A 288,358-nucleotide genomic window follows, 5' to 3' on the forward strand; every position below is an offset into this window, starting at 1 on the left:
CCTCTGGGGTTGTAGGCACATCACGGTACACATTCTCCTTTAACGTACCCCATAGAAAGAAGTCCAGAGGTGTAAGATCAGGAGAACGGGCTGGCCAATTTATGCGTCCTCCACGTCCTTTGAAACGCCCGTCGAACATCCTGTCAAGGGTCAGCCTAGTGTTAATTGCGGAATGTGCAGGTGCACCATCATGCTGATACCACATACGTCGACGCGTTTCCAGTGGGACATTTTCGAGCAACGTTGGCAGATTATTCTGTAGAAACGCGATGTATGTTGCAGCTGTTTGGGCCCCTGCAATGAAGTGAGGACCAATGAGGTGGTCGCCAATGATTCCGCACCATACATTTACAGTCCACGGTCGCTGTCGCTCTAGCTGTCTGAGCCAGCGAGGATTGTCCACGGACCAGTAATGCATGTTCCGTGGATTCACTGCCCCGTGGTTTGTGAAACCCGCTTCATCGGTAAACAGGTAGAACTGCAACGCATTCTCTGTTAATGCCCATTGACAGAATTGCACTCGATGATTAAAGTCATCACCACGTAATTGCTGATGTAGCGATACACGAAACGGGTGAATGCGGTGACGATGCAGTATGCGCATGACACTACTTTGACTCAGTCCACCGGCTCTCGCAATGTCCCGTGTACTCATGTGTGGGTTCATGGCAACAGCAGCTAACACACCAACTGCACCCGCTTCTCCTGTGACGGGCCTGTTACGGACCCGTTTGCGTGCTACGACCATACCTGTTGCTTACAGTTGGCGGTAGATGTTTTGCAATGTGCGGCACGTTGGATGCTCTCTGTCCGGGTACCGTTCTGCATACACCCTGCAGGCTTCAGCTGCATTTCGTCGACACTCGCCATAGATGAGTATCATCTCCGCCTTTTCAGAGTTCGAATACACCATGGTCACAGTTCCTACAACACTACACTATCACAGACGTCTGGTAACACGGTGTACTACAGTTGGTCTGCGTACGGAGACGAATGCAGAATAACAATAGCAGCAAGCGCTACATGCGTACACTCCGACAGCTAGACCAAACCACAACTGTACACTACAGCCACACTCGTAAACACGGTCGTCATCGTAAACATGTCCCTGCAGACGCTGCTCGCCGACCGTGGCCCGTGTTTGTTACAACACGCAACTGAACGTCGGAGGTTACAATATCTCCGGATGTAATTAACATTTTACAATGCAACAAAAGGCACTGATTACGTATTTGTTTATATGTTCAGATGTGCTACCAAAACTAACGTGGTTCCATTTAAAAAAACGTAGGTTTGTGTTAAAAAACATACTTCCGTGCATTTTTGTATGGTTTGTATTAAACATTTACACTAGCCCCTCTCCTCACGTTCGGTCTGTGGAATCGATTCGTCAGTATTTGATGTGGTTTACGAAATATATCCAGCGGTAACGTTAGGTGACTCACCTTATATATATATATATATATATATATATATATATATATATATATATATATGATGACTTTTTAACACTATTAAGGTAAATACATTTAAATACATTGTTTTTTCTCTATCAAAATCTTTCATTTGCTAACCATGCCTATCAGTAGTTAGTGCCATCGGTAGCTAGAATCTTTTATTTGGCTGGCAGTATTGGCGCTCGCTGTATTGCAGTAGTTCGAGTAACGAAGATTTTTGTGAGGTAAGTGATTGATGAAAGGTATAGGTTATTGTTAGTCAGGGCCATTCTTTTGTAGGGATTATTGAAAGTCAGATTGCGTTGCGTTAGAAATATTGTGTGTCAGTTTAGTGATGATCGGAATAAGTAAAGAGATGAATGTCTGAGTACCTTCAGTTTTGCTGAACTGTTTGAAAATCAAATAACATAGAAGTCTATCAGGACAGTAATTCATAAATTTTTCTAAGGGGACGTTTCAGGGTACACGTTAATGGCCATCTCTCCGACGGAGCATACAGCGCTATTCATTGGAGAAGGCGACCTGTTGCCACACAGTGGATATCGAGTGCGGTATATGCCAGCAAATTACAGCCATCGTCGTCAGTGAACAGCGGTCACATGAGTACATAAACCAGGCACTTGCAGCGGAGGTCCATAAGCAGCAACGTTCGCTGAACGATCGTTGAGGAGACACTGTTGGTAGCCTCCTTATTTCGTCTGGGTGATCATCTACACCGCCGTCGCTCGCCCACGCCATCTATGGTCCGTGGTGCTCCACAGTTGTCTTCGTACCGGTTTTGGATAGTGCCATTGTGCCATGCACCGTGTACTTTAAGCCCGGCAGGACGACAACAGTTTACAAACTTGGCTTAGTTCCGGAAATGCTTCCACCTTTGACTCGAAATCTAATGTTCAAGCCCGGCAGGACGAGAACAGTTTACAAACTTGGCTTAGTTCCGGAAATGCTTCCACCTTTGACCCGAAATCCAATGTTCATGTCCTTTTGGTCTTCAGATAAAACATGTGACAACGACTGCACTTTTTCCGCGTCCCCCAGGCACGCTTTATATGCCTTAGTGCTGCGACCTGCCATCTCTGAGTGTTTATTACACTTAGATGTCGAGCCTAATGGTGGTCAAATTAATGTGACTGGACCCTGTTTATCTTTCCCAGTTTATGTGGTGTTTCGTCGAAAGACGTGTAGCTATGCATCTGCCTTATGGTAAGAACATATTTGGTATTATTATTAGTGCAATGTTTAGTCCCTTGTGTGCAGTATCCCCTTTTCATGTGTCTTTATAATATTTCAGATAAATGTAACACATAATTAAAATTACTGTACAGGGGAGAGAGCGTGGTAAAATATCAGGCAATAGGCACTGTGACAGTGTGTGAGCAGAGACGTGGTTGCCAGACAGCTAGGTGGTGTGGCAAGTGCGGAAGAAAACAAACTGGCGACTTCCTTGTAATATTCAGCAGGTTTGCAACAAAAGGTGAGAGGCCAGAGTAACAGTCTCATGTGGCGAAAATATTGCATTTTCAAGTGGGAACGTAAGTAGAACAATAGTGCTTGCTTCCAGCCAGCATTTATTCAGCGGAAACACATACAGGGGAATTTCAGTAAGGGTGTTACATGTTGTTATGTCTACCAAGTAACTATAAACGGTGCACTACGCTTCAAAATGACATGCAAGAGCCATTTTAACGCCCAAGCGACTCGAAGCGCCGCTTGGAGCGCCAGGGTGAGAGAGATGCCAGAGGCGTCCTAGTGCAAGATTTATGAACAGTGCATATCAGTATTAGTAGCGGAAACTGACATGGGCAAAAGTGTTCAAAAATAGTTCAAATGGCTCTGAACACAATGGGACTTAACATCTGAGGTCATCAGTCCCCTAGAACGTAGAACTACTTAAACCTAACTAACCTAAGGATATCATACACATCCATGCCCGAGGCAGGATTCGAACCTGTGACCGTAGCAGCAGTGCGGTTCCAGACTGAAGCGCCTAGAACCGCTCGGCCACACCGGCTGGCGGCAAAAGTGTACGAGAAAAAATAATTTGGGGACAGGGTCGCCAAATGATAAGCTACTTTTGTGAAAAATGTTCTCGAACCGGCTCCAGTATACATGTACATAACTAAGTCTCTGCAAACAACCTCTGAAACGTTTTACCAATCGTTCGATACTTGGAGACTAACAGACCGCTCCTTTGTAGTGGGGACATTCGAGAACCGCTGCGTGAACGTCTTACTCTTTGGAAAACCGCTTTCCCCCCAGATGTTCTTCCCCAGTTCCCTGGAAATCGTTCTCTGTTCGATTTCGATGGCCTTTCTTCCCGATTGGCATTACCCACGTCCGCACAGCTTGGTTAAATTGGTGGTACTATTTCATTATGACTCGATGCGACATTGCATTTGGTATTATACCACCAGAATTTTGGGGTGAATCCGTGTGCAATTTAGATGCTTTGCCTACAAGAATTATATTGACGTTGAGAGTAAGCACGCAACTCTCCCACTTTAACAACATTGTCAGCCACTTTGACATTCATATTTTAGGTCATGATCTTGGTGTTCCTTGGTACTTGCAGTGTGTAGTTAACGACTCTTTCTACGTGAGGAAATTGTGGCCAGAATGTGCTTATAACTGCATGTGTAACCTGTAGAGAGCTTGTGAATCGGGAGCCACAGTGGAGACGACAAACAATACAGAACGAGCAAAACTGGGGACCATAAATGCTCAGTGCCACCACCTGGCCATGTGAGCGATTCTGGAAAACAATGTTTAGTGGTTCTTACCTGCAGAGGAACCTCTGGCCGAAGCTCCCTACTCCTTCTGCTTAGGGTCGGACAGAAGTGTGCCTGTTCCCAAAACATTTTACATGGGCCAGGTGCCAGTCCATTGTGGAAGATGGCTGAATGGCTGGAAGTGGGTTGAGGAAGCCATTTAAGAGAGTCTGCTGTAAACTGAGCTTCCGAGCAAATGGTGGGAAGGTTATAAGACTCTGTGCATTCTTATGTTAGAAGCTGGGATGATACGGACAGAATGGCTGGTGTACATATCAAGTGGAGGTGGGACCATAACGCCCCTGACGCCAGGAAGTCGCTAGGTGCTTTTAGTGAATGTCAAAATCATGTATTTCATGTCTGGGAGGCTTACCAGCCTTCTTTCAGAATCTGGAAATGGTCAGCCCAGAAGGATTAGATGACTCTGTAAATGAAGGACTGTGGTCCCAACTAGGTAGAAGTGTTTTGCCAAAACATGGCCACAGCTAGTCTAAAATCTTCTTTTTTCATACAAGAGATATTTGAAGATGCTGATGAGCTCCTCTCAGTACACGCTATGTAGAGGCTTGCTCCTCAGCTTGGGAAGGAGATTGAAGGAGTGGAGCGTGGTTCGATTGGTCTGTGCAATATGGGGGACGTAACATTTTGCTAATTCGGCTCGTGTACCGAGGCTTGGTGGAATGTGGATGTGATTATTCGAGGCACTTTGTCTTCAGGTCTTCGCCTGCGAAGAACTTCAGATCTTTCCCAAGTGGGTGACAGATGGAGTCTTAACGGAGTCTGTATATTGTGGTGAACTAAGAGCTTGTGGCACTTTCCATCTGTACCGACAGTGGAAATACATATCATCTCAGACATATTGCGTGTCATGGGGGTGAACTTATTCGTCCTCAGTGGGCCGTCTGACGTTTGACAATTCCAGATAGCTTGTGAATCAGATGGGTTTGGCCACACCAGCGAATGGGTGTACCTCACACGGAAATCTTCCGGGAGTTCAATACTATGACAGCGTCTTAAGTCAAGTGGGCACCAGTCTCCCACACTAGAAAACTTGAGAATATTACACCTTGTTCGGAAGGGGAAAAGCTGAATCTGCTTGAGGAGGTGGAAATTGTTAAAAATCTCTATGTTGATAAAGACAAATTGCTAAAGGATCAACTGGTTAGTACAAACCAAGTATACTATGAAACAATCTTACCAGTGTTTAGAATGTTGCTGCAATGATACCTTTTATTTTTTGTTGACAGAATTTTTTTTTAACTTGGTCATTCTGTTATGAGGGAAGTCAGAGGAATTATTTTTCAAGGGGGGCCCTTATTAGTGGCGTTATTTTCTCCTAGGTGACTTTACTTATTTGTATGTCTCTATTTTCAGTAATTGAAAATACTTGTTTATTTACGACGGCTGCTCCTGATGCTGATACCCTGATGTTTGGGTTTGTTGATCTTGAATGCACTTAAAAACTTAGCTATTTTACTCCGTATTGCAAAGGTTTAATTTGATATTTTGAAACGCTGTTCTTGGTATCATTTTACCTATTTTAAGTAGGGGTACCTTAAACTATTTTTGGTTTCATGTGATTGCAATGGTTTGCGTATATGTACCTTAATTTATTTGTTTTATGAAGTTTTTGTATTTCGTAAATGTGCCTAATACCGGTCATGCACACTACGTGGACAGTTCTTACCACACTGTACGCGGTGGTTGCATCCTGATCTGCCATAGTAACATTTGTGTGCACCAAACGGACGTTGTGCCGTGTGCGGCTTGTACCGTGTTTATTTCGTAAGCATGGTCCTATTCTGTGCCGCTATGGCGGATTCAGTCGGTGTGCTTAAGATAGCTGGCCGCTGTGGTCGAGTGGTTCTAGTCGCTTCAGTCTGGAACCGCGCGACCGCTACGTCGCAGGTTCGAATCCTGCCTCGGGCATGGATGTGTGTGATGTCTTTAGGTTAGTTAGGTTTGAACCAAGCTTAAGATAACATGCGATAGACGCTGAAATTTTGCCACCACCTTCATGTATCTTCCTCATGATATACTGGCGATATTCTTTCCTTTTAACTAAGTCCACTTTCCATTTTATATGTTTTTATGACGGATGGGCTACACATCCAGTTACTTTTGTGTCCATTTTATTTTTATAAGGGCTACATATCCAGATACTTTTACATAAGTTTCCGTTACTTTTAGTTCATTTTACCTGCGAGGTCGTACAAGATGGGACCATGCCCCTTCGTCTACTTATTGCTAATAGATTGGTTTCTTGTTTTATAGACAATTAGATGATGCCCCAAAAGGATGAAACGTGTTATTGATGTCAAACACCTTTGCAACCAAGATTGTTTCTATTCTGAAAGTTCAACTGATGTTAAGTCAGTGGTACCATGTCCTATTATATTTACGATGACTCATCATGACTTGGACATAACTGCACTGAAGATATCTACACAGTAGCTGAAATCGATTTACGATAAACAGATTAAAAATTTACGACTATGCTGCCTTGCCTGTCTTGGAATCTCATTAACACAGTCGTGGAGCACACTGTTCCTGGTGGAAGCACACACGATTAGTATTACTAAATGTTGAAATAAATCATTGTCATAGTTCGTAATCTAATGTGACCTTACATGACAGTTTACCGCAACAATCGTAGTTTCTGAGTCACAAATATGGAAAATGATTTTTTAATATTAATTTAAACTATACTATTACAAAAAGTCTGCTAAGATTCTAGTCCAAATAGCAGACACCAAGATCAGGAAAAATATCCAAAACTTACGTTCATCTTAACCGACTTTCCTTAACAGAAATCGAACAATGCAAGTAGAAACGATCACGTAATTAATACTGAAGTAAAATCTGGGGAAATGAGACTATAGTTCGTTGCACAAATTTACTGCCTTAAGTAAAGATCCATGGCCTGGTTTTTAGATTGTTGGGTCGTTGAGGCTGGTCACAGCTGCGCCACGATGCAGCTTCAGACCTACAGACCCACAATTAATGTGACTGGTGGAGATCTTCATTGTTCCTATCTACCAACCATTACCCCTCTCTTCTCACTCCCACACCATCGAAGCCAGTTCGTGTTACCCTCCATCACGCATCCAATACAGGATATAATTTACTGCACAATATTATCAGGAAGTGTGCTTGTTTCTGTGCTGTAAGTTGCTGTGGGTTGGTAATCACCTGTTTCCTATCGAGGAGCGAACGGTCTTGGGAACTTCACAGGGATTTCGAAGTTATTTCACGACGCTGGCAGTCACCGACAGTGCACTATGGAAACTACGTCATCGACAGAAGGTGGCAAGAGCCATCAACTATCGACAGAGCTGTCTGCACACAACAAAGAGACCGCCGGCAGCGTGCGGTCGAAGATATCGCACAACAGGCGCTAAGTACTTCACGTATAAGCCTGTTAGACCAAGAAATTAATGGCTACATAGACTATATAGTAACAGACAGGAAAAGCAGCAGGTTGCTTCAAAAAGAAGGCATTGGTAGCACACAACACGTAAGTATAGAGCAAACAGAAAGATTCTCTCCGAACGTGGCCATTAAACTGGATGCTCTGCTCGATCAAATTAAGACCATTAACTGGAAAACTGCGAGCTCCAGGAGCTCGCATTGTAATGATTTTGCAATAAGTCAGGGTTCACATGAGAGAAAGGTATTCTAACGTTTAGAGATTTTACGTGTGAAGCTTATATTGAGATGAATATTCCTAATGAATAACTGTCTTGAAGGAAATGTAAAATTAGAACTGCAGATGTGATATAGTTTTATTATACAGGGTGCCCTGAAATTCCCCTTACAAACTTCTAGGGCTTTTAGAGGGGAATGAGTAGACAATATTTTGAACAGGAACACATGTCCGGAAACGTACCGTCCCCGTTCTAACAACCCTACCACAACAAAAGTCAAAAATTAATTATGATTGTAGTATTGCTCACGCTGCTAAATATTGCATTTTCGGGCAACAACAAAGTTATATTATGGGGCAGGTGTCATTAGAGCACAGTTAATAAAGTCATTTCTTTAAATAATGGATAAACTATGCACTCATCTTTTCGTGTTTCCCACGCTGGTCTCGTTGTGAACTCATGGCTCAATCGTCGAAAATCTAGGTAGTGATGATTCCAAGCTCGGATGCAAAGAGGCCTAGGTGTTATTCTGCGATATTCAAAAGTTTTATAGATGTGTTTCATAAACCATTCTTGAAGATTAAACTTTTGCAAGTTAGGACAATGGTGATGTAAAAAAGTAATCAGCGCTCCGAAATTAAGTTACACTTCTTTTTTATTACTTTTGTTGCAGTATCGCGTAACTCGTTCCAGAAAATCACTTCACAATATAAAATATACTTGAAAATATCTTCCTCACTGTTAAAGTTCACATCTCATAAACTGACTACAGTTTGCGTCTTTTTAACATGACGACCAAAGCTTGACTCTCTAATAACCAACCGCTTACGCGCCCAAAAATCAGAGTTACAAGTACGTCAAAATCATAGTGACAAAAGAAAGAATACACATAAGAATAATATCATTGCAATATATACATATCGATGTATCGAAGTACCTCTACATTAATGAAATCAAATCTGAATGTTGTCACAGAAATACGTTAACTATTTTACAGAAACACAGTAGAATATTGCTGGTATCGAGAGGTTGAGGTGAGGTGCCGTAATGGTTATGTAATTCAAGTACCATTACACCGTGCTACAGCCGTTTGGAAACATGTTCGCCAGATAGGGATGCAACAGAATGGTCGTGGGATGGGGTACTTACGTCGGATCTGCTGATGTAATTTGACGTCTGTCTTTGACGTCTGTCCTACCTCTCTCAGCTGGTTCGAGACTCCTTCACACGTCCGTGTTAGAGCAACAGGGTTGAGTACACGTTTGCAGAATACACCGACATGATCCTTCTGCATGGCGAAGTTCAAGGTAATGGAAGAGCTGCTCTTCGCCTTTATCAAGATTGTTATCCGCAATGTCTGACTCCAACACATACTCTTTTCGCCACACTTACGCAACAGCTCCAAGAAATGGGTACTTTCACCTTCAGCAGGGGTGACGGGTGGTCCAAGGAAAGGCAGCACGTCCGAATAGGGATTGGAATTGTTTGAAAAAAAAAACGGATTAAGTCTCCTTTCTGTTTCTTTGGTAACTAATGAGTGGAACTGTAAAACAAGCGATATACTGGGACACGTCTAATAAATTAACTGTAAAAGTTGTCGTGTCACCAACGTGGTTTGAAATAGTAGATTCCAATTCAAAATATTTTCTATTCAGCCCCCTCTACAAAGCCTAGAAGTTGGTAAGGGGAATTTTAGAGCACCCTGTATAAAGGCGAAAAAATTAAATGCAAGGCGTACATGATACGAATTAAAATGAACTTTAGTAGTTCTCGTGTGCAGGAAGTATTAGAGAACTTGCGTAAATTGTTTGGACACTGATTCTCCTACCACCTTGTTTAGAGGATTTGTTGAGCCAATGTGCTATGTTACTCGCTCCTGAAATTGCTCTAGAGTTCAGAGGGAACAAATGACCCAGAAACACAAGTAGTTTGGAAAAAAACTGACCTACTGTACTGGAGAATAAGTGATGGACAAGTTTTCTTATTTTACTTTTATATTTAGAGACGGCACACTTACACTAACTTTTCACAATGCTGTAACCGATTTCGACCAGCCAGTGGTCAATTTTAAATTGAATGCACATTCTGCCAGCGGTTTCCGTTGCGTTGTCCATAATGCTTGTCGCTTAATCATTATTGTGGGCAACGTAAAGGAAGCCGTTAACAGAATGTGTTTTTTATTTGAAGTCGACCACTGGCTGGTCGACCATGTGAGAAGATGTGTTGTTTTCATTGTGGTCTTCAGTCCAGAGACTGGTTTGATGCAGCTCTCCATGCTACTCTATCCTGTACAAACCTTTTCTTCTCCGAGTACCTACTGCAAACTAAATCCCTCTGAATCTGCGTAATAAATTCATCTCTTCGTCTCCCTCCACCACTTTTACCTCCCACGCTTCCGTCAAGTACTAAATTGGTGATCCCTTGATGCCTCAGAAAGTATCCTACCAACCGATCCCTTCTTTTAATCAGGTTGTATCACAAAAGTTCTCTTCTCCCCAATTCTATTCAGTACCTCCTCTTTAATTATGTGGTCTACCCGTCTAATCTTCAGTATTGTTTTGAAGCACCACATTTCAAAAGCTTCTACTCTCTTCCTGTCTAAACTGTTTATCGTCCATGTTTCACTTCCATACATGGCTACAATTCATACAAATACTTTCAGAAAGGACTTCCTGACACTTAAATCTATACTCGATGTTAACATATTTATCTTCTTCAGAAACGCTTTTCTTACCATTGCCAGCCTACATTTTATGTCCTTCCTATTTCGACCATCATCAGTTATTTTGCTTCTCAAACAGCAAAACTCATTCCATTCCGCGTGCTATACGAGATTGGAATAATAGAGAATTGTGAAGGTGGTTCGATGAACGCTCTGCCAGGCACTTAAATGTGATTTGCAAAGTATCCATGTAGGTGTCATTTACTACTTTAAGTGTCTCTTTTCCTATTCTAACCCTCTCAGCATCACCTGAGTTAATTCAACTACATTCCATTATCCTCGTTTTTCTTTTGTTGATGTTCATTTATATTTGATTATCTCGTTAATGTAAGCTCAAGAATACGAGACAAATAAGTAAAAATGTAAGTTTTAGTAGACTACGTTTTATGACGTTTACGTATAGGAACTAGGTAAGTCTCACAGCCTTTCGGTCGTCCCTACAATAAGCCGGCGTGGCTCTGGTGGCACCGTGGCGGCTCCGGTCAACCGGACGAGTCGAGTTGGACGGCGAAGCTCTTGCTGGAGGGGAATGTGTCGCGAGCCACGTTTGCCAGACCTTGTGTGTGTGTGTGTGTGTGTGTGTGTGTGTGTGTGTGTGTGTTCACACTCTCATCAAAAGTATAGGGCAGCCTCCAAGTAATGCAGAACTAGATGTCACGAGAGTCAGATCCACAAGTGTAAAAGGAAGCGCAAAGTATTGGGTTGTCAGTAGAAAACAGTAACAACAGAATGAGTCGATCCGTGTTATCGAACGTGAGAAAGTCACTGGATGTCACTTGAGTGACAAATCCATCAGGGCATTGCACATTCCGACTGTTGGTGGCTATACTGCGAAGTGGAAATGCGAAGGAACGACCATATGTACACCAAGACCGGGGAGATCTCACTTACTGACAGAAAATGACCGTCGAGCATTGCAGAAGGGCCAACACGTGAGTTCCAGAGTGCTACTAGCAGTCCAGCTAGCACAGTGATTGTGCGTAGGCAGTCACAGAGGATGGGGTACAAGGGTCCAACAGGCTCTAAGAAGCCACACATTTCTGTAGTCAGGGCCAGCTTAAGGGCCAAGTGACATAAGCCGCCACTTGGGGCTCCAGGTTGAGAAGATCGACAGTTGTAAGATATATACATGAGGTATCACAGCTATAGTCCGATTAAAATTACTTGATAGTTGACGTCTGTCACTTGCTGCAGCAGTATTGCCACATGGGCTGCCGGCTACTGCCCGGTTATACACCTAAGAGCCGAAGAAACTGGTACACCTGCTCAGTATAGTGTAGGGCCTACGCGAGCACGCAAAATTGCCGCAACACGACGGGCGTGGACTCGACTAATGTCTGAAGTAGTACTGGAGGGTATTGACACCATGAATCCTGCAGGGCTGTCCATAAATCCGTAAGAGTACGGGGAGCTCCAGAACAGCACGCAGCAAGACATCCCAGATATGCTCAATAACGTTCATACCTGTGGAGTTTGGTGGCCAGCGGAAGTATTTAAATTCACAAGAGTGTTCCTGGAGCAACTCTGTAGCAATTCTGGACGTGTGACGCATTGTCCTGCTGGAACTGCCCAAATCCGTCGGAATGCACAATGGACATGAATGGATGCAGGTGATCAAACAGGATGTTTACGTGTCACCTGTCAGAGTCAAATCTAGACGTATCAGGGGTCCCAATAATTCCAACTGCACCCGCCCCACACCATTACAGAGCCTCCACCAGCTTGAACAGTCTCCTACTGACATGCAGGATCCATGGGTTTATGAGTTTTTCTCCATACCCTTAGACGTCTATGCGTTTGATACAATTTGAAACGAGACTCTTTCGACGAGGCATCATCTTTCCAGTCATCAACAGTCCAATGTCGGTGTTGACGGGCCCAGGTGAGGCCTAAAGCTTTGTGCTGTGCAGTCATCAAGGTTACGCTTGTGGGCCTTCGATGATGTTTCGTTGAATGGGTCGCACGCTGACGCTTGTTGATGGTCCAGCATTGAAATCTGCAGCAATATGCGAATGGGTTGCACTTCTGTCACGTTGAACGTTTCTCTTTAGTTGTCGTTGGTCCCGTTCTTGCAGGAATTTTTTCCGGTCGTAGCGATGTCGGAGATTTGATTTTTTACCGGACTCCTGCTATTCACGGTACACTCGTGAAATGGTCGTACGGGAAAATCCCACTTCATCGCTACCTCGGAGATGCTGTGTCCCATCGCTCGTGCGCCGACTATAACACCACGTTCAAACTCACTTAAATCTTGATAACCTGCCATTGTAGCAGCAGTAACCGATCTAACAACTGCGCCAGACACTTGTTGTCTTATAAGGGCCTGTTTACATACTCATGCCTATACCAGTTTCTTTGGTGCTTCAGTGTAGTTGACACACAAACACGGAAGGTCATTTCACAAATGCTGTTAATGTGTGGTGCAGAGCAGTCTTGGAAGCGGCTGTCGCGACGTACGACGGAAACTGGAGATGCTCTATCGACAGCTGATTTGGTGTGACCAATGGCAGATGATGCGTTGCGTACCGCTGAATTTAAAGGTATGTCTTAACCAAGCCACAACCTGGAGATGTTCAATGTATCCGAAAAACCGGCGGTCAACAGTCAGCTGCAGAACTAAAATCACGATCGCTTTGTTCGCGGCGATTAACGCTAACTTTTACAGCAGGGGGTGCCAACATTTCGGCTCGCCGGTCATTCCCGCGGAACGAGTGCCAAAGTACTCGGCCTCAGAGCCTCAGTTCACATTTCCCCCATCGCCACGCAATGCTGTCTTTCCTCGAGGAGGGGGAAGAGGGGTAAATAGCACACGCGCTGCATTTAAATTTCAGTCCAGGCGCACTGCACACTACTTGGTTTTATATTTCACATTTCTCAACAATATAGATCACAAACAAATCAAATTTTCAGTGTTCTTTAATTATTTTTGGCGCGGTGGATACATATTATAATTTTTATCTGGTATAAACTTACGGTAGCTCGACAGACGTAGAAATTTCACAGAGTTTCACACTTAATTTGTCATGTAATCGTAACTTATGTAGTTTCATAATAGAAAGAAAGGTCTTTCACAAATAGTCGATCGAAACATTGTAGCACTTCTGCAACCTCATTGTGGATAGTTGGAAACTCTATCTGAGGAAACCAATGTACACAACCTGGACAGTTTTAACGTAAAAATATTTGTCATTAAAACTGGAATTACCTTGCACACCAATCAGCTGCATCTGCATATGCACAGGAGCGATTTCAACTGAAACGGCAAACGGTGTCCAAACAAGCTTGGGAACAGCTGTAAAGTTGACAGTGTCCTCAAAATAGTTAAAAAACTATCCTTGTAATTGTTTCAATTCCACAAAGAGTTTTTCAGATCTTGCATTTTCTTCAGAGCCTCCACCAGCTTGAACTGTCCCCTGCTAACATGCAGGATCCATGGGTTTATGAGTTTGTCTCCATACCCGTACATGTCCATGCGTTTGATACACTTTGAAACGAGACTCTTTCGACCAGGCAACATGTTTCCAGTCATCAACAGTCCACTGTCGGTTTTGAAGAACCCAGGTGAGGCCTAAAGCTTTGTGTCTTGCAGTCATCAAGGTTGAATGAGTGGGCCTTCGGTTCCGAAAGCCCATATCGATGATGTTTCGTTGAATGGTTCGCACGCTGACACTTGTTGATGGCCCAGCATTGAACGCTGCAGAAATCTGCGGAAGGGTTGCACTTCTGTCACATTGAACGGTTCTCTTCAGTCGCCGTTGGTTCCGTTCTTGCAGGTTTTTTTTCCAGCCGCAGCGATGTCTATTTTGGCGTTACCCTCGTGAAATAGTCGTACGGGAAAATCCCCCATTCACACCAGTGAGCTTAGGAAATTGGACTGTCTTTGTGAAAAGTACCCCTCCTACAATGCGATTTTCTTTTTAAATGCGTCCTTGTCAAATGAAAAAGATGTTACCTTGCTATGTCTTCCGGTGGACAGTGTGCAGTCATATTCACTTAAAATGCGAAGTCTGCACTCCGTTCTGGGTGTTCTAATTCTCACATCTGCGTTCCTTTCCCCTTCATAAATCCAACGATAGCGAGTTTTAAACCGAGAAATCGTTCCTAGCATGCCCCTTGACGTAACCAACATACTCTGCACTAATATACGAAGTCTCCATACTCTTTTTTAAATTCTATTGAAAACTGTTGCCACTGCCAATGGAATAACGTGGGCGGCTATGTACCACGAATTTCTTCGCGTGCTCCAGACCTGTATCTTTAGCACAAAGTACTTTTTTATGTAGAGAACAATGAACCCCGTCTGTCGATCGTTGCAACTTTTTGCTCTTTTTTTTGAGGTTCTATGCCCTCTTTTGCATGTCGCCTCTCATTTTCATCAATTTTATTAATGTTCTATGTCATTCGACGGTGGTAACAGACCAAATAAGGTTATTGTAACGAGAGTATTTGTACTGAGAGCTCAAAATACTTTTCACTTGATTCCTATGCATGTTGGGTTACTTCCCTGGGTGCCCTGTGCGAGGCAAGCATCGGAGGACGCGGCCCACTGCGTTTCCGGTTGGGGGCTGCACTTCTCCGAATACTGAGGTGGTCGTGCAATGGGTTTAATCGCCTGGCGGAACGACTGTCGTCGGTCGAGTTTCGCTTATTCTTTTTTTTTTTTTTTTGGTCATCAGTCTACTGACTGGTTTGATGCGGCCCGCCACGAATTCCTTTCCTGTGCTATCCTCTTCATCTCAGAGTAGCACTTGCAACCTACGTCCGCAATTATTTGCTTGACGTATTCCAATCTCTGTCTTCCTCTATAGTTTTTGCCCTCTACAGCTCCCTCTAGTACCATGGAAGTCATTCCCTCATGTCTTAGCAGATGTCCTATCATCCTGTCCCTTCTCCTTGTCAGTGTTTTCCACACATTCCTTTCCTCTCCGATTCTGCGTAGAACCTCCACATTCCTTACGTTATCAGTCCAGCTAATTTTCAACATTCGTCTATAGCACCACATCTCAAATGCTTCGATTCTCTTCTGTTCCGGTGTTCCAACAGTCCATGTTTCACTACCATACAATGCTGTACTCCAGACGTACATCCTCAGAAATTTCTTCCTCAAATTAAGGCCGGTATTTGATATTAGTAGATTTCTCTTGGCCAAATATGCCTTTTTTGCCATAGCGAGTCTGCTTTTGATGTCCTCCTTGCTCCGTCCGTCATTGGTTATTTTACTGCCTAGGTAGCAGAATTCCTTAACTTCATTGACTTCGTGACCATCAATCCTGATATTAAGTTTCTCGCTGTTCTCATTTCTACTACTTCTCATTACCTTCGTCTTTCTCCGATTTACTCTCAAACCATACTGTGTACTCATATTAGACTGTTCGTTCCGTTCAGCAGATCATTTAATTCTTCTTCACTTTCACTCAGGGTAGCAATGTCATCAGCGAATCGTATCATTGATATCCTTTCACCTTGTATTTTAATTCCACTCCTGAACCTTTCTTTTATTTCCATCATTGCTTCCTCGATGTACAGATTGAAGAGTAGGGGCGAAAGGCTACAGCCTTGTCTTACACCCTTCTTAATACGAGCACTTCGTTCTTGATCGTCCACTCTTATTATTCCCTCTTGGTTGTTGTAAATATTGTATACGACCCGTCTCTCCCTATAGCTTACCCCTACTTTTTTCAGAATCTCTAACAGCTTGCACCATTTTATATTGTCGAACGCTTTTTCCAGGTCGACAAATCCTATGAAAGTGTCTTGACTTTTCTTTAGCCTTGCTTCCATTATTAGCCGTAACGTCAGAATTGCCTCTCTCGTCCCTTTACTTTTCCTAAAGCCAAACTGATCGTCACCTAGCGCATTCTCAATTTTCTTTTCCATTCTTCTGTATATTATTCTTGTAATCAGCTTCGATGCATGAGCTGTTAAGCTGATTTTGCGATAATTCTCGCACTTGTCAGCTCTTGCCGTCTTCGGAATTGTGTGGATGATGCTTTTCCGAAAGTCAGATGGTATATCGCCAGACTCATATATTCTACACACCAACGTGAATAGTCGTTTTGTTGCCACTTCCCCCAATGATTTTAGAAATCTGATGGAATGTTATCTATCCCTTCTGCCTTATTTGACCGTAAGTCCTCCAAAGCTCTTTTAAATTCCGATTCTAATACTGGATCCCCTATCTCTTCTAAATCGACTCCTGTTTCTTCTTCTATCACATCAGACAAATCTTCACCCTCATAGAGGCTTTCAATGTATTCTTTCCACCTATCTGCTCTCTCCTCAGCATTTAACAGTGGAATTCCCGTTGCACTCTTAATGTTACCACCGTTGCTTTTAATGTCACCAAAGGTTGTTTTGACTTTCTTGTATGCTGAGTCTGTCCTTCCGACAATCATATCTTTTTCGATGTCTTCACATTTTTCCTGCAGCCATTTCGTCTTAGCTTCCCTGCTCTTCCTAATTATTTGATTCCTCAGCGACTTGTATTTCTGTATTTCTGATTTTCCCGGAACATGTTTGTACTTCCTTCTTTCATCACTCAACTGAAGTATTTCTTCTGTTACCCATGGTTTCTTCGCAGCTACCGTCTTTGTACCTATTTTTTCCTTCCCAACTTCTGTGATGGCCCTTTTTAGAGATGTCCATTCCTCTTCAACTGTACTGCCTACTCCGCTATTCCTTATTGCTATATCTATAGCGTTAGAGAACTTCAAACGTATCTCGTCATTCCTTAGTACTTCCGTATCCCACTTCTTTGGGTATTGATTCTTCCTGACTAATGTTTTGAGCTTCAGCCTACTCTTCATCACTACTATATTGTGGTCTGAGTCTATATCTGCTCCTGGGTACGCCTTACAATCCAGTATCTGATTTCGGAATCTCTGTCTGACCATGATATAATCTAATTGAAATCTTCCCGTATCTCCCGGCCTTTTCCAAGTATACCTCCTCCTCTTGTGGTTCTTGAACAGGGTATTCGCTATTACTAGCTGAAACTTGTTACAGAACAATTAGTCTTTCTCCTCTTTCATTCCTCGTCCCAAGCCCATATTCTCCTGTAACCTTTTCTTCTACTCCTTCCCCTACAACTGCATTCCAGTCGCCAATGACTATTAGATTTTCGTCCCCCTTTACATATTGCATTACCCTTTCAATATCCTCATACACTTTCTCTATCTGTTCATCTTCAGCTTGCGACGTCGGCATGTATACCTGAACTATCGTTGTCGGTGTTGGTCTGCTGTCAATTCTGATTAGAACAACCCGGCCACTGAACTGTTCACAGTAACACACCCTCTGCCCTACCTTCCTATTCATAACGAATCCTACACCTGTTATACCGGGTTCCCGGGTTCGATTCCCGGGGGGTCAGGGATTTCTCTGCCTCGTGATGGCTGGGTGTTGTGTGCTGTCCTTAGGTTAGTTAGGTTTAAGTAGTTCTAAGTTCTAGGGGACTGATGACCATAGATGTTAAGTCCCATAGTGCTCAGAGCCAGCCAGCCACACCTGTTATACCATTTTCTGCTGCTGTTGATATTACCCGATACTCATCTGACCAGAAATCCTTGTCTTCCTTCCACTTCACTTCACTGACCCCTACTATATCTAGATTGAGCCTTTGCATTTCCCTTTTCAGATTTTCTAGTTTCCCTACCACGTTCAAGCTTCTGACATTCCACGCCCCGACTCGTAGAACGTTATCCTTATTATTCAATCTTTTTCTCATGGTAACCTCCCCCTTGGCAGTCCCCTCCCGGAGATCCGAATGGGGGGACTATTCCGGAATCTTTTGCCAATCGAGAGATCATCATGACACTTCTTCAATTACAGGCCACATATCCTGTGGTTACACGTTACGTGTCTTTAATGCAGTGGTTTCCATTGCCTTCTGCATCCTCATGTCGTTGATCATTGCTGATTCTTCCGCCTTTAGGGGCAATTTCCCACCCCTAGGACAAGAGAGTGCCCTGAACCTCTATCCGCTCCTCCGCCCTCTTTTGAGAAGGCCGTTGGCAGAATGAGGCTGACTTCTTATGCCGGATGTCTTCGGCCGCCAATGCTGATTATTTATCAAAATTTAGGCAGTGGCGGGGATCGAACCCGGGACCGAAGACGTTTTGATTATGAATCAAAGACGCTACCCCTAGACCACGGGTCGGTTGATTCGCCTATTCTATGCAGAGCAAAACGACCTGCGAGATATCTTAGTGTCGCCACAGTCTATGTGTTTACCGTTCCGGAGCGTCCGGAACGAAGACTCCTGGCACCAACTGACCGTACCCTGCTGGGTACGACTGTCTGGCGCCGGATGGCCGGCGGTCTGGGCATGTTGTTTTCATAGCCAGTCAAACGGCAAGTTCAGTGCCCTCGCTGAATAGCAGAGGCATGATTGGTCAACTTAAACTGAGGCTCATTGACGTCATATAGCCCTGCTCGAAATGGGAGGGAATGATCTCTATTGGCGCGAATGATCTTCTGAGGCAGAGTGGGGTAATTTTGGAATCAGAACTGAATGCTGATTCGCTGTTTCCAAGGATGATAGAGAGTTGAGCAATGTTGGCTCCGCTCTTGCATTGTGTGGGCGCTGGGGTTCGGGATCTGATCTTCGTCGGAGTCGGACGGTCTTGCGAATTAGTCGCACTTTTTTCGGCGGAACTTAGAAGTCTCGGACAGTCTTCGAGGCTACGGGTTGAAAAAGTGTTGCTGCATACCAGAAGTCAGCGCCTACATCATCGGAAAGCTGCCTACCGACTACCTGCTACAAATTTCAGGATTGGTAAAGTATTTTGCGGTTGCGGCATTGTAGGACCTATCAATTTTATACTGAAGTCCTCAGCAGCATTCGCGCTCGCTTTGCCACAAGTCCACCTTGCTTGTTTCTGCACGCGATCCTATGTGAGCTCTCACTACTAATCGCGATATTGCAATATACTCGAGAGAGTAATATTTGACTGATTAGGACCTCCAGTCATTATCATCAAGCTATTGCATCACAGAGAGTAGGAGCCCTTGTTCTCGAGCCAACTCTTATTCGCATAATAGTTCAGAATACCCTATCCTTAAATCTACTGTTTGTGTCGATAATCATGTGTCTTTATGTTCTGATGTATAATAAATCTCATTGTAATATTTGAGACGCATACTATTTCGTAGATATATGCAGAATCCCATTTTCTGTTGTTTATTATGATAAAGTTCTCTTTTTTTCTCTATGAGTAGATTACGATTTTTATTAAATTATTGTGAGTATGCACTCCTTATTTTACTAACTAGCAGGGTCCACCGATGTGCGTTTAATTATTTAGGTGGTAGGTAAGGAGGGGGTCGAGTGCATGTCTCGTTCTCATGCAAAATTCGACAGAATTAAAGAGGTACGAACTCTTCTCCACCCCGGCACTTCGCATCATTGTCAACAAAATTGCTAGGTACTGTAATGTCGTTTCCTAGAAATACGCAATACCAGTCCCTTATGCGAAATGAGAGTTCTCATCACTCTCTTGTGTCATTTCCGTTCGTTTTGAAGGATTGTACTATAGAGCCCTGGACTGCCTCTTTTTGTGCAAACAGCCACTGGGCCTGTGAACGTCCTTCATACCACGAACAAGTAGCGAAGGTTAAAAGGCGCTGATGTCACGATTCTGCTGAACTCAGAGAGTTGCGCCGACCGAAGAATGCCGCACCGCAATGCTAAATGAAATGTCGCACTGTACTTCGCAGAAGGACCGAGCAACGCCAAGTGATACGCCGCCGGGCCTTGATCCGCCCGTGGCCCACACAAGCTGTACACATGAAGTGGCAAACTCAAGACAGAAAACTTTCAGTATCTGCGCTAAAAAAAAACTGTTACTTCTCGCTATCTTTCATTGGTTACCTGAAACTGTTCTCACACGGGCTACAAGAACTGCTACTTTACCAACAGATGAGCAATCCTGGATGGCACATGGTTGTAGACGGTACAGGCAGATTCCAAACCAAAAAAGAATGACAGGACGTAAAATAAGAGCAAATTACAAAGTCAAAATGATAATGTACATGATGCAGCCAAGTATTAGAAATTAAAAAGAAACATTTAAATCAGTTAAGTGAATAAAAATGTTGATGAAAGTCTTTTGATTAGATGTAGAAATAAAATTTTCGTTATATTTCTACGAGGTTTGAACCTATGAACTTCTGTTTATGCGCTAACCACTGCACTTTGACACTATGTGGCGTAAATCTATTACATTTACGCCTCTCGTGCCCCAGTAACAACGATAAATCACAGCCTTAAAAAATTCGTGTTCACGTAAAGTCGTGCAGAACTTATCTAATGTACGAGTATGCCGATCTCTGCGTTTAAATGAATACATGACGCTGAATTATATCTAGTACAGGAGGATTCAGTAGCGTTTGGTTAGTGCTGAGCGTGAAACACGTGTACTTCGTTAGCATCATTGTGCGTGTGTGTGTGTGTGTGTGTGTGCGTGTGTGTGTGTGTGTGTGTGTGTGTGTGTGTGTGTGTGTGTGTGTGTGTGTGGCCGGCCGGAGTGGCCGAGCGGTTCTAGGCGCTTCAGTCTGGAACCGCGCGACCGCTAAGGTCGAAGGTTAGAATCCTGCCTCGGACATGGATGTGATGGATGTGTGTGATGTCCTTAGGTTAGTTAGGTTTAAGTAGTTCTAAGTTCTAGGGGACTGATGACCTCAGAAGTTAATTCCCATAGTGCTCAGAGCCATACGAACCATCTGTGTGTGTGTGTGTTGTTTCTGTATGGTTATCATGTGTAATGAAATTCAAAATAAAACGGTCAGATTCAGGATTCGAGATTCAAACATAACAAGAAAGAGAGACGGACAATGTGAAGTGACCAATTGTTGTGGAAGTTTGTCAAGAGCGAACGGTTCAGGCGTGATGTTGAGCGCACTGATTGGAGGAAACCAGTTCCAGCGAGTGAAGTGTCGACAATCAAGTAATATTAATCGGACAATAGTGGCGGCCACTTGGGGTGCGAAACTGAGGAGGGCGCCCAAGTGCAAGGTTTGTCTATAGTGCGTATCACAACTAGCAGCGAAGACTGATATGGATGAAAGTGTACAAGGGAAATGTTTGTATGTGTTGGGGGGCTGGGGAGGGGGCAGAGGAGAGAAGGGGGAAGTAGGCGCTAAATGATGAGATGCTTGTGTGAAAATGTTCTTGAACCGGTCCTGTCTGTAGGCAGTTCGAAGCCACGCTTAATGTGATGTAAAGAACGACGCCACTGGATGATGGGAAATGATTATCAGTGATGAATCACACTGTACTCTGTGACAATCCGATGGAAGGATAAAGGTTTGGCCAATGCCTGGAGAACGTTACCTGCCATGTGTGGTGCTAGTCCCAACAGTGAAGTACAGAGGAGGTGACGTTGAGGCATGGCCGAGTTTTTCGTGGTTAGGTTGTGGTTCCCTTATTGCGCTTCAGAAAACGGTAAACTCGGAAGGATAGGAAGACATTTTACAGCGTTGTGTACTGTATACAGAAGAGGAACATTTGAGAAATGAGATTGTATCAGCACGAGAATGCATCATGTTATAAGACAGCACGTATGAGACGATGTTTTATGGACAACGTTCCTGAAATGGACTATTCTGCCCAGAGTTCCGACCTGAACCAATGAAAAACATCTGGGATCAGTTGGAACTTTGACTTTACTCTAGAGGCCAGCTTCCAACGTCGCTATCAGCTCTAGTTCTGATTCTTGGGACAGACTAGGCCGCCATTGTTCAACATTCATACGCCTCGCTGAAAGTGTCCCTAGCAGAGTGCAAGCCACCATGAAGATAAAGGAGGCCATTCGCCATTTTAATATCCAAACGTAGTGACTGATGTGCCCCTAACCGATAAAATATGCGGGAAAGTGCAAGGAAAGATATGTTTGTTTGCACAATCTTCCGCAGCTGCAAATTTAAATAAATTATTATTTAGGTCTTAAGCTGACTGCAATTAAAGAGTTTTTCACCAGATGCGTTTCGCATTTATTTATTAAGCATCTTCTGTGATTCCACCGAAAATATGACACGTAATATGCCTCTTTTATTTTCGTATTTATAGGTTGAAAACAGGATTTCTTTATAACATTGCCCTACAATTTACTTACAGTATTTTCTTTCTTGTGTACATATTCTAAAGTCCACGGCCTTTTTTCTTCGTTGTTAGCGGATGTTGACGGTGAAAACGTTTGTCGTACATCCACTTATTCGTAAATTCTCGTCGTTTCTGAACTAGTTTTTCTCCTTTCGCTCCATTTGCATTTTTTTCGGTTTCATATGACGAATGACAGTTGCAATGACGGTGCGTCGCTTACGTTACAAACAAGCAAGTACGAAATAACGCTACATGAAAAATACACGTACACACTCTAACAAAAAAAAAGGACGACGCATGAAGGAATTATCCGAATTCGTAGCCTAGTTCGAAGCGGGACTCATCAGTGATGGTCTGGGGTGCCATTTGTTTTCGTAGCAGAACTCCTTTGGTTGTACAGCGGTAGGCCGACGATATTGTTTCCTTCGTGGTAAGCCATCCTGGGGGTTCCCCCCAACAGAGAACTTTCGGAGCATTATGGGCAGGACCCTCCAACTATCTCGAGATTTTGACAATCTAACGTTCCAATTTGAAAGAATTTTGCACTATATTCGTCAGGAGGACATCCAACACCTCCATCAATCAACGCCAAGCCTAATTATTATTTGCATAAGGGCCAAGGGTGGACCAACACGTTATTGACTTGCTCAATATCTGAAGCTCTTTCTCTTGAATAAATCATCCAATTTTTCTGAAATTGTAATCATTTGTTAATATGTAAATGAACATCAGATCTAACTATTTCCGTCCCATTGGAGTACATTTACAATGCTTTTTAAATTGCTCTGAAATTTAGAAGCTTTTAATTGGGCAGTGTTTCAAAATTGCTGAAAATATCGTGTAATTTGGATCGAGAAATATAAGTACCCGTCTTGCCGACCGTCTTATCCATAAGTTTACAATTACAATTTACTACGTACCATAACTCGATGCCACAACATGCACTTCTTGCGAATATTATGCAACAACATACGTCCGAATCGCAGTAAAAATTTGTACTTTTCAACTATGTTCAAAAATGTGTGTGAAATCTTACGGGACTGAACTGCTAAGGTCATCGGTTTCCAAGCTTACACCTACTTAATCTAAATTATCCTAAGGACAAACACACACACCCATGACGGAGGGAGGACTCGAGCCTCTGCCGGGACCAGCCACACAGTCTATGTCAGCAGCGACCGCTCTCCCATTTCAACTATATGTATTTCAGCTGACATGCTGCTTTTACTATCGACAATTGTAGTCTGCGAGAGAGAATGCCTGTACGTTAACTGTGAAGCTAGCTTCAGAAATCAATATTAAGCAGACGGGCGACGTTTTATTTGCAGACAGAATTATGGGAAAAGGATAAAAGATGAATTGGTGAGATTATGTGTCTCCTTATTCGAAGAAATGAATGTACTCACCCAGTACAAATATGTCGTAATAATTACTGTCTCATTCTATACAGAATTTACATCTGAGTAAGCTCCCATTTTAACGACATTACACCGTAGATTCCATGAACATTAAACAGTGTCCAGTCACTTCAGTGAGTGGAAGAAATCTCAGGTCACATCCCTGTACAAGAACGGTGACGGAAGTGATCAACAATTCTACTGTGCACTCTCATTGACGTCTGACAAAAATTCATGTTTTTAACCTCTAAAAAGCCTTTTCTAAATCAACAATTTTTATAATTTGGAAAAGACGCAAAATAACATACACTGTCCTTGGTTTGCGACTGTGAAAAGGCGTCTGTAATCTTTACCAACAGCAGCCATGTAAATAAACAATTATCGACCCCTAGATGATGGTGTGAACCATCGAAACACGTAGTGACAAAATAAGTAAGTGACTGACGCAGTAACTGTTTATTGATCAACAGTCGCAGCCCTCATAATGTCGTCCCTGAAGGACGAAATATTCATTCAGAATCAGAAAATTTATATCGTAGTGACAACCTAAAAACAGCGACACGATTGAGAAGTCGAGATTGAGTTGATGGTTATCAGGGAGTGCCTTCGTGAGTTTGGAACGGCTGCAAGCTTCTCCTAATGCCGTTCCCACACGCGACGTGTTTCTCGCATAAATATCTCTGGAGTGAGCATTCACATGCGCAGAACAGATTTTGTGTTGTCAACATACATTGCCGGCCTGGTCACGTGTTCTCGGGACATCGTGTGTTTGTCCGTATAGCGCCCTGTATATTTCGAATGTCACTACATCCATAGTGCAGACGGACTCTTTTCGTACGTGTCGTGGATTATTTATATGTGTTGCGCAGACATTTTAACAGTATCCATTTGATACCGGGAATAAAACAGTTACGTAACTTTTAAGGGCAACTGATATTATATTCTGCTTCTTTGCGATAGGTCTCACAGTTCAGATGCACTCGATTTTTGGTTGTTTTCGGTGTGATACGGCACTTTATAGTATTACAGAGCCTGACGTACATTTTTGCAGTGATAGTCTTGCAAAACGACTTGACAGTACGCTAGTACTTTTGCAAGTGTCTGAAAAACACCAAATTTGCCGCACATTAGCGATTATATCCCTGCTAATTCGTCCTTTTTTCTGCTATTTCTGCGTATTCATTTTTTGTTTTGCGAACTAAAGCACAATTTTTCTTACTGGTGACACTTTGAAGTGTTTATTTAACGCATTTTACATACTTGCTCCCAGTTTATTAAATAAATAGTAGACTGAGTAAGAAGTGGGAAAAAGGGCGATCGGAGAATAAATGTATTGTAAAACAAATGCAGTTGGTCATGTAACAGTCAACCCATATAACACCATTAACGGAAGTGGAAAGTGACACAAATGAAAGAGTTTGGCGACATGTTTAGTAATATTTTACGCTTCTTAATGGTGAAGAAAATAAATTGAAGGCAAAATACACCAAAGAAGATGAATGTGTACTTTGATTAGCTTCACTGTTGTGTTTTTTATTTGATTTGTGCAGAAAATGTATTTAAGCTGAATGCAGAAATTGGTAGAAGGTGCTGTGGAAAATTAAAAATAGTTGGTATAGTATCTACTTTCAGCCACACACGTCCAAATTTTTCTCTGTCTAAACATTCCTCTTCAAAGTGTTTTGAACATACTTTGGAATATTTTGTGGGGACAAAATTACTCCTCCTTATTTTCTGGAGCCACATCGTTACTCGTTGTTCATCCTTCGGGAAACTAAAATATAGATCACACATAATCATTCTCCATGTCCTAGGCACACTTAACATGGTCTCCGACTGTAACTTTATAGTAAACATAAGGGTTTGGAAACACATATTATACGAAGACAATTACAGACTCCCACTCTATTGAATTTATGTCTCTCCCGTCTTTCAAATCTATATACATAATCGACAAGTCGCTGATAAATGCATGGAGGATAGTATTTGCTGAAACAACTAACCATTCCCTTCCTGTTCCACCAGCAAATTTATGAGAGGAAGCGATTGTATGTAAGCTTTTGTACGAGCCATAATATCTGTCATATGGTCATAAAATCGTAGAAAAATAGGTCTACAGAATCAAGCCTTAATTATAATGCGTCTCGAAGTTTTTAAACATAGTACTCATGAAAAGTTACTATCCCTCCTTTCACTTATTTTCCTTTGCATCCGTAGCAACAACAGTAATTCACCATCGCTATTACACTAACAACATACGGTGAAAACAAAACAAAAACACTTGATATTATAAACTTCAAACTCTGCGGAAAGCACACACGCACAGCGAAGTCCCGAAAACACGTGACAATCCTGGTTTAATGTTGACAACATGCGCAAAACGCAATGCTCGCTCCAGAGATATTTACTCTATGGTTTCTCATGGCGAGGCTCGCCAGATGTGGTGTCCGTCGTGTTGCCGCGCGCTCTGAAGCGACCTGCCACACCTCACGGAACGTACTCCAAGTCGTGAGTTACTAACTCACCACTCACGGAACGTACTCCAAGTCGTGAGTTACTAACTCACCACTCTCCAGCGGTAGTCTGCAGCATCTGGCACGTAAGTCATACATTTTTCTTACGAAAATAGACGCGCGCAAAATAGCTGCATTACCTCTGTTAGCGATTGCCGAAGAAAAGCTGAGGAAATCGCGAAGAAATTTCTGGACTTGTCGATGGCTGGATCAGCGAATTGCTACATAATGCTGCACAACGATCTGACATACATATTAGTAGAAGTTATTCGTTAACTCTGTTGAATCTTTATCCCATTTTGTTTTAAACTGGATATAGTGAAAGCATAGTGTCTAATGTCAGTTTGTGCGTGCATGATATATGCATGCTGGATGTTGCACTGACTACGGGAACTCTGAAGTACTGCAATTCATCATATAGATTTCAAGATAGAGATTCGTCTCGTAGTTTCATGTGAACGGAAGAGGAAGAACTGGTTACCATCAGCGGAAATGATATTTATCGGCAGGATACAAACAGGAGGCAGTCCATAAAACCAAGAGATAGCTGTATATACACACATCAAAAAAAGTTTTGCATCACCTCGGTTCCGAGATGTCCGGAATCTGTACAGAAAATTGGGATAGAGATCAACATAAACATCATTCCTACCCTTTTTATTGCTCATGAAAACCACATATTGCATGCTGTACCACCATACAGCGAGACCTTCAGAGGTAGTGGTCCAGACTGCTGTACACACCGGTGCCTGTAATACCCAGTAATACTTCCTCTTTCATTGATGCATGCCTGTATTCGTCTTGGCACAATATCCACAAATTCATCAAGGAACTGTTTGTCCAGATTGTCCCACTTCTCAACGGCGATTTGGCGTATATCCCTCAGAGTGGTTGGTGGGTTATGTCGTCCATAAACAGCACTTTTCAGTATATCACAGGCATGTGCGACAGGGTGCACATCTGGAGAACATGACGACCACTCTAGTCGAGTGATGTCGTTCTCCTGTAGGAAGTCATTCACAAGTCGTGCACCAAGTGGGCGCGAATTGTCGTCCATGAAGACGAATGCCTCGCCAATATGCTGCTGATATTGTAGCACTATCGGCTGGAGGATGACATTAACATTTCGTAGAGCCTTTACGGCGCCTTCCATGACAACCAGCGGCGTACGTCGGGCCCACATAATGCCATTCCAAAACAGCAGGGAACCTCCAGCGTATTGCACTCGCTGGAGAGTGTGTCTAAGGCGTTCAGCCTCACCGGGTTGCCTCCAAACACGTCTCCGACGATTGTCTGGTTGAAGGCATATGCGACACTCATCGGTGAAGAGAACGTGATGCCAGTCCTGACCGTCCATTCGGCATGTTGTTGGGCACATCTGTACCGTGCTGCATGGGGTCGTGGTTGCAAAGATGAACCTCGCCATGGACGTCGGGAGTGAAGTTGCGCATCATGCAGCCTATTGTGCACATTTTTCGTCGTAGCACTACGTCCTGTAGCTGCACGAAAAGCATTATTCAACATGGTGGCACTGCTGTCAGGGTTTCTCTGAATTATAATACGTAGGTAGCTGTCATCCACTGCAGTAGTAGCCCTTGGGCGGCCTGAGCGAGGCATGTCATCGACAGTTCCTGTCTCTCTGTCACTCCTCCATGTACGAACATCGGTTTGGTTCACTCCGAGACTCCTGGACACTTCCCCTGTTGAGAGCCCTTCCTGGCACAAAGTAACAAAGCGGACGCAATCGAACCGCGGTACTGACCGACTAGACATGATTGAACTACAGGCAACACGAGCTTCTTGGTGGAATGACTGGCACTGATCTACTGTCTGAACCCGTCCGTCTAATATGCGCTGCTCAAGCATGGTTGTTTATATCTTAGGGCGGGTTTAATGACATCTCTGAACTATCAAAGGGACTGTGTCTGTGATAGAATATCCGTGGTCAATGTCTGTCTTCGGGAGTTCTGGGAAACTGGGTGATGCAAAACTTTTTTTGATGTGTGTATTTTCGAGAACGTTTCATAATATCAAAAACTTCTAATGTGTAACTATTGTTTGCTTTCTGACATATAGTGGCAGTTACTTTAAGATTTCTGGCCACTGTGGAAACATTCCAGTCGGTGGCATTTGCAACAAGAACTGCTGCAAACACACTGTTTATAATAAACAGCATCAACTACTGCAGGCAAACCGAGCGAGGCGGCGCAGTTGTTACCACTCTGGACCCGCATTCGGGAGAACGATGGTTCAAACCCCTATTGAACAGCTTACTGAACAGATTACAGCGGTTGCCGAGCAATGTAATGAAACTAAAAGACAATTACGTGAGGAAATTAAGGCCTGTGCCAGGAATAGTAGTGAAGAGATACGCAATACACATGCAGCCACAACAAAATTACTTAGAGATGAAATTAGTGCAGTTGCTAAACAATGTTTAGAAAACGCAACACAGTTACGCGAGGAGTTTAAATTAATGTGAGCAGAACTTTCACGCACACTAGATGCGAAAGTAGACAAGAAATTTGAACAACAGAACAGCCAAATTGACGAACGTTTTAATCACCACCTACAAAACAGTGAGATGCGTTACCGTAAATTCATACAGGAACAGAACAAAGAAAAGAAACAAGTCATGGAAACAATTACTATACAGAGACAGGTAGACAAGCGTAAGTTGTTTACGAAATCAAAAACATACGTAGACACCAACATTGCTACAGTATCAGACGAAATCAGTACTATCAAACAGTTGAACACTGAATTGCATGATGAAATCTCCGATCTAAAAACAAAAACAGACACTAATATTCAGACTTTGGAAAATAAATACATAGTAGACTTTCAGACAGTGACCAGCAGACTTGAACAATTGGAATTAATACAGGATCCCGATGCCATTTAAGCAGACGTTAAGAACATAAACAAAACCACCCATAAAATGCAAAAACAAATTAATGCTTGTGACACTATAAATGACGATCAGGTAAAATCACTGACTAAAAAATTTGATGAATTGCCCAGTCGTATTGACGTTATCGAAAATAACAATGACACCAAATCAGACGATACGTTACAATCAGTGAAATAGGTACGTCCAACAATACATGAAACGTCCCCTTTGAACAATTATACAGGACTGTGCTTAAACTGACACACAATATTTTTAGCGCAACGCAATCTGACTTTCAAAATTTCCTACTAAAGAATGGCCCTGACAAACATTAAACTATGCCTTTCACAAATCACTTACCTCACAAAAATCTTCGCTGCTCAAGCTACTGCAATACAGCGAGCGCCACTACTGCCAGTTAAATAAAAGATTCAAACTACTGAAGGCACTAACTACTGATAGGGATAGTTAGCAAATGAAAGATATTAATAGAGAACAAACAATGTATTTACCTTGATATCATCATATATAAATATATCAGTTCATGAAAAATTACAAAACTCCGCCATCTCTCTCCCCACATCCACCACTGCTGGCGGCTCACCTCCAACTGCGCAACGTTACGCGCTGTTCACAGCCAGCTGCCTAACACTACAATGGCGAGTATTACAACAATGCAAAGCTGCCACGGACTGCACACAGCACAGCCAGTGATTTTCATACAGAGGTGGCGATACCAATAAAAAAGCTAAACAGCCTACTTACATAAAGAAAACATAAACAGCCTACTTACATAGAGAAAACATAAACAGCCTACTTACATAGCCCCCATGCTCCCCACAAAAAATTTTACAAATTTTTTTTTTGGGCAGTGGCCAATAATGATTTGATAAAATTTTTCATAATTACAATAACAAAGAAATCAAATGCACACACTTATTGATATTATGTTGGTCAAAAGCTCAAATTTTCTCACAGTCCATAAAGACAGTCCTAATCGTACATAACAGGAGAATAGCAGTGTTTTTCTCAAAGTCTGAGCAGTAAAAGAAAATGCACACAGAAGTAGTGGATTTCCATGCAGTCTTGAAGAAGTAGTGTTGTCCTTCCAACGGAAAGACAGTGCTGACTCTTGACATGCTGACAGATAATGGGCCACAACAGAGCAAACCCACAGCAGAGTCAGTCGTAGTTTGGAAGAATATTGGTAGGTAGGTCATCACAGAACAGACCCACTGTAGTCCTGGTAGAGATTACGATATTGGTGGGCCACCAGAGGTGCAGACCCACTGCAGTCCTTGTAGAAATAATGGCGTTGGTAGGTCATCATAGATGCAGACCCACTGTAGTCCTTGTAGAGATAATGGTATTGGTGGGCCACCTGAGGTGCAGACCCACTGTAGTCCTGGTATAGACGGCCAGCAGCCATCCGTTGCGACTGTGCAGGTGCACAATCACCATCGAAGATTCTTGCAGAGAATATAGCAAGTCCATAAACCACCACTTGTGCACTCAGAAAGTTTTTCTTTTAATTGTCCTTAGAACGAGCAATGCTGTTATCCAGTCCCTTGCTGAATCATTAACACACATGCAAACACTATCAGTCCCTACTTCTCACATATTGTCCATATACTATGACCAACAGAAACGTGTGCATTGAAATGTAACTTACAAGTTAATAATGTCATGAACTGGTGACAATTACAATTTTATAACATAAGAATACAATTACAAAGGTACAAAATACATCATTAAAAACATAATAATACAGATAACATTTGTAGTACAGGCTTTACAAAAGAATAGAAATAAACATATACATCAGTGTTACAAAAATAGTGACATAAGTACATACATAAAATAATGAGAATAGTTTTCGAAACATTAATTTCACACATGAACATTGAAACAGAACAGAATTGTAAACAACTTTACAAAGAAAATAACATATTATTAATGCAACTTATATTTGAGGATAACAGTATTCCTCCTCATAGTGAATATAGCTTAGTATTAGAAGAGAAAAAAATTCTATGAAACAGTACACAGAGACAGGATGAAAACAAATACTCAAGGGTACACACACACATAGTGGTATAACACCAATAGGAAAGGACAGGGTTCGTTTTCAGTGTAACATTTGGTACTGCAGTCCAACCCAAAACTTCATATATCTTTCCTCTTATTTCATCCTTTGTTTCCACCAAAAAAAATTCTATCTAAGCATGCTTTCTGTATTTATATGTTCACACATTTCTTACCTCAACATTTATTTCCAAGAAAATCCTACCTAAACCTGTTTTCTCAATGCATTTCTTCCAACTCATCGCAACTCATTCTCTTAGAGGCTACCCCCTCTTAAGCTAACTTAAATCTACTGAGCTCAGATGCTAAACTAAGGGACGAGGCAATGCAGCATCACATAACAATTAACACAAGCAGCAATGACAAAAAATACAGATTGGCAAAGCTAGCAGCAGCAAATGTAATAACTTATATCAAAACATGACATAGCTCAAGCAGAAAAAATAGTACACTAAAGATAACAATGCAGATAAGGGAAATGTATAATCACATCTTAATGTCTATGTAATTAAAGTGGTGCACCACAACAACTGATTGTAAAAAGAAATATTACCATGTACTTGAAAAGAAAATTATAGATGCAGTTACTGGTATTAGTCCCTTCTTATTGTTCTTTCCTTTCCAAGTGCTCCTTTTTTAAAGAATATGGATCATAAAATAATTATTTAATAGATCTGTTGACAGAAAGTGTTCACATTAGCAAATGCATTTCATTTTATAAAACTAATGCTGCAACACAGCTGGAAACCAGATATCAAGTGAAATAAGCAACTACGAAAAGCAAAGTATAAAAATATCATTCAGTAGTCATGTGACATTTCATAAGTTAGTAGCTCTCAACTCTCGTAGAAAGACGCTTGTCGTAATCAGGTGTGCAGATGTACGAATATTTCCCATCAATTCATAAGCATTTCAGTAATTAGCACAAAGTGCGAGTAATCATATGTTTTCAAGTAACGAGGGTGTCGCATTAGCGATGAAAGGCACACCCTAATGGCTTGTTCTCCAGGTGTTTGACACGTCCCACGTCCCCTTTTTTTTTCTACCTGTGCCGCTGAAAAGGGCTCGCAATAATGGCTTTTTCTCCAGGCGTCTGACACAGCTGGGTGCCCGCGACGCATTACGTGCAGGTGGTCACTTAACTTTCGTACGGAAATATTTACCGCTACAGTGACAGTCATATATACAAAATTTCACAGGTCGAGAATTTACTTTGCAAATGTGTAGAAACAAAATCCTATGAATATAACAGTGTCCAAAAAATGTTCAGTGGCATTGTGATACATTCACACATGATTCACACATGTCATAACTCTTAAAGTACGATTCTTGGTTTCCAACATCCTTTTCCACAAATCAGAGTCCCTAAACACTACTCATTATTCCTTACCTCATTATACATAAACATATTCGTCGACACTTCTTCAATATTTCATCATGAGAAATACGTAGCATAATAAACATTCCTCAACAACATAATACACATCGTCGTCGTAATAATAACATCATAACACCTCAGTCAAATCTCAAAATCGTCGTAACTTCCTCCAATAATTTCCAAGCCTAAAAAAATTCTCTGCTCATGTCAAAAGTGTCAGCTGCCTCAAACGTACTTTAAAAATCATGATCTCATACCAAATACATCATTCAAAGCTCTCATAGTATCACAATGATTCCGAAAAAATATGAACAGTTTAAAAAGTACAGACAAAATACAGTTTCATAAGTGTGAAGTTATCCAATGGTGTAATTGCGTAAACATCTGTCACTGATGTAGTAAAAATAAATGTTTGTCTCTCTCAGTTAAATGATCAGATAGCTGTGTAATTTGTGTGTTAGAGAAATATGGTACCGATGTGTAAAGTTGTATAAGCAAATACTATATTAGCTAGGGTTCCTTGTGGTTGCCACACACATGGTACACAAAGTAGGCATGTACCCCCCTGAGGATTAATGTAATTATACTCCCAGGTGTTACAAATTACCGCAATGGAATGAAATGTATCACGGAAACTTTCTTTGTAATTAAAAAAAAATCTTTAAAAATAAGTGTTTTAAGTATAAGATTAATCACTCAAATGCGTGTACTGTAGCGCTAAACTGTGCATCTTGTCACAACATAATCTCTGTGGAAGTGTCGTAGTTATCGTCCTCCGAAAGCTAAGTTCTGCAGAAGTCAATGTACTTACCACATGATAAACAAAAGTGAAATGCTTTGCGTATAGATGTCGTAGTTATTATGCTTATTGGCGTGATGAAGAAAGTACTGTACAGTAACGTAATGTTGTGCCACGAAAAAGGCTGTCTCCTTGTTGCTATACCATAAAAGTTACTACTAAAACATGTTTTACTTTCCAGAATAATACAGAAAAACTGTGCAGATATAAAACAGAAACACCGCAAAATCAACATTGTACATTGTCACTCATTAGTAGCGTCGTGATAAAAATCGTGTAGCTGTCACATAAACTAACCTCTGTGTCATCTGGTATCTCTCAGAAAGCACTTTAAATACAGAATGTATTTTCAGGTAACCAAAATGTTGCATTAAAATCTCATTAGCAGTACTGGTAAATGTTCTAAGTATGTGAGCCTTATAGTCGTTACGTAATCGTACAACTAACAAGCAAGAATGTACACACACAATAACACTGTGACGTCTGTTCACTATAACAATGCATTCGTCATTTCTGTTTAAATAAGTTCTCTTGGTTCTTGATTGGATACTTAACTTCAAACATTGTTGCATGTTAACAGTTTCTTAAGTCTGACAAAGCATACTAAAAATGTGAAGTGAAAAGTTATATGACAAAGACAAAGTTAAAAAGCAGATTATCTTTCAATAAACGGTTTTACATGTGAAATGTGGTGTAAACCTTTACTCTTCATAGTAGTCAGAGTTTGAACTTGAATGCAATTGTCAGGCGGTATACGTCGGTAAAGAATACTGGAGTTTTTCTCAAGGTTAGCGTCTATGTTATTTTTCTCTGAGCCACCTGGCGCACGCGGCTGCCTGCTGTGCGAGTCATTGTCTGTCTCTTTGTTGGCGCGCGTCGTTATTGGGATTTGGAGACCTAACTTCTACAAATTCACCTCCTCGAGAGGGCCCAGCTCTGTTTAAATCCCGCCAGTTCTGATGCAGTTCAGGTCTGTCGTTACGATCACATCGTCTGTCGTCATGTCGATAGCTCCTGTAGTTTCTTTCGTGTCGGTCACGTGGTGGAGAATTTCTCCCTGAATCGTAACTGTGCGTCGGACTGTTGCGCCTGAATTTATTCTGCCTCCCTTGATAATAATTATTCTGGTTCCCATATTGTCTGTTTCTCTTATTGTCTCTGTGATAGTCATTACCACGGAGAGGTGATCTTTCCCTGTAGTTATTACTACTCTGCCAACGGTTGTCATACGGATGGTGTCTGTTTTGGTCACGATTTGCGTTGTAAGAATAGCCTTTTCGTGTCCAGTTATTGTTTCTGTCATCACGGAATTGTGACGTATGTGACCTGAAGTGATTGTTTTCCTGTTTTCGCATCCCGCGACTGTCTGTGTCAATTTCTAATTCTTGTAGGAGTCCCTGAAAAGCTTCAATGTCGTCTTTGCAACGTCCTGCTAAAATAATATGCCGTAAATGTTCAGGTAATTTGATTAAGCAAATGCGGATGAGTTCTGAGGGGCTGTATGGGTTTGAAAGATATTGATTCTTATGCAACATGTCTTCAAAATATTTGACAAGACTGGAAAATTCAGATTGTTCAAAGTGTTTCATCATCATGATGCTATGTTTTACACGGTCTTGTGTGGCTTGAGACCAATATGCTGAGAGGAAGGCATGGTAAAACTCTCCTTCACTGTGGCAATCGTGAATTACCGATCGCATTCTTACAGCTGGTTCATTCTCTAAGTAGCCACACATAAATTCTAATCTGTGCTCTAATGACCAGTTGGGAGGAAAACAATGAGAGAATTGATGGAGCCATGCTTGTGGATGAATGTCGTTCCCAGAATTCTTAAATGTTTTGAATTTACGTGTAGTAATGAACAGCTTATAGTCAAAGTCATCATGTCGGCGAGTCGCATATCGGTCATTGTTATGTCGTTTCGGCGGTTCCATTTCAAAATTCGGTGCACCTTGCCAATTTCTTTCATAACTTCCGAAGTGTCCTGTGTTATTATTTTGTGGTTGTTCCGTATTTCTAAGTCCCTCTTCCCGTATTGCGGCGCGAGTATCCTCTGAAAAACGTAATTCTTGTATTAACTGTGTCAGCTGATCTTGTACTTCCCGGATTTCTCTTTGGTGTTGCGTATTAATCTGATTCTGATTTTGTTTGAATTTCCTAATTTGTTCGCACTCTTCAGTGTCAGTGAAGGCTACAGGTCTTGTGTCATTCAGATCATCATCTACCTTTGTAGGTAAGTTAGTGACCTGATCCGAAAGTTCGGCTACTTTCTCCGATAGTGAACACATTTCCTCAGTGTGTTTTTCTGAACCAAGTTTCAGAGTGTCCATTTGTGTTGAAATCGTATCTACTGTGTCCTTTAAGTTTCCCTGAGTTATTGCAAGTTGCGTAACCGAATCGGTAGATGCAACTGAGTCAATTTTAGCCCACAAGGTCTCATGATTTTCATGAACAATGGCTTGCAGTTCTTTTATGGCTGCTTCGTGATTCTGTAATGCATTTTCATGCCGCGAAAAAATAGGTTGAAAATGCTCACAAATTTGTGTTTTTACGTCATTACAGACTTTTTGACATTTCGATTCAATGTTATGTAACTCAGTAGTTAAATCTTCACGTGTTTGTTCAAGCGTGGTGTGAAGATTTTGTTCCATTGCGTCTAACTGTTGCTGTGTTTGTCTCTGGTGTTGTTCCATTGTGTCTAACTTTTGAAGATTTTGTTCCACTGTGTCTAACTTTTGCTGTGTTTGTCTCTGATTTTGTTCCATTGTGTCTAACTTTTGAAGCTTTTGCTGTGTTTGTCCCATTTGTTGTATTAATTGTAATAACAATGCATTGGTGTCTGAAACATGTTCCTCAGTGCTTTTCGGCAGTGAATTTACACCGGAAACATTCACATTTTGACAAGCAGAAAATGTGTCTTGACTTATTTGAGAAGACGGTGAGGATCCAAAACCTGAATCTACAGTATTTGCGAGATCGTGTCGTGTCATTTCGGCTTCCTGAGGCGAGCTATTGCCGACCGATCGATCGATAATGCTTCCCTCTTCACTAATTGTTTCACTGTCCACGCCATTGTTTGACGCCCGCTCAATTTCCCTGTGCACAGTTACCAAATTACTACTTTGAACATTAGTAAATTCATTACTCGGCGGCGCTGATAAGCTACGCTCGTCATCACTATTATTTCTCAGTTTAGTTTGGAGCCTAGTGTTACGTTTTTCACACGCCATTATTGTCACAGTATTTCACACGATAACAAAGAAAAGCACAATTTGAAGATCAAAAATAAGAGAACACATTAAAATAGCACTGAAAATAATATCTAGTTAATTGCAGCTGCGAAATACTTGGTGCAAATCTACATGCATGCCAAAACTGTTTTACTGTACAACAATGAAAGACTGCAACTACAAAGGAGATTTTCTCTACAATTACGCGCTAGCAATAAACAATAGCTACACTAATTACACAAACTACAAGAAAAAATCAGAAGATTCCAGTGAGGTATCCTCGGCTAAGGGTCGACATATGAAACGTCCCCTTTGAACAATTCTTACAGGACTGTGCTTAAACTGACACACAATATTTTTAGCGCAACGCAATCTGACTTTCAAAATTTCCTACTAAAGAATGGCCCTGACAAACATTAAACTATGCCTTTCACAAATCACTTACCTCACAAAAATCTTCGCTGCTCAAGCTACTGCAATACAGCGAGCGCCACTACTGCCAGCTAAATAAAAGATTCAAACTACTGAAGGCACTAACTACTGATAGGGATAGTTAGCAAATGAAAGATATTAATAGAGAACAAACAATGTATTTACCTTGATATCATCATATATAAATATATCAGTTCATGAAAAATTACAAAACTCCGCCATCTCTCTCCCCACATCCACCACTGCTGGCGGCTCACCTCCAACTGCGCAACGTTACGCGCTGTTCACAGCCAGCTGCCTAACACTACAATGGCGAGTATTACAACAATGCAAAGCTGCCACGGACTGCACACAGCACAGCCAGTGATTTTCATACAGAGGTGGCGTTACCAATAAAAAAGCTAAACAGCCTACTTACATAAAGAAAACATAAACAGCCTACTTACATAGAGAAAACATAAACAGCCTACTTACATACATTGTGTAGAAAATTGTCATCTTTACAGCAAGAAGTGACAGAAATGAAAAATGTTTCAGCTTCTAACACGTCACAGCATATGCCACATTCTGAACATTTGTCACGCTCACACAGCCAGTGTAGCTTTGGTAATTTACAGAGAGTACGTGACTTAGATTCCGAACAAACACAGACAAACAGATTTTCATACAATCCTGAATCTGTTCAGACATTCAGAGACGATAATTTTGATTACAAGCACTTTCTATCCGTTACGAAATTTAAGGTATTTAAAAATGATAGAACACAGATTCAGCCCTTGGACTGGATACAACAATTTAGTTTTGCTTTTCCACCGGCTTGGCCTGTAACGCAGAAACTAAAATTTATTCGCAGCTTTTGACGTCTGGGGATTCATTACACTTCGATGAATATGTGCCGTAGCGTGCACAGGGCCCCGAGCCGTGGTAGTGCTATTTCTTCTTTATTTTTCTGCACTGCTGCCTACTCTTTTACTATCCTTTATATCTATCAAAACAACTCTTCAACTATCGATCTATCTAGGATTAGGAATGAGTAAAGAAAATTTGATTTGACAAGTTTTACCTGAAAGTGACAATTTTCATTAGACACTCCCGAAATGACAACAACTGTGGTGTCACCGCCAGACACCACACTTGCTAGGTGGTAGCCTTTAAATCGGCCGCGGTCCGTTAGTATACGTCGGACCCGCGTGTCGCCACCATCAGTGATTGCAGACCGAGCGCCGCCACACGGCAGGTCTAGTCTAGAGAGACTCCCTAGCACTCGCCCTAGTTGTATAGCCGACTTTGCTAGCGATAGTTCACTGTCTACATACTCTCTCATTTGCAGAGACTACAGTTTAGCTTAGCCTTCAGCTACGTCATTTGCTACGACCTAGCAAGGCGCCATATTCTTCAAGAATGTATTCTGAACAGATAATATTGTGAATCATGTACCGTCAAGAGCGAAGTTCATCATTAATGGATTAAAGTTAAGTATCAAACTAATTACGTCCGCTTTCTGAATTCTAATTCCTTGTCATGTTCCAGACCTCACGTCGGTATAGTTCTTCCCTCCTCACGCCAGCCTGCGTGAGCTAAAACGCGAGCATTTCGGCCTCCTCTAGTAACACGGTGTTGGTTCTTCTGACAACACAACAACTACCATCATAATTTTAATAACAAAGAAAATTTTAATCATCAGTAAGCCTACCAGTGTGGCCGAGAGGTTCTAGGCGCTGCAGTCCGGAACCGCGCAACCGCTACGGTCGCAGGTTCGAATCCTGCCTCGGGCATGGATGTGTGTGACGTCCTTAGGTTAGTTAGGTTTAATTAGTTCTAAGTTCTAGGGGACTGATGACCTCAGAAGTTAAGTCCCATAGTGCTCAGAGCCACTTTTTTAATCATCAGTATCGTCAAAATTATCAGCAACAGCAAACACATTTTGGCAACAATAGAGGCTTTTCCCCACAACAGCAACAAAAGCAGCCTGTTAGCATACCTAACCAACAATGTAATGTGGAAGGTCAACGAAGATTTAATGTTTCGCCGCCTACATGTATAGCGTCGGCTCCGCCAAATAGTAACCCACAGCAACAAAGAAATCACTACGTACAGCAGACACATCATTTCAACTCCTATCGCAACGCGCCGTATAGTAAAGATTATGATGACAGACGTAAGAGTAATGAGCACAGTTTTCAGCGTACATTTAATAACAGTAGGTCTTATCTGCAGCAGAATCATCCACAACAACAGATTATCATGAATGAACCAGACAGCCGATATCATCCCTAACCTAATACGTCAGGACGAAATAACAGAATAGTACAAATAGTCGAAATGCCACAGCATCCTCCTGCAAATAACAGCACACCAGAAAGAATTTGATTAGATACAGTACAGGTTGCATCTTCCAACAACGTAAGCAATACTTTCCATACACAGAATCTTGTTCACGAAAATGTTATTACTTTTGACAACATCCGAGACACAGTTGTAAATGAGGAAACTTTCAACGAATGTAACAAAGAAAACACCTATCCTACGTAACCATTAGGCAAAATTAGAGTAGAAGGAACAGTATCTGGTAAAGGAGTAAATGTAACATTACAGACACACTTATCATTTTGTATTGCAGGTCATGCGTTCCACACAAGTTTTTGGATTGTTCCTTTATTGACAACACGTTATTTTAGGTAACAATTTTTTGGTACAACACGACGCAATTATTGACTTTCGAAGTTCGTATTTAATGTTAAAGGATGGAAAGGTACAACTGGCATTAGAATTTCAGCTCGCTTTATCTGCAGAAGAACAGGCAATTAATCGAACAGAGGTCATTTATACATCGCGTAACATAGACTGTCATTCCACATTGCTCACAGATACCTATGTACACAACTACAATACACCAGACAAAGCCGACTATGACGTCATGCAAATGATTTCTGATAAAGTAAAACAGAGCAACGCAAATACAGATGACGAACGTACTCAACTAAGCAATATTCTTTTACAGCAAGCTCTTGTTTTTGACATCCCTGGTACTATGTCTGGTTTTATGTATGAATTTTAAGTTAAATAGCATGACACGTTTAAAGCCAAACATTATCCCATTTCGTATATCTACAGAGAACAAGTCAAGAAAGAATTGCAAGCTATGGTTGACAAAGGTATTACTGAACCGGCAGTTAGTCCGTACATAAACCCTCTCCATATTAAGAAAAAGGATGGCTCACTTCGCCCCGTACTTGATTGGCGTCAGGTCAATGACATTATTATTAATGAAACAGATCGCCCTCAAACACTAGAAGAATTTATACAGAAATTTCGTGGTATAGCTATTTATTCCACATTAGATTTAAAATCGGGGTTTTGGCAATTCAACTCCATCCGAACTGCAGAAAGTACACAGCATTTCTCTGTTTTGGTGATTGTTATCAATTTTGCAAATTACCGTTCGGTCTAACAATTTCTTCAGCAGCATTTATTCGCTGTTCGAATACTATACTTCCAACAGAACTTGAATACGGAATCACAACGTATGTAGACGATAGCCTTATCGCAGAAGCTAACTGGTCTGAACACAATTTGATTATTGAACAACTGTTGCAAACTTTTCGTGCACAAGGACTGGCATGGCAGTTAATCATAGCAACTTTGGCAAAACTTCCATAAAATTTCTTGGACATGTAATTTCAGCAGAAGACATTGCGCCTGACCCAGAACAACTTCAAGCTTTACGTGACATTACTGTTCCAACGACCAAGAAACAACTACGCAGCTTTCTGGGATTAATTAACATTTCCGTAAATTTATTCAGTACTCTGCTTTAGACACGCCTAGATTATGCCAGCTGACGGGTAAAAACGCTATTTGGTCCTGGGATAGCCAAGCACAGTCTGAGTTTGTTAATCTGAAACAGCCTTGTTGAACGAAACACTTTTATTACACCCAGATCCTACCAGAAATTTTTCCATTGCCAGCGACAGTTCTAACACCGCTCTAGGCGTACACATTTTTCAGGAAATTGAAGAAGATGTTGCTACAGTAATTAAAACATCGCCTTTTCAAGTCGCATTTTGTCACCTGCTGAACGCAGTTATTCTGTTACAGAACTTGAAACATTGTGTGTTGTATGGGCATTTACCACATTTAGGTATTTTCTTTATGGAAGACATTTATACAGATCACAGAGCTATACAGTTTTTACTTTCCGCTAAATTTACTCATAACAGGTTAAGCAGATGGAAGCTTTATTTACAGGAATGTAATTTTCCAATTGTTCACATTCCCGGTACACAAAATATTGCAGCAGACGCACTATCCCGTTCTCTCAGCAACAATCAGCAAGACATCGCAACCAACTTCTGCAAAGCAAATTTCAGTGTCATGTACATTCAACAAGTTTCTTTGAAAATTTCATTTCATAGTCATTACGAGACATAGCACTAGAGCAGAGCAAAGACAACGTATGGAAAGAAATTAGACATCTCTGGCAAGATAGGAATAATGTTACCATTAGAAACCATTATACTGCACGCAATAATATTCTGTTTCGCCGCTCTCACCCTGACAGCAACAACTGATTATTATGCATTCCTGACGAACTTGGTAACACATTAATTTGGTATACTCATTTAAGTTACGCACATTACGTAGCCAGAAAATGTTTTCTTATACTGAGACAGAACTGTTATTTTGACAACTTGGAGAAACGTATTCGACGAGTTTTAGCGTCATGTAAAATCTGCCAGAAAGATAAATCAGACACGACTTCACATATTCCCCAATTACATCCCATTGTACCCATTAAATTGAGAGATATGGACGATGTAGACATTTTTGGACCGATTCTCAGATCTAATAGAGGTTTTTGTTACATCGTTGTCGCTGTTGAACTCACTTCGAAATTTGTAACCTTCACTCCATTACGGAAAGCTACTGCTAAATCTATTTCGAATGCATTTCTAAAACATTTTATATTTCATGTAGGGCATGTACTGAAAGTAATTTCCGACAATGGTCCACAATTTAGATCTACGATATGGACACGTACGTTACGAGCTAGAAACATTTCTCCGATCTATATATCCAGGTATCACGCTTCTTCGAACCCATCTGGACGATTGATGAAAGAAATTGGTAAACTATGTAGAATATACTGCCATAAAAGACATATTGACTGGGACAGACACATACTCTCATTCCAGGATGTAATTAACGCCATACCAAATGAATCTACTATGCTATCTCCGACTGCTATATTAAAAAATGTTGAACCACCCAGCAAAATTAAAGCATTAGTATCTTTTCCTACATCTCATCGACTACGCCACCATGAAATAATTGACATTGCGCTCAACAGCATCAAATGAGCCGCAGAACGCCGCAGAAGGCAGCAGAAACAGGTTTGCACACGCCTTGAATTTCACATAGGACAGAAGATATTGGTACGCACACACTATTTATCCAACAGTGGAAAGAGTAGATGCAGTAAATTTGAGCTTCTATACACCTGGTCCATATAGAATTCACAGCATTCCTCACCCCAATGTAGTACATGTCGAGACTTTGAGAACGAGAAAACCAAGGGCAATCACCATATCTCCAATATTAAACCTTATTGAATAAACATACTTTATGATTTATCACACTGTAATGCCATTTACAGATATTTATATTGTAACCTCCCCCTCACTTATCGACCTTAATGACAGCGAAAAATTAAACCGCGTGTACCTAATGGAAATTTGGGAAAAGCAATCGTCACCGAAGTTAATCTGTCGGTAAAGAGGGAGGAAAGGGTTACATCTTAATTAAAGGAAAAATGCAAATGAAACTGGTGGAAATTAATTTTCAAAAGGGGTAAAGTTAATAAAGAAAGTAAATGTGCGGCCGTTACGTTAACAATTAACTAGCGGTAATTAGATATTTGAGATTTGGGGAAAATTACGGTCGCCAGTCCTATGGACAATTACTATAGTAACTGAAAAAGAAAGGTTATTGCACATATAATTAGCACTAGAAGTGTGGCAACTGAAGGTTGACACGTGTAGTGTGAAAACTGAAAGTTTGTCAGAAGTAATAAATTTCGCTACACTCCGACTTAATTTGACAAAAGAATTAATAAAACCGGAAAATTGAAAGTTAATTTAGTGACTGAAATTAATAGTGAGCTTTGTTTCTGAAGCACTACGAAATTCAATAAAATAAGGTTAGTCTTGGGCTACCTCAACAATCATTTCAAAAGCTACTTGAATCTACGCAATTTAGAAACAAGAAATTTAACTTTGAACTTGAATTTAATGATTCTGAACAATTAACAATAGTAAAATTTAGTACGTACCAAGCTGAGCTGTAGTCACAGTTAAGCTAAAATATGGTAACAAAACTCGCACTCATAATTTGTGCTTGTGTAATCTAAATATTGTAGCCAGCTATGAATACTTTAACTGAACTTTGAAATTAAAGCAGTGAAATGGAATAATATTACTTTAATGCTGGCGTTTGAATTTCAAAGACACTCGGGTTCATTCCGGAAAAGGAAGGGACCCTGCTTGGTAAGGCAATTGGTGCAATGAGCAACAAATGTTCATGCTAAGCTGCTGTAATTATAGTTACGAAATTGGAACAGTTTGAAAAGCTGAGGTCTGCCATACAGTTATAAAACTTTACGTGCTTCCAGTCTTCCTTGTTGGTTGATTGAAGGTTTGAAGCCGTCGATCGAGGAGGTGGCGACAGTCACTCATTGTCGGCCGTCGCTGTTGCAGAAGCTGGATGTTGGCGCGCCTTCTTCTCGACACGGTGTCCAGCCGAAACGGGCTCTTGATGTGTGCCAGCTAACGCTTCCCGTCCGCGACACCATGTCAGAAAACTAACATAGCAAGTCGAGCGCAATTACATGCTGCCAAACCGCGAAAACGCGGTAACTCGCGGGAGCGTCACACAACACACCTGCTCCACTGCACCACCCCAGCCAGACCCCATCTGCTCTGCCCGCGCTCCACGCGACAGAGTTAACACTACCAAAGATCCTAAACACTTTGGTTCTCCACACGACCTATCGATGTATTCGTTCGATAGCATAGTTTTCCTAGGCCAGACCCAGCGTATAAATACAAATAATAAAAATGGCTCTGAGCACTATGGGACTCAACTGCTGTGGTCATCAGTCCCCTAGAACTTAGAACTACTTAAACCGAACTAACCTAAGGACATCACACACATCCATGCCCGAAGCAGGATTCGAACCTGAGACCGTAGCAGTCGCACCGTTCCGGACTGCGCGCCTAGAACCGCGAGACCACCGCGGCCTGCTACAAATAATAGTCACAAAACAAACCAACATAAATGCATAAAAATATATATACAAACAGTAAAACAATTACAATATATAAAGAGACAGAAATGTCATATCTTCAGGTGACAAAATAAGAAAAATATTTGCGGTGCAATAGATGGAAATAGGAGGATATGCATTTCCAGCGTTACAATATGACCACTTATTGATGATGATTATATTTTTTCTTGGCACGTGTCTCGCAAGGTAAGGTTAGCAGGTCGCATTTCTTGTCGTTATGTATCAGACCGTGCACATTTTCCATTTTTTATGTATATACGAGGGTTTTCCTATCGAAAATAGAATTTTCTATGTATGCACTATGAAATCTTTAAGATATAACAAACACCAGTTGACTTTGACATTTTGCCTTATGATATCCCAATAACTTGACTGTTCTACAATTTTTTGCTACTACATTATGATACTGTGTGTACATTTTTGCACTTGAAAATTGTCTATGGTTTTGACCTAATACATTTTCTGTCATGCTATGCAGTATGCTTAGCCATATCACCAGAAACAAGTTTTCATTTAATGGGAATATGATTTAAATGCAAGATATTTAGCCATATTCATCATTTTCAGAAATCAATAACGTGTAAAAGAAATAAATTAAACAACCACAGTGGTTTACTATGAAATGGAAATTTCACCATCAGAATGAACGAAAGAAAATGCAATACCTTGTCATGAAGAGTAAATGGACCAGAATTAACAAATGTTGCCAAAATATAGTATTTGCACCGTGTGATAGCAACATAGACACAGTTGCGGCAGAGCTGTGTATGTTAATTTTAGTGATGAAGTATGCTAGAAGTTAGAAACTTAGTAATATATGAAGTGTGATGCTGATGAATGATGCTGATAAGTAAGATAATGAATAATGAACTGTTTTTGCAGAGGATAATAAATGATGGTGTCTAGTTGTATAAACAAAAAGGTAATGAAAAACGAAGTATTTTTTCTTTTTTGCAGGTGAGGATAATGATAAAGTTCATGTAGTAATTTAAGTATTTGTGATAGTACTATTTGACAGTATGTCGTATATTGCGTAGTATAATGATTGGATGTTTTGGAAAGAGACGGCTAGAGTACCTGTATGTTAAGCAGATGTGTCATTATCTGTTAATTAGAAATTTACCACTTTTCAGCATACTATACATTTCTTCTTTCAGCTCAATAATCCACTCTGTATTTTTTCCAGGTGAAGCTTTTCATGACATTAAAATGATTTCTGAAATATGTAGTTATGTTATATGCTACAAGCACTTAGTTATTAAACCTGTTCTAGTACTTGCATTTAGTTTTTACCCAGGTGTCTCTATCGTTCATGAATGTGATCACACATACTATATTTGTTTAGTAACCTTTCTACAGCTGACTCATGACGAATGACGTTATTGCCAGCAATAAGTCAAACGCAAATATTTTCATGCCGTAGCAATTGACTATTGATCCCAATGTATTGCATTGCTAGCACAAAAAAATTGTTACTAGTCCCAACTGTTACTAGTATACAACTAAATAATGCTACCAGTTTAAGATATATTTCTAGTCTTAAATATAATGCAAATTTTTTCTGATGTATTGATCCCATTATGTCTATGTATTATTGGACTAAACATCTTGAGTACTAGTTCCAATGTCTTACATTTAAAATATGTCTTATGTCACTTGCATGATATCGAATATAGTCACTAGCAGCTTGTTGCTACACGCAATAACTCCTGTTTTGAATGATGACTTCTGAATAACGCATAATAAATGCTTTGTAGTACCAATAATTACTGCAATGAGATGATTTATGAATAATGTTTTGTAATACTCCATAAATGCTATGCCAATAATTACTGCAATGAGATAACTTATGAATAATGCTTTGTAATACTCCATACATGCTTTGTAACTGGCCAATGAGTGCCTATAATTACTGTAATGAGATGAGTTCAAATCAGATGACTCAGTAGTGTAGTTCTGAATGATGACTAGCGTAAGACTTAATGTATTCATCACCTTATGACCTAATTACCACCAATTACTGCGATATCCGTATGTCCTGTCCATCCTCATGATCACGTAGCAGTCTATTTGGTTTTTGCACTAATTCTACGTTGATGTAAGATTATGGATTCTACAAGAATGTGGTGTTGACATATCAAGCTGTAACCACCTTGAACGACTGAGATGTTATTGTGGACCTACTGTTTGGTGTACATAATGTACTACCAAAATGATAGCATACAATATTTCAGTGTCTTGGCTACACTGATAAATACTTCAGGGAAGAGAACTTCAGATAGTCTCACTTGGTGTTGTGCTTCTGTAGAAAGATATGGATCCTTAGTGCAGCTATGTGCAACCCACTGTGCTACAATCATGATGCTATCCTTCCCATTCTTTTCCTAGTTCTTGTAAAAATACTAAAGACTTATACAGTGCGTGTGCACTTTGTTTCATTTCTCAATGTGTTTAAATTCTTGTGAAATGCTAAAGACTTATATAGTGCTTGTGCACCCATTTCATTTGTTAATATGATCAGTTCTTGTAAAAATGCTAAAGAGTTTTACAGTGTGTGTGCACTTTATTTCATTTCTGAATGTGTTTAATTCTTGTAAAATGCTAAAGACTTATACAGTGTATATGCATTATATTTCACCTCTTAATATGTTTAATTCTTGTAAAAATGCTAAAGACTTTTACAGTGCGTGTGCACTTTATTTCATTTCTAAATGTGTTCAGTTCTTGTAAAAATGCTAAAGACGTATACAGGGCGTGTGCACTCTATTTCATTTCTTAGTATGTTCTGTACTTGTGTGTGTACACTTCATGTCAATTTCTTAATATGTTCTGTACTTATAGTATTTATCTGTGACTGTAGACTTAGTAAACTAAATAGGTTATAGAAAAATTTGTTGCATATGGCAAGTTCAGTTGACTTACCACCGCTGCCAAATTTTTACCCCCCCAGTGAAGGGTTATGTAAGAGGTCCATGACTAAGGAATTTATTGCTAGCGCACTCGAGCAGATGTACTTTCGATGGATTGCTCACGCTCTGCCTGTAATATGTAAGCTACAATAGAATTGCAGACCAGAGAGCAGTGTTGGCAGCAGTAGTAGTAGTAGCTTGCAGTCGGCCGGTTGGGTCAGGTCGCTCGTAGAGAGCAGATGTCTAGTTGTACAGCTCACAGAGAGCACTTGTGTCTCGTATGGAACTGCCGGGGCCGGTCGTGGAGAGCGATGGTGGTGCCTGAGTGATATAGTATAAGGGAAAACCAAAAATTACTAATTATACCCGCACGCATATGTAATTTGTAACAACTGATTTTGTACTATTGTTATATCAAGTCCCATGTAAATGTTTTTAAAAAATCTTTTAATAATGATCTTTCTTGTAAAAATAACTTTTGACAATCATTCATCTGAATTTAAAAATTTTACTAATTTTTCCTATCCATGGTCATCCTCATTATCATAAAGAAAAATCAGTTGTTTCTTTTTATACATAACAAATCTAGTGACCAGCATTGCAATGGGCTGTGCTAGAAAAATTTCTTATAGGAGCAGATATATACGCGTTATCCGGCGACTTCATTGAGGTAAGAATTTTCAATTTATTCAGAATGATCTTTCAGGGCCGTGACGCTGCACTGCTGACGTCCAAAATTTACCAGTTTAAATTCACAGTAAGTTAATTATTGAGAAGTTATATGTGAACCACGATTTTATTGAGAGGTTGGTCACATTTTTATTCCGAGGTTACGGAATTTAACTGTTGGGAGGTTACACTAAATGTGAATGTTATAATAATAATAAACTGTTGGGAGGTTACAGGATCCTCGGGGATTCTAAGCTATTCATCTACTCAATCTTAATATGTCATACTGGAGAAACCATTGGCTTCTTGGACCTATTTCTCTTGTGGGTAGTTGCTTGTTTCATTGTCCTCTATTCGCTTCTTTCGTTTGTACCTATCGAGCTGGTCCGCTGTCGATATTAAAAGATACGAGGCCGCGTGCCTAGGCAGCGCCTTCTCCTGAGTCCCGCTAGGCGGCAGCAGAGTCATGGGATGAGGTTTCAAAGCGCTGTAAGCGGATCGAGCTGTGATCTTATCACCTCCAGCGAATGTAATAGCTAGTGTATCTTGTGGAACAATGGTGGAGCTCTTCGCTTGTGGAGTTGATGCGGTGGGATTGGCACAATGTAACTTTGGACAGAAGCTCAGTGGAAGTATTTATAGTGGATGGTTGCAGGGTCATGCACTCAAGTGGGGTTCGACTTACGTTTCGAGTGTAAACTGAGCATTGGCATGAAAAAGTTATGATTGCTGTCCAAGCTACTCCCATTTCGAGATAACGAGTTTTTTATGCGCTGTTGAAAGTGCTGTCCATTTAACCTAAATCTTAACGGGCGGGACAAGTACGGCTGGTTTCATTTGATAACTTGGCTGGGTTTCACCATATTACCTTGTGGATTTTCAATTACACCAAAAGAAAGGAGAATGCAGTCGAATAAACGGGGAGCTTTACAGCTTGATACGCCATCACTTGTCATCTTTGGTATTAATGTACGCCACCGATATATCTTGTTTAGTAGTCTGACGGCGTTTGAGAGCATTGTGTTCACGTCTATATTGTGAGTAGCATAAAGTGTCGTCAGACGATACTTCTTTTTGGCTAAGTGCCATTAGGTTTTATGTATTCATGTTGATGCTTACTGGCACCTTAACTCTCGCTAAATGTTTTCTCAAAATTATTTTAAAAGCAGATATATTTTGGAAGCTCTGCTCTTAGTTGATTAGTCACCTGATTTACTTAAAGAGGGAGAGATTTTTGCCTAGCCTGTGGTTTATTTCACGTAAGGTACTTTTGAAATTATTTTGTGAGAACGTCGTTTTAATCTTTTATTGGCTGATATTTTGTCCAAGTAGTGGTAAAACTTTGTCATTTAAGTCCTAGCTGAGAGCAGAATTAATTTTAATGGGGCCGCTGATTTAAGATCTATTTTAGCAACTTGACTTGGTCTTCATATCAGATTATCCAAGAAAGTTTTCCTCCTCCTTTTAGAGTGTAAAGGGCGTAGTTGCTTATTGCATTTTAACGCATGTGTGCTATAATTGCTTCTCATGTGTGTTTTATATCACTGAAGAATATGATCCCCCCTGTATCATAATTCACTTGTTTGGAATGGAACAGTTTGGAAGGCAGGACCTGGCGGTTATTTTTGAAGATGTTGTGAATTGTTGTACTCCACAAAGGGACTGCATCTAATTTAATTTTTAAACTGCCCATGTCTTTAAAACTATAAAACGTATTGTTATTCCAGTTGGAGGTCTCTATAGTTGTTTTTCAAATTTTTAAACTTTATGTTTTTATTAGAGTTTTTTGATAAAATAAAATTATGTAAACAATGAGCGTGTTTATTTCGCGGTACGCACGTTTAATACCTTACCACTACTGAATTGAGTGTACTATTTTGTTGTAATTTTGAAACAGCTAACTGTAATAGTCAAACACCCTGTATGCACTATTGACACTACATAAGTAAAATTACTCCTGATTATAAACATCTGCACCATGGCCACGAAACTACGTCTGAACCCAAGCGCCTCTGTCATTCCACTCCGTGTTTTTCTGACTGGGTTATCAACTAGCACAGCAGTTCACTGATCTCTAGCACGAGCCAATCAGAAGGTAGAATTTGCCTCATTTCCATGTAACAGAATACTTAAAGCGACAAATGCGAGTCCTGAAACTTGTTCCTGGGTGTCCTTTCACGTTACCGGATCCAGTGCGTGATAGCAACTTAGAATGCTGCCCAAAAGCTCCACGTTGTCAGGTTCCATGCAGCGAATTTACCATTGTATCATGCTGCACAAACCAGGCCAAATCTAAAATATCCAGTTAAGTTTCCTTAGTCAATACCATTTACGTAAAATATGGGCGAGCCAGTCACCCTGTGAACAAATTAAGACCCTCTCCCTAAAATCTAGTTAAAAACACTAGATATGTTACAGAACTTTAAAACTTTAACCACATCCGTTTGAGTGTTTCCTAAAAGAAATGGCAGATCCGCCGGCAAGTCAGCAGCGGCACGCTGGCCAGAAAATAAAATGCCATCCAATCAAACGTGGCGCACTGTGACCTGGACGCCACAAGTACCACACACTGGAGGGTCCTCTAGCCGGAGCAGGTAGGCATGTGTCACAGGACTCTGGCCTATGTGAAGACGAATGAGGAGAACCTCGTTGTACTCTACGTGCCTGGAAGGAAATACACCACACACGCGTTGGTCGGCTTGACTAAACGGAGCTTATTGTCAGTCATTTCCAGTCACTCACCCTCCCACCGACACATGACTCGTGAACTCAACAGCAAGGTGAGTGCGTGCAGAGGGATGGCACACTGAAATACTTGTGTATCGAGACAAGCCTCCTTGATTGCGAGATCTTCCCTTTCATTCCCAGCAGTGCCGACGTGAGCTGGAACCCAGCAGAAAGACAACTGCTTCCCCAGTCGTTGTAATTGGAGGAGGGCATCCTCGATGGTCTTGACCATTTTATCCGCTGGATACAAACATTACAATGAGTGAAAGGTACTTAGTGAATCGGTACAGACAAGAAATTCAGGACGGGCAGAACGTCTCATCTGCTGCAGCGCCCACAAGATCGCAGACAATTCTGCATCAAAGACAGTAAACGCGTGAGGCAGTCGGATCTTGAGGACACTATCCGGAAAAATAACAGAGAAACCAACGGAATCCCCCTGTTTATACCCATCCGTAAAAACAGCTACATAGTCGTGGTGCTCAGATAAAGTGGTAGAAAATGTTGCATTAAAATCGGAAGTAGGAGTGCAATCTCTCTTGTACCGCACCAAATCTAAAATCACTCTAGGCCTCTCCAGTAACCAGGGTGGAAGGCGGTTAAAACTCTGGATTTGAGGCCGTAGGGGCTCCACACCGAGGGACTCCAGCACACGTTGCACACGTATCCCAAACGGCATGGTGGGAAAAAAGACGGTCCAGAGGCGGATGAGCAACAATATGGTGCGCGGGTGAGGTTGGAGCTGCAAGAAACTTACACACCTGGCGCACCAGGAGGAGCTGCAACCGGGTGGTAAGTGGCGGTTCTGCCGCCTCAGCACAGAGGCTGGTTATGGGACTAGTCCGATAAGCACCCGTGGCCAGTCGAATCCCCGCTTGGTGGATTGGTGGACAGCGTCAAGGATCCGCAAATAAGAGGGTCTGGCTGGCCCATACACCGTGCACCCATAGTCTAGCCGCGAATACACAGAAGCTCGATAAACTGGAGGAGACGCGCCCTGTCCGCTCCCCAAGACCTATGGCTGAGGCACTTGAGGATGTTCAGTGCCTACAGGGTTCTGGCTTTCAAGTCTCGCAGGTGTGGCAACCATGACAGTCTGGAGTCAAAAATGAGGCCCAGAAACCGCACTTCGTCTCTAAAACGTAGGATAGCGTCCCCTATATCAAGGCAGACAAATCAAAAGGACGACGAGAAATGAACACACACACACACACACACACACACACACACACACACACACACACACACACACTCACCGGCAGAAAACTGAAAACCCGTCTTTGTAGCCCACTCCTCTAACCGCCGCACTGTGAGTTGCAAAAGTGACATCTCACCGTTGCAACACTGGAGGAGGAACAGGAAACAGCAAAGTCGTCCACAAATAAGGAGCACTGTACTGGACTCCTCACTGTTGATGGCTATGGCAAAGAGGGTAACGCTTAAAACACTGCCCTGGGGGACATCATTTTCCAGCTCAAATCGATCAGACACTGTGTGACCAACTCGGGTCAGAAAAAACCGCCGAGACAGGAAAGACTATCAGGCCTTAGTAGCCATAAATATTAAGTTATCGATGCTAGCGCAATACATCTGGCATCCAGCACTTCATCCGCACTTCATTAACAATTGCTTGAAAGAACGTGTAGTTTTACTGATCTACACTCATGTTCATAAAAAACAGAGCACAATGAGTGACCAAAGATATTACGTTCATATTCACAGGACATGTACATTAGTACGTTCTGCATCGACATCGCGATGCAACACCATCTACCGGTAAAATGAGGCTGTGCCTCTCGTTATCGCTATCAACCGAAAGTAATGCATAATGCCTTACAGCAGTATACGCGAACCATACGGTCTGAAAGAGGGCGGATTTTTGGCGTGAGAGAATGTGATGCATCCATCTGGGAAATTGCTGCTCATGTGGTTACGTGCGCGCGGTTCACTTCTCCACCTACCTTTGACGAATGTGCATAAACATGCTAGACGGCAATTGTGTATAGAACTACATCACTGGGGACAGGAATGGCGTCGGATAGTGTGGGACGAAGTGTTTGGCAGCGCAACAGGTGTGTGCAGAATGGTTCACGGAGGCCGTGGAACACGACGAGATGAGTCTGGTCACACCATCCAGACCACCCCCAGAGAAGATCGATACTCATCCGAATGGCATTGTAGGACAGATCTGCGTCCCCCTCGGCTCTGGCGCAGCAGTGGAACAGTGGAACACAGGGGGTGACAGTCCGTCGTCGTTTATTACGACATTGGTTACGTGCTTGTCGTCCATTTCTCCGCCTACCTTTGACGTATGTGTAGAAAAATGCTAGGCGGCAATTGTGTATAGAACGACATCACTGGGAATAGGAACGACATTAGATATTGTTTTTATACGACTCCAGATTCTGTTCGTATGAAAATGATGGCCGCATTTCAGTTCGCCGCACACAGGGGGAGCGCCATCACAGTGATTGCATTCGCATAAGATGTATCAGTATCAGCTCAAGGCCTTATGATACGGGGTGCTGTTGGGTACAGCCACTAACAGAGTTGGTGCGTGTCCAGGGCACTGTGACCAGTGTGACCTACGTGAATGACATCCTGCGACCTGCAGCCATACCTTTCGCACATCACCCCAGATGCCATTTTTCACCAAGACAATGCACGACCACATGTTGCTGCACGAACACGTGCCTTCTTGGTGTTACAGGATATCAGCCTTTTGCCCTGGCCCGCCAGACCACCACGTCGCCTGTCGAAAATGTGTGGGATATGGTGAAATGACGGGTGCAGCTCCATGACCCGACGCCAACCACCACAGATGAACTTTGGAACCAGGAGAGTGCAACATGGATGGCTATACCACAGGACGAGATTCGCATCGATGTCATCACTTATGGAACAAGTAATCAGGGCCTATGGTAGACCTGTGCCTACTAGGCAAAAGGAAACATACTGAACCAAGGTGACTGAAATACTGCGGAACATACTAATGTACATGTCTTGTGAATATGAACGTCCTACATCTAGTTATTTGAGCTGTTGTGTTTTTCCTGAACATGAGTTCAATGTCGCCAAAGGGGGGCCTAACTGAAAGTATAACACTTCATTATGCACAGATTAAATAAGTTCACTGGACAAACAATTAATCACCCCTAGGAAAATCATTTCAAGCATCATTTAATGTCGTTAATCCCGGCTCTGAACTTGATAAAAGCTTGGATTCGGCTAGGGAGTAAGTCCACAAGGTTGTTCAAGTACGTCGCATCCAGGGTAAGCCACTCGCTGAGAATCTCTTCGCGCAATTCAACCACATTGTGGGAATCCTGATGTCGATGTTTCACCCGCTGTTCCAACTTGTCCTACAGATTTTCTGTGGGTTTGGAGTGAGGCAGTTTTGCAGGCCAATCGAGACATGACTATGAAGTCTTAGGCGACGGAGTCCTTGCATAAAAAGGTCTCGGTTTACTTGCCGCGTCAAATTTGGATAAAATCACGAGCTTTCGATGACTACCTCCGTCATCTTCGTCAGTGGTAAAACTGACTGTCGTCGAGCGGTGAGGCTTCCGCTTTTATAAGCAGTGGACGGTTTCTCATTGGCTGGATGACGTCACGGTGAAAACGGCGCGTACGGAGTTGGCGGTCTCTATGTCCATAGACTTTGTTTGCGCGTGGTATCCAGCGTTGCTTGCAGCGCCATCCATCGCAACAGGCGGAGAACTGCGAGGAATGTAAGAAGTCTTCCTCTGCGCTCCTTCTTTATCTACTGGGCGCTTCCATGCATTGCTGTGTGCATATCCGGACTCTCTGTTGAAATTATTTTCACATAGTCTAATTTCAACTGCTTCCCTGATGACAGAGTCCCAATAGTTTGAAGCGTGAGCAAGTAGTCTTGTTTCATAGAATAAAATCTTATGTTTATTTAACAAACTGTGCTCAACCACCGCTGATTTTTCTAGATACCTGTATTTCAGGTGACGCTGATGTTCCACACAGCGATCGGCAACAGTTCTTATAGACTGGCCCACATAATTTTTGCCACACTCGCAAGGAATGCTGTAAATTCCCGGTACTCTCAGGCCGAGATTGTCTTTCAACGGTCGCAACATTTCCTTAATCTTCCTGGGCGGCCGGAAGACTGGTCTGATTCCCTGCCGGCTCAGGACTCTACCGAACTTGCTGGTCGTTGCACCACAGAATGGTACCCGCATGATGTGTTGGTCCTCTTGATCTGTTCGAACAGAGTCCTTCCTAGGTTTCTTCGCCAGAGTAGATCTGATATCACGATCAGAACATTCATTTTTTTTTATAACCGTCGTCAGATGGTTGATCTCGGAGCCGAGACGATCCTTGTCCGAAATAGTCCTTGTTCTGTTGTCCAAGGTATTCAGCATAGCCCTCTTCTGGGCTGGGTGGTGAAAATTACGTGCATTTAGATATAAATCTGTATGCGTCGGTTTTCTGTACACAGAATGTCCGAGACGTCCATCTGATTTTCGCTCCACCAGCACATCCTTCTCCACTTACACTGTATATCTTATGTTCTGGTGTATAGCATTCAAATGATCAACAAAAGAAAAGAACGCAGAGGGAGACTTATTACATTCCTCGCAGTTCTCCACCTGTTGCGATGGATGGCACTGCAAGCAACGCTAGATAACACGCGCAAACAAAATCTATGGACGTAGAGACCGCCAACTCCGTTCGCGCCGTTTTCACCGTGACGTCATCCAGCCAATGAGAAGCCGTCCACTGCTTATAAAAGCGGAAGCCTCACTGGTCCACGACAGACAGTTTTACCCCTGAGAAAGATGACGGAGGTAGTGATCGAAAGCTCGAGATTTTATCCAAATTTGACGCGGCAAGTAAACGGAGAACTTTTTATGCATTCGCTACATAATAGAGTGTGGGAATGTTCAGAACACCAGCCATATTCCTTCCAGCCCGATGAACTTTGCTGTTGTCTTCTTAATGTGCCTGTGTGAGAAATGGCCTCTTGCAAGGTGATTAACTCCAAATGTTCATAGTATGCAGTTCCTATCGCAATGTTCTCTTACTGACATGTTTTGGAAGCGACTTTGATTCACAAGCCGTGAAACGCGTATCCAGTCCCCCTATAACATCACTTTCCGGCCACAGTTTTGACGTCATGTTTTGTGGCCACGTGTGTCACACCACTGCTTGTAAGTTCGATGAACAGTCCGTCGCGAAACACCAACAAATCCCGAACTTAACACGCCCTTTGGCCATGAGCACGGCCAAACACAATTGTCCCTTTTTGCCACTCTGTCTCGTCCTTACATTAACCCATGCTTGCGTCTCACTGATCGCTATTGCCTTATGCTCCCGTAGGGGCAGTGCGCGCGCAGTTGAGCACGTGACGCGATCACTGTGTCATCTGTAAGGCTTAAGAATTGATCTGCGTGTTCGCACTGGGGTGACGAATTTTTTGTCCGTTGAGCTGTAATGACTCCAGTAAGAGAGCTTTATTGTCTACGTGCAATTTGAGTCTGTTACCTTCTCAGTCCTTATGCAGCTTACATAAATTATCCAAATCTTATTTTTTTTTCTAGATCAGGCAACAGATTAAACTCACTGTGTCTATCGTACTTTACAACACGTGCTTTCACTGCAGCACTTGTTATCAGTTCTGCTTGTCCTCAGCAGGTGGCAGCATCTGCTTAAGGAAAGCTATTTATCGCAGTGTGCCGAGCGGTTCTAGGCGCTACAGTCTGGAACCGCGCGACCGCTACCGTCGCAGGTTCGAATCCTGCCTCGGGCATGGATGTGTGTTGATCTCCTTAGGTTAGTTAGGTTTAAGTAGTTCTAAGTTCTAGGGGACTGATGACCTAAGCTGTTAAGTCCCATAGTGCTCAGAGCCATTTGAACCATTTTTTATCGCAGTGCAAGCATGTCTTCGAGGAATAAATTTCTGTTTGTTACTAATTTTGGACTGTAATGTGTTTAGAACACGCTGTATTACGCTAATGTAATATCCACTATGTAGTATGTGACTGTTTGTTTCAGCAGAACAATAAAGCGAAATATTTCTTTCAATGTGGAACTGGGACTATATTGGGGCACGAAATATACTTTCACACCCCACTGGCAATGTGTTTAGGCGTTCAATATTAAGTTTTCTGAGTATTGCACATATTTCAATTATTTTCCAAAAATCCATCACAACACTACAGTGATACATATTTTTCACTGCAGCGCTGGGCTTACATTCAGCAATGACCAGTGACAATGTTTTCATAATTTGGAGGTTTTATTGTCGAGTTTACTGAGTACTGTATGCGTTGAAGTTATATTCAAACAATTCAGCACAACAACAGCTTGAAATATATTTTTTAAAATGTAATTCTGCTGCAACAACCGGAAATGACCAATACTTTCGTTTTCTAGTTGCATTGTTTCTGTAATTTTAGGTGTTCAATACTGTGTTTTCTGAGTATTGCACGTATTTCAGTTATTTTCCAAAATAAACAGTATTCACTTTGATCAAGATCTACAATTTTCGAGAATCAACCAATTTTTTAAATTTAATACGATGGGCATTGAGTTAGTAATGCAACACATTGTTTTTCTCGGCGAATTTCGCTTGAAAAAATGTCGAATTTGTTGCGAGACGTCTTGGAATATTGCCGCTTCAACCACTGTGGTTTCATGAAGTTCTGAAACGCGGCGGCGCTGTACGTAGCCTTCAACATAGAGTGTACTACGGAGGTGCGTTTCAAGCAGAGAGCTGTCACTAGCAGAAAAGCAGAGCAGCGCAGATATTCATAGGCGGTTGCAGAATTTCTACGGAGATCTGAATGTGAACGAAAGGACGGTGAGTTGCTGAGCGAGGCGTCTGTCATCATCTCAACAAGGTCGTACAAACCTGTCCTGTATCCCACGTGCTGGCCGGCTACACACCTGCGACTCTTGCAATGTTGGAGCGTATAGACATTCTCATTCAAATTGCTGGACAGAACTCAAACACTTCACTGCACAGCTGGACGTCTCTGTTGCGCGTGCTGACACTGTAATGCAGATATGCATTCCCTTCACGTATTTAAGGCAAGTATTACGCGCATTTATGAGATCGGGAATGCTCAGTAACAGCCAGGCTACATGTACATTTAACAATTAAGCGTCAGCAAGGAGCATTAGTGATGAAATCACAGGAGGCAATGTTGTGCAACCTTAGTAGGGACAAGATCCGACTATTCGGGAGTAGGATCTTACAATCTGAGACAGTATTGAGAGACAAACTTCCGTCACAATGTCCGCAAACGTGACATAGGTTCCGCCTAGCAACAGCGATCTGAACGCCCATTGGCTGAAGGTTTGAATATATAATATATATATATATATATAGGAAACGAGAGAAGTGTCCTTATTGGCTGAAGGAGAAAGGTGGGTGATCTCTCTTGTCCTTCGGGAAGACAGAGTGAGTTAGCCGCGAGGAGCCACTCAAAATGCACGGTCGAGTAACCGGGGCGGCTCTAAAAGAGCGCTCGCGAGTGCATATCTCAGCTTTTAAGCAAGATATAAAGTGAAGTTACTAGTTATCAGAACGCCACGTGTCGTGGGCAGTGTCTATCATTATGTAAAGTCAGAAAACGGTGTTAACGTGTGTAAACGGTCGAATATAACTGTGTATTCCAGAGCCGCCATATTGCAAATGCTGATTCTGTGACGTGTGTAATAAAGCAATTTCTGTATTAAAACAAGTATTGGGTTCAAATGGCTCTGAGCACTATGCTGAGGTCATCAGTCGCCTACAACTTAGAAATAATTAAACCTAACCAACCTAAGGACATCACACACATCCATGCCCGAGGCAGGATTCGAACCTGCGACCGTAGCGGTCACGCGGTTCCAGACTGAAGCGCCTAGAACCGCACGGCCACACCGGCCGCCAAAACAAGTATAGTACGAACGTTGTTGACAATTAACTACTGGCATCCCTAAACACCCCACTTCAGCAGGATCAGCACCTAAATGGAACCTGGCGACTGCGCGACGAGGGACTTACCGAAGCAGCAAGACACCAGGTTAGTGAAACCGTCCAGAGAAACACTTCCTTCTCGCTACAGTGCCAGTGAGGGTGTTGTAGCACACTCATCCACCAGTTGGGATACTCAAAGGTGTGTGCCCGCTGGGTTTCTCGCCGCCTAACAGAAGACCATAAAGAGCTGTTACTCCACAACGTTGGAACGTGCGGACACTCTCATTCGAGGTGATCAAAGGATCACAATTAAACACCTCGCTGCACAACTGGATGTCTGATGGATATTGATGCGGCAAAACGTTGGCTCAGATGTCGACCAGTAGACTGGTACCATGTGAGCACAATGTCTCTCCAAGTAAGGTGGCGTAAGGCTGTCGCATTAAATGGAGGTTATGGATTATGCAAAAAGATGGTGTAGAAGAGTGAGGAATAATATGGTTTATTAGAATCCTGTATAAAGCCAATCTGCTTTCAGAAAGAAATGTGTTGCATTACTTACTGAACGCTCCTCGTACATTTATCTTATTTTGTCCCACAACAATGCTTTAACCACGAATATAAATTTTCATTCATATAATCTCAGCTCAGTACTGAGGAAGCTAAGCAAGCAGTGTGGCTTGGACAGCTTATTGCGATCGGAGGCGGACGTTTACTCCCAGTCCTCGGCGAGGATGTCGGCGGCCTTGGTCCCGATGGCGATGCTGGTGGCGTCGAGCGGCCCGCTGACGATGGTGGGCATGACGGAGGCGTCGGCGATCCGCAGCCTGCTGACGCCCCTGACGCGGAGGCGGCAGTCCACGACGGCTTCCGGGTCCTCGGGGGCGCCCATGCGCGCCGTGCCCGCCGGCTGGTGCAGCGACTCGCTGAGCAGCGGCAGCGCACACCGCCAGTACGACTCGGACAGCGGCGTGTGGTCGCTGCACGCCGTCAGCGGCAGGTCGCGCACGCGCAGTTGCGCCGCGCGTGCTGCTCTGGACCGGCCCAGCTGCAGTGCGAACCTGAGGAGCAGAGAGCCAGTGGCTCAAGAGTGGTGTGTACTAGGATACCCCTTCAAATAACTTCCGGGAATTCAGCCAGGTAACACTTTCAGCAACCGCCGATATTTCGGCGGGAGAACACCCCGCCATTTTCAAGGCAAACTGCAACGGACAGGCGGCGTACATGCAAATTTAATACCTCGGTTCTCCGACAGAAGCAGGAAAGATAACACACACACACACACACACACACACACACACACACACACACACACACTGAACACTAGTGCCACCAAAGATGACCAAAGTCAGAGCTATCGATAGTGAGACTATGAATTCGCAGGTGAGGCAGCATTGACTCTGTTCCTCTGTTTTTTGAAGAGGGAGAGAGCCGGATTCCAAACAGAGTTTAAACAGAAACCTCCATCCCTGTTAACGAGGTTGCTCGCTAATTTAATCTCAACTGCCTCCCTAATGACACTGTCCCAATAGCTGGACGTGCATGCCAATATCTCGGTGTTATTATATAACATGGGGTGACCAGTATCCAAGCAATGTTCGGCAATAGCAGATCTATTTGGCTGCTGTAATCGTGTGTGCCGTTTATGCTCAGTACATCTGTCCTCCACGGTCCTGATAGTTTGACCAATATATGCCATGCCGCAGCTACAAGGAATACGATATACACCCGCCTTACGCAGTCCAAGATCATCCTTAACGGAACTCAAAAGTGCTCTAATTTTAGATGGAGGTCGGAAAACACATTTCACATCGTATTTCCGTAAAATACGACCGATCTTGTTGGACGTGTTTCCTACGTAAGGCAAAAAGGCAGTAGACTTAGGTGTTGACCCAGAATTATCATCAATCACCCGATGTACAGTTGGTCGATAGCGCAACGCACGTTCAATCTGTCTATCACTATAACCATTTTGACGAAATGTAACCTCAAGATGGGACAGCTCAGCTGGCAAAGTCTCAGCGTCAGGAACGACATGTTATTTGAAAGTTGTATAGGTCAGGAGAAACTCAGGTCTCACATAGGATACCCTTATTTAGCACGAATACGAAATAGCAGTGTCTGCTATTTCGTATCTATACGCCAATACCAGTAAGTAACGTACGAGTGCAGGCTGTGATATACGGACGAGGACGTATGGAAGTTTGAGTCTGGCTGCGATTCGTGCACGGATGGCCGAAGCGCTGCAGTCAGCCTTTGGCAGGGCAGCAATGCGGAATGCACCCGCCGTCCCTGCCGCTGCGCCAGCCAAGTGTTTGTTTACTTCCACCTCACTGCGCTTGTCAGTTGAACAAACTGTCATCACCAACTCTTACAAGAAGAATACTCCTTAGTCTATGTTTTCGAATGAATGCCCATGACCCACAGCACTGGCCGTCGAGCACTCCCTACATGTGAAGAACCCCCGTGCCGATTTGGTCGGCATACACCTACTGAGCATTAGCAGCCTCGTTTTCGTTAAGATGACTTCTGACGCTGCCTGCAACGATATTATCCAAGCCCTCCGAACTGTCCGTGTATTTGAACGGCCTTTCGAGGTTTGATGAAGAGGAAGTCATAGCGGCGCTAAGCCCTTATGGAAAAATCCACAGTCATGTAGCCGAAAAATGGGCACAATTTACGACGTATCCGATACTTAATTGTATGAGACAAGTCCGAATAGATCTCAAGCGGCAGGTCTCACCATACATCAATGTAGGCGGCTGCCGAGAAGTGGTAATTTACGACGGACAACCTCTAACATGTTCTGGTTGTGGAAAGAATGCCACGTCCGTAATGAATGCCAGCAACAACGCATCACACAACTACGGAACGGTGACACGAACACCGACTGAACCACAACCGCCCTTGCAATCACCTATGCGCCGACACTGCACGTCCAACCCCCACAAGACGCAGTTCATGGGGGTCTCTAAGGACTGATATTTTCGGAGGCGTCAGAGTACCTTTTCACCGGCGGTGCCACCCGCAAACATGATTTACAACTGGACACACCTACTCTCGAAGTTCACAAGGATACCCCAAGAGAGTCTTACTGATATTGAAGACCATATAATAGCTATCGTACCGCAGCGACGCGAATCTCTTCCTTCCTCAGACACCGATACATATTGCCATGCCGGCCGCTGTGACGAGTGGTTCTAGGCGCTTCAGTCTGGAACTGCGCGAATGCTACGGTCGCAGGTCCGAATTCTGCCTCGGGCATGGATGTGTGTGATGTCCATAGGTTAGTTAGGTTTAAGTAGTTCTAAGTTCTAGGGGACTGACGCTCAATTGACCTCGTGACGCTCAATTGAGAAGTTAGTTGAGTGAAAAGTAGCGACTGCAAGATGAAGAAAGCTGACAATGTCCAGAAGAGGAGTGTGCCGACACCACGACCCTCCATATTGTATCGAATGACGCCACTGGAAGAGGATGACACAGAGATCGGTTGGTCCCGATTGGCTGCAGGCTTTCTTTTTGCAATTGCGTCCAACTGTCATACTAGCTATGTGGAAACTGACGATTTATTGAGAAAAGACATGAGTTCTGCCACAGAAGCTTGTAAGTAGGCTATTTTGGTTTTTATGTTGGTAACGCCACGTAGCGCTCTGTATGAAGATCACTGGCTGTGCTGTGTGCAGTCTGTGGCTGGTTGGCATTGTTGAAATATTCGCTATTGTAGGGGAGGAAAACAATGAGAGAATTGATGAAGCCACGCTTGTGGATGAATTTTGTTGCCAGAATTCTTAAATGTTTTGAATTTACATGTAGTAATGAACAGCTTATAGTCAAAGTCATCGTGTCGGCGAGTCGCATATCGGTCATTGTTACGTCGTGTCGGCGGTTCCATCTCAAAATTCCGTGCACCTTGCCAATTTCTTTCATAATTTCCGAAATGCCCTGTGTTATTATTTTGTGGCTGTTCCGTATTTCTATGTCCCTCTTCCCGTATTGGAGTACGAGTGTCCTCTGAAATATGTAATTCCTGTATTACTTGTGTCAACTGATCTTGTACTTCCCGGATTTCTCTTTTGTGCTGTGTATTGATTTGATTCTGATTTTGTTTAAAATTCTTAATCTGTTCACACTCTTCTGTGTCTGTGAAGGCTACCGATCTTGTGTCATTCAGATCATCATCCACCTTTGTATCCGAAAGTTCGGCTACTTTCTCCGATAGTGAACTGATTTCCTCGGTGTGTTTTTCTGAACCAAGTTGCAGAGTGTCTATTTGTGTTTAAAACGTATCTACTTTGTCCTTTAAGTTTTCCTGAGTTTTTGCAAGTCGTGTAACCGAATCGGTAGCTACAACTCAGTCAATTTTGGCCGGCAAGGTCTTGTAATTTTCATGAACAATAGTTTGCAGTTCTTTTATGGCAGCTTCGTGATTCTGTAATGCATTTTCATGCCGCGAAAAAATAGGTTGAAAATGCTCACAAATTTGTATTTTTACGTCATTGCAGACTTTTTGACATTTAGATTCAGTTTTAAGTAACTCTGAAGTTAAATCTTCAGGTGTTCCTGTCATTTATAAATTTTTCTAAGGGGATGTTTCAAGCTGGGAAACTGTGTGCCTGAATTAGAATCTTTATGTCAACATTAAAGGCAATCTCGAAGATCCTTCGACGTTGATAAGCGACAATAAACAGAGTTCATTAAAAAAGTGACAATAATTTCTACACAGCACATGCTATTGCTTGAACTATAGTAGCTATTGTAAAGGATAACGAATTTCCGAACAACTAAAAGTTGAAGGGCCTGTCGGAGTTCATTTGTGGAATCGATTACTAGCTACTAGAGAAGACAGAAGCCGAATATAAAAGTCAAGAGTCCAGTAAGTCATTTGTTTATGAATTTACAACATAAATGTTAGCAGCGCGGGGTAGCCGCGCGGTCTAGGGTGTCTTGCCATAGTTCACGCGACTTCCCCCCGTCGGAGGTTCGAGTCCTCCCTCGGGCATGGGTGTGTGTGTGTGTTGTCCTGAGCGTAAATTAGTTCAAGTTAGATTAAGTACAGTGTAAGCCTAGGGACCGATGATCTCAGCAGTTTGGTCCAATAGGAACTTATCACCACCATAAATGTTATGTATGAACGCACCATCTCCTGTCGATGTGAATTAGTAAAATCTTCTTGGATTCGCAGATGCATCAGGTGGTCAGAATCCCACGTTCTTCCGACCGGAATCTCCTAGGCCATTGTCAGACGCTAAAAGATTCCCGCGTCGCCGTGGCCTCGTCGTTATATAGCCGCGCTGCTAGTTGTGACGTGAATGGTGCTCGCTTTCTCGCCAAATATGTTAATGTCTTCGTCCCGCATACCTCTCACCTTCAAACTCGCAGCGGTCGGATTCCAGGATGTGTTGAGTTTAGAACCGACGTCGCATTGATGACATTTTCAGATATTTTTATATCTGTGTCTTGTTTTATGGCGCTATCCCAAAATCCGTTTGTTCTCGTATTGATTCATTGTCGATTTCCTAAAGCGTGTTCTGCCACGGAGGATTTTTCCGCATAGTGCAGGCGCAGGCACCTTTGGTGTTGCACAAAAATAAAAAAAATGGTTCAAATGGCTCTAAGCACTATGGGACTTAACATCTGAGGTCATCACTCCCCTAGACTTAGAACTACTTAAGCCTAACTAACCTAAGGACATCACACACATCTATGCCGGAGGCAGGATTCGAACCTGCGACCGAAGCAGCAGCGCAGTTACGGACTGAAGCGCCTAGAACATTTTTTTTTTAAATCTTATTTTGTTCGCTTTGGTTCGTTGTATCTGCTCGGCGCGGACGTCGCAAGACACCCGTTTCAGTTCGTCGTTGATACATTAACTCAGTTTTTTATCACAGAGGGCATTTAACCGTTCTGACCGAACACGCTGAGTTACCGTGCCGGCTAATCTCTCCCGACACCGTGCCAGGGAAGTGCAAAATCGGAAATCTAACTTTCTTCTTTGATAGTGTTTTTCCCTAAGTCTCACCAGAAATGGCCTGTGATTCGTGGTGTTGATGGTAGGCATTTTCTCGGAAAACTCTTTGGAGGTAGCTTAATTCTAGCGGCAGGTCATAGGCGTATTGCCTGCGTAATTTGCAGTTATTCCAGTCTTTAACCAGTCCATCTTCTCCACACTCTGTCTCTGTCTACCTCCGCCACCTGCTCCTCCCCCTTCTCTCCTGTTCTGTTCTGTCCACCTCCTTCGCCCCTTCCCCCTCCCCTTAATTCATCTCACCCCTCTCCTGTTTGTCCATTTCTTCCTGCTCCCTTTCTCCGTCCACTTCCCCCCCCCCCCCCCCCGCTTCTCTCTCTGCCATCTCCTCCTTCCCCGTATCCCTGCTCATCTCCTCCTCTTTCCTTTATCTGTGCCTATCAGTGTCCATCTTGTTGTCCATCCATCTCCCCCCCCCCCCCCCCGCCCCCCGGCCTCATTCCCTCTCCGCTTTACCACATTACCATGCACACCCCAGTAAGAGGCTGGTGGATTTTAACCCCCCCCCCCCCCCCAATATTTTTTTTCTAATAGTAGGTAGTATGTGTCCCAGGTTTGTGGATACTGTCTGCGAAGTGTGTTATGAATAGAAACTATAGTAAAGAAGTAATAAATTAAAACGCCACACGTGATGCAGCAATTTCTCTCGCATCTCAGTACTTAGCGTCATATCTCCTGAACTATGCATCGTACAGTGATATTTATTTGCAGGTACATTCAGCGACATATGGAGATACTGCCTACGAAACGTGTTGTGAGTAGAAGTAGTAGTAAAGAAGTAATAAATTGAAACGTCTGGCATGTTGCGGCATTTTTTCACTCATCTTGGTGTTTATAAAGTCGTTTCTCCTGAACTATGTATCGTACGATGATATAATTTTGCTGGTACATTCAGTGGTGTATGCGACTACTGTCCGCAAAAGCTGTCACGAATACAATTAATAGTAGATTTATAATAAATTAAAATGTCGTGCTTCATATGGCCGGCTTTACTGCTTGAACAGCGAAAATGTAGTAAGCGATAAACTTTTTTCATCATTTTGTGAGGTTGTCAGCAAGAAAAAGTTCCGTAGAGGTTTGAAATTATGCGTGAAATTTGTTGCAGGTCATTAAGTGCTCTCATTCTCCAATATTGGATGACTGAAGTGTGAGTATTCGCGGGTCGTGGGCTACAACGATTTTGGCCCCCATCCCTTTGATAGTAATTGATTCTTACCCAGATAGAATTTTTTTTCCGACAGTAAATGATACGTGTGCCAAGTTTGGTTGATATGGGTCGAGTGGTTTATGAGGAGTTGTGGAACATATGTACACACATACATATTTTTTAATACACTGATGTATGGACGGATCACACGCATAAATACTTCTGTAAATAAAAGTGAAGAAAATTCAATACTCATTCAGGACTGATAGTTTTATATTTCGGCGTTTAACTTGCTATCGTTCCATTCTTAGTGTTAACTGCAACCTCTCTGGGCGAAGCTGCGTCTCGTGCAGTATCTTTCCGTATTGCAGGGGCTATCCAACATCTCATCACGTCTCACTTCGTGTTTACTCAATTCATTTTCTGTACTCATTAGTCAGCTCATGCCACGCAAAAGATTCTGTAATTCTTCTTCACTTTCACTGAGGACAGCAATGTCAGCAGCAAATCTTATCGTTGACATCCTTTCACCCTGATTTGTAATCCAACTCTTGAACGTTTCTTTGGCTTCCGTCATTGCTTTTTTGATGTTTAGATTGAACAGTAGGGGCGAAAGACTGCATCCATGTCTTACACCCTTTTTAGTCAGAGAGCTTCGATCTTGGTCTTCCAATGTTATTTTTCCCTTTTGGTTCTTGTTCATATTGCATATAACCATCTTTCCCTGTAACTTATCTCCATTTTTCTCAGAATTTCGTACGTCTTACACCGTATTTACATTGTCGAACGCTTTTTCTAGGTAGAAAAATCCTACGAGCCTGTCTTGATTTTTCGTCAGCCTTGCTTCCATTGTTAAGCACAAAGTCTGAATTACCTCTCTGGTGCCTTTCCCTTTCCTAAAGCCAACGTGAACCTCATCTAACAGATCCTTAATTTTCGTTTCCTTTCTTCTGTATTATTATTTTCAGCAGCTTGTTTTCATGGGCTATTATGCTGACTACACTGTACTTTTCGCACTTATCTGCCCTCTCTATCTCGTGAATTGTGAGGATGATATTTTTCCGAAAGACTGATGGTACGTCATTGGTCTCATAGACTCTACACGTCAACTTACTGTAAGTAGTCGTTTGGTTTCCCCAAATGACTTGAGACGTTCTGACGGAATATTATCTATCGCTTCTGCCTCAGTTTATCTCAAGTCTTCCAGAGGTCTTTTAAATTCTGACTCTCATACTGAATCTCCTATCTTTTCCATATCGACCTCAATTTCTCCTATCACATCATCAGACAAGTCGTCCCACAGTGTACTCTTTCCATCTATCCGCTCTCGTCTCTACATTTGACTGTGGAATCATATTGAACTATTAATTTTACCGCCCTCGCTTTTAATTTCCCCGAAGGTTCTTTTGACTGTTCTTTAGGCGGTCAGTCCATTCGACAGTAACATTTTTCGATTTCTTCACATTTTTATGCCGCAATTTCGCCTTAGCTGCCCTGTACTTGCTATTTATTTAGTTCCTAAGTGATTTACATTTATGTATTCCTGAAATTCCCTGAAATTTTTGTACTTCCTTCTTCCGTAGATCAGTTGAAATACTCCTTCTGTCACTCAGTGTCTCTTCGCAGTTACCTTCCTATGTTTGTCTATCCAGCATCTGTGATTGCACTTTTTAGAGATGTCTATTGCTTTTCAGCTGAACTACCAGCTGTGGTGTTCCTTATCGCATCCTTAGCAAACTAGTCATTCTTCAGTACTTCAGTATCTCACTTTCTTCCACATTGTCCTACTGACGATTCTCTTAAACTTCAGTCTTCTCTTCATCATTGCTATGATCTGATTCTATGTCTGTGCCTGAATACGCCTTGCAATCCAATATCTGATATAGGAATTTCTGTCTGACCATGATATAATCTAGCTGGAACCTTCCAGTTTCCCCAGATCTTTTTCGTGTATACCTCCTCCTATTGTGATTTTTGAACAGTAAATTCGCTATTACCATTGCAGAACTCAATTAGTCGTTTCCCCTCTCTCATTCCTACTGCAAAGATTATATTCTTCCGTAACCCTTTGTTCTAGTCCTGCCCCTACAACCGCTTTCCAATCGCCCATAACTATTAGATTTAATTCCCCTTTGAGTACTGAATTACCCATTAAATATCCTCATATGATTTCTCTGTATCTTCATTCTCTGCTTGCGACCTCGGCACGGATACCGTAACTATTGTTGTCGGTGTTGGTTTGCTGTCGATTCTGATGAGAATAACTTCATCACCCAACTGTTCGCAGTAACTCACTTTGTACCCTACTTTCTTGTTCATAACGAATCCTACTAGTGTTATACAATTTCCTGCAGCTGTTGATATTACCCCATATAACCGCTTTCCAATCGCCCATAACTATTAGATTTAATTCCCCTTTGAGTACTGAATTACCCATTAAATATCCTCATATGATTTCTCTGTATCTTCATCCTCTGCTTACGACCTCGGCACGGATACCGTAACTATTGTTGTCGGTGTTGGTTTGCTGTCGATTCTGATGCGAATAACTTTATCACCCAACTGTTCACAATAACTCACTTTGTACCCTACTTTCTTGTTCATAACGAATCCTACTAGTGTTATACAATTTCCTGCAGCTGTTGATATTACCCCATATTCGTCTGACCAGGAATCCTTATCTTCTTTCCATTTGACACTACATTTAAATTAAGACTTTGCATTTTTCTTTTCACACTTACTAACTGCTACGTTCAAACTTCTGACATTTATGCTCCGATTCGTAGAATGTTATTCCGTCGTTGGTTCTTCCATCTTCTTCTCATGTCGCCTCCCAATTGGCAGTCCCCTCCTGGAGATCAAAATGGGAGACTGGTGGGGAATCTTTTTGTCAATGCAGGGTTCTTCATGACACATTTTCAATTACTGGTTGTATGTCCTGTGGAGACACATGTGTCTATAATGCAGTGGTTTCCAATGCCTCTTACGTGTCTTTGATCATGATTGTATAGCCTTGTAAGGGCAGTTTCTCACGCCAAGGGGAAGACAGCGACAGGCCTCTATCCATTTCTCCGCCCTCTTTGACAAGGCCTTTAGCAGAACGAGTATGGCTTCTTACGCCGGAAGTCTTCGGCTGCCATCACTGATGATTTTTATTCAAAACTTAAGCAGTGTCGTCTTTAGAACCCAGGTCGCAGGACATTTTGATTATTAGTCAAACACGCTACACTTAGACCACGAGTGAACCTCCGTTATTACTTGCAGAAGGGAAAATTGAAAGAATCCGAAAGTACACTGGATTTAACTCATCAGCCGCTGGTCAAATTAGCGAGCCAATGGTGACCGTGTCATACATCCGACGACAACCAGTGCCATCCTACCCGTATGACGATGATGAACGTAATACGGTGAAATTCGGTGTCCTCGGAGCTGCCTCACGCTGATACGACCAGCGTTGTACCGTACACAGAACCATGACACGCCTGATGATATACTGTGGTGCGGCTCCTGTGCTCAGTGTGATTGGCGCGGCTCTCCCTGCTGCCGTATCGTTGGAAGCCACAACAATGGTTTCCGAGCTGGCAGTCCGTGGTGCTCCAGACATCGTTGTACTGGACGTGTGGGTTCTTGTGTTGCTGAGAAGACGCCCATTTCCTGATGTAAAGTACATGACGTGGCTGTAAGATTCTGCACGGCCGAGTGAACATTATGTCTGTCCTCTCGGGCGCTAGTCGTGCGAGCCACTGAGAATGTGCATGGCGTTGAGTATGGCCCTCCTCAACTCATAAATTCCATATTCGCATGACAGTCGTAGGATACCTACTAACGCAATGTAGTGCAAAGATAGACCGCAGGCTTGACAGACTACAGTGCTGTCGAAGTCGAACGCTTGCACGCGCTAGCAGGTGTTTATCCTTCTTACGCGAGGCATAACACGGTCTTCACTCAACAACCAACGTTCTCATGCTATTTCTGAATGAGAATCACGCTGCATAATTTTTCCTTCTATTCAGAATGTAGACAGTGTCACTGCCATCTACGTTGTACGGTTGTGGATGATTTGAATATGCTGATTTGACGTTTGCTGCACACCGTCTTCATGTGACTGTTGTCGTAATTGGCCGCAGCTGTCACAGGATAAGCCTGGATTGTTCATCAGGCAGAGAACATCTGCAAACAAAGATACTTTGACAGTGGCATGGGGGGTATTTAGAGTAAGAACTGTTGCAGCATACACTGTGGTCACCTGATTTGCGATTCTCTGAATTACATCTATTCCAACATTTAAAGACGTTTGTATCTGGGAAACGTCTTTAGGCTAACGAAGGTGCAGCTGTAGAGGCGTAAGACTCTGCCCGCGCATGATCTATAGGGCACGCGGGCAGCTGGCTCCGGCGGATCGGACCCGGGCCGAGATTGGTTTCAATCTGGTCCACGAAAGAGTGGGAGGGAGGAGCGAGGCGCTTGCATTGGACCCCATCCGGAATGCATTTTCTCATATTTCCGTAATCAGCCGTGAACATTATTTTTCGGCAAATATTTAAAAAGTGCTCGCTACTGGTATCTGTGGACATTACCACACTAAAGTTAAAACAACCGAATGTCCTGCCTGTGGCCAAAAATAGCGAAGATACTAACCGCTTGACGATTGGAGTTGCCTATGTCATTGCCGTATTTTGTTTTTCTTTTCTTTCTCGCATTAACATTAACAAATAATTATTATTCGTTATTCATATATTAGAACACTGCAACCATTGAAATTGGGAGTAATTTACAAACTACTAGCTGGAACCGGTTACTCTTATAGGCTTTTGTTTTCTCAAGATAAAATTAAAAAAAAAAAATGGTACAAATGGCTCTGAGCACTATGGGGCTCAACATCCGAGGTTATCAGTCCCCTAGACTTAGAACTGCTTAAAACTAACTAACCTAAGGACATCACACACGTCCATGCCCGAGGCAAGATTCGAACCTGCGCCCGTAGCAGCAGTGTGGTTCCGGACTGAATCGCCTAGAACCGCTCTCCCACGGCGGCCGGCGAATTTCAAGATGCCTATCATCCCCTTTTCAGAAGTTTTTATTTATGTACTTGTCATGAGTATTGTTTCTTAACTAACGATGTTGTAGAATTTTGCAACGGAAGTTTTTAAGACAGCTATTGTACAACAGGAAAGGAAACGCGAACCTATGTTTATAGTATTTTTAGATTTGGAAAAGAGCTTTGACAGTGTTGACGGGAATGCGCTATTTATATTTCTGAAGGTTACAGGGGTAAAAATACAGGGAACGAAAAGTTATTTACGACTTGTGTAGAAAACAGACGGCAACTATAAGGGTCGAAGGGCGTGAAAGTGAAGCAGTGGTTGAGGAAGGAGTGAGGCAGCTTTGTGACATATCCTCGATGTTATGCAATCTGTACATGAGCACACTGTGGAGGAAAGCAAGGAGAAATTTTGAAATAGAATTAAACAGGGAACTGTCAGTTTTGTAGTTTGTGTTGATGACCCTGTATTCACTTGACCAGAAATGTTGATCTTCCTGCCACCTCACTTCGCTAATTTTAATTACAGTTAACCAACGTCTACATATCTCTCTTCTCAAGACTAAGTGATCTAATAGTCCGTTTGTCTGTATCGAAGCACGCAAGACGCACCATTACAGTGAGGCCAGTGGTTCGTTGTTAGATTATACTGTTTCATTAAGCTGAGAAACATTGCAAAATTCTAAACGTATTAATATTGTCAAATTTACAGAAGATGTGCATGTGCGTGCGTGTGTGTGTGTGTGTGTGTGTGTGTGTGTGTGTGTGTGTGTGTGTGTGTGCGCGACCTTTCTTCAGTTTCTAAAGAACAGATGTAAACTGATAGCTCGAATAAACGTAACGTCTGAATAAATGGCCAGAAATTAATTCGTTGTTGTTGGATGTCTACTATTATGATAAGGGATTTACGGGTCTGGGTCTTTTAACGTAGTCGTGACAGTATTCGACCAGTTTAGAAATGATATCATGGAAATAGTCGACAAGAAAAATTAAAACTGAAACTAGAATAAATTTGTTTGCACGTTAATAATAAAATCACTGGAGTGTGGGTTAGTGCAGAGGATGTTAAGTGAACTGGTATATTAATGTTGTGCACTTGTGAAAGAGGAAAGTGACTATTGTGGATAGTAACGAGAAAACTGGCATTCTCTAGGAATGCTGTGCAAGTGAAAAATGTAACTGGTAATATACAAATCGTTACAAAAATGCTTAGCGCAGAATTTCAAAACCTCTGGTAGATTATGAAAGTGTGAATCATATGCCTTCCAGTGTTTAGTCTAGAGTTTTTGTTAATATTTTACCTTCAGCCGATTGTGCTCACAGTACCATTTGATACTTACATCTTCGCATTCGCCCAACCGATTCTGCTGTTTGAACCAATTCTAGTGCTGTTCGAGCAACGTTTAAAATACGCTTCGCTTCCTGCTTGTTTTTGGTTCCCTCACGACTAAACGAGAAAACGATTTCTGCTAACGCACTTTTTATACTGGAAGTTCACGCAGTTTGGGATTCTAAAGGTTGAAATCCGAGCTACGGCATCAGGATTAGCGGAAGTAACGAGCGGTGCGATAATTAGCCGACGTTCTGCGAACGCCCACACACAGCTACAGTTGAGGGTAGGGGGCTCCTCAGAATAACTGAAAAATAAACGGAAAGTGCAGAAGTGCCGACTGAACGGCAACCATTAAAACACTGTTTGCCTCAGGGTTGAACAAGCGATGTTGCGCTTTTTTTAAACCATTCAGGAATCAACGAACAGGGACGTCATGACGTCCTGATCTATGATAATCAGGAAATAATCTGAGATTGTAAGTCAGAAAAGCGTTCGCCACACTTCGTAGTAAGCAGCAGCATTACAGCGAACCAAGCTTTGCGATATACCTGTGTGTTGTTTACGATAATAATATTTTTGATGAAGATATCATTCTAACAATGTAGGGGTTATATTTCCATAATTATGTAAGTACTAGGAAACGTTTGCAATGTCAGACGCGGATAAATGCAAGATAATGCCTGTAACAAATGGAAAGTACTCTACAGTATCTGATTACAAGATCAGTGGTGAACATTTCAAGCCTGTCACTTCGTATAAGAATCTGTTGGTAACACTAAGAAACGATATGAAATGGGACAATTAAGAGAAATCAGTATTAGAGAAGGCAAATGGAAGACATAGATTTGTTGGAAGCGTTCTGATGAAATGCAATGTGCTACAAAACAGAATCACATCCCCGACAGTAGTGCGACTAGTCCTAGAGAATTGTTCTAATGTTTGAGTCCCTAGTAAGTAGGCATGACATCACTTATCTGCTGGATATAATTAAGGTACGTGGTGACATGAATAATCAATTTTGAACAGAAGCTAGACTTACACTTGTAAGCTTAATACCTTTAAACTTCCTGGCAAATTAAAACTGTTTGCCGGACCGAGACTCGAACTCGGGACCATTTCCTTTCGCGGGCGAGTGCTCTACCAACTGAGCTACCCAAGCACAACCCACAGCTTGAATTCTGCCAGTACCTCGTCTCCTACCTTCCAAACTTCAAAGAAGCTCTTCTGCGAACCGTGCAGAACTAGCACTCCTGGGAGAAAGGATATTGAGAAGACATAGCTTGCCCGCGAAAGGCAATGGTCCCGAGTTCGAGTCTCAGTTCGGCACACAATTTTAATCTGCCACGAAGTTTCATATCAGCGCACACTCCGCTGCAAAGGGAAAATCTCATTCTACTTAATACCTTAGTTTGAAGCAGTTAATTTGAAACAACGGTTATCCATCCACCACGAAATAAGACGTTAAATCAATAATGTATTAATCATAATAATGACAGTCTTAGGACCACTTATTGAGAATTAGTTCTGAATGAATTGACTTAAATGGAACGATAGTAGACAGACTTCTAGTAGAATGCTTTAGAACAAATCTTTGCGATATCACATGTTGGTATTGACTGTATAATGTGACTGCTGGTGTTGTAATTTTCAGTCCGAAGACTGATTTGTCGCCACGGAATGTGTCCTATCAACTAATCCGTTATTTTAGTCAAATTGTGCCACAGATCTCTTTTTTCTCCATTTAAGACCAGTACCACATCAGCAATTATTCTGTCTGGCCATAAAATCTTCAACATTCTTTTGTAGCACCACATTTCAAAAAAATGTAGTCTCTTCTTGTCTGAACTGTTTATCATCCAAGTTTAACTTTCTGAGAGCATTACAATCCAAATAAATGACTTCTGGAAAGAATTTCTAACATTTAAATTTGTATTCAGAGCAATTTTTTTCTTGGAATCTTTGTTTTGCTACTGATAGTCTGTGTTTACATTCTGTCTACTTTCGCTATTATCAGTTGTTCTGTAACTCAAAGAGCAAAACTCATAACTGCAATTACTGTCTCATTTACTAATCTAATTCACTCATCATCACTGGATTTCTTTTTACTACATTCCGTTACCCTTTTTATAATCTTGTTGTCATTCATCTTTTAATATCTTTTCAACAACCCTATCCTTTCCGTTCAACTGCTGTACCAAGTCCTTTGCTGTCTGTGACAGAATTACAGTGTTATTAGCACACTTGAAAGTTTTTATTTCCTCTCCCTAAAATTCAATTGTCATTCTAAATTTGTCTTCGGTTTCCTTTAAAACTTGTTTTCGTACAGATTGAATAACATAAGCCATAGCAAAAACTCCGTTGTTTCTGCTTCCCTTTCATGTCCTTCGACTCTGATAACTACCATTTGGTTTCTGTATTTTATCCCTGCTACCTTCAGAATTCTAAAGACTGTATTCCCGTTAAAATTGCCGAAAGATTTCTCTAAGTCTTTAAATGCTGTAAACGCGTGCGCACCTTTTTTCAATTTATCTTCTTGTATCAGTATTGCCTCGGCGTTCCTACATTTTTCTTGAACCCTAAGTAATCTGACTCATGATCGGCTTCTTTCAGTTTTTCCATTCTTCTGTAAATTATTCGTGTCGTTATTTTACAAGTATGACTTATGCACTGCTGGTTCTGTAGTATTCTCAGCTGTCAGCACCTGCCGACTTTGGAGTTGGAATTATTACATATGACTCCTTTATATGCAAATTAATAAGAAGACAACTTCTGCCTCGTTTCCACGAGCGTCAGAAATCGAAAATGAGACTTCCTCCTAGATACTATTTGTAATTAAATGGAAAGAGTAATATATTGTAACTCTGGATGAGTTATTTGCTGAAATAGTGTCAGCTAAGGATGCGCCATAAAGTTTCCTCTGAAAGAAATAGAGAAGAGTATGACTTATCTAATGACTCTCTGGTTAGTCATGATGATATTCATTGTTTCATTATTTTTATGATTTTCATTACGATGACATGTGGGAACCAGTCTTGTACATTGTGTTATTTTACTTTATGTCCTTACATGTGTTCCTTTGAGCTTATGGTACGTATTGCTGACATGCATCTTAATTAAAACCAAATAATAAAAGAAATTATGATCTAGACGAAATTCTGCGCGTAAGATTGCAGGATGCCGATAACACATTAGGTACACACAGCATAAATATGGTTCTGCCTGTATTACCCACGCTCCTAGCGAATGCAATAAAACTGTAGAGCCGGCCGGGGTGGCCGAGCTGTTCTAGGCGCTACAGTCTGGAACCGCGCGACCGCTACGGTCGCAGGTTCGAATCCTGCCTCGGGCATGGATGTGTGTAATGTCCTTAGGTTAGTTCGGTTTAAGTAGTCCTACGTTCTAGGGGACTGACGACCTCAGATGTTACGTCCCATAGTGCTCAGAGCCATTTGAACCATTTTTCCCAGTACGTGAAAGCGGACGAAAGGATCTTTGTCTCTCAGTAACTCATGGTGTGTCACGTTCAAGATGGTGTTCAGCCACAGCAGACTTTTCTGGTTGACGCAATCTGGTCTGACGTCTATGTTCAACGCATCTATCCTCAGCAGTGCTACACGTCTGGCAAATGTATGATTTTCCATGCTGGTACGGGATTTTATTCATCCCTGGTCTCCTTAGACCAGGTTGTCCTTAATTTAACCAAGCATAATTTGCTATTGCGCTGGAGGACGCATGTTCCTTGAACAGCCTTCCAATCTTAAAGGACACTCCGCCAACATAGAGTAGAAAAATCATCCTCGTGGTGTTCTCCGTTTCTTCGTGAGCTTTAGTGCGAGCAGGTTGAAATGCATTACTGATCTGTTTATCAGAGTACCGATTTTGTATAAGCATAGACCGAGGATGGCTAAGCTCCGCTGATAAGATCCCTGCATCTGAGGTAATTCTAGTCCTATGAACGAAAGTCCGTAATAGCGACTGCGTTGAGATGGGTGTTAGAAGCTCGTACCTCGTAGATATAGGTCGGTGTGACTCGGTTTACAAAACAAACTTTTAGCCAAGGGAACGTCTTATTTTCTGCGGACCCAGACATCTAAGAAAGGGAGGTCTCCATTTTTCTCCACTTCTATGGTGAAGCAGATGCTCTGGTGAAGGGAGTTAAGGTGTTCCAAAAATGCATGATGCGTTGCTGCTCCATGTGGCCAAACTACAAAAGTGTCGTCCACAAACCACCCGAAACATTTAGGTTTCAATACCGCTGACTGATGAGATTTTTCCTCGAAGTTATTACGCCAGGGAAGTCTCAAACAACACAAAATAACCCATGGCGGACAAAGCAAGAAGAACATAAAATGCGGACTGGCCGAGGTAAAGAGGTCGTTCCTGGCCACAAGACGTCTGCGAGAACCAAACATAGACCTTAATTTTCGGAAGAAATTTCCGAGAATGTACATTTCGACCACAGTATTGTACGATGGTGAATTATAGACTGTAGGAAAATGGAAGAGAATGGAATCGTTTAAGACTTGGTGCTACAGAAGACTGTTGAAAATTAGGTGGACTGATAAAGTAAGGAATACGGAGATTCTCCACACAAGCGCTGAAGAAAGGAACGTATGGATAAATCTGCCAAGGAGCAGGGACAGCATGATAGGACGTGTATTAACACATGTGAGAGTAACTTTCATGGCTCCAGAGCGAGGTGTAGAGGGTAAGAACTGTAGGGGAAGACGGAGATTGGAAAATATCCAAGAAATACTCGATGACGCTCGGTGTAAGTGTACTCTGAAATGAAGAGGTTGGTACAACAAAGGAATTCGTAGCAGGCTGCATCAAACAAGAGTGCAGTCACCCTTATAAAATGTCAAATCGAAAGACCTTCATTCGTCTCAATTTCCAATTTTATTTTATTTTTGCTAGAAGTTTCGAATTAAGTCGGGTGATGCTGAGGGAACTAGATTAGGAAATGAGACACTTAAAGTAGTAAAGGAGTTTTGCTATTTGGGGAGCAAAACAGCTGATGATGGTCGAAGTATAGGGGATATAAAATGTACACTGGCAATGGCAAGGAAAGCGTTTCTGAAGAAGAGAAATTTGTTAACATCGAGTAAAAGATTTAAGTGTCAGGAAGTCGTTTCTGAAAGTATTTGTAAGTAGTGTAGCCATGTATGCAAGTGAAACATGGACGATAAATAGTTTGGACGAGAAGAGAATAGAAGCTTTCGAAATGTGGTGCTACAGAAGAATGCTGAAGATTAGATGGGTAGGTTACATAACTAGTGAGGAGGTATTGAACAGAATCGGGGAGAAGAGAAATTTGTGGCACAACTTGACTAGAAGAAGGGATTGGTTGGCAGGACATGTTCTGAAGCATCAAGGGATCACCAATTTAGTATTGGGGGGGGGGGGGCAGCGTGGAGGGTAAAAATCATAGGAGACCAAGAGATGAATACACTAAGCAGATTCAGAAGGATGTAGGTTGCAGTAGGTACTGGGAGATAAAGAAGCCTGCACAGGATAGAGTAGCATGGAGAGCTGCATCAAACCAGTCTTTGGACTGAAGACCACAACAACAACAACAACAAATTTCAGCGTTACGCTGCGGCATCTTCAGACTCCCTGACCGACATGTAGGAAGAATCTCACCTTTTGTACAAAACAAATAGAGGCCAGCGACAGACATTAGTATCTGTAGACTTCTTTTTGATAACACGATTCCTTCGAACTTCCCTCGCAGACTGTTAGACTGTTGCATAAGCATTTCTCTGACAGTCGAAGGGATCGCGTTGTCAAAAAGAAGGCTACGAATACCAGTGACTGTACACCCCCATTTCGAAACTACAAGAGGTGGTATTCTTGATACAGGTGAGTCAGGTGTGTATCGCTGAAACGTTGCACAAACACAATAAAATTGGACATTTAGACGACTGAAGGTCTTTTGCTTTGACATTTTGTGTTAACAGCCGGGGTCCCGCAACCATCCTGTATAAAAGTCCATCCTTATGGATGGACTTGCGGAGACACCCTTGTTTTGACGACAGAAGACATGCCAGAGGATTTCTGAGCTCGTTTCAGTGCCACAGCGGTGTTGCATCTCTATGCGTTTGGTATCTTTGGTGATGCAATGCTTCGATACCTGATACCCGCGAGCATGGTGTCGACGTCCCTGGGGTCTTGCAGGTAGTTGGGCTGGATGCGCGGCGGCAGCGTGGGGTCGGCGCCCCGCAGCAGCACGCGCCCCCTGCTGAAGGGCCGCAGCGGCGTCGGCGCCACCACCAGGGCGTCCCCTCTGTCCAGCAGCTCCTCCAGGCCTGACAGCGCCTCTTCCGACCAGCCCAGCTCGCGCTGTCGCTGCAGGATCCACTGACGGTGCCGCGACTCCAGCCTGCAAACACGAACACACACTCTCACTTTACAACCAACGGAAACCTGCTACCAGTCCCTTTCTGAGATACACTAACAAGATGACAACAGTTTGCAAGAAAACTGAAAACTATAGCCTTTTTGTAACAGTCTATACCAGTCGTGCCACCTGGCAAGGGTGGGGGTGGGGGGTCTTCTGTCCAGCCTGAGAAACTCGGACCGTTAAGTTCCAGAAACGATGAAGCGTTGGGCCTCTCCCACTCCCTCAAACTCCTTCCCTCCTCCACCCCCTGTCCAACTTGAGAGAGGTAAGGAGATTTTGAATGAGCAGAGGAACCGTGGGAAGAAACTAGGGCATAAAATAATGTATCCTAAATTGCGAAATACACGGTCCAGTCACATCAATGTGACCATCAGTCAAAGGCCTAATTAGCCAACTTTTGCAGTGCGGACATACAGGAAGAGAGTCAATGAAGTTCTGGAACGTACTGTCGGGGATGTGGAGTCATACCGACTCCAGTGCCGTGGTCAGCTGCGCTAGGTTTCTTGGCTGACGATCCATAGAGAGAAAATATCGAGATTCTATTTCAGATTCTGCACTGCGTTTAAATCTGGGGAGTTTGGTGGCCAGGAAAGTTCGGTCAGCTCATCCTGGTGCTCTCCGAGCTACGTGCGTAGACGGCGAGTGGTGTGATACTCTGCGTTGTCCTGCAGATAGATGCCATGATGCCGAGGAAAAACAGATTGCGTGTGGAGGAGGAAATGGTCCCCAGGGATAATTGTGTGGATCCGCTGTGCCTTCCACAATGACGAGATCACCCAGGGAATGCCATGAAAACATTCCCCAGCTCCCTCTTCAGGCCTAGACCCTTCCAACGAGTGTTACAGGGCCGTTTACGTCAAAGGCCATTTGTCCGATGGAACATCAATCGTGATTCGTATAAAAAAAGCCACGTCTGGCCACCCATTGGACGTCTAATTGAGGAGAGGGCTTTACAAATGAGCTATCGATCGAAGACTTCAGAAGGACGCGCTACAACATAAAAGTGGGCCTTCAATTCAGGTGGCTAGAAACCCATAACAAAAATCCATACGCACAGTCGGGCATCTGTAAAATTAAGTGTGGGGACTGTGACCGCCAATACTTAGGTCACACAGCATGGAGGTGTGCTTTCAGGTTTAAAGAACATCAGGATCTAAGCAAACCAAAATCTGCTTTAAACAGCTAACTTAAGGCCTGTAAACATTCAGTAACTGATATTAATAAAAATCTAACCATCCTCCACCATTATCGTTAAGGGGGTATCGTTGGCATCCTCCAGTAATTTGAAATATTGCGCAGTCTGAACCAGAAGCCTGAGTTTAAGTTAGATGAATAAACTATGCTTAAACGCAAGTTTATTCTAAACTAGCGAACCCAGAAACGCTTTGACATTGTTAATATGCATAGGAATTGATGTCTTAATATCCTTCTCCTCCCCTCTCTTTGTCTATCTCCTTCTCCCCCTCTCTTTGTCCATCTCGTCTTCCTTCTCTCTCTCACTGTCCATCTCCTGCTCCCATCCAGCCACTCGCCATTTGCTCATTTACCCTCTCTGTGTCCATCTCCTCCTTCCTCCCCTCTGTGTACATTTTCTCCCCCTCCGTCTTTCTGTTCATATTCTCTTACACACTCTCTCTCTGTCCTTGACACTTATTTATTGTTATTGCAAACGAAATTTTGATTCGAAAATAAAGTCAATTGAAATGAAAGGGTAGGTCGTTTGGGATCATTAATATAAGGGGTACTCCTCCAGATGCTAGATCTATGAAGATAATAGTGTCAATGAAAGTATTTCTCATAATTTTAATATGTGAATGGACAAGATTGCAAAGTTTCGGATGATTCGGATTCCATAGCATTTTCCCATTCAAGATGATAAACCATAAATTCAACATTCCTCTCAAAACTGAATGCGACGAAGAATATAGAATTTTAGTTTGAAATTATTTGTAAGGAGAAAGAATATATGCAGGAGAAATAATCTGTGTAATGAAACTTCCTGGCAGATTAAAACTGTGTGCCCGACCGAGACTCGAACTCGGGACCTTTGCCTTTCGCGGGCAAGTGCTCTACCAACTGAGCTACCGAAGCACGACTCACGCCCGGTACTCACAGCTTTACTTCTGCCAGTATCTCGTCTCCTACCTTCCAAACTTTACAGAAGCTCTCCTGCGAACCATGCAGAACTAGCACTCCTGAAAGAAAGGATATAGCGGAGACATGGCTTAGCCACAGCCTGGGGGGTGTTTCCAGAATGAGATTTTCACTCTGCAGCGGAGTGTGCGCTGATAGCGCACACTCCGCTGCAGAGTGAAAATCTCATTCTGGAATCTGTGTAATGGTTCAAATGCCCTTGTATATAAGTTAATACTACTGTGAGAAGGAAAACAAAACCTGTATTTTCACAGCAAAGCATGCTTTCCACGCAGTCGGTTTTAACAGAGAATCTGACAATTTGTTGCATAAAGCCATTTATTGGTTAGTAAAGTATCATCAGCAGCACGTAAAAATTTGAAATAAGTTGATGATGAACTTTTTCTTTTGTTAACAACGTTTTCCATTTATATGTTACATACACTATGTGATCAAAAGTATTCGGAGAGCTCCAAAAACATGCGATTTTCATATTAGGTGCATTAGGTGCATTGCGCTGCCACCTAATGCCAGGTACTCCATATCAGCGACCTCAGTAGTCAATAGACATCTTGAGAGAGCAGAATGAGGCGTCACTTGTGTCATACGTCTGTGCGCGAGATTTCCACACTCTAACTCCTAAACATCCCTAGGTCCACTGTTTCCGATGTGATAGTGAAGTGGAAACGTGAAGGGTCACGTACAGGACGAAAGAGTACAGGTCGACCTTTGAAGAGGATCGTGATGTGTAATAGGCAGATATCTTAGCCAGACCATCACACAGGAATTCCAAACTGCATCAGGATCCACTGCAAGTACTATGACAGTTAGGCGGGAGGTGAGAAAACTTGGATTTAATGGTCGAGCGGCTGCTCATAAGCCACACATCACGCCGGTAAACGCCAAACAACGTCTCGGTTGGTGTAAAGAGTGTGAACATCGGACGATTGAACAGAGGAAAAGCGTTGTGTGGAGTGACGAATCACGGTACACAAAGTGGCGATCCGATGGCAGGGTCAATTCCCGGTGAACGTCATCTGCCAGCGTGTGTAGTGTGACCAGTAAAATTCGGAGGCGGTGGTGTTATGTCGTGTTTGTCATGGAGGGGGCTTGCACCCCTTGTTTTGCGTGGCACTATCACAGCACAGGCCTACATTGATGTTTTAAGCACCTTATTGCTTCCCACTGTTGAACAGCAATTCGGGGATGGCGATTGCATCTTTCAACGCGATCGAGCACCTGTTCATAACCCACGGCCTGTGGCGGGGTGGTTACGCGACAATAACTGGTCTGCACAGAGCCCTGGCCTGAATCCTGTAGAACACCTTTGTGATGTTTTGGAACGCCTACTTTGTGCCAGGCGTCACCGACCGACATCGATATCTCTCTTCAGTGCAGCACTCCGTGAAGAATGGCTGCCATTCCCCAAGAAACCTTCCAGCACCTGACTGAATATGTGCCTGCGAGAATGGAAGCTGTCATCAAGACTAAGGGTGGGAGAACACCATACTGAATTCCACCATAAGCGATGGAGGGCGCCACGAACTTTTAAGTAATTTTCAGCCAGGTGTCCGGATACTTTTGATCACATAGTGTATGTATTTATCAAAGAATGGAGTGGAATATAACAATATTTTGAAAAGGATAACTGCTACTCACCATATAGCGGATATGCTGAGTCGCAGATAGGCACAACAAAAAGACTGTCAGAAAGTGAACTGCTGGCTAACAATGTCTTCATAGAACACACACACACACACACACACACACACACACACACACACACACACACACACACACACAGGTAAACGGCTCTGCCTACTAGTGAGACTGCAAACCGCAGCACATCGTGGTAGAGGCAACCATGTGGTGGGGCACTGAGAGGGAGGGATAGCAGGGTAAGGGTGGGGGACAGTAACGTGCTGCTTTTGGGGCCATACAGGGTGTAGGTGGAGAGAGGTAGGTAGCTTGGTGCAGTCAGGATGTCAGACATAGGGTGGGTGAGAGGGAAGCATGCATAAAAAGAGAGAAGCAAAAAAGACTGACATTGTATTGGTGGAGTTGAGGGCAGTGTGGTGCTGGAATGGGAACAGGGAAGCGGTGAAATGGGTAAAGACAATGACTAATGAAGGTTGGTGGGTTATGGGAATGTAGGATGTATTGCAGGGAGAGTTGCTCCAGCGCAATTGAGAAAAGCTGGTGTTGGTGGGAAGGATCCAGATGGCAGAGGCTGTGAAGCAGTCATTGAAATGAAGAACATTGTGTTCGATAGCATGGTCAGCGACAGGGTGGTCCAGCTGTTTCTAGACAACAGTTTGTCAGCAATTCATGTGAATAGACAGCTTGTTGGTTGTCACGCCCATGTAGAACGCAGCATGGTGGTGCAGCTTAGCTTGTGGATCACATGGCGGGTTTCACAGGTATACCTGGCTTTGATGGGATAAGTGATGTTTGTGACTGGTGGTGCTGGGAGGAAGTATAGGACAGGTCTTGCATCTAGGTCTATTATGGGGATATGAGTCAGGAGACAAGGGGTTGGGAGCTAGGGTTGCGTAGAGATGGACGAGAATATTGTATAGGTTCGGTGGGCGGCTGAATACCAATGTGGGAGAACCATGAGTAGAATATTCCTCATTTCAGGGCATGACTAGAGCTAGTGGAAACCACCATTCTCTGCCATGGTTTCGACTACCTCTCATCGTGCCCTGAAATGGGGATGGCATATTAAATTCTAAGTTGACACGTCTCGTTGGTTTATCTGGACGACGAAAGCAAGGCTGCTGAAGTTTTTCAAATGCGCATCAGAGACCGCTGGCTGACACTGGCGTGGTGTCCTATCTGATGCACAGCCTGTTTCAGCGAAACTATTGTGCCAGTTAGCAACAGCTTGTCTTTGAGATGGTGGCTTGCGATATTTAGTCCTGAATTGTCTCTGAACTGTAGCGGATTTGTATTCATGAAACCGTAAACAACACAGCTATACGACTCCACGATGTCTCTTGGAATAACTCATTCGCGCATGCCACCAAGCGGGAACGTCAGGAACTAATTGTGCTAGGCGGGAATAAAACTTGAAGATATACTGCATTCAATGCTGTATCAAACGTAGCTGTTAGTTATTTCTCTTCTCTTCTATTTTGTATCGAACTTGTAAACCACACTTACGTACGGACCAGTCCGCCACTGTTTTTGCACCTTTTCGGCTGTCTGTTTCGGTTCTCCACCTCACTGACTCCTACGACAGTCGCTTCCACCACCGCGGTCAGCTGGCTCTCTGTCCGTTGCACTGGGCACTTCCGAGTGTTGCTGTCGAGGTGAGCGCCACGGTTGCTGGTCCAACAATCGACTGCAGTTACTTACTCATTTTTTAACTATCGAGTTCCTTTCTGTACAGATCCCTCCCTCTATGTCAACGTTTTTGTTCCAGTCCCATGCGTCTCATGACTGAATGATCGAACCGCCACATATTTATCTCTCGATAATTATGTATGTACACCACTTTTCACGTCTTTACCTTTCATTCTGGTTTGTCACCCCACAGAGTTTGTGTGCTAGTAGCTCCTCCTCTTGTGCGCAACTGGTGGCAGCTGAAAATGAAGCGTTATGCTTCGAAGCCGGTCGTGCAGTAAATAATTACTGGCGACTGAAGCAGATTTTTTATTCTGTTAATTGTGCTTCGTGCAGTTCGACAGCGGCGCTATTTTGGGAACAGCTTGGAGACTATCAATTGCTATTTTTTTGTGTTTTCGTTTTAAGCTTACTACAGTTTAAGAGTGTTTCCCACCAGATGCGTTTCCCTTTTATTTATAAACCATCTTCCGTGGTCATTATAACTTTCTACAGCTTGCTATTTATAGATTAAAACAGTTTTCCTTTATAAACTTGGTGTACAATATCCGCATTTGGTTGCAATGCCACACATATCTCTGCAGTGAGTTACGAATTCTTTCCAACACCACCTGATCATCTCGTAAATCTTGTCAGGACGTACAAATCGCTGACCTAATTCTTCAGTCGTATCAAAGGGAGTGTTGCACACTTCAATTCCAAGAAAGAAATATCCAGAGGACTGAAACGAGGTAACGCATGCCATCCATGCTGGGAGACCTCATCTGGGGTTGTCCAGCTGCCTAGCGCAGGTCTTTTTATTGACGCCATTTCGGAGACTTACGCTTCGATTATGATGAACCGAAGATGACAAAACAATATCCAGTCCTTGAGAGGATAAAATCTTTGACCCGGCCGGGAATTGAACCCGGCACCCCGGCACCCCGGCACCTCCACACACACACACACACACACACACACACACACACACACACACAGAGAACATTTAATGTAACTATTGCAAAATAATAATAATAATAATAACAATAATAATAATAAAAATTGTTACATAAATTAATATTTTATTTGTTCTTTACGCTTCGTTGTTTCTAGTATGTCGTCTTTGCTAATTTCAGTGAAGTATATACAAAGTGTATGTGATACAAACACGACAGGAAGAGAACCTGTGATCACTGAGGCTACATAATTTATTTTTCAGTTCGTCTTTGCAACCAAAAGTCTCCATAAAAATTGGAGGCATATACTAAAATAGTGTTTTATTTTTGTCTTCTTCTACTAGACTGGGCCATAGGTTATCCCACTGTCATTCACACAGCACGTTTATTTATTCACGTAAGTCCACGAGATGATGGAAGTCCACCCTCTGAAAACCGTATTGAAAATAAAATTATAGGCGCATTCAGTAGGTAATGCACACATTTTTTTCTTGACCAATTTCGGTTGAAAAACTGCGGAGTCTGTTATGGGACATAGTGGAATATTCCCGCTTCATCCCCAATAAATCAGTTTAGATTAGATTCAGTTTTCGTTCCAAAGACCCAAAAAATGAGATGATTCTCGTGGGTGTGGAACATGTCAGAATGTATGAAATAAAAACATAAAACATTTGAATATAGTACTTATTACCCTGATCATTTGTCAGGAGATAGTCGAAAATAAGCTAATACAGTGCAGTAAACTGGGACAGCTAATATTTGCAGAATTAACACACTGTCAGAATGAAACACTATTATCCACTATCATACGCAAAATACCTAATCTTGACTGTTGTGCCCAAGTGTTGTCAAAACTGAAATCTAACAGATACTTTTACTTAAGCTGACTTAACAGGCCCTGTTAAGATATTCATCTATGGAGTAGAAGTTGCCCATCAAAAAGTCATTCAAACTCTGTTTAAACCGTGCTTTATCTGAAACCAAGATTTTAATGATTGCTGGCAATTTATTAAAAATGTGTGTTTCTGAATATTCGATCCCTTTTTGGACCAAGGTAAGTGATTTTAAACCTTTATGTAGATTCTTCTTATTCCTAGTATTGATACTGTGTACTGAGCTATTGGTTGGAAATAGAGATGTATTGCTTGCAACAAATTTCATTAAGGAGTAAATATACTGGGAAGCAGTGGCTAGAATACAATGTTCGTTGAACAGGTTTCTACAAGATGTTATTGAATTTACACCACAAATGATTCTTATCACAAGCTTTCGCACCCTAAAATCTTTTGCTCGGTTTGATGACTTGCCCCAGAATATGATGCCATATGACGTAATAGAATGAAAATAAGCAAAGTATGCAAGTTTTTTATATTTATATCTCCTACATCTGACCTCGTTCTCACGGCAAATACAGACTTGTTTAGGTGCTTAAGCAATACTGTGGTATTCCCGTCCCAACTGAATTTATTATCGAGTAGTAATGCCAGAAATTTAACACTGTCAACCTCTTCTATCTATATGTCTTCATACGTTATACTCATGCTGGAAGGAAATCTATTACAGGTTCTGAACTGCATATAGTGGGTCTTCTCAAAGTTTAATGATAAATAATTAGCTTTAAACCACTTATTAATGTCAGTGAAAATTTGATTAGAAGCTATTTGTAAATTTGTACTTGACCTGTTCCATAAACTGCCGGGAAAGCTTTAAACATCACATCTGTACTTGACTTACTACTTATTGCAATGTTTGTACCATCTGCAAACAAAACAACTTAGCGTCTGGCAATATAATAGATAAGAGGTCATTAACATACACAAGGAAGAGCAATGGCCTAAACTGGTACCTTGAGGAACACCACATGTAATTAATTCCCAGTCAGATGAAGACTGCTTACTGCACAGGTAGTTCCGACAGGTGGCGGCGCTATACGTAGCTTTAAAAATGACAGTAACGAAGCGTTCCAAGCGGATAGCTATAGCTAATTTCGTATGGCGGAAAACCAGAGCACCGCACATATTCATAGGCGCTTGCAGAATGCCTACGGAGACCTGGCAAAAGCACGGTGAGTCGTTGGGCGAGGGTACTGTCATCCCTGCAACAAGGTCGCTCAGACCTGTTCGATGTTCCGCGTGTAGGTTGGCAGCACCTCAAGAAACTGAAGAGAACAGCATGTCCGTTGTTACAGAGCACCGCACCTGTTCTTTGCCCATGAAACTCAACGTGCTCTGCAAGACGTGCAGCAGCTTCCCTGGCTAGCACGGTCACCGGAGTTGTCTCGAATCGAATACACATGGGATATATGGGACGAGAAGCGAGTCGTGCAAATCGTCAACCAACAACTCTTACAGAACTACGTGAACAGGTCGAGCGGGCGTGGCATAACGTATCCCAGGAGACTATTCGCCATCTGTGAGATTTACTGGATCCCACAATCAGCACCTGCATTGCTGCCCTTGGAGGTTACACCACTTACTAATATGGGTGTTTCAGCGTGGATCTATACCTGGTACCTCAGGACTACTTGTTTTATTGATGTGTAAATGTAATCTTTTCGTATACTCCTTACGCACAATAAATCTTGACTGAAGTGGAAACTTCTGAAAGGGGGTACCAATTTTTTCCAATAGTGTAATTAATTTCCTTGAGGTAGATAAGTTTCTGTCTACAAATAAACACGGTCCTAGAAAGCATCGCACATGTGAAACTTAGCTTATCTGTTCTTTTCTTACAAGGTATCAGGCACCATGAATGAAGGGCAATTGGTAGATCCATATTTCTAGACTTCTGCGAAGTGTTTGAGCACACGGAAAAGGTTCGCAGAGATGTGAGTCGCTGCATTAAAGCCAAAGCCAGTATTACACGCCATACCTAACATGTACAAGTCAGACTTAGGTGGCCTGCCACCTTCTGGTAGAATGGGTGAGGCGACGGTTTTAGCAGACGGTTTGTCCACCAGGGAGAAGTAGGAGCCATTCTATTCTGCCATGGATCCGTGCTTGCACAGTAGATGAGGTGTGTACACAACGTTTCGCACGGGCTTTCTGCTTTTTACTGTTTACACCAGTTGGCAGTGGAAGATGTAGATACGTGAGTTCTGGAGGACTCTTTTGGCTATTGCGCGAGACAGTCTACAGATTTTTCATTGAGTAATTTTTCATAACCACAGTAATAGAGGAAAATTCTTTGTTTTTGTATTACCATTGAGAAAGGCCGTCTTCCTAATGATAGCTTGTTATTGTAGAATAACAGTGGAACAAAGAAAGAGAAGGTACTTTTAGGGCTTTATATCGTGGTCTAGGGATAGAGTCTCTGATTAATAATCAAAACGCCATAGGTCCCATGTTCGAAACCCACCACCACTTAAATTTTGATTAATAACCAGCATTGGTGGCCTAAGACTTCTGGTATAAGGTCACCCTCATTCTGCCGACAGCCTTGTCAAAGAGGGCGGAGGATCGAACAGAGGTTCAGGGCATTCTCTTGTCCTTCGGGTGGGAAACTGTCCCTAAAGGCGGAAGAATAAGGACTGACAACGGCATGAGGATGCAGAAAGCAATGGAAACCACTGCATTAAAGACACATGACGTGTATCCACAGGACATGTGGCCTGTAAAGAAAAAAAGTGTCATGAATATCTCTTCATCGTCAAAATATTCCAGAATAGTTGCTCATCCAGATATTAGGGAGGAGACTGCCGAGGGGTGGGGGGAATGAGAAAAACATTGAATGACCAGCGAAAGAATAACTTTCTAAGAGTCGGGGTGTGGAATATCAAAAGCTTGAATGTGGTAGGGAAGCTAGAAAATCTGAAAATGGAAATGCAGAGCCTGAGTCTAGATGTGATAGGAGTCAGTGAAGTGAATCTGAAAGAAGGCAAGGGTTTCTGGTGAGATGAGTATAGGGTAGAATCAACAGCAGCAGAAAATGGTATAATGGGAGTGGATTATCTGTGAATAAGAAGGTAGAGCAGAGAGTGTGTTAATGTGAACAGTTCACTAATAGGGTTGTTCTTATCAGAATCGACAGAAAACCAACACAACGATTGTTCAGGTATATATGCCGACGACGCAAGCTGTTGATGAAGTGGTAGAAAAAGTATACGAGGATATTGAAAGGGTGGTACAGTACGTAAAGGGAGATGAAAGTCTAATAGTCATGGGGGAGTGGAATGCTGTTGTGGGGCAGGAAGGAAAAGTTACAGAAAAATATGGGATTGGAACTAGGATTGAGAGAGGAGAAAGACTAATTGAGTTTTGTAATAAATCTCAGCTCGTAATAGCGAACGCTCTGCTCAAGAATCACAAGAGGAGGAGGTATAACTTGAAAATGGCCGGTGATACGGGAATATTTCAGTTAGATTTCATCATGGTCAGACAGGGATTCCGAAATCAGATAATGGATTGTAAGGCGTATCCAGGAGCAAATACATACTCAGATAACAATGTGGTAGTGAAGAAGAATAGGCTGAAGTTTAGATTAGTCAGGAAGAATCAATATACAAAGAAGTGGGATACAGAAGTACTAAGAATGGCGCGATACGCTTGAAGTTATGTAAGGCTAAGGATACAGCAATAAGGAATAGCTTCGTTGGCAGTACAGTTGAAGAGAAATTGATCTCTCTAAAAAGGGCAATCCCAGAAGTTTGAAAGAGATACATAGGTACAAAGAAGGCAACTGCGAAGAAACCATAGGTAACAGAAGAAATACTTCAGTTGATCGATGAAAAGAGGAAGTACAAAAATGTTCTGGGAAATTCAGGAACACATAAATACAAGCCGCTGAAAAGTGAAGTAAATGGGAAGTGCAGAAAAGCTAAGACGAAATGGATGCATGTAAAATGTGAAGAAATCGAAAAAGAAATGATTGTCAGAAGGACTGACTTAGCATATAGGGAAGTCAAAACAATCTTCGGCGAAATTAAAAGCATGGGTGGTAACATTAAGAATGCATCGGGAATTTCACTATTAAACGCAGAAGAGAGAGCGGATAGGTATAGAGAGCACATTAAAGGCCTCTATGAGTGGGGAAAGATTTATGTGATGTAATAGAAGAAGAAACAGGAGTCGATTTAGAAGAGATAGGGGATCCAGTATTAGAATCAGAGTTTAAGAGAGCTTTGCAGAACTTAAGATCAAATAAGGCAGAAGACTGATGACTAGTCGGCCGGAGTGGCCGAGCGGTTCTAGGCGCTACAGTCTGGAACCGCGTGCCCGTTACGGTCGCAGGTTCGAATCTTGCCTCGGGCGTGGATGTGTGTGATGTTCTTAAGGTAGTTAGGTTTAAGTAGTTCTAAGTTCTAGGGGACTGGTGACCTCAGTAGTTAAGCCCCATAGTGCTCAGAGCCATTTGAACATTTGACTGATGACTCAAAAAAAAAAAAAAAAAAAAAAAAAAAAAAAAAAAAAAAAAAAAACGGAGCCACACAGCAAGGAAAAATGTCCGTCTGATCCCCTAGAAAAGCTGTACCATAACAAGGTACGTCTACAAATGTTTGATACTGACTTTATAAGTTTTACGTGAATATACATACTTTCTATGTGTATACATGTCACCTCAATTCGTGAAAGTGCTGTACGTGTTTGATTTAATTGTATCTTTTGTATTATTTCATCTTGCCAGGAAGGATATTGCTGAGAGAATTGCCACAAGAATCGGAACAGCTGTGCCGGTCGCGTCCAGTGAGGACTGTAAAACGTGTTTTGCAAATTTGTGGTCGCATTACTCTGCCGGGCTGAGAAGAGAGGCTGAAAGGAGTGACACAGAAGCGATAAATCTGCTTAAACCGAGTGTGTGGCGGTTCCTTCATTACTGTCTTATTTGCGCAGTTCCTGTCACGTAAATCGATTGAAGCTGGTCAAAACATGACACATCCATTCTGATGAAGTTCCAAAATTCCCGTGGATCTCTTTCGTTAACAGGGGGAATACGTCCCTCCCTATACCCCTTCTTCGCAGCCGGGGTAGAACCCAATTCCTTCGCCTGGCATTACGTCGTCGTTCTTCTCTTTTCCTAACGACTACGGCGACCAACGCCACGGGATGTGCTGCATAAATAATTGCGTCCTTCATGCCCAAAATATTGTGAAACGCTATGTAACCATAATGTAATTTCATTATAGATGCACAACATAAAAATAATTGCCTAATAATGGAGAACCTAGACCTCTCAGAAGTTTCAGTATGAGTAAATAGTGACTTTACAAAAGTGCCATTTTTCACGTTCAACGGACGTAAACAATCCCGCAGTTCCGAATATGCTCCTTTCGTACGGCTAGTGCAGGACTTACATGTTAGGTGTATCGTGCAATAGGGAAAACGAAAAAGTTAGCAGTTCGCGAGGTGTACACTTGAGATACTGGTCCCGACTTGTATACGACAGAAATGTCGTGTAATAACGGCTTAGTAGTACCCAATTATCCTGGACGGCGATTGTTCATCAGAGAAAAAGTTATTGACAGGAGTGTCCCAAAGAAGTGTGGTAGGATCGATCTTGTTCTGTATATACATAGAAGATCTGCTGGACAGGTGAGAAGCAGTCAGATTGCTAATTATGCTGAATGCACGGGAAAACGTCGTCGTTGTATGACTGTGAGGTGCTACAGGATGACTTACACAGATTTCTATATGGTGTGATGAATGGCTTGCTTGCTGTAAATGTAGAATGAGGAAGATTCGAGATCCAGCTATTTTTCCCTCGACTTGCTATCGTCTTTACCATGTAATGAGTCCTTGCCTTCTGTCATAAGAAAGGACGCGGACAGCATTATGCACAGCTTCTTGAAAGCTACCTAGAGTTACACTGTACCATAACTACGGTTCAGTAGTTTTAGTACACTACATAAATGATGTAGTAAATGATTAGATTACTGAAACAATAAATGGATGTGTAAGAGCCAGCGACCTCTCTTTATTTTTGTTTGTTCGGTTGTTTGTCTTGCCACATAGTTAGAAACCACACGTCAAACAGTGTTAGTCCCAGAGTGTATTTTATATTTTTACAGAATATAAATTACATTTTAAAAGCAATAAAAGTTAACTGATAGCGAAACTTCTGCGCTTTTATGTAACCAAAGCAATTACTTTTGATGGCAGTACAGTTTACATGCACAAACATAGAAAATTATATATAGACTGTTGTTATTTTGCCCTCAATAGAAAGTTCTTCATCATGATAGAAGCAAGAATTTCCTGTTATTATTGATAAATGCAGAAGTTGTTAATGAATAACAGGAACATGTATTACATAGGTTCGATGATGTATTGAAGCGGTGTCTGATGTAATATTTTTACAGAATATTTAATTTTAATTTTGTTGAGGAAATTGCGTTTTCTGGTGCTGTATGATAAATCTGTGTTGTTTTGTTTACTTTTATTACAACTCCCCTCTACTTCACGCTACAGATGAACAGTTTTTGAATAAAACCTAAACATCGACCACTTCAATTTTGCTATAAATTCTGTTTACCGCTAGTTGATGACAGGAGGATAACTACATAGAAAAAAAATGTGCCACTGGTTACATGGCCTTTTATATATCCTCATTCAATTTCTAGACTCATCACTGCATCCACTTTTTAGGGAATACAGGAAGACACTGATCGCATATGCAAAGAAAGAGATAATTATGAGGTAACGCCCAATAGGTATGCAATTCACCTGACATATAGGTAATGTGGGTACGACCTTAACTGACCAAAGCTACTAGGAAAACTACAACAAACTTTATCTACTTATGATAGTTTACGGTAGTTTTACAACTCTAGAGCTACTACATCCATCGAGAGTCTCCTGAGGACGATGGAAGAATAAGTGGATGGGTCACAACCTGGTGTTTTCGTCAGGCTCAAGACCTTTCGGGCATGGGTGACCCCACAGGTACCTTAGCCACCGACGGCTATAGAACGCCGTGAAGCACAACTTAAATTTCACAAATCGAAAAGGATTACACAGCTGTGTTGCATCAGGATGAGGGACTGAGGAACTAAGCCGACGAAGTATATCGCAGATCAAAGTGACAAAAATGGTGTTTGCGAATTCAATAAAGATTTACGCAAAAAACTACCACTTTCTAGACGTTTGTAATGGAAAAGCATTGAGCGGTTATTCCCACAGAAATAAAGATTTAATATATGCGGAAGGCATGATAATCAGCAGTATCGGCGAGGGTACTTCGTGGACCGACGGTGGCTCGGTAACAACTGGGGAACAGAAGCTCGGAAAAACAACGAACTCGCCGTGTGATTTGATTTATGGGAACCCACGCAGATACATGCACAGGGCTGACGCGGGCGGCTAAGATCCAAGCACACAACCACTGTCTCGAAGCTCAAGGTGAGGTCCGCGGCTATTTTGTTAACATTACTCACCTGACACAAATATTTTCAAGACATTTTAAAATTAGGACAATACTTTACATTACAGTTACCGAAATATGATGAATACTGGACTGAAGAATTCTATACGCATTGACTTTAGAGTGTATTGGGATGAAGATATTAAACTACTTGGAAAAACGACCTATGGCATGCCATGCCATTCTGCATCTACGAGCAGCATGTTCGTGTGTCAGAGCAGGCTACTTTGCTTACGTAGATTGACATTAGTTATGCCATAAGTTTTTAGGTTTTTGTAAGTAATTGAGCCATTACGACTCTCTAGCTAATGATTCCTCGCCTAAGTGCTTGGTTTGTCCACGAGGGCGTGGTAGACGGCTGTTGGTGCGCTCTGGCGACGATTGGGGGGGGAAGCTAAAAGTTAGGCCCCCTTCGCGATGACGAGGAGAGTTGATAACTGGGAGGGTGGGGAAGCGGATCGCTCCTTGGTTGGGGGAGGAGAGAGGGAAAGGGGAGTTGCTTATTTGCTGTGAGTCCAGCAGGGTAGCTTGTTTGCTTGGTAGCTTACTTCACCGAAGGACTGCTGTTGATTTCAATAAGACTGCCGTATGTGGGGCAAAGTCACACGTTTAGGAGATGGTGATTGCTTGTGTTTCTCGTAACATGTGTTCTCGCACTCATACTACGCAACAGCAGAGACTACTCCCTAATATAATCACAGCATTCTGAATAGAGTATACTGCAACGGATAAAGAAAGTGATTAGTCCGTCAGCCTGTTCTCGAGCAGTGACGTCAAGTGATTTGTCTCGCTGTTAAACTTCTGCTACAACGCAAATATTTGGGGTTACACTTGTCTGGTATGAGACGTTTCGCGTTTCGGGGGGGGGGGGGGGGGGGGGGGGAAGGAGGATCCACTGGAAGCTCGAACTGCACAATAACCCTGGGTTCTGTGTGGGGCGGCGGTGGGGTGAGTGGACTGCTGTAGCCTATTGTGGGGTTGTGAACCACTGAGGGCTACAGCAGAGACGAAGCCTCTCCGTCGCTTCTAGGTCCCCAGTTCAATACGCTACACACACAGAATGGTGTTTGTATGGGCAGTTCATTCACTCCTGGAATCGAGGATCTCGACGATTGTTGCCTGTTATCGATATTACTCTGGCAAGATACCGGCCCCAGGGATTGCAAGTGTTTTAATTTCAAGTTTGAAGTCGGATGACAAATGAGGTAAGAAATACAAATTAACAATTTTCTGATTAATTATCTTTACATGTACAACGAAACCTTTCTTCTTGTGAAATTTCTTGATTATACGTCACGGGGAAGTACCTTATAGATTTTAAAGAGTGCGTTTGCGAGTATCAAAATACATGACATAAATGGCCGTATTTTTTGATCGTATTCTCAGAAGCTTCACTTTTACACATCGCCAAGGGACCGTAGATCTTAATATGTGCCATAAATTTCAACTTGACACGCCTACCCGTTCCTGAGAGGAATGGTTTTAACAGTTGGACAGACAACAAAGTGATCGCATAAGGGTTTCGTTTTTACCGACTGAGGAACGGAACCCTGAAAAGAATACCATATAAAGAAGATTCAAATGGTTTGAATGGCTCTAACCACTATGGGACTTAACATCTGAGGTCATCAGTCCCCTAGACTTAGAAGTACTTAAACCTAACTAACCTAAGGACATCACACACATCCATGCCCGAAGCAGGATTCGTAGCAGCAGCGCGGTTCGGGACTGAAGCGCCTAGAACCGCTCGGCCACAGCGGCCGGCATATAAAGAAAAAGAACTGTACGTTCCGATATAATAAGAGTGAATGGAAATCGCATACCTACATTAGATATGTATTATGCAACCTCAGGATTTAAGGTCATGGAAGAACACAGAAAGACTTCAGATGGAGCAAGCCAGACGATGTAATCCATAAAACTGCTTCTGATGATAAAAAAGAACGACTGAAGTAAATTATACAATAGAGCTCATAAGGCTAGCAGTAACATAAGTGTTACGACTGTCAAATTGTGCAAAAGGCGTCTTACTGCAGTTTCGTTAATGTTACGCTCCCATTTTTACTGGCTATTCAGACGCTGCGATAGAGCTCTAAACTTACACTCTACGTTAGCTCTCTTTTCACGTGCAGGCGTTGTCGTGCTATTCCTTTCCAGTATACGGTTTCATGTACTCGTATTTCAACATTACCACGACATTTATTCGTCCCTTTTCCTTCACTAGTGCGCGACTATGTCGTCTGAATAATTTACAGAATGTTACTGTTCGACGCTCCTCTGCCTGTCCCGACTCGATTTCATAAGAGTCAAATCAAATGTTACTTTTGTTCCGTAAAACTGCTACATTTGCGTCGTAACTGTCTGCCATACAGACGAACAAAACTTCATGAGAAATGACGCTGAAGGGTAATTTACGTCATGTAGCTGCCTTATAAGACAAACTTCGTTTCTAATGAGCGTTATTGAGCTTAGAAGTACAGTAGTTTATTTCAGTACCAAATCACTTACTAATAGTGGACATCACTAACTGCTCTGGAAATGGAATGCAAGCATTGCTTGCAAAGCTGACGTCAAACTTAATTCATTGCAAAGAGAATCCCAACTATATGATACAACCTGTCGTTGGTTTGAAAGAAGCTTTATCGTTGGTGATCAGTGTTTCCACTACTGAAGCCAGAGCATTTCCCTATGAACTCTTGAAAACAAGGGGTTAGTACAGTCCGGAAAGCACTACATTTCATGCCTTTAAAAAAAAAAAAGCACTCCGTCTTCAGGCCACGAGTGGCCTACCGGGACCATCCGACCGCCGTGTCATCCTCAAAGGAGGATGCGGATAGGAGGGGCATGGGGTCAGCACACCGCTCTCCCGGTCGTTATGATGTTATTCTTGACCGAAGCCGCTACTATTCGGTCGAGCAGCTTCTCAATTGGCATCACGAGGCTGAGTGCACCCCGAAAAATGACAACAGCGCATGGCGGCTGGATGGTCACCCATCCAAGCGCCGACCACGCCCAACAGCGCTTAACTTCGGTGATCTCACGGGAACCGGTGTATCCACTGCGGCAACATTTCATGCCTTACTCGTTCATGATTTGGCCATTATGCCGGACGACATGGTTTTAGAAAAAGGGAAGATGAAAAGTTGCGCCATTAGTACGTTTTACATTGTTAGTAAATAGTCAGATGAATGTCAGCCTTCTAAGAAGCAGCAAGGAACTGAACTTCAATGTCAGATCAGAAAATATAAATTAGTAAATTAGAGGAAATTACAATTTAAAGCAAAAATACCCTTGGATGTTGTTGATGTGTCAATCGTCAGTTGCTATTAGTGATTTTTAAGTTATGACCATCTGTATGCAACTCAATATTTCTTTTGACAGACGCGTATCGTCTCAATTTATTTAAGGAGCCACCAGTGACCTGAAATTCAGATAAATTTTCATTTTCATAGGCAACATTTTCAGCTTACATACTCTGGTATTGTACATGTAAGTTACCTGGACCCTTAAACGGAGTTTTTTTTTGTTAATATGCACCACCAATGTGTACGTACAATCATTTGTTCAATCTGCAATTCTCTTAGTTTTTTGAAAGTCTAGTAAACCCTTCAGAAAATCGAAATGAAAATGACTTTAACAAGATGTTGTGAAAAGTGGCCATTGACCCTAAACAAAGATGTGCGGTCTTCACGATAATTTACACAAATTTAAAACTTGTCTATTCAACTAAATTCCTAGGAATTACAACTCCGAAGTACTTAAACTGCAACCATCGCAAAGAAACTGTTGCTAGGCAGGCTAACCAAAGACTTCGTTTTATTGGCAGTAAACTTAGGAGAGGCAAAAAATTTCCTAAAAACGCTGCCGTCATTACACTTGTCCATCCGCTTCCCTGGTACTACTGTGCGGCGTGGAATCCTTAGCAGAAAAGATTGGAGGAGGACGTGGGAAACGTTCGAAGAAGGGAAACTAACTTTGTATTATAGCGAAATAGGGGAGAGTGCCACAGATATGATAAGCGAATTGGTGTGACTATCGTTAAAACAAAGGCGATTTTCGATGCTGTGAGATCTTTTCACGAAATTTCAGTTACCAGTTTCCTCCCCCAAACGCTGAAACATTTTGTTAACTCCCACCTACGTAGGGAAAATGATAATCGTGATAAAGTAAGAGAAACCATTGCTTGCCCGTAAAATTTGGGAGTTCATTTTTCCCACATGTTACTGGAAGAGGAATGGTAGAGAAGTAATCTGGAAGTGGTTGTATAAACCGACTGCCGTACACTTAAGTATGAATTGCAGATTGGTCATGTAGATGTAGATGTAGATAAGTCTGAAATTGGTCTTTGTAGGAAACCGAAAGCAACAATAATTCTCCTAGCGAATACTTTTTTGTGACTGATGGTACTTTTCAAATATGACTTTTACGGTAGTGAGTTGGTATGATCTATTATAACACGTCTAATTTTGCTGTAGAGGTAAATGCAGCTCGGACAACATAGCAAGCAAACGATGGCAGAACATCGAAATTAATCTGCCGAAGCTACAGTGTGTGGACAAAACTCCGCGAGAAATACATGCTTGAACGTAAGTGTAGATTATAGCTAAGTCCACAGGTGGCGCTGTGCAGGCAGGTGCCTGGGTGCATCAAAAAGAATCATCCGATTAAAAAATCATACCAATTATATTATTTGAGATATGTGCGTGAACAATGCTCTGTTGGAAAGAGCAAACTCTCCAGTTTTACATGGTTCCCGCTAGGTAGCAGCAGTGTACGCCTACTTCTGTTCTAGTAAAAATGGCGTCGGGACAACAGAAAACGTTTTGCGTTCAACGTTTGGCGCAGTGCAGGTCAAAATTTGATGTGTTCTGTGCAGTTTCACGGGAAAAGGTTTATGGTCCACTTTTCTTTGCCAAGAGCACTTTTACAGGAAACTCGTGTCTAGATATACTTGTGAACTTTCTTTTCCCACAGTTGGAGACTGATTCGAACGACTTCATTTACCAACAGGATGGGACACCGCCTCACTTGCACCTGGAAGAGCGGGAATTTTTAAATCTGCTTCCTTATCTACATCTACATCCATACTCCGCAAGCCACCTGACGGTGTGTGGCTGAGGGTACTTTGAGTACCTCTATCGGTTCTCCCTTCTATTCCAGTCTCGTCTTGTTCGTGGAAAGAAAGATTGTCGGTATGCCTCTGCGTGGGCTCTAATCTATCTGATTTTATTCTCATGGTCTCTTCGCGAGATATAGATAGGCGGGAGCAATATACTGTTTGAATCCTCGGAAAAGGTATGTTCTCGAAACTTCAACAAAAGCCCGTACCGAGCTATTGAGCGTCTCTCCTGCAGAGTCTTCCAGGATCAAAGAACTGCCGAATGATGGATCGGTCACACCGGACCAAATGAGTCAGCCTTACATTACTGGCCTCCAAGGTCATCGGACCTGACTGTATGTGATTATTTCTTGTGGGGGTTTATAAAATAATCTGTTTACGTGCCTCCGTCACCAACAACAATGAATCCATACCAGGAGCTGGAGATGCTGTAACTCAAGACAAGCTCGCTGCAGTGTGGCAACAGTTTGAATACCGCATTGACATATGCCATGCATCTCAAGGAGTGGTATATTGAACACACATGAAAAGATATGAAAAAAAACTTTTTGAGTTTCCCGTTAATCGAGGAACAAAATTCATTGTATGCGTTTATTAGTTTCAGAAATATAGGCGTACCAAATAGTATGATTCTGTTTGATATATCCTGTATTTGACCACGAAAGGAACCTGTACAATACCCTCAAATGGCTCTGAGCACTATGGGACTTAACTTCTGAGGTCATCAGTCCCCTAGAACTTAGAACTACTTAAACCTAACTAACCTAAGGACATCGATCCCCAGCATATATTCTGTGTTTGCAACTGGTAGGATGATTTTTCAGCCTCTTCGGAATACCATACAGGACATGCATTTATCCATCCCGAGACGACTGGAAGCTGTTTTGAACGCCAGTGGGTCTCCAACACCGAATTACGCACGGTAATACGTTGTGTTTTTTGTGTTTCCGTATTTTTGTCGATCCCCTGCATATATTCTGGGCGTTCCAGACTGTAGCGCCTAGAACCACAAGGCCACCCCGGCCGGCACAATACCCTCAGTACGTTACAATTTTCACTCGTGGTCAGAACTGTGTTTTGTGTAGTCGTAGTTGCATTACGTATGTCGGAGATAAGTGAATTCGAACATGGGAAGTTGTTGGTGCTCTTATGGTGGGTGCTTCCGTAACCAAGGTAGCCACAGTGTTTGGTGTTAGAGAGGCATCTCATCGAAGATTTATACAACATGCAGGGAAAGCGGAAAACCATTTGCACCAAGTCACAACGCCCATGGAAGTCTGTGCTGAGTAATAGTGACAGACGGTCAATGAAAAGAGGATTGTGACGAAAAATAAGAGGAAGTCCGCTGCAAAAGTCACCGCAGAACTCAATGTCGCACTAGCGAATCCTGTCAACCCCAAAACAGCTCCATAAACGGCGAATTACGGGACGAGCTGGAACTCCGATCCAAAACTGTTCATCAGTGATGCAAATGCCCGTAATCGGAGAACGTGGTGCCAAAGCCGTAAAATCTGGACTACTGAGCAGTGGAAGGAAGTCATGTGGTCCGAAGAGTTTTGTTTCACACTGTTTCCAACTTCTGACCGAGTTTACGTCTGGTGTACGTCGACCCAAGCTCACGATGCAGACTGCTTGCTGCCAATAGTGAAATATGGGGGGGGGGGGGGTGTTTCGGTGATGATTTGGGCAGTCACATCGTGGTGTTCCACAGGCTCCATGGTTACTCTGCTAGGTCGTATTACTGTCAGGGACTGTGTAACCGTTTTAGCTGATCGGATCCATCCCATGGTACAATATTTTTTGTCATATGATGATGCTGTTTTCCAAGAGGGCAGAGGCCCCGTTCACTCAGTTCGCGTCGTCCAGGACTGGTTTTGTGAGCAGGAGAACGAATTATCGCATCTCCCCTGGCCACCCCAGTTGCCAGATCTCTGTGATCGAAGTCGGAGAGGAGGTTCAAAATAGCTCCAAGCACTGTGGGACTGAACATCTGAGGTCATCAGTCACCTAGACTCAGAACTACTTAAACCTAAGAACATCACGCACGTCCAAGCCCGAGGCAGGATTCGAACCTGCGACCGTAGTAGCAGCGCGGTTCCGTATTAAAGCGCCTAGAACCGCTCGGTCACAGCTGCCGGCTCGGAGAGGAGGGCGCGATCGATATCCACCTCCATCATCGTTGCTTGAACTTGCCACTACTTTGAAGGAAGAACACTATAACGAAATCTTAAACACGGCTGCGAAACAGCAACTGAGTAAATCTGAAGAGGTTGAAAAATCAGCCAACCAGTAGCAAACAAAAGTTTATTAGCCCTTGACCCAGATTTCGATATTTGTAAAAATATCTTCTTCAGAAGCAGTGTAGATGTAACAAGGCCCACAACTTCTGAAGACGTTATTTTTACAAATATCGAAACCTGGTTCAAGGGCTGATAAACATGTGTTTGCAACTGGTTGGCTGATTTTTCAACCTCTTCAGAATAGTATAGGTTTCCCTTGAAAACCATACGGGACCAGTATCTACCCGTCCCGAGACAACTGGAAGCTGTTTTGAACGCCAACGGTCCTCCAACACCGAATTGGGCACGGTAATATGTTGTGTTTTTGGTGTTTCCATATTTATGTCGATCCCCCGCATATATTCGGGGCATTCATTTACCTTTAGCAGTACATTACGAATGGCAATTTAGACAGCGATTCAGTGTGTCAACATGATTAGCAATTGCGCGTACAGCTACAGGCAGCTAGCGGGCTTCTGGGTGTTACGTAACACGAGCAAGCCCAGGGGAGCGAAACTAAACATGGCGCACCGCACTGTGTTTGTCTTTCTCGTCACTGAACAATACCACATCACGGCAACAGTTCCTTCTTCATTCGACAACATTAGCTAACAAAAATGAAACGTTAATAAGCAGCGAGTTAGGAACTCAGCTTCTCCCATTATTTTTCTATTGAGGCTCTAAAACATCACCCTAACATGCTGCTGCACATTCAGGTCTTTCCCTACTGGGTGAGACTTATCGTTTTGTGCTGGACAAAGAGTCAGCGACAGTTTGCAGCTGTAGCATCAGTGGAGTTGCATATCATCTGAGACATATTATGTGTCATAATGTTGAACTTACTCATCCTGAGTCAGCCATCGGGCGTTTGACAATTCCAGCAAGCACTGTCATACCGGTGAGTCAAATTGGTTTGGCCAGACCAGCCGGCCGGAGTGGGCGAGCGGTTCTAGGCGCTACAGTCTGGGACCGCACGACCGCTACGGTCGCATGGATGTGTCTGATGTCCTTGGGTTAGTTAGGTTTAAATAGTTCTAAGTTCTAGGGGACTGATGACCTCAGGAGTTAAGTCCCATAGTGCTCAGAGCCATTTGAACGATTTGGTCACACCAGCGACCGTGTGCACCTCACACTGAAATCTGCCTGGATTTCAGGGCTCTGATAGGGAAGTTTCCCGCATTCTGATAATTAGAACGCCAGACCGTATAGTTTGCAAATTTTCGTGGACGCACCAGAACATTAAAGCTGCCGCAGCGCGCCGCTCCTCGCCCACAGCGCGCTGATTTCTGCTGCCCTTCCTGAATCAAGGCGAAAGGGTAAACTATTCCTGCACCGGCGCACGGTAAATGATACTGACAGCTCCCTGTTTTCTGGTGAACCACAGTCTGTGGTGTAATGGGTCGTAGTTGGTTCCATTTGAATAGAATTGGGTCTCACAGTGGACTCATGTAAACGAAGTCAGATTGCGTTGGGGAGGGGGGACACTGCGTAGCCTACCAGAGAACCACTGCTCTCCTCGCTCCTCCAGATTTCGCCATCGTTCAGCGTCACGGACGTCACCATAAGACTGGGTTCTCACTGCGGCTCATTGCATGCACGTGTAGCCCCCAGCGTGCCTTTTTATGAAGTCGCACACCGAGCTTCACACAGATCTCGGGACTCTCGCAGTGAGACTAAAGGGATCTAGAACGACGCGCACTTAAAAACCTGGACAGAATGTAAGTAGAACAGATACTACGCGGAATCCGCACCTGTGATATATCTGAGTTTGGAGGGGGAAAAAGGAATTATTGGTGTCAGCTACCTCAAGACTTGATGAGGAATCAGCGACAACAGGAAATGTGTGCTGGACTGGGATTCCCCAAGACCCAACTTGTATTGCATTGTTTGGTACTGAGGACCTGCAAACGACGGAGAGGCTTCGTCACCGCTGTAGCCCGCAGCGGTACACAATCCCACAACAGACTCAGCAGTCCACTCAACCCACCGCCGCCCCACACCGAATCCAGGGTTATTGTGCGTTTCGGCCACCAGTAGACCACCCGAGAACGTCTCATCCCAGACGAGTGCAACCCCAAATGTTTTTGCGTGGTAGAGTAAGTACGGTTTGCGCGTACGTGGAGACAGTGTTTGTGCAGAAGATAAACAGATTGCACCTAAGGTCTGCTTTTCGAACCATCTATCTGGACAACGAGACAGCGACCCTTTCGATAGAGACGTGACGGAAGTGACGAATGTGTACGATTTAGATTGAAAAATGTAAAATACCAAATAGAACATTACAAAAAGGCAATTTCCTCTTCTAATTCGTTATCAGTGACCTCAAAATATTTTATACCCAAAGTTTTACTCGAATGTGCTAAATTTCTAATTTTCCTCTGTCAAATTAGATCCAACATTTTGAATTTTGTAATTCCGAGATAGGGTTCGTAATAACTGACCTTAAAAATCTAAAAAGAACGCATTTTTGTAAACCAATTTTTCTATTGTGTCTAGGTTTTAAAGCGAGTTACCTCACTGTGCAACGCTACTAATCTGACAACAGATAGCAAGGGATTGTGTTTTGTAACAGCAAACCTGCTTTCCATAGCACTGAGCTGAAAAGTATGAAACAGTTACTGTCAAGGATAGAAAAGTAATGTTTAAGCACATCTGTCCTGTAAGTAGTGTACATAAATATACCTTAACCATTTAATAAATGTTGAAGGGTCTGTGTCACCACGTTCAGCTAACGACACAACTTTGTTAATAAGTGTCAAATGCTTTTATGAAGTCAAGAAATACTATATATCTGTGACTGTCTTGATCCATTGCTTTTATGATGTCAACTGAGCTGAGTTTCACATAGCCGATGCTTTCAAAATCCGTACTGGTCAGCATGGAGGTGCTAATTCTTTGAACTATCAGTTATATTTACAGCTAGCTGTTATCCGGGATTGTACTTTCTTATCAGTAGCTTTGTTATGTTGAGTGATGGTGAATAAGTAAATCGGATGCCTTCGGGTAAGAATAGCTCATGATGTGCGTCTCTCCCTTCACCCTCGCAACGCCACAATGCGTCGCTACCTGAGCAGTGCGTACAGAGGGCATGGGCAGTATGCGTCGTGCTATTAAAGTAGCTATAAATATACAATGGGTATACTGTGCAAAAAATAACGTGCAATTATGGATTAAACACATTGAAGATAGTATAAGCGTGACATTTATTGCTTTGAATCATATCACGTAGCACATATCGATAAATAAAAGTAATTTCACAAATGTGATAAAGATCAAAAGTAAAAGAGTAAACTTTTTTCCCTGATTCACGTAATATTCTTCAAATCAATACATACATTCTAAAGTAGCCCATGTTGTTCCTAAGGGTTCATGCTATCTCCATACGAAATTTCATCGAAATGGGTTCAGTCAAGATGTATCGGGTACAGTTACTTTCGCATTTCTAGAACTCAGTAACGATAGATTCTTTTCTGCGGCCCGATTTTCATGAAATAAAGCCTATACAGTGCCCCAAGCTATGCTCTAGGTACGTGTGAAAAGAGATAAGCGTGTCGGCCAATCAACCAGGTACGATGGTTTTAGACAAAACTTTAAATCACCATACGTTTTTGCTGCGAAACGATGTTGATGAAATAAAATCGATACGATGCCCCAAGATATGCTCAAGTTACCTCCAAAAACCCCATGATAGTTCACCCAGTAGTTTTGGAGAAGCTTGTTCAGACAAACTGACAGACAAGACAGTCTTCAAGAATGATCATTAGTTATAAGACGAGGCCGTGCCTTATATTATCACAAAGGTCAAATGCCTGTTCCTGTTGCTGTTCCTTACCTCTCAATAAAATCCTTATCCAAAATACTCCCAACACTCCTCGCTTGTACACAAATGCTTCGTCATTAACTGAGTTTTTCATCGGTGCTTGGGCGAACATAACACCAAGAGTAAATAGAAATTACTTTCCTCATGTGCTGTCAATGTCATTTTATGTATTTGGACTGAGGGGGAGAGTAAAAATTTGTACGAAGGCTGGGAACCGAACGCGGGTCTCCTGCTTGCGAGCAGGTGCGTTGGTCACTAAGCCACCTTGTTACAGTAGTTCCCACAACTGCGCGGATTAACTTGGCATGCCTCCCTCCTAGATCTAAATTCCCCTTGCACATGAACAGAATTGCCAAGGCTCTCCATGTTCTGGAACACCACCTCAGCATCGAGCATAAATGGGGGATCAAACCTGAAACCCAGGCGCAGGTACTTATACAAATGGAGTGACACAATTTCAGACACTTTACTGCTCTCATACAGATATGATTTTATGTATACAGACTGAAGCTGTAACGGAAAATTTGTACCAAAGCCGGGAACCGAACCCGGGCAGGTGCATTAGCCACTAAGCCACCTTGCCACAGCGGTTCACACAACTGCACGGATTACCTTGGCACGCTTCCCCCTGTAAACGCACCAGCGTAATAAGCAAGAGGCCTGGGTTCGGTTCCCGCCCTTGGTACAAATTTTCACTCGCTGCTACAGTCTATATACATAAAATCATATCTGTATGAGACCAGTGAAGTCTCTAAAATAGTGTCATTTCATTTGTGTAAATACCTGCGCCTTGGTTTCAGGCTGTATCCCCCATTTACGTTGGATGCTGAGGTGCTGTTCCAGAACGTGGAGAGCCTCGGCAATTCAGTCCAGGCATAAGGGCGAATTTAGATCGAGGAGGGAGGCAAACCAGAGTAATCCGTGCAGTTCTGTGAAGCGCTGAGCCAAGGTGGCTTAGTGGCTAAGGCACCTGCTTAGTAAGCAGGAGACCCTGGTTCGCTTCCCAGCTCTGGTACAGATTTTCACTTACTACTGCAACATATATGTATATTATCGTATCTGTGTGAGACCAGTAAAGTCTCTGAAATTGTGTAACTTCGAAATACAGGGTGATTCAAAAAGAATACCACAACTTTAAAAATGTGTATTTAATGAAAGAAACATAATATAACCTTCTGTTATACATCATTACAAAGAGTATTTAAAAAGGTTTTTTTTTTCACTCAAAAACAAGTTCAGAGATGTTCAATATGGCCCCCTCCAGACACTCGAGCAATATCAACCCGATACTCCAACTCGTTCCACACTCTCTGTAGCATATCAGGCGTAACAGTTTGGATAGCTGCTGTTATTTCTCGTTTCAAATCATCAATGGTGGCTGGGAGAGGTGGCCGAAACACCATATCCTTAACATACCCCCATAAGAAAAAATCGCAGGGGGTAAGATCAGGGCTTCTTGGAGGCCAGTGATGAAGTGCTCTGTCACGGGCTGCCTGGCGGCCGATCCATCGCCTTGGGTAGTTGACGTTCAGGTAGTTACGGACAGATAAGTGTCAATGTGGTGGCGCTCCATCCTGCTGAAATATGAATTGTTGTGCTTCTTGTTCGAGCTGAGGGAACAGCCAATTCTCTAACATCTCCAGATACTGTAGTCCAGTTACAGTAGCACCTTCGAAGAAAAAGGGACCAAAAACTTTATTGGCTGAAATGGCACAGAAAACGTTCACCTTAGGCGAGTCACGTTCATACTAAATGAAACTTTATAGCTCCCTTAATTTGCCGACAGATAGTGCTTAGCTCTGCCTTTGTCGTTGCAGAGTTTTAAATTCCTAAAGTTGTGGTATTCTTTTTGAATCACCCTGTATTATTTACTACCTGTAATTCCCGGCGTTATCCGTGAGGTTTAATATTTGCCACACAATGTGAGTGGCCTTGAGCCTTGTTGTATGGGAAACGGTAGTCGCTTTAAATCAAAAGGCGTATTTGAACCACTGGGTGTCAACGGAATACGACGAATGAATACGTCTTCACCTGCGACATTAGTTAAAGTCAGGTTCTCGTCTTCCCGTTCTGACTTTTGCAAATACAAAGTGTTCGGAAATTCCTGTTACAAACGTCTAGGAATTGTAGAGGGGAGTGAGTATATAGTATTCTGAACAGCGACTCATGTCCGGAAACATACAGTTTCTGTGCTTCAGCCGTTTGAAAGCATGTTTGGGTAGGTTTGCAACAGGGTAGTCATGGTATTGGGGAGTTTGTGGGGGGGGGAGGTGCTTACGTTGGAGTGGCTGATAGTATTTGAAGTTTATCCTATCTTTTTCAACGGGTATTCGCCATTTATTTTTTCATTATTTTCTTCATTGTTTTATGTGAATGAAGAAATTTGAAGTAATTCGATCAAGAAATTTGCAGTAATCAGTCAAGAACTTTTCGAGATATCTGGTAACAACATGTACTTTATATATATATATATATATATATATATATATATATATATATATATATATATATATATATATAGTGTATATTAAAAAATGCATAGCCGATGTCCACCCAAATGTTCATTAGGGGATCGTGTAGAAATTTGAAGTAAATTGCCCAAGAACTTCTAGGGACTTCTGATAAACCTTTCCCTTTTATATATTACATACATACGAGGGGCGTTCAGAAAGTAAGCTCCGATCGGTCGCGAAATGGAAACGACTATGAAAATCCGATAAAGCTTTGCACAGATGTGTTGGGTAGTGTCTCTAGTATAACCCCAGTTAGCATCACGTCGCTCTTCTCATTTCTGAGCTCGCAGTGAGTGCGTAAAGATGTCTAGAAAATAGTGTCTGCCGCCAAGTACGAGGGCCTGGTGAGAAATTTCGCCTGAAGCTATGCAGCTAACATTACATAACTGTCGTGCTGTTTCTTCTTCAAGACAATTCTCAGCCGCATTCTGCAGGGGCAATGAAGATGCTCCTGCATCGTTTTCAAATGGAAATGTGAGATTACCCACAAGACAGTCCGCAATTGTCTCCCCCTGAGTTTCATCTCTGGTCACATGAACCGCTGTCTTTGAAGACAACATTTTGACACAGAAAACGAGGTGTAGGCCAGCGTGGAGAATTGGCGGAAAGCACTGGCGGCTGCCTTCTATGATGAGGCTATTGAAAAGTTGGTACAACGCTATGACAAAAGTCTAAGTCAGAACGGCGACTACGCAGAGAAGTAGCTGAAAGGTGTAGCTAATTGTTACAAGTAAAACATTTCTGATGTTCACTGTGGTTTCAATTTGGCAATCAATCGGAGCTTACTTTCTGAACAGGCCTCGTATATGTAAGACTACGAAACCTTATGTATACACTGATCTTCCTCTTGATGCACCACTTCATGGCTCTGAGCACTATGGGACTTAACATCTATGGTCATCAGTCCCCTAGAACTTAGAACTACTTAAACCTAACTAACCTAAGGACATCACACAACACCCAGTCATCACGAGGCAGGGAAAATCCCTGACGCCGCCGGGAATCGAACCCGGGAACGCGGGCGCGGGAAGCGAGAACGCTACTGCACGACCACGAGCTGCGGACGCACCACTTCATCAAGATCGGAATATAAAATTACGAACCGTTGCCAGGTGCCAAATGAATGTAGTAATGACAGAAAAAAAGTCTACATGCTTCTGCACTTACGGTAATCTCCTCAGCTGATATTTCCATAGGTGTTATAGAATAGTTTCCTTCTCTATCAGATACAGAAATTTCGTCTCTATTGATATTGTTAAATACTCGTACTTTGTCCACAAATAAAAATGCATGAGAAACGTCACGAGGCGGAGTGTGGGTGGTAGCTTGCTTCAACTGTTTTGTTAGCAACGGAAGTGCCTTGGCCAGAGTAGGGACAACTAGTGCAGGAAGTGCCTGCTGGTTGCCACCTCCCTCTCCAGGACTCCAGTGTGTTGCCGTCTGGAAGGGTTCGGAGGGTTGAGGGTTGGTGTGTGTGAGTGTGGGAGGCAGGGAGAGAGTTGGGCAACGATTAACTCTGGCCAGCCCTCTCCGCTTTCCGGAGAGGCGCGGCGAGCGGCGGCAAGTTATGGCAGCGTTATTCAGAGTAATGCCCGGCGTAATCATAATACATCATCTGGGACGCGCGCGCAGCCGCCTCGCTCGGCACAAGCATTACTGCGCGTATTTATTCTCGCCGTGCTTTCACATGTATCTGTGCAGGCGATTCCATTACGACGGGCCCGCGCCACCGTCTCCAATTCGCCGGCGGCGTGGCAGTTTTAAGGCTGTTTTGTACGTTGTATGTTTTTTTAGCCGTCGAGATTTATGCGATTTACCGTAATGCCTCCATGATGAAAATTGCAGGGAAAGATCGCGTCGCTCTTTCCACCTTTTTGTCTCGTTCCGTAACTAATGTCTCGCTGCTATGAAAGCAGTAATTACAAAATATCTAACGACTTTATTCTTCGTTATAATGTGCTGGCGCATTTTTGCCAGTAGCGGTCAGTTTACTCGTTTATTCCTGCGAAACATCAAAATGGACTTTGCGGTTATACAGGAATAGGAGGCAGCTTACCGACAAAGTAAGCTTAAATAAATATTTCTTGCTGTTATAGATAGAGAATAAATAATGTTTAAACCCCTCCCTAGCCCCATTCTGGAAAATTTCTAAACCGTATCCAATACACATTCCATGCTGCAATACTGCAATATTCCCTCTACTAGAAATAGTTGTTAGAAACGATACTACATAGTTTTCTAGCACACAGTTATAATTTTCTCTCCTACTTGAAATTTAGACGCATCTAAAAACAGCCTGCAACCGACGGCCTTGGCACGAGGGTAACACCATTTCGTCAGATCACAGAATTTAAGCACTGCCGGGCTTATTTGCCACTTGGATGGGTGACCGTCCGAGACTGCCGAGCGCTGTTGGCAAGTGGGGTGCACTCATGCATTCTCTGGCCAAATGAACTACTCGACTGAGAAGTAGCGGCTCCGGTCACGAAAACTGACAACGGCCGGAAGAAGGGTGTTGACCATATGCCCCTCTGTATCTGGATCCAGTGACGCATATCCACTCAGGATGACACAGCGGTCAGTCGGTATTATTGGCCCTTCGAGGCCTGTTCGGGAGGAATCATATTTTTAAAAATAGCCAGAGTTTGAGGCCAGTTTTAGTGAACCAATTTTTTTTGATAGTTTAATGTTTCAATGTTTAAGCGCGAGCATTTCGTCGTATTAAGATCCTTTACCAAGCTGATTTCCAAGGATAATTCGTAAGTGCAGCTATCCGCAGTGCCTGGCACAACCTACCAAAGACCACAGTATGTCAGATAAACCCTCTCCTAACCAAGTTCCACACTTGCTTTGAAAATGTTGTCACTCGTTTCATCTCAGATCTTTACTACGACACTTCCTTTCATCTCTTACAGAGCGGCCCCTCTTGCAGACGGACACTCAGTAATGACCCTTACCTTCTGAAGCTTAATAGCGTTTATGTTTGTAAAACTTATTTCTTTGTACTGCGCCACTGAATTATTTCCGAAATTCAAGTGCTTTGTTGAATCTTAAGAGTTGAAACTGGTCCCTATGTAGCTCTACTGGGTAGTTATACACTGACACTGGGAGGTCACGACGTTTGGAACGCGGGTTTACTGTAAACTTCGTACACTCATAGTACTCCATGAAGACAACAAAATGTGTAAGCAGTAGCGCGTACTTCTCAAGCATTACTGAGAAAATCGCAAGATAATTTCGGTCGTCAAATATATATCTGCGCGTGGCCATTTTTACCATGAAGCGGCTGCAGCCCAGTGGTGCCGGCACAGTAGCTTAGCGTGTTCGGTCAGAGGGTTAGCTGCCCTCTGTAATTAAAAAAAAAAAGCTGAGCTAATCGATCAACAACGAACTTAAACGGATGTCTTACGACGTCCCCCCCGAGCAGATGCAACGACCAAAGGCGAACAAAATGAGATTAAAAAAGAAAAGCATGTTCGGTCAGAGCGTTAGCTACCCTTTCTAATAAAAAAACTAAGCGAGCGGATCAACATACGAACTGAACGGGTGTCATCGGACATCCACCCTGGACAAATTCAACGAACAATATAAAACAAAATTTTTTTTTTTTTTTTTAAAGTGGTTGGCGTTCAAGCCGCTGGATCGCTGGATCGAGTTCCGTTCGCCAGTTTTATTTTTTTATTTTCAACACAGTCATTTTCTTTACTATTTATATTACAGTTGATATAATGGAAAAAATACTTGTAGTCGGATGAACTTTTATTAAATTTACAATGTTATTTGGCAGACTACTAATTTTTGCTATCACAAATAATATAATATTCATAACTACCGACTAGTAAACGACCAAACGCATAAAGTGATACTGAAAAATGTATGTTTGTCCGTGTCTTCAAAACTGTTCGTATTTAATCGAAAGAGAACGAGAAATTGCTTCTTGGAAGACGCTATTACAATACAATCGATACTGCATAACCAATCATCAGCGCCTATTTTTAAGGAAATACTGCGTTATGCATGGTTTGCTTCCAAATTATCGTTTGAAAGAGGCGTTTTTGAAAATGTTAACGACGTTTGTTTTTCCACGGAAAACGTCAAAAGACCTTGCGTATGCAGAAACATAGCATTTATTCAATGCAGCTGGTGCCGTTTAACTTTACGTTTTCCATGTTTTTACGAAAAATACCATCCTGCAACTTGTACTCGTAATGTCGAAAGCGACGATTAATTGTACATCTTTCGAAAGCCGTCTGTGCCGATCGAAACTTGGATCTAACAAGTCGTTTCGGGCTTCTTCTAGGTCTAAGGGATTTCTCAAATCACGGACAAGCATACATTTTCAGTATCACTTCATGCGTTTGGTCGTTTACTAGTCGATAGTTATGAATATTACATTATTTGTGACAATAAAAATTAGTAGACTAGTCGATAGTTTACTAGTCGATAGTTATGAATATTACGTTATTTGTCACAATAAAAATTAGTAGACTGCCAAATAACATTGTAAATTTAATAAAAGTTCATCCGATTACACGTATTTTCCCCATTATATCAATTGTAATATAAATATAAAAGAAAATGACTGTGTTGAAAAATGAAAAAAAAAGCAGACGAACGGGTATCGATCCAGTGATTATGGGGCTTGAACGCTAACCACTTTTTTTTTTTTTTTTATTGTTGAACAAACGGAGAGTACATATATATATATATACGCAAAGCAAAAGTTCTTCAAGGTACCAGTTAAACATATACAAATGAGTGTTAGGTAAACAAATTATTAGAATAACATGAAATACAACAAATTAGAACATATCCTGTTTTCCTTTTTTTTTGTTTTGTTTTTGTTTAAAAATTTGTATTGAACAAACTAAAAGTACATATATATTCACTATGCAAAAGTTCTTCAAGGTACCATTTAAAAATATACAAATGACTGTTAGTTAAAAAAAAAAAATTTAAATACAACAAAATATAACATATTCTGTCTTCTTCCTAAAAAAAAAAAAATTGTGTTTTTGGTCGATGCATGAGAACGTGGATAAGGGTGTTGCATCATGTGACAGGTAGGCATGGTACACCCCAACTTTGAGGGGGGTCAAGGAAGACGCTGCGGAGATAACCGGCAAAAGTTTGTCGGTAAGATGGTTTTCGGGTGAGGGTGCTATGCGCGGTCACAACTTTGTACCAGAAGTCAAGGACTGTATGCGGACCACTCCGAAAGAGATATTCTAAAGCCTGTCCTCGAAACCAGATTAGGGTATGGTGCTTAGCAAGAGGGTAGTGAAATGACTGGGGCAACAACAGGAAATCCGGGGTTACCGTCGTTGGCGGGGCACGGAGGTAAAAGCCCACGATTCGTTGGATGAGGAGCCATACGTTTTGTTTCAGGGGGCACGTAAGACGGTGCTCGTCGGTGTCTTCGAGCTGACAGTCATGGCAGAGTGGGGAGGTGGCCAGTCCTATGCGATAAAGTCGACTATTAGTCGGGAATTTTCCATAGACTAAAACATACCAGAGTGCAGACACAGACGACGGTAAAAAGGGTGCATGCACACACCCCCAAACCGTGCGCCAGTGAATGTCAGGATGTTGTAGAACCATGGGGTCGCAAGGGTTGGACAGCATAAACAAACGATAATAATCTTTTGTACGGGGAGGACGGGTGACTGGAAGATCGGCCCGAACGTAGCTGAGTTCTATGAAACAATTCGCGACGTAGTACAATAATGGAGAAATAGGTGCCACATTGATCGGTGGATCGAGAGAAGCTGGTCGGAGGATATCTAAGAGACTGCGTGTTAAGGACGGGACCGGCCCCTGCCAGTGCCGCAACAGAGTGTGGACAAAGAGTGCAGAAGATCGTGCCCGCACGTTGACGAGTCCGAGGCCACCTTTTGCAGGAGGCAGTGTTAGAGTGTTGGAGTGGACTTTGAAAAGTGCCCCTGCTGACACGAAATATCCAAAGGCTGATTGGATGCGGCGGCCAAGGAGTAACGGCATTGGGAGGATCTGGGCGACGTGTACCAGTTTAGGGGCGACATAGATGTTGACATAGGACACACGTTGGAGTTGGTTTAAGTTACGGTGCACTTGACCGCGAACATGGTGCCGAATCGACTGCAAAAGCCGCCTGTAAGCCAGGGCCACTGTGCGGTGTGTGGAGCTCGTAAATTCGATACCCAAGTAACGAAGGGTGGCACGAACTGGGAGTGGGGTCGGCACCATAGCCGGGAGGCCGCGCCCAATGTGCATCATAGTCGATTTACTGACATTAAGAATGCTACCAGAAAGACGTCCATACTGGTGGATCCATTGGATGGCGTCATTGAGTTCCGTGGAGGAGCAGGTGAGAAAGAGGAGATCGTCCGCATAAGCCCTACAGTGAAAGGTGTGGTCACGCAAAGTGAGGCCCTGCAGTCTAGAGGTAATTCCAGTGATGAGGGGCTCAAGTGCAATGGCATATAGTAAAGTAGACATAGGGCATCCTTGACGCACAGAGCGGCGTATAGGAATCGGTCCTACAAGCCTGCCATTGACTTGTACCATCGAGACCGCGGGAAGGAGTAACCGGCGAATGGCATCGACAAAAAGCAAAGGGAACCCCATACGTGTCGCCACCATGAGGAGGAATGGGTGTCGAACGCGATCAAAGGCACTCGTGAAATCGACGGATACCAGTGCTGCACGAAGGCGACAAACCGACGCCAGTGCAATGAGATCACGGCATTCTCCTAGGGCTGTTTGTAAGGTGGCCCCACAACCACGTGCAGTCTGCTCAGGTGAAAGGACCGGAGGTAAGACGGAGCGTATGCGCGCTGCTAAGAGGCGTGCATAGATTTTTTAGTCTGCATTCAGTAGTGTAAGGGGGCGATATGCAGAGACATGAGACCCTCCCTTCGGTTTACGCACAGGTAGAAGAATGCCAGCGACGAATTCAGGTGGAATTGGGAAGGACGGAGTAAAGAGTTCCTGAATCATTTCCGTCCAGCGAGGAAGCATTAACGTGGTGAACGCCCGGTAAAATTCCACTGGGAGACCATCTGGTCCGGGTGATTTGTTCTTGGCCCCTTTGTTGATCGCATCTACCACCTCTTCTGCGGTGATTGCAGACATCATGGACGTTGACTCCGCTACGGTGAGAGTCCGATCAGGGGAAGGACGGAGATCATCAGGAATGGGCGTCGCCATCGGTTCATCATCATAAAATTGGCGATAATGTTCAGCAAAGGCGGACACGACCGCCGCCTGTGTTGTGTGGTGAACACCATCGGAGGTCGTGATGTTGGGGACGAAAAGCCGACGTCGACGACTATGGTCGGATGCGGCATGGATTGTGGATGGGGTTTCGTCGTGGAGGAGGTCTTGTCGTCGGGAACGCACCACGACACCATGCAGTCGTGCACGTTGAAGATAGAGGAGACGAGCTTTAGTACGTTGTCGTTCCCTGTGGGTGCCAGGTGATGGAGGGAGCGCATCGAGCTCACGGAGGACGGCGTAGTGAAAATTTGTGGTGTCTCGATGCCATGCTGCTGCTTCCTTGCCACATTTTATGAAGGTCTTTCTGATCGCAGGTTTGGCACATTTGAGCCACCAATGGAACGTGGATGTGTACTGCGCAAGGCGTCTTTCGCAAGACGCCCATGTAGTGGCAATACATTGTCGGCAGTGTGGATCATTAAGGAGGGAGGTATTAAGCTTCCAGTAACCTCTGCTGCGCCACACTGACTGAGGTGGCAGAGCCGAGAGCAAATGACGGCGCAATGGTCCGAAAATGCAAGGGGCCATCGTTCAGCTTGGGCGACTTCATTGCCGAGGTGAGCAGAGACATAAAACCGGTCCAGTCTGCTCGCAGAATGTGCTGTATAATGGGTAAAACCGGGGGTATTGCCATGAATTTTCTCCCAAACGTCCACTAGATGAAAATCTTCGATTAAGGTGAGCAGCGCCGGGCATGGCGAATAACCAGGTACTTGGTCCTGCGGATGGAGGACACAGTTGAAATCACCTCCCATGACAAGGCGATCATAGCGTCCAGAAAACAGGGGCGCCACGTCATGTCCGAAGAAAGTGGACCGCTGCCGACGGTTCGTGGAGCCAGTCGGAGCGTAGATATTGATGACGCGCGTGTCTAAGATGGTAACAGCCATGCCTCTTCCACAGGGAAGGATTGTCGTGTCCGTGAGTGGGATTCCTTCGCGTATGTGGAAAGCCACTCCACGCCCTGATTGATCACATGTGGACGTGTATGAGTCGTAGCCGTAGACTGGTGGTAGTGTGGCAACGCGTACTTCCTGAAGAAGGGCGACGTCGACGTCAGAGGCCCGAAGCATGTCACATAGGAGTTGCAGCTTGGGTGCAGTGCCGATCATGTTGATGTTCAGTGTGGCAAACCGGTATGTTTGTTTCAGTGGTGGTGGACGCGCATCTACCATCACCAAGGGAAGTAAGAGGAGGGCACCGACAGGAAGTCCCGTCCCATCAGCTGCAATGCCTCGCTTTTGATGTTAACAGGTAGCCTCGTCCGGCGGAGGTAACTCATCCGGAGGAGGGGGCGTACCTTCCTCAATGTCGTCGGCCCATGCTCCTGTGCCGTGGGTCTGTCCAATGTCCATGGGAATTGCGTCGTGGTGAGAGAGATCTGGAGTTGTCGGCGGGGAGACAGGCGTCTCAACCGGCGCACCGATTGTTACATTGTGCGTGGCGACCTCCATAGTGGTCCCATCCTGCGAAACGTCTTGTTCATCGTGAAAGTTGTCCGCCGACCTCTGCGTGGAAATGTCGGCTGCTTGGGTGTCGTCTTCGTCGCCGCGGGTGGCAACACTCTGAGAGCCCGTGGGTGAACGGCGACGGCGTTTGCGCCTACGTGGCGAGCGTTGTTTGCGCACGTGTTCCTCAGTGTCGGACGACGGCAAGGAGGAGCGTCGACCTGGTTCGAAGGCGTCGGTGGGTACAATGAAATTGTCAAACAGGTGTTGTGAAGATGTACTGGTCTCCTCAGCATCCGGTGCGGGAGCCTGTTCGGCGGCAAGGTTGTCAGGTGGGACGTCTGTACCGTCCGTTGGTGACTGGGACGGTGGGACGTGCCGATCGGAAGGACCGGGCGACGGACTGGACGAAACTGTAGACGTGGCAAGAGCCGCTGCGTAAGTGACCGGTAGGGCGGTCATCGTGGGTGTGACGGACGCTTCCGACAACGGGAGCTGCGCGACACGTCGTTGAATGCATTCAGACCGTAGGTGACCTTCTTTCCCGCAACCGGAACAGGTCCGAGGTTGGCCGTCGTACATTATAATGGCACGGCAGCCTCCGATACGTAGATAGGAAGGCACGTGTTTCTGCAACTCGATGCGGACCTGTCTAACACCGTTTAAAACTGGATAGGTCTGAAATTGGACCCATCGTTCGGCAACATGTTCCAGAACGTTGCCATAGGGACGGAGCGCCTCGATGACGACGTCTGCAGGTAGTTCGAACGGCAGTTCGAAGATCCTTATCGTCCGTGTGCCGAGACCTGCGTGATCGACGGTAACGGGTCCGACGTTGCCGTCGGAGTGACAGAAGCGCAGTCCACGTTTTGCCTCTTGAAGCACCTTGTCGCACGCCGCATCGTTGATCATTTTGACGTAGACGGTACTGCTAACTATGGACAACTGGATACCAATTAGATCCGTTGGTGGTATTTTAACTTCATCGCGTATAAACCGTTCTACCTCCAGGGCCTTGGGTCGGGCGAAGTCGGAACAAAAGTTGAAACGTAATGTCTTCTTCCGATAGTTGTGCGCCATGGTGGTCTAGAAGGAAAACGGCACGTACAGCGGCCGAAGTAAACACAAACACACCGCGCGCGCCTCGCCCGCAGCGCTCTGGCGCGTGACCGCCTCGCAGCACTGCCGGCGGCAGACTGGATCAGAGGGGTTTTGCCTGCAGCGTCGTAACAAATGAATGCAGGTATCATGTTAATCCCAATCATCATGTCCTGTATGAACGCGAAGGATCACCACTCGGCTGCCGCCGCTTCATGGTAAAAATGTCCACGCACAGATATATTTCTGACGACCGAAATTATCTTACGATTTTCTCAATAACGCTTGAGAAGTACGCGCTACTGCTTACACATTTTGTTGTCCTCATGGAGTACTACGAGTGTACGAAGTTTGCAGTAAATCCGCGTTAAGGCGCTCAGTCCGGAACCGCGCGACTGCTACGTTCGCAGGTTCGAATCCTGCCTCGGGCATGGATGTGTGTGATGTCCTTATGTTAGTTAGGTTTAAGTAGTTCTAAGTTCTAGGGGACTGATGACCACAGAAGTTAAGTCCCATAGTGCTCAGAGCCAATTGAGTCAACTGAGCAGTAAATCCGCGTCCCAAACGTCGTGGTCTCCCCTTGTGAGATGACAAACGCCATGGGAAAGTGATATGCACATATACAGATGGCGTTAGTGTCGCGTACACAAGGTATAAAGAGCAGTGCATTGACGGAGCTGTTATTTGTACTTAAGTGCTTCATGTCAAAATGTTTCCGACGAGAATTCACAGGCTTTGAACGAGAATGGCAGTTGGAGCTAGACGCATGGGACATCGTTTGGGAATTCAATAAATCAAGATCCACAGCGTCTAGAGTGTGCCGAGAATATCAGATTTGGGCATTACCTCTCACCAGGGCCTACGTAGTGGCCGACGGTCTTCATTTAACGATTGAGAGCAGTCCCGCGTCGACTTGTCAGTGTTATCAGACAAGCAACACTGCGTGAAATAAACGCAGAAGTCAGTATGGGACATGCGACGAACGTACACATTAGGACAGTGCGGCGAAATTTGGCATTATGGGCTATGGCTGCAGACGATCGACCGGAATGCCTTTCCTAACAGCACAACATCGCCTGCAGCTCCTCTCCTGGGCTCGTGACCTTATCCATGGACCCACCTTGTCAACAATATGTAGGCTGTGGTTATATGAAATAGTCTGGGCCCTCTGGTCCAACTGTACCGATCAGTAACTGGAAATGGTTATGTTCGGCTACTTGGAGACCATTTTCAGCCGTTCGCGGACTTCATATACCCAAACAACGATGGAATTTTTATGGGTGACAATGATCTATGTCACTGGGCCAAAATTGTTCGCGATCATTTATGGCACATAATCGAGAGGTCATTCGTGCTCAGACTCCTACACCGGCAATTTTGGACGTCTACAGAGGCAGAGTGGCTCAATATTCTGCAGGGGACTCCCAACGACTTACTGAGTCTTGAGCTGCCGTACTACGCTACACGATACTAGGAGGATCATCGTATGGGGTCGAAGCTTGGTAAATATTCTAATGCGTTAATACGGAACCGACTTAGGCTGGAAAAAAATTAATTACGATTTTGGTTACAGTTGCAAATCTGCAGCAGTACAGCATCTCGTCGACGATGCTCACACTGAATAAACTGTGTAAGCGGCTGTTAATACGAGGGTTGGAACTTAAATAGTAGCAACTACACTCCCGGAAATTGAAATAAGAACACCGTGAAATCATCGTCCCAGGAAGGGGAAACTTTATTGACACATTCCTGGGGTCAGATACATTACATGATCACACTGACAGAACCACAGGCACATAGACACAGGCAACAGAGCATGCACAATGTCGGCACTAGTACAGTGTATATCCACCTTTCGCAGCAATGCAGGCTGCTATTCTCCCATGGAGACGATCGTAGAGATGCTGGATGTAGTCCTGTGGAACGGCTTGCCATGCCATTTCCACCTGGCGCCTCAGTTGGACCAGCGTTCGTGCTGGACGTGCAGACCGCGTGAGACGACGCTTCATCCAGTCCCAAACATGGGGGGACAGATCCGGAGATCTTGCTGGCCAGAGTAGTTGACTTACACCTTCTAGAGCACGTTGGGTGGCACGGGATACATGCGGACGTGCATTGTCCTGTTGGAACAGCAAGTTCCCTTGCCGGTCTAGGAATGGTAGAACGATGGGTTCGATGACGGTTTGAATGTACCGTGCACTATTCAGTGTCCCCTCGACGATCACCAGTGGTGTACGGCCAGTGTAGGAGATCGCTCCCCACACGATGATGCCGGGTGTTGGCCCTGTGTGCCTCGGTCGTATGCAGTCCTGATTGTGGCGCTCACCTGCACGGCGCCAAACACGCATACGACCATCATTGGCACCAAGTCAGAAGCGACTCTCATCGCTGAAGACGACACGTCTCCATTCGTCCCTCCATTCACGCCTGTCGCGACACCACTGGAGGTGGGCTGCACGATGTTGGGGCGTGAGCGGAAGACGGCCTAACGGTGTGCGGGACCGTAGCCCAGCTTCATGGAGACGGTTGCGAATGGTCCTCGCCGATACCCCAGGAGCAACAGTGTCCCTAATTTGCTGGGAAGTGGCGGTGCGGTCCCCTACGGCACTGCGTAGGATCCTACGGTCTTGGCGTGCATCCGCGCGTCGCTGCGGTCCGGTCCCAGGTCGACGGGCACGTGCACCTTCCGCCGATCACTGGCGACAACATCGATGTACTGTGGAGACCTCACGCCCCACGTGTTGAGCAATTCGGCGGTACGTCCACCCGGCCTCCCGCATGCCCACTATACGCCCTCGCTCAAAGTCCGTCAACTGCACATACGGTTCACGTCAACGCTGTCGCGGCATGCTACCAGTGTTAAAGACTGCGATGGAGCTCCGTATGCCACGGCAAACTGGCTGACACTGACGGCGGCGGTGCACAAATGCTGCGCAGCTAGCGCCATTCGACGGCCAACACCGCGGTTCCTGGTGTGTCCGCTGTGCCGTGCGTGTGATCATTGCTTGTACAGCCCTCTCGCAGTGTCCGGAGCAAGTATGGTGGGTCTGACACACCGGTGTCAATGTGTTCTGTTTTCCATTTCCAGGAGTGTATTTGTTCACAACCGATACAAAAGAGTTACATATTTGCACCTGTTACCGTCCTTCAAAGCAGTCACCAGCGTTGTGTAGAACCCGTTGCCAGCAATGTGGAAGGCGTAGTATGCACATAGCAGAGCCTGTTCTGTTGGTGGTGCGAGTGGAGCGGTCTACTGCCTGTCCTGTCGAATCTCTGGAACAGTTCTGAAGCGAATGCTACGAAGTGATTCCTTCATCTTCGAAATCAAATCAAAGTCACACGGATTTAAGTCCGGGGAGTATGCTGGATGGTACAGTACTTCCCAGTCCCATCGACCGAACAGAGCAGCCACAGCTTGCGCTGTATGCGCCCGCGCATTGTCGAGCAAAATGATGGGTGGGTTACGCAGAAAGTATCGCCGCTTCTTTCGTAAAGCTGGTCGCAGGTGATGCTCCAAAAACGATCAGTAATACTGTGCATTGACGGTCTGCCGTGGAGGAACGTAATGCGTTAGGAAAACACCATCACAGCCGTACACGAGAATCACCATAACTTTCACCATACTGGGGCTCTGACGCAATTTCGACTTTGGCGGCAACCCATAATGCTTTTGCTCTCATACGAGTGAGGAGGAAATCTGTAAAATGCCACTCATTCACTCACTCTCACCTCACTCACGTTGAGCCACACAGTCACTGGATCTCACACGTCTGAAGACAACTGAGAAAGCGTGGTAGGTCCTATGCGTGCAGTTAGAACATATGTAAGACCATAGAAGAGCTAAAATAAAGGCACACGGATATGTGACTGGCTGACCACTTACAAAAAACATGTGTGAGCCCATCACCCTAATAAAACACTTTTAAGATGGGTGTAACAGGAGGATATTAATATATGGACTGATCAGACAAGAAACAAGGATTTTTCTGGAGAATCGGTGTGGAATGGGATGGGGGGTACACTAGAAGAAGGGTCCGATAATAGGATGTATCTCAAGAAACAAGGAAATAACACATTGATATTAAAATTAACCGAAAGTGAGTCGAATAAGAGACTACTCCTTAGTACCCAGAAGGTCGAATCTTTTGATATGTGTGTGTGTGTGTGTGTGTGTGTGTGTGTGTGTGTTTGAAATTTATAGGCAGTCAACGGAGGTTATCAGCGCTCTTACGTCCATTAAAGCAAACCAATGTGGGTAAAATCGCTGAAGTTGTTGCACACAGTGAGGAGGAAATCTGTAAAACTCACTCCCACATTTGTGGACCACCATAAGAATGTGGACCATAGCCTTCAAGACATAACAATGACCTACAAATTGTAACATGCAGCAGCAGCCTTCAAGAGTAGCTAGCTATTGAAGAAAATTACCATGTACAAGTATCCAACACGCATCAGTAGGAGACGGAAAACAAATAATAAAATGAATACACAGCTCTCTGCTATGGAAATCGTTTCTCTGCTCTCAAGGAACTATCAGCAGATTCAAACACACAAAAGAACTAAGTCTCTCTCCCTCTCTCTCTCTCTCTCTCTCTCTCTCTCTCTCTCTCTCTTTTTCCTACACACACACACACACACACACACACACACACACAGAGTGAGGGGAGAGAGCAGAGAGAGAGAGAGAGAATGAGAAAGTGAGAGGGAGTGGGAGGAAGGGGGGGGGGGAGAGATAGAAGCAACACACACACACAGAGTGAGGGGAGAGAGGAGAGAGAGAGAGAATGAGAAAGTGAGAGGGAGTGGGAGGAAGGGGGGGGAGAGATAGAAGCGCGCGCTCCCGAACACACACACACACACACACACACACACACACACCCTGAGAGCCGGCTGTGAATACAAGGATCTAAATTACCAGAACAAACAAAACAAAGTGGTGCCACAGTTTCATAGAGACATAAACTTGGAAACGACGACTAGTAAGTGAAAACAGAAAGTAGTAACTTTCCGTTCCGCCTTCACTCACCAATTTATAAAGCCCATCAGAAGTAACATTTTCTCACAACCAATAAGTAGAAATATTTCCGAAAGCAATTACAACAACCTGGTAAACAACGTTAAAAGATAACAAAGAAGTAGTATTGACAGCAGAATGTAACATATAAATAATTCCACTAATATAAATCGAGCATTAACAAAGCGCAAAATAAAAAACGGTAATTATTTTAGGCCAACATTTTTCTCAGTATAAGTAATGTACTGTGAAGAAATCCTCAATTAGTTGCAGATGACAAATTGTACCAGAATATCAGCAGTGCTGCAGATGACTGTCAACTACACGAACATAAGTATGTGCTATTAAGGCAAATATTTAATTGAAATGTTGTGAATATAATGACCACAAGTTGTGTATACAAGTATTATCATGCAGATACTTATCTATTGTTCAACATGCCGCGTGGAGTGGCCGCGTGGTTTGAGGCGCCATGTCACGGATTGCGTGGCCCCCCCGCCGGAGGTTCGAGTCCTCCGTCGGGCATGGGGGTGTGTGTTGTTCTTACCATAAGTTAGTTTAAGTAGTGTTTAAGACAAGGGACCGATGACCTCAGCAGTTTGGTCCCTTAGTAATTCACACACATTTGAAAATTTTTTTATTGTTCAATAGTAAAATAAAATGAGCACACTGATGATGGTGAAATTTTACCGAAACGTGTTTGAGTGTAAAAGGAGAATTGCCTCTCAAGGCACAATCCTCTTTCAAAACATCTTCATTTGAAAACATACAAGCCGGCCGCTGTGGCTGAGTGGTTCTAGGCTCTTCAGTCCGGAACCGAGCTGCTGCTATGGTCGCAGGTTCGAATCCTGCCTCGGGCATGGATGTGTGTGATGCCCTTAGGTTACTTAGGTGTAAGTAGTTCTAATTCTAGGGGACTGATGACCTAAGATGTTAAGTCCCATAGTGCTTACAGCTATTTGAATCTGAAAACATACACGGACAAAAAAAATTGCGTTAACTTCGTGATGAATATCTGTTAAAACAGACTGGTCTGAAGGTACCCATCACTGATCGAAGATAGTTACCGTATCAATTAGAGTGCAGTACGGTAACTTGAGTTATCTGCATCAAAGGTACCTCCATTGTGACGATTTCACACTTCATCAGAATAAGGGAAATGGCTATTTGTACGGGCAAGATTTTCAGATGTAGAGAGCATGAATACTAAGTGCAGAGGAAGAAAACCACTCTAATTTAGTGGTGCAGCGAATCACTCTTGAAATTTATTACCCCATTTAGCTGCCTTAGATCTGTCTCATTTGGCTGCAATGGTACGTTGTACTGTTGTTTGTTGTTGTGGTCTTCAGTCCTGAAACTGGTTTCATGCAGCTCACCATGCTACTCCATCCTGTGCAAGCTTCTTCATCTCCCAGTACCTACTGCAACCTACATCCTTCTGAATCTGCTTAGTGTATTCATCTCTTGGTCTCCCTCTACGATTTTTACCCTCCACGCTGCGCTCTAATACTAAATTGGTGATCCCTTGATGCCTCAGAACATGTCCTACCAACCGATACCTTCTTCTCCCCAATCCTATTCAATACCTCCTCATTAGTTATGTGATGTACCCATCTAATCTTCAGCATTCTTCTGTAGCACCACATTTCGAAAGCTTCTATTCTCTTCTTGTCCAAACTATTTATCGTCCACGTTTCACCTCCATACATGCCTACACTCCATACAAATACTTTCAGAAACAACTTCCTGACACATAAATCTATACTCGATGTTAACAAGTTTCTCTTCTTCAGAAAGCTTTCCTTGCCATTGCCAGTCTACATTTTATATCCTCTCTACTTCGACCATCATCAGTTATTTTGCTCCCCAAATAGCAAAACTCCTTTATTACTTTAAGTGTCTCATTTCCTAATCTAATTCCCCCAGCATCATCTGATTTAATGCGACTCCATTCCATTATCCTCGCTTTGCTTTTGTTGATGTTCATCTTATGTTCTCCCTTCAGGATACTGTCCACTCCGTTCAACTGCTCTTCCAAGTCCTTTGCTGTCTGTGACAGAATTACAATGTGATCGGCGAATCTCAAAGTTTCTATTTCTTCTCCGTGGATTTTAATACCTACTCCGAATTTTTCTTTTGTTTCCTTTACTGCTTGCTCAATATACAGATTGAATAACATCAGGGAGAGGCTACAACCCTGTCTCACTCCATTTCCAACCACTGCTTCCCCATGTCCCTCGACTCTTATAACTGCCATCTGGTTTCTGTACAAATTGTAAATAGCCTTCGCTGAAAGAGAGTATTCCAGTTAACATTGTCAAAAGCTTTCTCTAAGTCTACAAATGCTAGGAACGTAGGTTTGCCTTTCCTTAATCTACCTTCTAAGATAAGTCGTAAGGTTTGTATTGCCTCACGTGATCCAATATTTCTACAGAATCCCAACTGATCTTCCCCGAGGCTGGTTTCTACTAGTTTTCCCATTCGTCTGTAAAGAATTCGCGTTAGTATTTTGCAGCCGTGACTTATTAAACTGATAGTTCGGTAATTTTCACATCTGTCAACGCCTGTTTTCTTTGGGATTGGAATTATTATATTCTTCTTGAAGTCTGAGGGTATTTCGCCTGTCTCATACATCTTTCTCACCAGATGGTAGAGTTTTGTCAGGACTGGCTCTCCCAAGGCTGTCAGTAGTTCTAATGGAATGTTGTCTACTCCTGGGGCCTTGTTTCGACTCAGGTCTTTCAGTGCTCTGTCAAACTCTTCACGCAGTATCGTATCTCCCATTTCATCTTCATCTACATTCTCCTTCATTTCCATAATATTGTCCTCAAGTACATCGCCCTTGTATAGACCCTCTATATACTCCTTCCACCTTTCTGCTTTCCCTTCTTTGCTTAGAACTGGGTTTCCATCTGAGTTCTTGATATTGATACAAGTGGTTCTCTTTTCTCCAAAGGTCTATTTAATTTTCATGTAGGCAGTATCTATCTTACTCCTAGTGAGATAAGCCTCTACATCCTTGCTTTTGTCCTCTACCCATCCCTGCTTAGCCATTTTGCACTTCACGTCGATCTCATTTTTGAGACGTTTGTATTCCTTTTTGCCTGTTTCATTTACTGCATTTTTATATTTTCTCCTTCCATGAATTAAATTGAATATTTCTTCTGTTACCCAAAGATTTCTACTAGACCTCGTCTTTTTACCTACTTGATCCTCTGCTGCCTTCACTATTTCATCTCACAAAGCTACCCATTCTTCTTCTACTGCATTTCTTTCCCCCATTCCTGTCAATTGTTCCCTTATGCTCTCCCTGAAACTTTGTACAACCTCTGATTTAGCCAGTTTATCCAGGTCCCATCTCCTTAAATTCCCACTTTTTTGCAGCTTCTTCAGTTTTAATCTACATTTCATAACCAATAGAGTGTATGTATGTTGTATTAACAACGTTTTTATTGCTGTGGACATGTGTATAGCAAATGTAAAAAATAATGGAAATTCCTGGATGGAGCAATCATATATATTATTTCTCAAGTTAACATCCCTTTTTTTCAGCACATAGTAATCGCTCTGGGACGAAGGTCTTTTAAACGGCTTTTGATGCTGCATACCCTTTTCACAGTAAAACTTACGATTTGTGGATAATTTCAACATAAAAGAAATTTTTAATTATCATAGTGAGAAGGGTATCATGGATACTCAGCTTTATACCTGTATTTTACGAAGGTAACTTATTAGTTACGAACAAGAGGCTCTCTTTTCATGTTGTCTTATTAAAAATACGATTTTATTTGTTTCAAAACACTTACTAATTGGACAATTTGTATACAGCGTTGTCATAGATAATAAACATGAACAATGCGGTTGTCTTTGAGTTCTGCCCGTCGCATAAGTTGACATTTCTAAACGAACATACTTGTCACTGTCGTCTTGAATTACGCTTTGCCTATTGCTACTACGGCCTAACGTGCATACGTAATGTATGAACTGCAGTTAAAATAAAAAAAAAAATACAGCGAGTGGTTATTGTGGCCTTAGTACTATACCAGGTAAGAAATGAACACTATTTTCAAACGATACATTTCACATTTATTTACTTCTTTGTATTTTACATTCGTATTTCTCATTAAACTTCTCTACAACAACAAATAATGTAAATATAACGCTCGAAAGTTAGAAATTACAAGCGACTGATGACAACCGAATATTGTCATGAGAAGATTACATTCTTACGTCATATATCAATTACTCCGATGTTTGTAATGCTCTGTAAAGAATTTTTATCAAAATTGTCTTCACGGAAATGTGTATACAAGGATGTATTATAAATTCATGATTATTATTTCTCGTCTTTCAATTCATTTCTAAAGCTGTTTTCTTTTCATCCCCACAAGTACCCCAATCCCAACGACTGAACTTATTCCAAATACTGTCATTACTTACAACTATAAAAGTGCGAAAGTTTCACACGCAATCCCCGGCACCTAAAATAAGGGAAAGGCACACGCTGTGTGGTTGTGTGTGTGAATGTTTGTACCATTGCTGAAAAGAGCTAATGTTCGAAAACTAGCGTGAATGCTGTTTTCTGTTGCGTGTTACTGTGCACCATATTACTGCGCTCCACGTATCAATCCGCTGTAGGTGAGTGCATAACGAGTCCAGTGCATAAAGAGGCGGCTGACGTGAAGACTCATCTACCTTGTTACACACACTTCGTTATCACTTTAAATACTTCGAAATAACTTTTCATAGATTGTTTCAGTGTAGAAAAAGGGTACTGTAAACTGTTGAACTTCAAGTAATGAACTGTATGAGGTCGTGAGGCACAACGACGTAAATGAACTACATTACAGAACTTTAAATCAATGGACGCCACGACGTAACACCGTTCGATACGTGAATCTCTCAGATTACACTTTAATAACTCTGACAGAGTAGCAGAATATGCAATGTGTAGTGGTGGTATATTCCAGGAACGGCGAGAACCAGAATTGGCTCTCGTGCAGTTCACTTCCGCATCGTTGTAGCAAATACTTGATGTTTCGCTCTTGTGCTCCCGCACTCCATAGATTTTCTTCTCTAGAGCTTCTTCTTTTCTATCACACACATGTTTTACTCATGCTAACAATTTTTCGGAAATTGGGAGGTTACAGTGACTTTTCGAATTTTAATTAATCTGTTTAACGTAAATATCACTACGAACAATATAAGTGTTACTTATAATAATAATGTCGTGTGACTAGGGACTCCCGTCGGGTAGGCCGTTCGCAGGGTGCAAGTCTTTCGATTTGACGCAACTTCGGCGACTTGCGCGTCGATGAGAATGAAATGATGATGATTAGCACAACACAATACCCAGTCCCTGAGCGGAGAAAATCTCCGACCCAGCCAGAAGTCGAACCTGCACCCTTAGGATTGACATTCTGTGGCGCTGACCACTTTTTTCTTCCTTTTTTATTTTTTTACTTTTTTCTTTCCGCTTTTTTTGTTTTACTTTTTTACAAACGAAAAGAATAACTTCCGCAAGGTTTCTTCGAGATTCTAACCCGGGTTCTCCGATTCCCAGGCAGTTACTTTTTTTTTAACCTGGTTTCTAACTCGGGGAGCAAAATTAGGAACCCACTACGCTAACCACTTTTTTTTTTCAATTTTTAGAAAGCCCCTTAATAAAATGGAACTAAAAAAAACTGAGTGCCACCGCCACTTTTCATCCTATAACAAAAAAATCTGGTCCACTTCAGGCGTTGGCTCCTGACTAAACCTACCCCAGAGAGCTGCCTATATACCAGGGGAAATATGGGAAATCAAGGTTAGGGATATCCTTACAAGCAAAACAAAATCTTCCTTTTTCTGAATTTTATTTTTATTTTTATTGTTTAGGTTTGTTGTGTAATTGATCAGAGGCCTTCTGCGCCCCGCTGGTAATATGTTGAGTCACGTCTTCTCGAAATTGATGTGTTCCGTTCAGTTGTTCAGAAATGTTCATTGGTTCAAACAGGAAACCTTCTCCTCTCTTGGCTTAACACATTCCAGCTGCAAGGCAGGTCGTGGAAAGCACTCCCAAGGAAGTTCGAGAAAAATTGTCTGTATTTTGGGTGACAGACAACGACATAATGACGGTCATTGAGGTATGTCCAACCACTCAGCTACCGGGGGCGCACAGTGTTACTTATTATGACAATGTTTTTTTTCTCTATGTTGCGTTTTGAAGGCACGTGTTTATTTTCTTTGCCGAACCGCTATTTAACTATCTGGTTTCAAAACATTACATGTAGGCATTCAAAATGCATCGGGTTTATTAGTATGTCAGAAAATGTCAGGGATTGATGATTTTAGAACTCAGTAACATGAATGTTCCACACGTCTGTCCTATTTCACCAATTTTATTTTATTTAAACACTGAGCCGTCCAGTAATGGAAGTGAACACTTTCACAATAAGGATTTGTTAGGTACGGCGACGTAACACCTCCGATTTTTTGTGTAGAAACTCTTAAAGGTTTTTAAATAAAATAAACGTTATTAACATTCTACATCTTTATTCTTCATGTCTACATATTTATTTCACAACATAGTCACAGTGAGGACAAATACGTTTCTCCCAACGAGAGTTCAGTTTGTTGATACCGTCGCTGTAGAATGTATGACTTTGCGGAGGGAGCCACAACCTCACCTCTGCTTGCACCACTTTATCGCTATCTAAGTGAAATCCTCAAAGGTGATCTGTAAGTTTTGGAAACAGATGGAATTCGGAAATGTGCAAGTCGGGACTGTTCGGAGGATGAGCGATGACAGAGAATCCAACGTATCGTATTTTTGCAGATGTCGTAGCGCTGCTTTGTGGTCTGGCATTATCATGCTGAAGGAGAGGGTGCTCCATGTATGGACCAACTGTTCGAATTCGAAATTCGATTGCAGCGCACTGTTTCTCACGGAACGACATAGTTACATTACACACTGCCATACTTCGGACCCCTCTAACGGCAGAGTGCGGCAAAAATGTCGACATGAAGAAGAAAGATGTAGAATGTTAATAACGTTTGTTTTATTTAAAAAGCTTTAAGACTTATCACATAAAAAACCGGAAACATATTTCAGCACGCTCACATACATGGGTACTGATATTTTCATGTGAAACCTCATGTTTGTAGTTGATAAAAAAAAATTCGAACTCTGTAGATGAGTTACAACTACTGAAAGTTTTAGAAATCTATAATTTCCTAATATAACAGAGTCAAAAGAAAAAAAATCCAGTTCCTTTTCTGACCGATTGCCAGCTCAATGCAATTTGATTATTCAAAACAATAAATCCATTAAAGAAGTTGAAAAGTTTAATTTCGTTAACCGAACACTTCGACTCTTTCTGGATCTTAATATCCACAAAAATCAAGAAATTTAGTTAAATATACCACGCAATAATGGATATTCGCGCTAAATTCATACTGTTTCCGCTATACGTATCTGACATCATTCGCTAGTGCCTAACACTAGTTCATGTCGTTATACCATAAAAGAATAATTAAAAAACGCATATAACAACTCCTTCATTATGCATGTCGGAAACATTGGAAAAAACGGAGGATTCTTGAACGTTTGGAGGGGGTGATCTTGAGTAGCTTGTTCAGATTAGAAGAACAGACTGGAGTGGTTGAGGTATTTCGTTTGCCACATACTGTAACAGAGGACGCATCTACAACCGCAAGCGGAAGTATAGCCATGCTGAAGAAACTTGCACTAAAATCTCAGTTCGCCACAAGACTTCCCCTGGAGTGGAAATGTTGTTGTGTGTACCTTCTCGCGAACGTTAAGAAAGACTGATGGGACGTATTTTTGCGCTACTTACAACGTAAGAAAAGTTACTGAACTTTTGCAATTCAGAGCGTGGCACTGAGTTGTCACTGTCTGTTTGTGGAGGACAGGGCTTATCTTGCTGCATTCGTCACTTAATGGCTCCGCAGAAGACTGGCCATTCCCGCATAGACACGTCGGATTGTTGCTTAGTCACTTTTCTGTTACAGTGCCGCACTGGTTGACACTATTCTAAGACTTTTTGGTAGACAGGTTGTGAGCGGTAGAGCAGAAAATGCGATTGCCCTCGGTAGTGGCAGAGCTGTATCATGATACGTGTAAGTTCAACTACATCGGTGCAGAAGATGTGGAAGTTTCCATCGTCAGGACAGGGTCTGAGCTTTCTAACGACTCTACATGCATACTCTACAGAAACGCCCAAAAATACTTTGAAATTGCCACCACTGCGATCAGATGAGGTAGCAAACGCAGTTCTGAAAAAAAAGTGTCACAACATACAGATTGGAAAGGTAATTTCGAGAATTGCAGCTAAACATAAATTGATGGTGGGAAGTTCGAGAAGGAAACAGGATCAAATTTTAAAAAAATACAAATAAAAGTGTGAGAAGCAGAGAGAGGGAAATGAAAATTGTTGGAAAGTCACAGAAGGGGCAATGAAGTACTAGAGCACTCATTCAATATTTGCAAATTCTGAAAACTATGAAAGTATGTAGAAGATAATGTTGAATAAGAAAAATTGGGTGAAGATTGTAAGAAATAATAAAAAAGTATGGAAATTACAACCATTGCAACACAGACACACATGGGAAGCCTACTGCTTCACGTGCAAAGATCACGAAGAAGTATTAAATATGAGAAACTGAAAAAAAAATTGCCAGACCGCGAACGCATGACGTCTTTGACGAAACTCCGCACGAGGATGTTGAAAACTGTAATGGGACAGGTAGGGGAGGATTATAATTTAACATCCAAGGCTCTGAAATAGCAACACTGAGACTGTAATCCGGTTTCCTGAGGCAACTAACAACATTGGTGTTGCATTCGACGCAAATATCACTGTTAGGCATTGAAAGTAGCACTCTATTACGTAAACCCGTCCAAAAGTATGTCTGGGACTTAAATTTGAAAGTTTTATGGGATCTTTCCTTTTTGTCCAGGGTAATGAATGACACTGGCACATTTGCCATAGACTACGCCTTCATTTCGCTTTACAAGACGCGTTGTTATGTTAACTCAGAACGTTTTTCATCATCAGACTGGTTTCGTAATTAGATGTAATTACTACCCTAAACACGTTTTATGCGTCGTCTGCGTAAAGCCTCCATCTTGACACTTTGATGAATTTGTTCAATTTTTGTTCCCTTATAATGGACACGCGAAAAATAATAAAGAAGTACCTTGAATTCGAAGTATCAAACAATTGTTTGTGAGGTAATTATTAGGAGAGCTACATTTTCATGAGTAATAGTTGTGTAATACCTATGCGATAAAGCAGTTTGAGATATTCTGAAAGCGTTTTCCTATAACCTCTTTGATCTCGTCGTGGCATCCTAACGAGAGGGAAGAATTTTATAGCTCCTGTAACAGCTTTGGAAAACCATTAGCGTAGGGAGATGCTAGCAACTGCGATGATACTATAGCGACGGCTGTTCTTAAGAGCACACATTTATTGACGATGGTGTTTCGTAAGGCAAATTAAGAGTCATTAGTATTAAATAAATAATAGCGAGCAACGTTAACTTGTGTGCATTGCAAACAGAGGAACTGTTATCAATTTGCCATAATTGGTAATTTATCAATGTTGCCTTATGTTACCTCACACATTTGCAAATGCGACTAACAATGGAGCCTTTTATGCTCCGAAATCGAGACAAAATATTGAGAAACAATAAATAATGCTGACTGGACCATTAATTATAGTTTTTATTCTCTAAAATAAGAACTGTGTCAGCTGACGTCCCAATCTCTTCCAATGCTATCGAAGCAACAATATATTCCTGAGTTACGAATTAACTTTTTAGGATTACGTAAAAGCAGTTTTAGACAGGTGTCTCCACATTTTCAATAACTGTGTGTTCCTTAGGGGACAAATGTGGCAAAACGTATGGACTAAGTAGCAGCCAGAGCTTAAAATGATTTTAAAAGGCATAAGTTTCTAAGAATTAAGCTGTATGTGTTGGAATACGCTCACAAGTTGTTGCAGCAAGTTGATAGTCTGGAGCTCCCACCTGTTGCCCAATGCCTGTAATTCTTCGGCTCGACACGGCGTTTTTTGAAGCTGCAGAACACAGCTTTGTAATACTGACGTTGTATGTCTTATGTAACTAATGAGACTGGGAGTGTCCGAGCGGTTCTAGGCGCTTCAGTCTGGAACTGCGCGACCGCTACGATCGCAGGTTCGAATCCTGCCTCGGGCATGGATGTGTGTGATGTCCTTAGGTTAGTTAGGTTTAAGTAGTTCTAAGTTCTAGGGAACTGATGACCTCAGAAGTTAAGTCCCGTAGTGCTCAGAGCCTTTGAACCATTTTTGAGATTGGGATCTTGAAATAAAATAAACCAGTTCTTGCAAACGGCTGGGCAGACTCTTGTATCTTTGCGTTCCACTTTCTACAGTAGCCTAAGCAGTCATCTGTGACGATTAATAACTAACTTATCTCTAGCGATTCCGTGACTAGTGTTGTAGTATAGCCTGCTGTAAAAAAAAAAAAAAAAAAAAAGAATATAAATAGGTAACAATAACGAAGCGTGATCTGCGCTCTCCGAATCGAAATAATTATGATCTTTGACCATTTGTATAAAAAGAATGAGCGTTTTTTTTTCATTGTGTTATCGACTCTGTTGTTCTAGCTGACGGACGCTTATTGTTCACGGTCTGTAATCCATACAATTATCTGTTGCAATATTAGAATTTGTTTGAATATATATGAAACTACTGGTTATAAAATGTGTTTTTGTCAGTAGCGAGTACCTTTCCTGAATATGATTTAGTTACGTAATAATTAAATGTAGCCCTGGCCATTTTTGTGTAGGCTAATTGTTGTAGCGACGCTATTAATGATAAAAATGATATAAGCTCTTTTAATAGTCACTTCATGCTAAAAGTATTAAAAGGAATAATCTCAATAAATGGAAAAGGGATTCTTGTAATATTTTCCATTTCATGTTAGAGCAAAGGTACAGTTTTTTTATTAACAGGAATTTCAATAAATGCTTACGCTGCCATTCCATATAAGCAGCTATCCTGGAGCATCAAGCCTCACAGAAAAAAATTAAGCATTGTGTTTAATGGAGTATCGCGTAATATTAAAGAAAGATTTTTAATCCATCGCGGGTAAGACGGATGTCTTCACGTTGGGATACGTATGATATTTCTGGCGAAAGCGCCCTGAGAAAATTTAGGCATGGCTTTTAGCAAACATAAAAGAGTATTTTCAAAACTATTTCATACAATAGGAATAACGGCACAGTTATCGTTGTGTGAATTAACAGCATTATCAGTCTCTCGTACAGACCGAACATTCATTTACATCATAACAAGATTTATTGACGCCAAACTCACAGCTCTCGAAACAAAGGTTTTCTAAGGCCCTCTTAATTTCAGCGTGGTCTAGATTTCGTCTATGAAAAGGCAACGCATATAAAAAACAATTCCATTACGCACTTTCACTGAATCAGGGGGCTGGCTGCAGACTGCACGGAACGACGTACCTCTTGTTACAAATCTTTGCCGATACATCGGTGTTATTATGCTTCCCAGTTAACGCTGGGTTGAGATTTTACACGAAATTTCGAGACGAAGACACTGTTCTATGGAATATACACGGCATGATATGTAACAAATTTACTAGACAAATCTATCATTCATATCCTCACTAAAATTGGCATTACTTCACAATACTTAGGCAGTTATCTTGGTGAACTGAAGTGGAGATGGCAGCGACGAATCATTTGTTAGTATTGTGGTAAGAACCACTGAAAGTCAGTCGAAACACCTCGAAATCATTTTGACTGTATACAACTTGAAACGGTACATGCCAGAAATATGAGAAATATTAACAACAGACGCAGAAGTTCGCGTTCGAAATGTTGTAACGCTAGCAGCCGAATCAGGAAATGTTGTGACAGCCAAGAGAACGTGATTGGCCAGCTGGTGGCGGAGATGGGATGGGAGGAGGGAATGCTAGGCCGGACTAGTTTTGTGGTGACGTCAATAGGTGGCGACATCTCTGAGGTGCGTTATTAGCAAGCCTCAAAATATGAGATATCTTGAGTGCAGGCCAGCTAGTAGAAGACACAGGCCGCGTGGTGGGAATAATCCGACCGTTTGAGTCGACTTGGGAGGGCAGCAGTCATAGCCGAACTGACGTAATAAGGAAAATATTAAACAAGTGAATTTGTAAAAAGAAACAAGTTACATGGTTTTGGCTAAAAATGGCTCTGAGCACTATGACACTTAACACCTGAGGTCATCAGTCCCCTAGACTTAGAACTACTTAAACCTAACTAACCTAAGGACATCAGACACATCCACGCCCGAGGCAAGATTCGAACCTGCGACCGTAGCAGCAGCGCGGTTCCGGACTGAAGCGCCTAGAACCACTCGGTCACAAAGGCCGGATTACATGGTTTTAAAGACAAAAATTAGATAAGTGCGTGAGTAAAGAAGCGCCCTAGCTACGACATAAACTTTCAAGTTATTTAGTATATGTTTCAAGTTATTTAGTATTAAATGTTTTGGATATAAAATGACCTTTAAAAATTAATAACTTGCTAACACCTCACGAGATTCAGATAAATCTAGTGTCAATTGTTAGATCTTAGTATCATCGAAATATTAGTGCATATTTTTTGTGAATGTTATGTATTTTTAATTACAGGCCAGAATGTAAATTCAGTGCATGAAAAAGTGAATTTTCCCTTAAATAAAAAATGAAACAGGGAAATTAGCGGCAGCATTAGTAAATACACTCCTGGAAATTGAAATAAGAACACCGTGAATTCATTGTCCCAGGAAAGGGAAACTTTATTGACACATTCCTGGGGTCAGATACATCACATGATCACACTGACAGAACCACAGGCACATAGACACAGGCAACAGAGCATGCACAATGTCGGCACTAGTACAGTGTATATCCACCTTTCGCAGCAATGCAGGCTGCTATTCTCCCATGGAGACGATCGTAGAGATGCTGGATGTAGTCCTGTGGAACGGCTTGCCATGCCATTTCCACCTGGCGCCTCAGTTGGACCAGCGTTCGTGCTGCACGTGCAGACCGCGTGAGACGACGCTTCATCCAGTCCCAAACATGCTCAATGGGGGACAGATCCGGAGATCATGCTGGCCAGGGTAGTTGACTTACACCTTCTAGAGCACGTTGGGTGGCACGGGATACATGCGGACGTGCATTGTCCTGTTGGAACAGCAAGTTCCCTTGCCGGTCTAGGAATGGTAGAACGATGGGTTCGATGACGGTTTGGATGTACCGTGCACTATTCAGTGTCCCCTCGACGATCACCAGTGGTGTACGGCCAGTGTAGGAGATCGCTCCCCACACCATGATGCCGGGTGTTGGCCCTGTGTGCCTCGGTCGTATGCAGTCCTGATTGTGGCGCTCACCTGCACGGCGCCAAACACGCATACGACCATCATTGGCACCAAGGCAGAAGCGACCCTCATCGCTGAAGACGACACGTCTCCATTCGTCCCTCCATTCACGCCTGTCGCGACACCACTGGAGGCGGGCTGCACGATGTTGGGGCGTGAGCGGAAGACGGCCTAACGGTGTGCTGGACCGTAGCCCAGCTTCATGGAGACGGTTGCGAATGGTCCTCGCCGATACCCCAGGAGCAACAGTGTCCCTAATTTGCTGGGAAGTGGCGGTGCGGTCCCCTACGGCACTGCGTAGGATCCTACGGTCTTGGCGTGCATCCGTGCGTCGCTGCGGTCCGGTCCCAGGTCGACGGGCACGTGCACCTTCCGCCGACCACTGGCGACAACATCGATGTACTGTGGAGACCTCACGCCCCACGTGTTGAGCAATTCGGCGGTACGTCCACCCGGCCTCCCGCATGCCCACTATACGCCCTCGCTCAAACTCCGTGAACTGCACATACGGTTCACGTCCACGCTGTCGCGGCATGCTACCAGTGTTAAAGACTGCGATGGAGCTCCGTATGCCACGGCAAACTGGCTGACACTGACGGCGGCGGTGCACAAATGCTGCGCAGCTAGCGCCATTCGACGGCCAACACCGCGGTTCCTGGTGTGTCCGCTGTGCCGTGCGTGTGATCATTGCTTGTACAGCCCTCTCGCAGTGTCCGGTGGGTCTGACACACCGGTGTCAATGTGTTCTTTTTTCCATTTCCAGGAGTGTAGATGTAATTAGAGATGTACGACTGTAATTAGTTTAACTGTTTGATATTTATGGATGCTATAACGACGCAAAATATCGTCCTTAGGAACAAAAACCGTTTTTGTGACCAAACCATAAAGATACAGGAAAAAAGTAATATGTGTCCAGATTGATGTGTAATATGATATATAACATTAAGTTTATAGTTTATGTACGTTTTGGGAAGTGTGCAATTTTGACTCACATCAGTGCGAGGCTATAAGTAACGGCGCCCATTTTAGTGCTGGGGCGTTTTGTATTCGGCGGTCAGATGGAGTGGGATACGCGAGCAGACCGGATGTATGTGTGGCTGGACGACTATCGTGTGTGTATCAGAAATATTTTCTAAATATTTGGTAGTCGACTTGTAAAAATTTCGCGTGTTACGATCATGAGGGATCTGAAACATTTTTAAGTCGTGTGAACTTACAAGGGAAACTCCCCATCCCTCAGTTTAGTGGTAAGATGGCCCATTGGGTAGCTCGTCCAAAACTGAAAACAGATCAGGCATGAAAACAGGAAGACGGTGTAGTGGGAAGTGGAAAAAAGAAACAAAATAGCAAAAGTGAACGGTCCAAGAATAACATATGCAACATGGAATATTTTAATTTTCTACAATAAATTCAGTTTTAAAAAAATTAGAACATTGAGTGAAGAGAACATTATTTCATCTATAATTCCTGCGTGCATTTATTAAACTTGTGACTGACTTCATTCGCGGTTAATGCAATGAATGCGTTCGTTGGCCGCTGGGTAGCGATGTAGCCAATAATTTGTATTCCTGCCACGTGTTAGGAGGCCGTAAGAATAGCACTTTTTCTTGCTTTTAGTCAATTTTTTTATTCGTTCAGATGTATATCAGGGCTGTCAAGTTATTTTTGTTCGAAGCAACAGTGATTAACTTTGCCATTACACACTTATTCTCTGACAGGGATCAGCTGTAAGACCAGTGTGAACATTCATTATCATTTTAGATACTCTAATTAATAGCGCAATGTTGCAAACTGTTAGTAAACTACTGGTGGCTGTATTAGTATGTCAACTCGTAGAGTGTGGGTACATAAGCACACTTGAAGACTGGAAACAGAGCGTCTCACCAAACAATGACACCGTAGACTTCTTTCATAGCAAGGCATTATAGATGTGGAAGGAGCGCCAGCTTGATTGCCACTGATAATACTCATGGGACAGGTCACTGCTACGACCGAGGTGAACTCAAACTTACTACCCAACAGGACACGGTGTTTCCAGATTGAGAGAAGCTATCAGGACATGAACATTATTCAGGAATGGTTTCAGGAGGAAAGTTTTTGACAAATCTATGCTTAATTTAGTATAGGAAAAGAGGACATTAAGAAAGAGGAATGGATAGCTAACTAGTAATTCGACTAGTGGCTCGAAGAATACTAACTGGCCAATTAAATGTAAGAAAATGATGGTAGAGAGATTGATGATTGTAAACGATGGCCATTTGTTACAGTCACTGTCGCAAGCTCCTAGACCAGCTCAGGTGGGCCACAGACATGCAACTATTATTGCCTGCCACCTCACTTGAAACCACAATTCCTCCATTCTAGGGCACCTGCTGTGCATTGTTAGGTAACAAGCACAATTACTCTAATGGTCCACCTGCTAATGTTCCCATTCTCTCAAAATAATAACCAACACATGGTAATTGACACTGCGATTTATCGTTAATACAGTGAGTTACAGTGGGATGGATTCACAGCCTTCATGTAATTATCAAACACGGTCGATTCCTTTTAAAGCTGTGAATTGTTATCCAATTTTTCGTTATGATTGAAAGACATAACACTGGTGTAATATTCTACAGTGTTTATTATTTATTACACGGACCGGTTTTCGGTTGTTACGCCACCATCAGATACAAAGATAAGTATGTGGTGCAGTGAAAATTTGTTGGATCAACGATTTTAAACTAGTGAATGTACAAAATATCTCAGTTTCCAGAGATCAAAAATGTTGATGTTACAATTAGGGAATAAATAAGATGGACTATCCTGTAATAAAGGTAATTAATAAACACATGTCCATCAGCCCACGCTTAGTACTGAATGACCACGGTTCCCTTCAAAATGGTTCAAATGGCTCTGAGCACTATGGGACTTAACATCTGTGGTCATCAGTCCCCTAGAACTTAGAACTACTTAAACCTAGCTAACCTAAAGACATTACACACATCCATGCCCGAGACAGGATTCAAACCTGCGACCGTAGCAGTCGCGCGGCTCCGGACTGAAGCGTCTAGAACCGCTCGGCCACCGCGTTCGGCCCACAGTTTCCTTACTTGCGACTATGCCTGAGAACTTATTTGCATTTGAAATTGCGCGTGCGAAGTGAGTAATATTTAAAGTTGCAATAAATAAAATATACTTCACAAGCGTAAGCGTAAACGGCGATGTTTAATACTACCATAATTTGAATGTTATTGTTTTCTTTTTTAACATGGATGGAAGGTATTGAAAGTTTCACAACCCATTATTAAGTAGAGTCAAGTTAGCTCTGGTGCACATAAAAGCAGTTACGCTGATATACTTTAATTATTGCAGCTGGTGCACCTAATTTCTACATTTTCATTGAGTGTAATTGTTGTACTTAATAGCTTCTTGATTTGAAGAGCACAAAAGATTCATCACCACATAAAGTAACTTCCCAAAGTGTGGTTTGCAAAAGTAATAATACGCATAACAGTTTCTCAATGTGGTGTAACAATTCGTTCACTACAAGCTATTATGGAGGCATTCGTGACACTTTACTGATCGACCATAGATAACTAATTTGCTGTTACTGACTGTGCCACTGACCTCCGTAAGTTTGCTTCAAGAGCACGATTTAGTCACTCTATTTTGTTATCTTATAAGCTGAAACTTAGAAACTGAAACGAACTGCTTACCCGAAGAGGAAGATGCCGACGTCGGGGTAGCTAGGGGCGTCGTCGTCTGCGTCTTCGCCGCTCCTGATGAAGCCAGCCAGGCTGTGGTACCCAGGAGAGGACAGGGGGCCGGCTCGGTACAGCAGGTACTCGTACGCCTCTGCCATATGAAGGAACGCGTCCGAGGACTCCTTACGGCCGACGAACTCCTCCACAAGGAGTAGGCCGCGGTAGGTCACATGGTCCTGTAAGTTGTACCTGTAACGAGGGCAGTAATATCTCACATAAATATATGTACAAAAACGCATGAGGATAGTTTTGGGGCTCTGTTTGGAATGTGTATTTACTGAGACATGGACACAGTATTTAAAAAAAAAACTGAGGATCTGTTAGATGACTATCAGTTTGGCTTCAGGAAAGGTAAAGGCGCCCGAGAGACAGTCGTGAGGTTGCGCTTATAATGGAAGCAAGGAAAAAAATAAAGATATGTTCATTAGATTTATTGCTAGCACACTGGACTCGCATTAGGGAGGACGACTGTTCAATCCCGTGTCCGGCCATCCTGATTTAGGTTTTTCGTGATTTCCCTAAATCTCTCCAGGCAAATGCCGGGATGGGTCCTTTGAAAGGGCACGGAGGACTTCCTTCCCCGTCCTTCTCTAATCCGATGAGACCGATGACCTCGCTGTCTGGTCTCCTCTCCCAGAAAACCCAACCCATTAGATTTATTGACCTAGAAAAAGAGTTCAACGATGTAAAAGGATACGAGATGTTCAAAACTCACAGGAAATTACGAGTAAACTTAGGGAAAGACGGGTTATGTTCAATATGTACAAGAGCCAAGAAGGAAAAATGAGGAGCAAAGACCAAGAAGTAAGTGCTTGGATTAAAAAAGTGTAAGATAGGTATGCAGACTTACTGCCTGCTATTAGATCTTTACATCGAAGAAGAAAAGACGGAAATGAAATTTACTGTGTAACATTATCAGTGATAAGATTTACCGAATACTTTGCTTTCCTCGCTGATAGTGAATAATAATTGCAAGAGCAGTTGAATGAAGTCCTTGTTAAGTTCACACTACGGATTGTGCGTAAACCGAAGTAAGATGAAAGTAATGAGGAGTAGCACAATGAGATTAGCTGTAAACTTACCATTATAATTGTGAACCAAGACCTAGATGAAATGAAGGTACTCTCTTATGTTAGAAATAAAATAACTCGTGACAGATAAAGCAAGCAGGACATAAGAGGTTAGCACTGGCAAAGAGGGCATTCCTGGAGTATCAAACGTAGGCCATGACTAAGGACGAAATTTCTGAGTATGTGCGTCTGGAGAATAGTACTGTATGGAAGCGAATCACGCACTTGTGAAAAAGCGGCAAAGAAGGGAATCGAAGCGTTTGAGATTTAGTGCTTTGTAAGATAATTACGCAGACTGATAGGTAAGGAATAAGGAGGTTCCCTACAGAATCGGCGAGGACAGGAATATGTGGAAAACATTGACAAAATAAAAGGAATTGTTAAGACGGAATAACCTCCATAGTAATTGAGAGAGCCGTAGAGGGTATAAACTATAGGGGATGACAGATTTTGGAATATATCCAACAAATTATTCACGATGTTGAGGGCAAGTGTTACTCTTCGAGGTTGGCACAGGAGAGGTATTCTTTGCGAGCAGTGTCAAACAGTCAGAGTAAGTCAGAATACTGACAACCATAGATATTTCATTGGTACGTCTAAAAAAACCAAAGAAGAGAAAGCGATATGCTCAACTTGTCTGTCGAATAAAGTAAGAGACTGAAGGTTTTGTAAAAAGAAGCAGAAATGTAAAGAGGGCAGATTCTTGTATTGAAGTCAGCAGGTAATAGTGGCTTTCCAGTTGAAATAAAGGAATACTTGATACATTTATTTAACTGAGTAGAGAGTCTCGAGCAGTGGTTCCCAATATGGGGGAATTACCTCCTGAGCGGTAAAATAAAATTTTCTGAGTGGTAAGAAAAAGAAGCAATTAGATTCTGTTTCAGTCACGAGACTAAATTATTTTCAAAAGATCATTGTTTTTATCACAATTTTCTAAGACTCTAATGTTGATTATATAATCTATGAATAATTACTTTTTCTCAATTAGTACCATTAATGAGATGGAGATTACAGATTCCTCACGCAATCCACCCTTTGCACAGATATGTTGTGCTTCGTCCGGGATATCACTGATGATAAAAGTGAGACTATACGTCAGAAATGCTAAATATCTCAAGAGGATGTCTTCTCAAGTTGTAGATAGTACCTGCAGTAGTCCAGAAATTGCTTCATTACTGGTTTGGAAACAGATAAATGAATTAATAGACACCATGACACAGCATTAACTGTAAAAGGGCTACTATAGGGCTGTACACAGTGTTGTTAACACAAAATATTAAGAGCCAGAACTCTTTCAATTTCTGCCAGGAGTGCAGCAATGAAGTAATTCACTATGGCGTGTACATTTGAACTTGCTTGATTGTGAGTGGGGTAGCAGTGTGCTGTCAAGCAAGTGCCGCAATGAAGAGGAGTAATGCAGGGGAAGTATGTTTTGTAACAAGTGTCTGTCCTTACTGTGGACAGTTAGCTTTCTTATCTGAGAAGGAGTTGTGGGTGGCACTTGCGATGCACCACGAATTCAGTTTAGTTAAATGCTAAAGTTGGTGATAATGTGAGAGAGGGGAGGGCAACAGACGACGAAGGTGACGTGGGAGGGCGGGAGTATAAAATAATGTCTGACTGCACTCAGGAGTAATGGTCTAAGAAAGGTTGTGAACCACTGGTCTAGAGGTGCACCATAGCGAGAAGGCGCAGTGGTTAGCACACTGGACTCGCATTCGAGAGGACGACGGCTCACACCTATGTCTAGTCATCCAGATTTTGCTTTTCCATGATTTACCGAAATCACTTAAAGCGAATGCCAGGGCGGTTTCTCTGAAAGGGCACGACCGGTTTCCTTTCCCCTCCTTACTCGACACCAGTTCTGTGTCTATGACCCCACTGTCGACGCGACGTTGATCACTAATATTTATTCTTTCCTTAGAGGCATAATAATCGGACTGAGGATTAAACTAAGACAGAATTTATCGTGCGTATAGAAAAATAGGGCAATGAAAGTATAAAGTAGAACACATTAGTAGTAACATAAATGGATCTTCGTTCAATTTAGTTGTTTCTTCTCTTCTGCACATTACTTTGATCACAAGTTGACATGTTTATTTGAGACTGATCTTTCGATAGTTTTACCCACATATGATGTGGTTTCTTCTTTGGTAACTTAATGACAATGACGGAAAACAATTCATGACAGATGAAGCAAGTGAATGACAGTCAGAAATTTCAAAAACTATACGTAAAGAACACGTAAGACACTTAAAATATAAAAATAGCCATTCCACTTTCACTGAACACCGAATAAAGCATGGGAATGAGTCATCCAACATGAAACAGGAACGGAAATTGTTAGAATGAACAATGACAGCAGAAAACCCTTAACATTACAAAAAAGCATTTACACACAGTGCCCTTGCAATGAATAAGAAAGAAATGAAAGATCTAATCAATATCAGCAACAACTCACTGATCTTGTTATCCTCGAAAACAGTAACAAACAGACTAAATAATTAACTTAATTTCCCAAGCCCTCCTACATACAAAACCACATACACACACGTAACAAACAAAAGAGTATTAAACTGCTTACTGACACCATGACACGAACAAAAGATGAACGAAATACACTGCGACAATTGGCAATATTACTAGGAGCGTTCAACTTTATTCAGGATTCCAACACACCATACTGTTCCCAACTCTTCTGGCTACGATACCCTGTTTTTCAACACAGTCTGCGTTCAATGTGGTGGCCTTGCGCCACGTTACTGTGAGGACCTGTATGCCCACGTGGTACACTCTACTAGTCGACGTCAGAGCTGACTTGCTGTGCCAATAACCTTCTCATCATCACGACCTGCTTCCCGCGGAGTGCATCATTCACTGGGTCAAGCAGCAGGAAGTCGGAATGTGCGATATCCGGGCTGTAGGGTGGATAAGGAAGAACAGTCCAATGACGTTTCGTGAGCTCCTCTCCGGTGCGGAGACTTGCGTGAGGCTTTGCATTGTCATGGAGAAGAAGTTTGTTTGCATTTTTGTGGCAACGAACACTCTGCAGTTCAGAGTCGATCGTTGCGGCATGAGGAAGATCATCAAACAGAATTATCCTTTCAGAGCCCCAGAAGACCGTTGTCACGACTTTACCGATTGAGCGTTCGGCTTTGAACATTTTCTTCGGAGGGTAGGTGGTGTGGCTCAACTCCATTGATTGCCTTTTTGTTCCGGTTCGAAGTGATGAATCCATATTTCATCGCCCGCGACTATGTTTGATAAAACATCGTCATCATCAGCCTCGTAAAGCGCAAACAACTTGCAAGATCCCCTCGCTTCTAAACTGATACTGTTATTACTCAGCTTAGCCGCGAGTCCGTAGAGGGTGGTATATGTGACGTACAGTATAACTGGTCAGCGTTTCTACCCGGAATTTGCGAGTGTAAGTCGGACCTTCCTTGACCCGCCTTCGTGGGTCGTGTCGTCGGATTTCCTCCTACCTGTGAGCGGTGCAGCTCTCGTAAATGTCGTCCCGTGCAGATTCTTCATTGGCGCATTGGATGTCTCTGTCGGTGGAAGCTAATTACCTGAAATTGCTGTCGATTAATTTTGGGGTATCTATTTACTCTAAATTAACATTCAGAATGCCGTAATATCACTTTTACTCCTATTATATCAATAATGAAACACTCATGTCACAGACTACTCGTAACTGAGAGCATGGCTACCATCGAAAAACACAGGAAGAGTTCTCAACGCTGACTGCCGACTTTGGCATGCAGTGCGTATCTCTTACTAGTTTAGTTACAGTTCGTGGATTTCCGATCAAGTTCGTACTTACAAAGATATGCATTTGTTAATGAACGGGTGTAAATTTTAACGATGCAAAATTATGATAAAGAGATTTAAACATCCAGAGGCTACTCCTAGTATTCATGTTGTCATAAATGACTTTAATTATTAAATACGAATAAACAAAATCGGTGACTTTGGCATCAAGATGGCGGCACTTCCCGTCATGTATATTTCCCAGGCTGACGCTTGTTGCTATGGTCTAGTGCCGAGCCCCACCCCACTACGCGCGACATACGGTCGCTTCGCCACCTAGCCAGCCAGCATGGGAAATGCTCTCCGACTCATGGCCGGCTACGGACTACAGCACTTCCAAACTATCGTGAATACATCAATAATAGACAATAATTTATTAAAACTGGTAAAAATGTCTTCCTCACGTGAGAGGCACCTTACAAACTCCGCACAGCTGGTGCTCTGTTGTGCATTACGGTCTTCTGTTAGGCGGAGAGGAACCCAGTGGACACACATCTTTCAGTCCGCCAAATGTTAGACAAATTTGTCAGTACTACGAACAGAGACGTCCAGTTGCGCAGCGACGTTTTTGATTGTGATCCATCGATCACCTCGAATGATACTGTCCGCAGTTCCCGTACTGCAGGAGTTAGAGCAGTGTGCTGCTGGCCGGCACTTGGGAGATCCCGACAGATTTGCGCAACCTAGTTGCGATGCTGGCAGACGCCTCACCCGACTACTAAGAGTGACTTTGTTCACTGACGGCTCTCCGTAGACATTCTGTAAGCGCCTATGCAGATCTGAGTTGCTGTGGTTTTCATCGAAAGAAACTTAATGACAGCTCTCTGCGTGGACGCACCTCCGTTACAGACGCCATTTTGAAGGCTACTTATTGCACTGTCGCCCATCGGAACTTCATGAAACTATAGTGGCTAAGGCAGGAATATTCGACGATGTCCCACAAGAAATACCCCCCTTTTTCAACCGAGACTGGCCGAGAAAAAAATGCATTACCTAACGAAGGCTCCTATTACGCACAGTAGACAAAAAATGGTTCAAATGGCTCTAAGCACTATGGGGCTTAACATCTGAGGTCATCAGTCCCCTAGAACTTAGAACTACTTAAACCTAATTAACCTAAGGACATCACACACATCAGTGCCCGAGGGAGGATTCGAACCTGCGACCGTAGCAGCAGCGAGGTTCCAGACTGAAATGCCCAGAACCGCTCGGCCACAGCGGTTAGTTACAGTAGACATATCAAATCAAAATCCAGTGAACAGTGAAAGTGAAGTGTTCAGTTGAAATATGTCCGAAAAACACAGAATATTGGACGTCTTGGCGTTCAAAGATTAACTAAGTTCAATGTCCCCAGTGTAGGACATATGTACTGATAAGATAGCAGATCGTAAGTAAAACCAAATAGTAATTTAACGTCAGGATACTTGTGCCGCAAAGATTTGTTTCTTACGCAAGAAGAAGAGAATAACGCAAAACTGTAATGTAATAACAAATCTGTGATTAGTGTATAGCGCAGTTATTATATACATAATACAATCATGCATTACAGGCCACTGAGGAAGCTTCACAAATAAAAAGAAGAGAAACTTGCGTGACACGATGCAAACAGCCTGTCATTTAGTTGCGTTAGACGAACCACATCTCCAAGAAGTAAGCAGGACTTAAGAAGCAGATTATAAGATGCAAAGAGAATATTCCTAGGCAAAAGAAATCAACTAGTATCAAACATGTACCTGAATTTGTCAAAGTATTCACAGGTGGAACAGAAGTTACTCATGGAATGTCGGAATACCGAAAAAGAAGAGAAGCGAATTGTTTGGGATATGTTGTTGCGAAAGTATACTGGAAAATTGGAGGGACTAATAAGGTGAAAAATAAAGTGAGACCCAGCATAATCGACGAGAAAGGATTAGTGGAAAAGGTGAGAAAAAAGTCAGGATGATGGAAAAAATTTGTGATAAGTCTTATGAGGCCAAACTGCTATGGTAATCGGTCCCTAAGCTTACACACTACTTAATCTAACTTAAACTAACTTACGCTAAGGACAACACACACACACACACACACACACACACACACACACACACACACACACACACACACCCATGCCCGAGGGAGGACTCGAACCTCCGACGTGGGCAGCCGCGCGGACCGTGACAAGGCGCCCTAGACCACTCGGCTACCCTGCGCGATAGGATGATAGATATGTTAAGATATTGGAGAATGATTTCAGTGGTATTAGAGAGAGTCGTAGAGGGCAAAAACTGTTGGGGAAGGCAGTTTTTGAAATATATTTAACAATAATCGCTGACTTTTTGACCGATTGCCACTCCGTGAGGAAGACATTTGCACAGGAGAGGAAATCGTTGCGGCAACATCAAACCCGTCAGGAGACGATGAAAAAGTGGGAAAGAGCGCGTCTGTGTGTGTGTGTGTGTGTGTGTGTGTGTGTGTGTGTGTATGTGTGTGTGTGTGTGTGTGTATGAGAGAGAGAGAGAGAGAGAGAGAGAGAGAGAGAGAGAGAGAGGGCGCGAAAGGGGTCAGGAGGTAGGGCAGGGTGTGATGGAATGTTCGTGGCGTCTTCATTAATATAGGGCGATTCAGCAGCCCCTACCGCTGTCGTTTTATGCAGCCCACAATGTTATAGCTGGCCTTCATAAACCACGAGCTTCATATTTTCTCCCACGCTATGCGCGAACTGTTAGTCCTACAGAAAAAAAATGAGCAGGACCTTTTTGTAGGAAATGTAGTTAAATTTTGTTCTGGTATACGTTTTCGCTGCAGGCCACGGGTTTCAAGTTACTAAGAAAAACGTTCAAAAGTGACTTTCAAAAAAAAAGGTTCAAAGGGCTCTGAGCACTATGGGAGTTAACAGCTGAGGTCATCAGTCCCCTAGAACTTAGAACTACTTAAACCTAACTAACCTGACATCACACACATCCATGCCCAAGACAGGATTCGAACTTGCGATCGTAGCGGTCGCGCGGTTCCAGACTGAAGCGCCTAGAACCCCTTGACCACCACGGCCGGCAAAGTGACTTTCTAACGCACCTCCACCTCATACTGACCCCTCACTAGTCAGATTTTCTAGTATGTTGTTCCGACCAGATCAAATATTCCCGATATTCGAGCTTTTTTGGTCTCCATTGAATGGACTATTACGCCACCAGCATAGTCAGCTACGGTATTAACATTATCGGTTTAAAAGTGCCTGCCAGGGTAAATAACGAAAAACGACTTTTGTAAACACTGCACTAAAAGTAATTACGTTGGCAGTTCGATCCAAATGTAAGCGTTAGAAGCGCAGTAGTTTCTTCGTCAGAAGGCCAGACGAACACAATGATGTAACTGTTTGTTTTCTGCTGTTAAAACTCACAAAATTGTAAGGTAGAATTTACTAGAATGTCAGTTTTACAATTTTCAAGCGCTTGCATAAGCTATTGGCGTAATAAGGCCAGTCAGTGAGGACCAGAAAGGTCGAATGCAGTCGCAAATATTTTTACAGTGATCGCCACCTGCTGCCCGTTTTCGCGCAGACGGGAGGTGTGGATCCGAGCCACTGGTAGTTCGGAACGGACACCGGTTAACAGCAGACGTCTCCTGCCTGCTGCAACGTCTGGGATGGTTTCAGCACAAGTTGGCAGCGCGTGCAACGAGATCCAGAGTGTTCTTGCGGGGTCGTATCGCCACGGCTAAGCTGTGGACATACAGCGGGGCCTGACCGCGTCTTCCCTGAGAAGAGGCTAATGCGTTGCACCGGACGGTGTTCTCTTACCTCGACAGTTGCTAATGGCTGGTTCTTTTCTCAAGTGACTGTGGCCGAGTGGTTCCAGGCGCTGCAGTCCGGAACCGCGCTGCTGCTACGGTGGCAGGTTCGAATCCTGCCTCGGGCATGGATGTTTGTGATGTCCTTAGGTTAGTCAGGTTTAAGTAGTTCTAAGTCTAGGGGACTGATGACCTCAGATGTTTAGTTCCATAGTGCTCAGAGCCATTCGAACCATTTTGCTAATGTGACCACGTGCCGCAGCAGGCTGTATTAGTAGTAGCAGCAGCTTTATTCATCCGTAGATCTCTTTTACAAGGGTATAGGACATGTCAAAGTATTTACTACTTTAGATCAATTTAAAATAAGCTAATTCGTATACACATATATTTACAGAATTCTAGTTAAAGAAAATCATTAGATTAACTCCTGGTATACAATACTTGTCTTACAAATAACTTATTAAATAATGTAATGCCACACTGATCACTCATATCTCACTATCGATCACTGCACACACTATACACACATTGTTTCATAACACTTCACTCACTACAAACTCACACACACACACACACACACACACACACACACACACACACACACACACACACACACCACACTGGTGATCTCTGGGCCGTTTTCTGTATCGCAACTTCACATTTGCTATCCTGAAAAACTGAGTCAGCATCCCTCCATAATGAGTGCGATGTTGCGCTCAGGTTGTGCTATGCATAGCTTGGGGGTAAGAATTTCTAGAAAGGAAAGAAGAAGGGGAAAAAACATGAAGTGAAGGTGTTATGTGTTCCTTATTTATGCGTTCCTAATTTAAAGTGAACTCGTTGTGCTAAACTACGGTGCTGGGCTGCCTGTTGTCATTGTGTTAAAAAAAATGGCTCCAAGCACTATGGGACTCAACTGCTGAGGTCATTAATCCCCTAGAACTTAGAACTAGTTAAACCTAACTAACCTAAGGACATCACAAACATCCATGCCCGAGGCAGGATTCGAACCTGCGACCGTACCGGTCTTGCGGTTCCAGACTGCAGCGCCTTTAACCGCACGGCCACTTCGGCCGGCCTGTCATTGTGTTACTTTGTTAATTTAATGGCAGATATTCATTGCCCTTGTTGCTGCGTGGCTATCCTACGAATGAATCAAAGTTTCCAGCAGTTATAAAAGGATCAACGTATGCAACACGAGTGAGGGTATGTTTTGAATTAAAGACTATTTGATAAGCTGAAGAGTGGTTACTGTTCATGCAGTTATCTGTGTCATGCATGATGAATTCTTAGCAGAGCTGTGGCAATTTTACCTTATAGTCTTTTTTAAATGGCAAGAGTGAATCTGAGGGTTTTAATGTAATGTTTGCCAAAAATTTTCGAATTCGGACGTTGGTTTGGGTACATGAATGGGCTTGCTGTTGGCTCTTAGGTCTTTCCTGTGTTAGCTAAACCGGTCTGCCCGGTTTGTTTATTCGCGCTGTTGAGCCATTGCGCTGCGTTTGTGTGCTCGTGTCATTACAGCCCGCTAGTTGTTTGCGTGACTGGCTGCCGCGTGGCTGTGTCCGCTAACGCTTGTGTCCACTCCCGCCCTGGATTTTCTCAGGTACTCACCAAAGCGTGATAAATGTGTTGTCCTGTTATGCATGTCCGTGACTGAATTTTATCCAGTTTGTTACCGCTTGCTTATTGCCAATCTTAGTCTCTTATAGAGGTGGATACTTCGATTTGTACCGCCAATAGGCTGTTATGTGTGGCGCCATCACGGAATCATTCCTGAAGAAGCGAGTGATTATTCTACCTTAATGGCCCACCATTAAGGCAGCCTAAATTTCTATACCTTGTGACATTTTCCTGTAATTTTTTTTTAAATTCGATGGGAGTGATTGAATCCTGAAAGGGCAAATTAATATGTCTTAGTCCTATTGTGCATGGCTAATTCACCCTCACACTGAATGTCAGAGTATTTTGGTCATTCTATGGGGTTTGGGGTTGCAGCCGGTTCATTTCGACTTCTCGTCACAATATTTCAACTGGCAACCATACAGCCATGCTGAGGTGAGTGTCCGCCACTAGCGGAAATATTGTGGCAAGAAGTAAACATTATCCGGCTGCAATCCCGAAACCTCGTAGAATATTCAGTACATCGCGAAAACTTCAAGAATCACAGTTTGGTTACTCATTGCCGTGGCCAGGAAAATTGTACGAACTGAAGTCTCATGTTTTAGGTATGCTAGTGATAAGACTCATTTAGACATGATAGTAGTTTGCCTTTGAGATTGGCTACTTCTAGTGTTAATGTTTATTAATCGTTTTACTATGGCTGCTTCTAGTGTTAATGTTTATTAATCGTTTTACTATTCCTGTATTTACAGTTTAGGTAAATTTGGGAGAAATTGCATTTATTTGCCTTGCAGGAGCAAAACTACTTTTAAATTGATCCTATATAACTTGATCATAGGCGTGGGGAAATTAGCAACTATATCACCCCGTGGGGAAATTAGCAGCTATGTCACCCCGCTGTTTCGGTGTATTTAACTATTTTATTGTTCTGTCATATGTTCGTTTTTAAATTTTTAGAGGACTTTTATGAACTTTAATTATTTGTACATGGAGAACATTCATTATTTGAGCCCCGTAAGTGAGTGCAGTCTCAGCATGACTGTGGTTCGCTGTAAATTTTATTTGCAAGTTGAATTTGATACTGTCTGTGAGATGCAATGTTATAGTAATTTTGACATAAAGGGGCTGACAGAGTATCCATATTTACTTTCCCTGGCGGCTGATATCAATTGTTGCAATTCTCACTGATTGCTATATGAAATTTGTTATTTATTGTGTTCGATTCCCGGCGGGGTCAGGGATTTTCTCTGCCTCGTGATGACTGGGTGTTGTGTGCTGTCCTTAGGTTAGTTAGATTTACGTAGTTCTACGTTCTAGGGGACTGATGACCATAGATGTTAAGTCCCATAGTGCTCAAAGCCATTTGAACCATTTATTTATTGTGGTCATTACAACCAGTTAAATTGAGTGATTGTTAATCGAGTTCTGAACTTAAATAAAGAGCGTATAGCTATGAATCCTGCTGTTCCTTTTGTTTTTCGGTTCACAGGTACTTGCGCTGCATCCTGCGTCGTCTTAGATCAGAAAGAAGCATCAATAAGTATCACATTCATTACCTCTATTTAATGTTGATTTGTATGTATGTAACTGTAATATATGTATGTTTTATGTTGTACTGGTGATATGCCCAGAGAGAGTATCTGCATAAAATCAGACGATCCGTCAATTGATGGAAGGTGACTGGAGGGAGAAAAGGACGGTTGCAGTGAAATTTTCTGGGCACTGAATATTTAAGAATGAGGGTTAGCACGACCCAAGGACTAAGAGTTATCGAAAAAAGTGTATAATGGTGGAGTAAAGAACGTGTAATTCCAAGTGATTAAAGCTGTTTACTAGCATAGAAGAGCTGATGTGTGAGATATAAATGACAGGAGCTGAATTATCCAGAGGAATTACTGATTGACAATTAATACTTCTGTGAACATCTAATTGCTTTATGTGCCGTTTCTTTTTAATAAAGGATCGCATCCATACAATTGTAATATGTCGGTCGTTGTGAACCAATGTTGTGGGTAAACCGAAAACATTAGTCTCACCTGGATATCCTTTCCTGTAGTGTTCAGAATTTATTCATACCATTCAGAAACGGTGTTTGATTCAAAATAGTTCATCAGTCAGGAATATCATTAATCATCTTAGTGTGCGTTCACTTAAAATCAGGAAAAGCGCCACGCTATCATAGCAAAAGTAGCGAAGGCAGAGATTTCTGCATCACACAACGTTTTCGTACGTCACGGGGTAGGAGTAACGTCTTTGCATATATCTTCCGTCATCAAAAAACTTCGGCAATTTACATAAAAAGTGAATAAAATACTTTGCGTAACGTGTCCACAGTAAAAGCTAACGTTTAGTTCAAAGGCTACCGAAGAAACAGAAGTAAACACGAGGGCGAAATAAACTGGACGATTTGTATTTGGCTGTGTCGTAGTACGGTGTTTGAAAGGCCACAATCACAATTCATAACTTTCACGAAAACCTTCACGTAGAAAGGAACAAATCTGTAACCAGTAATAAATTAATGACACGCAATAATATAATTTTGATTAGCAGAAAGTATCAGTGCCGAAGTCGCGATTGCTCTGAAGGAGCTAAAGAGAGAAAAAATCCACTGCCCCGATGTTCCAGTCGAGTTATGGTCGGGGGCTGATGAAGGCGTAGTTGAGCGCCCCACAAACCAAACATCATCGAGTTATGGTTCTGTCAGCATTGGAATGCGACTGGTTAGCATATACGGCTTATAGTTCATTTCAACCAGCTCATCAGAGAAGGTCAAATACCAGCAGATTGGCAACGGATTATCCCTGTACCAGTCTTCAGAAATAAGGTGTTCTAATTACCGCCCGATCAGATTACTGAGCCAAGATCTTCGAACGAATAATCGACAAACGATTTGCGAAATAACCCAAATCAATATAGACCAAGCCGAATTTGTAAAAAATTGTGGCAAGACTGACGCAATCTATGTTGCACGGTTGCAGGTTGAAAAATAGCGTTAATATATACATACATACATACATACATTAAAACTTGTTCCCTAGATCATGAATACGACATATCGTAATGATATTGATCGTGTCATCTTAAAATAACTTTTCTTTACACAAAATAACTAATTTTTTTATACAGTTACTACTTCATATCTAAAAATTCATCTACTGAGTAGAAGGAGTTGTTATTCAGAAATTCTTTTAATTTATTTCTAAACATTGGATGGCTATCTGTCTGACTTTTAATCATATTTGACAAATGATCAAAGATTTTTGTGTCAGTAAAATTCACCCCTTTCTGTGTCAAAGTCAGATTTAACCCAGAATAGTGAAGATCATCCTTTCTTATAGTGTTGTAGCTATGCACTTCGCTGTTATTTTTGAAATGGGATGGGTTATTAATAACAAATTTCATAAGCGAATGTATGTATTGCGAAGATACTGTGAATATCCCGATTTCGTTAAATAAATGACTGCAAGGTGATACTGGGTGGGCTCCAGCTATTATAATGATTACACACCTTTATTAATGAATACTTTTTCTCTTCATGATGAATTACCCCAAAATATGATGTCATACGAAAGCAGTGAACGAAAATAAGCATAGTAGGCTAATTGACTAATAGTTTATCACCAAAACCTGCAATAACCCTAAAAGCATAAGGACCTGAACCTAACCGTTTTAGCAGATCATCAATGTTTTACTTCCAATTCCATTTCTTATCAGTGCACACAACCTGAAATTTCGAATATTCTGCATTAGCAACAGACTTCTGTTCGTAGTCTATATTTATCAATGTTGTTATGCCATTTACTGTACAGAATTGTATATACTGTGTTTTCTCAAAATGTAATGAGAGTCCATTTGCTGGGAACCACTTAATAATTTTCTGAAAGACATTATTTACAACTTCCCCAGCTGATAGTTGTTTGTTGGGTGTGATTACTATAAGTGTATCATCAGCTAAAAGAACTAACTTTGCATCTTCATGAATACAGAGTGGCAAGTCATTAATTTATTTTAAGAACAATAAGGGACCCAAAACTGCACCCTGTGGGACACCATTCTTGATACCTCCCCACTTAGAGGACTCTGCTGACTTTTGCAGACTATCTGTACTGTTAATTTAAACCTTCTGCATTCTTCCAGGTAAATGTGAATTAAACTATTTGTGCACTGTCCCACTCATACCACAGTACTTGAGCTTATCTATAAGATTTCATGATTCACACAATCAAAAGGCTTTGAGGGACGACAGAAATTCCAATTGGTGACGTTTCGTTGTTCAATGCATTCAGTATTTGAACAGTGAAAGTATATATAGCATTTTCTGATGAAAAGCCTTTCTGAAAACTAAACTGACATTTTCTTAGTGCTTCATTTTTACAAACATGTGATGCTAGTCTTGAATACATTACTTTTTCGAGAATTTTGGATAAAGCTGTCAGAAGTGAGATCGGGCAGTAGTTGTTAGCATCATACCTATTCCCTTTTTTATGCAGTGGTATAACAATAGTGTATTTCAGTCTATCTGGAAAAATGTCCTGTTTTAGTGAGCTACAACATATGTGGCTGAGCATCATATTTATCTTTTGGGAACAAGCTTTTAGTACTCTGTTGGAAATGCCATCAATTCCATGTGAGCTTTTATTTAGAGTGAATTTATTATTATTCCAATTTCAGTAGGAGAGGTGGGTTGAATTTAAGTTTTATCAAATTGCATGGGTATTGCCTCTTCCATATACTACCTTGCATTTTCTAATGAATAGCTGGATCCTATTGTCTCTACAACACAAAAAATGATTATTAAAAATGTTTCCTACTTCTGACTTCTTGTTAACAAACTTTTCATTGAGTCTGATAGAAATACAGTCTTCCTGCACTCCCAGTTGCTTTGTTTCCCTTTTAACAATATTCCAATTGTTTTAATTTTATTATCAGATTTACTAATCTCAAACATAATGCACATACTTCTGGACTTTTTAATAACTTTTCTTAATACGGTGCAGTAGTTTTTATAATGTTTCGCTGTTTCTGGATCATTAGTCCCCCTAGCTATAAGATACTTTTTCCTTTTCTGTTTACAAGATTTTTTATCTCTTTAGTAAGCCATGGCTTTTTAGATGGTTTCTTACAGTTATATTTCGCTGTTTTCTTATAGAAACTTCTCAAATATACTCACAAAGGTATCATGAAATAGGTTAAATTTTAAATTTAGCATTACGTTCCCTGTAGACTTCATCCCAGTCTAACTGTAGCAAGCTTCCCTTTAAATTTTCGATAGTTAAATTGTTAATTTAACGCACTATTTATGAGGACTGTTCTGAGTTACTGTGTGGAGCTGTGTCATGTACTGTAACTACCTGTGCATCATGATCAGACAGACCGTTCTTAACAGGAAAAGTTTTTATTTGATTAAATTTCTCTTGACCTACACAAACATTATCTATCAGTGTGGTGCTTTCCTGTACCACCCGAGTAGGAAAATAAATAATTGGCGTCAAATTGAAAGAACCAAATAATACTTAAACGTCAAGCTTTCTATCGGAGTCTTTCAGAAAATGTACATTGAAATCACCACAAACAATAATTTACTTCCCTCTGTTTGAAAGATAGTACAACAAAGAATCCAAGTTTTTCAAAAATAGCTGAAAATTTCCCATTGAGGACCTATGCACGGCTACAATTATAAAAGTTAAAAGAAGAAGCTACAGCACCTCGCGTATCTAGACCTCGAAATGGCTATCGACTGGGTGCCGCATGACTTAATCTGGTTAGCGCTTCGAGGACTTGCCATTCCAAAGTATCTAGTTAAGTGGGTACGGCTTCCGTATGTTGAAGAGAGGAGCTAGGACAAAGCGGCTGTAGGAGCGTCGAATGACTTTTCACATCACGCTAGGAATCCACCAAGACTCGGCTTCATCACCACTGCTGTTCGTTCTTGTGATGGATGCTGTCACATCAGACCTGCTCATTCCATTATCAATGAAAACTTTCTATGCTGATGGTGTTATATCTGCGGAGAAAAAGCTTTGTCTCCAGAGCCAAACGGAAAAGCTGCACGATACGGCCTGCGGTAAAAAAAAAAAAAAGGAAATGTGAGTACATGATATCAAATCCACGATAAGTTCGGATCATCAACGTTGGCTGAGAAGATGTACTACGAGTTTCAAAATTTAAGCATCTCGCTTGGAAATTCTCCAGAGATGGTCAACCTACAGACGATGACAACGCAAGGATGGCGGCAGCCTGGATGAAGTGTCGAGTGACAACAGGAGTCTCCTGCGATCGTCGGATGAATGACCATCTGAAGTCAGATATCTACCAGGCTGTCATCCACCCAATCGCTCTCTGCAGTACCGTTACCCAAAGAGGCAGAACGAGGACGGGGGGCCATTGAGAGGAAGATGCTTAGATGGACAAGTGGCTTCACTCCACTGGAACAAGTTTCGAACGATACTATCAGGAAACAGTTTTAGGGCCACACCGCCAAATACGAGAAAGTCTTCTGCAATGGCTTGGAGATGTGTTATGGCAGGGGACGACACTGAAGTGCAAAAAGTCATGGGACAGCGATATGCAAATGTGCAGATGTTGGTAGTATCGCTCGCACAAAGTATAAAAGGGCAGTGCCATTGGCGGAGCTGTCATTTGCACTCAGGTGATTCAAGTGAAAAGGTTTACGACGTGATTATGGCCGCATGACGGCACTTAATAGACTGAAAGCGGAATGGCATTTCGGAAACCATTAGGAAACTTAATATTTTGACGTCCACAGTGTTAAGAATGTGCCGAGAATTCAGGCGTTACCTCTCACCACGGGCAACAGAGTGGCCGACGCCCTTCACTTAACGACAGAGAGCAGCGCCATCTGTTTAGAGTTATCAGTATTATCAGACAAGCAACACTGTGTGAAATAACCGCGGAAATCGATGAAGGACTCATGACGAACAGTGGGGCGAAATTTGACGTTAATGGGCTATGACAGCAGACGACCGATGCGAGTTCCTTTGCTACACCGTCTGCAGCGTCCCTCCTGGGCTCGTGACCGTATCTGTTGGACCCTAGACGACTGCAGAACTGTGGACTGTTCAGATGAATTCCGATTCCAGTTGGGAAAAGCTGATGGTAGGGTCCGGGTGCGGCAGAGACCCACGAAGCAATGGGCCCAGGTTGTCAACAAGGCACTATGCAAGCTGGTGGTGGCCCCATAATGGCATGACCCGTGTTTACATGGAATGGACCGGGTTCACTGGTCCAACTGAAGCTATCATTGATTGGAAATGGTTATGTTCAGATATTTGGAGACCATTTGTAGCCTTTTATAGTCTTCATGTTCCCAAACAAGTATGGAATTTTTATGAATGACATTGTGTCACCAGGCCACAATTATCCGGTAATGGCTTGAGGAACATTCTGGACAATTTGTGCGAATGATTTGGCTACCCAGATCGCCTAACATGAATCCCATCGAACATTATGGGACATAATCGAGACGTCAATTCGTGCGCTAAATCCTGCTCTCGCAACACTTTGGCAATTATGGACAGTTGTAGAGGCATAATGGATCGGTACTTTTGCAGAAGACTTCCAACGATTTATCGAGTCAATCTCACGTCTAGTTTCTGCACTATGCTGGAGTCCACACAGTGAAAGTCATAGGAGAGAGAACTAAGGACTTATCAAGACGGCGATGGACCGATGTTCTATACGACCTGAAGGCTGTAAATATTCATCCAGATGTGGTCCACGATTAGACAAAATAGAGACAGAAAATCTCCTTGGCGACAGGCAGTGTATCCGGCAACACCTTATCATTAACATGCCACGTCCGTTTAACCATAACAGCAGACCCCGAAACGTCGGGATTAATGCTTGGAAAGAGGGTGTGTGTGTGTGTGTGAGAGAGAGAGAGAGAGAGAGAGAGATAGAGAGAGAGAGAGAGAGAAAGAGTGAGAGAGACAGAAAATCTCCTCAAGGATCCTCCACCGGGCAGGACGAACGCTAAAGAATGAGAAGAATAAGAAGAAGGACGTATAATGTTTTGTAAACCATACAGATGTTCAACGTTGTATACAATCATAAACCTTATTTGTGTGTCGTGAATGCAGTTTTGCCACTGAACTATGTTATGGGATAACATCAACATTCCACTAAAATAGAGTGAGACGAAAAGGAAACTATTGATTGGCGACTCTATGGAGTCTCCTGTGCACCACGACCAGATAGTGGATGTACTTGGAAGGAGAGACACCATTGGTCGTATTTTTTTGATTTATTAACCGCAAAATCGATTTTCGGTCACTAAGTGACCATTGTCAGTGCTAGAAGTTAAAAATTTTTCACATAACGATCAGAGAGTATAAAACAGAAAATCACAACTACACCTGCATCTGAACATAACAGTTGGTAGGAACATATCTGTAATATACAATTTAAATTGGTAGGCACTGGTGTCAATAAGCTTAGAGCGATCACATAAACTGAGGCCGCTGTTTACATGCACTTGTTCAGCAGACCTCGGTGTGACAGGGCTTGGAACGCCCTCTATGTGACATGTGTCACGTGAAGACTTAATATTACTGGTTTTGCGAGATATTAACACTGAATAACTCTTGTGCATTTGTGAATCATGAAGTAATGCAAATTTAAAATGTACGTAAAACACATAGCAGACGAAGGGGGAAGGAAACATCTAAAATACATTGGCGTATTGTTTTTAAAAAACAAACTTACAAAACATAAAAAAGATCGGTAATACGTCGTCAGAGTGCAGGACAGGTAAAAGAGAAAAAGACAATGAAAAAGAATAATATATGAATAACATGAAATGAGGTATAACATAGGTTTTAAATAACATAATACCCACCATCTGGCGTAGGAAGTTAGAAGTACAACGTTCGTGATTTACGTAAAATGTTACGTTAAGACTAAGGAGTCAAATATATAAAAAATAGTAATAGTACGAAACTGCCATCATGTAATAATTAAAACGCCGTGAAACACAATGTTCATTACAAAAAGGTTTGTAGGTGTGGATAAACAATTTTGTTATCATATTTAACCGACATGCTGATGTACGTCTCGTTTGTCCCTTTGGACAAGCTAGCATTGTTATAACAGTGGTTATAGGCTTCCGCATAAGCACTGGGTCAAAACCCATACATACATGACATCAAATATACACGGTTGCTTACTGTAAAACATAGCACCCACCATTTGGCGTGGGAAGTTAGAAGTATATCGTTCTTGATTTACGTAAATATTACGTTAAAACTGAGAAGTCAAATATATAAAGATAGTAATAGTACGAAAATGCCACTAAGTAGCAATTCAAATGCCATTAAACAATATTCATTACAACAACAAAAAAGGTTTGAGGGTGTAGAGTAACAATTTTGTTATCATATTTAACGACGTGATAATGTACACATCATTCGTCCTATCACTGGTTGTACGCTTCCGCATAAGCACTGGGTCAGAACCCATACGTACATTCACACGTTGATAAAACAGTAATAAAATTGCCAATCAACCGGTTTTGAATATTAATAAAATAATTTGATTTTACATAACTTATAATAGCAGTGGGACTCATATGAAATAAAAGCAGACTTAAGAAGTACCTATAATTCTAATTGTGTTATTGAAATAAATTTAAAAATATAAGGTGCGAACAAGTAGTATACATCAAACATCGAGAAACCATCATGAGGAAGGACAGGTAATAGCGCCAATTATACCAGAAATATACATCGTACTTTAGAGAAATTAAACATAGGCTATGCACAATATCCAGCACTTATTCAAACAGAAAAGGAATTGTTAACATACATTAAAAATAATTACGTAAAGTGATAACCGGTTCATATTACTTTGTGTCAACGCCTAAGAGATGTCGACTGTAGTAAAATTATGTTCAGTAGGCGTCCATAAGTTCTGAAAATTACGGAACAAAAGGGAGCATACTTTTTAAAAACCGAAATTAGTAATGTTATTAGAACAAACCGAAACATGTGTGTCTATGTGTTGAGATAGTTGGAATAGCGGTCATTGTAAGTGTTCTCGTAGCAACTATGACTGAGGCGTTGTATATAGTGGATAGCAAGCAACTGACTACAAATTGCTAATTGTGATAATTGGCAACAAGTTGTTGACTTTTTTCATAGGAAATCGGAGAAGCATTCCCAAAAATGTGTGCTTCTCGATATCGTTTGCTCGTTAAGTAGCGCGATTTCTGGAGATTATGATGGCAAAAGATCTCCATCTCTTCCATAAGGTCGAGAAAGCATCCTTTTTTACCCTTGTGCAACAACTTCAATTGCTATGTCAAATCTGGAGTTGTATGAGCAGTAGCTACCAGATGGGCTGCGAAATTCGATTTTTCCGCAATATCCTTCCTCTCAAGTGCCACGTGCTCACGAAACCTTGTTTCTAATTTTCTTCCCGTTTGCCCTATGTAACCTGCATTACACGTGGCACACGTAAGTTTGTAAACATCTGATTCATGTAAGACATTGCGTTCATGAATGTTATTCCTTAAAAGCACGCCTAGTCTGTTCGTCGTCGAGAAACCTACATTAATATTCCTCTTCTTGAATACTCTGGCAATTTTATTGCTAATGGGACCATAGAAAGGCAAAGTGATAAATTTTTGATTTTTAGTTTCGCTTGTCTCATTCTGACTTAAATTGTCTTTACTATATTTTTTGGATACCATCTCATGAATGTCCATGACGTATTTCAACGGGTAATTATTATTTCTTGCAATTTTTTTGACTATGTTTAACTCTTTCTCATGGTTTTCATTAGATAATGGTAATCGGAACATACGATGAAATACAAAACGGAAAAACGCTTTCTTGTGTTGGTCAGGGTGTTGTGAACCATAATCTAAGATGATATCTGTGAATATTGATTTTCTGTAAATGTCAAATGTATGTTTTCCATTTTCCCTTCTAATGGTTAGGTCTAAATAATTAATGACTCCATTCTGTTCTTTTTCAACTGTGAAAGTAATTTTCTTGTGTAAACTATTAAATGTACTGACGAATTCGTCAATATCAGATTGACTGCCATTAATTAGCAATAGCGTGTCGTCCACATATCTATAGTAGCATACGATCTTTTCAGCTAATGTGGGAAAATCTTTTAGTAATTTCAGTTCAAGATAGTTAATAAAGATGTGTGCCATAATCCCTGACACAGTTTCCCATGCTGAATGCGTCCTTTTGGACATAAATTTTGTCATCAAATGTGCAGTAGTTATACATTAAGCAGAATGATAACAGTTCTATGAACTCATTGATTTCCACGCTGGACATATTACTGTGGTTTCTGAGATTAGCGTCAATAATTTGTATTGTTTCCTCAATCGGGATATTGGTATATAAATTGACAATGTCTAGCGAAAGAAACGTCATAGTGTCTGTAATAGGTATACATTTTATTTTCTCTACTAATTGGGCACTATTTTTAATCGAGAACTGTTGTTCAAAGTTATAATGCTTATTCAAAATAGTTAGGCATTTTTTCGCAATATTCACCAAAGGGCCCCCTCTCCCATCAACTACAGGCCTAATGGGGTTAGACTCCTTATGAACCTTGAATTGTGATCGTAGCTTAGGAATTTTTGTATTCATTACCTTGAGATACTGTATATCACGAGGTGCTATGACATTTGAAAGTGATTTAAGTTTCTCATTTAACTTTCTTTGAATCTCATTCGTTGGGTCTCTCGCAATTGATGTAATACCGTTTTCTTGAAAAAATTGTAAAGTTTTTTCTACATACACTTTTTTTTGTAACAATAATAACAGAATTAGCTTTGTCTGCCTTTGTGACACTTGCATTACTTTCTTGTAATTTATTATTCAAGCTTTTCACTGTCAAATGATCCCTCCTGTTTTGGTTATTTGCTTTTTTTACTTCGTTCTTTGATAGCTTTTCTACCGCTACAGCCATTTTAGTCTGTTCTACCTTATTTATTTTACAACTATCCATCGCGAATGTTACCTGCACTAGTGTATTCGTAATTGCCCTACTATCCAATTGTTTATGTACGTTGTATTTTAAACCCTTACTTAAAAGTTCATTTTCTTCTTGATTAAATACTATATCGGTTAAATTTTTAACTCCAGGATAGAAGTTATATTTATGTTCGCCCCTTAATATTTATCTTTTCATTTGTCCCATTAGCTTAGCTATTTTTTTGACATGTTTAGCTCTTACTTTGCTAACTGCATTATACACAATCTCATTCACTCTTGAGAGTAACAAATCTAAGGTCAAAGGAGAAACAAGTTCAGCCAAATTGGCGTGTGCTTCGAACGGCAGACTTCTCATCAAAACCAGTTCGCATTTTTTCATTGTTACTGCGCCGATTTGTCATCGTCTATTGAAGTAACTTTGTACATACCGTGGGGTAACATTTTTCTTGATACACTCTTTGTTGAACTGGATATGTTGGCTTGTGATCGCCAGCTTGATTTTCAACTTCTTGTATTTAAAATAGTGGATAGACTTGAAAGGAGAGACAGCATTGGTCGTATTTTTTTGTTTTATTAAGTTAAAAATTTTCACATAACATTAGTGTTAATATCTCGCAAAACCAGTAATATTAAGTCTTCACGTGACACATGTCACATAGAGGGCGTTCTAAGCCCTGTCACACCGAGGTCTGCTGAACAGGTGCATGTAAACAGCGGCCTCAGTTTATGTGATCGCTCTAAGCTTATTGACACCAGTGCCTACCAATTTAAATTGTATATTACATGTATGTTCCTACCAACTGTTATGTTCATATGTAGGTATAGTTGTGATTTTCTATTTTATACTCTCTGATCGTTATGTGAAAATTTTTAACTTCTAGCACTGAGGATGGTCACTTAGTGACCGAAAATCGATTTTGCGGTTAATAAATCAAAAAAATACTACCAATGCTGTCTCTCCTTCCAAGAAAAGGAAACTGATGCGCTATTCAGTTTTATGACGTGTTAGAGGGAAGTTTTTGACCTTCCTGAAGGACATGCTTGAAGTGATAAAGGGGAGTGCCCGACGCCAAACTGCAGCACTTATCCAGCCTTTTTTCTGGTGCCAGAGTGGTGCACGTACCCGACGGGCAGGTCCTTGAGCAGGGGCACGCCCACGTCGTGGAGGTGGTCCGCAGGCCCGAGGCCGGACAGCATGAGCAGCTGCGCCGTGCCCACCGCCCCCGCTGACAGGACGACTTCCCGGGAGGCGCGCACCACGCCCACCTCGCCGTCCCTCTCGTACTGCACGCCCAGCGCCGTCATCGTCTCCGGGTCTATCAGAACCTGCACCGACACACATTACAGGAATCAAAACACTCACAAAGTCGTTGTCTAACGTTAGATATGTACACTGTTTAGATTTACAATCTGTGAAACAGAAAATCTTCTCTGCTTCTCAGACCTCTTCCCCCATCTCCCAGCCTCCGACCCCACTTGATCTCTCTGTCTCCCTTTCTCTCTCTCTCTCTCTCTCTCTCTCTCTCTTGCTCTCCCTCTCACACACACACACACACAAATGAGATAAGTTCGGCTCCAGCCGATGAACCAAAAAAGCATACAGATCAGCCCCCCCCCCCCCCCAGAAAGAAACACAACGACGAACAACTGAGCAGCGACAATACCATAGCATCGCTCGATGAGTATGGCAATATAACCTCTTCTCGAAATTCATTTTATGTTTTACAACTTGTGATACCAGTTTTTTTTATTTGATTGATTTATTTCACTCTCTGTCTTCCTCTACAGTTTTACCATCTACAGCTCTCTCTAATATCATGAAAGTTGTAACGGGACATCCTCCTCTAGCATTACTTTTCTTCAACGGTCGATACCAGTTTTATTTTTCGAGTTTTGGACAGGTCAGTATTATCTCGGTTGTTTTTCTGAAGACTTTCATATAATTTGATACACAGTATGTTATATTTCAAGCTAAAATTTATGAAAAGGAATTACTTTCAAAATATTTCAGTTTCGATGTTATAACCGATAAGTACTAGTTCTGAATGTACAGTTAAAATTAATTTTTTAGAAACACTTGAAATTACGAAGTACTGGCACACTTAAAATTTCTATTATTAATTACACAATCCTGTACTGTTTATTGTATTTATTTCCGGATTCAATTATGAAATAATAATCGAAATTAATAATGTAACGGAAACTAGTAGAAATTCATTTGTTAAGAAAAATTGTAAGCCCTTTGGAATATAGTAATTTCCGAAGAGTGTGGGAGTCGTAAGCAAGCCCATATTCCCCCGTGACCCTTTCTTCTGCTCCTTCGTCTACACCCACATTCGAATCCCCCATGACTTGCTTAGTATCCCTATATGCTTTATCTCTTCATCTTCGGTTTGCCGACGTCGGCATGTATACCTGAACTACTGTTGTCGGTATTGGTGCGCTGTCGATTCTGATGAGAACAACCCTGTCACTGAACTGTTCACAGTAACGCACTCCCTGTCCTACTTTCGTATTCATAACATTCGTACTTCTGTTATACCATTACACACTGCTGTTGACATTACCATGTACTCGTCTGACCAAAAATCTCTGTCTTATTTCCGTTTCACTTAGCTGACCCCCACCATATCTAGATTGTGCCTTTACATTTCCCTCCTCAGATTTTCTTGCTTTCCTACCACGTTCAAGCTTCTGACATTCCACGCCCCGACTCGTAGAACGTTATCCTTTCGTTGGTTATTCAGTCTTTTTCTCACGGTCACCTCCCTTGGCATTCTCTTCCCGCATATGCGAATGAGGGCTGCTTCGGAATGTTTAGCCAGTGGAGAGATCATTATGACACTTTTACAGTCACATGACACATGTCCTGTGGATACACATTATGTGTCTTTAACGCAGTGGTTTCCATTGTCTATGCATCCTTATGCCGTTGATCATTGCTGACTCTTCTGCCTTTATGGGTATTTTCCTATCCCGCCCTCTTTGACAAGGCCATTGGCAGAATGAGAGTGGCTCCTTTTGCTAGAAGTCTTTGCCCGCCAAATATGGTGATTTTTATTCAAAAATTAAGCAGTATTGTGGCTCAAACTCGGGACCGAGGGCGTTGTGATTATTAATCAAAGATGCTACCAATAGACCACTGGTTCATAACGATAGTAAGGTTTAAAGGGTGTATATGTAATTAAACCAAAAACAAGGTCACACTAAAGATGTACAAGAGGATGCGAAACGTAAATACAGGAGGGTCCGTTCTTAACGCAACCCCCACCTGGTAGGCATATTTTGGTCACCCCGCCCCCCACCCTGTCAACCCGTCTGTGGTAGCGCTGGCGGGGAATATACTCGTACAACACCTATTCGGGATGTAAGGTCCCATCGGTCGCAAAATGAAAACCACTGTGAAAATCAAAAATGTTTTATTTGCAATAGTTAGCTACCACTTCCAGCTATTTCTCTACATAGTCGCCGCTCCTGTTTACACATTTGTCGTAGCGTTGTACCGACTTTCCAATACCCTCGTCATAGAAGCAAGCCGCCTGTGCTTCCTGCAAATTCTCTATGCTGATCTATAGCTCGTTGTCTGTGCCAGAATGTTGTCTTCATAGGTAGCTGTTCATATGAGCAGAGATGAAACCATTATGGATGATCAATCACTTCCCATAGAAAACATTGCAGGAGCTTATTCATAGCGCCTTACGAGTGCGACTGAGAATTGCCATGCAGAAGGAAACATATGACACTTATGTTGTGTGGGCTGCATGACATCAGGCGAAATCTCAGATCAGACCCTCACACTTGGCGACGTGACGCGATAGACGAGTATACTACAAGCACTGCACAACACAACTGTGCAAAGCTTCATCGGATTTTCACTGTGGTTTCCATTTCGCACCCCCTCTGACCTTACTTTCCGAATAGCCATCGTATTTCCACTCCACTGTGAGGCGTTTGTTCATAAATCAGAGGGCTGGAGTGGCCGAGCGGTTCTAGGCGCTTCAGTCTGGAACCGCGTGACCGCTACGGTCGCAGGTTCGAATCTTGCCTCGGGCATGGATGTGTGTGATGTCGTTAGGTTAGTTAGGTTTAAGTAGTTCTACGCTCTAGGGGACTGATGACCTCAGAAGTTAAGTCCCATAGTGCTCAGAGCCATTTGAATCATTTCACAAATCTCACGTAGGTAGCACGTGTCCGTTAGGCGACGCAGTGCGGTGTATTGAGCTAAAGCATTTCAAGTGAAATGGCGGAATACAAGTACTCTATTCACCAAAGAGTGTTCATGTATGGTTCATAAGTGTGTATTATAGAATCAGCGCGTGCAGTAAGGAGAGTATTTCAAGAGGAATTTCCTGATGTTCAGGTTCCTAATTGGAGTACAATTCGCCGATTGACGAATAAATTCTGTTGAACGGGGAGTGTTCTTGACAAGTAAACATAGACAACCACATACAGTAACCACAGAAGCAACTCTGGATAAAACTGTGTATACTCTGGAAAGGTCAACTAGAGAATCAATTCCACGTATTTTCCAGTAAATAGGAATTTCCTATGGCTCTGTTCAAACGGCTAAAAAGTTACTGAAGTTAGAGCCCTATAAAATAACTGCAATTCAGGAACTTAAACTGGATGACGCTGCTAAAATGTTGCAGTTTTGTGAATCGATTTTGAACAGGGCGCATGACGGAGAAATTGATCCTCTCTTAAATTTCTTTTCCGACGAACCATGGTTCAACCTACGTGGATAAGTTAATTTACAGAATAACCATTACTGGAGTTACGGAAAGCGTGGCACCCCTGCCTGATAAAAATATAGGAGTGTGATGCGCTATTCGAAAATTTTCTTTCAGGAAACAATTAACAGTGAGCGGCATGTGGAAAACATTTTGCGACTTTTTTGGCCAATTATCTGAGAGAGAACGTGCTTTCCCGATCTCTAAGTAGGACTCTGTGACATCACATACAGTCAACTTCTACAATTACAGCTAATTAACGACGTGTTTAAAGATAGAGTTTTCATTAACAACATATGGTCTCCTCGTTCCCCTGACTTTAGCCGCTGCGAGTTTTGTCTGCTGGTGGATGCCTTAAAAGAGAAAGTGTGCGAATAAATTCCACACACTTTAGATGAACTTAAGACAAACATTCGTCAAGAAGTTGCTGAAGTTTCTCAGAGGGCTGTGAGTACTTTCTTTTTAAGTGGTTATGTTATGTATATTAGAAATAGCTGACGCGACAAGTAGTGCTACGTTTACTGTGGACCTCCCGTCACCAGCGCCGGAGAAGCTCTTGCTTTAATGATTGGTCACCGTGTACAAGACATACACAACTTCTACTTTCGAAAAAAGGTGTTTAAAAATAATGGCTCTTTAAGCAAATACTATTTTGCAGCTGACTTTCAGTCAAGTCATCAAAAGACATACACGCAAGCCGACCTGTACGAATTCAGTTTCACAATTAATGTAATTTGAGATTTTCAATCAAAACAAAGAAACATACGCACATGTTGTAGCTTTCAAGCGTGAAATAGAAGAACAGCCATGGATTTTCATGAATGTATTTTCACTCTGCAGGGAAACTTTCTTGCACATTAGAACTGTTTGCCGAACTGAGACTCAAGGCTGTGACCTTTGCCTTTCACAGGTATGTGCTCTACTGCTCTTTCTCACCGTTATGAAAAAATTATAATTGTTTATTATGCAGCACAGACTGAGCAAAGCAACTTTAAGCACCACTTGGACGTACATTCATATCATATAATATTGATCCATAGTGCAACTATTTTCCTTTTCTTTTTTTGCACTTTACATGCAAAAATGTGAATATAATAATTTATAAAAAGTCAACAAAAGTTTTTAAAAATAGTTTATATTCCGGTGTGTAGTTCGTACTATGTTCGTACTGAACACAATATAAGTGCACATTAAGCTGACATCTCTTGCTATTACAAGAAAAACTTTCTTTAGTTTTAATACTGTATGCATAATGCGAGCAGGAAGTGTGATACATTGCAGTTTTCAATGGGAGTCCCACTTCCTGCTCGCAATATTCGTATAGTTTCAAGAGTAAAGAAAGTTCTTTTTTTTGTAACACCAAGATATGTCAGTTTAATGTGCACTTACATTGTGTTATGTACTCTTATGAACATAATAAGAACTAGAGACTGGAGTATAAACATCATTAAACTATTTTTAAAAACTTTTTACTGACTTTTGGAAATTATTATATTCACATTATTAGAAAAAATTTATCCTGTAGCTTATTTTCAATCACAAAGCCCGCATTCAGGCACATCGCTTATCACTATGTCACATAAATCGTCCGCAAATGAATGAAGCATTTTTAGAAAAGCATATGCACATCATAAATACATAAAATGATGATTCAAAATCAAATGAATGGACTATGAGCTAAAATACAAGGTGTTCATTTTAACTGAAAACTACACATCGGATCTAAAAAAGTTATAACTCCAATATGTTTTTCTCGGAGGGATACCCCCAGCGATATCACACTCGACCTCCCAAGCAACCCCGTGCTTGGGTAGTGGGGAGTAACTTTGAAATCTTCAATGGAACTCCCATTTTTTATTGTACATTATTAGTCTACGGAAAAATATACCCCGCCATGCAATCCCGTGCGTGGGTGGATGGAGGGAGGGGACAACTTTGAAATCTTCAATGAAACTCCCAATTTTTTTATTGTAGATTACTATTGTACGGAAAATCTACATACGTTTAGTCTGAAGCATTTTCTTCGTCTCGCCACAGACGGCGCTGTAATTGGAAGAATAGAAACGGGCACACAATCGTAATTTTCGACAGGCTACCCAGTGGCCGTTGAATATTCAGTGATACGTGGGACCCCACCTTCATGCTGCGAGAGTAGGACAGAGCAGTATTTCATAACTTCTGATTGGAAGCCCCATTCGCACGGTTGTATTCCTCCGACATATCGAACAGGGTACTATACGAAGCGCCACCGTGGCCGTGTAGCAAACTACGACGTATCATAACAGGCAGGCCCTGCGACCGGAGTTCACATATCGTGCAGACGTACAACAGATAGCGGCTCTAAACATTACAATACTTGCGCAGTGTTTATTGCCTGCACATCTATCATTTGGAGAACAGATGTGCACATGGACGATGAATGGTGAACCTCAGGAGAAAAAATTGAAATGATTCTGATTTTCGGAGAATGTAGGAGAAACGTTGAGGCAGATGTTGCCTCGTAAGCCGACCTATTCCCAGAGACAGCTCACTCTCATTCGTTCTTTTGCAAGGTTGTGAACGCGTTTATGTTTGATGGCAGCGTACAGACCGTCAAAAGGAAACGAGGCAAACGTCATACAGGAGAAGCTAGTGCAATAGCTGTACTAGCGGCAGTATACCACTACCAACGGATAAGCGCCCTGAAATTACACCGCGATTCCGACATGTCCGTAGCTAGTATTGTCACAATACTGCATTGTCATATGTATCATCCATACCACGTGTCACTGCATGAAGAACTCAATGGCACCAATTTCCACAACCAGGTAGTATTTAGTGAATGAGCACGTCAGCAAATGGAAACGATCCTCACGTTCTTTGCAGATGTACTATCTCCCGATGAGTCTACATTCACAGACCATGGTAGCGTTAATCGGCATAACATGCCTTACTGAAGTGTTGACAATCCCCTCTCGTTACGGCAAGTTGACTATCAACCTCTTTTGTCAGTTAACGTATGGTTGTCGTGATGAACAAACTCGTTGGTCCGTATTTTCTCGACGTTACGTTGAACGGACGCAAATATCGAAGGTTTTTCGTGTGAGAACTACAGGTACTACCGTAGGATGTTGCGGTGGACGTTCGATAACGTATGTGTTTTCAGCATGACGGTTGCCCAGCACATTACGAAACTGAAGCACGGGAGGTATTAAGCCGTGTTTACACTGGTCGAGGAGTAGGACCGCTATGTCGCCGGATTTGACGTAACTGGATTTCTATCTGTGGAGATATTTAAAACATAAGATGTACCAGCAAGTGCCAATAGGCCGTAAAGACATGGCCGACCGCATCAGAAACGCTGTGCTGACATATCTACAGATAGGCTTCTGTCCTGTGTACGCTCATTTGAAAAGCGTATCACTAAGTGTATTGAATTTGCCGATACTGCATTTGAACACTTACTCTAACTGGAAAAGTAGAGTGGCGTTCGTCTAGAGTCACGGCCACAGTGGCGGTTCGAGCATTCCCCTGTTCAATATGTCGGAAGAATACAACGTTACGAATGGGGTTTCCAATTGGAAATTACGAGGGTCGTCGAACAGGTAATGCCCCACATTTTTCCCCAGAACGTATTTATTGTTAAGAGTCAGAATTTGGTTACAATATACATCAACATGTCTTGTCCATGTCCTATTTTTCTACGTAGTCTCCATCACGTTCTATGGTTGTGCGCAAACGCTGTGGAAGAGCCTGTATTCCCTGCTGGTACAAGCTATTGTCATGTAGGCGTAGGCATGTTTTCACTGCTTGACTGACAGTCTCGATCATTTCATACGCACTTCCAACCCTGACAACTGTAGAGCCAATTGTCGAGTTTTGATGCGCAGGTTGGCACGAATAATAGCATCCGCACGATTCAGCATGTCTGGAGCAATGACTGTGACAGGACGCCCCGAGCGTGGCTGATCATGGAGCTGCGTTTCTGCATTTCCTGAGGCTGTAGCTTTCTGTACCCATCGCCCAACTGTACTCCTATCAACTGCTGCATCGCCATGCACTGTACACAAACGTATTTGGATGTTCACCACGGTTTCTTTTTTCTGCACACAAGAATTCAATAACAGCACACTGTTCGTAACGTGAGTCATGTGTAGACGCCATTTTGACGCTGTACTACGGCTCTGCCATCTGCCAGAACGGTTCGAAACTTCGCCGGCGCACATCAAATGTGAATCACCAACAAGGACGTTTGTCTATATATATTAACAGCTTTTTTTCTTTAAAAAATATGTGGGGCATTACTTACTGAACGGCCCTCGTATGAAATACTGGCGTGTCCCTACCTCTCAGCATGGAGGTTGGGTCCCACGCGCCATTGAAGATTCAAGGGCCATTGAGTAACATGTCCTAAATTACGATTGAATACCCATTTACATTTCTCCGATTTTAGGGTCATTTGTGGTGAAACGTAGAAAATGCCTCAGGCAAAACGTATTTAGATTTTTCCGTAGATTCGTAATCTGCTATAGAAAACGGGGATTCCCATCGAAGATTTCAAAGTTTCCTCCGCCACCCACTCACTGTGTGGAGAGGAGTTTCGAGTGTGGTTTAATTGATGTCCCCTTCCGAGACAGACAGTAAATACCGGCACCCAAGTTGTTGCCGTGTTGCCTCACTTGTTCGATACAGTTCCGTACTGTAGGCTCGCGAATAACATACCGAATATCGAGTCAGCTTTCCGATTGGATCGAAAATTTCCTAATAAATAGAACACAGCGTGTGATTCTTAGCAGCAAGAAATATTCAGATGAGCTAAGGTTGTCTTCAAGGCAATATTATTGGACCACTACTATTCAGCGCACAGGGGGTTTCAAATACGGTGTTTTTTTTCTATTACTTACTAAGTAATATGTTAAAGGAAATACACTGTTAAAGGAAATACACTGTATTTTAATACGACAGTATGCCATCTTAATTTATATATAATGGGACTTTGAAGCCGAAATCATGATCGTGTAAGTGTAAATGTAACAGTGTAAATAAGCAACAGTCTAATGGCGGTACTGACTTTAAAGACATTTATTACCTGTCTAAATAAATTATCGGATTTTCAGTTTGATAAATCATGGATGTAAAATATCCACACGAATTATTTACAGAAGAATGGATAAACTGGTAGTAGGCGCCGTCGTGGAAGATCAGTTTGGGTTCTGGGGAAATGATGGAACATGCGAGGCAATACTGACCTTAATACTCGTCTTAGATAGCTTAACGAAAGGAAAACCTACATTTATAGGATTTGTAGACTTAGAGAAAGCTTTTTAAAATGTTGTCTAAAATATACTCTTTTGATTTCGGAAGGTAACAGGGGTAAAATACATGGAGCGAAAGGCTATTTACAACTTGTACAGAAATCAGACGGCAGTTATAAGAGTGGAGGGACATGAGAGGGAAGTTGTGGTTGAGAAGGCGGTGAGACAGAGTTGTAGCTTACCCCGATGTTATAAAATCTCTACATTGAGCAAGCAGGGAAGAAGGGAAAGAAACAAAAGCGAAATTTAGTGAAGGAATCGATGATCAGAGAAGAAATAAAAACATTGAGGTTTGCCAATGATGTTGTAATATCTCAGAGAGAATGGACGTGGAAGAGCATTTGGGAGGAATGGACGCTTCTTGAAAAACAGGATATAAGACAAACATCAACAAAATCAAAACAAGGATAATTGAATGTAGTCGAATGAGATCAAGCGACGCTTAGGGAACTAAAATAGAAAACGAAATGCTAAAAGCAGAAGATAAGTTCTGCTATTTCGGCAGTAGCATAACTGACGATGCCCAAAGTAAGGAAGATATAAAATGTATACTGGCGGTGGCATGAAAAGCGTTTTCGAAGAAGAGAAATATGTTAACATCGATATAGGTTTAAGTGTTAGGAAGTCTTTTCTTAAGGTTTTTGTATGGTTTGTAGCCACGTACGAAAGTGAAACGTGGACGATAAACAGTTCAGACAAGAAGGGAACAAAAACTTTTGAAATGTGATGCTACAAACAACGGCGAAGATAAAGTGGTAGATCACGTAACCAATGAGAAGATACTGAATAGAAATGGTGAAATAGTGGTGGCGGTGGTGGTGGGGGTGGGGCGGGGGGGGGGGGGGATATTTTTGTGGCGTAACTTGACTAAAAGAAGGGATCGACTGACAGGACATGTTCTGAGATAGAAGCGATCACCAGTTTAGTTCTAGAGGGAAGTCTTGGGGATAACAATTGTAGAGGAAGAACAAGAGATGAATATAACAATCAGTTTTAAAAGGATGAGCTGCAATAGTTATTCAGAGGTGAAGAGTCTTGCACAGGATAGAGTAAAATGGAGAGCTGCTTCAAAACAGTCCTCGGACTTAAGACGACAACAATTAAGTAAATCTTTCCCAGCGACAGCGGCAGCGATAGAGAGAGAGAGAGAGAGAGAGAGAGAGAGAGAGAAAGTGCTGTAGTTTAACTCATATTTTTTCCTACAGAGTATACTGTAAAATATTGGAAAATATTTTTTCTACTTCATTATATTTCCTAGTTCAGTGCCTCTGCAATAAGCCATCTATGGTACGAACGTCTATTTTATCTTGAAAAGCAGCATGTGAGCAGTGAATTATATTTGTATTATCCCTTCACTATGTAGTCAGCCACCCACTACAGTGATTTTTCATTTTTACTTCTGAATTTGTGGTCGCTATCCAGTTCAGAGACAGAACAGATACATGAAACTATGTCTGGTGACGAATATATAATATTTTAAAATGTGTAATGAAATTATAAAATAAAAGTGAATGTTATAGATATTTGTGTACTACAATTAACAAAAATGGCTCTGAGCACTATGGGACTTAACATCTGTGGTCATCAGTCCCCTAGAACTTAGAACTACTTAAAACTAACTAACCTAAGGACATCAGACACATCCATGCCCGAAGCAGGATTCGAACCTGCGACCGTAGCAGTCGCGCGGTTCCGGACTGAGCGCCTAGAACCGCTAGACCACCGCGGCCGGCTTACAATTAACAAACGTAATCTACACTGGAAGACTGCTAACATTCCCCACTGTTTTATATACACACTGACTGAGGACAACTTCAGATTACTTCATGTAGTACTCCAAGATTTGTTTACGGAAGTACTTTCACAGTGTAATCTCGATTATTTTGGATCTGAAAAGCTTTGCCAATGTGAAGCATTGCGGCGTAACTAAACTTACAGGTCTTGCCATTCGCTTTTCGGTTATAATAGAGCTATTTGAGGACACTTCCTCGTGATGACTGGGTGTTGTGTGCTGTCCTTAGGTTAGTTAGGTTTAAGTAGTTCTAAGTTCTAGGGGACTGATGACCATATATGTTAAGTCCCATAGTGCTCAGAGCCATTTGAACCATTTTTTTAGGACACTTATGGTACGAATAAACACTTCGATTTCTCCCTACGCCTGTGCTCGTCTCTCAACGCTGCATAGATCTACTGTACACTAACACATCGCAAATTTAAAGGGCGGAAAATGAATTACTCCTAATCTGTGCGTTGTCTCCAGAACGAAAAAAACAGTTATTCTATTTTTTGAAAAGTGTTCTTTGCTACTGGTTCACGTTTCTTTTCCGTATTCCAAGAATCTCAAATGGAAACAACTGCAAATTAAAGTATGTTAGTTATTTCCGCAGCTCGAGCAAGTTTGTTTCGGATCTAAATCCATTTATACTATTTTACTTTTATCCTTTAGTCATTTCTGTGTGGTTGTTTTGCTAAGTGAAAACGTGTTTTCATTCTGAATTACTGAGTGATTGTGCTGTGTTACCTGCAATTAGTTCGCACAGAAAAATAGGTAATTACACTAATAGGTACTAAACCAAGCTTTCAGAGCAAAAGGTGACGACGCGGTGTTCCGTAAACGTCGAATACTTATACATTAGAATGTCAAAACACTGATCCTCACAAACAGTTGGTGTAATTGACATATGGCCATACTGTTTGGTTAAGCAGTGCGAACTCGTTCTTTGGTCCGCTAAAAGCTAACGCCCGTCCTCGGCTATAATATAATTATATTTATTCTGTACAAATAACGCCTCAAATTCTCATCTCTGTTTCAGGAAACTGCCAGTGAGCGTTTCTCGTTATTACACATGTTTTATTTTACCCAAATAAAACATGATGAATGTCTGAATTTAATCAGTACTGCATACATTTTTGTTTCATATAAATCCAAAAGTTATTTATTTAAGTGACTGCAATTTGTGTTTCATATTCACTACATACCACGTTCTTCCGTTCTGTTTACCTCCAGCATTTTGGTTTGTTTGTTGCTCGTATATATTGACTTTTGTTTTATTTGTATTTACTACTGTTCAATGCTGCACATTCTTTTATACAGTTATCTGTCAACGCTTTCATTTTCACAGTACAAACAGGCGCTTCTACGTCTGTGATCTATGGTATCCCTAGAGCGCGTGGTAGACGGTTCCTCCAAACGTACTACATACAAAGAGTTGGAACTTAAAGTGGCAACTATTTATTCACAACCGATACAAAAGAGTTACATGTTTGCACCTGTTACTGTCGTTCAAAGTGGTCACCACCGTTGTGTAGAACCCGTTGCCAGCGATGTGGAAGGCGGCAGTATACCGTTAGCAGAGCCTGTTCTGTTGATGGTGCGAATGGAGTGGTCTACTGCCTGTCGAATCTCCGGAACAGTTCTGAAGCGAATGCCACGAAGTGGTTCCTTCATCTTCGGAATCAAATAAAAGTCACAAGGACTTAAGTCCGGGGAGTATGGTGGATGGTACAGTACCTCCAAGTCCCAACGACCGAACAGGGCAGCCTCAGCTTGCGCTGTATACGCCCGCACATTGTCGTGCAAAATGATGGGTGGGTTGCGCAGAAAGTGTCGCCGCTTCTTTCGCAAAGCTGGTCGCAGGTGATGCTCCAAAAACGAACAGTAATACTGTGCATTGATGGCCTGCCGTGGAGGAACGTAATGGGTTAGGATAACACCAGTCGTTCACGAGCATCACCATAACTTTAGACCGCTCTATTCGCACCATCAACAGAACAGGCTCTGCTAACGGTATACTACGCCTTCCACGTCGCTGGCAACGTGTTCTACACAGCGCTGGTGACTACTTTGAAGCTGCAAACATGTAACACTTTTGTATCGGTTGTGAATAAATAGTTGTCACTATTTAAGCTCCAACCCTCGTATTACAGTTGCTTCCCTTGGCATTAACGGATCGTGGGACGAGTAACTGCCATTACGTCTTTGTGCGTGTAGGAGGTAGCGTAATTTCACAATCATAATAAGTACTGGAGGGAGAGTACTTATAGACCCCTCTTCCAACCCTGTGAATAACAATTCCAGCGATTTTCTAAGTAGATTTCAACAAGACATAGACTAAGTATATTCTTCTTTTTTCTTCGAGTGTCTGTTAGTTAAACCAATAAAACCCCGATTCTTTAAACATCTAATTACTTTACGAATGGGTTAACTCAAGCATCGTGAAAAACTATGGAAAAGGATTGAAATTATGTTTTAAGTCTGTTGAAAGTCGCGAAGTGCTATAATTATCGAATGCCAGATGAGTATAGTCTGGGTAAGTTAGGCCTCGTTTTAAACAAAAGCTAATTTTTCACACATTTCAATGACTATATCATCATATCTCCGGAACTATGTGGCGTACGGTTATATAATTTTGCAGGAACATTCAGTAGTATATGCGAATACCATCTAAAAATGTGTTGCGAAAGTAAATACACATAGTTTCTGACACTAACGCTGTCTTGTTGTGCTAAATGTTTAACATAAGATTTTACCTTTTAATGGGTAGATTATGACAACTTTATAGATTTTTAGATTCGGTCAATAACTGTGCGAATTTTGAAAATAAAATTTTCGTTGTCTCTGGTAGCCGCTAGATAGTCGACTTGCAACTGGAAATGTGAACCGTGAATCATGATCCATGAACCGGAATAAGCGTTTAGTAACACAGATTGCTCATCATTTCGTCTTTACTCCATCGTTAGTCTAAGAAATCTTGATAGTGTTAGAGCGTGATAGTGAAAGTAGCGTTCCGTGTTCCTCAAGAAAGCGTGGCATCAGCCTTATTATTGAAGATATACGTAAAAGATGTGGCAGAAAAAAATCACCTTTGATACCATAGTTCAGTAAAACATTTTTCATGTTTCAGTCTCTTTTGACATATTTTAAGGCAAAATATCAGCATTGTTTTACACATTTCTTATTACAGTGCTATCATTCGCTTTAACCTTACTTGTGAAGCGCTCTCAGGCTAACATTTCTTCTGTTATTAAAAATAATGACAGAATCATAAGTTGATAACGAACCTATCTTCATGACAGTAAATGCAGGCTCTATAGCAAGAACAAAATTCTATACAAGAATAGTAAACAATAAGACGACAATGCGGTGCGAAGCATTCCGGAACAAGCAAACCAAACGAGCTCCAGGAGAAAGCATTACACTGGTCAACAGTGATTTTGTTGGCAATTAATTGACACCGAATTTAGGGCAACTTTATGGCCCTGTATTCGAATACGTCACTCGTTTTGCTAGATCGGCGCCATTTACTATTGTAACGTACAATACGAGATAAACAAAAATTTAAAATATTGAGATACATTGTGTACACAGTCAAATGAAAATGAGAAAAACATATGAAAAGGTTCACAAAAATGCAGTTTCATTGTTCATTCAGCATGTAATAGAAGAAGACAGGACAAAACAGACAGTCTCTTAAAAACATTACAATTAGCATATGGGACAACTCCGCCTGTGTGATCGTCAGGACAGTCAGCTGAAGATTCCACCAGTAGTTTGCCATCATGTGCTTGTCCCATCTACCTTGATATCGTTCTTCCATCACCTGAAAATCTTGACGGAATATTTCACCTTGTTCCTAGCTGTAGTCATCAAGATTGTCCGGAAATCTATCAAGATGGCTGAGCCTCTGTGGAGATAGTGAATCTTAGTGCTCATATTAGTCCAAAAGCGTTTTAAGTTTCTGAGCGTGTTTTGCACCAGTTCCACATAATTAAGTGCTTTATGGTTACCTAAGAAATTCTTGACAACAGAGACAAAAATGCTCCAGGCAGACGCTTCAATGCAATTCATAACCTTAATGAATTCCAAATCAAGTATAAGCTTCCGAATTTGGGGACCATCAAATATACCAGCTTCTAATTTTTCATTTCTGAGTCCAGGGAATGATTTGCATATATATTTGAAACAGTCACTATTTTTGTCCAATGCTTTCATGAATTGCTTTATTAGACGAAGCTTGATATGTAGTGGTGGAAGAATGATTTTGTCCTTGTCAACTAATGTTTCTTGTAGGATATTAGCTGCTCCTGCAGTAAAGCTAACTCTTGATGGCCATGAAACTTTTTCCCAGTGGTCATGCTTTGCTCTGCTGTCCCACATGCAAATAAAGCAAGGGAATTTTGTGTATCCACTTTGCTGTCCAAGCAAAAAGTTAGCCGTTTTTAAATCAACACAGATAGGCGATTGGTGTTGACTATAACGAAGTATTCCTCATGAAATTTCGTCGAGTGGCCAATTGGAATGCATGCACAGCAGTTACCATTATGCAGGAAGACACATTTTAGGCTTCTGGTTGAGCAATCGATAAAAAGCCTCCAGTCTCGAGGTTGATATTTTGGTAATCCCACTGCAGTAAACAAGTGCAACATCTTGACTGAAGTATGGAAGTAGATCTTCTTATCTTGTCCGGTAAACTGTGATTGTTGTTCCTGATTGTAGACAATTCTTCTCATTTAGTCTAGATGCCAATTCAGAAGACTCTATAGGAAGACCGAGGTCTCTTATCAAATCGTTAAGCTCTTCCTGACTGAAGAGCTGATGTCTTGTGGAACTTCCTTCGTATTCACAATGAAATGATCGTATGGCATTGTTGTCCGGGAGGCCCCATGCGGGGGAGTTCGGTCGCCGTATTGCAAGTCCTTTTTAATTGACTCCACTTCGACGACTTGCGAGTCAATGATGATGAAGGACACACAACACCCAGTCATCTCGAGGCAGAGAAAATCCATGACCCCGCCGGGAATCGAACCCGGGACCCCGTGCGCGGGAAGCCAGAACGCTACCACATAGAATTCAGATTCACTACTACTAGTTTTCAAGTCCTGCAAATCATCAGCATCTGAAGAAAATAGTTTTGGCTGAGTGGTGAACACTGGTACAGGAATGTCATCGCTATGTGGCACAGGTCTCCTTGCTGATTGTAAACGGGGACATTCCCACTTACGCTTCTTGTAGCGATTGAAAACTTTTACATTGACAGCGCAAAAATAACAATCATTATGGTGGTTTTTTTGCTCTCGCCACACCATTGGTGCTCTAAAGTTTAAATCCCTTCGTTTACCATTAGTTCACAGTCATAAAGACTCGATACAGCTTTCGCAAACTTTATGAATCCCATGTTTATCTTGGTCTCCCAGTTTAATCCCAAAATACGCAAGATAGACCTGTTTCACAAAGTTAATAATGTTCTTCCGTTGTTCTTGCGAAAGGTATTCTCCAAAAACTATAGCAGAACACATTCCTAGAAATTGTGAGACACAAGAGGACGTCTCAAATTACTACCACGTCCCATAATCTCACCTTTTCCTCTATAACGTGTAAAATATAAGATGTTACATTTGTACATACCCAATCACGAAATGTAAAATGGATAGGCACACAGAATTATGGAATTCACAACCGATTTACTGATAATTTAACGATTAAACGCTGCATGTTAGAGATAGCCTGATCTAAGAAACAAGGGCCAATTGGGCAAATCCGTTTTCAGATTCAGATTCAGCGTACCAAATATACCCAGTATACGTTCAAATATTCCTGGCAGCAAGAATTTTTTTTTTTTTTTTTTTGTAGGGCTGTGTTCCGCACTTCAGGGCTTGTGTTACGCACTGCAGGGCTTGGCAATAAAGTTTTCTGCGAGCAACCTTCTAGAGGAACGCATAGATTGAGACAGTAAATTTCGTGAGGGGTCAAACTGCAATCACAACCACACAAGAAACACATGATAAGATCATACAAACATCGATTCGCCCCAATAACTAACTAATCAAAACTATTTTTATTTTTACATTTTCCGCCAGATTTTTAACTTCTTACCAGTTCACCGGCGTGATTCCAAAAACTTTTATCTGTATAAAAGAATTTAATTTTGAACGTTGTATTTAACGTAGTACGTTTTAATGACTACCGGTATCTCTTCGATATTCTGAAGTTGTAAAGGCCTGCTCCTGTTTCCAGAATATTCCATGGAATGAGATGCTCAACATTCTGTTCGTCCCTACGGGCGTTTCTCAAAGTCGTTAATCCCAAAAATCTCTCATAAGGCTTTCGAGAAGACTACATGGAAATCTCAGAGAACATATAGCTGGTAATTTATTTGTCCGAGGAACGAATGGGAGTTGTTATACTGCATTCAGCCGACCGAAAATACACTACTGGCCATTAAAATTGCTACACCAAGAAGAAATGCAGGTGATAAACCGGTATTCATTGGACAGATATATTATAATAGAACTGACATGTCTTTACATTTTCACGCAATTTGGCTGCGTAGATCCCAAAACAACCACCTCTGGCCGTAATAACGGCCTTGATATGCCTGGGCATTGAGTCAAACACAGCTTAGATGGCGTGTACAGGTACAGCTGTCCATGCAGCTTCAACACGATACCACAGTCCATTAAGAGTAGTGACTGGCGTATTGTGACGAACCAGTTGTTCAACCACCATTGACCAGACGTTTTCAATTGGTGAGAGATCTGGAGAAATTGCTGGCCAGGGCAGCAGTCGAACATTTTCTGTATCCAGGAAGGCCCGTACAGAACCAGCAACATGCGGTCGTGCATTATCATGGTGAAATGTAGGGTTTGGCAGGGATCGAATGAAGGGTAGAGCCACGGGTCGTCACACATCTGAAATGTAACGTCCACTGTTCAAAGTGCCGTCACTCCGAACAAGAGGTGACCGAGACGTGTAACCAATGGCACCCGATACCATCACGCCGGGTGATACGCCAGTATGGCGAATACGAATACACGCTTCCAAAGTGCGTTCACCGTGATGTCGCCAAACACGGATGCGACCATCATGATACTGTAAACAGAACCTGGATTCATCTGAACAAATGACGTTTTGCCATTCGTGCACCCAGGTTCGTCGTTGAGTACACCATCGCAGGCACTCCTGTCTGTGATGCAGCGTCAAGGGTAACCGCAGCCATGGTCTCCGAGCTGATAGTCCATGCTGCTGCAAACGTGGGCGAACTGATCGTGCAGATGGTTGTTGTCACACAAACGTCCTCATCTGTTGACTCAGGGATCGAGACTTGGCTGCACAATCCGTTACAGCCATGCGGATAAGATGCCTGTCATCTCGACTGCTAGTGATACGAGGCCGTTGGGATCCAGCACGGCGTTCCATATTACCATCCTGAACCCACCGATTCCATATTCTGCTAACAATCATTGGATGTCAACCAACGCGAGCAGCAATGTCGCGATACGATAAACTGCAATCGCGATAGGCTACAATCCGACCTTTATCAAAGTCGGAAACGTGATGCTACGCATTATTATCATTATCTTTGGTCAGACAGAGTAATTATTTTTCGATTTTTTTTACGTATCACCTTCTTCACACCGTCACCCCGTTCCTAAGGCTACCAGCGGTTGTTGTATCATCATAGCACATAACATACGTAGCAAGTCAGGTATTTATCAATTTTGGGTGAAATAACTCCATACTTTCCAAAATTAAATATTACCACTTCCTTACCATCAAACCTCCTACGTGGGAGTGGCAGCGGCGTATTACTCCCTCGCCCATTGGCTTCTGCTAATATGTCTACCAAGTTGGGTAGAAATTTCTCCGCCGGCCGGTGTGGCCGAGCGGTTGTAGGCGCTTCAGTCTGGAATCGCGCGACCGCTACAGTCGCAGGTTCGAATCCTGCCTCGGGCATGGATGTGTGTGATGTCCTTAGGTTAGTTAGGTTTAAGTAGTTCTAAGTTCTAGGGGACTGATGACCTCAGATGTTAAGTCGCATAGTGCTCAGAGCCATTTGAACCATTTGAAATTTCTCGTCATCCTAGTGTTATGAATATATATACACCAAATACACAAATAAATACATCCATTTTTATATACAGAGTGTGATAAAACGATGCCGCTAGACTTCGAGCGTCCTGGATGATGTTTTGAGGAACAAATTGGCAATAGGCAACCCTGTCTTCGAACATCATCCAATGAGGCCACAAGCTGTTTTGTCATCTACTCGAAAGAAAAATTGAATTTTTTCGCTGATAAAACGCAAACGGAAGTCGTCACAAATGGGGCTGACAACACTCGGATGTTGTCTAACACTCCAAAATTAGCGCAGAACTCTGTGTCGGCGTACTAACTCACGTTTGATCCCGAAGCGGACACATAACGTTGACCCATATAACGACTACGGCGTGTGACGTAACTGGGTGACCTTTCTGCACACGCATTCCTATCCTGAATTTGTTCCTAAAAACTCTCTCTGCAGCCTTTGAAGTTTGTTGGGCTCTTCTTGTTACACTCTGTATATACAGAGTGTTCGGAAATTCCCGTAACAAACTTCTAGGACTTGTGGCGTGGAGTGAGTACATAATGTTTTGAATAGGGACCCATGTTCGGAAACGTGCCGTTTCAGTTCTACGACAGTTTCAGTTCAAATGTGTAACTCATCAGCTTCTGCTTAAGGAACGGAATTAGGTGTAACGCAGTACAATTATTAGGGAACTTAAGCTGATTTGTTTGTATTAACACTTCAATAGTACGTGTTTACATTACTCCAAAACAAAACAGATCCCAGCATACTGTAAGTATGGAACAGCACTGATGCATTACAGCAGCAGCTCAATGAGGCGACCACGATCCTTGCTACAGACATTGTACCTACGAAACATGTTCCGGTACACACTCTCTCTACCACCTGGTGTCTCTTCAGTTTGTAGTGCAGCTGCCAGAGCTCGTGCCAGTAGATTTTCCTCTGTCGCTACAGGAGTCTCGTAAATCAACCATTGCATAAGACGCCACAAGAATCAGTCCATAGGAGTTAAATTGGGCGATCGCGGCTCCACGCGGTCTGACCACCTCGGCCTGTACACTTGTCACTATAGCGTCCGTTGAGATGTCTTTGAACCACACGTGAGAAGTGAGGTGGTGCAGCATCATGATGAAAGCACATTTCCTGACGGACATTCAATGGAACAGCTTCCAAAAACGGGTCCAATGCGTTTTGTAGAAACTTGTATGCGAAACCAGTTATCTTGAGTGGAACGGCGTATGGCCCAATCATATGATCGTCCAGAATAGCTGCCCACACGTTAATACCAAACCGACACTGAAACTGAATTTTCTCATTTTTAGAGTAATGAAAGGCGATCTGTTTTAATTGAAAAAAAAAAGAATCATTCAGCAGCCAAGATCGCAAAAAATATTTTTTATTTAAGACAACCGGTTTCAACAGACTTTGCTTCATCTTCAGGTCTTAACAGCTTATGTTGTAAAAAATGTTCATTTTACGCTGAACCTCATGCACAAGGTGTCAGCTGGATAAAAATCAGCAACTTATAAAAGGTTTGTCATCGATAAAATATTTAAAAACGTAAAGCCTTTTATAAGAATAAAAGTTCTCGGTTTTCAAGCCGCGTCAATTCGAATATAATCTTCGAGCTTTCGATGACCATCTCCGCCGTCGTCGTCAGGAGTTCACTGACTGCCGGGGCTGCTACAGTTGCTCGCTTATATAGGCATGATGACATCATCAGCAGCTAACGGAGCTATTGCCTGTGGCAGCACCGATGACGTCAGGTGGTGAAAAGGGCAGGCGCCACGTTTGAAACTGCCGCTCCCTTGTCGTGCATCTGTCTTTGCTTTCATTTGGTGTCCAACGCCCACCCCTATGCCCTGCTGAGTGTGTACCGCTGGTCTCTGTTGAAATGGTTGTTGTTTAAACGAATCTCGGCCGCTTACTTTATAACGGAGTCCCAATATGTAGATGCATCAGCCAACACTTTTGTATTTTCGATCTGTATTTTATGTCCATTTTCTAGGCAATGCTCCGCTATGGCCGACTTGTCAAGCTCCCTTTGTTTTATATGGTGCTTGTGCTCAGTACAACGCTCCGCAATCGTGCGAATTGTTTGTCCGATATACATGCTGCAACATTCACAGGGTACATCATTCACGTCGGACACTCGAAGAGCAACATATCTCGTATCTTGGGGGGGGGGGGGGGGGGGGTTGGAACACAGTAAAGCATGGGCAACAGGGAGATTTAAATTATCTAGGTTTGAGGATGGGCTATAATCACAAGCTTGAGGTAGGGATTTTTGGTAGACATACGTTCACAGGCGCAGTAATTGATAAGACAATACCTATAAATACAAATTAGCGTTCTTCAAAAATGCCGTGCACAGAAATAATTCCATCCCGTTCAGTCCTCAGAACAAGTGTGAAGAAATGAAAACAATTACACAAATAGCGGTTTGATACAGGTATAACAGATAGGATAGAATTAGCCTTAGAGCACAGAAACCAACAAAATCGAAAAAAGTTTAGAGTAATGCCAAACTGGTGAGGTTACGTAACAACAAATGGGTGAAAATTGCATTCTGGACGGACACCTGGAACAGATGCTGAAGCGTTAAGCCTGGAACAAGTGAGGTTTGGTTAGCCGGAGTTTATGAAATGGTCTAGATTGTTAAATGAAAGGCGTGGGGCAAAGGGGAAGGAAGTTTAAAGTAAGGTTTAAAGAGCATAATAATAAGGAGATTGGGTCATCGGCAGTGGCGAAACTTCAATAGTGAACAGCATTCGTTGGGTAACGTCACAGACAGCATGAGGATATTGCACTTTCAGGATAAAGGGCAGTGCGGAGTTTTTGCGCTTCAAGACGGGGCTGCATCAGCGAGTTAAATGGAAAGACAAAAGTGTCAAAGGGCCATTCGGGGCAGATTTTACCGACATCCTCCTTGGGTAGCAGCCACCAACTTATTCGAATTAGCAGCGTTAGATTTTATGTTTTATATTTGACCGTTCTGACGGAAAAAAATCGCAGCACCAAAAATGACATTTCAGGAATACATTTGTTGAGGTATCGTATTTAATGATTACCATAGCAAGATTACACGTTAATACGAATGCTAGATAAACCATTGCAGATGTGAAATTCTGGTAAATTAAAAACTTATGTAACCCCCAGAATGTCGCATGCAAGCATGAAAACGCGCATGTGTTGTACTGTACAGGTGCCGGATGTCAATTTGTGGGATGGAGTTCCATGCTAGTTGCCTTTTGTTGGTCAATACCGAAACGGTTAATCATGTCTATGGATGACACTGGAGATGTCGTCCGGTGATGTCCCAAATGTGCTCCCCTAGAGACAGATATGGTGATCGAGCAGCCTAAGGAACAACTCGATGCTCTGTAGAGCATGTTGAGTTTCAACAGCGGAATGTGAGATAGCGTTATCCTGTTGGAAAACACCCTCTGCAATGCTGTTCATGAACGACAGAACAAGAGACTGAATTACCAGACTGACGTATAAATTTTCAGTCAGAGTGCGTGGGATAGCCGCGAGAGTGCTCCTTCTGTTATATGAAATCTTAACCCAGACCATAAACCTAGCTGTAGGTCCAACGTGTAAGCAAGCAGACAGGTTAGTTGCAGGTTCTCAGCTGGTCCCCTAATCAACACACGGCGAAAATTGGCACCGAAGGAGATCGAACTTTCATGAGAAAACGCAACAGACCTCTCCCTCCTCCATGCCCTCCAGTGAATTTCGCTTAACACCACTGAAATCACAAATGGCATTAATTTGGGGTCATTGGAATGTCCGCTACAGGGCGTCTGGCTCGGAGATGTCCTTGAAGTAACTGATTCGTAACAGTTCGTGAAATCTGGTAGTTAAGGGAAGAAGGGAAGACAGGATTCGGTTACGATTGTGGACGGGGACGTAATCAGTTACTATTGGTTGCTTTTTACAGTTGCACACAATTAATTTTAAACCAGTAATTCCAGACTCAACAGTAAATAAAAATACCACACGTTATTAATGAAGGAATAAACAACTGCAAATAATAGTGTTTTCAGTGAGATACAACTTAGCAAATTACCATTAAATACAGATACAGCAGATAATGTTTTAAAAGCAAGCCACTGTGATCTGGGCAGAAGGCCTTGCATGCCAGGAATGGCAATTAATTAAGAATTGTTTGAAACTCGCTGCAATTTACAAATTACAGGTATTGATATATTAAAGGCAAGTCGCCACAAACACAGCAGAAGGCCTTACACGCCTGGAACGGCAATAATATAAAAACTTGAGAAACCTGCTGTAAAACAGCAAATACAATAGCAAAGGTTAATTAAAAAAAAAGCAACTGATCAGCAAACGGGTCAAATAAGATGATGGTAAACTTTGTAACACCACCCTTAACATCTACTGAACACTAAACTGCTAGACTTATTCCAGAAGGCGACCAGTACTATTAACTAGACATATATAACCTTTAATGTAGGCATTACAAGGTATAATAATAAACAATACAATAATAAAACACAAGGACCAGTACGTAAGTTCCTTAAAGGGTACAGAGGTAGATTATACCCCCAGAAGGTGTGGACTACAGGATCGTTACACTGAACTACTGACCATCAGACCTCCTTTTAGAACACACGTCTTACAAGAACCAAGGGGCCACAGACGGTGCTCCAGGAATCGACCTCTGAGAAGGTCCGGCAACAAACACTTTCACGAGCGATGAGATAGGCAGCCAAGAGTTGCATTCACTTCACAAGATGGTAACTCAGACTAGTGGCAGTCTAACGAATGACTAATGATAACCTTGCTGAAGCTACGTGACGTCCGTTAAACCAAATGCAACGATGGAACAATACGCCAAAGCTGGAACCGGCGATCTGCACTGCTTCCTCAGAATACTATGTTTAGAGCGCTCGGAACGAGAAAGACTACCACCAACCGGCCCCCAGGGCAGGTAACTGGGGCGTTAGCTGCCACCAGGGGAGAAAAATTACCGCTGGTTGAACTTAACAAATTGTAACAAGTTGAACGCAGTAAATAGTAATAAGAAGTCTAGGAAAGCTAATCAGATTCGCCTTCCCCAAGCACTCCACTCGCTGCTCTTTGCCTCTGTGACACCACGAGCAGCAACGCGAATCCAAGTCACTGGAGAATCGCGAGATTTCACTATGGTGGAGGTTTCTCTACTTGAATTGAAATGCACTCATCATAAAGCTTGCTGGGTCCGGTTTACGACGAGGTCGGGCACCCTCGTGACCACAGCGCTTCCATCCGGCAGTCCATGAGTGCCACCAGCGGTGCCGGCTCGTTCTGGCACTGTGCGGACCTGGCTCCTCCTGAGTCCCCAACCGAACTGGCCCACTCACACAATCCGGAAAAACGACGACATCGCCCCAAAGATAGGGCAACAGTTACTACATATCGACAACCGCCACTGCTGCCACTAGCGGACAGGACACGCCTGCGAAACCAAGTGGCGCCATGAAACACGAGAAGAAGACAAACAGCCGCAACCACGCCAACTAAACGATACCGCCTGGCGGTAACCTACAAACAGCACCAAAGCGAGCCGCAGCACGGCTGTCACTGTGGTGCCAGCTGCTGCTCAGATAGCGCTGCAGATTCAGTAGGTCCCGCCACAGCCATTCGCCGAACACGATGGTCTTCCCTTTTGGCAGTGCCACGTGGCCGTCCGGAGTCCTGTCTTCTTGCGACTTTTCATTCTCATCATCACCGCTGCCGGAAATCATGTTCAATGGCTACATTCCTGCTAAGTATTTCTGCAATACTGCAGAAGTTCAAATTGAATGAGTTGTTTATAATGGTGTGTTTGTCATCTTAAAGGCATTCTTGAGTAACACCAACTCACCACGTCCATTCAATAACACTGACGATTGTTACAGAGTGCATTTAAAGCAAACGTGTTTTGTATCCTCATAGTGGCGCTACTAGCGCCACTGTTACGTTGGCGTAGAAGGTTAAAGGAATATGGTACAATAGGACGATATACATATTTTTTATATGGTGGCCATTACTTGTAGTGTGACGATTTATTGAAATGGTTCAAATGGCTCTGAGCACTATGGGACTCAACTGCTGAGGTCATTAGTCCCCTAGAACTTAGAACTAGTTAAACCTAACTAACCTAAGGACATCACAAACATCCATGCCCGAGGCAGGATTCGAACCTGCGACCGTAGCGATCTTGCGGTTCCAGACTGCAGCGCCTTTAAGCGCACGGCCACTTCGGCCGGCGACGATTTATTGATTGGGTTCCTTGTTTTTAGCGCTTGATGATGGAGTAACGTAGTGCCGAAACATACTGCGCTAAAAATGTCACCCATTTGGCAATTGGTGGCAAGACGTTCTCAGTGCCGAACATGTAATAATGTTGAAAAGTAGTTCTGTCAAAAGCTGCTAACATGGAGTTCTCTATAAAATGCGTGAAAGTACGGTTTGTGGATGCAAACAAAAATGCAGTATAACGAAAGCAATATTCTTATAATGTGTTTAAATCGAGCACTTCGCACACGGATCTGTAAGCAGCAACAAATATACGCAAGTCCACAGAACATCATATGATGAGACCAGCTACTATTTTACATGAAATTAAAACATGTACAGAATCGTACACTCCACGCAGTATTATGGATGCGAGCAGGAATCAAGCAGTACACGAGTAACGTATAAGGGGCGATCAAACAGTTGCAGTTCGAAGACCGTACAATACAGAACCGTTATGCTAGTCAGGCAAAATCACCGTGAGCGTTGAGGCAATCACCCCACCGACACACCGACTAGAAGATATCCGTTTGATAAAACATCATGTCGTGCTGTGTGAAGAAGTTCGTAACTTCCTGCTGCACATCTTCGTCATGCAGGAATCGTCGACCCTCCAAAGTGTTCTTGAAGAGACCGAAGGCGTGATAATTGCATGGGGAGAGATAAGGACTATAGGGCGACTGCTCGAGTGTCTTCCATGTGAGTTGGCGTAGCTTCTGCATTACGAAATTTGAGGTATGGGGACGTACGTTATCGTGTAGCAGCAGCACCCCTTGTCGTAGTTTTCCCGAATGTGATTTTCGATACATATGCTATCTCATACACATTGCTCATTCTCCGATGGATGTCTGCCGGAGTTTATTCTACTGCAGCCATGAAAGGAACAATAGTATGTTAGTCCTGCTTGGATGCGATTGTTAATGACGTCACCATAGTTCACCTTTCCGCATTCACTGCATGCCCATCGGAGAGACACGAACGTCACACTAATCTCTTGTCTAGATGTTGCTGCTTATACAGACTGCTGACTGAGGACTGTACTGAACACCCATTTCATCAGTATTTAGTTCATTTACAGACTAATAATTATAGCTATTACAAGTTTGGTTTGCGGGGCGCTCAACTGCGTGGTTATCAGCGCCAACTATTACAAGTCGTATGTTTTTAGGTTGTTTAGTGCCTCCAAGTACATGTGGCAAAAGCAAGCCATTAATGCTTATTTTTCTGGCCAGCAGGTCAGGTGTCGAAGTGTGGACGCGTATACTCAAAACGGTTGATCTATACTGACAGGCGTAGTCCACAAAATTTCAAGTTTTGTTCATTCTTGTAGCAAGACTGTTCAGCACAGAAGAAAACAGCCAACGCACTCATGTTTGTATGTGTTGTGTCTAGACAAGACAGCCTAGACACAATGAGAGGAAGCCGAAAGGCACGCGTTTAGCAGGCAAGAGATAGGTCTGTAACAGGATACGTAATGAATGCTATAAAGAAAAGTACGTAGCTTCCGTAATACTTAACTTTAATCCATCCTTGGTACATCGCTATTGACGATATAAGTGAGACTCCATAGATACATGCAATGTTACTAATGGCGCCTTGCTAGGTCGTAGCCATTGACTTAGCTGAAGGCTATTCTAACTATTGGCTCGGCTAATGAGCAATGCTTCGTCCGTGTAGTCGCTAGCAAAGTCGTCCGTACAACTGGGGCGAGTGCTAGTCCGTATCTCGAGACCTGCCTTGTGGTGGCGCTCGGTCTGCGATCACACAGTGGCGACACGCAGGTCCGACATGTACTAATGGACCGCGGCCGATTTAAAGCTACCACCTAGCACGTGTGGTGTCTGGCGGTGACACCACAGTATGTATTAAGGTACCACACATAAAAACACCTGCACTTGTGCCTGTTACACCAGTGGTTCCCAACCTTTCTTAGACCATTACGCATGACTTCAATAAAAAATTATCTAGTACAACCTCCCTGCCACCCTCCCCAATTCCCTCCTGCGTCTGTTGCCTCTCACTCCTTCCAACTTTAGCGCCTAACTGTAGTAAGAAAGACTTTTCTTGAAACACTTTTATTTTTAAAATGATGGAAGATGAACGATATTTACTTTATGTGTAGGCGGGAGGCGGCTGGGTGAGTGGGTTAGAATGAAACACAAAGGAATTCGTGGTGCATCGGAAGTGCTACACACAACTCCTTCTCAGATAAGAAAGCTAACTGTCCACAGTGAGGATACACACTTGTTACATTACATACTTCCACTGCCTCAATCCTTTCCATTGTGGCACTTGCTTGACCAGCATATTGCAACTCCATTTGAAACCTTCAAAGTTAAAATGTGTGCACTATACTTACTGTTCGCAAATCACTTGATTGCTGCGCTCATTACTTCTGGATGTACAGAAATTGGAAGACTTCAACTGTTAATGTTTTGTGTCTGATCAGAGCCACTATTAGTAATAATAATAATAATAATAATAATAATACTGTGTACAATACTATAGTAGGCCTTATGTAGTCACTGCTATATCGTACTGTCAATCAATTCACTTATCTGTTTCGAAGCAAGTAATGATGCAATTTCTGGACTTCCAAAGGTACTATCTACAACTTGGAGCAGACATTTTCTTGAGATATTTAGCATTTTTTACGTATGTTGTTTACTTTCATTATCAGCGATGTTCGGGACAAAGTACAACATATCTGTGTGTGTGTGCAGTGGGTGGAGTATGTGAGGAACTTGTAACCTCCATCGCATTAAAGCTACCAAACGATAACTGGTATAACCAGTATTAGAGTCTTAAAAAACTGTGATAATAGTAATGAGCTTTTGAAAATTATTTAGTTTCATGATTGAAACAGAATAGAATCGTTTAGTCTTTACCCCTCAGAAAACTTCAGTTTACGTCTCAGGAGTAGTTATCCGCAGGTTGGGAACCACTGCATTACACCCTGTACACCCGCATGGTATTCGCGCTACGTTGCATATACCAGGGCATTTCGAAAAGTAAAGATACAATGGCTCGCAGTCCTTAAACAGAACATTTATTTAGAAAACGTCAGTTACATCTTATTAACTGGATTATTTGTTATTTTTCGACATAATCACCCCCCTTATCCAAACATTTGTTAAGTCGGTACACACGCTTTTGTATCCCACAGTCATAGAAGGTTGCGCCTGTTGTTGGAACCACATTTCAACTTCATCTTTGATCTCTTCATCGTCGTGGAATGATTTAGCACCAAGATCAGGTAACGGAAAACATGGAAGTCGGTGGGCGCAAGGTTCGGGCTGTATGGCGGATGGTCCAATACGTTCCATTTGAATTGTTTGAATAGTGCTTTGGTTACGAACGCTGTGTGAGGCCGAGCGTTGTCATGAATCAAGCGGACTCCACTTGTCAGCATTCCCCTGCGTTTGTTTTGAATTGCCCTTCGAAGACGTTTCAAAGTCTGGCAATATGCAGCAGCATTAATTGTCGTTCCAGGAGGCATAAATTAAACAGAAGAATGCCTTGTCTGTCCCAATAAACAGAAGCCATGATTTTCTTCGCTGAAATCGACGTTTTGCATTTCTTGGCTTTTGGTGAATTTGAATGGCGCCATTGCATTGTTTGTTGCTTGGATTCAGGTGTATGGTGGTAAAACCACGTCTCGTCACCTGTCACAATGTGATCAGAGAACTCATCACCTACTTCAGCATAGCGTGTGAGGAAGTCGAGTGGAAAGCCCATTCTTTTGTTTTTGTGTTCTTCCGTTAACAGTTTTGGAACCCAGCGCGCACACAATTTCCTGTACCCTAACTTGACAGTCACAACGTCATAAAGAGTTGTCATTGACACGTCCGGTATGATCTGATGCAATTCTTTCAATGTGAGACGTCTAATCGCACGAATTACTTCCTCCGTTCGCTGAAGAAGGGCATCAGAGATCACAGATAGCCGACCTGTTCTGTGTTCGTCATGAACATCGGTCCTACCTTCAGAGAAATGACGACACCATTTCGTTACATTTTGTCGATTCATGATGTTCCTATAAACAGAAACAATTTCTTTGTGAATATCCGCTGGTCGCTGACCTTTTGCATGAAGAAAACGTATGAAGGAGCGCACTTCGCATTTGGCGGGATTCTGAATCGGCGCAGCCGTTTTAAACACGACCTACTCCAACCAAAAGCAACGTTCAACTGCCGAACGACCGCGAGGAGAAAGCTAACTGTTCAAGGTTAACACCAGTGTTGCCAACTAGCTCGCCAAAACTCTTCTGTTCCTCTGGCGTACGGTGTATCTTTACTTTCCGAAATACCCTCGTATACTACAGCAACGCCCTCTGCGGAAACTTTTTGATCGCTACTTATATGTGCAGTACACTTTAGAGCGTGCAACTCTTACAAGAAGTCGTAACCAGCAACACAATGCGATGAAACCGGCTGCTTTTTACTACGAAAGTAATGCAGATATGTAAGACTTTAAATCACCGAACAGGAAAACATGATGGACATAAACTTGCAGAGCCCCAAGTGGCCCGGCAGAGAACTGGGCTCGTGTTAGCGGAAGCCCTAGTACGATTTCAGCGTCGCGGGCGTTTACCTTGGTGACTTGGGCGTTCTTGAGCACGTGCAGATTGTGGCGCGGCTTGCGCAGGAAGGCCCTGGCGGCGTTCCACCTGGTGCCGTTGCGCACGGTGCCGGGCAGCAGCCCGAAGCCCAGGACGCCGCCGCCGCCGCCGGCCGGCCACGCATTCAAGTCCTCCACCAGCGACTGGTTGAGCTCCGCCACCGCCTCCAGCAGCGCGCCCAGCAGCGGCTCCTCCTCTGCGAACGACTCCACTGCCAGCTCGCCGCCCACACCTGTGCGTATCGGTGTCACCCCCTAGTCCCACAACGCATATAGCTTACGATATATGACACGTAGTGCGAGAGTGAGTCAAAAGAAAACCTTAAATATTTTTTAAAATGTTATTTACTGTGCAGAAGTGGTACAAAGCTGTATCACTTTTCAACATAAACTCCCCCACGCTCAACGTAAGTCCTCCAGCGCTTACAAAGTGCATAAATTCCTTTAGAAAAAAATTCTTCTGGTAGTCCGCGCAACCACTCACGCACCGCGTGGCGTACGTCTTCATCAGAACGGAACTTCTTTCCTCCCATTGCGTCCTTGAGTGGTCCAAACATATGGAAATCAGAATGAGATTTTCACTCTGCAGTGGAGTGTGCGCTAGTGTGAAACTTCCTGGAAGATTAAAACTGTGTGCCGGACCGAGACTCGAACTCGGGACCTTTGCCTTTCGCGGGCAAGTGCTCTACCAACTGAGCTACCCAAGCACGACTCACGCCCCGTCCTCACAGCTTTACTTCCGCCAGTTTGGAAGGTAAGAGACGAGGTACTGGCAGAAGTAAAGCTGTGAGGACGGGGCGTGAGTCGTGCTTGGGTAGCTCAATTGGTAGAGCACTTGCCCGCGAAAGGCAAAGGTCCCGAGTTCGAGTCTCGGTCGGGCACACAGTTTTAATCTGCCAGGAAGTTTCACATGTAAATCACTTGCGGCGAGGTCTGGTGAGTATAGTGGATGAGGAAGACACTCAAAATGCAGGTCTGTGATTGTTACAACTGTTCTACGGGCAGTGTGGGGCCTTGCATTGTCATGTTACAAAAGGACACCTGCTGACAGCAATCCACGTCGCTTTGATTTGATTTCAGGCTGCAGATGATTTTTTAGGAGATCTGTGTATGATGCACTGGTGAAGTGGTCCCTCTAGGCACGTAATGCTCCAAAATGACGGCTTTTTCGTAACAAAAGAGAGTCAGCATAACCTTCCTTGCTGATAGTTCTGTTCGAAACTTCTTTGGTTTTGGTGATTAGAAATGGCGCCATTACTTGCTCGCTCTCTTCGTTTCCAGTTGGTGGAAGTGAACCCAGGTTTCCTCCCCAGTAATGATTCTTGCAAGGAATCCATCACCTTTTCGTTCAAAGCGCCGAAGAAGTTCTTCACAAGCATCAACAGGTCGTTCTCTCATTTCAGGAGTCAGCTGCCGTGGCACCCATCTTGCAGACACTTTGTGAAACTGGAGCACACCATGCACAATTTGGTGTGTTGGCCCATGACTAATCTGTAAACATGTTGCAATGTCATTCAGTGTCACTCGGCGGTTTTCCTTCTCTACGGCTTCAACTGCTGCAATGTTCTGTGGAGTCACAATTCGTTGTGCCTGACTTGGACGAGGAGCACCTGCCACTGAAGTCACACCATTTGTGAACTTCCTACTCCGTTCGTGACAAACATGCATCACCTTACTGAACCTTCATTCGTCGATGAATTTCAATAGGTTTCACACCTTCACCACGCAAAAACCGAATAACAGAACGCTGTTCTTCCCTGGAACAAGTCGCAAGTGGGGCGGCCATCTTTATACTGATACTGCGACGGTATGTGTGCATCTGCACTATGCTGCCACCTAGAGGTCATTCTGCACGCAGTTTGCAGCACGCTTATCAACTTACAGGATAACGGCACGAAATTTCGATTTGTTATTACAAATTTAAGGTTTCCATTTGTCTCACCCTCGTATATGCACAATACAGAGTGTTCCTCAAAGGGCTATAAAACTTTCAGAATTCATACAAACCTATTGATTTTTTCAAACGACTAAACTTAAAGAAACCGAATTATTTTTTAAAATCTATGTATTTTCAGATTGTTTACAAAAGAACCTTTTATCCTTCAAAATACTCTCCATTACAGCTAAGGCGTTTGTTCCACAGGTCCCTCTACTGAAACATTACTTGTAGTCGTGTTTAGAAATGGCCGACAGCGCTTCCCTCGTTTTCTTTCTTAACTTCTTCGACATTGTCAAGTCGGTGTCCTATCGTGCACCTTCTCATGTGTGGAAATAAGAAAAATTCTCTCAGAGCCAGGTCAGGCGAGTAAGGTGCATAGGGGAGCGGGATCGTGTCATTTTAGCCAAAATCTGTCTAACAGAGATGACTGTGTGCGCAGATACATTGTAGTGGTGGAAGAACAACTCTCCTGTCTGCCCGGGTATTTTTGACGAACACTGTTGCGCAATCCTCTTAAAACTTCCAAACAAAACGTTTGATTGACAGTCTGGCCTGGGGGAACAAGCTCTGAATGAACTACGACCTTGCAATATAAAATGCAAAATAACATTTTTATGTATTTGATTTGACTTGATGACATTCTTTTGGACGGGGTAATGACGACGTCTTCCACTGCCTTGACTGTTGCTTTGTTTCTGGGTTATAACCATAGCACCATGACTCATCGCCAGTAATGACCTTTAACAGAAAATCTCAATCAGTTTCAAGCTGTTGTTTCAAAGCACGAAATATTTCACCTCGACGTTCCTTTTAAATGTCAGTTATAACCCAAGGAACAAACTTGGCAGCAACCGTTTTCATTTCCAAACCTTCCATTAAAATTTTCTGAACCAAACTCCAACACAACCCACTAATCTCCGACAGTTGATCAATTGTCTGTTAACGGTCTGTGAGCGCAAGCTCTCGAATTTTTTCAGTATTTTCGTTGATTCGGGCAAGTTCGTCATCGAGGTTTGTCATCAATCGATATGTCGCCATTTTCAAATTGAGCAAACGATTCATGAACTTGAGTTTTTTCCATAGCGTCATTTTGATAAGCTGGTTTCAACATTAAAACAGTTTGTTGATATGTGGCCTTCAGCCGAGTATTAATATCTCTTAAAATTAATGTCCTTGTCTTGCCCTTAAGGCATGAGATTGTTATTCTTTATTTTAATTGAAATGTTTTAAGATATGGTCTTCTACCTTTTAAAATTGAAACTCTTCTTCTAGGCCTTAAGCCGTTAAATTATTTGTTGGTGAGCGGCCTTCAGCCGAGTTTTAACATCTCTTAAATTAATCTTCTCCTCTTGCCCTTAAGGCATAAGATTATTATGCTTTTGAATAGGGCCTTCAGCCCAATGTGCATGAAATGTTTTAAGATAAGGCCTTCTGCCTTTTGATGGAAACTCCTCTTACTGCTTAACATGCAACCTCCAGCCTACTTCCATTAAAATTAAATTGTTAAGGTCTTAAGCCGATTAGATTGAAGATTTAGAAAATATTCTTGGGTGAAAGCTCCAGTAGAACCTTGTATTTCAATTTTGGTTAAGCCTTGTGTTGGATTTTGAATGTGGCCTTCAGCCGATCTAAATTTAATCAAAGGAGGTCGATTAAAATTTTGTGTGTTTTGCATCTTTGTTGTAATATTGTGTGTTAGTAAATAAAGTTTGTATGTTGAGTGCAACTGACAGGAACTCATTTTGGCCCATTTCCACAACCTAATCCGCTCTGTGTTGCTAGCCCAGGCATTTCAACGTCTTTGCGTCGTTGACACTTCTATCGACGCCATCTTGAATAAATTTATTAACAATGCACAGTGGAGCCATATGAAGGATGTCCCCCTACTGAGGTGATCTCATAAATTCTCGATTGGGTTGAATCCAGGTAGTTTGGTGGCCAGGAGAGAATAGTAAACTCATCCTGGTGCTCATCAAACCATGCATGTGTACCGAAAAGTGTGTGAACGGTTACTTAGTCCTGCTGGTAGATGCCATCGTGTCAAGGAATAACAAACTGCGTGTAGAGATGGATATGATTTACAAGGAGAGTTTCATACTTGTGTTGTTCCATTGTGCATTCTATACGATGACATCACCTGGGGGAAGCCACGAAATCATTTCGCAGACCATAAAGCTCACTTCTTCGGCCTGGACACTTCCGATGATTGTTGCAGGGCGTTCGCTTTAAGATGTTTCATGTCGTACACGTCAGGAGCCCTCTGTCCTATGGAGCATAAGATGTGATTCATCTGAAAAAGGCCACCTGTCGCAAACAAGTGGACGTTCAGTTGGCATCCAAATTCCTACCTACGACGCTGATGAACAGCAATCATCACGGTTGTACGAACCAGGCGCCTGCAGTGGACGGAACGTTCGTTGAACGGTCCTGAACCCCTTGGTTCAGCTGGGCGGTCAGTTGCTCAACGGTCGCACGTCTATTCGCTCGTACAGATCTCCACAGCCGTAGTTCACCCCTGTTAGCTATGGGCCCAGGTGCACCGCTGTTGTCCCAGCCCAGGTTCTGGATAGCTCTGTTTTGCCATGCACGGTATTATTTAATCATGGTGTTTACCACACTCATCCTTCCAGAAATGCTTCCTCCTTTGGCCCCAAAGGGAAACATCATGTTATTTTGGGCATGAGATAAATCGCTCAGTTTCTGTATTATGACAACGGCTGCACTTTTTTTCTCCGTTCCTGGTAGTGCTGCCAGCAGCCGTCTGTGAGTGGTTATTGAACGTTGACGTCGGACAGAGATGGTGGTCGCATTAATGTGACTGGACCATGTAGTATTGCCATAGATTTTTTGAAGGATAGGTCTGCTGAGGGCATTCTCATATTCGAGGGCAATAACAGCCGTTTTCACAGGTCTCCATGCATACATTCCTGGTTTGACGAACGAGCAGGCAGCCGTTCGCACCTCCACTGGCCCAGTAAACTGTCCCATCTCAATCCCACAGAAAAAGTCATGGAATATTTGGAACATAAGTTGAAAGCTAATAATTAACTTCCCTGCAATTTTGTGGCTCTTACAGTTAATCAGTGGCCTAACTTCGATACGTCCTCCCCGAAAAAGAGTTGTGGGCTCTCTTCCTCGTCGAATTCTGGCCATAAAGGTGGTATTAAACAGTATTAATGAGATTTATCTGGGCGGGAATAATTTTTTGGTAGGACTGCTCATAGCTGCAAGCGTTTACAACACTTCATTAACTCGACACATACACTAGTGCTTTTAATAGAAGCAAAGTTTATAGAATTCCACATGTAGTGATTTACTCCCTTACTTGTACTTTTCATCAATACATATGCACCAGTTTCCATCTTTTCCACTTTGGTAATCCTAACTTTTGTAACTGTTCGCAGGTCGGTCATCGCCATCCTTTTTAGGGTTTCGTGCCTCAATCGGTAGAAACAGAGTCCTTAGGGTTCAGATAGTTCTAATGGCTCTGAGCATTATGGGACTTAACATCTGAGGTCATCAGTCCCCTAGAACTGAGAACTACTTAAAGCTAACTAACCTAAGGACATCACACACATCCATGCCCGAGGCAGGATTCGAACCTGCGCCAGTAGCGGTCGCGCTGTTCCAGACTGAAACGCCGGCACAGTCCTTAGGGGATAGCTTTGTTATTCATCTGTCTGTCCAACTGTTAAAAGCCCTTTTTCTCTGGGATGTCTCAAGTTGCAATTTGTATCACATACTGAGGTCTATGATTCCTTGGTGACGTAAAATTTTGCAAACGCAATCAAAACATACGGACTTCTAGGTCATATATTATAATACTAGCAGACTTACTCGTCAAAACTTATAGGGTACTTCCCATTGGCCTGGAATCATGAAATTGACAGAATTGAATGTTTCATCGTGAAACCAAAGAAAAAAGTTCGAAAACTGTAAATCTGTAGTTGTGTCGCACCAAAAAAATTTCCTTTATCATTTTTTATCCACCGTCAAAATTGAAACCGATACATCTACATCTACATCTACATTGATACTCCGCAAGCCACCCAACGGTGTGTGGCGGAGGGCACTTTACGTGCCACTGTCATTACCTCCCTTTCCTGTTCCAGTCGCGTATGGTTCGCGGGAAGAACGACTGTCTGAAAGCCTCCGTGCGCGCTCTAGTCTCTCTAATTTTACATTCGCGATCTCCTCGGGAGGTATAAGTAGGGGGAAGCAATATATTCGATACCTCATTCAGAAACGAACCCTCTCGAAACCTGGCGAGCAAGCTACACCGCGATGCAGAGCGCCTCTCTTGCAGAGTCTGCCACTTGAGTTTATTAAGCATCTCCGTAACGCTATCACGGTTACCAAATAACCCTGTGACGAAACGCGCCGCTCTTCTTTGGATCTTCTCTATCTCCTCCGTCAGACCGATCTGGTACGGATCCCACACTGATGAGCAATACTCAAGTATAGGTCGAACGAGTGTTTTGTAAGCCACCTCCTTTGTTGATGGACTACATTTTCTAAGCACTCTCCCAATGAATCTCAACCTGGTACCCGCCTTACCAACAATTAATTTTATATGATCATTCCACTTCAAATCGTTCCGCACGCATACTCCCAGATATTTTACAGAAGTAACTGCTACCAGTGTTTGTTCCGCTATCATATAATCATACAATAAAGGATCCTTCTTTCTATGTATTCGCAATACATTACATTTGTCTATGTTAAGGGTCAGTTGCCACTCCCTGCACCAAGTGCCTATCCGCCGCAGATCTTCCTGCATTTCGCTACAATTTTCTAATGCTGCAACTTCTCTGTATACTACAGCATCATCCGCGAAAAGCCGCATGGAACTTCCGACACTATCTACTAGGTCATTTATATATATTGTGAAAAGCAATGGTCCCATAACACTCCCCTGTGGCACGCCAGAGGTTACTTTAACGTCTGTAGACGTCTCTCCATTGATAACAACATGATGTGTTCTGTTTGCTAAAAACTCTTCAATCTAGCCACACAGCTGGTCTGATATTCCATAGGCTCTTACTTTGTTTATCAGGCGACAGTGCGGAACTATATCGAACGCCTTCGGGAAGTCAAGAAAAATAGCATCTACCTGGGAGCCTGTATCTAATATTTTCTGGGTCTCATGAACAAATAAAGCGAGTTGGGTCTCACACGATCGCTGTTTCCGGAATCCATGTTGATTCCTACATAGTAGATTCTGGGTTTCCAGAAATGACATGATACGCGAGCAAAAAACATGTTCTAAAATTCTACAAGAGATCGACGTCAGAGATATAGGTCTATAGTTTTGCGCATCTGCTCGACGACCCTTCTTGAAGACTGGGACTACCTGTGCTCTTTTCCAATCATTTGGAACCCTCCGTTCCTCTAGAGACTTGCGGTACACGGCTGTTAGAAGGGGGGCAAGTTCTTTCACGTACTCTGTGTAGAATCGAATTGGTATCCCATCAGGCCCAGTGGACTTTCTTCTATTGAGTGATTCCAGTTGCTTTTCTATTCCTTGGACACTTATTTCGATGTCAGCCATTTTTCCGTTTGTGCGAGGATTTAGAGAAGGAACTGCAGTGCGGTCTTCCTCTGTGAAACAGCTTTGGAAAAAGGTGTTTAGTATTTCAGCTTTACTCGTGTCATCCTCTGTTTCAATGCCATCATCATCCCGTAGTGTCTGGATGTGCTGTTTCGAGCCACTTACTGATTTAACGTAAGGCCAGAACTTCCTAGGATTTTCTGCCAAGTCGGTACATAGAATTTTACTTTCGAATTCAATGAACGCTTCACGCATAGCCCTCCTTACGCTAACTTTGACATCGTTTAGCTTCTGTTTGTCTGAGAGGTTTTGGCTGCGTTTAAACTTGGAGTGGAGCTCTCTTTGCTTTCGCAGTAGTTTCCTAACTTTGTTGTTGTACCACGGTGGGTTTTTCCCGTCCCTCACAGTTTTACTCGGCACGTACCTGTCTAAAACGTATTTTACGATTGCCTTGAACTTTTTCCATAAACACTCAACATTGTCAGTGTCGGAACAGAAATTTTCGTTTTGATCTGTTAGGTAGTCTGAAATCTGCCTTTTATTACTCTTGCTAAACAGATAAACCTTCCTCCCTTTTTTTATATTCCTATTAATTTCCATATTCAGGGATGCTGCAACGGCCTTATGATCACTGATTCCCTGTTCTGTACATACAGAGTCGAAAAGTTCGGGTCTGTTTGTTATCAGTAGGTCCAAGATGTTATCTCCACGAGTCGGTTCTCTGTATAATTGCTGGAGGTAATTTTCGGATAGTGCACTCAGTATAATGTCACTCGATGCTCTGTCCCTACCACCCGTCCTAAACATCTGAGTGTCCCAATCTATATCTGGTAAATTGAAATCTCCACCTAAGACTATAACATGCTGAGGAAATTTATGTGAAATGTATTCCAAATTTTCTCTCAGTTGTTCTGCCACTAATGCTGCTGAGTCGGGAGGTCGGTAAAAGGAGCCAATTATTAACCTAGTTCGGTTGTTTAGTGTAACTTCCACCCATAATAATTCACAGGAACTATCCACTTCTACTTCACTACAGGATAAACTACTACTAACAGCGACGAACACTCCACCACCGGTTGCATGCACTCTATCCTTTCTAAACACCGTCTGTACCTTTGTAAAAATTTCGGCAGAATTTATCTCTGGCTTAAGCCAGCTTTCTGTACCTATAACGATTTCAGCTTCGGTGCTTTCTATCAGCGCTTGAAGTTCCGGTACTTTACCAACGCAGGTTCGACAGTTGACAATTACAATACCGATTGCTGCTTGGTCCCCGCATGTCCTGACTTTGCCCCGCACCCGTTGAGGCTGTTGCCCTTTCTGTACTTGCCCAAGGCCATCTAACCTAAAAAACCGCCCAGCCCACGCCACACAACCCCTGCTACCCGTGTAGCCGCTTGTTGCGTGTAGTGGACTCCTGACCTATCCAGCGGAACCCGAAACCCCACCACCCTATGGCGCAAGTCGAGGAATCTGCAGCCCACACGGTCGCAGAACCGTCTCAGCCTCTGATTCAGACCCTCCACTCGGCTCTGTACCAAAGGTCCGCAGTCAGTCCTGTCGACGATGCTGCAGATGGTGAGCTCTGCTTTCATCCCGCTAGCGAGACTGGCAGTCTTCACCATATCAGATAGCCGCCGGAAGCCAGAGAGGATTTCCTCCGATCCATAGCGACACACATCATTGGTGCCGACATGAGCGACCACCTGCAGATGGGTGCACCCTGTACCCTTCATGGCATCCGGAAGAGCCCTTTCCACATCTGGAATGACTCCCCCCGGTATGCACACGGAGTGCACATTGGTTTTCTTCCCCTCTCTTGCTGCCATTTCCCTAAGGGGCCCCATTACGCGCCTGACGTTGGAGCTCCCAACTACCAGTAAGCCCACCCTCTGCAACTGCCCGGATCTTGCAGACTGAGGGGCAACCTCTGGAACAGGACAAGCAGCCATGTCAGGCCGAAGATCAGTATCAGCCTGAGACAGAGCCTGAAACCGGTTCGTCAGACAAACTGGAGAGGCTTTCCGCTCAGCCCTCCGGAATGTCTTTCGCCCCCTGCCACACCTTGAAACGACCTCCCACTCTACCACAGGTGAAGGATCAGCCTCAATGCGGGCAGTATCCCGGGCAACCACAGTCGTAGTCCGATCAGGGGATGCGTGGGACGAGCTGGCCGTCCCCGTCAAACCCCCATCCGGACCCCCACAGTGATGCCCATTGGCAACAGCCTCAAGCTGTTTGACCGAAGCCAACACTGCCTGAAGCTGGGAGCGAAGGGATGCCAACTCAGCCTGCATCCGAACACAGCAGTTGCAGTCCCTATTCATGCTAAAAACTGTTTTGCAAAAAACGTCTGAACTAATCTACAGAGAGCGCAAACAAATCGATAAAATTTAAACGGTTATTAAAATACAAGATTGCCTAGTAAATGCAGTAATGCTGCTACTTGCGCACTGCTGACACTGCTCGGCGGCGGAAGGAGACTAAGCGAAATTACACTATTCAGGTACTAAAACGCGATGCTACACTCTCAAATACTATAAAACGCCCGAAATTTATGAATTAAACAATGCAAGTACCAAAAACACGCAAATAAATTAAGAATTAAACTATGTAACAAACGAGTGAGCTAGGAGTATACGACTTGCTGCTCAGCTGCTTATCCAACGGCGGCAGGGAGCACACTGACTGTGACCAACCGACACTGGCCGTTCAAAACAAAAACAGTAGACAAACGACTACGCGAATTTACACTATTCAGGTACTAAAACGCGATGCTACAACTCTCAAATACTATAATACGCCCGAAATTTATGAATTAAACAATGCAAGTACCAAAAACACGCAAAGAAATTAAGAATTAAACTATGTAACAAACGAGTGAGCTAGGAGTATACGACTACAGTTAGTAGTTGTGCATTCAGGCTGATTGGGTCGAGTGGTAAAAGTCAAACATCAGACAAGGAATGACTTCATTGTTCATATGACAAGTTTCGGAATTTATCCACCATCAGATATACAGGAGCGATTGCTGTACGTAGACATGGTGCTTGAGGTTGTATGTGAAACAAACATTCGCAGACTAGCTTCAAATGACTCTGAGCACTATGGGACTTAACTTCTGAGGTCATCAATCCCCTAGAACTTAGAACTACTTAAACCTAACTAACCTAAGGACATCACACACATCCATGCCCGAGGCAGGATTCGAACCATCGACCGTAGCGGTGGTGCGGTTCCAGACTGTAGCACAGACTAGGTTTTTTACTCTAAGTCAGTGGTGCTATAAAAAATAACGGTAATGAAGAACTGACAGCTATGCAGGATGATTGCAGGTGATGTTACAAACTTTCAGGAATGGTGTTCCCGGGCAAATGTATCAACTTCAGGTAAGGTACCCTTTTCTGGAAACGACCGAGTCGATAGTTATAAGTGAAAATCGTTCTGACACTGAAATACATGTACCGTTACTGCTGCTGCTAAGACTGCAGGGTAGGAAACTTTCAGGGGTGGTATCCATACTTTAAGAGCTATGAGCACTACATCTACCGCTAGCTCTTTGATTTCCGTGTTTGTGGCTGAGGTAGTGTGCACCAAAACGAGAAAAAAATGTCCAATAAATATGGGCTGTAAAGAGCATACCTTACGCTATCGCAACTAGTTCAATTTCCGTAACATAAGAAACATCTTGGAGGACTTCACTTTAATAGTGATGTGGTGCAGGCATAGGTGATGTTGTGGCTCTGTCAAGAAAGTCGAACGTTCTACAACAAACTGTTCTCTCGTGGGAAAAATGTGTTCCTCACCATTGTGAGTATGATGAGAAATAAATATGTAGACATCAGGAATAAATATGTAGTATGTTAATAACGTTTGTGTTATTTAAAGATGTTACAGATTTTCACATAAAAATTCAGAGGAATTACTTTTCAGCGAGCCCTCATTAATCCATGCTCATTTGTGGTCAGAATCTTTTGTCTTTCAAGGAAATTGATGATAATCGACTCAAAATATGCTGAAGAATTTTGCAGCAGACCGATGTTAAGAATATTGGACTGTAATTTTGTGGGCCCGTTTGTTCACCCTTCAATGTAGAGCAGTCTTCTAGTGAAAAGCGTTTTTTTTTCCAGTTGCTTGGGACTTGACACTGAGCGAGAAATTCACGATAAATACACTACTGGCCATTAAAATTGCTACACCACGAAGGTGACGTGCTACAGACGCGAAATTTAACCGACGGGAAGAAGATGCTGTGATAAGGAAATGATTGGCTTTTCAGAGCATTTACACAAGGTTGGCGCCGGTGGCGAAACATACAACGTGGTGACATGAGGAAAGTTTTCAACCGATTTCTCATACACAAACAGCAGTTGACAGGCGTTGCATGATGAAACGTTTTTGTAATGCCTCGTCTAAGGAGGAGAAATGCGTACGATCACGTTTCCGACTTTGATAAAGGTCGGATGGTAGAGTATCGCGATTGCGGTTTATTGTATCGTGACATTGCTGCTTGAGTTGGTAGAGATTCAATGACTGTTAGCAGAATATGGAATCGGTGGGTTCAGGAGGGTAATATGGAACGCCATGCTGGATCCCAACGGCCTCGTATCACTAGCAGTCGAGATGACGAGCATCTTATCCGCATAGCTGTAACCGATCCTGCAGCCACGTCTCGATCCCTGAGTCAATAGATGGGGACGTTTGCAAGACAACAACCACTTGCACGAACAGTTCGACGACGTTTGCAGCAGCATGGACTATCAGCTCGGAGACCATGGCTGCGGTTACCCTTGACGCTGCATCACAGACAGGAGCGCCTGCGATGGTGTACTCAACGACGAACCTGGGTGCAAGAATGGCAAAACGTCATTTTTTCGGATGAATCCAGGTTTTGTTTAGAGCATCATGATGGTCGCATCCGTGTTTGGCGACATCGCGGTGAACGCACATTGGGAGCGTGTGTTCGTCATCGCCATACTGGCGTGTCACCCGGCTTGATGGTATGGGGTGCCATTGGTTACACTTCTCGGTCACCTCTTTTTCGCATTGACGGCACTTTGAACAGTGGACGTTACATTTCAGATATGTTACGACCCGTGGCTCTACACTTCATTCGATCCCTGCGAAACCCTACATTTCAGCACGATCGCATATTGCAGGTCCTGTACGGGTCTTTCTGGATACAGAAAATGTTCGACTGCTGCCTTTGCCAGGAAATTCTCCAGATCGCTCACCAACTGAAAACGTCTGGTGAATGGTGGCCGAGCAACTGGCTCGTCACAATACGCCAGTCACTACTCTTGATGAACTGTGGTATCGTGTTGAAGCTGCGTGGAGAGCGTACCTGTACACGCCATCCAAGCTGTGTTTGACTCAATGCCCAGGTGTATCAAGGCCGTTATTACGGCCAGAGGTGGTTGTTCTGGGTACTGATTTCTCATTATCTATGCAGCCAAATTGCGTGAAAATGTAATCACATGTCAGTTCTAGTATAATATATTTGTCCAATGAATAGCCGTTTATCATCTGCATTTCTTCTTGATGTAGCAGGTTTAATGGCCAGTAGTGTATAAGCTAGTAAGGGCTATTTTCGACTGTTCCAGTATAAGAGCGCCAGGGATTCCTGTGTCTGAGCCAGCTGGTTACTTGCCGTGGTGGTCGCCGGCGGCGTCTGCGGGCTGGTAGTCCTCGACGTCCTTGAAGGCGCGCAGCATGTGCTCGGCGGCCCAGTGCTGGCAACCCTCCGGCTGCGCCCAGCGGTCGAAGTCCCTGCGGCTGGCGCGATGGTAGAGGCCGGGTCCGACCGTGCTGCTGCCGCCCAGCACGCGGGCCCGAGACCACGGGCAGCCGCGCTCGCCGTACGCCTCGCACGACCCGCGCCCTGGGTCGGTGCGCAGCTGCCAGTCCATCTGCGCACACAGTCGCCCCGTGCGTCTTATTTATACACAGACTCCGCCAGAAAAATGTGTACATTCTTTTTCAGGCTCTATCGAGGTATCAATAATGTCGTTTATTTATTTGTTTTTATTTATTTATTGTTCCGTGGGACTAAATTAAGGAGAAGTCCCCACGGTCATGCAACGAGTCAATACATGAAATTATAACACGATTTTAGAAACAGATAAAATGAAATATAAGAAACATATTCAGGCGGCTAGTCGTAAGTTTAAATAAAGAAAATCAACAATGTAACACTGGAATTTGCTTAATTTTTCAGCTCTTCCAGGAGCTCCTCGACAGAATAGGAGGAGTGAGCCATGAGGAAACTTTCCAGTTTAGACTTAAAAGAGTTTGGGCTACTGCTAAGATTTTTGAGTTCTTGTGGTAGCTTATTGAAAATGGATGCAGCAGAATACTGCACTCATTTCTGCACAAGAGTCAAGGAAGTGCATTCCACATACAGATTTGATTTCCACCTAGTATTAACTGAGTGAAAGCTGCTAACTCTTGGGAATTAGCTAATATTGCTAACAACAAACGACGTTAAAGAAAATATATACTGTGAGGGCAATGTCAGAATTCCCAGACTATTGAATAGGGGTCGACAAGAAGTTCTCGAACTTACACCACATATAGCCCGAACAGCCCGTTTATGAGCCAAAAATACCCTTTTTGAATCAGAAGAATTACCCCAAAAGATAATACCATACGACATTAGCGTATGAAAATATGCGAAGTAGACTACTTTTCGTGTTGAACTGTCACTTATTTCAGATACAGAATTGTAAATAAAGCAGCATTTAGTTTCTGAACAAGATCCTGAACACGGGCTCTCCACGACAGCTTACTATCTATCCAAACGCCTAGGAACTTGGACTGTTCCGTCTCGCTTATAATGTGCCCATTATGTCTGATCAAAATATCGGTTCTTGTTGAATTGTGAGTTAGAAACTGTAAAAACTGAGTCTTACTGTGATTTAGCATCAAATTATTTTCCACAAGCCACGAACCTATTTCATGAACTACATTACTTGATACTGTTTCAATATTACACACAAGATCCTTCGCTACCAAGCTGGTGTCATCAGCAAACAGAAATATTTTTGAACCACCTGTAATACTAGAAGGCATATCATTTATATAAATAAGAAACAGCAGTGGCCCCAGCACCGATCCTTGGGGAGCGCCCCACTTAACAGTGCCCCATTGGGACTGAACATCACTACCACTCTCAATATTGCGGAGAATTACCTTCTGCTTTCTGTTCTTAAAGTAAGAGGCGAACCAATTGTAAGCTACTCCCCTTACTCCATAATGGTCCAACTTCTGCAGTAATATTTTGTGGTCAACACAGTCAAAAGCCTTCGTTAAATCAAAGAAAACACCTAGCGTTCGATTTGAGTTCCCAGTGTGTTGTAGTACGGTCTTTGGCTCAACAGATGTTAGTACTTTCATCTCGGTATTGAGAAAACAAGATGGCTGGAGCACGCTTGACATTCGAGCAACGAAAATGTACGGTGAAGTGGTTTTTCAAGTTTGATAATGCCGTCGAAGTGCAACGTCAGTGGAGATGGGAGTTTTAACAGAACCTGCCTAACCAACTGAACGCATCATTGGCAAGTTTGGATTGCATGGAACGATTTGTGATAGTCACAAAGGAAGATCAGAAAGACAGCATACAGCTACAATACCTGCTTCGTAGGCTCTCGTGTTGGAGACGTTTGTTAATTCTCAACAGAAGTCTGCTACGTAAAGTGCACGCGAAGTGGGGGTTAGCAGTACAAGTGTACGAAGAATTCTGAAAGCTGCAAGGTGGAAAGTTTACGTTCCAAGATTACTGCACGCGATTAATGATGGCGATCCTGATAGCCGAATGCAATTTTGAAAATGGTATCAGAAAATGGTAACTTATGACGAAGAATTTGTGACGGAGGTAATGTGGAGTGGCGAGGCATAATTTAAACTTAATGGAACCCTGAATCGGCATAACATTATGTACTAGGCACCGGAAAATCCGCATATTTATGTGGGTAAAGCGGTAAATCTACCAGGAGTTCATGTGCCGTGTGGACTATCATCTAGGGGCTTAGTAGGACCCTTTTTCTTTGATGCTACTGTCACTGGAGAAGTGTGCCTGGAAATGTTTCGCACATCAATTTTCCAGGTTTACGCCGATGAAGAGGTGGTTACTTGCCGTGGTGGTCGCCGATGGAGCTGATGAAGAGGTCTTCCACCAACAGGATGGGGCGCCACCACACTACCCCCTAGCTAGCCGTACGAGCTTTCCTGGATGACAATTTTCCGGCACACTGGGTTGGACGAAGAGGGCCCATTGAGTTCCCTCCACGGTCGCCAGATCTAACCCCTATGGACTTTTACTTGTGGGGAACTGTGAAAGATAACGTCTATCGACGTAAGCCACGCACGCTGGCGAAACTTCGCCAGGAGATTACAGCTATATGTGCAGCGATCTCCACTGTAACACCGACTGACATAGTTGCGGTGACCGCTAGTCGTTGTGTTATGTTTATAGCCGCCAAAGGTGAACATTTTGAATATTTAAAGTTACCGTGCGCTAAACTGAAGACTATACAACATGTGCGATCAATTACTGCCGTAAAAGAAACTCGTAAGTAGTACTTTTCGTTCCTTAAAGCGTGTACCCATTTTTCTGGCGGACTCTGTATTTACTAGCTGAGTACTCGCCATTAACCAGGTACATATTTATTCCAATCTTCTATTAGCTATCTCCTGTTTCCCCGTCCCCTACACTCCACTCTCTGTCCGTCTCTTCTGGTCCTCTCTCTCCATCTGCTCCTCTCCCCCTCTCCCCTCTATCCATTTGACCCCTTTCCCCACTGTCCGCCCTCTACTTCACCCATCTCCTCCTCATCCTACTACCTCTCCTTCACACTCTCTGAGACCTTCTTCCGTGTCCCTTTGTCCATCTCCTCTACCTCCTCACGCTATCAATCTCCTCCTCCCTTCTCCCTCTGTCCATCTCCTCCTCTTCCCTTCCTTTGCTCATCTCTTCCTCTCCACTATCTGTTGATCTCCTCCTCTTCCCTTTCTGTCTATTCTCCTCTCTCTGTCTCTTCCTCCCTCTGTGGCCATCTCCTCCTTCACGCTATTTTCAGTTCCTCCTTCCCCTTCTTTCTCCATCTGATTACCCCCACCCCAAAAGACGTTACTTGTTCATACTGTCACAATACTCGTATTTCCTCCTAGATAGTAAGCTGTATTTGTACCAAGTTAGGTGAAATCGATACAGGGGTTTAGGAGAAGTGTTTTTGTTATCTATGGGTTTGCTCGAATACTCATATGTCACTACTTTCACATATACTTAACACATTTCACACATTTTTGTACGCATGTTTATATCTTTAGCGAATTTCGCGCTGCAGATTAATCTTTAAACAGCTCAATGTTTATCACGTTGTATATCCAGAACTATGCACCGGGGCAATTATATATTTTTGCAAGAACATTCTGTGGTGTATGTGAATTCTGCGTGTGAAATCTGTTGCAAATCGAATTAGGAGTGAAGAAGTAATAAATTGAAAGAAAATGCCTGATGTGACACTTTAACATGAACAGCGAAACTATACTAAACCCGAAACTTTTCTCATTTCATCGTTTTGTGGGCTGAATTTTGGGGGAGAGGGGCGGGTTGGGGCGTCAGACAGGGAAGGTCTTGTATCGTAAAGGTTTTAAATTATGGCCTAAAGTTGGTTGCTATTCGCTAAGTGCTCTCATTCTCAAATACTTGATGAATATAATCTGGCTATTTGCGCGTCGTGAGCTACTGTCCATTTTCACTGCCACTCCCACCACTTAGAGAGATAGGAGCTTTTTACCCCCACAGTGGTTCTTTCCAGACAGTAACCGATATGTGTACCAAATTTGGTTGAAACAAAGTCGGTGGTTTAGAGGAGATGCGGAATTTGTATATGAGTAGCGTTCAACAAGTAATGCCAGAAGTTTGTTGTGGGACACCCTGGAGCATCCCGATTTCGTGAAGTCCCAGTAATTGGCGGCCCTATAAGTAGCTTTCAAAATGGCGGCTGTAACGGCGGTGCGTTCCAAACAGATCTGTTATTGAGTTTCTTTTGACAGCGCACCAAAATATGGAAGACATTCATAATTGCTTGCAGAATGTCTGCGGAGACTAGGAAATGAAGAAACTCGCGGTAAGTCGTTGGACGAGGCGTCCGTCATCATCGGAACCTGGACGATCTTCCTCGTGCCGGTCGGCTGCACACAGCTGTGACTCCTACAATGTTGGAACATGCGGACGCTTTCATCCGTAGTGATCGACGGATCACAATGAAACACCTCGCTGCTCTACTGGACGTCTCTGTTGGCACTGCTGACACGCCTGGTGTATACAGACGACTAACTGCTGGGTATATATTTGAATAATCAACTGTATAACACCGGAGTTTGCTTCAATTTTTTTTCAGGAACGCCCCTACAGTATAGGCGTTGACCACGAGGAAATCCTTCAGTCTTGTGGTAGTTTGCTAAAAGTAGATGCAGCCTCTGCCAGGCACTTAAAAGTGATTTGCAGAGTATCCATGTAGATGTAGATACTGTACGCCTTTCTATACATGATTCAAGGAGGTGCGATCAAAATGCAGACAGGATTTCTCCCTAACATTAATATAGTGAAATCTGCTAGTTCTTGGGAATAATAACAACAAGTGTCATTACAGAAAATATATATTGAGATAGTTCAGAGTCAGAATTGCCAGACTCCTGAAGAGGAGTAGACAAGAGGTTCGCGAACTTACACCGTATATTCCCCAAACTGCCCGGTTCTGCGCCAAAAATTCCCTTTGTGTACGAGAAGATTTATCGCAGAATGTAAATCCATGTGTAATAATTAAAGTAGAACTATTTTCGTAGTGGTCTATCACTTACTGCAGATACTGTTCTAGGGGAAAATATATGACAGCATACAGTTTTGGAACAACCTCCTGAACATTACAGATTACATTCTATCTCAACATATAGGAATTTAGATTGTTCAGAGTCAGTAACTGGATAAAAAAAAAAAAAAAAAAAAAAAAGGCAAAGCGTGGCAGTCCGTGTGTCGGACGGGTGGCGCTTTCTGAACTGTATAAATAGAATGTGGAAATATTTCGGTGTGTCAGCGACAGCGATGTTCTAATTTTATAATTTTTTCTATGGAATATACCGGTATTTTACGTCAATGAAGTATGACATACATTTTTTCCCAGCAACTAGATTTCATGCATGAAGTGATATTTAATATCCTACTGGTTGCAGGTGGGAAAAAGTTAAAATTGGACATGCATTGGCTGGTGGAACAAGCGGTTGCTCAGAGTGTTGGGGAATCATGTTATCGTAACACTAGGGAAATACATGTACGTATTAGTAGTTTTTTCTTATGTTTTGCGAACTACATTTTCTGCATTGACTGTGAACATATGCTAATTGACAGGTCTGTGATGCCATCTCTTGGCCGTTTATGCAACTTGTTGAAATACATTCAGATTTTCTTTCAATATTTATGTGTGTGGAAACACTCGTCATGAAAGTATAGTAGCACAATGAAAATTTTTGGACTGTAAAACCTTCGTGTACGACGGTGGTGGTCAACAGAGCACTGTAGTCTTTTTAAATACTATTTGTTGCTTGAGGGGCAAGCCGCAGTATTAAGGTGCTATGGCGGGGCACGAAGACCGCATATGTGAAAGCTTGTGGAGTACTCAACAGTAGTGTTTTTTATTTTGCAACATAACAGAGATGTAGGACCCATTTCGTATCCCAGGGGAATCTCGCCATGCAATTTGGTAGATGAAATTCTCGCATCTCTGGTTGCTGTTTTCTCTCTGTCTGGAAGTTGTGGACCAAGTTGTAGGCCAAGTTCGCGGATGAAGTAATATATTGTCCCATAAAATCAGTTTGATTCGTTTATAAATGTAAATATTGTCAAGAAATTCTAATTCATATTTCATTTCAGTGAGAATCCAGAAAATGAAAGGCCGTTGTTACACAGAAGATGTTAAGAGGAGGAGGCTTCCGTTTCTCGACGTTACAATATGCGCAATCACAACGAGCAGGGTATCTGTGGACAGGCCAGACAAAAATGTGGCTCCTGAAAGTGGCAGCAGCCTTTTCAGTAACTGTAGAGGCAACAGACTGGATGATTGTCTGGTCTGAACTTGTAACATCAGCCAAAATGGCCTCGCTGTGCTGGCACTGTGAACCACTGAAAACCAAATCCGTTATTTTCCCGATAGCATGTACCACTGCTGTGTGGTTAAATGATGATGGCATCCTCTCGGGTAAAATGTTCCTGAGGTTAAATTTTCTCCCATTCACCTTCCTGAATGGGAATTATTCAGAAGGATGTTTTCATCATGAAATACAAAACTCTTTCTAGGCGGTTGGAGTGTGGGATCATCCCTTATCTGGGAATGAGTGAAGTTCAATGGGATATTGAACAGGACATTTGGTCAGATGCATACAGTGATATAAATACAAAAGCAGATGGGGGTTATGCGGGAGTAGATCTAATAAGAAATAAGAAAATACTGAAGTGGGTAGGGTACTGTGAATAGTGCATTGAACACATTGTCATAGCAAAGAGAGAACCATGAAGCCAACATTCATCACAGCAGTACAAATTTATGTACTAACTGGCTTCAGAGACGATGAAAAGATGGAAAGAATATACGATGAAAGACAGTATTCGTATAATTAAGGGAGAGAAAAATTTAACTGTTATGGGAGATTGGAATGCTTTAAAAGAAAAGGGAAGATGAGGAGAAATAGTGGGAGAACAAAGACTTGGTACAAGAAATGAAAAAGGGTGTCGGGTGACAGAATTTGGCACAGAGAAATTTTAGGAAGCAAGAAAGAAGGTAGTATACATATAAAGTTTCACACTGATTATATAATGATGAGACACTGACGTCCAAACCAGATGTTAAACTGCAATATATATCCAGAGGCATGTGTGGACTCCGGTTATAATTTATTGATTATGAACTACAGACTATTGCTGCAAAACGTAGAAAATTAAGAAGGCTGAACCTTGATAAACTGAAGAAGCAATAGGTTGCTGAGAATGTCAGATGGAGCACTGGACAACGTAGAACTGAAACAATCACACTACGCATTTCGAGGGTAGGCTCTCCCCAGGCGGTGTGTACAACAGTTTTAATACACTACTGGCCATTGAAATTGCTACACCAAGAAGAAATGCAGATGATAAACGGGTATTCATTGGACAAATATATTATACTAGAACTGACATGTGATTACATTTTCAGGCAATTTGGGTGCACAGATCCTGAGAAATCAGTACCCAGAACAACCACTTCTGGCGGTAATAACAGCCTTGATACGCCTGGGCATTGAGTCAAACACAGCTTGGATGGCGTGTACAGGTACAGCTGCCCATGCAGCTTCAACACGATACCACAGTTCATGAACAGTAGTGACTGGCGTATTGTGATGAGCCAGTTGCTCGGCCACCATTGACCAGACGTTTTCATTTGGTGAGAGATCTGGACTATGTGCTGGCCAGGGCAACAGTCGAACATTTTCTCTATCCAGAAAGGCCCGTACAGGACCTGCAACATGCGGTCGTGCATTATCTTGCTGAAATGTAGGGTTTCGCAGGGATCGAATGAAGGGTAGAACCACGGGTCGTAACACATCTGAAACGTAACGTCCACTGTTCAAAGTACCGTCAATGCGAATAAGAGGTGACCGAGACGTGTAACCAATGGCACCCCATACCATCACGCCGGGTGATACGCCAGTATGACGATGACGAATACACGCTTCCATTGTGCGTTCGCCGCGATGTCGCCGAACACGGATGCGACCATCATGATGCTGTAAACAGAACCTGGATTCATCCGAAAAAAAACGACGTTTTGCCATTCATGCACCCAGGTTCGTCGTTGAGTACATCTTCGCAAGCGCTCCTGTCTGTGATGCAGCGTCACGGGTATCCACAGCCATGGTCTCCGAGCTGATAGTACCTGCTGCTGCAAACGTCGTCGAATTGTTCGTGCAGATGGTTGTCTTGCAAACGTCCCCATCTGTTGACTCAAGGATCGAGACGTGGCTGCACGATCCGTTATAGACATGCGGATAAGGTGCCTGTCATCTCGACTGCTAGTGATACGAGGTCGTTGGGATCCAGCACGGCGTTCCGTATTACCCTCCTGAACCCACCGATTCCATATTCTGCTAACAGTCATTGGATCTCGACCATCGCGAGCAGCAATGTCGCCATACCGTAAACGCGATGGGCTACAATCCGACCTTTATCAAAGTCGGAAACGTGATGATACGCATTTCTCCTCCTTACACGAGGTATCACAACAACGTTTCACCAGCCAACGCCGGTCAACTGCTGTTTGTGTATGAGAAATCGGTTGGAAACTTTCCTCATGCCAGTACGTCGTAGGTGTCGCCACCGGCGCCAACCTTTTGTGGATGCTCTGATAAGCTAATCATTTGCTTATCACAGCATCTTCTTCCTGTCGGTTAAATTTCGCGTGTGTAGCACGCCATCTTCGTGGTAATTTTAATGGCCGGTAGTGCAATTAACTACTGTGAACACGGGTCAAGAGCTAAACAGTTATATAGTGACAGGCCTCCACCACACACGCACGACGACTCGCCTGGTGCCTCAGAGTTCCAAGCAGCAGCCTCCGGATGGCGATCGCTAATCGGTCCCTCTTCCTGCTTCTGCGCCAAGTCCATCAGCATTTCACCAGCCGCCAGGGAGAGCGCTGTCAACTGGGGACTATTTTGTTTGCGTCTTGTATTGGTGGAGATGGAGATCCTTCCATCAACAGGCGGAAAAGATGAGGCAGGGCGGACACTTAATTCAGTTAAGCGCCTATGGGCAGCTCACTAGGGTACCATGCCTACTCGTCATCATCAATTTCCTCGGAGTTCACGTTACGTGCACGGGTTGACCAGAAACAAAAATGAGAGAAATGGGAGCGCCAGATGGCCAAGAGCTTCGAAAAAATAGCATGATGGCGTGAATCGAACCAGAGGTGAGCCATTCATACTAGCGCAGTTTCCCGGCAGCAGTTGACACTGTGGAAACTGTATAGAACGGTAATCGGAGTGTTGTGGAGGTCGAATTACTATGTGACAACACTTTTTTCATTTCATTATTTTCAGATTTTACGCTACTTATGCTGCATATAAACCGAAATAGTGCTCAGTATATTGTATCTGACACGTTTCCGTTGCTGATGTAGCTAACACATGACTGTGCAGGGGCGTTCGGCGTGGAGGTAAGCTGATTCGAATTCAGGTGATGTATGAAATTTTCAGTGTCAGTATTGTGCTGCAAAGGGCAGGAGAGGTGATAGCGTAAAGTTCCTGGTCACAGTCCTCTCGCCAACGTCCTGGGTTACACTTGTCAAGAGGAGTAGGCTATATGTTGGGACCAGGTTTCGCCCTCTCCCTTCTCTACACAAACCCAACAATGTATGTATATATGGCATGAAAGGGAAAGGCACTGGAAAATTTGATATTGAAATTATATTTCCAAGGAGAATTTTTATTCAAACGTTGGGATTGCGTTGTGCGTTGTTTGTTCCCAAACTGTCCATTGAGAAAGAACCTTTTATGAACGTAAACGACATTTGTTTTCCTACAGAAATTTTAGTGACAGTTCTAGCATGTGCCAGATGCCGAAAAAATTACTGCTTGTCCTGTTTTTATGAAGAATATCACTCAAGGACGTGTGAATCATTAACTGAAAAATAATATAAGTATTTAATTTTATATCCGAAGTTTTTTATAGGCTCAACAATCCCTTCATGAAAATTTATTTGCAATCTCAGGTTTTCCTTTGCATTCCATTTCTATGCTTTTTGTGAAAATATTGTCCGCAGCTCGTGGTCTTGCGGTAGCGTTCTCGCTTCCCACGCACGGGGTCAGGGATTTTCTCTGCCTCGTGATGACTGGGTGTTGTGTGTTCTTCATCATCACTGACTCGCAAGTCGCCGAAGTGGCGTCAACTAAAAAGGACTTGCAATACGGCGGCCGAACTTCCCCGCATGGGGCCTCCCTGCCAACAATGCCATACGATCATTTCATTTCATTTTGTGAAAATATTAATTCAAACAGTTTATTAAGCATTATTTCTGTTTATTTGCAGTGTAAGTAACGTAAAAATTGAAAATAAAAATGTTGTCGTATTGAGACTCCACCCGTCGGCCCTCGTTTACACTGCTATGTGTTGTTTCCACCTCACCAGCTGCTGGCAGGAAATTACGTAAACATAAATGGCTCATGCCAGTGGAAGTGACCTCATGGCAATAAGTTGTCGGTCGACGATTTATACTGGGATATTGAGTGGGGACGACCGTTGGTTGGTCGTTCGTTCGGTCGTCGCAGCGGACGACGTGCATTTGGTCTTCCGATCGCTTCTGGCTTCTCTGTGTTTGTGCCGACTTATAAATCATCCGTGTTGTTTCACAGTGACTAGTTTTAGTATTGTGAGTTGTTGGTGGAATTGTTTTCCCGAATCCGTGTGTATCTTGTGGTTTCGAATCAGCAGTTATTTTAATGCCGTCTGCGTACTGGATATGGAGTGAGGAGTTGCAAACAGACATGGTCGGTTGGGGGCGCAGCAGCGAGCAGGTCCGTGTAGCGTGAGGACAAGCCGGGCCCGCTGGCGGCGTGCTACCACTGCCGGGTTGAGGAGGGGTATCTGCGAGAGCGACGACTTCGTTGCACACCGAACCATGGACGTTTAAGTTGAGTGAAGAGTTAACTGCTAATGCAACCTAGACTATTCTGAGATCTCGCCTTTGGTCAGCGGGTTTTTGCTCCTAGGGCAGCTGAGCCTGGCTGCAACGAGTGAAGTGTTTTGAGGCAGTGAAATATTGCAGCTGTCTTTCTCTATTTGTTATTCATCACTGAATTTAGTATTATTCTTATCAGTGAAGTGCAACCAGCGGTATTTTCTGCCTTGTGGCCAATAACGCCCCAGTTAACTGCCCTGGGGCTTAGTGTTCTTTTCCAGCAGTGTACTTTTCCTCGTCGTGTTGATGCTGTCTGACACAGCGTGTAATTCGACAGCCTCTTGTATTGTACTGTGCATATTTTTTGGGAAGTTTGCCTTGGTTCTAGTGTTTCCTTCGGCCTTGGGTGTAGTGCTGTCTGTTTCTTCACCCTTGCCTGAAAATATTCCATCGTTGTACTGGTGATCGGACGTTAGGCAGATTGGTTAGTCGGTCGGTCGACTCTTAAGCTGCCCCTAGTTTGACTTGCCATCCTGTTACGTGAGTACAACTCTTGGCTGCCTGTCTCACCTTACGTTATGTTTGAGTTACCTTCCCAGACCGACCCTTGGAATGCTGGGAACCGCTTGTCCTGATTCCTTAGATTGCAATGTTTGTTTTAAAGATATTTATAATTTTATAATTACTGATGGTGTGGCCTTCAGCCGAGTAATGGTTTCAATTCTTTTATAATAAGGCCTTCAGCTGTGTTACAATGGCTTTGAGCACTATGGGACTGAACTTCTGAGGTCATCAGTCCCCTAGAACATAGAACTACTTAAACCTAACTAACCTAGGGACATCACACACATCTATGCCCGAGGTAGGATTCGAACCTGCACCCGTAGTCAGCCATGTTACAGTTTCTTTTAAAACTAAATATTTATCTTAATATGTGCCATTTGGAATTGTTCTTCTGACTTCTAATTCAGGATCCCAGCCTTTTGTTGTTTGAAGTTATTGTTGGTGGCCTTTGGCCCTAAAATTGTGGAATTTTTTTTGTGATATGGCGTTCAGTCGTCATTCAGTCAATTGTGTTTTTAAGAGATTGTTTTAAATTTTTAATTTTATTAAATAAAGTTTACGTATTTGTTGTGCAACCGAGAGTAACTGATTACGGTCCCATCCACAATCGTACCCTTATCCTTCCCCATCCTGATAAACCAGCTCTCACTCTTAGTAAATGTTACTGGTTATTTCTTATTGTGTTGCCACATTACTGTTCTAGTGCCACCCTGTCAAGCTGGTGTATAATTTGAAAACATTTGCGAGAAAACTGTCACCCACTTTATTCACCCATGTAGGAATTCAATTTTCTACTACCGTGGATGTTAGGCCTGAATAGGAAACATAGAAAAGAAACAACTTGTAATGAGAGCAGATCTCGTAAACGCATCGTGTGACTGGTGACCTTATCATGAGTTTAATGAGGTCGAGCCAAATTTTAATGTTTCGCAAATAATTTACAAGTATCACCACACTATTATGACCGAAACAACCGGTTACCGGTTATACTTTTTTTGTTTATGAAATAACCGATATTGGTTTTTTAAATTTCTATTATATCCTATATAATCGTAGAAATCGAACAAAGCTTGAAAAAATTGACTCTATCAGTTTCAAGATACATACAATCAATACATTAAATTAAATAGGCAAATAAAATTAAACAAAATCCGTCCACCATTCGCTGGTTTTCTCTAACGTTCCTCCAGGGATTCCCATATGAGTTCCCGAAGCATCTCCGTAATACATGCGTGTTGTTTGAGCCCGTCAGTAACATAGCAGTCCGCCTCTGAACTGCTACAAGCAATGATGGAAATAAAAGGGAGGGCCAAGAGTGGAATTAAAATTCATGGTGAAAGGATGTGAATGATCAGATTCGATGTTGGCGTAGCTATTCTCTGAGCAGCTGAAGGATAATTACATGATTTCCTGAAAGGAGTGAATAATCTAATGAACACAGAATATGGAGTGAGAGTAAATTGAAGAAAGACGAGAGTAATGAGAAATAGTAGAAATTAGAACAGTGTGAAATTTAACATCAGGATTGATGGCCACGAAGTAGACGAAATTAAAGAATTCTGCTAACTAGGCAGCAAAATAACCAATGACGGATGGAGCAAGGAGGACATCAAAAGCAGACTAGCACTGGCAAGAGAAGTGTACTAGTATCAAACATAGGCCTTAATTTGAGGATGAAATTTCTGAGAATGCGCGTTTGGACCACAGCATTATAGTAGTAGTAGTAGTAGTAGTAGTAGTAGTAGCTTCATTCATCCATAGATCTCTTTTTACAAAGATATAGGACATGCCAAAGTATTTACAAGTTTAAAACAATTTAAAATAAACTAATTTATATACACATACACTTACGGAGTCCTAGTTAGAGACAATCATTAGAAATACTCCTGGCATACAATACCTATTTTACAAATAACTTATTACATAATGTAATGCCACACTACTCACTCATATCTCACTGCCAATCACTGCACACACTATACACACATTGTTTCATAGCACTTCACTCACTGCGCACACACAAACACACACACACACACACACACACACACACACACACACACACACACACACACACACACACACACTAGCGATCTCTGGGCCATTTTCTGTACTGATTTGCTATCTTGAAAAACTGAGTTAGCATCCCTCTATAATGAGTGAGATGTTGAGCTCAGAAAGAGGAAGATATGTTAGTATTGTGCTATGCATAGCTTGGGGGTAAGTTTTTCTAGAAAAGGAAAAAAGAAAGAAAGAAACATAGTGTGAAGGTTTTTATGTGAAATGTTGGATGTTTTACAATCATTATTATTATTTATTTGTATAACTTTTTTTAACCAAACCCCTACTCTGTTTTGTCTAAGTAATTCTTCAATATACAAAATGTATTACATAACAGGTACCTTTTAGCTGCCTTTTTAAATAAGTGTATTTTTGCAATTTCTTTAATCTGTTTTTGTAATTTATTGTACAGTTTCATGCCTCGGTAGAAAATGCTGTTTTGAGTTTTATGTTTATTTTTTTCTTGGTATATGTAAGTTGAGTCTAGCTCTTGTTCCATGGTCATGGACAGAGCTGTTTGTGCAGAAATTACCAATTTTTTTATGTGTACAACTGACTGGTAAATGCATTCACACGGAGCAGTTAAAATCCCCAGTGTTTTGAACAGATCTTTACAATGAGTTCGACTACTATTTTTGGTTATTATTGTTATGGCTCTTTTATAGAGTTTGGAAATTTGGAAATTGTGTTCATATTTTGTGCATTTGTACCCACAAAGGAATGTGATGGCTAAGAACTGAGTGTACATGTGAATAGTATGTAACTAAAAGACACTGCATGTTACACACTGATGATAGGACTCTAAGGGCATAACATGCTGACGACATTCTGTCTGCAAGAACCTTTGTGTATGGCAGTGAAACATGGACTGGGGGAAAAGTGGAAGAGAAGAGAATCGAAGCATCTGAGATGGGGTGCTACAGACGAATGTTGAAAATTAGGTGGACTGATGAGGTAAGGAATGAGATGCTTCTGCGCAGAATCGGACAGGAAAGGAATGAATGGAAAACACAGACAAAGAGGAAGGACAGGATGACATGACATCAGTTAAGGGGGGTAGGACGTCAAACGGGCCGACTTGGAGCAGGAGAGGCACTACAGGACATTTCAATTTCCAGTGTCTATACTTTTACAAATAAATTCATAAAACTTTGTCAGCATGACCAGGAAGGATTTAGAATTCAGACTCATAGCAGTGGAAGTTCTAAAACATAACGAAGTAATTGTTTTACATGTGAAATTTCATCGTTTTTTCACTTAGTAATGGCAGCATTTGTTGCTATAGGTACACTTTTCTTCGTAAGTAAGAGAGATTCTTCGATGAATTTTGCACAGCATACAAACCATACTTAAAGGTGTACGAAACTCTAGAACTTTCCAAATCTATTAAAAACTGTGGTAAAAATTGAGGTAATTAACTACAAAATTCGTGTTTTTTCTAAACGTGAAGTTTAAAATATAACAGTTCATTCGTTTTTTCATAAATTAAATAAATTCTAGAGTTTCATACTGTGGTGTGCGTACTGCAAGACCTTCGGTGCACACACCATCAGATTATTTGACTTGTCGCTCTAACGAGTAGGCGAGTGTCACCAATATGTCTCGTGGTCTTATCGTGGCGTGTTCATCTTCTGTCGTTAGGTCAGACGATAGAAATGCCACTTGCACGCTTAGAGTAGCAGATTGACGGTGACCAACTTTAAACAGAACTTGATTAATTTTTACACACATTTATTAAAATAATAAAAAGCACAGACATTACGTAACTTGATTCTGGATGCTGTTTACTGTTGTGACGTAACAAGACTGTTACGCCACACTGAAGTAGCCGAAAGAAAGGCACGCGTACACACACGCCGACGGGCGTGAATTCTGGAACAGGATAACTATTGAATGGTAGTAAGAAAAGTACGTAGCTGCTTTATACTTAACTTTATTAGTTGATGACTACAGCGTTCTTCTTGAGACATTTATACTATAATTCTCAAACTATGTAAGGCTAATGGCGCCTTGCTAGGTCGTAGCCATGGACTTAGCAGAAGGCTATTCTAACTGGCTCTCGGCAAATGAGAGGAAGGCTTCGTCCGTATTCTCGCTAGCAATGTCGTCGTACAACTGGGGCGAGTGCTTGTTCGTATGTCGAGACCTGCCTTGTGGTGGCGCTAGGTCTGCGATCACACAGTGGCGACACGCGGGTCCGACATGTACTAAATGGACCGCGGCCAATTTAAGCTACCACCTAGCAAGTGTGGTGTCTGGCGGTGACACCACATTTACAATTGACAATCTGAAGTTCCTTTAGTCTTGGTACGTTAATCTTATTCTCACATATCTCTGATACTTGACAAAGTGTCTATACATTTCTCTTCATGGCTATGTACAGGAATATGATAATATTATTAGGCGCAGACTGAAACTTGACTATAGACTGGTACAGACAAATGCAGACTGGTACAGACTAATGCAGACTGAATAATCGGAGGTCTGTACACTCATTATAATACCTCGCACGTTCAGGTATCACTGCGCGAGTATGATCCGCGAGGAGAAAAGGTTCTACGTTAGCAGCAATCTCATTGGCTGCGTTACATATTAATACGCGGATCGGCGGAAGCAGAATTTGGTCCGTCTCAAAGGCAGCACCATCTCGTAGTGCGGAGACGGACGAGCACTGCGCCTGCGCTGTTGTGCTTAGCGGGTTGTGCTCTAGTGGGAAAGTTGTGTAAGCGCTGACTACGCGGAACTATGTACACAACACATACACCTGTGAGTATGGTATGTATGCTGCACAAATTTAATCGATGAATCTCTCTAACTTATGAGGAAAAGTGCACCTATAGCAACAAATGCAGCCATTTGTAAGTGAAAAAATGATGAAATTTCGCACGTAAAAAAATTTATTTTGTTATGTTTTCGAACTTCCACTGCAATGGGTGTGAATCGTGAATCCTTCGTGGTGATGCTGACAAAGTTTTATGAATCTATTTGTAAAAGTATAGACACTGGAAATCAAAATGTCCTGAGATGCCTCTCCTGCTCCAAGTCGGCCCGTTTGATGTCCTACCCCCCTTAAGACGTCAGGGAATAACTTGCATGGTACCAGTGGGAGCTGTAGGGGGCAAAATCGAAGACAGAGACGTCCAGCAAGTAATTGAGGTCGTAGGTTGCAAGTGCTGCTCTGAGCTGAAGAGGTTGGTATAGGAGAGAAATGTGTGGCGTGCCGCTTCATACCAGTCAAAAGACCGATGTCTCAAAAAATAAAAAAAAATAAAAAGAATCCTCCAAGTAAAATACTACCTGCGTGGCGTGCAGCCTGGGGAAGAGCCTCGGCACGTCGGCCTCGGGCTGCGGGTCGCCGCCCGCGTCCAGCAGCAGCACGCTCCAGGCGGGGCTGTGGTCGGCCAGCCTGGCGGCGAGGGCGCTGCCCGCGGCGCCGCCGCCCACCACCAGCCAGTCGTACTCCTCCTGCAGCCGGCCCGCCGCCCACGCGTCCACTGGGTAGCTGCGGCGCGCCGCCTCGTCCGGAGCCGCCGTCATCTGCACCAGCGCCGACAGCAGAGCCGAGTACACCACCGCGTGCACGCCATACGTGGCGCACGGCGCCGCCGCCGCCGCCGCACTCGCGTTCAGCACCTCCATCGCAGTCGGGAACGAGCGCCGCTCAGCACCTAGCGGTAACCCAGGCAGTAGGACCGCTGGTATTTTTAAAAATATTGGGGATCCGATAAATCGATATTTAATTAATGTCGTTGCCGGTTTCGGTATATCGAAACAACGTCGGTATGTCAGAAATATCGACCTACAAAGGCGTTTGAAAAGTCTAAGCAAAAATAAAAACTTCTTATATATACTAATATATATACTAAGCTGGTATCTCTTCTTTCGGTCATGTCCGAAAGAACAAAAATGGTTCAAATGGCTCTGAGCACTATGGGACTCAACTGCTGAGGTCATTAGTCCCCTAGAACTTAGAACTAGTTAAACCTAACTAATCTAAGGACATCACGAACATCCAAGCCCGAGGCAGGATTCGAACCTGCGACCGTAGCGGTCTTGCGGTTCCAGACTGCAGCGCCTTTAACCGCACGGCCACTTCGGCCGGCTCCGAAAGAACAGATACCATCTTAGTATATATGTATTTCAGGCTCACCGGCCACTTGACCATCCTCTTCTTCTTCTGTGCGAATGCACAAACAGAGCCCGAATTCTTGCGGGAATCGGCAACGCGCCGCGAATAATAAGTATAATGGGCGGGGCACAATACGTTGTGTCCTCGGTGGCTCGGACGCCGGCACGGTAGCTCAGCGTGTTCGGCCAGAGAGCCGGTTGGCCTCTGTAATAAAAAACTGAGTGGAAGGATCAACCACCGAACTTGAACAGGATGTCTTGCGACGTCCGCAACGACCGAACACAACGATCAACAATGAACAAAATGCAAAAAAAGAAAAAGATGGATAAAGCGTCTGCCCTGTAAGCAGGAGATCCCGGGTTCGAGTCCCGGTCGGGGCATAGATTTTCATCTGTCCACGTTGACGTATGTCAACGCCTGTAAGCAGCTAAGGGTGTTCATTTCATTGTAAAAACTACTTACGTTTTTGGGGTAAATCTTTTTTTATTTTTCGACATCAATCTCCTTTTACACTTATACACTTCGTCCAACTCTGTTCTAGTTTGTTGATCCCTTTCGAATAATAGGAATTGTCCAAGTCTGCAAAATAGCTACTAGTTGCTGCAATCACCTCCTTGTTTGAATAAAATCTTTGTACTGCCAGCAATTTCTTCAAATTGGGGAACAAATAGTAGTCGGAGGGAGCCAAGTCTGGAGAATAGGGGGGATGTGAAACGAGTGGGAACCCTATTTCCATGACCAATATACGTAGTTGTCCGGGCTGTTATGCCGTGGTCGGTTGATGAATTCTGTGTTGTTTTCCAACGTTTCGTCCCCGTCTGCGGGAGACATCTTCAAGGGGGTCTGTAGCTCGATGGAAGATCCAACACACCCACTGGCTCGCTAGTTTGTGTTTGGGAGGACATTCATCTTAGGTACTTCGTGCAGCAATGTTGACCATCGTACTGCGATGGTGTAACCGTTAGCATATCTGCCTAGCAAGCAAGAAGACCCTGGTTTGAGTCCCTGCCGCAACACAAGTTTTAATTCATTTCGTCTGCTTCGATCATTAGGTAATATTTTATTTACATTTTACTGTCGCTAAGTAACAGTTAGGCGACAAAGGTAAATAGTTGTTCGCTTCTTCCAACACTGGTGTCATTAGAGACTTAACGTTATAAATAACAGTGATGCAAATAAGGATGTGATATCGTTCAGACCTATTCCGATATTCATTTTAAGTTTCTTAGGGATATCCTTAAAGACTTAAACATTAAAGGGCCGCTTTCTAATCGAATCTCAATTCAGTGTTATAATCGTTGCTTTTTCTCTCCCAGTAGTAAACGAATACGTAAACCAGCTAAACAAACTCACTATTAGGTTATATGAATGCGTGATGTCTTTTCTTTGGAAGCTAAAATTTTCTACAATCAAGGACTCTGAGAAATGAGTATCAATTTGTGAGTAATATAGATGGTGCTTGTAATTAAACTTTCTTTACTTGAGCCAGTGTAGGCAGAAAACTTATAACCATATGGTTTGCCAGCTTCATAGGAATGATACTCAGACTGTGCGCTGCAGGACTTGCTTTGTTAGTAGAGTTAATGTCATGATTTGCCATTAGGCACCGGTACTGGTATAGGGACGTACGGTCGCAACACGAGCGTCATTCTGCATTACATTTGCAGACAGTCAGCACGGGTCTGGACAAGGTGAGCAGGGCTTTACTTGTAAAGCTGTTTTATCAAAACAACAGCAATAGCGCTGCTGCTCTTTGTGAGTATCAACACCCTAAGGGAATATGATTCAAACGGCTCTGAGCACGATGGAACTTAAAATATGAGGTCAGCAGTCCCCTTGACTTAGAACTACTTAAACCTAACTGACCTAAGGACATCACACACGTCCATGCCCGAGGCAGGATTCGAACCTCCGACCGTAGCAGCAGTGCGGTTCCGGACTGAAGCGATTAGAACCGCTCGGCCGCAACGGCCGGCAAGGGAATACGAAGAGGTTCTCTTTCCGCACCGGGTTGAGGAGCATGATTCGGAAGTTCGAATAAACTAGCGATTTGGGAATTGCTCTTGGAAGAAGCCGACGACTAGTTACTCTACAAATTGTTGAAGAAGTTGCAACGGCCGTGAATGCTGGACGCGATCTCCAAGCAGTGCACGAGCTGTGTCACGGTAGTTCAACGTTCGACAAGTGCTGCGAGCAATTGTGTAATGGTATCCATACAAACTTGACGTAAACTTTTGAGTAGACTTTGCTCTCAGTTTCTTGAAGGGGTTGAAGTTGACGACATGTTATCTTGGAACATTTTGTGGATTGGTGAAGTACATTTTACGCTCACTGGGACAGTTAAGACAAACAGTTGTCGCTTTTGGCGATCGTCACCGTAAGCGAACGTTCATGAGGATCCCCTGCATAGTGAACGAGTCCCTGTATGGTATGGCTTCACGGCACAATTCATGACTGGTCCATTTTTCCTTGAGGAACGCTGATACCAAGGACATACATCCTGAATGGCACACGTTACTGTGATCTGCTTCGCCAACACGTGATTCCTGCTGTACAGCACGGAGGTGCGTAGAACTCAACTATTTTGATATTTTGATGCACTATTAAGCTCCATCACACAATGGTCATGAGGTTACTCTGTTCCTCCGTAACACTGTAGGAGAAAACAGAATCATTGGCCGATCGTTGCAAACTGCGTGGCCAGCAAGATCACCATGTCTAAACCCGTTTAGTATCTGGCTGTGAGGTTATCTAAAGGACAGGGTTTATCATAGGAATACTAACACACGATCGAGTTTAAAGATAAGCATAGCGATGGAGACAGGGATCATACCACGTGACATGTTTCGAGCAGCAGTAGAGCAATCTCTAGTGCGGTTACAGGCTGTAGCGGATGCAGTTGGTCGTCGTTTACGAAATTAGGAACTAAAAAAAAAGGTTCAAATGGCTCTAAGCACTGTGGGACTTAACATCTGAGGTCATCGGTCCCCTAGAACTTAGAACTGCTTAAACCTAACTAACCTAAGCACATCATACACATCCATGACCGAGGCTGGATTCGAACCTGCGACCGTAGCAGCAGCGCGGTTCCAGACTGAAGCGCCTTGAACCGCTCGGCCACAGCGGCCGGTGGAACTTCAACGTGATATGTAACAAACAAATGTTACTCTCTAATGTGGAAATTAAAACTTAATTCTTTCAATGGTTTATTCGTTATGTCACCTCCGACTGCTCTTGCAAATGTTTCCACAAAGTTTCATTGCCTTATCATCACTCTTTTACCATGGGTACCCTCTCAAGTAGCGAATGTTTAATAATTATAACCACCCTGTGAAACTTCCCCTCACATTGTGTGGTATGTTCGTCGAATTGATACAGTTAATGGTTCTTTCGAGGCACGGTAATTTTATTTCTCTTCACATTATGAAATGCTTCGCGGAAATTCAATATCAAAGATGCATAGAAAATATACGTGACAATTCAGCTGCCCATACTTGTTCGTTTTATGCAGCCCGCACTATGTCCGTATTAGAAACGATATCCAACAGGCGACAGTCACGTAGTCGATAAAAGTTCCCGTCAGAGCTTTGGAAGACTTAACAAACGGAATCATACTAACAAATTCAAGTGGGGATTGGTCATGAGTTACACGATATTTTTGGACCGAGACATATCTTACTTCTGCCATTCATATCCAAGTGCCTTCAATCGTTCTTTGTGTAATTAGCGGCGCAGTGACTACAGGTTTTGAGTGTCTCTGTAAGTTTATTACGTTTATAGTAATTAATCCTTCGTAAATAATTCAGAAACGTTCCCTTATAAAGCGTGTTTCAGCATTGGAAAGAACTAAATTAACAGGAGATATCAAAATGGTGAGCGTCATAGTAACAACTTTCAGGTATATAATCTCTGTACTATATACAGAAAATTAAGTACTATAAACGGAATAGACTTACAGGGAAATCCAAAACCTGTTTGACTAGACCACTAATAACACAAAGAACGATTGGAGACACTTGGATAAGTGTGGCAGAAGTAAGGTACATCTAGGTACAAAAATAAGTTGTAACTCATGCCCAGTCCTCACTTGAGGTTTTTACAATACGATTCCGTTTTCTAGCAGTCGCCTACATCTGTGACATGGAACTAGTATCAATTTATGGATGCCCATCTTATTACAGGGATAAGGAACTCCAGCTAATATAAATGACAAAAAGTACCAACACAGCTGTATTTTGAGAATGTCTTTGTTCTATCACACGACTAATTTCGGCGACACATTACCGCCATCCTCAGACCCTGTTTACCAAAGAACAATTACAAATGCCAACCTATGAAAACTAGACAACTATAAAACAACGAACAAATTAAATTGTGGTAGTCTAATGTATTAGTTAAAGCAACATTAAGGTAATATTTCACGCAGTACCAATAGAGCACATATGTCAAAACCTCTTTTTTTTCTCTAGTCCAGAAATATATAAGAGTATGAAACATAAACAGGGAATGAACGTGAATCACAGTCACAAAACAGATGACTGTCATCATATGTAAACACAATGGACATTTAGAAAGACAGTTTCGCTTCTTTCAAACCAAACCATTAAATCAATACAATGTACAACGGTATAAATTTGACAACTGGTCCCAAATATCAGACATGATCCAACTAAAAATGTTCATTGATGTTTAAAGTATGCCAAAGTCATAAACGTGATGTAAGAACCTAAAGGTAAAAGTGAAACCAATCTGGTAGAGGCTAATCACAGACCCATTGCAACTGTACATGAACTACACAATTATGTGACAATATATCTCCAAGAACTGATAAGGTCTTCGTCTCAAAACCCTTGTTAACTACGTACCCTTGAATAACCAAATACACCAGGCCTGAAATACTATGTTCTCTATTACCCCACTGTGTGATAAACACAAACACCTAACCGCAAGAAACAAAACTAAACAACCCACTTTAAACAGTGTATTTCTCCACAGTAAAACCCTCGTAGAAATAAAACCCAGGAACCCGAAAATACTTTTCAAATACCTACAATCTAACTGCTATAACCTCATTGTCTAAGGGTTCGGCACGGGTGCCTAAGACAATTTGGCACCCTCTGATCTCTTATACCGTTTACGTTGCTGTCGCCTATCTGGATACTGTTCTTGATACAGATGTAGTACAGGTTGCTTAAACGAATCCGCAGAGGCAACTGAATCATCGTCTATAGTAACGTAAAACCCTTACACAGTGCGATATGTTGGTTGAATTGATACCCATTCACGGATTTTAGTTTTTCTTCGGATTATCAAAAACGTCATACAAATTCCCTTGTCAAAGATGTATAGATATACACTACCTTAAAAATTCTTACAAACCTTAGAACACCTACAAATGTCGCAAGAGACAGAAAATAAGACGTGTGAAATAAAGTAGAAAATTTATGCACGACGGAGTACAAAGTATCATCTGGTAACTCACACAGAACATCTACGTTCTTCCCGGGAAAGTCGATCACACCCACACGCTGATTAACTACGAGCGTAAAAGGGAGCTCACGAAACCTGCATCGACAGAAAATTGCGAAGTGTACGCTTCTCACAGATAATTAGGGTATCAGAAAATAACAAACAAGAGCAGTGCTTCTCCCGGCTGTCGTTACATGATACCGCTGCCGGGCACAAGTTTAGGCTTAAGTTTCCGGAGCGCAGCAAAAAGAACGCGCCGAAAGAAGCGGGAAGGAGGACAAGGAGAAGCACGGCAAGGCGAGGCGGGCCGGAGCGACACCCAACACCGCGCGCCGCGCAACTTTTTCTCCATTTCGAGGCGCATCCCTCGCGGCTGCGGTTCTCTCTTGTTTCGGCGCCTAAACTAGATCTAGCAGTCCAGCCCCACCCCGTCTGTCGCCCCCACCCTTCCGCCAGCGGCTCACGTGGCGAGCCGACGGAGCTGCCCTACAAAGACCTTCTGCTAGGAGCGAGCAACAACGTGCAGCAAGTTGGCTCTCTAGACTAGGCGGCTTGTTGTAGTATGGCGGTAAACTCTTAGCGGAGGAAGTGGATTTTCCCGGAACGGCCCTGCAACTACAGTACAGGTTCCACAAAAATCAGTTTCCCGTTACCTGTCTAGCGGCTTAGTGCGGCGTGAGGTCATTTACATCGATGCTGTTTGTGTGATTCTACTCGTAGTTCCCAGCGTGGGTTTGTTTAGTGTACTGAATGTTTCAAATAGAATGAGAGGAGCGAGCATCACGTGCAGCAAGTTGGCTCTCTAGACTAGGCGGCCTATTTGGCGGTAAACTCTTAGCGGAGGAAGTGGATTTTCCCGGAACAGCCGTGCAACTACAGAACAGGTTCAACAAAAATCAGTTTCCCGTTACCTGTCTAACGGCTTAGTGCGGCGTGAGGTCATTTACATCGATGCTGTTTGTGTGATTCTCCTCGTAGTTCTCCGCGTCAATTACTTTGGTTAGTATACTGAATGTTACAAAAAGAGTGAGCTGATTTCAAAACTCCATATTTATTGATAAAAACAACTACAAACACGAGATAAGCCGCAAAATACAAAATGTTAAAGTATTAGCTACGCTATTACAAGTGCTATGCTATTACAGCAGCACGAGCATTTAGTTCGCCATAAACTTTTCACAGTATATCTGCTTTTATGGAAATTACTTCTTCTACGTCAAAAACTAAAGGGAAGATGAACGCCCTTTCCTTCACATATCCCCACAAGAAAAAAATTGCGTAGAGTCATGTGTGGCGACCTTGGAGGCCAAAAATGCAGGGCAGTGTCTTCCGTGCTCCCTATCCAGCGTTGAGGCAGAGGGTCATTGAGAGACCGACGTACATTGTTGTACCAGTACGATGGAGTTCCATTGTTTTGGAAATTAAGTCATTGGACTCCTCCTGAAGTTGTGGAGTTCCATTGTTTTGGAAATGAAGTCGTTGGACTCCTCCTGAAGTTGTGGAAAAAGCCAATTCTTCAACATATGAAGATAGCTCATTCCAGTCACTGTGTTTTCTCTTTTTCGCGAGAAATGGCACAAAAGGCGTTCACTTTAGTTGATTCTCTCTCGTTCTCAGTAATATCCTGAGGGTTGTGGAGTCACTATATGCGCACGTTATATCAGTTTACTTTACCGCTAACATAAAATGTTGCTTCGTCACTGAAAATTAACCGTTGTAAATATGTATTTTCTTCCATGTTTCCCAGCAGAGAATTGCTGAAGCAAACCAGTTTCCTTTATCAAAAACCCGAAGAGCTTGCGCTAAGTGCAGTTTCTATGGTTTATCGACCAAACGACGCAGACAGTCGTATGAGGCATTCCCACTTCTCTGTGCTGTGAGTAGATATTCGGGGACTCCGCTCAGACGTGTGCCCAATCCTTTCCACCACGTCATCAGACGTGCGAGGCCGACCTGGACTCTCATCTTTGCACAAGCACTTTGTATCTTCAAACTGCGGATACCAACGACGAATATTTTTAGGTCCAGGCGGGTCTTATTACCGTCCAGAATCGGGCAATTCTTTTTGAGACACTCCGTATTTAGTGATATACAGGATTGTTATAACTAAATTTTCGCTATTTTTCGTCATTGATGGCTGTGATATCTCCTGGAGGTTCAGTATCTAAAATCGGAAAGTCTTCGCACATTTATTCAAATCGGAGTCGTCGCCCATTTTGCGCACCGTTTTCTTTGAGAACAGGTATGTCCAATATGTTTGCGTTTATTACTGGTGATTTCTGAAGTGTGTGTGAAATGTAGTGGTGTGTTTGTATCACTGACGACGATGAAACTGGGGGGAGAAGGAGAAAACCGTTCCCGGCACACATTTCTCTCAATAAGACCACTCCGACGCTCGGATCACCATCAACAGTGTCGTATGTCCTCACATTATGAGACGTTTGCAGTGACGTTCTGAATTCAGTCCGGGACATTAACTCAATATCCAGTGGTCAGGGAGTTAACGCAATCACCTTTCCTGCCTTCAGAAAACTAGAGGTGAAGATTTCCTCCACTACCAGTATTCGGGAGAATATAAAAATTCCAATCCTAAAAAAAGCAGATGTTGACACATGTGAAAATTACCGAACTATCAGTTTAATAAGTCACGGATGGAAAATAGTAAAACGAATTCTTTACAGACGAATGTGAAAACAGGTAGAAGCCGACCTCGGGGAAGATCGGTTTGGATTCCGTAGAAATATTGGAACAAGTGAGGCAATACTGATCCTACGACTTATCATAGAAGATAGATTAAGGACAGGCAAACCTACGTTTCTAGCATTTGTAGACTTAGAGAAAGCTTTTGACAATGTTGACTGGAATACTCTCTTTCAAATTCTGAAGGTGGCAGGGGTAAAATACAGGGAGCGAAAGGCTATTTACAATTTGTACGGAAACCAGATGGCAGTTATAAGAGTGGACGGACATGAAAGGGAAGCAGTGGTAGCAAAGGGAGCGAAACAGGGTTATAGCCTCTCCCAGAAGTTGTTCAATCTGTACATTGAGCAAGCAGTAAAGGAAACAAAAGAAAAATTCGGAGTAGGTATTAAAATCCATGGAGAAGAAATAAAAACTTTGATGTTCGCTGATGACATTGTAACTCTGTCAGAGACAGCAAAGGACTTGGAAGAGCAGCTGAACGGGATGGACAGTGTCTTGAAAGGAGGATATAAGTTGAACACCAGCAAAAGGAAAACGAGGATAATGGAATGTAGTAGAATTAAGTCGGGTGATACTGAGGGAATTAGATTAGGAAAAAGACACTTAAAGTAGTAAAGGAGACTATGTCGGAAATATCCCGATTTCTCCACTTGGCACTCCAGCTTCTAGCGTCCACGGCTGCACTCATTATCTCCAAATGACAAAATTTGGGGAGCAAAATAACTGATGATGGTCGAAGTAGAGAGGATATAAAATGTAGACTGGCAATGGCAAGGAAAACGTTTCTGAAGAAGAGAAATTTGTTAACATCGAGTATAGATTTAAGTGTCAGGAAGTCGTTTCTGAAAGTATTTGTATGAAGTGTGGAAGTGAAACATGGACGATAAATACACTCCTGGAAATGGAAAAAAGAACACATTGACACCACTGTGTCAGACCCACCATACTTGCTCCGGACACTGCGAGAGGGCTGTACAAGCAATGATCACACGCACGGCACAGCGGACACACCAGGAACCGCGGTGTTGGCCGTCGAATGGCGCTAGCTGCGCAGCATTTGTGCACCGCCGCCGTCAGTGTCAGCCAGTTTGCCGTGGCATATGGAGCTCCATCGCAGTCTTTAACACTGGTAGCATGCCGCGACAGCGTGGACGTGAACCGTATGTGCAGTTGACGGACTTTGAGCGAGGGCGTATAGTGGGCATGCGGGAGGCCGGGTGGACGTACCGCCGAATTGCTCAACACGTGGGGCGTGAGGTCTCCACAGTACATCGATGTTGTAGCCAGTGGTCGGCGGAAGGTGCACGTGCCCGTCGACCTGCGACCGGACCGCAGCGACGCGCGGATGCACGCCAAGACTGTAGGATCCTACGCAGTGCCGTAGGGGACCGCACCGCCACTTCCCAGCAAATTAGGGACGCTGTTGCTCCTGGGGTATCGGCGAGGACCATTCGCAACCGTCTCCATGAAGCTGGGCTACGGTCCCGCACACCGTTAGGCCGTCTTCCGCTCACGCCCCAACATCGTGCAGCCCACCTCCAGTGGTGTCGCGACAGGCGTGAATGGAGGGACGAATGGAGACGTGTCGTCTTCAGCGATGAGAGTCGCTTCTGCCTTGGAGCCAATGATGGTCGTATGCGTGTTTGGCGCCGTGCAGGTGAGCGCCACAATCAGGACTGCATACGACCGAGACACACAGGGCCAACACCCGGCATCATGGTGTGGGGAGCGATCTCCTACACTGGCCGTACACCACTGGTGATCGTCGAGGGGACACTGAATAGTGCACGGCACATCCAAACCGTCATCGAACCCATCGTTCTACCATTCCTAGACCGGCAAGAGAACTTGCTGTTCCAACAGGACAATGCACGTCCGCATGTATCCCGTGCGACCCAACATGCTCTAGAAGGTGTAAGTCAACTACCCTGGCCAGCAAGATCTCCGGATCTGTCCCCCATTGAGCATGTTTGGGACTGGATGAAGCGTCGTCTCACGCGGTCTGCACGTCCAGCACGAACGCTGGTCCAACTGAGGCGCCAGGTGGAAATGGCATGGCAAGCCGTTCCACAGGACTACATCCAGCATCTCTACGATCGTCTCCATGGGAGAATAGCAGCCTGCATTGCTGCGAAAGGTGGATATACACTGTACTAGTGCCGACATTGTGCATGCTCTGTTGCCTGTGTCTATGTGCCTGTGGTTCTGTCAGTGTGATCATGTGATGTATCTGACCCCAGGAATGTGTCAATAAAGTTTCCCCTTCCTGGGACAATGAATTCACGGTGTTCTTATTTCAATTTCCAGGAGTGTAGTTTAGACAATAAGAGAATAGAAGGTTTAGAAATGTGGGGCTACAGAAGAATGCTGAATATTAGATGGGTAGAATACAAAACAAATGAGGAAGTATTGAAGAGAATTGGGGAGAAGAGGAGTTTGTGGCATAACTTGACTAGAAGAAGGGATCGGTTGGTAGGACATGTTCTCAGGCATCAAGGGATCACCAATTTAGTATTGGAGGGCAGCGTGGAGGGTAAAAATCGTAGAGGGAGACCAAGAGATGAATACACTAAACAGATTCTGAAGGATGTATGTTGCAGTAGGTACTAGGAGGTAAAGAAGCTTCCACAGGATAGAGTAGCATGGAGAGCTGCATCAAACCAGTCTCAGGACTGAAGACCACAACAACAACAACAAAAACCAGTATTCGAACCGGATACTTTCGATTCGAGCGCTATAGGCTGTGGAAGCGGCTTTGGTCTTGATTATAAGGCCTGTGTTATCCGTAATCTTCTTAGTGTTTCGAGCTGTTTAAACTGCTTGTTCTAATTTTCCAATGATATTACACTACTGGCTACACCAAGAAGAAATGCAGATGATAAAAGGGTATTCATTGGACAAATATATTATACTAGAACTGACATGTGATTATATTTTCACGCAATTTGGGTGCATAGATCCTGAGAAATCAGTACCCAGAACAACCACCTCTGGCCGTAGTAACGGCCATGACAGCTTGGGCATTGAGTCCAGAAAGGCCCGTACAGGACCTGCAACATGCGGTCGTGCATTATCCTGCTGAAATGTAGAGTTTCGCAGGGATCGAATAAAGGATAGAGCGACGGGTCGTAACACATCTGAAATGTAACATCCACTGTTCAAAGTGCCGTCAATGAGAACAAGAGGTGACCGAGACTTGTAACCAATGGCACCCCACACCATCACGCCGGGTGATACGCCAGTATGGCGATGACGAATACACGCTTCCAATGTGAGTTCACCGCGATGTCGCCAAACACGGATGTGACCATCATGATGTGTAAACAGAACCTGGATTAATCCGAAAAAATGACGTTTTGCCATTCGTGCACCCAGGGTCGTCGTTGAGTACACCATCGCAGGCGCTCCTGTCAGTGTTGCAGCGTCAAGGGTAACGGCAGCCATGGTCTCCGAGCTTATAGTCCATTCTGCTGCAAACGTCGTCGAACTGTTCGCGCAGATGGTTGGTGTCTTGCAAACGTCCCCATCTGTTGACTCAGGGATCGAGAAGTGGCTGCACGATCCGTTACAGCCATACGGATAAGATGCCTGTCATCTCGACTGCTAGTGATATGAGGCCGTTGGGATCCAGCACGGCGTTCCGTATTACCCTCCTGAACCCACCGATTCCATATTCTGCTAAAAGTTACTTGATCCCGACCAAGGCGAGCAGCAATGTCGTGATTCGATAAACCGCAATCGCGATAGGCTACAATCCGAAGTCGGAAACGTGATGGTACGTATTTTTCCTCCTTACACGAGGTGTCATAACAACGTTTCACCAGGAAATGCCGGTCAACTGCTGTTTGTGTATGAGAATTCGGTTGGAAACTTTCCGCATGTCAGCACGTTGTAGGTGTCGCCACCGGCGCCAACCTGGTGTGAATGCTCTGAAAAGCTAATAATTAGCAAATCACAGCATCTTCTTCCTGTCGGTCAAATTTCGCGTTTGTAGCACGTCATCTTGGTGGTGTAGCAATTTATGGCCAGTAGTGTATATGGTGATATAAAGAGAAGAAGAGCGGAAATTTTTATATCTGTTACTGTCTTAATCACTACTATCTAAATTATATGGTTAAGCAGCCATTTAGTCAACATATGCTGCATATTTTATGGCAAAGGACAAGTGTTTAAGCCGGCTATTGTGGCCGAGCGGTTCTAGGCGCTTCAGTCCGGAACCGCGCAGCTGCTACGGTCGCAGGTTCGAATCCTGCCTCGGGCGTGGATGTGTGTGATGTCCTTACGTTAGTTAAGTTTAAGCAGTTCTAAGTTCTAGGGGACTGACGACCACAGATGATAAGTCCCATAGTGCTCAGAGCCATTTGAACCACTTGAACAAGTGTTTACAGCTGTTTTGCGATAATAGTCTAATAGGTAGGAACAATATCTCAGACTTCTCATTGGGTCTGCGGTATTGACTTCTGTATTGATATATCTATTAGACGTCATACTGGTTGATTTCCGGGCACTTATCAGAATAAGTGAGCTAATGAGTGACGATCTGCTGCAGTATCCATTTTATATTACTACCGTACCTTTTACAGAAGCTGGAGTTAGGAACGGTCGTAAACTTGATCCACCTCTTGAAAGTGATAAACGGAAAAGAGCTTTCACTGAAACTGTTTACCGTACTGGTGCTGAGACTACGTGTGAATGAAGCATCATTTATCTCAGCAGGTACATGTGGTTCAGAATCTTATCTGCAAACCTCTTGGCGTATTCCACGTATCTAGTTGTGGCTGATACGCACCTTATCTGTGGCCATTCCTCTTTCCACTTCATAACGCAATGGGCCACGTTTCTTCATACGTAGGCGTTAAATAACAGTTGAAAGGATATTGCAGTATTCTGTCTCTTCGACGGTACCTGTGTATCAATCATCTGTATTGGAACGAAGAACGCGCTCGTTAAATTTAGTAATGTTATAGACGTGATAACAGATCGCGATCACACTATTCTAATTCCGGTTGTTTAAGAAATAATAGTAGCCAGCATTTGTTCACAATGGGGAGAAGACGTGGTGGGACATAGTATGCATGAAGAAGGAGAATAATTATCAACCTGGCATAGAAAGACGACTTTTTAATACTATATACACATTGATATAGTTCAATTTTATGTCAGTATTCTTTGTAAAATGTTTCTGAGTAAATACATTTCATCTGTGAGCTGCGACTTTGTAACTTTAACCAAAAACACATTAACGATTCCCATGGGGTCTTCAGTGGACTCATAACAGTTTCCACGCGGGAAGCCGGCCGCTGTGACCGAGCGGTTCCAGGCACTTCAGTCCGGAACCGCGCTGCTGCTACGGTCGCAGGTTCGAATCCTGCCTCGGGCATGGATGTGTGTGATGTCCTTAGGTTATTTAGGTTTAAGTAGTTCTAAGTCTATGGGATTGATGACCTCAGGCATTAAGTCCCATAGCGCTTAGAGCCATTTGAAACATTTTGAACCACCCACGAATTTCTTTAGGTGTGTGAATAAGCGGAAGTCGGAAGACGGCAAATCTGACGAACAAAGTGAATACATTCGCAACTTTTAATTCGTTGATCAAGGTCCTAAAATTTATGTGCAACTGTTCAAATGTGTGTGAGTTCTTAAGGGGCCAAACTGCAGAGGTCTTCGGTCCCTAGACTTACACACTACTTAAACTAACAGACTGCTCAGTCTGTGTCACCTGGCCACCAAGAGCTGTTGCAGGACGATTGATTCACGGATCCAGTTATATGGCTCCTTCCGTGTATAGCGATTTTACGACTATGACGAGTGGGACCTGAAGATGGCACCAATGTAATTCCGAAACTGGTAGCACATAGAAGTTCATAAAGTAAAATAAACTTCTACAAATCATACGGCTATTGATAAATTATTGCATCAAGGAGAGAAATCACTGATCACTACCTTTACGGTTAATGAAATCGACTTTGTCACATTTTGCTACAGGACTACTGGTTTCTACAGATTGCTTTTGTTGACGTTGTGTTTTCAGCAAGTTATAAATCCACTCCTTATCTCGTTCGCACCAACAAACCGGCGAGCGCAAACCATGAGCTGGATTATCCTTGATAAGGTTAAAAAGTAGCTCAGAAACACTTTTCTCTGTATATGAGACTGTTAAGGATACAACATATACCGTTCCCATCTTGCAGGTTGTCTGGTGGTTGGTTCTTCATGTATAATGTACGGCAGTCTTAATTCAGGTAGGCCTATGCCATCGGCTGTACCATACGCCTATAAGCTTTGATTTAGGAGCATCATGTTGAATATTTTCCGGGTGTTTTCGACTTTGGTTGCAAGCTTTGCGAGGTTCTTCGTTACTGTTATCTCCAAGAGAAGTTATCCACAATTAAGTTCAGTTGCACACTTTTTAACAGTAGAAAATTGAAAGAGTAGCATCATTAAACATACGACAACTTCGAATGAATTGCTGTTTTCGTAAACTGTTCAAAATCCCAAACCTCTCTACACATTGTGTCATGGTATAAATGTACATGACACCGCTGAAAGTGATACGTTCCCTGGATGAGGACGCCAATATCGTTGGATGTGTTGGCCATTCTTCTTTCCTTTCACTTGCATTTACACGGACAACAGAAAAACCACAACGCAGCATTACACTGGAGAAAAATGTAGGCTCACACGCGACTCAATAGCCTCTCGACACACCACGCGGGTAAACGAAATCGGGGTCTGCGTTAGTATTTAAAAACAGTCCATGAACATCGGTGACGGTGCAAAGGATATTTGTCAAATGGTTCAAATGGCTCTGAGCACTATGGGACTCAACAGCTGAGGTCATAAGTCCCCAAGAACTAAGAACTACTTAAACCTAACTAACCTAAGGACATCACACACATCCACGCCCGAGGCAAGATTCGAACCTGCGATCGTAGCAGTCGCGCGGTTCCAGACTGAAGCGCCTAGAACCGCTCGGCCACCATGGCCGGCTGGATATTTGTCAACAATTGGTAAAGACTATGTACAAAACACTGATATTGCCTAGAACCAAGCTCAATAAGCAACTGGACATAGTTAGTTTGTGCTTCATGAAACACCAGATTGTTTGTAAATTTCCTGTTTTCGCCACAGATACTAACTGTGTGATACTGTTCTAAACTGCTGTTTTGAATGTGGAGTTAGCTGAAAAACAATTAGGCAACAGGTCTCCAATTAAAAACAAGCCGTTTTCGGGCCTACTCTGTTACATTCCTTGTGAATGGATCTCTGCATTTCGCATATCTTTCTCGATTTTAATATATGGGTGATATTAGTTGAGAATTATCAGAATTCAAGAGGGAAAGGCACTAATATTTTAGGCGTTGCCGATATCTAATTCACTGGAGATGGACTGGAGTGGCATTCGCCTGGAGTGAAACTTTAGATAACCTGAACGAGAATATTCAAACTGGAATTTCAAATTTACCATCCTTTAACATGAGTCTATTTTCATTTCAGGCCAACGGCCTTCCCGCAGTGGTAACATCGGTTCCCGTCAGATCACCCAAGTTAATCGTTGTCGGGCTGGGCCAGCACTTGGATGGGCGACCATCTGTCGAGCGCTGTTGGCAAGCGGTGTGCACTCAGCTCTTGGGAGGAAAATTGAGGAGCTACTTGATTAATAAGTAGCAGATCCGGTCTTTTAAACTGACATACGACCGCGAGTGCGGTGTGCTGACCACATGCCCCTCCATATCAGCATCCAGTGACGCCTGTGGGTTCAAGGATGACACGGTGGCCGGTCGGTACCGTTGCGCCTTTTAAGGCCTGTTTGGACGGCGTTAGTTTTTTATTTTCATTTCAGACATTACAGAACACTACAGACGTGGAGCACAGAATGCTGCAACAGCATGCAGGTTCGAATCCTTCTCCGGGCATGGATGTGTGTTAGGTTAGGTAGGCTTAAGTAGTTCTAGGTCTAGGGGACTGATGACGTAAGCAGTATGGTGGCATAGTTCTTAGAGCCATTTTTAGACCTTTCGCAATAATTTTCTTTACATAAACGGCCGTATCTTTAGATTTCGTTGACATAGCTCACTTTTTTACACCACCAAGGGACCGTATACCTCAGGACGTGCGATACATTTCCGCTTATTATGTCCACTCGTACCCGAGGTAAAAAGTTTTAAGGGTTGGGTAGACAGATAGACGGTCAAGAAAGTGAGACTAGTACGGTTCCATTTTTACGGATTTACGTGACGAAATCCTAACAACGGAAATAGCTACCACAGTTACTGAAGATGAGGGCCCCATAATAATTTCCCCCACTCTTTATTCGAAATGTCCGAGTTGCAGTCGATACATCAGTATATTAATCCTAGCTACGCTTTCGATCTAAATCACGTTTACAGGAACGCAAATAAAATCCATTTGCCTGTACACGTGGTAATTCAGATCCCACTATTAATGCCACCGCGTTTTAGATGTGCGAGCATTCCCATTGCTAGCTACCTTAAGGAACACTTCGGTTAATGAACGTTTTCTGGCTGGGGCACGTCTAATGGAGAATTCGAAACATTGTAGAATACGTTTGGCAGCTACGTCGCGTTTATTTCCTGGGATGGTGCAGAATTATCGTACTAAATTTACTCGCTGATAACATTTTTTTGTTATTTCGATAAACATCCCGAATGATTGTCACATAAGCGGTGACATAAATGTAGACAACTCATGTTTTTGAGTCCAAAAAGCTCTATGCAACAGAAACTGTAGATCATTTTGATATTTTCATTGCGAAATTGGCAGCTTATTCATGTCTGGGGTAGTAATAGAGAGCTGTTTGCCTGGGTTGTCTGCTAGCATAGTGAAAGGTGTTTGCTACTGCAAGGGAGGTCTGATTTGTTTTCGGTTATAATCTCGGTGGAGGCAGATAGACTATCAGAAAAGGAATTTTAAGAAATTCTCTCGCCCCCAATACGTTTTATTGCTACCTTTATTCTGTACAGGCGCCCTGTGGGTGTCGATATGAAACTGTTGTAGAATTTCATACTTGTTACTGCCTACTTTTTCCGCTTCAGTTAATAATTGAGTTGACTTAAATGTGGCAATGAATGATTTTTAACTGACTTCCGTTGTGAATCTTCACGCATTACTGAATTTGCACACTTTCATGGTAGGTCAGCAGCGGTAATCCAGTATGACAGGTCTGAACCTTGACAGAGACGGTTTCGCGGCCGAATGCGCATAATATTTTGCTAATTCGTAACGATCTGGGGTACTTTGCCTTACTGAAACAGTTATGTTATCTCGATAAGCTGAAACTCACTTTTATTAGTACAGTTCATACTAATTAGTGTTTCTTCTATCATTTATATCTTATAGTTAGTTGTTGTGGTTAACGCACTAATCAGCATTAATATAGTCTTACACATGATTGAAAACAGTCTGACAAATTTCGGATGGTTTTTCAATTTCACACCTGTGCATAGTACGTTGGTAACACTTGGTCGCCTTGCCTGTTATGCTGTGTAGCAAACTTTAAAGCTGTGCTGATCAGCATAACGAAAATGCGAGGGGTCTCGCTCGTTTTGTCCACGACTGTACATTATGCACATTTCTTTGTACGTCGTTTTCATAATTTCAAAGGTGTTTTCACGAATACATCGAACTCAAACTTTTCATCTTTTAAGCTGCAGAGACAGCTCGTTTTCGTTTTCGTTTACAGTAGAAAATTGGCAAAACGAATACGAAGGCAGTGCCAGGTTTGTCAGGCAATTATTTAATAATACTGTTACCGGATAGTTCTGGAACCTAACATACAATGCGGAAGTTAGTTAATTTGTTTTGCATAAGTCGTGAGTCATATCTGTCATAACTCGTTATGGTACAATAAATACGATTTGGTATTACAGATATATTCTCAACGTTTACAGAGTTTTACGTTTTGATCACGCCGTAATTGGATTTTTACTTTAATTTCAGTCTGTAATAAAATATAATAAAGGTATCTTAACCGCATACGGATATTATCTTCTTTTTGGAGACTTGGTTCGTCTAATACAATTAAATGCTTTTGGCGAACCACATTTCCAAGAACATAAAAGCAACTCAGGAACGACGGAAAATACAAAAAAAAAAAAAGATATTATCTACCCAAGAGTTTGTCTGTGGTGTACAAAGTGCTGTGAAACCGAAATGATTTCATTTTCTTTTTGAAATTGTTTTCCTTACCTGCCAGCACCTGTAAAGGGAAGTGGTTAAATATTTTTAAGACATTGTATTGTGCTCCTATTCCGTGAAAGAGAGAGGCTATTTCCTTCTAGTGTTGTTGTTGTTGTTGTGGTCTTCAGTCCTGAGACTGGTTTGATGCAGCTCTCCATGCTACTCTATCCTGTGCAAGCTTTTTCATCTCCCAGTACCTACTGCAACCTACATCCCTCTGAATCTGCTTAGTGTATTCATCTCTTGGTCTCCCTCTACGATTTTTACCCTCCACGCTGCCCTCCAATACTAAATTTGTGATCCCTTGATGCCTCAGAACATGTCCTACCAACCGATCCCTTCTTCTGGTCAAGTTGTGCCACAAACTTCTCTTCTCCCCAATCCTATTCAATACTTCCCCATTAGTTACGTGATCTACCCATCTAATCTTCAGCATTCTTCTGTAGCACCACATTTCGAAAGCTTCTATTCTCTTCTTGTCCAAACTATTTATCGTCCATGTTTCACTTCCATACATGGCTACACTCTATACGAATACTTTCAGAAATGACTTCCTGACACTTAAATCTATACTGGATGTTAACAAATTTCTCTTCTTCAGAAACGCTTTCCTTGCCATTGCCAGCCTACATTTTATATCCTCTCTACTTCGACCATCATCAGTTATTTTGCTCCCCAAATAGCAAAACTCCTTTACTACTTTAAGTGCCTCATTTCCTAATCTAATTCCTTCAGCATCACCCGACTTAATTAGACTACATTCCATTATCCTTGTTTTGCTTTTGTTGATGTTCATCTTATATCATCCTTTCAAGACACTGTCCATTCCATTCAACTGCTCTTCCAAGTCCTTTGCTGTCTCTGACAGAATTACAATGTCATCGGCGAACCTCAAAGTTTTTATTTCTTCTCCATGAATTTTAATACCTACTCCGAATTTTTCTTTTGTTTCCTTTACTGCTTGCTCAATATACAGATTGAACAACATCGGGGAGAGGCTACAACCCTGTCTTACTCCCTTCCCAACCACTGCTTCCCTTTCATGTCCCTCGACTCTTATAACTGCCATCTGGTTTCTGTACAAATTGTAAATAGTCTTTCGCTCCCTGTATTTTACCCCTGCCACCTTTAGAATTTGAAAGAGAGTATTCCAGTCAACATTGTCAAAAGCTTTCTCTAAGTCTACAAATGCTAGAAACGTAGGTTTGCCTTTCCTTAATCTTTCTTCTAAGATAAGTCGTAAGGTCAGTATTGCCTCACGTGTTCCAGTGTTTCTACGGAATCCAAACTGATCTTCCCCGAGGTTGGCTTCTACTAGTTTTTCCATTCGTCTGTAAAGAATTCGTGTTAGTATTTTGCAGCTGTGACTTATTAAGCTGATAGTTCGGTAATTTTCACATCTGTCAACACCTGCTTTCTTTGGGATTGGAATTATTATATTCTTCTTGAAGTCTGAGGGTATTTCGCCTGTTTCATACATCTTGCTCACCAGATGGTAGAGTTTTGTCAGGACTGGCTCTCCCACGGCCGTCAGTAGTTCCAATGGAATATTGTCTACTCCGGGGGCCTTGTTTCGACTCAGGTCTTTCAGTGCTCTGTCAAACTCTTCACGCAGTATCATATCTCCCATTTCATCTTCATCTACATCCTCTTCCATTTCCATAATATTGTCCTCAAGTACATCGCCCTTGTATAGACCCTCTATATACTCCTTCCACCTTTCTGCTTTCCCTTCTTTGCTTAGAACTGGGTTTCCATCTGAGCTCTTGATATTCATACAAGTCGTTCTCTTATCTCCAAAGGTCTCTTTAATTTTCCTGTAGGCGGTATCTATCTTACCCCTAGTGAGACAGGCCTCTACATCCTTACATTTGTCCTCTAGCCATCCCTGCTTAGCCATTTTGCACTTCCTGTCGATCTCATTTTTGAGACGTTTGTATTCCTTTTTGCCTGTTTCACTTACTGCATTTTTATATTTTCTCCTTTCATCAATTAAATTCAATATTTCTTCTGTTACCCAAGGATTTCTACTAGCCCTCGTCTTTTTACCTACTTGATCCTCTGCTGCCGTCACTACTTCATCCCTCAAAGCTACCCATTCTTCTTCTACTGTATTTATTTCCCCCATTCCTGTCAATTGCTCCCTTATGCTCTCCCTGAATCTCTGTACAACCTCTGGTTCTTTTAGTTTATCCAGGTCCCATCTCCTTAAATTCCCACCTTTTTGCAGTTTCTTCAGTTTTAATCTACAGGTCATAACCAATAGATTGTGGTCAGAGTCCACATCTGCCCCTGGAAATGTCTTACAATTTAAAACCTGGTTCCTAAATCTCTGTCTTACCATTATATAATCTATCTGATACCTTTTAGTATCTCCAGGGTTCTTCCATGTATACAACCTTCTTTCATGATTCTTAAACCAAGTGTTAGTTATGATTATGTTGTGCTCTGTGTAAAATTCGACCAGGCGGCTTCCTCTTTCATTTCTGTCCCCCAGTCCATATTCACCTACTATGTTTCCTTCTCTCCCTTTTCCTACACTCGAATTCCAGTCACCCATGACTATTAAATTTTCGTCTCCCTTCACAATCTGAATAATTTCTTTTATTTCATCATACATTTCTTCAATTTCTTCGTCATCTGCAGAGCTAGTTGGCATATAAACTTGTACTACTGTAGTAGGCGTGGGCTTCGTATCTATCTTGGCCACAATAATGCGTTCACTATGCTGTTTGTAGTAGCTTACCCGCATTCCTATTTTCCTATTCATTATTAAACCTACTCCTGCATTACCCCTATTTGATTTTGTGTTTATAACCCTGTAGTCACCTGACCAGAAGTCTTGTTCCTCCTGCCACCGAACTTCACTAATTCCCACTATATCTAACTTCAACCTATCCATTTCCCTTTTTAAATTTTCTAACCTACCTGCCCGATTAAGGGATCTGACATTCCACGCTCCGATCCGTAGAACGCCAGTTTTCTTTCTCCTGATAGCGACATCCTCTTGAGTAGTCCCCGCCCGGAGATCCGAATGGGGGACTATTTTACCTCCGGAATATTTTACCCAAGAGGACGCCATCATCATGTAATCATACAGTAAAGCTGCATGCCCTCGGGAAAAATTACGGCTGTAGTTTCCCCTTGCTTTCAGCCGTTCGCAGTACCAGCACAGCAAGGCCGTTTTGGTTATTGTTACAAGGCCAGATCAGTCAATCATCCAGACTGTTGCCCTTGCAACTACTGAAAAGGCTGCTGCCCCTCTTCAGGAACCACACGTTTGTCTGGCCTCTCAACAGATACCCGTCCGTTGTGGTTGCACCTACGGTACGGCTATCTGTATCGCTGAGGCACGCAAGCCTCCCCACCAACGGCAAGGTCCATGGTTCATGGGGGGGCTTCTAGTGTTACGCTACAGTTATTCTCAGATTGTTCCTGATTTTTCACAGCAAACTTCATCAGAGAGTATATTGCGAGGTTGTTGCTCATATGCTTAGTTTTTCCAACATTTCTCCACATGAGGCTCCAGAATTGGCACCAGTCATTGTCACTACAGGATGTTTTCACACAATGTAGTCTTCGCGTCTACATGTCGAACTGTACGAGAGAAGTACTCCATATGTAAATCAGTAAATGGATTATGTAAAGTAAGGTAACTTTCTGATGCTTTCATCACAAAAAACTAGCGGTTAGGCTTGGAGAAAATAATGAACACAAGAGTTTAAAACCGTCTTCGATATGCGATTTCTATTTCAAGTACTAATCAGTGCGGACATCCAGTAATTTTGAATTTTCAGTTGTACATATTTCCATAAGTCATTGCTCTGTTGTTGTTGACGATATCTCCTGTGCTAAAGGCAATTTAAGGAACGGATTTTGGTCTTTTCTTTCTAAAGATAATAAATCTGCAGAGAAGCAGTGAATAATTTTTCTGAAAAGTTAATTTATTGTTGCTTCTGTTGTCGTCCTTCTATTAATTATGGTACTCGTGTCGTCGCCTTAGAGCACTATACAGGGTGTCCGAAAAAAGGTTCCAATATTGACAGAGGAATTAGTATGCATCTTGGGAAGAAAGAATGTGCCTATAAACATTGGTCGTAAATCTCATATCTTCGGAGTCATGTCTTACGTGTCTACGAGGAGCATATCTTGCACAACGATCAGTTTGGCACGAGATAAATGAGGAAACAGCATACATGCTAGATGTTCGTGCAACAAAACGTGTTTGTGTTGGCGCCAAGCAAGCACAAAACACAGGAACACGTACCTATTCCACAGAATACTAAATTGCGTTGTGTATCGGTCGGTTAACGTCATTTGCACCTGGAGCACCCATGGTGTTCATATGGAACCCTGTTTGTTGTGGCACAGCAGTACATTATCGTAATTTCCTCCGGGCCCGTCACCGGACGTACAGCTCGCAAAGGAGACCTACTAAACACAGGAGATGGCAGACATAGTCTTCTGCTACGGGTAAGCAAATGAAAGCAGCCTGTGGACATGTAACCCATATGTTGCCAAATATCCACGACGCGGTACACCGTCTGTAAAGATGTTAAGCTTATTGTTCCAGCGACTTTCAGAGAGAGGATCCTTTGCACCACTAACAAGGGATCATGGGAGACCTTTAACAACTCAAACACCTGATATGGAGCAACGGATATCAGAACATGTGGAGGACAACCCTGGAACCAGTGTCCGAAGAATAGCTACAGCGGAAGGTATTGCCAGATCTGTCGACTGGACGGTCCACCTTGAACAGTTGCTCTGTCTCCAACATCTGCTGCCACACGATCGGCTTGCCAGATGTTTCTCCAGATGTGCGCTGATGATATGCAGTTCACTGGGAAGGTTTTTTTAAGTTGTTCACTGGTGAAGCGGGCTTGGCGAGAGACGGTATCGTAAATTACCATAGTACGCACTAATAGGCCGATGCCAACTCGCACGCACTTACAGACAGACGACACAAACACATATTTAGTATCAACGTTTGGACAAGCGTCCACGGTGAAAGATTGCTGGGTCCCTACGTACTACACGACACATTGAACGACATGTGTTGCTGGAGAATGTATATGAACGACTGAAAACGTGGTCATACATCGGCCCAATTCAACTTCGGGTGAGGCGACACGTGACACGACTCATTCAAGAGCGACTGATTAGTCGGGGAGGGTCAATACCTCGGCCTGCCCGTTCCCCTGAGCTTAACCTCGTGGAGTCTTGCCTTTGGGGACATGTAAAGACCTTGGTGTATGCTGTTCCAATAAATGATGTGGATACACTGCGAAAACGCGTGTACGTACTTGTGACGCGATCCGGCAACAGCTAGGGGTCTTCTAACGAATGCGTGATTCCATGAAACGTAGGATCCAAGGATGAATTGCAATAGGCGGCAGTCAAATGGAGAAAATGTTGTGGAAAGTAGGGCAGAGACATGGGATCAGTCACTGTAGTAGTACTAGACCATAACTCTGAAGATATGAGATCTATGACCAATGTTTGTAGGAACATTTTTTCTCCCTTTGTTGCTTACTACATCCCCTGTAGCCGGCCGGGGTGGCCGAGCGGTTCTAGGCGCTACAGTCTGGAACCGCGCGACCTCTACGGTCGCAGGTTCGAATCCTACCTCGGGCATGGATGTGTGTGATGTCCTTAGGTTAGTTAGGTTTAAGTAGTTCTAAGTTCTAGGGGACTGATGACCTCAGAAATTAAGTCCTATAGTGCTCAGAGCCATTTGAGCCATTTTTTACATCCCCTGTAAATATTGGAGCCTTTTTTTCTTCAAATACCCTGCATACAGGGTGTCAAGAGTGTCTCTTCGACCATTCCAAATTACTTTTTGTTCAGAAACAGAAAAAAATGTATGTAGCAAATGTTTTTAGCTATCAGAGGCATATTAACCAGCCTGATAGCCTTTTTTTTCTTTAATATTCTGATCAGCCTTTTTGTTCGTTAATACACTGATCCCCCAGAACATTATGAACACCGACCTACCATGAATATAGACCCGTACAAACGATAGTGGAGTCACCTGGCGAGGAATGATAGCTAGTCAGACACATGCACGGTGCATGTAGTATTAGCGAGAGTGCTATTTGTGGAATGGGGAAGGCGGGCCATCTATCTGGGTTTGACCGGTGGCAGATTATAATGGGCTGGAGGCTTGCCACAGCCGGCCGATGTGGCCGAGCGGTTCTAGGCGCTTCAGTCTGGAACCGCGCGACCGCTACGGTCGAGGATTACTGTAGTGAGTGTCTTCATGACGTAGCGAAACCAAGGTGAACACACGTTCAGACGTCGTGATGTTCAGCGGCCACCTCTCACTACAGATGTAGGTCGTCGTAGGCTGAGCAGACTGATAAAACAGGACAAGCGGCAAACTGTGGCGGAACTAACATCAGACTGTAATGCTGGGCAGAGTACAAGTGTGTCCGAACACACAGTGCTCCGAACACTCCTCATGATGTGCTTCCGCAGCCGACGACGCATGCATGTGCCAATGTTAACACGATGACATCGGTAACTAGTACAAAAATTAGGACGTGACCATCGGCACTGAATGTTAGCGCAGTGGCAGAGCGTTGCGTGGTCTGATGAATACCGATATCATGCCGATAGGAGAGCGCGAATCCATCTTCCATAGGAACAGCTCCTTGATACCTGTACTGCGGTACGGAATCAGGCTGGCGGCGGCTCAATTGTTCACTAGGGAACAATTACTCCCGGGTCCAGCAAGGCACCATGACGGCCAAGGAGTATCGTACGCTGACTCCAGACCACGTGAACCACTTCATAACGATCATGTTTCCCGACGGCACTGGCATTTTTCAACAAGATAATGCGCCATGCCACAAGGACAGAAGTGTGATGGACTGGTTATAGGAACACAGTGGCGGCTTCCGACTGATGTGCTGACCCCCCCCCCCCCCCCCATCTCGCCAAATCAGAACCTGATCGAACAATCGCCATATCAGAACCTGATCGAACTATTCCGGGATGTGATTGAACGTGGCTTCAAACTCATCGTTCCCCTTCCAAGAATTTACGGGAATCAGTAGACTTTCGTGTGCAGATGTAGTGCCGACTCCCTCCAGCGGCCGCGCGGGATTAGCCGAGTGGTCTGGGGGGCTGCAGTCATGGACTGTGCGGCTGACCCCGGCGGAGGTTTCGAGTCCTCCCTCGGGCATGGGTGTGTGTGTTTGTCCTTAGGGTAATTTAGGTTAAGTAGTATGTAAGCTTAGTGACTGATGACCTTAACAGTTAAGTTCCATAAGATTTCACACACATTTGAACATTTTTTTCCCTCCAGCGAACTACCAAGGCCTCACTTCTTCCATGCCACGAAACGTGGCCGCTGTTATCCGTGCCAAAGGTGATCATGCCGGTTATTAGGTAGATTCCCATAATGTTCTGGTTGATAAGTGTATTATTTATTACGTAATACAATTCCTCTCGTCATGAATTGTTCATAAACTTATCACAATGTAACATTCTAGTACTTATGATGTTGTTAAAAACGTAACACAATACTGGCTTTGATTTTCCTGTACAGCACACTGCGCAGGTGCTAGTGATAACGTAACTCGCCCACTTGTTGTAATGCTTCTTAACGATCAAAGTTAAGAAAAGGCAGTCAGTCTTGTTAATGTTACCCTTGACAACTAAACAACATTTGCTTGATACATTTTTTATTTTGCTACACAAAAAAATATTTGGGGTGGCCAATCATAAACTGGACAGCCTTCATACCACGTATAGCAAGAACAGGAGATGTCGCAATATCGAACTCTGGGAAACACCACCAACAATTTGTCCCCTGTCAGAAGAACATTTGTGATGAAAATCGGATCAACTATTTACGATAACAGATCGCTTCCTGTCAATTAAGCATGAAGTGAAACATACGTATAACTTGTTGATTGTATCGGATTGAAATGTGATTGAGAACAAAAGTATATTTGTGGCGAGAAGAAAACAATCTCATATATTGAATTACATCTTGCTCATTTTTTGTTTTAGAGAATTTGGGGTCACCGAGGAAATCCACACCACATTGTATCCACTTAGTCTGAGAAATGCAATACACAGTTGTGCTTAAAAGTAGGCTCACAAGTTTGTAAGGAAATTTAATTAAAAATAAAAGAGGGACCAATGAACGAAGAAGCGTTCGTAGATACGGCAGCGATGCTGTTAGATCGCGTACCTGAGTATCGTCTTCGGGATGGCGGACGATTGTGTATTCAGGTCGCCCGCTGTGTCGGTGAGGTTATCGCACGGAGCGGACCAAGTGCGCTCGCTCTGTGCAGCGTGCTCTGCCTCCTTACAAAACTGAGCCCTCGTCATACCGGACCGCTGATAAGCGCTATCAGGAGGAGCCATTCGGTGGCGTTCTCACCAACTACGAAGCGCGCTGCATTTTTCGCTTTCTGGCACCACTTCGTAAGATAAGACTCGCCAGACAGAGCTGTTCTGACGGAGTACAACTAGACATTCACCGTTCCATGTTCAGGGCGCTCAGTGCCTCTATGCCAGAAGAACAGCGCAGCACTAAAGAAACTTGTTCCTCTGTTTCTCATCGAACGAAGAGGAGCCTTGTGCGTGATACTGGGCGCTTAGTCTCGAGGCACAGGGTTCGAGCGCCTGTTCGGCCGTCACTACATAGGCTACTGTCGGGATTTATATAACAACTCTACAGTCTCTTCCCTTCGCAATCATTGTCCAATTGAATGGCGAAGGTAGCAGAGAAACAATTTCAGATATCCGGTGAAGGAAGAATCTCGAATTTTTTTCGGATTATGTCATTAAAACAAAGATTCAAAAGAGTTAGTTACACAATTTTTTAAATATATAGATTAGTTAACTTATGTATTGACAACGATCTACAGGCAAAGAATTCTGACCTAAACATTGCGTTAAATTAAGCCGCCACAAATATTTCAACACCTTGCAGTTTTTTGCCTATCAGCTATTGTTCAATGACATAATGATGGTCTACAAATATTGTGTCACAGACTGATTCAAATACAGACTTTTCCAAAGAACTTTTGCTGCCAACCACACCCCTCCTACCTTGACTGACTTTGGCTGAAATAAGGCAATGGATAACTTACTCTAATCTGGCTGGTTTAAAAAAAAACAAAGAGGAAATATGAGCTCACTTGCGGATTTTGAAAACATTATGTGTTTCCTATTTAGTTGGATTTTAATAGATGAATCCCAATAAATTTAATATTAACTGTGTTTTCCTTTATTAATTCTTCTGTGAAATCGAGGTTTCCAGTTTAAGATCACATAGCAGGAAATAATTTATATATGATTTGTATTTATAAAAGAAGAAAATATAAAAATGCAGTAAACGAAGGTGAAAGTGAATAGGGAGTATAAGAATGAAACTGATAGTAAGTGAAAAATGGATACGCAGGAATGGCAAAGGTGAAATGCATGGCTCTAGAGTCGTGTATTCCACACGTAGAAAAATTAAAGTGACCTTTGGAGGAAAGAGAAACAGCAGTAGGAATATCAAGAGCTCAGATGGAAAATCTGTACGAAGAAAAGTTGAAAGGTCGAAGAACCTCTATACACTTCTTCGACCTTTCGACTTTGATTTGTATAGATGATGTGCTATACTGTGGTGCTTTTACATCCGTGACAGAACCTGCCAAAGTTGCACTCACGCTCCCCCCCCCCCCCCCCCCCCCCCCCGCCTTGTTTTAAGCAAAGCAAGCTCATTGTTATGTCACTGAAGTCATGTTTAGCAGCTATGTCATAGTCCATCGACAAGACATTTACCAAACAGTCGTGCGCATCAAAAATTACATTTCTAATTAATACCCAAACAGCATTGTCCATGACCATGGAACAAGGCCTATACTGAACTTACATTCACCAAGAAAGTATGAACATAAAACTCAAAACAGCATTTTCTACCAAGGACTAAAACTCTTCAATAAATTACCAAAGGAGATTAAAGAAATTGTTAAAACATACTCATTTAAAAAGGCAGCTAAAAGTACCAGTTAGCCCAGATATTCTATGTACTTAAGGTACAAAACGTAACACAAGTAATAATAAGGATAATAAGACTTCTAATATTCCACATCACACTTTCACACTATACTTTTTCCGTTTTCTATCCTCAGCTAAGATGGAAACCCAGTTCTAAGCAAAGAAGGGAAAGCAGAAAGGTGGAAGGAGTATATAGAGGGTCTATACAAGGGCGATGTACTTGAGGACAATATTATGGAAATGGAAGAGGATGTAGATGAAGATGAAATGGGAGATATGATAATGCGTGAAGAGTTTGACAGAGCACTGAAAGACCTGAGTCGAAACAAGGCCCCCGGAGTAGACAACATTCCATTGGAACTACTGACAGCCTTGGGAGAGCCAGTCCTGACAAAACTCTACCATCTGATGAGCAAGATGTATGAAACAGGCGAAATACCCTCAGACTTCAAGAAGAATATAATAATTCCAATCACAAAGAAAGCAGGTATTGACAGATGTGAAAATTACCGAACTATCAGTTTAATAAGTCACAGCTGCAAAATACTAACACGAATTCTTTACAGACGAATGGAAAAACTAGTAGATGCCAACCTCGGGGAAGATCAGTTTGGATTCCGTAGAAACACTGGAACACGTGAGGCAATACTGACCTTACGACTTATCTTAGAAGAAAGATTAAGGAAAGGCAAACCTACGTTTCTAGCATTTGTAGACTTAGAGGAAGCTTTTGACAATGTTGACTGGAATACTCTCTTTCAAATTCTAAAGGTGGCAGGGGTAAAATACAGGGAGCGAAAGGCTATTTACAATTTGTACAGAAACCAAATGGCAGTTATAAGAGTCGTGGGACATGAAAGGGAAGCAGTGGTTGGGAAGGGAGTAAGACAGGGTTGTAGCCTCTCCCCGATGTTGTTCAATCTGTATATTGAGCAAGTAGTAAAGGAAACAAAAGAAAAAATCAGAGTAGGTATTAAAATTCATGGAGAAGAAATAAAAACTTTGAGGTTCGCCGATGACATTGTAATTCTGTCAGAGACAGCAAAGGACTTGGAAGAGCAGTTGAATGGAATGGACAGTGTCTTGAAAGGAGGATATAAGATGAACATCAACAAAAGCAAAACAAGGATAATGGAATGTAGTCTAATTAAGTCGGGCGATGCTGAGGGAATTAGATTAGGAAATGAGACACTTAAAGTAGTAAAGGAGTTTTGCTATTTGGAGAGCAAAATAACTGATGATGGTCGAAGTAGAGAGGATATAAAATGTAGGCTGGCAATGGCAAGGAAAGCGTTTCTGAAGAAGAGAAATTTGTTAACATCCAGTATTGATTTAAGTGTCAGGAAGTCATTTCTGAAAGTATTCGTATGGAGTGTAGCCATGTATGGAAGTGAAACATGGACGATAAATAGTTTGGACAAGAAGAGAATAGAAGCTTTCGAAATGTGGTGCTACAGAAGAATGCTGAAGATTAGATGGGTAGATCACATAACTAATGAGGAAGTATTGAATAGGATTGGGGAGAAGAGAAGTTTGTGGCACAACTTGACCAGAAGAAGGGATCGGTTGGTAGGACATGTTCTGAGGCATCAAGGGATCACAAATTTAGTATTGGAGGGCAGCGTGGAGGGTAAAAATCGTAGAGGGAGACCAAGAGATGAATACACTAAGCAGATTCAGAAGGATGTAGGTTGCAGTAGGTACTGGGAGATGAAAAAGCTTGCACAGGATAGAGTAGCATGGAGAGCTGCATCAAACCAGTCTCAGTACTGAAGACCACAACAACAACAACAACATCCTTTTCTGGAAAAACTTACTTGCAAATCTATGCAGTGCTTAATACTAACACTTTATTCTCTTTATGAACTCAACTTGCTGAGTGCTCAGCGCGACAGAATGTCAACCCTAAGGAGAATGTCAACCCTAAGGACCCGGGTTAGATTCCCGACTGGATCGGAGATTTTCTCCGCGCAGGGATTGGGTGTTGTGTTGCCCTAATAATCATCATTTCATCCCCATCGACGCGCAAGTCGCCGAAGTGGCGTCGAATCGAAAGACTTGCGCCCTGCGAACGGTCTACCCGACTGGAGGCCCTAGTCACACAACATTTTTTTTTTTTTTTTATGAACTCAACATCTCACTCATTATAGAGGAATGCTGATTCAGTTTTTCAGGCTAGCAAATGGGGCTGTGGTGTATAGAATGGTCCTGACATCAGCTGATAGTACGTGTAGTGTGTGTACTATTATGAAGCAATGTGTGTACGGCATAGGTGATGCGTGCAGTTGCACTATATGTGCTCGCTTTCGTTGTTGAACACGTCGACAGAAGTCACAGTTGCTGTTCAACAACGAATACGAGTACATATAGTGTACTATAACGTGGCATTAGATGTAAAGATGAAAATACGAGTATTACTGCACGCAGTAAGCTCTCTGACGCTTTCACATTATGTGCTCGCTTTCAGACAGTTTATATCGCCGTTTATTAACAGGTTAATTATGCAACATATCGACAGCCACTCTACTTGAAAATGGCCCGTAAAGCTGAAATTGGCTAATCGTGCAAGGTATAATAAACTGAACACTTATGAAAAACAACCGACGTGGAAAACTTCAAAACGTCATGTAATTAAATGTTGTATTGAGCGAATAGACTTCCACCAAACAGTGTATGTAGTAGTGGGATTTGGAGTGGAAATTTTTCTGGGAATGATCTTGGTTCGAGAAAAAGTCAATTTCTTTATTGGGATTAGAAAATAAGTTTATCTTATAAGAGAAATAGAGAAGAAGTAAAAATGTTGTATGATGAATAGCGTTGGAGGAGATTTCAGAGAAGGATGTATGGCAGGTCACTGTAGCAGCACCTGGCCAGCATAACAATTTAGTAAATAAAACTAAACTAAACTCCGTCCGAACAGGCCTTGGAAGGTGCAACGATACCGAGTGGCCGCCGTGTCGTCCTCAGCCCACAGGCGTCACTGGATGCGGATATGGAGGGGCATATGATCAGCACACCTCTCTCCCAGCCGTATATCAGTTTACAAGACCAGAGCCACTACTTCTCAATCAAGTAGCTCCTCGGTTAGCCTCACAAGGGTTGAGTGCACCCCACTTGTCAACAGCACTCGGCAGACCGGATGGTCACCCATCCAAGTGCTAGCCCAGCCCGACAGTGCTTAACTTTCGGTGTTACCACTGCGGCAAGGCCGTTGGCGATTTAGTAAACAAGACAGAGGAACTGGCTGTAAATGATGTAACTGCAGGTGAAAAATGGTCAACAAAGCTTGAGGAAAGTGAAAAGTTAAAACCAGTACAGTGACAGTAATTAATAAAAATAAATAAAAGCGTTAAAACAAAAGCAGCAGGTTTTTTGGAATGGCCTGGATTTATCGCAGAATACAAATGAAAGTTTAAAAATGAAAGGTAATGAAAACAGCACAAAATGTTTTACAAAATTCCATGTTCTATACATTTGGGTATTACACAACAAGTACTAGCAGGAATCGATAAAACGTTGATGTGGGGATTGTTGAGGTCAGACAACTGCTTTATTACACCAGTCAGGAAAGCAAATAGTGATATTCAGTTGGTGTTACATGTGAGGAACTTAAATCAACATTTTGAAGTAGAAGGAGATCGACCACGGAATACTGAGGAGCTATTAGCAACATTTTCTGGGGTGAGGTGCTTCAGTACTATGGACATTACTGCAGATTACAGGTAGACGTCATTAATGGCTGAATCCAGAAAATACGCTGCCTTTTTATTTGAAGAGTAAAATTATAAGTTTAAGGTGCTGCCTTTTGGCTTAGACGTTCCAGTCTCAGAGTTTCCATGAGCTCTGGACTAAGTACTTGGGATGAAGATTCTAGAAAGAATAATTTTATATGCAACTGAATTATTAATAGCAACTAAGACATAGGAGGGACCATAGGAAGGTGACAGCCATTGAAAAGTCCTCACCTCGATATATGAGAAAACAATTGAAAACTTTTTCTGGGGTAGTAGATTTTTTCCAGAACAGATTGCGAATTGCAAGCAAAGGAGTCCTTTGAATAATGGGAGAAGGACGAAACAAAATTAAGACAAAGAAGGAAGCACTGATGGAATTTTCGATTAAGTTGTGTGGATTGTGCAATTTGTGTTATTTCTAACATGAGTGTGGAAATTGTATTGGGACTGGATTAGTTAGCAAAAAATGGAATAAATTTGTGTATTTGATAAGGAAAGGTAAAACTGAATAGCAAAGAGAATGGGCAGATGTCTTTCCATAAAACAGGAAGAGACGCATACCACTGTAAAGCTGAAGAAGGAACTTAGATGCAGAATATTATTATTTAGTTTCAGTAATGGGGTGCTTCTAACATTTGTGTGTTTTATAGTGATGAACATTTGCATAGAGTGAACTGTATATGCCATACAACTGAAAATGAAGTAATGAAAATAAGTAGACAGATATAGTACACTTTCTTTAAATGAATAAACTAGAAAATGAAATAGGAGGATAACTAAGTGACGTGAAGATTACTGAACCCTGTAAGATAACTTGCAAGGAAAGTGAATAAGTTTGTTTTGTGTGTTGATAATACTTAAACATTGTGTACTAGAGGGATTGTTTGATGGCAGTGTGTGACTGTTGTTTGCAAGTGTTGCTAAAGGAGTGAGAGGTAAATGTCTTTCAGCGATCTTTCTTTCTTTTTTTTTATTACGTAAGTGATTTAGAATAGAATATTATACGGTGGAGAAAAGAACAAACAAATGATTTGCCAGTTATTTTTGGAGAACTGAGGAGATTTATTTGCTAAATTTACACAAAAATAAAAAAAGAGGCTACTTGGTTTTTACAACAGGACCTCAATGATCTTTTCATACCTTTCTTTTATACTGTATCCTACAATGTGACTATAATTTTAGAGGAAACCACAGCAACAGACGTAAACTGTTAACTGCAAACAATTTTCTTTCAGCGCATTAAGCATTTCTCTGCTCCATGGATGCTCCTGTTTTAAATGCTTCTGTTCACATTAAACAAGAACGTAATAGTTAATTAGCAACACAGCGAAAGTCACACCGTCTGCTCTACAATTTTAGTTATGAACTGTAAAAGGAAACTGACAATAAGACACAACTAACGATTTGATAGTAATTACTAGGGTCATCGCTTAACAAAAGTCCGTTACCTCCTAAACATAACGTAGCCACCTTTTACACGGCAAACAAAGGGGAAGAGGACACCATATTACTAATACAATAGCCATACGAATACTAAAGTAATTTTATCAGAAAGTTTGTGTTAGAACTATCTGCAAAAGATTCTTTTCAGTATAATATGCGCTTGCCTTAAGTTCTGTCCAAACTATGTCTTCAGTTCACTGATCTTGTTGCCAGCACTTCTGTCGATCCTTTTCGTTACCTTTTGCAAATGTGTTCATTACTGGCGTCCACGTAACAATTGGCGGAAAAAATTGTGGTAGTTTTGTAATCGTCTGCTTCCATACGTTCAGGAAAGGAAAACATTTAACGACGTACAGGATAGCGTTAGTAATTACCAATAATGTTTTTCATGCAATTTAGAAGTGCTTCTTTGCAAACGTGTTCTCACTTAATTTCAGAGACACACAGTACATTCGCTTATGTGCATCACTTAGAATGACAAAACCCTTAATGTAGCACATTAACAGGAGTCAGCGCCTAGGGTCAAATGATCCTAAACTTTAGGTGCACATATTGCTTGAATATTTGGGATAACACATCATACAGAAAAATACAACTGTGAGAATAATATATTGTTTTCATATACAGTCATCTTGAAGACTCTTCCTCAGAGACATACGCGTCCTAAAATCACACTTACAATGTACATACTTGCAAGTGAAATTTGCCGTTAATAATCCATTATAATTCGAGAAGTTAGTAATGTCCACAGTACAACAACTACAGGAAAAATGGATCTTCATAAGTCATTACTAAAACTCAAAATGAGTTCCATTTGCAATAGAAAACATCTTTGATCAGTTGATTGATGAGATAAAGTGTCTGATGCTTGGAAAAGCGAACTTTTAATATTTGTAAATCATCTCTTTTCTCTGATTCGTATTCTATGGACGACTATTTTCTTAAATAGTAGCACGTGTAGTACGGCAATAAAATTTGTTATTAAATGTATGTTACACTTATAATATGAATTAAATTAAAGTCACAAACAACTATCTAATTGATCGTCTCGTCTTCAAGGGTCCGTACATTATTTTGAGAGTCCACAAGTAACTGTACCGTTGGAAAAAAAGAAGAAAAGGTCAAAGATCCGAGTGAAGAGCGAATATAAATGGACATTGTGGCGGGTATGAACTGGTGTATCTCTTCATCCAAATGGTTCAAATGGCTCTGAGCACTATGGGACTTAACTGCTGAGGTCATCAGTCCCCTAGAACTTAGAACTACTTAAACTTAACTAACCCAAGGACATCACACATATCCATGCCCGAGGCAGGATTCGAACCTGCGACCGTAGCTGTCGCGCGGCTCCAGACTGTAGCGCCTAGAACCGCTCCGCCACTCCGGCCGGCCTCTTCATCCATTGTTACTTTAATTCACTTCGGCTCATGTCTAGAAAATGCGTCTATTGGAAACTGAAACAAGTCGATCTGTAAGTGTCATTTCCGGTCTCATTACTGTACTCTGTTTTGCTTTACGAATGTCAGCAGTGACGAAGGTTTCGCTTCAATGTCTCTGGTTCTAATGTTGGTAGGTAACCAGATGACATACAGTTTGCTTAATTGATGACTCCATATTGAATTAACAAAACAGCAAGTAAAAAACTACTGAAAGTACATGAAATTCCTGTGTTCCAAGATTAACGAACACTAGCTCCATGCTAAGGCACTACCTGGTGAGTGGCATCCATGCGTGATCAATAATTCCTATAGCGTCAGGCCTAACGGTAGTTAGGGCTCTGCGTTTGCAAAACTTTGGCAACATCAGCAGTCCAAAAGTATCTAGAAACTACACTGGAGACAGTGTTTCAGATTTAAGTGAAGCCTCCATTTTAGGTTCACCTTGGGACACTCCAGCACCAAATTCGATACAATGTCTAATGTCAATACTATTACCTAAAACCATTTCGATACATCGGAATAAAAGCTTCAATACCAACAGTATCGTATCAGGTTGACTTATTTTTATGAATTTATAAGTTTTTCTTTTTAAAACGCAGAACGACTTCTTTCTAATATAAGACAAAGTATTAAAATTAGTGGAACAAAACTATCTATGCGTACAGGATTAATTATATTTTGTATATTTTTAAACTTTTCGTCAACACAAAATGCCTTGTTTAAATAGAAAGCGATAATGGGAAGCATTCTATGTCTGCATGAACAGTGCTACCATTCTGGTGGATAATGTACAGGTAAATATGACTCACGAAAATTCGCTGTGCTATTGTATGATGATACAAATTATAACTAAACACAAGGCCTTATCTTGAAGTTCATCAATCTCTTAGTCCACGAGAAATAAGCAGCTCATGGAAAACTTCCTGACATAAACACTCATCAGATTTAGTGAAAGAAGACGAATTCACAAGTGCACCATCCAGTCCGCATCCCATGTCCTCAGTTTGCATGAATTTTGAGGCGCTGGGACTCCCTATGTGACGAGCTGCCGTGTCACCGTTAGTGTGGAAGGAATCTCCCTACAGCTAATGCACGGAGAAAGGGGCTTCAAGGTTCCCAGTAATTTAGTACTTCCGAGCAGGAAAAGATCCTTGAGAAGTATTGTTCCATGAAGTTATTAACTTCTTCCTTTAGGTACATGTATTTCATATATATTTCAGTACTTGAGCCACTCCTGATCACAAGCATCTGGATACCAGTTATTAGACAGTAATGTGGGGTGTGTCCACTCTTCGCCTTTATGACTCTGCTGGGGACACTTTCAATGAAGTCTGGGGAGGAATGGCAGCCCACTCTTTTTCAAGAGCCGAAACTGGGGAACACAGTGATATTGGAATCTTGGGTCTGGAGCAGACTCAACATTTTGACTCATCCCAAAGACGTTCCACTGGTTTCAGGTTAGGGTTCTGGATAGACCAGTCCTTTTCAGGAATGTAACTGTCCACAAACTATTGCCTCACTGATGCTGCTTAAGGGAAGTGTGCATTGTCATGCTAATACAATTATCGTCTCTGAATTGTTTATAATAACATATTTACGTCAAGAGAGTAAAATGAACGTAAAGTCGCTCTCTTCTGAAACATAAATTTTATTTGTGAGTTTATTAATTTCTGTTCATAATAATCCCTGCAACGTTTTAAAGTATGCGCCACTATTCTGAAGATGTAACCAGTAACGTAGTCTGATGTTAGTGTAAGGAATTGTTTGCACAAATATTGTCATTTCTGTCTGAACACTTCAGTATTTGAGAATAATATGAATTGTGTAATGAATTACTAAAAGTATGCACCCATGGTGTACGGTCTTTGACTAGTAATCAAATATCCCTGAGTCCCGATTTCGAACCTCGTCATTATTTACATTTTCAGAAAATCTTCAGAGATAGTGACCGGGAAGATTTATAGTATAAGTGATCCTCATTCAATCTACAGCCTAGTCAAAAAAGAGCCAAGGCGCGAACAGAGCTCGGAGTACTCTCTTGCCGCTGGGATGGGAAACTGCCCCTTAAAAGCGGAAGAATTATCAGTGATCAAAGGCATAAGGGTACTGAGGGCAACGATAACCACTGCATTAAAGACACATAATGTGTATCCACAGGACACGTGCTCTGCAAATAATTGAGAAAGTGTTTTAATGATCTCTCCATTGGCAAAACTCCCCCATTTAGATCGCCGGGAAGGGACTGCCAAGGGGGACGTGACCATGAGAAAAAGTTTTAATAACGAAAGAAAAGGTAAATTCTACCAATCGGCGAGTGGAATGTTAGAAGTGTGAACGTGTTCGGAAAACTAGAAAATCTGAAAAGGGAAATGCTTAGGCTCAATATATAATAGGGGTCAGTGAAGTTAAATGAAAAGAAGAGGAAGACTTCTGGTCAGAGGAGTATAGCGTGTATAAACAGGAGCAACGGGACAGGATTCGTTGTGAATAGGAGAGCAAAGAGTGAGCTGCTAACATTTCATTGACAAGATTGTTCTCACGAGATTCGACAGCAAACCAACGATAGTACATGTACACATGCCAAAGTCGCAAGTAAATGATGAAGAGACACGGTAAGTGTATAAGGTTATGGAACGGGTAATTCAGTACGTAAATTGAGATGGAAATCTGATAGTCATGGGGGACAGAAAAGCGGTTGTGGGAGAAGGAGCAGAAGAAAGTGTTACGGGAGAATATGTTCTTCGCATTAGCAGAGAGAGGGGAGAAAGATTAACTGAGTTCTGCAATAAATTTGAGCTAGTAACAGCGAGTACGCTGTTCAAGAATCACACGAGGAGGAGATATATTTCAGAAAGACCTGCATATACGGAAATATTCCAGCTGGATTACATCAAGGTGAGACAGAGATTTCGAAATCAGTTATTGGATTAGAGTCTAGCCAGGAAGTACCAAAGCGCAAAGAACTGGAACAGTACGGAACGGAGAGGTATGCTTGAAGTTCTCTGAAGCTATAGATAGTGTGACAATGAACAGCTTACTAGGCATTTCAGTTTAAGAGGAATGGACATCTTAAAAAAAGGACAATAAGGAGTTGGAAAGGAAAATATGGAAGGAAAGTAACTGCTAAGAACCATGGGAAACAAAAGAGACGCTTCAGCTAACAAACGAAAGAAGACAAAAATTTGCACGGAAATTCAGGAATACAAGTCAATTAAGAAGGAAATAAATAGCAAGTGTCATGAAGCTAAGTCCAAATGGCTACAAGAAAAATGCGAAAATATTGAAAAAGAAATGATTGTCGGAAAGACCGACTTTGCATACAGACAAGTCGAAACAGCCTTCGGTGAAATTAAAAACAAGTACGGTGACATCAACAGTGCAATGAACATTACACTATTAAATGCAGAGGAGACAGTGGATAGATGGGAACAGTACACTGACCGGCGATGTATCATCATAGTTTGGAAAAACATCGTCCAAACAGTTCCGAAGACAGCAATAATCGGCCAGAGCGAAAATTATCGCACAGTCAGCTTAACAGCTCATGCATCCAAGCTTTTGGCGAGAGTAATAAACAAAATAATGGGAAAGAAAGTTGAAGATCTGTTACATACCTATCAGTTTGGCTTTAGGAACGGTAAAGGCACCAGAGAGGCACTTCTGACGTTGCAGTCGTTAATAGAAGCAAGGCAGCAGAAAAATCAAGGATCTGTCGACATGACAAAAGCGTTCGACAAAGTAAGATGGTGCAAGATGTTCGAAATTCTGAGAATACTAGGGTAAGCTACAGGGAAAGACGGATAATGCACTACATTTATGAGAACCAAAAGAGAAAATGAATACTGGGAGAGCAAGAACGAAGTGCTCGTATTAAAAAGGGTGTAGGATAGGGATGTAGTATTTCACCCCTAGGGTTCAATCTATACGTAGAAGAAGCAAAGACGGAAATGAAGGAGAGGTTCAAGAGTGGGATTAAAATTCAGAGCGAAAGGATATCAATGGATTCTCTGATGACATTGCTATCCTCATTGAAAGTGAAACAGAATTACAAGATTTATTGAATGTAATGAACAGTCTAATCTAATGAGTACAGAATATGGACTGAGAGAAAATCGAAGAAAACCGAAAGCAATGAGAAGCAACTGAAATGAGAACAGAGAGGAACTTCACATTGGAATTGGGGATCATGAAGTAGATGAAGTTAAGGAATACTGCTACCGAGGAAGCAATGTAACCCATGGCGGACGCTGCAAGGAGGACACAAAAAGCAAACTAGTACTGTAAAAAAGAGCATTCCTGGAAAAGAGAAATCTACTAGTATCAGACATAGATCTTAATGTGAGGAATAAATTTCTGAGGATATTCTTTTTAAATGCAGCATTATGTGGTAATGAAAAAAGGATTGTGGGAAAACCGGAACAAAAGAGAATCGAAGTGTCTGAGATGTGCTTCTACAGAAAAATATTGAAAATTCAGTGTGCTGTTAAGGTAAAGAATAAGGAGGTATGTGGAAAATACTGACAAGAAGAAGGGACAGGATGACAGGGAATAACTTCCATGGTATTAATGGGAGCTGTAGACTGTAAAAACTATAAGATTTGCACAGGAGAGAAATTCGCGGCGGGCCTTATCAAACTAGTCAGAAGACCGAAGACTCGAAGAAAAAAAGGAAAGGAAGTGTTCATCGTTCTTGTACGATGGCTGCAGCAGCTAGTGAGAGACTTTCTTTATCGTAACAACTTTGAGAGAAATAGTACGTGGTTATCTGTTCTAGGTGTTAATGGTATGTGTTCTGTGTACAACCGTGAGCATTCTGTGATGATCCATGGAATAGACATGGAGGAATATTTATAGTGTGGTTATATATGGAGATACTACAGGAAGAAGTGTGACACTGTGGGATAACTAATGTACCATGGCAATAAAGGAATGAGGAAGGATGTGTAAATTACTTATTTGCCACTAAACTCTCGGATATTCAAAGAGGTGCTCACGACGGGTTCTGGGAATGCTCACTGAGGATCACAAGATTAAAAGAAAGGCCATTTCATCTGAATTTTTGGAGCGTTCTGAGACCGACACAGAGGCTTTTCTGTCACGGATCATTATAGGGGATGTAAGTTGGATACACCACATTGTGCCTGAAACAAAAAATCAGTCCATGGAGTGGTATCATCCTCATTCATCCCAAAAGAAGGAATTCAAGACAACCCCCGCTGCCGGAAAATGCATGGTGACAGTCTCCTGGGATTGTGACGGCAGCATTCTCGTGGATGTGTTGCCAAGAGGGTCAACATCAATTCAGACACATACGTGAAGACTCTGAATAAACTTAAGAACCGTTTGTGACGTGTTCGATCGGACAAGAATCCAGCAGAAATCTTGCTGCAACACGATACAAATCTGAGAACCCGGGAACACATCGACTAATTGGGCTGGACATCATTGCCTCATCCACCCTACAGTCCAGACCTGGCACACTCGGACTTCCATTATCTTTGGGGCGCTTAAAGATTCTCTACGGGGAACACACTTTGAAGATGCCGAGAGCATCAGTCACGCAGTGAAAACAAGGCTACTCCTACAGGACAAGAGGTTTTACCAGCAGGGAATACATGCTTTTCCACAACGTTGACGTACGCCCATAGAAAGTGATGGAGACTAAGTAGAAAAATAGGACATGGACAATACATGTTGATGTATATCGTCAGCAAATTCTGCCACTTAACAGTAAAATTGTGCAGAGAAAAAAAGTGGGGCATTACATATTGAACGACACTTGTATTCACGTTAGTCAGATCTGACTCTTAACAATAAATACGTGCTGAGAAAACAGAAATGTGGGGCATTACTTGCTGAACGAGCCTCATGTTCAGTTTAGTCATTGCACTCCATTATCTGCTATTACATTTCTTATATCCGCCTGGTAGTTGACTTCTTCGCATAACAGGCTCGCGGTGCGGGCAGCCGCCCCACCAGGGGGGCCTGTGTAAATGGCGCTCATAAACACGGAGATATGGCCTCGACCGTTTACCACGGAGTTACGCATCGCCTCTATAACGTATGGGGACGCCAAACTCGCCGACAGGTAGTGTACTGTCTTAGAAGAGAGCGCTATTGTCAGGAAACTACTGTCCTACGCCAGGTCACGCAGTGTCACGCAGATTTCAATCCACTGGCGGACCTTGCGAAGTCAGTTACACCCTACGCCTCAAGTCGTCAGTTCCAGAAGTGCCGCCCGGCCTCATCAACAGTTCAGTCCCAGCAGTACCAGCAGTTTCATGTAAACGCTTCATGCTGCCAGACCCGGACCATTTCGTCCTGGCCATCACACGTCGGGAGCATGGGGCCGGTAATTTCCCAGGTCTTCACGCCGCCTTCTACCACGTTGTGAAGACACATCACAGACAGCGTCATGAGGAAGACATTTCTGTTGGGTGGATATTCATCCGATGACATTATAATTGGGTTTCGTTTTATCAATGAAGTTATTCTTTTAAAGTGTCTTCGATTATTCCTAAGGAAGAACATATGTCTATATTGATTATTCCATGAATAGCATTTTAATGTTGATGTATGATGGAGTGAATGACTATTGTACTTATTGTTATTGTGGTCTTCACTCCGGAGACTGGTTTGATGCAGCTTTCCATTCTACTCTATCCTATAAGCGTCTTCATCTCCAAGTAACTAGTACACCATACATCCTTCTGAATGTGCTTAGTGTATTAATCTTTTAGTCTCCCTCTACGATTTTTACCCTCCACGCTGCCCTCCAATCCCCTGATACCTCAGAGCATGTCGTACCAACCGATCTCTTCTTCTAGTCAGGTTGCGCCACAAATTCCTCTTCTCCACAGTTGTATTCAGTGCCTCCTCATTAGTTACGTGATCTATCCATCTAATCTGCAGCATTCTTCTGTATCACCACGTTTCGCAAGCTTCTATTCTCTTCTTGTCTAAACTATTTATTATCCATGTTTAACATCCATTCACGGCTACACTCCATTCAAATACTTCCTGACACTTAAATCTATACTAGATGTTAACAAATTTCTCTTCTTCAGAAACGCTTGTTTTGCCACTGCCAGTCTACCATTTATATCCTCTCTACTTCAACCATCATCAGTTATTTTGCTCCCTAAATAGCAAAACTCATCTACTACTTTAAGTGTCTCTTTTCCTAATCTAATTCCCTCTGCATCACCTGATTTAATTACACTACATTCTATTATCCTCATTTTGCTTTTGTTAATGTTCATCTTATATCCTCTTTTCAAGGCACTGTCCATTCCGTTCAACTGCTCTTCCAGGTCCTGTGCTGTCTCTGACAAAATCACAATGTCTTCAGCATACCTCAAATTTTTTATTTCTTCTCACGTATTCTAATTCCTACTCCAAATTTTTCTTATGTTTCCTTTACTGCTTGATCAATATATATAGATTGAATAACATCGGGGATAAGGTACAACCCTGTCTCACTCCCTTCCAAACCACTGTTTCCCATTCATGGTCCTCGACTCTCATAATTGCGGTCTGGTTTCTGTACAAATTGTAAATAGCCTTTCGCTCCCTGTATTTGACCCCTGCCACATTCAGAATTTGAAAGAAAGTATTGGTTCAAATGGCTCTGAGCACTATGCGACTTAACTTCTGAGGTCATCAGTCACCTAGAACTTAGAACTAATTAAACATAACTAACCTAAGGACATCACACACATCCATGCCCGAGGCAGGATTCGAACCTGCGACCGTAGCGGTCGCTCGGTTCCAGACTGTAGCGCCTAGAACCGCACGGCCACTCCGGCCGGCAAAGAAAGTATTCCGAAAATCTTTCTCAAAGTCTAGAAATGTTAGAAACGTAGGTTTGTTTTTCCTTAATCTATCTTTCAATGTTAGTCGTAGGGTCACTATTGCCTCACATGTTCCCACATTTCTAAGCAATCCAAACTGATCTTCTCCAAGGTCGGATTCTATCAGTTTTTCCATTCGTCTGTAAAGAATTCGTGTTAGTATTTTGCAGCCGTGACTTATAAACTGATGGTTTGCTAATTTTCACACGTGTCAACGCTTGCTTTCCGTCGCTCGGTTAGAAGCGCCATGTCACGGACTGCGCGGCCCTCCCGCCGGAGGTTCGAGTCCTCCCTCGGGCATGGGTGTTTTGGGTGTTCTTAGCATAAGTTAGTTTAAGTAGTGTGTAAGTCTAGGGACCGATGACCTCAGCAGTTTGGTCCCTTCAGAATTCACACACACACACACACACACACACACACACCTGCTTTCTCTGGGATATGAATTATTATATTCTTCTTGAAGTCTGAGAGTATTTCGCCTGTCTCATTCATCTTGGTCACTAGATGGTAGAGTTTTGTCAGGGCTGGCTTTTCCAACGCTATAAGTGATTCTAATGGAATGTTGTCTACTCCGGGGCCTTGTTTCGACTTAGGTCTTTCAGCGCTCTGTAAAATTCTTCATATCTCCTTCCACCTTTCTGCTTTCCCTCCTTTGCTTAGAACTGGTTTTACATCTTACAAGTGGTTCTCTTTTCAAGAAAGACCTCCTTAAATTTCCTGTAGGTAGTATCTGTCTTACCCTTAGTGATATATCCTTTCTTTTTTACGTTAGTAAATTGTTATATGATTTAGTGATACAACAAAATTCATCACCTGCTATTTCTAGGCCTTCTATTTGTAATAGCTCTAAAATCTTAATTACAAACTGACAGTGTTGAAATTTCGTTATAACTCGGTTTTGGTTGGTCTGATGTCTTCACAGCCATATTTTCAATAATTTTACATCTTTTGTAATAAATCCTGAAGGCAGAGTTATATATTCGCCTACCGTACGCAATACACAATGATGTAAAATCCATCCACATTCAGCGTTTCTGAAGCGCAATAAGAGGACCACACCCTAACCACGAGAAAACCCCATACCGTCGCACCACCACCTCCGTACTTCAGTGCTGGCACTAGAAGTTATAGCAGGTAACGTTCTCGAGGTATCCGCCAAACGCGAAACCTTCCATAGGATTCCCATGGGGTACAACGTGCTTCATCACTCCAAATCTCTCATTACCAGTCATCCACCGTCCAGTGGAGTTATTCATGAGAGTCTCGGTTTGCAGTGACTTCAGAAATTTGTGGCGTATGAAGAGTTACTCGACTATTGTACCTCCTTCTTTTGTAACTTCCTACGCACAGTCATTGTGTTTACTGGTCTGCTGGTAGCAGTTTTTCACAGTCACTCTCTGCATTGCCCGACGATGTCAGTACATGAGGTGTGCCTCCTCTTGGTCTAATTGTGGTTATTTCTTCGCGTTTTCACATCTCACTCACAGCACCAACAATCGATTTGAATAGTTTTAGAGGGGTTGAATTGTCCCTGATGACTTTCGTACTCACCTTACATCGATAACAAGTCCGTGTTGGAAGTCATTGAGCTCTCCTGAGAGACCCCTTTTGTTCTTGCTCTTGCTCTTCTAACAGTCCCCTCCTTCCTCTGTACTAGTGGGTCGGCCTCCAGTGTCAATTGCGGACTACATCTGCCTGTCTGGATAATTTCTATCGGACGTGCAAGAGCTGATAAGTGCGAGAATTATCGTACAGTCAGCTTAACAACTCATGCATCCAAGTTGCTTACAAGAATAATATACAGAAGAATGGTAAAGTAAATGGAGGACGTATTAGATGACGATCAGCTTGGCTTTAGGAAAGGTAAAGGCACCAGAGAGGCAATTCTCAAGTTGCGGTTGATAACTGAAGCAAGACTAAAGAAAAATCAAGACATATTCAGAGGATTTTTTGACCTGGAGAAATTAATATGAGGAATAAATTTCTGAGAATGCATGTCTGGAGCACAGCGTTGTATGGTAGTGAAACATAGACTGTGGGAAAACCGGAACAGAAGAGGATGGAAGCATTTGAGATGTGGTGCTAGACGAATGTTGAAAAATTAGGTGGGCTCATAAGGTAAGGAATGAGAAGGTTCTGTGCAGAATCGGAGAGGAAAGGAATATGTGGAAAACACTGATAATGAGAAGGGACAGAATGATAGGGCGTCTGTTAAGACATCAGGGAATGACTTCCATGATACTAGAGGGAGCCGTAGAGGGCAAAAACTGTAGAGGAAAACAGAGATTGGAATACATTCAGCAAATAATTGAGGACGTAAGTTGCAAGTGCTACTCTGTGATGGAGAGGAATTCGTGATGGGCCGCATAAAAAAAGCAACTTACTATTAGTGTCATAAGTTGCTGAAACCTTATGTTTTCATTACAGATCGTACGTGATATATTGTGTTTACTTCTGTGTGCCTATTCTGTTCACTGTTATGGACATTAGTGCCAGTTTCTGGTGTCAGGGGGACAGGGGCTTTTATCTGACTTCGAGATCAGCCTTTCCATAGGTCCGAACACTGTTGGCTTCTTTCTCTGTTGTATAAGCATAGATCATTGCTCGGCACTGTAGCACGACGTATGTTGATCATACGTGGGGTTCGTCTGAGAAGAAGAACAGAAACAAAAGTTGACAATGAGAATAGTCAGTTTGTTTGCAGCATTTCATTTCCTTAATGCTTACCGCAACAGCGCCACAGTAGATTTTACAGTACATTGCACCGACCCTTGCAGTACTGGGGGGGGGGGGGGGGGGTAACAGCACGACTTCCTGTTTCTCTGCAGATGCAAAGGTATATTGCACCACAACAATGGATGCACGAAAAATACAAAGCACGTGCTGAACTAATGTCTTGGAGGTGTTTCAGGGAGCTCAGTCCCAGATGCCGAAAATAAAATTTTTCGTGGCAGTTTTTCACGGGGCGGTCGCGTTGTTTTGCGTAATTCTGAGATAAACCGAGCACTTCATTTTAATGCGCTGGCTGGCCGGCCAGCAGCGCCAACAATCCACTCCGGCGGGCGGCCCACGGACTCCCTATTTACGAGCTGCACGGAACGTTGGCCATCCGGGCCGGGCGCCGCGCAGCCGTATCTTACAGCCAAATTAAATTACAGTCGGAGGAAGCGCGGCGAAGAGTGGAAGGGAAGACGTCCGAGCGGGCCGACTCCATACATCTCCGGGGGCTCCTTGGAATTGCTAAATAAACAGATCCGGCCAGCCAACAAGGCGCGGCGCGCGAGGCCAGCGACAAATGGCGCGGAAGCCACCCGTCTTGTGATACGCCTGCAGGCGGAGGCGGATGCACAACGCCGAGTGCAGCGCCAGCAGTCACGTCACCGGCCGAAGAGCGACGGCAGCTGCCGAAGCCACCCGACCATCTCCGCTGGCAGCCGAACTAGGGATGGGAAAACACGACCGGTTAAAACCGATACTGTAATTTTAGCTCTGAATAAGCGCTATTTTTCGCTCTTTGTTCGCTCTCGTTTATAAAAGGTATTATTATTTTTTACTAATAACTGAGTAAAACCCCGAAACATCGATTAGCCACAGCAGCAGTGCTAAAATTTTTCGTTCTTAAATGAAAATGTTTTAGAAGAGAAGTCCTAAAATCTGCATTTGTTTGAAATATTCCGTTGTTATACAAACTGGAACAAGGAATCAGTGCTATTTTAATGACGACACCGACAGAAACGAGCAATAAACGACACGTGGCGAAAGAACTTGTACAGCATTGCTGAGACAACGGTGTTTCTGTTGCCGTGTGCCGCGGCTTAAGGTATGCCTGTAGGACTAATGTGCAAGACATGCACGTCTATAGTGCAGTTTCTTGCTGTCGTAGCCAGGCTCCTGTTGTACTGCAGGCTACCACCAACACTCGTCTGAAAATATTTTCACGAAGTGAGGTAGCAACAAAGTACAATAGCAATGAAGTACAATTATTTTAAAAGATTAATGATTTATCGGCCATTTCTTTGAAATAACAAAAGAAACAACAGTTCATAGTATACAGTTCGTAGTATACAATGAAAACAGAAAATAGCTGATCTGTTGCCTGTCCCTACACAATATACATTTATCGTCTTGTGCCCTTGAAAATGGACAAATTAACACGAAAAACAGAGTCCTCAACCTCACTTTTCACCCTGTAGTACTGACAACTCATAATGCCTAAATAGTGGTACGATCCCCGATTACAACATGATTTTTGAACAGAGTTTAAAAAATTACGATCAGTAGAAGAATACGGGTGGTTTTTGAGGTATTCGTCTTCTTATAACTTTGCAAAAACAGCAGCGAATAGTGAACGCTCTAAGTTTTCTTTCATTTGCCTATTTAATTTAATATTCTGATTCTATGTATGTTGAAACTGAGGAAGTCAAAATTTCTCACTCTTTGTTTGATTTCTACGTTTATTACAGGAAATAACAGGAACGAAAATCGGAAATCGATTAACTGAGTAACCAGTTACGTAGGACGGTTTAAGCAGCCAGTTCGAACTTGCGCGGAAAGAGAACCGATATAACCGAAAAGTGTTTGTTTCAACGATAACCGCCATGCCTAGCCCAATCACTTGTCGGGGCACTGCAGACAGATGGCGGTTATCGTTACAACAGTCTCGCTGTTAAAAGCGGTTTCTGAAAAAAAAATCGATTTTCGATTTTTTGTTGCTATTATTTCTGCCGACATGGAACAATGATTGAAAAATAGTATGTTTCAAGATGCCTAGAGTAAAAATATCGGACAAAACAGGTAAATAAAAGACAACTTAGTCCGTGTACTATTCGCTGTTTTTCTCGAAAAGTTATGAGGTTTTGAATACTACAAAAAATTGCCAGTATTCTTCTTTTGATGTCAAATGTTTTGAAATTCTGCTCAAAAAACGTGTTGTAAACGAGGATCGTACAACTATTTGGGCATTACGAGTAGTCTACGTAATGGGTGAAAACTGCGATTGGAGAACAATATTTTCCGTGTTATGTCGTTTTATTTCCAAGGGCTACAGACAGATAATTGTGTACTATGGAGACACATTCAGCAGATACGTTGCCTTCTATTTCCTTTATAAGCAATGAATGAATTGTTAACTTTTTAATTTATTACTGTACCTTAATTTCCTTTCTCTTTCATTATTTCATAGAAATGACAGACAAATTATAAGCTTTTTTGTAAAATTTGTAGCGGTTTTTGTCTTTAATTATTTGGAATGGAAACACATTTTTGTGTCGAACTTATTATTTATTTATTTTTAGCACTAAATTGAGTGCAACTGTCTTTTTGATGACAAAACTGGAAATTCTCCTGCAAAAAATTCAAATGAATAATTAGGGTATTAGGTAAAATAGAATATTTAGCATGAAAAATTGCTTGACAACACTTAAAATCTCAGTAATGAATTAATCCTTTGGGAAATATTTACTGTCCAATCTTTTCATAATATGGGAATCTGCAACTCCACTCCTTTCATTAGAAGTAAGATCGTTCAAAGATGATACCAGTCCTTCAGAAGCCACAGAACTTCCTAGCAAAGATAAATATTTTCTGGCAACAAATGAGAAGCCTGGCATACACATTCCACTCTGATCCCAAGAAACGAAAGGATCACTGCTTCTGTACTGAAAAGAACAACAGGTACGTTATTGTCTCAGCAATGCTCTAATGGTTCTTATGTCTTGTATTTGTATGTGTTGTTATTGAAATAGTGTTGATTGCTTTTTCTGTTTTCTGCGATTACCCAGTATTTCAATGCAATGGAAATTTTTAAAAGAAATAATACTTGTTTTTAATAAAGTTGCATTTAGCAATCAAGAAGTTTATCTCCACTACTATGAGCAACTGATGTACCGGTTTTCAACTATTTATTAGTAAAAAAAGAACTGTTATAATCGAGACCCAAGAAACACCGAAAACACCGATTATTGAGAGTATCTGTTTTAACCGTTCTGTTCTTTCCATCCTTGGCGCTGCTCGTGGGGATAGGCCGATGTTACAGTTATGAATACGTCTTGCAACTATCGTTTATATTCCTGTGATATGGAGAAAAACAGTAACAGTAACAGCTTCCATTAGGATTAGTTTGTGAACAGTCTCCTTCGTTCGTCGTCGAGACTTCTATGGCGTTGTGCGAAGTCTCAGCAGCAGCGGCGGCTGCGATGCACACACTTTATCGCTCCCTGGTGTACCTGGCAGAAGCAGCGGCAATTGTTCATGTGGAGTCAGGGCTGACGCAAAATTAAGTGTTCCCATCCCAAGCGGCAGCAGCCAGCGGTAACCAATAACAGACAGGGCAGAGTAATCAATGGGAAATCAATGAAACGCACTTAACAACTGGCACCCCGAACAGTGGTGAACACACCAGTACGGCTCGGATTGTGAATTTAGAGTATGCAGTTCCGGTAACTCTAAACGCCTCCATGTCGTCCGAGGAATATTAGACTGCTGTAAGTACGGTAGTGGATATTATTAACTATACCATGAAACTGTACGAGAGAAAGACGAAGCTGGGTGAAAACATACCAACTTTTAATCTCTTTTTGATGTATTCTTTCACGTATTTCATTATTCGTTTAAATGGCTCGGAGCACTATGCGACTTAACTTCTGAGGTCATCAGTCGCCTAGAACTTAGAACTGATTAAACCTAACTAACCTAAGGACATCACACACATCCATGCCCGAGGCAGGATTCGAACCTGCGACCGTAGTGGTCGCTCGGCTCCAGGCTGTAGCGCCTAGAACCGCACGGCCACTCCGGCCGGCTCATTATTCGTGTTTTCTTGTTTTACCGCTAACAGACTCGATCAATTACCCGTTTATGATTGTGCTCTATGTCGTTACGCGGTCAACAATATTTAGAAAATTGATCATTCGGAGAAGAATAACTCTTATACTGCAATTAAGCTAAAGTAGGTAAAGCTCATCGTCCTTGCCCTGGATGGTACAATCGCAGCCGACCGACTGCCGATGGGGTCATCGGATGCGATAGGGAGCGGCATGTGGTTTGTCGGGTTTCTTGACCTGGGAACCACTACTAATCAATCGAGTAGCTCCTCAGTTGGCCTCACGAGGCTGAGAGCACAAAGATGATGAAAAGATTGAAAGAAAGTTTGATTGGATAAAAGAATTTATATTGATCCTTAAGGGAATCAACAACTGATTTGTCATGGGTATTGGAGTTCAGTAGTAGCAAAAGGAGAATAAGGGAAATAATAATAAGCATGAACTGGGGAAAAGGAATAAAGGAGGAAGTCATCTTTTGTATTTCGCACAAAGCGGATTTTTAATCACTTCTAACTCCTGGTTTAACAATCATGAAAGAATACTGAGTACATGGACACACTGGAAGGTTTCAGATGCATTACGTAATGGTTCAAAAATGGTTCAAATGGCTCTGAGCACTATGGGACTCAACTGCTGAGGTCATTAGTCCTCTAGAACTTAGAACTAGTTAAACCTAACTAACCTAAGGACATCACAAACATCCATGCCCGAGGCAGGATTCGAACCTGCGACCGTAGCGGTCTTGCGGTTCCAGACTGCAGCGCCTTTAACCGCACGGCTACTTCGGCCGGCCATTTCGTAATGGTACGATAGAGTTTTTGAACCCGGATTTTAAATACCAAAAATTTTTCAAGTGGCAGCTGTGGACTGATCGTACTTTATTGGTGGTGAAATTCAGATAAAAACGATAAAACTGCAAAAATTTAGAAAATTAATACAGTGACACATGGTTAAGTTAAAAGAAGTAGAGATAACGGAGAATATCAAAGGGAGCGATAGACAACGACTGCCTGAAACAGGGGAAAGGTGTAAACTCCAAGACCAATGGGTAGCTTTGAGAGATGAAATAGTAAAGGCAGCAAAGTATCAAAGTGTGACGGTATAAACACTTGGATAACACACGAGGAACTAAATTTAATTGACAAATGGGGAAATATAAAAATGCATCAGATGGAGATGCCAAGATGGAATACTGCCGTCTAAAACTGAGGGTGGCAGAAAGTACAAAATGGGAAAGTATGAATGGCTGTAGAAACATACATGCATAAGAACGGTACTACATATAGGGAAACTAAAATAAAAAAAAAATAATCTGTGGAGGTGACAAAAGCAGCTGTAAGAATTTCAAGAGATAAGATAGCAATCTAGAACGCAGCAAAGAAGGCTGGAAGGTGAATGGAATATATAGGAGAACTGTACAAGCGATCCTCCGGCTTTAGAAGACAGACTGAAGAGAGGTGAACCTATGATTATAGCTTTTGTAGATTTAGTGAAAACTTTCGACAGTCTTGACTGATATTAGTTTCTGACTAATCAGGAGATGGAGCAAGCGATCTAATTATTTTCAAAAAGTTAAAAAAATTCCCAAATAATCTACTTCCAACCTGTATTTTTATGGTAGACAAGTTACTTGTGTAACTATATTCTATGCAAAAGTTGTATACTAACGATGGACGTTTAAAGAAAGGATTGTCTCTCCTTATATTTCTCTTATATATTAACGCATCTCTCTGTTTCATTTTCTTAGGTATTGAATACTTAGCGCTTTGTTTCACTACTGTTTATTGAGACCGACTGTTATATAAGAATGTACCCCGATTTACAGGCACTGTGTCCTAGCCTCATTTTACCAGCTGACACGGCGCTCGATATTATAGTTGATATGTCAGTGATTTATTTACATGATTATGTGTACTTTCCTGCAGTCCGTTATGTCATTGCTATTTTAAAGGAATTTTATATTATGTTTATTATTTCAGGTGTGAAGATGGTTGTATGAGCAGCCGAAACGGCTCATCATTTAATATATTTCTATTTGTATTCTTGACTGTTAACAGATTGTGTGGAAAGATAGTTCTAAAATCTTTTAAAAATCTTGACAAGAATATACTCTTAAATTCTGAAGACAGCTGGTATAATTCAATTCCAGTTACAATAGTTAAATGATTTGAAAGGGAAGAAGTAGGAGTTGAGACGGCAGAAGAAATAAAGAGAATATAAAATGCATACTGCAAATAGCATGAAAAGTGTTTCTGAAAATTATACATTTGTTGACGTCGAACATGAATCTAAATGTTCGGTAGTCTTTAATGAGAGTATTTTGTACTAAAGTGTAACGTGGAATGTAACAGTTCAGTCAACACGAGAACTAAAGTGTTGGAAATATGGTACTACAGGATATTACTGAAGCTAAGGTGGGTAAATCGTATAACTCATGAAAATGTACTGAATCGAACTGAGTAGGAAAGGAATTAGACACAAACTGACTGAAGGAAGGGTTTGGTTGATAGGATATAACTCGAGGCATCAACAAATCAGCAGTTTGGCAATGGAAGGCAGTGTGGGAGTTAAACATCGTAGAGGGAGACCAAGGCTTAACTACAATAAGCAGTTAAAATGATCTAACATTCTGCGTGGTGTCTGTTGTTCTATGTCGTGTCTCCCTACCACTTTCGCGCAACGACGCTCTGAGCGTGGTTTTTAGGGAATTGACTAGTTTGAACCTGGGACCTGTTGCTGGTAAGGAGACGCCAGACCACACATGACATGTAGAGTTCAGAAGAGTTCAGTGAGACTAGCGATGATATAACCAAATACTTAGTGATTTCAGCGTCAGCTCCACTGCACTCCCTGTAAAAGAATCTTAATACTAACTAAATTTAGTGGAAGGGGTTCAAGGCTTTCCTATTTTTAGTTAGCTGGTAAAATAACTTCGAAAAAGCAGTTAAGTTTACCATTGGAAATTTTCTTCTACTCACAAAACATTGTTTATAAATTGCACTATTGATAAAAGGAAATATTTTAATACAGGATGACAAAAACCAACTGCGTTCAACAAAAATGTGAACGAATATTCCCTGAGTGGGTTTCCAAGTTCTACAATGGACTGAAGGATGACCTATGCCATATCACATCTATAATCTAGGTTTAAATTACGTTTCACAAAAGAGAAAACTATCAAAATGGTCTACAGTGACCCTCAATTATCCTTAATTACTTATCTAACTTGTCGTAAATTACAGTGGCTGATGTGGCTTCTCAGTAATTATATAACAGAAAAATCACCGCATTTCAGATTTTAACTTAAGTAGCAAATGTGAATACCATGAGCTTCAATTGACGATCGACACTAGTATTACGTAAAAAGGGGATGTAACAGATGAGACTTCTGCAGTACTAAGTGAAGCCTTATGCGCTCAAAAATGCGGCATCACGTGCGTTCTTTACCTTGTCGGTGTTCGTCAGGGGGCAGCTCCATACAGCTCGCCGTCTCGGAAGCAACTCTCTCCTAACTTCTCCTTACTACAATTTACCGAAGTTGGTTTAAAAAAAACTATCTGACTGTGTTTTCATCTGACCAATCAGGGTCTCAATGTTAACCTTAAGCTCCGCCTACAAAAATTCTGTCGATCCAATGAGAAACGTTATACTTTTCATGGTGGGGCAATGTTTTTAAAGTTTCCAACGTAACAGAGACGCGAAAAAGTCTCACGCTAAAACTTGCAGCTGGTGTGGCCCTTTTACTGTTATCGTAAGATGTATACTGTTCTTCTGGAGGGCTCTATCTTTTAACATGGGCTGGGGGGTGGTCATGGTGGTTAGCTGGCGACGTGGGTGTCCGTCCCTTATCGTAGGGCCTTCTAGCTTAACACGGTTCTGCTCTTGGCTTCTGTTCTCGTTTGTCCCCTCGGAACTGCGTCTGTCTCACGGTGGGAAGGTATGACATGCATTTAGGCATTCTTGTGTTAGTCTGTGGTATTCCATTTGCTCACTCGTTACTCGTTTTACTTTGCTTAATTTAATGTCACGATTTATTCGGAGCTATGTGACATACTACTGGATTTGCTTATCATGTCAGGGTTTTCATGGAAGGTGTTGGATTTGCCTGACACCTTACAATGGATATAGTTTGCAGCTGTCTTACAGAGATAAGAGGCGTGCACCAGACAGACTAACGGGGAAAGATCAATCCAAAGGAGTCTCTATACTGAAGATCCCAACAAAGAAATAGTGGACCGGATTGTTCTTTTGTTTAGTGCAAGCTAGCGCCATCTAACAATACATTTGGACTGCTACGTTAGCTGGGTATTTACCACTTTGGATGTTTTCTTTGGATATAAACTTTTTACTGCAAACAGTGTTATACTACAATAAAATATTCAAATGAAAATGATACATTAGGTACCGTTCAAAACAGAGATAGACGTATATCAAAAATATGAATCAATTGTGCTGCTATGACCATCTAAAGATGTGTTGTTATACAAGTTTTACTACTGAACACATGATGTCAAATTACGTACGAACTTGATATCACTGCATATCACATTTTTTCTTGTACTGTGGTTTGTTGCGGTTGGCAACAATGTAGAAAGGTTGCCCTAGTCAACTTGTGAAGTATTTTATTTATTGTCATCAAATGGTTGTGTTGAACTACTGTTTTCCTCACTCTTCAGTCTGTAGTATTATCTACATCTACGTGATTACTCTGCCAATCACAATAAAGTGCCTGGCAGAGGGTTCAATGAACCACCTTAAAGCTGTCTCTCTACTGTTGCACTCTTGAACAGTAACCGGGAAATACGAGCACTTAAATTTTTCTGTACGACCCCCGATTTTTCTTATATTATCGTGATGATCATTTCTCCCAATGTAGGTGGGTGAGAACAGAACGTTTTCGCAATCGGAGGAGAAAACTGGTGATTGAAAATTCATGAGAAGATCCAGTCGCAACGAAAAACGCCTTTGTTCTAATGATTGCCAGTCCAATTCACGTATCACGTCCGTGGCACTATCTCCCCTATTTCGCGATAATACAAAACGAGCTGCCCTTCTTTGTACTTCTTCGATGTCATCCGTCAGTACCACCTGATGCGGATCCCACACCGCAGAGCAATACTCCAGAATAGGGCGGACAAGCGTGGTGTAAGCAGTCTCTTTAGTAGACCTGTTGCACCTTCTAAGTGTTCTGCAAATGAATCGCAGTTTTTAGTTTGCTCTACCCACAATATTATCTATGTGATCGTTCCAGTTTAGGTTATTTGTAGTTGTAATCCCTAAGTATTTAGCTGAATTTACAGCCTTCAGATTTGTGTGACTTATCGCGTAATCGAAATGTAGCTGATTTCTTTTAGTACGCATGTGAATAACTTCACACTTTTCTTTATTCAGGGAGAATTGCCACTTTTCGCACCATACAGATATCTTATCTAAATCAGCTTGCAAGTCTTTCTGATCATCTGATGACTTTACAAGACGGTAAATGACAGCATCATCTGCAAACAATCTAAGATGGCTACTCAGATTGTCCCCTATGTCGTTAATATAGATCAGAAACAATAGAGGGACTATAACACTTCATTGGGGAACGCCAGCTATTACTTCCGTTTTACTCGATGACTTTCCGTCTATTACTACGAACTGTGTCCTTCCTAACAGGAAATCATGAAATGGTTCAAATGGCTCTGAGCACTATGCGACTTATCTTCTGATGTCATCAGTCGCCTAGAACTTAGAACTAATTAAACCTAACTAACCTAAGGACATCACACACATCCATGCCCGAGGCAGGATTCGAACCGGCGACCGTAGCGGTCACGCGGTTCCAGACTGAAGCGCCTTTAACCGCACGGCCACACCGGCCGGCGGAAATCATGAACCCAGTCGCACAACTGAGGCGATACTCCGTAGGCACGCAGTTTGGTTAGAAGACACTTGTGAGGAACGGTGTCGAAAGCCTTTTGGAAATCTAAAAATATGGAATCAAGTTGACATCCCCTGTCGATAGCCCTTATTATTTCATGAGTATAAAGAGCTAGTTGTGTTTCGCAAGAACGATATTTTATGAATCCGTGCTGACTCTGCGTCAATAAATAGTTTTCATCGAGATACTTCATAATGTTCGAATACAGTATATGTTCCAAAGTCCTACTGCAAATTGACGTTAGTGATATAGGCCTGAAATTAAGCGGATTTTGGGTAATGGTGTGACTTGAGCAATTTTACAGTCTTCAGGTACGGATCTTTCTGTGAGCGAATGATTGTATACAACTGCGCAGAGCTCGTCAAACCCTGTGAGGTATCCTCCTCAAGACTTGACATAAGAATTTTAACAAACACTAAATCTATTAGTTCTACTAAAAACTGGATTAGCATATGTCAAGGCAACGAAATTTGCCACGAAATGATTGAACAATGAGCTTTCTAGGCAAAATGGTTTCCATTTTTGGAGTAAAAACTGCTAAAAAACACACTTTCTCGAACCGTAACTATATAGCGTCTTTGACTACAACTCGAAATGTCGTAAGTTCGATGGCAGCCACTGCTTAAATTTTTAATAAAAGTTCACCTTTGATCTGTCAATGGCCTTGTCAAAAAGATGGAGGAGTGGACAGATTGCCGGCCGGTGTGGCCGAGCGGTTCTAGGCCCTTCAGTCTGGAACCGCGCGACCGCTACGGTCGCAGATTCGAATCCTGTCTCGGGCATGGATGTGTGTGATGTCCTTAGGTTAGTTAGGTTTAAGTAGTTCTAAGTTCTAGGAGACTGATGACCTCAGATGTTAAGACGCATAGTGCTCAGAGCCATTTCAACCATTTTTTTTTAGTGGGCAGATGTTTGGGGGCAACCTCTTTGACCCTGGGGACGGAAACTGCCCCTAAAGGCCGAAGATTCAGCAATTATTCACATGGCATGTGGATTGTAACTGAAAAAGTGTCATAATGATTTATCGGTTGGCTATATTTAGACTTAGCCACACATTTAAGTCTATGGGATAGCAGATAAAGATGTGAACCTGAGAAAAAGATTGAGTAATTAACGGAATGGCAAAATTCTTCGAGTCGGAGCTTGGAGTGCCAGAATTCTAAATATGTTATGAAACCTTACTTACTTACACTGACCACACAAACCACAGCCGGTCCTTGGCCTCACTCATTCCAGCCTTCCACACCTTCCTGTCAGCTGACTCATCATTTTCCAGATACAGTATCTGCATGTCTCCCACGGTGTTATCCTTCCACCTCGTTCTCGGCGCTCCTAGTAGTCTCGTTCCTTCGGCTTCTCCATCCATCACTGCCTTTAGTACAGTGTTCTTCCCTCTCCGCCTTACATATCTGTACCACCTGAGTCTTTTAGTTTTCACACTCGTTACACTTTCCGGTAGTGTGTATAATTGTCTGAGTCCTCTGTTTTTCCTTATTCTCCACTGTTCATTTTCTTTCGCTGGCCCATAATTTTTTCTCAGTACTTTATTTCCAGAAGTCATGAGTTTTTTTTGGTCAGGGTCCGTGTCACGCTTGCGTAGCACACTGTTAGTTTGATAATGGTCTGATACATTCTTATTTTTGTCTGCCTGGATAGTAACTTAGATCTTGTATTATGTACAGCTCCTACACGCCATCCCCCCACTTGAATTCTCGCATTCTATAAGGTTTTGTTGGTGATTCTGTCTGTCTACTGTATTGTTAGCTTCCTGATTGTTAGATGATTTGGCCCTGAATGAGATTTTCTTCCAATTACCATGAACTTTGTTTTATTTTCATTTATACTTATATCTATTTTCTTAGCTTCTTCCACGAGTACAGTTCTCATTTTCTCGAGGTCTTCCATGCTCATTCCTATCACCACAGTATCATCCGCAAAAGTCAGGATATTTATCTTAATCCCTATGGTGACTGCTGTAGATTATTGTGTTACTCTCCTCAGTATGTTGTTGAGTGCCAAATTGAATGGCGTTGATGATATAATATCTCCCTGTCTCATCCCTATTTTTACCTCAAATGTTTCTGAGAACTCCCCCTGTACTTTCATTCTACTCTTTGATTCCATCACACACATTATATTTAGCTGCTGGATATCTTATGAAACCTAGAGAATCTAAAAAGGAAAAGCAGAGGCGCAATATATTGGTGGTCCGTGAAAAGAAATGAAAAGAAGATACGGATTTTTGGTCAAATGAATATAGTGTAATTTCAGCATCAGCGGAAATGGTATTACGGGAGTAGGATTTGATACAAATAGGAAGGCAGAGCAGAAAGCGTATTACAGTGAACGTCTGAGTTACAGGATCCAGTTTGTCATAACCAAAAGCAAACCATGCCAAACAACAAGAGTTCAGTTGTAATTGCCGATGTCAAAGGCAGCAAAGGACATTCACTGGGTAACTCAGTACGTAAAAGGGGAAGAAAAGATAACCATAGGAGATTGGTAGGCAGTGGCAGGGATAGAACGCAGAATTATGGGGCTGTATGGGCTTTGTACTAGGAAGACTAATGGCATTCTGCAATAAATTTCAGATAATAATAACGAATAAATATTTCAAAAATCTAAAGAGGAAGGAGTGTACTAGGGGAAGACCTGGAGACGTGGAAAGATTCCAGCTCAATCACACCATTGTCTGATAGAGATTGTGAAATCAGAAATTTGGATTCTAAGATGTACGCAGGATCAGATGTGGACTCAAACCACAATTTATCACTGCAGTTCGCCACCAGGCATTCAGCTCAAGAGGGATCCACTTAGGCTGCAGGTGCATCTGAAACTTACCCAAAAACCAGATAGGTACAGTTCAAGTGAAATGATTGCTTCACTCTCAAATGGAGCATCATTTAAAGACTCATTGACGGCAAGAGGGTTGATGCCGAGTCCCAAAGGTCTGAGGGCACTTGAATGAAGCCCAGGCATTCCTGTTACAAACAAGCAGGTTTATTATTGAATTGCCACCTCCTTGAAGTCTCAAAAATGCATACGAACACTTGAAGCACTTTCTAGTGGTGTACAGTCCACTAGGGAGCGAGCAGCCGACGATGGGAGGTGCCACGAGAAGGAGCCAGTGTGATGCGGAATTTTCTAGGTTACATGCTAGCCACCGCAAGAAAGAAAAATTTTGCCACCCTAAGCGAAGACTGGGTGGTGTGGTTGCGTATTGTTGATCATTCATTTGGAGAGATTTCAGACGGAACCAGTAAATGACACAGATGGTACAATGGGAAATTTAGCATCGTAGAGGACACAGTGGTGCACTGTTCACAAAACTACTAAGTAGGACCAGCTGTGAGATCAGTTAAACGGGGGATGACATTGATCAACCGGAATGAGAGGGAGGAGAAGAGATCGGATGGGCAGTGACTGTTCAGTAAGTAGAGGAGAATCTGTGGCAACACCTCTATCAGGCCGTTTGCGCCACTGATCCTCAACCGAGAAATCTAGCGCAACTGACCATGGCGCTGGTGTCGGAATGGCTTCAAAACTTTTTCGGTCCGTTCCACAACCTCACTGTCTCTCTACCTGTACGTCTCGCAGCTGTCCCTCTCCAAAATTTCGTTATTCAGGCTTATAACAGGTGGTCTCAATAACTGACTGGACAGTGTATAAACGATCCAGACTATACACGAATGTCTGAGGGCTCAATCTAGTGGAGCATCTCGACGGATGATTCATGTAGACTGTTGATCCTCCCAGAGAAAAGCATCTTAGAATACTCATTAGCAATGTCGCTCATTGTCTGAGTATCACAGCAGTGACACGTACTCTTAGTGCAAAAAGTTTTGTCAGTGATTTCGTGGTTCCAGATTTTCATGGGTTGGCACTCGCGATTCCATTGAGTGTCCCGCCCGAAGCCAGTGGAGAGCATTTGGATTGCTTCTTCACATGCTGGTCTTCAGGATTTGATGAGTTTCCAAGGCAGCGATAGCAAATTTACTTGAAGAAACTAGCTGGTGTAGGGTGCTGACCTCGACGAAAATGGGCTGTATGGATAGCCAGCATGTACTTATGTATCCGACTGTGACACTCTTGGTTCTTGTTATGCAGGAACCAAAGTAGCCCCTGAGGGCCGGCAACCCATATTACACCACAGAGGACGAGGTTGTCTATTTCCAAGGCGTACCAAAAGAATCATGGTAAACACTAGCTATTTACGTACAAGATAATGGAAACAGACATTCCGAGCACTACTTCCTGCAGGGGAAGCTCGATTCACGACCTGCAGGAAGTATCACTACGCCAAAACCTGATTGGCTGAAGACAGCTATTTAGGGGCTAGAACCAGCCCTGAAGTTTAGTTCACTCTGGATGCCGACCTCGTGTACTTCGACCGCTGAAGATTACGTCTTCGTCTCTGAATTGGACTATTACTAGTGTGTGTGTTACCACGAACCTTTGTGGAAAATTGGAAGTGAACTTTTGTTTGCCTCAATTAGGAGAATTTTAATGGCATCGTTATTGTTACCTTTTGTTTGTTATTCAGTCATCTACCTTGTGAACTTACATCAATAAAAGTTGTGTTTGTGAAGAATTGCGAATTGTCAGTCACAACAGTTCTCATGGCTGCATTCAAATAAACAACAACGTTCCTCATATGAGCGCTGCAAAGGCAAACAAATCCGAAATATTCTGAAGCACAGTTTATAAACCCAAGGGATGCTTCTGGAGAACTGATGTATATGCTGTCCACCCCATGTGCTACCCGTCAGCTAGCACACCAGGTTCACTCCTGTTTGCACCTCCTCAGCTGTGATTGAAAGGTGTTTACGGCATGTCAGCATTCTGCCTAATGTGACACCAAGGTATTCTGGTTTAGTTGTATTTGACTGTACGAAGAGGGCCGAACTGGCGGATGATCGTCCCGACGCTAGGCTATCAGAGCGGTGGAAAAGACGTATTTATATTTTATAAAAAGTTTAAATTGACATGTCTTAAAGTATTCATAGAGTTTAATGAGTCTGTTTGTTAGGCGTTCTTCGGATTTAGAAAGATCTTCGCTATGGTATGAAATTGCAATGTCATATGGATGCTGGAATTTCCGGGGGTCAAGTTCGCCAAGTGTGCAGTGCAGAAACTGAATAACACAGGAGGAACAACAGAGCATCGAGGCACCCCATCAGTAAGTGCTCCTCTTTTCGCTTTGGTGTACCTTGAACTGCCGATTGCTCAACACGTTGCTGACTACGTTACCTCGAGTTTTGCAGTGTGCTGTTTTCACAAATTTCAACATTAGGCCCTTGAGCCCCGCCGTGTCATAACTTGCTGGCAGGTCAATGAAAACTACCAAAGCCTTAAGTTTCTTCTGGCAGCCAGTTTCTGTGTGAGTACGCGTAGGAGTAATGAACTCTAGCGTAGAGTCAAAACAGCATGGATCCGTCATTCAAGGTCAGTTAGTTCGATGCTCTGCTGAGTTTGAGACAACGTGCAATAAATTTGGCACCTTGTATTCCGCCATATAATCTACAGATTTAATTATGCCCCACTACGATGAATACACCCAATAAGTAAAATTTAGTTCTTTGCTCTGCTTCTTGGTGTTACAATTTTAACGAACAATAGCGTATGTGTTATGTTATTTGCCTTTAATATGTAACAGCATGGCATGTCCGAAACCCTTGTAAAAGCGATCAGCGGAAGAGTAAAGCTACTCCGAAGTAAAATTTTCACTCTGCAGGGGAGCGTGCGCCGAAATGAAACTTCTTAGCAGATTAAAACTATGTACTAGACCGTGACTCGAAAGTGGACCTTTGCCTTTCGTGGGCAAGTTCTCTACCAAGTGACCTAACCGAACACGACTCACAAACCGTCTGCAGAGCTTTAATTTCACCAGCGCCACCCCTCCTACCTTCCACGTAATGTTGCAGAGACATGGCTTAGCCACAGACTACGGGATTTTTTCCAGAATGAAATACTCAGTCTGTAGCGTAGTATGCGCTGATATGAAACTTCTAGGAAGATTAAAACTGTATGTCAGAACGGGACCCTGTAGTATCCTTTCTTCCGGGAGTGCTTGTCCTGCACGTTAGTCAGAAGAACTTCTGTGAAGTTTCAAACGTAGGAAATGAGGTACTGGCGGAAGTGCAGCTGTGTGGGTGCGCTGTTAAGTCATTATCGGGTAGCTCGGTAGAGCACTTGCCCGCGAAAGGCAACTGTCTGGGGTTGGAATCCCGGTCTTGCACACAGTTTTACGAGGGTTGTTCCGAAAGTAATGCCTCCTATCTTTCTGTGATGACATTGTATATCCGCGCCAGATGTCGTTGAACTAGTGCTAATGCTTGAACCTTCCTTTTTCATTTGCAGGTGGTTCCGTTTCTCTGCGGCATTTCGAGCCAGCGGAGGAGTGTTCCAAAATAGTCTGATATGGAGGCGCGTATAAAGCAGCGATGTGTGATTGAATTCCTCTCTGCTGAAGGAATTGCGGCGATTGAAATCCATCGACGCTTGCTAAAGGTGCATGGAGACTATAGAATAGACGTGAGGAACGTGAGGTGATGGGTATGGCATTTTCAAGGTGGTGAAAAGGGTGTGCACAACAAGCCACGGACCGGTCGATCCTGTACAGCTGTCATCCCTCACAATTAAGAGCGTCTTGATCAATTCATCCGTGCTGATTGTCGGATAACGACCAGAGAATTGTGTGCGAAGCTGAATGTCGGCAGTACTGCCATGGAAACAATGTTGGAACATACTGGTTATCGAAAAGTCTGTGTGAGAAGGGTCCCACAGATGCTTAGAGAAGAACAAAAACTCGTCGAATGGGAATTTGTCGGGACCTGCTGGACCAATATGAAGTTGAAGGCAGTGGTGGATACAGTAAAACCTCAAGGAGCGGGAGCTGAAAATAACTTGAGCTACCTTTACTTTCATCGTAATAAAAAATAATCAAGTCACATGCAAAGCTTAAGAAAGTTTTATTTGAATTGATTATACACATACATATGACAATGCCATCTTATAATATAAAAAAAGTTACAACTGTGGTTCACTTCCTTAAATGATAAATTCTATGCGCCTATTCTTCCCGTCAATTTGGTTAATTACATCGTCAATAGGACAGTCAATGTCAGGGTGAGTGTTCAACAGAGGTAAGTCATTATGTCGATCCTCCTTCATTGTCGACCTCAGCTATATCTTTGTACGCTGCAATGTTGAAAAACTTCTTTCTACTGTAGCAATAGATGCAGGTAGACAAGCATATATTTTGTACAGCGTGTGCAAATTAGGATAGTCAGATCTACGACAAACAGACAACGCTTGCGTAACAGAATCACGATCATTAAGGGCATTTATGCTCGTTAGCTTGTATTGAAGAATCTCTCCCTTTAGTCTCTTTTTAACCACAAAGAAGGTGACAATTTTCGGAATAGCATCGTCACCGGAGATAAAACGTTGTGTCACCACTACGGGATCCAAAGACAGTCCATCGAAAGGTAACGTTCTGTTTCTCCACCAAAGAAGACACAACCGTCCGGAGGTAAAGTGATGTGCCCAGTCTTCCGTAATAGTCCGGGTAGGGTTCGGTTGGATGTCCTGGAGCCTGGAGAAACGGTCAATACAACACTCTACAAGACGGCAATGACTAAGCTGAACGCCCGAATTTCCAGGGTAAGACCCGAGAAGAAGACCAGAGAAGAAGATCAACTTTCACTTGCAGCCTGATAACACCAGGCCTCACACCAGTTTAGCAACCACAAAACTCATTGCAAAATTCGGCTGGATTGTCTTACCACATCCACCGTACAGTCCCGATTTAGCGCCTTCAGACTTCCATCTCTTTGGGCCTCTAAAAGAAGGACTACGTGGCGAACATTTTCAAGACTCGGATGCTGTTGTCAAAGCTGTAAGGAAGCGGTTAGCCTCAGCTGGTTACGTTCTCTACCAGCGCGGCAAGGAGGCTCTGGTTCATCGTTGACAAAAGTGCATAACGAATGGTGGTGACTATGTGTGAAAATGACAGTCTGTAGCTGAATTATTACTCTATTTATGTGAGCTGTTGTGATTTATATATCTCTTGTAGTTTCCATGAACAAAAATAGTAGGCATTACTTTGGGTAAGACCCTTATAATTTGCCAATAAGTTTCAATAAAAGTACTATAGCTACTATTTCCTTCTTACAGTGCCGAAAGCTTCTGGACCCCCGCCCTTTCCCTCCTCCCCCCCCCCCCCCCTCCCACTCCCACAACTAACTCGAACAACAATGGCACGAGTTCTGTCTGCTGCTCTGACAAGCAGTGGGATTTGTCTCCTGTCGCTGCCACCTACGCTAGTTCGCTTACAAGGACGGTCTACTCAGCAGCCCCGCCTCGCGTGCCTGCGGAGAGTTGGGAGAGTGGCACTCATTACGGACGCAACCTCTAGCGCCCACCTCCAGTATCGCGTGTGTCCCCGCTTTTCCGCGCACTCGCTCTCTTTGTGACTCTCCGGGTACGCTCGCCCGCACTACACAGAAGTGCTTCAGAAAGATAAAAACTGTGCCGCCAAAAAATGAAAAAAAAGGGAAAGTTGCAATGGCGGTCCCCCCGTGGCAGGTTGCGCTGAGTCGAGCCCTCCTGTGGAACCGAGAGCTGACCACTCGTCCCGTTATTAAATCCAGTTTTGCACGCTGCTCCACCAGCTCGGCTTTGCCGCACTCCAAATATTCGTTTGCGCCGTCCACCGGAGTGCTGTGCGTCAGTTTCCATTTCTGTTCGGGGTCCCGACCGTACAGCAGTTACTGCAATTCTCCACCCCCTCCCTCCAACCCCCCTCCCTGGTTCTACCCCCTCCCCAAATCCACTCCAAATTTTTTTCTGCTCTTCATCTGCACTTCATAACCATACCTTTCCTCTCGTCGAAATGAAAATTGTTTGATCACGTTTCATGAGTCACAGAATTTAATCTCGTCGTGAATGCTGAATGTGAGCGACATGCCACAGACATAACAGCGTAAAACAAATAGGATGGTGAGCTTTAAGGGGTCACCGATTGTTGACAATGTTTACGGAAACATCGTTAATCATACCTCTCCTTCCTCTATTCCTAAGCTAAAGCCTATTTCCCTCGTTATCCCTCAATCTACTTCGATGTTGTCGCTCCATCTTTCCTAAACCGAATACAGAAGAGCATCGAATATCGGAAACAATTGGTAGTGACCGGCGTAACATTTGTGACATTTAGAGCCATGAATACGACTGTGTGCTGAAAAGTATAGCCTGCTTATCTTTTATGTGCAAACTCTTGAAGCTTTTTAAATGAAACACACTTTATAAATATTCTACACTTTTATTCTCGGTGTCTTCGTATTTATTTCGCAACATAG

The 288,358-nt window shown here is 42.6% G+C and overlaps 1 protein-coding gene across 1 annotated transcript; it reads right to left on the minus strand.

Annotated features, from left to right (window-relative positions):
* Positions 1-59,722: 59,722 nt before the first annotated feature.
* LOC124805592 (glucose dehydrogenase [FAD, quinone]-like) lies at positions 59,723-222,916 on the minus strand. The gene is made up of 7 exons (XM_047266159.1): positions 222,575-222,916; positions 205,600-205,858; positions 192,433-192,692; positions 162,812-163,014; positions 139,392-139,628; positions 78,690-78,938; positions 59,723-60,071 (listed from the first exon to the last, which is right to left on the minus strand). The coding sequence occupies exons 1-7, from the start codon at positions 222,914-222,916 to the stop codon at positions 59,723-59,725; spliced, it is 1,899 nt and encodes a 632-aa protein (XP_047122115.1).
* Positions 222,917-288,358: the final 65,442 nt, after the last annotated feature.

The sequence above is a fragment of the Schistocerca piceifrons genome, chromosome 7 (genome assembly GCF_021461385.2).
Source record: "Schistocerca piceifrons isolate TAMUIC-IGC-003096 chromosome 7, iqSchPice1.1, whole genome shotgun sequence".
NCBI lineage: Eukaryota > Metazoa > Arthropoda > Insecta > Orthoptera > Acrididae > Schistocerca > Schistocerca piceifrons.

Coding starts and splice junctions, on each gene's coding strand:
- LOC124805592 (XM_047266159.1), bottom strand. CDS start 222,916: ATGGAGGTGCTGAACGCGAGTGCGGCGGCGGCGGCGGCGCCGTGCGCC. Junction 78,939..139,391: donor GTCGGCATCTTCCTCTTCGG/GTAAGCAGTTCG, acceptor TCGTGTTTGCAG/GCTGGAGTCGCGGCACCGTC. Junction 60,072..78,689: donor ACCATGCTCGCGGGTATCAG/GTATCGAAGCAT, acceptor TCTGCTCCTCAG/GTTCGCACTGCAGCTGGGCC.